Source organism: Canis lupus, chromosome 30 (genome assembly GCF_003254725.2).
Source record: "Canis lupus dingo isolate Sandy chromosome 30, ASM325472v2, whole genome shotgun sequence".
Lineage (NCBI taxonomy): Eukaryota > Metazoa > Chordata > Mammalia > Carnivora > Canidae > Canis > Canis lupus.
This window is the reverse complement of record NC_064272.1, coordinates 22,967,096-23,255,453: the sequence shown is the minus strand read 5'-3', so window position 1 is coordinate 23,255,453 and position 288,358 is coordinate 22,967,096. Positions and strand designations below refer to the sequence as shown.

Genomic DNA, 288,358 nt, shown 5'->3' with positions numbered 1-288,358 from the left:
AGCAAGTCAGGCCTTGCGGATTTCCTGGTGAATAAGACCAATTCAAGTCCCGCCCTCATGGAGATAATAATTTCCAGATAATTCATACAATAAACACATAACTACCCAGATAATGATTCATTCCAACAGCACTAAGTGCCAGGTGGGTTTGTACAGGAAGCACTTACAATCTGCCCTCCCACACCAGGTCCTATTGTGCATCTCAGAGCACCGCTGTGGTCCTACCCATCTCAGCACACCACGACCTCCCTCCCCACAATAGACCCAATAGACCCAAGCTAGCTATTGGATCTAGCTTCCAATAACCCAGAAGTCATTCTCATACTCCACACTCCCCATTACCAGTTACATACCAGATCCCCGTGAGTCTGTTCCCTAAGTATCTGCACCTCTACAGCCCTCGTCTCCAGCAGAATCATCCTCTTCTGCCAGCAGCACTAAAGCTCCCCTACCAGGTCTATCTCTCTACTATGGGACCCCTGGGATCCATTCTATAAAGGCAGCCAGAGTGCTTAGCCTCAAAGGAAAGCCTGATTATGCCACCCCCTACTCTCTCAGCTCTACTCCTCTACCCTTCTACTCCCACCCACCACCACCCCATCCCACACATACAACCTCAATGGCTCTTTGCTCTTAGAATCAAAACAAGCTCCGGAGCATATTTTTCAAAGTCCTGGATATTATACCTTCCCTCCCTCCCCAAACTCATACTGGACATGGGTGCACTTTCTGCCCCGACCACCCCAGCCTTCTTTCCAGCTTTGATATGTGCTTTGCTTCCTGACAAACAACCTTTGCATGGGTTATTCTTCTGCTGGAAATGCTCATGTCTCTCCTGTCGTCTAATACAGTTTCCCTGACCCCTCCTAACTAGCTCCAATTCTCAAGCTCGTCACAGCTGTACTCCTATGCCCACCAGCTTGACTAGCTGCTCCCACAAGACGGCGATCTCCACAAGGGACATGCCTGTCTTGCCTCATTTTATTCCCGATGTCTGACAGGGGGCCCAGTACAGAGTAAGGAATGAATGGAAGAATGGATGAATGAACTCCCCGAAGAAATTTGGGCTGAAAAGAAGACAACAGAAGGCAGTTGGATGAATGAACTGGAGAGGGAGGAATATCCCAGTCCAAAGGAAAACCATGCCTGCAGAGAACATCTAAAATAAACCCTCTCTCACTTTCCAGAGGGAAACTGGGGGCATCACAGAGAAATGATGTGAAGATAGTGCCCTCCATCCCGAATGGGGGGAAGAGTGAGTCTCAGCCAATGCGGGGTGGGGGGTCGAGGCAAGGAACTCTTTGTAACGAACATAATTCAGGGAGGAGGCAAAAATGCATACAGGATGAAAAGACCAGAGCTATTTCACAAAATCAAAGTCACGTAAGTAGAAAATAAAAATAGGTTTTCATCATAGACCACAGAGTGGCATTCTCAGGAAAAAAAAAAGTTTACTTTGCACAGTGGCACATGAACATAGGTGATTTGGAGAGAAACCAGCGATGAGTGTACCCCAGAAATGAAGTGGTCACTTATCACTCTGTCCCTCTGAGTGGGGAGAAGCCTGGGAAGGGAATGGCCCATTAGCATCTGCTAGCGCTGAGCCAGGGCCACGGTGGACAGGCTAGGGCTCTGAGGTCCTGTCGAGAGTGTGAGAATCCTGAGGAATGCCGACTGGGTTTTTGTCTTAGTCAGCTTGGGTCGCCACGATAAAATGCCATGGACTGAGTGGTTTGTATGGCAGACATTTATTTCTCATGTTCTGGAGGCTAGAAGGCCAGTCAAGGTGCTGGCAGGTTCGCTGCCTGGTGAGGCCCCTCTTCCTGGCTACAGAGGGCCGCCTTCCCGCTGCGCCCTCACACAGCCTGTCCTTGGTGTGTGGACGTGGAGAGGGAGCTCCCGTGTCTCTTCCTCTTCCTAAAAGGGCACAGTCTCATTATGGGGACCCCACGACCTCATCTGGATCTAATCACATCCCAAAGCCCCACTTCCCATTGCCATCACGTTAGAGGTTAAGGCTTTGACATAGGATTTTTGGGGGATGCAATTATTCCATCTATAATAGCTTTGAATGTGGGGTGTTCAAGAAGATCGGAAGTAGGTACAAAGATGCTTGAAGGGGTAGCAAGGGTGGAGGAGTAGGAGCAGAATCTCCTCAAACACTAGTCTGAGGCCTTACACCCGAACCTCGCTCCAGCCCAAGGGGCAAATTAGCTTAAGTCAGAACTGCCCCAGTCCCACTGGGTATGGCTTGGGGAAGTTCTCTCAAACCTGCAGGAAAACAACTGCTTATAACTCATTGAGAGGGAGGGTGCGGCCTGTCAGTGGGAACAGATGTGGTGGTGGTGGAGGTCAGGAGGCCTGGGTGCCACTGGGGACTTTCCAAGGACCCCGGATGGCCTGGTCCACCCTCGTGTCAGGATGTATTGCAGTTACGCGGGAGGCAAAGAGCACAGACCAGCAGAGAAGCCCACTAGCCCGAGAGACCACATGGCCACCCCTTTAGCTTCCCTTTTCCTCAGCAAGTTCTAAGTGTGAGTCCAATGGCACACAAAGGAGAGACCCTGATGTGCAGAAAGGAATTGGGGTGTCGATAAGATAAGGAGTTGGCCCGGCATCCGGCAGCGCAGAGTGGGGGAGTTGTAGGGTGGAGTTGGAGCGGGAGCCAATGCCAACGGCTTATGGCCACGCTCACCCTGTTGGACTTGACTCGAGGACAGCCAGAAACCACGGGCAGGCTCTCCCTGGTGAGATGCCACGAGAGTTACATGTGTAGATCTACTAGCTATGGGGTGGGCAATGGATTGGGGGGCAGGAGTGGCTGCAGGGAGGCCATCGGGAAGCTACTACCAGGCCCTACCTACCCTGGGAGAGAGGGGTGGTGGCGTGGGCCAGGTGATTGCAGAGGAGGAGAGAAGTGCTCCCAGAACATGGTCATGAGCAACAATGGTGGGGTGAGGAGGAGGAGGCCAGATAGACTATGCCGGGGTCTCTGGGTGGTGGGTGGCACAGTTGCCAGGGCTGGGGGGACGCCAGAGGAGGACCCCACACTCTTTGGAGGAAACCATTTCTGGGGCCATTTCCTCAAGAGGATTCCACAGGCCGCTTCCCGGTGGCAGTGATTCCTGTTGATCCAGTGACTTCCCTCCTCTGCGCAGCGCTGTGTGGAAGTGGGTGCCTGTGGGGGTTTTAGTTTGCTTTTTTGCCTTTGAAATGACTGGTTCTCATTTCCTCCCCCGCATGCTCTCTGAAGTGGTGTGTTTGGGAATGTTACATAACGGCCCTTCCCCGTCCCTCTCCTGTTTATCTTTGCCTGTGGACCTCCCTCCCCGACAGGATGGGTGACCACATCGGTTTGGACAAAATGGATTTGTCAAGTACCTGCCTAGGAGGCCAGGCCTGGGCTTAGCTCTCCGGGATTGCTCGAAAGCCAACAAAAGCCTTTGGGATAAAATTGTCCTCCTTGCCTAAAGGGTTCAGGCCTCGGGGACTCCCTGCCCTGTGGCTTCAGGTACATTTGGGGGATGGGCCCCCCTGGTCAGTATAATAAAGATGATAATAAAGAACAATAAAGGAAGGATGATTAAGGACGCTACGTGAAAGTTGGCTAATGAATGCCAAGAAAGTGCCAGCTTACTCTGTTGCACTTTTTTTGACTTAGAGCCAAAGCGCTTTATCTTTTGGCTGTTTCAGTTTTTCCACACACAGGCTCTGCTTTCTCCCGGGCCTCCCATTCTACTTTAGCTGCTTAATCTGCCCCCTTTCTCCATTCTTTCTTCTGGCAGCTTTTTCGCCCTCGATTTTCTGGCTTCTGGTCTCCCCTGGCTCCCTTGCTGACTTCTGGCTCCTCTCATGTGGTGGTTCCCCTCCACCCCCCACCCCTTCTGTCTCTCTCTCTCTCTCTCTCTCTCTCTCTCTCTTTCCCTCTTTCTCTCCTTGTCACCATTTGTTCTCTATCACCCTCCTTTCTGGCTGGCTGATGTTGGAAACATTTCAGGAATTTTTAATTGAAAATACCATGAGAACTGTTATCACCTCCGTTTCACCAGGGAGAGAACCCGCAGCTCTGGGACGGTGGTGGGTGCCTCCCGGGGCGGGTGGACTTTAATATCTCACCTAGGTTAACCGGGGCAGCAGGGCTCTGCTAACCTAGGCCCCCCGGGGTGGAATGTGAGACATGAAATATGGTCTGACAGGAAAGAGCATGTGTTGAATAACCAAAAATTCCTATAAAGTCCGAGGAGGTGGGAGAGAAGGACAGGATGAGGAATTAGTGGAAAGGAACAAAACAACCAGGAATTCTTCTAGCCTCCCCACCCCCCTCCCCGCCGCCCCCGACCCCGGCTGTCCACAACAAAGCCTGTGCGGGAAAGCAGGTGCCACCTGGAAGTTACAGAAGGAGCAGGAGCCTCCAGCCTCCTGACTGGAGCGCTGGGTGCCCTCCCTCTGTTCTCACAGCTGTCCCCAGCCCTGACTCTGCGGCCTGGCTCAGATGAGCTCAGTCTCCTCTGATTCCCTCCCCTATGAGGTCACCAGCAATCCCCCAGGCCTTCCCCCTGGTCCCAGGTCAGCCTTCACGTCTGCAGGGCCTCGGAAATTGGGAGGCTGAGGAAGACAGTGGCAGCAGGCTGGGGGTGGGGGCTGGCCCCCCCTTACATAAGGTGTGTCAGAACCGGAGGATCCTGCCCTCCACCAGTTGCTTTGGAATAGTGGAGGCAGGCAGGGATGCCGGGCCAACAGGGCAACGAGATGGTGCTCTGGTTCCTTACTCCTCTCTTACATCTTCAACTGGAGTCAGGGGCTACGGCTTCCGAATCACAGACCATGGGAGCTGGAAGGGACCAGAGCAGGCATGTCCTCCACCGTCCCCAGCCTGGGCCCTGGAGCTAGCAGGCAAGCCCTCCCACCCAGCTCCAAGCAGGGGAGCTCCACCTTTATATGTTTCCAGTAATGAGAAAAAGATTCTACTGATGAAAAAATTTAAAAGCCACATTTTTAAATCCACTGATTTGGTCTCAGCCTCTCCCACCTATTTATGAATAAACTGAGGCCCAGAGGAGTGATGAGCCAAAAAGAATATAGCTGGAACTGCATAGCCAGCCCAGCCTTGGGTCTCCCACCCTCAGCCCATCTCCCAGTGACTGAACAAGCCCAAGGAGCAGGAGCAGGGCCACAGCACGAGCCAGGCGGACAGAAGCGGATTTGGCCCTCCTCATCCTCCCAGACTCTCACAGCCGCAGGTACTTGACATAGACACTGAGCCACAGAAGGCCCCTTTGGTTCGCCAGGGGCATGAAGGTATGCCTTTTCAGGTCTAGAGCAGAGCAGTTTCTACGACTCTGGGGATAAAGCACCGTAAGTGTTTCCGTCTGAGCTGTTGGGATTGACGATGGGCTTCTGTGCCTCATGGATTATCTGCAGCTACATGCTGAGCTCCCTTATCCCCAGAGCTAGGAATCCTGGAAATCATAGAAAGAAAAAAAAAAGGAAGAAAGAAAAAAAAGAAAGAAAGAAAGAAAGAAAGAAAGAAAGAAAGAAAGGAAGGAAGGAAGGAAGGAAGGAAGGAAGGAAGGAAGAAAAAAGAAAGAAAGAAAGAAAGAAAGAAAGAAAGAAAGAAAGAAAGAAAGAAAGAAAGAGAGAGAGAAAAAGAAAGAAGGAAGGAAGGAAGGAAGGAAGGAAGGAAGGAAGGAAGGAAGGAAGGAAGGAAGGAAGGAAGGAAGGAAGGAAGGAAGAGTAAAAATATATTTGCCAAATAGGACATAATGACCCTCTTATTCCTGATGAATAATCTGGAAAATGGAGAAGTGAAGAAGATAAATGCTTTTGGCCAGCTCCCACCATATGCCAAAACTAAATATTGAGCTTTTATGGGGCATTTTCATTTGATAATATTCTAAAAGGAGACGAAAGCAGAGAAAATGAAAATCCAAGAAGGAGACATGCGGCTGAGAGTGTGCCATGGCAGGGCATGTCAGGAGAAGCCCAACATCTGGGCCTGGGGATGCCAGGACCCCGGGTGTTGGTGGAGACGCCGCGCCAGCCTGGGGCCGGAAGGGGTGAAGGCTCCTCCCAGGGCTGGGGCCGAGCCGGGGCAGCCCTCACCTCCCTCCTCCCAGATGTCCCTCGCTCGGCCCAAGCATGAGCAACTAGGCTAGCACATGGTGTTTTCTTTTTCCTGAAATAAAATATCATCACCTGATCTTAGCTAAGTAACTGTGAACTTGTAAAAGTCCGTTTGTTGTTCCCCAGAGCCCCATTCAAATGGTTTTTCAGATGAATTTGTTCATTCAAACACTTCGCAATGTTTCTCTAATTATTTCTCACAGCCCTGCCATGGGAGATCACCATTTCATCTCCTTCACCCAACTCTGCTGCAGGTGAGTAAACTGAGGCTCATGGAAGGGGTGACAGGAGAGGTGGAAACCAACCACTGAGTCATCCTTCTGACTCACAGACACTGGTGGGCATTTTCCAAACCCAGAACTCTCGCAGAACTCGCAGATTGCATGCTTCCAGCTCTCCCTGGATCATCAGACCAGGGGCTGTTTAGTTTGGCCAGGACACAGCATCCTGTTGATAACCATTAAGTAATTGTACGGCGTGTCAGGAGCGTCGGTGAAGCTCGTACATTTCAGTCTTGGAAAACTAGGAATCCAGGAGAGGGAAACTGATGAGAACAGGGTTCTAAGGAGTCTTTAAAGATATTGAAAACTTATCAGAAAAGCATTTGGGGAAATATATTTGGGATTTAGTTCTCATTCTTCTAACTCATGGAATATATTGCTCAGGATCCTTTCCTGGTCTCCCTTCGGAGTTTGGTCCTGCACGAGTACTTGGGGATATAGGAATTATAACTTATCAATTAATATTAATTATATTAAGTTCTATATTATAATGTATTATGTAATGTGTCATCATGTATTATATATGATATATTATAATGATAGTATATATTATATATAATATATTGTGATATGTAAGTGTACTGATATGTCAATAAATATATAATATATAAATATTATATATAATTATATAAATAAATGGAACATAAATATCGTGGTAATACATAAGATTATAGTATAATAATATATAATAGTATATAATATAATAATATATAATAAATATTAAGCAAATGTCTGATGCTATGTGCAAAGCACTGTTGCTGGTGTTGCATATACGTGTTGGGAACACAAAGCTGAATGAGCCCCTCAGAAACAAGGTGGGTGGGGTTGGAAGTCAGAGGAGCCTGAGGCAGGAGGAGGGCATGGACCCACCACCTCCTTCCCTTAGTGGGGTGACCTGGGACTCCTCCCATGAAGGCTGCTTCTAAGCCCCATGCCAGCAGGACCAGACACTTAGGGCTCTCGAGGAAGAAGTCATGAAAAGTTTCCCAGGATTAGGGAACTGCCCAGAAGGACATCTCTCTCCTTCATGTCCACCATTTCTACTCTGTACTAGATTGTGATCCTTCTCCTTTCAGGCACAGGTAGCCTTGACTCAGTGCTGGGACTGGGCAGCCCTGGAGGGGGAAACCCTGCAGGAAGAGCTGAGCGCCTTGGAAAGAGCGCTGGCCTGGTTCTGAGGGGCGAGCTGTCCTAGGCCAAGGGAGGAGGCAATTGGCTGTCGGAGAAGAAAGAGGAAAGAAATTTCCGGAGGTAGGAAGTCAGGGCCCAGGCTGGGGAAAGGTGACCTGGGAGCACCGTTCAAGGGGGAGGAGAAGGGACAGACTCACAGCACAGTGGAAGAGCCCGGCCCTGAAGACCTGGGAACTCCCAGCTTCATCCTGTTTCTGCCTTGAACTTAGTGTATGACGTGGGAAAAATCACTTCTGCTTGGCCTTGGCATCCTGGTTGGTGAAATGTAAAACCCTATTCCTTGGACTAGGACTCAGTTTCCTTTCTGCCGTCAATAATGAGGTTCTATCTGCACCCTGGCAAGAAAGAACAGTAATGCCTGGAATTACCGGAGAGTAAAGACGTTGCACAACGTCTGGCCTAGGACCATATTTTGAGTAAAAAAGAAAACTGGTCTGGAAGCAGGAAAAATGGCTCTGACCTCACCTTGCCCCTTTATTCAGCATGAGCTTGGGCAAATCGTTTCATCTCTTTCCTCAACGGAAAAATAAGAGTATTGATCTTCAAACATTTGTAGCTATTTAAAACAATTTTCTTTTTTCTTTAAGTTCTTTCTTTCTTCTTTCTTTCTTTCTTTCTTTCTTTCTTTCTTTCTTTCTTCTTTCTTTCTTTCTTTCTTTCTTTCTTCTTTCTTTCTTTCTTTCTTTCTTTCTTTCTTTCTTTCTTTCTTTCTTTCTTTCTTCTTTTTTTCTTTCTTCTTTCTTTTCTTTCTTTCCCATGCTCTATGCCCAGCGTGGAGCCCAACGTGGGGTTGGAGCAAAATGCAGGGCTCCATCTCATGACCCGAGCCCAAATCAAGAGTTGGATGCTTAAGCAACTGAGCCACCCAGGTGCCCCTAAATACTTTTTTTTTTTTACCAAGTGAAATCTTTTACCAATATCCCATGTAAGACTGAAAGGAAAAAATAAAACAAAACCTGTCCTGGTTGAAGCTATAGGAAAGACTCCTGAGTCTATCCCTGGGATTTTGGGGAGTCATTTAACTTTGGAGGGCCTCTAGTCCCTCATCTGTAACATGGAAATAAGAACTCCTGCTCTTATGATCTCATAGTTAATTGGGGTAAATGAGACAAGATATGTGGGAAGGCTTTGCAAACTCTAAACTGAGGTATAAATGTACAAATTCATACTCAGACCTGTTGTCAACCCCTTTATCACCTATGCTAGTCAGAAGTCAAGTCCTCTCAAAAGTCTTCCTGAAGTTCATGGCTATGGAAGGAAAAGATATCTGTTCCTCTCCACCCCGAAGCATGGTATGGGGCCAGTAGCTCCAGAAACCAAAGGCCGTGTCTTCCAGGTCTATAGATGAGGCCCCTGGCAGCTATGGTTAAGGGTACAGGGGGATAGAAGCTGGGGCTCCTGCTGCCCATGCACTTACCCATTCAAAGGTCAATGAACAGTGCAGAAAAGGAGACCCTGCAGAAGGAAGAGGGTTCTCTGGGCTGGAGCTTGTGAGCAAATCTTCCAAAAGAAGCTCTAGTAGCAATATTTGGCCTTGAAATGTTTCCCTGTACCGTGGATGAACACATTTGTTAGGATTCCTGTGTTCCTCAACCCCCACACCCCAGCTAGTTACCCTGGTGATCACGAGCAGCTTTGCCCTAGGAACTACTTTCCCAGAGAAGAGCTGGGATTTCCCCCTAGGTCAGCCACCTTGCCTTCTTGCCCAGGCCCTCTCCCCTGCTCCCCTGGCTCCCACAATGCTCCCCATGCTGTCCCTCATTCATCCTGTGCATTGGTTTTGACTGGGCTCCAACCTGTGGGACTCCCAGGTTGGGCTCTAGCAGAAGGAGGTGGGTTTGACTTAGCCTGCTCTTTGCTGCCCTCACTCTTTTGCTCCTCTTGCTTCAAACAGGCTCCTGCTGGCTTTAATTAAGCTGGTGGAGCCTCCCCCAGGGCTGGCCCTCACGAAATGAGGTGACCCAGCTCACCAGGGCTGCTCCCCAGAGGCCCCTCCGCTCCGGGCTTATCACAACAATTTCTGCTTCACATTTTCCACAGAACATTGTAACCTGCACAGGAAAACATAGCCTGAAAGTGCAGGAGCCAGCCAGGGCACTAGATTCCAAACAGGAAGGCTTTGGATACTCTTGGTGCCCACAGGACTTGGCCTTTGGAGACTGCCAGTGAGAGACTTAGCTTCTTAAGACCAAGGAATATGCTCCTGGGCAGAGCCATAGGGGGCCAACTCACAGTCTACAGAGTTTTACAACTGGGCCACCACCTTTCATAGTACTTTCATAGACTGGATGCAGGATGTCCAGCTATGTGGGAGTTCATCACCTAGCCAGTGGAGTAGATACTTCTAAAGTCTAGGATTCAAGACCCTCAATAGCTTTCTCCCGTCTGCAGTTCCAGGGTTACAACCTTCCTTTTGCAGATCCTTGGGTCTTGCAAAAGGAAGCTACTGGGGAGTGCAGCATTGTGGTTGTATCGGTCAGATCAGGTTACATTATGCTGTGGTAACAAACAGTCCCAAAATCTGTGGTTTAACATGCAGAAGTTTATGTTTCACATAGTCTTTCAGGAACCCAGCCTGAAAGAGGTTCCACTGTTTTGTGGTGGGACCTCTGTTGGATAAGAACACAGGCTTTGGAGTCAGAGAGAACTGGATTCAAATCCCTATTTCAGCCCTCACTAACTGTGGATCTTAGACCACCTAACCTCTTAATCTTGTTGGTGTTTTTTTTTAATTAAAAAATAAGATATAATATACATACTATAAATTAACCCTCTTTCATGTATAGTTCTGTAAGTTTTGATAAATATAGCAGGATAACTACCTATTTAGACACCGAATAGTCCCAGGACTTCTTTCCTCCAAAACTCCTGGTAAACACTGATCTGTTTCCTATCCTTACAGCTTGCTTTTTAAAGAATTCCATGTAGGGCAGCCCTGGTGGTCCAGCGGTTTAGCATCACCTTCAGGCCGGCATGTGATCCTGGAGATCCAGGATCAAGTCCCATGTTGGGTTCCCTGCATGGAGCTTGCTTCTCCCTCTGCCTGTGTCTCTGCCTCTCTCTGTGTGCCTCTCATAAATAAATAAATAAAATCTTTTAAAAAAATAAAATAAAAAATAATAAAGAATACCATATAAATAGATTTATATAAGATAGCATTTAAATTTAGCTTAGTTTAATGCACTTGAGATTCATTCATGTTGTTCTGTGTATTAGTAGCTTATTCCTTTTTATTGCTGACTAGTGTTCACTTGTATAAATATATACCACAGTTTGTCTACCCAAGTTTATAGGACATTTGGTTCCAGTTTTTGCCAGAAATGTGTAAAGCTCCTATAAACATTCATGTACAGGTTATTGTGTGAATATTAACTATTATTTCACTCAGGTAAATAAGCATATATCTAGAAGAAGGACTGCTAGGTCGCATAAGTATATATTTAAATTAAGAAATTGCCCAACTGGGGACACCAGGGTGGCTCAGCAGGTTGGGCACCTGCCTTCAGCTCAGGTCATGATCCCAGGATCCGAGATTGAGTCCCGCATCAGGATCCCTGTAAGGAGCCTGCTTCTCTCTCTGCCTATGTCTCTGCCTATCTCTCTCTCAGACTGTGTCTCTCATGAATAAATAAATAAATCTTTTTTAAAAATTGCCCAACTGTTATTCAAAATGACTGTACCATTTTGCGTTTCTATGAGAAATGTATGAGAATTTCAGTTTTAATTCTTAGGGGTTTTTGTTGTTACTGTTATTTTATTAGCCCCTTTAATAGGTGGGTAATGTTAACACACTGTGGTTTTAATTAACATTTCCCTAATTGTTTACAGAGTTAAGTATCTTTTCATGTTTATTGTCACTTGCATTTCTTTGTTGGTGAAGCATCTCTTTAAGTATTCCCCCCAACTTTAAACTTTTGCTTCTTATTAACTTTTGAGAGTTCTTTATATGTGTTGATTCAAGTCCTTTATCATATATGTAATTTACAAATATTTTCTCCCAATTTTGACTTGGTTTTTCATTCTCCTGACAGTGTCAAAAGCAAAAGTTCTTAATTTTGATGAAGCCAAATTTACCAATTTTTTCTTAGATGAATCATACTTTTTAATAATGTTTCAAGGAAATGAAAATTATTTCTTCTACATTTTCTTCTAAAAGTTTTATAGTTTTAGATGTTGTATTTATATCTTACCAATTTTGAGTTAAGCTTTGTATATGTTACAGGTAGATATTGAACTTTATTTTTTTCCATATGGCTATCTGTTTGGTCCAGTATCATTTACTGAAAACATTGAATTGCCTTTGAACCTTTGACAAAAATCAACTGAGGTAAATGTGTGGGTCTATTAGTGATTTCTCTATTCCATTCTATTGGTTTATTTTATGTCTATTCTTTCATCGATACCATACTGTATTGATTATTGGAGCTTTATGGAGAGTCTTGAAATTGGTTGGTGTAAGTATCCGACATTATTCTTTTTAAAACTTGTTTTGACTATCTTAGTTCCATCAGTTTTCCATAAAATTCTGATAAACTTGAAGATTTTCACAAGAGAATTTTTGCAGAGATAGCTTTTTTTTTTACTTTTATAAATTTATTTTTTATTGGTGTTCAATTTGCCAACATATAGAATAACACCCAGTGCTCATCCCGTCAAGTGCCCACCTCAGTGCCCGTCACCCAGTCACCCCCACCCCCCGCCCACCTCCCCTTCCACCACCCCTAGTTCGTTTCCCAGAGTTAGGAAAGATACAGATGCAATGAATCGCTGGGACACCTGCACCCCGATGTTTATAGCAGCAATGTCCACAATAGCCAAACTGTGGAAGGAACCTCAGTGAGACAGCTTTTGAATGGAATTGCAATGAGCCTATACTATCTGGAGTGAATTACCATCTTAGTGGTGTTGAGTTTTCTAATCCATGAACATGGTATTACCATCTTGTCATTTATTTATATCCTTCAATTTTTTCCATCAGTGTTTTGTAGTTTTTGTATGTTTGTAATGCAGATATTACACATATTTTGTAAGATTTATACCCAAATATTTACTGTATTTTAGTGTTGTTGTATATTCACTTATTAGTTCACCTGACTTTAAATAAATTTCCTTAGCATCTTCTAAATAAATGATCTTGTCATTTAAAAATAAAGACAGCTTCCAGTCTAGATGCCTTTTATTTATTGTCTTGCCTTATTGCACCTTTATTATTCAATTTGAGTAGGAATGTTGAAAACAGACATATACAACTTCTTCCTAATCTTAGGAGAAAACATTCAGTCTTTTCACCAACAGTCAGATATTAGTTGTTAATTTTTCCATAAATGGCCTTTATCAAACAGATGAAATTACTTTATAGTCTTAATTTTCTGGAGGCTGTCATTGTTGTTATTATTGTTTTTAGTCATAAATGGATGTAGCATCTACATAGTGCTTTTTTTTTTGCACTGAGATGATCATATGGTTTTTCTTTTTTACTCTATTAATATGGCCAATTGTGTTGATTTTTTAATTTTAGATCTATTTGTATTTCTGGAATAAGCCCCATTTTTCATGATATATTAACTTTTCTATATATGCTCGAATTTTACCTGTCAAAATTTTGTTATGGGTATTACATCTATGTTCATGAGATTGGTCTGTAATTTTGTAATATCTTTTCCTAGTTTTCATATCAGAGTAGTGCTGGTCTCATAGATTGAATTGGAAAACTTCCCTCCTCTTCAAATTGAACACCAATAAAAAATAAATTAAAAAAAAAACTTTATATAGAATTTGTATTATTTCTACCTCAAATTTTCACAGAATCAGCAGTAAATCCATCTGGGCCTTGAGATCTTTGTTTGTTTGCTTGTTTCTGTGATGGGAAAGTTCCTAACTCTAGATTGTCCTTAGCATATATATATAAGGATTCTCAGGTTCTCTATTTCTTCTTGAGTGAGTTTTGGTTGTTGGTACTCTTTAAGGAATTTGTCCACTTCATCAAAGTTATCAAAAGTATTGGCACAAATTTGTTCAAATTATTTTCCTACTTTTCTTTCAATGCCCTTAAGACCTGTAGCAATGATGTCTCCTTCATTCCTGATATTCTTAATTTTGTTATAATTTTTTCTTTTAATCAATCTGGGTAGACACTTATTAATTTTCTTGATTTTGTTAAAGAGTTAAGTTCTGTTTTATTGATATTCTCTATGATTATTCTCTTTTTTATTTCACTGATTTCTGCTCTTATCTTTATTATTATTTGCTCCCCTTTCCCCAGTTTCTTCATCTGGAAGTTTAGGTCATTTCTTCAAGATTTTTCTTCTAATATATGCATTTTAGCTAATAATATTAGCATATAAATTTCCTTCTAAGCATTGATCTAGATATATGCTGCAAAGTTTGATATGCTGTCCTTTCATTTTCATTTAACTCAAAACAGTTAATTTCTAATTTCCCCTTTTAATTTCTTCATTGATCCATGGACCCGTGGGTTATTCAGAAATGTGTTAGTTTCCAAATATTTGGAGGGTTTCCAGATATCTGTTTTTTCTCATTTATTTCACTGTGGTCAGACGACAAACTTTGTAGGATTTTAATCCTTTCCAAATTATTGAAATTTGATTAATGGCCTAGAATATAGTCTATCTTGATAAATGTTCTATGTACACTTAAAAACAATGTGTATTCTGCAGTTGTTGGGCTGTGGCAGTGACATGTGAACAAACAGAAAATGTATAAATGAGCTTAAGTCTGGCAAAGTATTAAGTAGAGCAATCATGGAAGAATTTCCCAAACTATAGTTGTAAACTATGACTATTAGGATCTCTGTTATAATTCAGGAAAAGGACCAGGAATTTTGTCCTGAGCACTCTTGGATATATTCCCATTCAATCGATATAACAGCCTTTCAGTATAAAAACATTTATCTTGATTTTATTGATGAAGATATTCAGACTTGTAAAAAATAATTTATCTAAGTTCATAAAAGTGACAAGGTGGAGATTTGAACCTAGAACCTGAAAAGCCATGCTCCTAACTGAAATATCAGAGTTTGGGGGTATGGAGAAAGCCCAGAATTTGGAATCCTAAGTCAAGTATGTCTTTGGGCAAGTCAACCTCCTTCTGACCTATACAATGGAAAGAGTGTTCTTCCTAACTCTTAGAATTTCAACGGAGTTCAAATAAGATGGACTATGAGTGCTTCGAAAGCTGTGAAGCTAATCGAAAGGCATCACTATCTAGCTAACAGCACTGTCAGAGATGGGCATGTGAAGGCAGGGGGACTGGAGGTGAACAAATAGATTAACAGTCAACTCTATTAAGATGAAGCCTGAAGAAAGCCGTCTCTAAAATTATCAGGTGTGTATATCCAAAATTCTAAATTAGAGGTATCTTTGGAAGCTTGAAAGGTACAAATTTAGGGCTAGTAAAAGAAAATATTACCTTACAGAGAAAATGATAAATTTATGTAACATATTACCTCAGGGCGTGGTGCATGCTGAAAACCCAAACGAACTCAGAATATTTTGATAAATTTACAGGTAATACTTAAGGAATTACTAGGGGATGCTCTGATGGTTTGACACACATCCCTAAGCTCTCAAAATTGAAATCAAGAAGACTCCTTGAAACCCCTCAGTGCTGTCAAATTAAAAACAGAGTTGGACAGTAAAGTAGTTATATATATATAAATAACTATATATTTATTGCAATAGGTGACAGGGGACTCTGGAATAGAGGCAGGCTTAATTCTGAATGTGGCATGGGTAAGTGCGAACTTATAGCCAAGAAGTAAAGTGGTGGTCAGTGGATAGAAAATTACTAAGAGGAAACATCAGGGGTGAGGGGGATTCTGGCTAAAACTACCGGATAGGATTCTTGCTGAAGAAAGGCCAGGGTGAGCAGACCACCTGAGCAAGGGTGGAGGATGCAGAACCCCAACTGATATCCAGGGGAGGGAGTTCTGTTTAAACTATAAGGAAGTGCACAGAGAGGCCTAGGAGAAGGTTCAGGAGACTGACTGAAGTTTGATCAAGCAAAGAACCTTTGTCAATGTCTCTGTCAGAAAAGAGGGTTGGATGAGGCCTGGGGCTACCACCCCCCGCGCCCCCCGTCCAGGACAGAGCTGATGTGAGAATATAGCATCTGTGGCAGGCAGCTGTATCAACCATCAGCTTCTCACAGAGGACCTTTGGGACAACTTTAATGATAGAAATGTTAAGTTTGAATTATGGTCAGAAAAAAAGAATAAGGGGTAGGCCACTGTGCTCCCCTCCACCACCAAGTGGGATCCTGGCAAAGAACCCAGTTTCCCTATCCAAAGAATAAGCTGTGGATAGATTGCTAGTCTCATTTTATACTCCTCTCTAGCTACCCACTTACAAGGCCACCCTGAATACTGTGTCATGTCCCAGAACTGCTCCACCTCTAAGGTCTCAAACCCAGTGTCTCAGGGTCTGACCTCAACATCCTCACCTCCAGGCCTTTGACTCTTCAACTCCAGTTTCCTGCCTCCTGCTTTTCTTGTTGTCATCCACTCTCCTCTGGCTCTATTTCTTCGTCCCCAAGTCCAGATCCTTCTAATCAGCATCTTCAACTTCTCTACCTCATCCCTCCACCCACTTTCCTGTGAACCTCCAACTCTGGGTTATCTCAACCAGCCTAGACCCCCATTCCCAAACCTGAGCTGCTGAGTGATGCTAGAAAAAGTCCCACAGGACCTCGGCTGGAAATCGCCATTCATTCCCTGCCATCCACCCTTCTCTGCAAAGCTTCTTGTCCCCCTAGGTAATGCTCTCTCCTACTTCCTCAGAGGCCACTAAGAATCTCCTCTGCTCTCCTCAAACCCCCAGTAAGCCCTGTGACTCTCACTCAGCAGATTACTTTGACTCCTTCTACCTATAAGCTGTCCTTGTGCACCACCCCCTTCATCCCTTTCCTATCCATCTCAGAAGACATGATGGCCTTCTGATGTCCAAGGTTAATTGCTCCATCTGAGTTCTTTTTTTTTAATTGTATTTATTCATGAGAGACACAGAGAGAGAGAGGCAGAGACATAGGCAGAGGGAGAAGCTTCCTGTGGGGAGCCCAATGCCAGACTCTATCCCAGGACCCCAGGATCATGACCTGAGCCAAAGGCAGATGTTTAACCACTGAGCCACCCAGGCGTACCCCCACCTGAGTTCTGTACCATAAACTACGCTCTTCCTGCCAGGTTTTTGCTCCCTTTATTATTTCATCTTTTAAACATTCAACCCCTTCTACTTATTCAACCTCACTGTCTTCACTGTCTCCTTCCTCTTACTCCATAAACACAGTCGGCTATCCCCCATCTTAAAATTAAATAGATAAATAAATAACCTCCTTGGGTTCTCTGACAATGTTAACTTCTGTCTGGATTTGCATCCTTTCACAGCTCGTATCCTGGCACTTGTTGCTTACATTCACTGTTTCTGCACTGTTTCTTCCATCCGCTTCTCAATACTTTAATGATGCAGGCAGATTGCCTTTCTGAGAGCCATGAGATCTGGTTGTAACGGTGGAAAGAAGTTATCAATGGTGTGTGACACTGAGGCAAACTGTTTCATCCCCCGACCTCAGCATACTGCAGATAACTTACTTGCCCTGCCTGTCACCGAGGACATACGGTAATAGAAAGAAGAGCATGTGGAAGAAATATAAAGCAGGGTTTGTTTTTTATAGCGTCGCCCTTCTCTCTTGCTTCCAAGTAGCAAACATTTTGACAACGGAATGGTTCAACTTTGAAAAAGAATGACCAACAGGGATTGTGGAATATTCCAAAACAAAGTATGCAATCTTCAACGGTGAGGCACTGTTGCCTGAAGGCAACGGGATCAACTGGATGACCTTTTGAGGTCCCTTCTAGCAGGCAGCCCCTCTGAACTCCAAGAAACAAGGACTGGGGTGCAGGGACACAGTGTGAAGGAAATGTTGTTCGCACCTGTCCAGTCTGGGGCCCAACTGGTAAAAGGTGAGAACACACTGGAGAAGTCAGGAAACGGCTTGAAGTTTTCTCATTTTCCATCCGTTTTGTATCCTGGTTCCATGTGTCGGGGGTGCTGGAGCTCAGATTTCATAAACAGGGTCTGTGGAGGCAGGAAGCTCATGCCGTGTGAGCTGTTTTCTTCCCCTGCTTGCCCACATTTTACAAATCTCTTTCCTCTTTTCCCTTTCTGGTTTCTCACCCCCGTGCCTCTGGCACTGTAAAATCTTGGCAGGCCCCGGAGCCAGATTTATTTGGGTTGAATAAACAGTTAAATGAGGTTTTATTTTCTTGTTTCTGCCCTGAATTGGAGGAAGGGGAGTTACCATGCTGAGCTGGCCTCTTGGGAAGCCATTACATAATTCTGCTATTCCACTGGGAAGATTTCTTATAAATAACCCTTATTTACAATAAATCATCAAGATGTTGAGGAAAATCAGGTCATTTCATACAAGAAAGGTGAGCAAATTGAAGGAAATGAACCAGAGGCCCACATTTGGCAAAGGACACCAATCTGCATTCGTCCAGCCAGTTCTTTTGAGCAGCCACCCTGGACTGACTCCTTTGTCCTTTTCCTAAACAGAAAAGCTGCCTTTGAAAAGGGTCACTTTGACATGATTGATCCTTGCAGCCAGGAGGTGTCCCGTATATTTCATTAAAACGCTCACCAAAGAATTGACTTAGAAGGCAACTCTAAGTAAAGACTTGCTTACTAATCATATTTTGTTTTTTCTAATCGTAATTAAAATAACTTTAGAATCAACAGCATTTGTTTATTAATCAAAGACTCAAAAGGTTAGGGATACATTCAAGGATGATTCTATCTGGTGGTTACCACCCAAGCACTGAGACACCAGACACGGCTGTGAGTATAAAGATCGTGGGTGGTTTTGTTTTTCTTTGTACATTTCTGTACAAATGATGGAGTGAAAAGTAAGGAAGATGACTTAAAAAAAAAAAAAAAAGGTGTGTGTGTGCACACATGTATGCGTGCACATGTTCACGCACGTTTGTGAGTACGGATGTCCCAGGTAGTTTCATTAAAAACAATTTTCTTTATTGAACTGTGGAATGGATGTGTAATATTCTATTAGTTTTATCTACACGACGTGGTGATTCAACATTTGTCTACATTGCAAAGCGATCACCACAGTAAGTCTGGTTACCATCTGTCACTACCAGGTAGTTTCATTGACTAGTCGACTTACCTACTGTTCAAACGAACAATTCTAAAAACAAAGCAGCATTGTGGGTGTGATGTCACACAAAATAATGGATAACACAAAATAATCTGTTTCTCTTTCCGCCACCATCCATGCCCCTTCAGGATTCATTTGATGACAGGAAATCATCCAACAAAGAATATATCCAAGTAAGATATACATACATATGTACCTCTAACATCAAGATTTTTCAAAAGGAAGTAATCTCTCCACAATACTTGCCAGTGTCTAACAACCCACACTACTCTGAGAGTTTTCAGCACAACTAGTCTGCTATAAAATTCAGTGGTTAAATGCAGTTCTGTTTTCAGGGGAGAAGCCAAGTGGCCGTTTTCCAAATATTTATATTACATTAGATAATGGACAATAGAAGCTCTAAGGGCCAAAGTGAAGAGTCTTGAGCCATTAGAAAATCTAATTCCTGGTGTAGAAGCTCCCCTATAAGAGTGAAGGCAGCCTGGTTAAGCTCTTCCTAGCCAGTGGAGGAAGTATAAAGGCCAGGTCTGAAGTTCTAATTTGAGTTCTACAAACTAATGTGCTGACAAGTCCCTTGGCCTCCATTTCCTTAATAGCAAAAATAAAATAATAAGATAAAATAAAAAAGAGAAAGAGAAAAAGAGGCTGGACTTGACTGTCTTTAAAGATCCTCTTCCTCCCATGTTCTAGCGTTCCAGAAAATGCTCAAGGCCTGCACACCTTGTCATTGTGTAGAAGAAACAATGGAAACAATCGATCACTATTCTAGGAGATCAGATCTTTACATCTTTTGAGATCATTTAAAGAGTTGCCTCATCTACTTGGCTAAGGGAAGCGACAAATGGCATCCTCCACCCTCCTACTCCAGTGTCGGTCCCATCTGTCCCTAGAGGATCCTGCAAAAACCTCTATTACTGTCTCCTCGATTGTATCCAATAATAATGATGGTAATGATAATGATAATGTAATTATCCCGGTTTATTGATGTCAAGTGCATGTTGATTACAAATGGAACAGGAAGTATTTACTTGCCTCCTGCTTCTCCAGGCTGGTTGTGAAATCAGAGCTGGGCTTTGGAGCAAGCATGAAGCCTGCACCTTTCATAATTATAATGGGATCCAGATGTGGCTCCGTCCCACGAAGGCAAGTGATGAAAGCAGTAAATGGGTCCCATGCACATATGCTCTGCCCAGGTGGAGTCCACTTCCAGCTCCCTCTCTGTGAGCCAATATTGTTCTGCATTTCCTCCAATTAACTCTGATGATGGAAAAAGATGAAAATGCATCCCCTGTGGCAGTTTGCACACAGTAGGTGCTTGTTCATATTTATTCATTTATATTCTGGTGATGGTGGGGCATCTCAGGAAAATCGATCTGAAGGCCTCTGAACATGTGCTGCTCTTAGGGTGATGCTGGGTGAGGTGGACCTTTCTTGATATGGGAATGGATTAGTGGGAGGCCAACACGACAGTGAAGGAAGAGCCTTGCGGGGGAACCACAGCAGAATGCTAAGGACTGAGCCCTAGGGGTGTTGAAAGGGGCAAAAGCCAAACTTGAAGAGCTGAACAGGCAAAGGGCACAGCATTTCGGAAGCCATGAGGTGGGAGTGTCAGGAAGAGAAGGGTGTCTTTCTTGCCGGTGGGAACCCTGAAGCTCTCTGTGTCGCCTTATATTCACTTTCCCTGTAGGAAGGCAGTGGGTGGGCTTTCCCTCTTTCCCTCTATTATTTTCCTTGGTACTCACCATCCATTTCTCTCCACACACCCCTGCCCAAATTGTGAAGTGTATTTCAGCAATATTAAGTTCATTGCTTAAAAAAAAAAAAAAATCTCTGTTTCCTCAGCTGAATGGAATAAGAAAAAGTTGTGTTTTGACATGTTTATGGACAGGCTAGTCTTCATCACATTTTTATGACTATCCACCTTTCATGAAAATGGAGACAAATGGGGGTTCCTAACACAAAACACTCCTAGAGAGAAATCAACAAATTTTATTTTTAAAATAAATAAATTATTTATTTTAAATAAATAATAAATAAATAGAAATAATAAATTATTTTATAATTTATTTATATAATTTTATTAATATAAATATAATATAATTTATTATATAAATATAAATAAATAAATTTAAAAATTTATTAAAATAAATGTAAATAATAAATTATTTTTAAAAATAATAAATAAATAGAAATAATAAATTATTTCTAAAATAAATTAACATATTTAAAGAGTCTCTTTACTTATTAGTCACAGAGGCCCTATTACTAAGAAGTGGCTTGATTTGAAAACCACACTATGTTAGGATCCGATTTGAAAAAACAGTTGTGATTTTCAGTCCTGCTCTAGTGTTCTAGAGCATTTTAACACGGTATATGTAAATTGTATGTTTTTTTTAATTCCATTTTGGAGGTTTGTTGCAATATTTAGATTATTATCAGGAAATTCTATGATTCATACGACTGAGTATTTGAACAACTGAAGCTGATTTGATCAAGAGCCAAATTGTTTCGTTTTAATTTTAAAAATTATTTCCTATTATGCAAATACACGTACTCATTATACAAAATTTTGAAAATGCAGATAAACCAAAAGAGAAAAATAAAAATGAAGCTAGAATGCCATCCTTCATAAACTATTCATTCGAGAATCTTTATTAATATTTAGGGTGACATGTTTGAGAATGGGAAAGAGCACCAAGGGACCTGCTTCAGGACAATAGGCATAAATGAGGGTGTCCTAGGCAAACCAGCCTGTATGGCCATCCTATCTATCAAACACCTGCTGTGCCCCAAAATTGTTGGTGGTGTGATGAAGACAGTAGTAAACAGACAAAAATCTCTGCCTCGTAGAGACGATATTCTAGAGTTAACAATGATTACAATTTGCATTGGGTATATATATGTATATGTATTTTTCTAGTCACATATATGGACATCTTTGTCTCTCTTTAAGTAAAAACATTGTATATTTCATCATTTTAGTGAAAATCTTTTAAAGGATCCAATATGTGCTCCTGATTTCTTCCAAAGAGGATCCTCAATGTCATTTTGAGCTTTCGAAGGAGGTAATGCTGGAAAGGATAGTAAACCAAAAGACCTTGGCTCTTTGCCTCGTCTGCCAACCAGCCATGAGGCTTTGTCCTGATTGTTCCTCATCTTTGGTCTCAGCTTCCTCATCTGGACAGAATTTGGAGATAGGCTTTGCCTGGGTGGGGTCCACTTCCAGCTCCCTCTCTCTGTGAGCCAATATTGTCCTGCATTCCTCCAGTCAACTCTGATGATGGAGAAAGGGTAAAATGCATCCCCCACAGCACCAAGGCACCTTGAAGTTTTAAAATCTGTGACTCTGCAGTTTTGTGATTTCTTCTAACAGTCTGGGCCAATTTTGGACAAGTGGGGTAAATTGTTTGACTTCTCTGACAAAAATAAGAAAGAAAACATGGGCGCCTGTTTGGCTCAGTCCAACTCTCAATTTCAGGCCATGGTCTCAGGGTTGTGGGATCCAGCCCAGCATTGGGCTGCACTCAGCAGGGAGCCTGCTTCCCCCTCTCCCTCTGCTCCTCCCCCACTCACTCTCTCCTTCTCAAATAAATCAATAAAATCTTTAAAAAAAAAAAAGAAAGAAAACATTAAGATGTACTTTATAATGTGATGAATATATTAATTGTATGACAGACACATTAACATTTTGCATATATTGATGTGATAGATTCATCAGGGAAGCTTTATTTTGCAAAAGAGTTCTCAAATGCTTGCAGGAAAAGATATTTCTTAATTATTCAGTAGGATAACTTTTTAGGTAAAGTGATCAGAGCAGATGATGCCGGCTCCTGAACTCTGAGGACACACAGCATCGTTCTCAATAGTCCACACAAGACGCTTTTTCTGCTTTGGGGAATACTGGAGAGACTCAGTATCATATTTGCTTGTGGTGTTTTAATAAGATGCTGGCAAACATGTTCTTTTCTTCTGAGTTGTAGCAGAAGGAGAGTGAATTTCCACCTTCTGTTCGCTTGTCCACATTTTTTGCTCACATATTGGCAAAAATGAAGAGACACCGGATTCCATATGATTTGGCAGATTGAAGCTCCATTTGTAGCATTAAAAATATTTTGAAGTAAATTCAGTGAGCACACTTACAATTATTTACCAATTTACTTTCCTTTAAATTTAATGAGATGCAATTTTTTAAGAAAGACCTTACTTGTTTATTCATTAGAGACTAAGAGAGAGGCAGAGACAGAGGCAGAGGGAGAAGCAGGCTCCCTGCAAGGAGCCTGATGTGGGACTGAGATCATGACCTGAGCTAAAGGTAGATGCTCGACCACTGAGCCACCCAGGCATCCCAAGATGTAATTTTATAATGTTTGTGTATTTTATAGCATTGGACTGAGTTGATTCTGAACCTATAAAGGACAATCAGAATAACCATATGCATGTATTTCAATATTCCTCAAATTAGCATATCCAGTCATAAGAGAGAATAAATGATTTCTCAGAGAACCACTTTAACCACCCATTTAAAAAAAAATACTATAACTTGCCTGGTTCTCAGCCTGTTATGTAATGTGTTTATCGGGAGTCCGGTTATAGTCGGCCACTCATACGTGGTAGGCGTGTAATTCTGCTGCAAAGGGCTGGCTGTCAATCCTGACAGGGGCCTGGCAGGAAACCGGAGAAAGGAGATGGGGAATCAGGCTATGCAGGCACCCCAGAATGTGCAGGAATGTGGGCCTGCAGGCCTTGGGTCTTCTGATCTGTAAAGAGAAGCCAGAAGTAGAAGTTATAATGAAAATTTGTTAATGTTAGCTAATTTTTTACAACACCCCCCCACCCCACCCCCAAATCTTTTGGTCCAGAACCAGCCAGCATACTGCCAGGTGATGACAGCTCATCTCAGGTGCCCAGCCATGTGAGTAGAAATCAAGAGAAGTGAAAGAAGTGCAGTCTTGGCTGTTTAGGAAGTCTGAGGCTCACATGATGGTGCTGGAGAACAGGGAGTGAAAGACAGGGGCATGGTTGTAGTTGCCCTGGACTTTGCATTTGAAGACAGGGATTTGACATGGTAGAGAAAGAAAGGAGTCTATTTCCTGAGATAGTTAATAGACAGGCATGAAGATGGGTCAGGGAAGCAGGGGGCACCTCTCCGCTGGCTACGCCCTCATTCAACACAGTGGAGTGGGGTGAAGGCAGCACTGGGCCTCGTTTGGGGTCAGAGGCCGAGGAGGATGATGATGGATGAATAAGCAGCTCTGGAAAGGAAGGGAGGCAGCCAGAAGCCTGTGGCCTGAGGGACTCTGGCACCACTCTTAGGAGAAGTCTAGAACCAGTTCAGAGAAACCTGGGAGGTGGAGCTGTGGGAGAGGGGGGGCAGTGACTGAGAAAGCAGGAAATAAATACCAAGGGAGCACTGTAATCAGGCTGGAAGCTTTGAGCTCCCTTGCTTGTTACTCCTGTTAGCACCCCATTGGTGTTCTCATTCTGGTTAGGGAACCGCCGGTACAAGGAAGCGAGAGAGCGTGCATGCTTATTTTGAGGGCCAGAAACGAGAAGTGGGGAAGTATGAGGACTCTAGGGAACTTTGCCCTTGGGATTAGGAAGTGGCACCAGGAAAGGAGAGGAAAGCAGGCCGAGTCTCTGGAGATTTGAGAAATTTGTGAGAGGGAAGGGCTGCCTGAAGAGCCAGGCTGGGAAGAAGAGCAGAGCCCAGCACCACACTGGTTGAAAGCCAGGACCAGGCTCCCATCCCATCTCCTGACGCCAGGCCCAGTACGGGTCTCCTAGATGAGATTGAATTTCAGACAGACCACACAAAAAATTTAGCATAATATGTTCTATGTGATATCCGGGACGTACTTTTATTAAGAAATCATTTGTTGTGGGGGCGCCTGGCTGGCTCAGACAGTAGACGGTGCAACTCTTGATCTCAGGGTCATGAGTTCAAGCCCCATGTGAGGCACAGAACCTACTTAAAAATAATTTTTTTAAAGAACTTACTTGTTCTGTATCTGAAATTTAAATTTACTTAGGCATCTTGTATTTTCATTTGCTAAATGTGGCAACCTTGCTCTCCTTTTTTTATTGGCCTTCCAACTCCATTGCACCACAGCATGATCACGGGCTGTGTGAACCCCATCCAGGACAGGAGGCTGACTCAGAAAGCAGCCAGCTGAATTTGAAATGAACTCCCTCCCAAAGGGCTGCAGGCCAGGGATAGAGTCCCTACTTGGCAAAGCACGTGCCATACAGTGGGAAGAACACTTTGGACACTGGAGTCAGACACTCATTGCTTTACTTCCTACCAGTTTTGTGAATCTTGGCAAATTATGTGACATCTGAGTCTTGGTTTTTTCATCTGTAAAATGGAGAAAATTATACTTCTCACTGGTGTTTTGCAATTATTAAATGAGATGATGGAGTAACATTCCTAGCACAATGTCCAAATAAATTGGATGATAAAATGGTAGGGGTAGTTCTTATTACTCTGTTCATGGGGTATACTTCTTTGTAAATCATATTCCCACAAGTAATGCTCTCCACTGGACATTCCAAGGAGTGCTGTAGGCTAAATTTGTTCCCTTGAAGTTTCTGGAAATTTGTTGGCAGATATAGAGAGGATGGGATAAGCTCATACTCCTCTTCTCAAAAGGTAGTGTAAGTCAGCATCTACTTGTCCATCCCCTGGTTATTGCTCTAAACCAGAGCCAAGCAAATACTCTCCTCTTCACTCCAGGTAGACAGAGGAAAGACTCAACCCATCACTGTGTCTTATAGTTATAACACCTCGAGCAAATCAAAGCAGACACACTTATGGTTAAATCTAACACTGAACTGGGAAGGTTGGTAGCCTTCTTCCTCCCAACATTCTTCTAATAAACTCAGATTCCCCACAATTAAGTGCATTGCCAAGGAATTTCAAGGCACACAAAGGTGAAACTCGGCATTTACAAAGAAGAAATTACTTTAAGCTTGTCTTACTAAAAAAAATTTTTTTGCTTGAATCTGTTCATCTTTGGACCACTGTGTTACAAAAATACAAAAATTGTCAGGGTTTCAGCTACATTTCTTTGGCTCAGATTTTAGTAGGAAAAAAGAGGTGTGTCTGGAGCTGGAGGGCAGTCAGCAACAGGCAGCTCGACAGGAATCATCTAAGATGCTTAGATCTTAGATGCTAAGACTTTAGTCTTATGTCCCATTTGCAGCATACAGAGGAAATCCAACTGATGCAACCTTTTCTCCCCTTTCCCATATGTAAGGAAGGCGAAGCCAGAGTGATCACCAAAAATGTAGAAACAAAGGAATCTGGGTAATATAGTTTTCTCTCTAGAAGGCCATGTTGCAGAGTAGTGATGTTGCAGAAGGGGTCCCACAAAACCTATTCTTGATGTTGCTCCATGAGACCTTGAGCAAACTGATCTCTCAGAACTTCTCATCTCTCTCCTATAAAATAAGACTAAAACAGTTTCCATTCTCTCTACCACAGTGATTATGGTAAGGGTCAAATGAGATAATGTGTGAGTTGTTGATGTGCCCTAGAACTCCATCCTTGACCTTCTTTCCCTTGGTCTGTAGTCCTTGCACATCAGCTATCACCAATACAGCGATGGGTGCTGAATGGCTCACTGACGGCATTTCCCACCATCTAATAGGCTTATCTTCTTGGATTTTCCAAAGTTCTCTTAGGGTCAGTAAATTGAGATTTAAACCCATTACATCATCCACACACCTACCCAGACATGCTTCACATGACTGTGAGGCATCCTGGTTTCAGCCTGACCAATAGGTCTTGAATAGACCTGGGGCCCACTATGCTACTGGAGACCTTTCTCATACCAGAATTCTCCACTCTCTCCAGGGGGAATCTGGGCAATCACTACCTTAAAGATACCCAGAATCCTGCAAAAGTAATACTTGGAGTTGGAAGATGGAACTAAAATTCTGCCTCTTGTTTCATAAAAGAAAAAAAAAAAAGGTTGTGGATGTGAAAAAAGCCAATGAAAAACTGACAGGCTGAGTATAACTGCATGAACTGTCCCCTTCAACTATCTTGGGATAAAGGACAAAAAGCTGATAGTCAACATGGAAACCTCTTAGGCACCCGAGTTCTGACTCTCTAACTGAGGCGAGCAGAAGCAGCCAGAAAATCATGCTATCTGAGGAAGTCAATGTAAGACGTTTGAGGCAGAGACTCTATTTCAACCTCTACCAAACTCCCTAGACCTAAAGCCATCTCAAGAACACTGTAGACAATCGGAAGATATTTTTTGAGCGGATGAAGAAGAGTAATATTTTCAAAGGATCTCTGGGCCCATGAGCAACAGTGCAGACTTGATTTTCATGAGGGTTGCATTCCATCCTGTGATTAGGGCTGGTGGTATTCTCATGAGCTGCATAAATATTTTACCCATTTTGAAAATTGCTTTCAAACTCCTACGTAAACTCTGAATTCTATTGTTGGACAGTATTCAAGGTTAAAATTCCCCCACTGTAAGTCATATAGTTTTCATTTCTTAATGTTTATTTTCTGTGTTTTATGTAGTTAGTTCAAAAATAATGGTAACCAGTTATTCTTTGCCTCCCCAGAAGATAACCAAGAGCCAACAGACAAACTGTATCTTGGCATTTGTATTGAGAATTAGGAGAGAAATATTTTTCCTCATGTTATGAATGCTAAATTGTGGAATGAGTTGCTTGATCTGGGGCCTTTGACAAAGCATAAACTCTGTTATCATTGGTACAGGCTAACTGGATATGAATTGTACCTGCAGAAAAGATGCAGGGGTAGAGCGGGGAAGGCAAATGCCTGGCAAGCCTGATCCTCCTGCTGATTTTACAGCCACAGCAGCCGTCACTAATTGATGTTGCCTAAGCTCTTCATGCTAAGTTCAGGTAATACTTGCTATGAACACAGGATTTCAGGTAGCCATAACCAATTGATCACAGAGTGGCATGTGAGATTTATCCTTTTAATGTATATTTAAAGTGAGAGTTGGTTATATGCCTAGTTGTGTTGCTTGAGAAATTTGAGGAATTTTGCTACAGAGGGAAGTAGCTAGAGAGGGAAATGGTGTCAGGAGAAACAGCTATGTGCCATATGGATTGTCATTCGTATTACAGTGGAGGTAACGAAAGAGTTTGGGAGCACCAGCTCTGGAATCAGATTTCCTCTATTTGAGTCTTGGCTCCCCATCTTACTACTCATGGGAACTTGGGCAAGTCACTTCACTGTGCTTCAGTTTCATCTGCCACATGCAGATTACAACAGTAGCTTTTCAAAAGGTTGTCAAGAGCAAGTTGCGTCATGTAAAGTGTTTGAAACAGTTCTTGGCATGTGGTAGACACTCAAATAAGTGGCAGCTACGTTGATAACAACGATGTGAAGGACCAGCCACATTTTAACACCCCTCAGGGGGCACCTGGAACACCAGAGGAGACAAGTTTAAGGCCTCAGGGTTATAGAGCCTGCCTACATAGTCATTATTCCCCTATTTTGGATGTTTTAACCTAGAAATGAGCTGAGAACAGCCCAGTGATGACCCAGAAAGAGACATGAGGTTGGGGGACAGGGAATGGAAATTCTGTTAGGGCTAAAGACTTACACTCTTTCTTTCTTTCATTCTTTTTTTTTCTTCCTTTTTTTTTTTTTTTTTTTTGGATTAGGCAGTGCTCATTATTGTCTGCTCAAGGGACAATAGTTTCATGGCAGAACATTTTGTTTATATCTCATTTCCTGAGGATCCTCCTTGGAACAAGGGATTTGGTTCTCTGCTCTTTTGTCTTAGGTAGCAGAGTAGATGCATATTGTAGGATTCAAAAATAATTGTTTTTTTTTCTTTTTAAATCCAGCTACAATTTTATCTGATGGCCTTTAGCAAGTGTGGATTCCTCAAGTGAAAGGGCATTGAGGCAGAGAAGAGTCAACAGTTTCCATCAAAGTCTTAACTGCTTGAGAGATTTTTAAAAATTATTGTTGGATTCCTATTGAATTCATCTTAGAACACTTTGCAAATGTTGGAATAGTTATTTTTAAACAAATATCTCTCCTATTTTCATTTCCTAACCAGACTTCTCAATTCAGTAAATACAAACTTGAAAAAAGGCAAATCTTATATTCATTGGTTTACTATTTATTTTTTTAATAAATTTATTTTTTTATTGGTGTTCAATTTACCAACATACAGAATAACACCCAGTGCTCATCCCGTCAAGTGCCCCCCTCAGTGCCCGTCACCCATTCACCCCCACCCCCCGCCCTCCTCCCCTTCCACCACCCCTAGTTCGTTTCCCAGAGTTAGGAGTCTTTATGTTCTGTCTCCCTTTCTGATATTTCCCACTCATTTCTTCTCCCTTCCCTTATATTCCCTTTCTCCATATGATTTGTCACCCAAAATGGGACCCTTTTCACGAAAAGGAAATAATCTCAATACTGATACAAGGACAGGAAATGTAAACTGAGTTTGCCCTGGATAATCAGAACATACCCATGGGAAATCAAAATAATTAGATCTTCCAAGTTAGACATATCTAGCTTTCGGGAGCCACATCGAGAAATTATATATTGAATTTAACTCAACTGAGCTAAATTTTAGTTGATTTAGGACCCCAGATCATTAAAAGCTAATTTCAGAAATTACTGGAAAGATCTTTGGTTAATATCTACCATTTTCCCCTGCTCAAAGAATACTGAACAAGTACTCAGACTTTAGGTGTTTTAGACCAGGAGGAATGGTTCACTGTACAATAATGAGACTATCCCATAAAACTGGTCCTCAGGACCCATGTCCTTTGAACATTAACAATGTCTTCATTCTGGGCCTGAATTTGGAGCTACCCACAACCACGTAACTACTAACCTGAGGAGCTGGACTACCAGGGCCCGGGGGCTCTTCATTGATAAGAAGCAGGTGGGAGATGTGGGTGCTTCCTATTTCAAGACCATCTTGTGTTACCATTGAGACAGATTGTTCTCTCTCTGATTTTCAACCTCTTGAACGAACTGAGCAAATCCTGGCTCATGATGTGAAGCTTTGAATGGATATACAACCTCATCCTGATTAAAAAAAAAACAAAAACAAACTCTTTTCCTTTGTTACCATTATAAAGCCATTCAACTAGTAAAATAGTTCCACCAGGTGCAAAAGCTGATAGAAAAAGCCTGTTCTATCACAATGCCGTTGTGATTTACTCATTGGACCTGGCCACTCCTAAGCCTGGTCTAGGCTGTCTGGGACCTCTTGTTATAGCATTTCCTTTTAGGCTAAAGCAGAGAAAGGTGGTTTGACAGCTTCAAGGGAGGGGTATTCACGTGAAATAAGACAAAGTATTAACAGAGTACCATAATGACATAAATGATATCATGACTGACAAGCTCCAAGACACTAGATCTTACTAGACACTACTAATAGCTCCCCACTTCTCTGCTGTGATAGTTCCACATAGCTGAGATCCTCAGAAAAGAAAAGGAAACAAATCACCTGGCAAGGCTTCAACATTTCAACCATTGAAAACTGTCTTTGAATCTTTGTTTATTCCAGTCTACTTTGATCTAACCTGGATTTAGCACTAATCTAAAGTAGTGCTATTTAAAGTGTTGTGGTCCATGGACTGCCTACATTGAAATTTCCTGGACGACTTGTTAAACAAAAGAACATTTTCAGGATCCTATCAGCTTTGGCATTGGTGCTCAGAAATATGTTTCACACAAGCTCTCCAAATGATTCTTATGCACATTAACATTGAACAGCCCCTAACCTAGGGCTGTAGCAGTGGTTCTCAGCCGTGGCTGCACATGAGAATCATCTGAGGAACTCCTAAAAATCCCAAATGCTCAACTACTCTCTGACCCAATCAAATCAAAATGTCTGGGACATGGAATCCATCTTTTGAAAGTTTCCCAGATGATTCCAGTGTGCAACGAAGGCTGGGAATCACAGCAATAGATCCATCATTCTCAGAAGATGGCAAGGCTTCGCTCTGGGGTAATCACGTCTAGGAATATGACTGTGGTTGAGACCAACTCTCCCGTAAGACTGTGGGAAATGAGGGCTATCTAGGCAGATTCTACTCAAAGTATGATTTGCTGACCTCTGTCAGCCCATTAACTTTCATTACTGGTCCTCAAGGAGATTGTACAAGCGTGTGAAACAACTGTATTATTAAGGGTGGGGTTTTTTTTTTGTAGCAAGATTTCCTTATGAAGTAAGGAGTACATAGATATATATTCAGATACAAGCTCCTTACCTCATCACGGACCAGTAACAAATAGTTTGTGGATGAGCACTTTAAGCAACCCTGGTCTAGGCCAGCTGTCCAGGCATAAGAATACAACCTCAGGGGTCCCCATGGCAATGCAGTCCAGCCATTGACTCTTGAAGCAGCTGAGACTAAACTGAAAACTCATCCCCACCACGGAAAGTGTGCTGCATTCTCAGAATGTTGATGTACTGTCCACAGGGACAATCTACTAGGCCAAGAAAGAATCAGCTGGAATCTTTCAGGAAGCCCAAACACAAGGAGGACAGCCTTGATGAGAATGCTATGGCCCAAAACTCATGAACTAGGTGCCTGTGGACAACAGGAAGTTGGCAAAAATGCTTGACCAAGAGCCAGAGGCCCCTGTGGGTGGTGTCAGGGCCTCAGAGAAGTGAGAAAAAGCCTTAGTTATGGGTCTCTCAGCTGCAAGAAACAGAAAATCAATCTAGTCTTAACACAAGAGAGAATTTATTAGTCCATGTCAGGCTTTTACCGCTTAGTGGCAAATATGGTGGCCAGTGATAACAGGCTGACATCTCCCAGATTAGCAACCATAACAGAATAACAATCGTGCCTCTTTCCCAGTTCCAGCAAAAGTACGGGACTGACCCTTACTGAGCCAGACCAGGTCATGGCCCCATCTCTCAATTGATCATAACTTTAACTGCACATATCAAAGTTGTGTGGCCATCGCTGGATGTGAGAGGTGTGGAAAGTCCCACCTTAACCACATGGATTGGAAGTAGGTAAAGAAGTGGATCCACCAAAGGGATAAGCTCCTAGCAATAGAAGAGGTAATAGAAGCTGGGCAGGCAAAGTCAATAGCTGCCCCACGTAAGATTCTCAGAATCACCAGCTTATATAAAGTGGCCTGAACCCACATTCCAGCAGCAATATGCCCCCACCCTCACCAGCCTCGCCAGTTTGTAGAGACATGTGGAGGCACCCAGCAAAGACCAGCCAAGGAATCATGGCACTCACTTCTGTCCTCTGTTTGCTTTGGCAAAGTCCCTCAAAACAGACTTTTTAGGGATTTATTCTTGTTGCTTGTCCAATTCCAAGCACTATAATCTAATTTCTTTTTTTTTCATTCATTCACTCATTCATTCATGAATTCATTAGATAAACATTTATACTGACTGCTCATGATGCTGGTAGTCAGAGTTACCCAGATACATAAGGCATACTGCCTTCTCTCAATACTTGCTGTCTTAATCATTCCCCATGGATGCAGTTTCTTTTTCTTTCTGGGTTTTTCTCTCTTCCCAGTTGTGGAGCAGAAACCCAGGGAGGGAAAAATCGAGAACGTCATAGGGGGTCTCTATGGTGAGAATGTGAAAAATCCTGTCCACTAGATTCCCGTCTGCCAAAAATGAGATAATCTGCCTCTATGCTGTTAAAGAAAATCCCTTCCCATAAACTTTCTAGGGAAATGTAACCAGTATCTAGATACAATGATTACTTCTCAAGACTGATGAGCCAAGCATGACTTTTACGACTGTCTCTTAAGTGAAATTTCAGAAACTATCCTGGAAAAAGGTTCACATTTTCAGACAAAATATGATATCTGAAACTGTAGACTCATGCAGGATCTGAGGACAAAGTTTCTATGACCTTCTCCAAACTTCTGTATTTGACTTGAGATGCCATAGAAGATAGCAGTAGAATCACTTAACAAAGCAGGGAGTGGGAACTGTCACCTAAGGGTGGCCCCATATCCACCCTTCTGCGATGGGGGCAATGGAGAGAAGCATGAGGGGGGGACAGAAGGTAAGGCTGCGCTGGCTGCTAGAAACGCTGGGATGGGGTATTGCTAAGACCAGAAACCTGCTCCATTCTGTTTATCAATTTGGCAGCAGGTAGGGAACTGCATTGGAAAAGGGGTCCCTGGGAATTCTGGAAGAGTTAGTGCCTCCATTCCCACTGTGACTTAGGTGGAAATCACCTTGGCCAAAGCCAGTGCCCTAAGCGACGGGCAAAATGCCTACCCTGTAAATAGGGTGCTCATTTGTCCCAATTTGTTCAGGATCATTCCAGCTCAAGCCTGCTGTCCAGCCATAACCGTCAATGGTGCCTTTTGCTAATTAGAAGAGTCCTAAAATGGCCTTACTCCCAGCCTCCAGCATAAATTTCCTCAGAGTGAGCAGTGTGGCAAATGTCTGTCTGTACCTACTCCAGCATCTGGCACCAAGCCTACCTTGAAGTTAGGCACCCAGGAAATCCAGGTTGGATAAATGAAAGAATAGGTGAGGTTAGTTTAGTACGTGGTAATTCACAAAGCAACATGATTCACTTTACAGCTTGTCTGCTCACTGAGGCTGCCTCCTATTTGGGGGTTCTTCTTATGACCTCTGCCTACCCTCGAAACTTCTCAAAAAGCGAGATTATGATACCAGACGGCCAGGACATCACCTGGGGTGAGACATGCTGAAACTCACAGAAATGAGCTGGTGATCTAACCAGAATATGGCAAGAGATAAAAATCCCAGCATGGGAGGGATGGGGGCTCGGTACTCCTGAGGAGGAAACTCTTCGGTTGGGTGGATGAGTTATGAGAAGTTGAGGAAGAAACATTCTCCGGATACTAGAGAGGGTGGTTTTGTAAAAAAGGGGTGTCAGAGGAGGAAGGGGAGCAGGAGGTTGGGCAGATGTGAGGGAAAACCAGAGAGAGAATTACTGTAAGAAAAAAAATTGTTAAGTAGCAAAACCAGCAGCTGGACCAGATTAGCTGTTCCCTTCTCTTTCCTATTTTTGGACTTGGAAAGAAAATGTGCAAAATAATTCCTGTTTTGGAGAAAAGTAGAGAAGGAGGCTGGGGTGGTGGTGGGGGGCATGGGTAATGGATCTGCGGACCAGGACACAGAAGCAGAAAAAAGTGAGGGGCTGCACAGCTGGGGGGCTCCACTTTTCCTTGGGGTCACGGGGAAACCAGCACGACTTTCTTTTCCTCATCAGGGAATGAGGGGAGACCAGGTCTCTGCTTAGTGTCCCGGCTCTGCTCAGAACCTGCAGGCCAAACCTGTTGTTCTCACAGGGTGCAGCCGAGGCCAGACACAGACCCGACAGCCACAGGGACAGTGTCAGGAGCACAGCGGAGGGCCTCTCTGCTGTCCCCAGTCTCCTTTCCCAGCCATCCAGTGTGCAGTGTTCTCCTGCCCTGATCTTGGCTCTGGCCAAAATCTGTTTCTTGAATGAGCACTCAGTCCCCTGCAGCGTGGGTGACCCGTGATCCCCACAGGGAGGCTCCTCCAGTGGCGACATTTCAGGTATCTCTGAGGTTGCTGCTGGGGAACACATGTCAGGGGTGCCAAAGCCTTGAAACTCTTGCCCGGCTGCAGGGGACATGAATTGATAGGAACGTTTTGGAAGCTGGTGGCAGTGTTTACTAAAACACATGCTCTCCGGGCCGGCAATTCCACTCCTGCCGAAGGGGAGTAAGTATGTACATGCTCAGCAGAAGGCATGTACCAAAATGCTCAGCATTCTTTATAATAGTCCCAAATTGGAGACTGCCCAAATGCCCATCAGACAAGTAGACTTGTTATATAAATAATGCTATGTTCACATATGAGAGTGAATCATTCACAACCACGGTTGGATCTCACAATCGCGATGATGAGCCAAAGAAGCCAGGCCCGAGAAAGGATCCAGATTTCTGATCCCATTTATATAAAGTACAAAACAGGTGAAACAGTGAATGCCCTTAAGAGTCGGCATCCTGGTTACTCTTGGGAAGGGGTGTTGACTGGAAGGGCTCCCTGGAAGCTGTGGACAACCTGTGTGCTCACTACATAGGTGTGGAGAGTGTGCAAAATCTCAAAGAGCTATTCACTTATGGGAATATTTTTCTAAATATTTGTTCTGTCAGCAAAAAGGTCTAAAGGCTTCCGAGGGCCCTCTGCAGTTGTTCTTTGTGAAAGGCTGGACGTAAGGTGGGCTCCAGATAGACAGTTGTTCCCTGTAATCGGCCGATGCTGACTCATTGCCATCACAGCCCCATGCCCTGGTCCTGCCCTAGGCAAGACACAGACCTGTGTGCTCCCCTAATACCTTCATGTTGCCCTTCATGTTTCTGGGCTAAGCACATGCCTTTTCTCCATCCCATTTGACGGGACAAGGTTTTTATTATAGAAACACCAGGCATAGAGATGACTCCCCTCTTTGGGAAAGACCCTAAATTGATTTTGTCAGCTGGTCAGAGTTTTTTGTTTTTTTTTTTGTGTTCCTTCATCGCTCACTGGAGACCACACTCTAACGTCCAGCCTCCACCAAAAGTGGGAACACTTTGATCAACCAAGAAGCCTTGGTCTCAGTTCCTTAGGATGAAGTGGGGGGCCAGAGGAGCTGACCCATTACCCCTATAGCCAAGCTCCAAGGCTGGGCCTGGAAATCAATTCACCATGGGTGGTGGTGGTGGTGATAGTGGGTGTTCTGACTCTTTTGGTCCTTCCCCTGGGTTCCACACTGTCTTAATTCATTGAATTAAGGGGCTGGCACCTCTCCAGGAAGAGAGCAAGCATAATTCCTGCATCAGAAGTGATTTTTCACAGACTATTATAAATACGGGACAGGAGAAAGCCCGTAGAGCTTAATGTGGTGGTCCTAACTGGGGTAGCAGCCACACCTGGTTAAGCCCATTTGCTTCCCGGAGAAAGGAAAAATGATGAATTCCCAAGTGAATGTCAGCAAGGTCTTCAGGCTCAAGAACGGAATCTAACCAATAGTTTCCTGAAATGATTCTCATGTTTACCATTTTGGTTGTCCTCTTCTGATAATCTAAATTGGAATGACTTGATTTCTGAGATAATAAAGACAACTGATTTCTCATGGCTCCTACCCTGGGTTAGGATCAGCCACAAATCACTTAAAACACCCTTAAGTCTACCACCCTTTTTTTTTTTTTTTTTTTTTTAGATAAAACAACTTATTTATACAGAACTTTATTTAGTAAGAAGAATGACACTATAGCTCTGGCATGTCAACAATACTTTGTTAGCCACATAAGTCACAGCCCTTGAGTAGATATTACACTTTGCTAACTCTTGACTGTTGGAGATTTTGTTATATAACCATCACCTACTGCCCACTAGACAGTGGGCCTCCTTGTTCAGAAATTACTACAATTTCAAGATGGCAACAGCAAAGCATTAAACCGAGTCTGGAGTCCTGTGTGACTGCGGAGGTCACATACAGCCTGTGAGACGGGTCCTGGGTGCAGAAAGACTCTGTGCATGCCCTTCAAGGTTAAGAACCAGTCCAGGGATCCCTGGGTGGCGCAGCGGTTTGGCGCCTGCCTTTGGCCCAGGGCGCGATCCTGGAGACCCGAGATCGAATCCCACATCGGGCATCCCGGTGCATGGAGCCTGCTTATCCCTCTGCCTATGTCTCTGCCTCTCTCTCTCTCTCTATCATAAATAAATAAATAAAAATTGAAAAAAAATAAAAAAAAAACGTTAAAAAAAGAACCAGTCCAAACCATTGGTAGTTTACACAACATTCAAGAGCCCGGTCAATGTCTAACAAACAAACAAGCAAAAATAAGAAGATTGGAAGTAAAAAGGTAGTATTAGCATTATTTACAGATATTATGGAATTCCTGGAAAAACCAACATAATCAATAGGAGAATAAAACTATTAGAAGTAGTAAGATAGTTCAACAAGTTGACCAGATACAAGATCAAACCAAGAACATAAATGAGTGAAGGGAGTAGAAATGGGACATGGACTCATAAGGGAGGTGTCTTAGAGCTGCTCCCGTCTCGTTACAGAGAGTGGGAGTGGAGGGAGGGTTCTAGCTCCTTGCATCCTTTGCCCAGAGAGGACTTCAGTGAGATTCTTGGAAATCATCCTTTGTATACCCTGGAGTTTAAGTTTTGTATACTGGGTCTGCCACAGGTCTGGTGGATCCCCAGACAAGAGGCTTAGTGTCTGTGGTTGCAGGGCCAAATGGGAGCAGAAGGCTGATTTGGGAAAAACCTGTCTTCCTTCAGGTGGCAGGTCCTGTGCCGTCAGCAGGCACAGAATGGCGGGGGAAAGAGGTGCAAACCAAGTTGGGAATATTTTGCTTAGGGTCATTTAAAAAGAAACTCAACCCAAGAGAACCATAGGAAACAGAGAGGTATTTCACATAGAAAGTTCTGTGTGGAGCAGATCCTGATGTGGGACAGGAGGAGATCTTATACTTATTTCAAGTCTGTAGTTTAAATGTTCTGTTCACAAGGAAGATGTAGAGCCAGAAATTCAGGATATCATCCAGACTCTGACACTTCTCTGCTCTGTCAATCTGTTCAAATCCCTTAACCTCTACAAGCAAGAGTTTTCCCCTCTGTGGATTTGATGTTATTCTCACAACAGTCTCTCCCCACTGGGATTGGTAACGACTAATGTAATGATTATCTCCAAAAATCACTGCACTCTTGAGTTGTAATCACAAAGCCTTTCTATAAAAGGTTCCCTTTAATTTCTTTAAGTTTATTCCGTGGAACTTGTTCATCTCTGCTCCTGGATGAAATTAAGGACAAAGTCTCATGAGTTTTGTGGCCCCTTTCAGGTAATAAAATACTCTCAGCTTGGGCAGCCCTGGTGGCTCAGGGGTTTAGTGCCAACTTCAGCCTGGGGTGTGATCCTGGAGACCCAGGATCGAGTCCCATGTCAAGCTCCCCGCACGGAGCCAGCTTCTCTCTCTGCCTCTCTCTGTGTCTCTTGTGAATAAATATTTTTTTATTATTAAAAAAAAAGTAGTCTCAGCTCAATCATTCATATTTTCGGTTTCCAGTGACAAATGAAACTTTCCATGTCACCCACTTTGGCGCTTCTGCATGTTTGCAGCTCAGGCTTGGAACAAGGTGGCAGCCAAAGTTAGGAATTGGGAGTTCTCCAACTCTAATCCTGTCCCATTGCTGACCACCTAATCCTGCTAATCAGTTTCTCGTCCCTGTAGGATCAAAGTACGGGAAGGAGTGGAGGAAGGCAGCAGGAAAGTTCTGACTTGTCTGACACCGTGGGGACCTAGACACAGGGCTGGGTTCTTCAGAAACAGCCCTTCCCTAGGTTCCCAAACTGGGAAAAGCATCGGAGGCTAAGTGTAATACGGGCTATATGTTTTTGTATCTAACCTCTATTAATCAAGGCAGCTCTCTCTCTACTGTAGGTTCTGAGCAATCGTTTACACATCACACAGAGATCATTGCTTTTCCTGGGGGTGTAAGATATCATATGTTTTCTGTTGCTTAGTTTGTTAATAAGGAAAATTACATCGCTAACATCTCTGATGTCAAACCATTTCCACAACTTTTGGATAAACTACTGAATCATGATGCATTTTTTAAAAAATAATTCAGTATTTGATTTGGTAAGCTAAAATTTTGTTTTGATATTCACATTCACGTTCGTGAGTGAAAGGGGCCTACGATTTCCTTCTGATATTGTTCTTATCTGATTTCGAATGAAAATACACTGATCTCATAAAATGAGCGGGACAACTTTTTGTTCCTCTCTGTTTTCTGGTCCAATCTATTTAAGATTAGAATTAACTGTTTCTTGAGAGTTTGGTAGAACTTACCTGTAAAACTACCTGGGCCCGGATTTCTGAGGAAAAAGAGATATGTAAGTCCTACTTTAATGTCTTCACTCAAGTCAAATTATTTTTTTTTCTGGGATTGATTTTTTTTTCATTTTCTGTTTTCTTGGGCACTTGTGTATCTTACTAAATTTTAAGACAAATGCGTGCATAGCCTCTCATAATACCCTTTTTAATAATAGTTTTATTGAGATCTAATTCACATACCATGATATTCACCCTTCGTAATGTGTATGATTCAGTGATTATTCACAGACTTTTGCCACCACCACTACCACCTAATTCAGAACATTGTCATCATCCCAGAAAGAAATCTCATGCTCATTAGCAGTTATTTCGCATTCTCTGCCACCCACTCTGCTCCCACCCCAGCCCCTGGGAACGGTGAACATACTTCCTGCTTCTGTGGATTTTCCTGTTCTAGACATTTCACAGAAACAGAGTCATACGGCATGTGGCCTTTTTGTGTTTGGCTATTTAAATTAGCCATAAAGTTTTAAGGTTCATCCATGTTGTAGCACTTATCATGACTTCATTTCCTTATATGGTTGCATGATATTCCATCATATGGATATACTACATTTTCGGTATCCATTCATCATCTGACAGACGCTTGGTTTGTTTCCACTTTTGGCTATTGTGACTCATACTGCTGTGGACATAATTGTTGGTAAATAATTGCTGTCCTTAGCTCTCTGAGTGCATCCTGCTGCCTGAGCCATGTGGCTGGCTTATTCCCTAAGATCTACCCCCTACTCCCTTTGATCACAGAACAAAAGGGTTCATGTCAGGCAGGGCAGGGAGCTCCCAGGTCTCTGCCATAGGACTGTGGTCAGCATGTGTCCTGACAGGAACAAGCACTCCTGGCTGGTTAAGTATCTTAAATATCAGCCTTGGGGTCCTCAGTGCCCAAATTTTGAAAACCAGCAATAATCCAACTCCAACATGTTACATTTGAGGAAATTGAGATCCAGAAGGGTTAAGCCACTTATTGAAAATCACACACATAATTTATTCAGAATCACACTCTTAATGAGTGACAAACTCAAATTTGGTTGCGATGACTCAATCCAATGTCTGGCCCCAACCCACCAGAAATAAACCAAATCAAAATGAAAGACTGTCAGCAAAACCTAAGAGTTTACTCTTGAGGTTACTTCTTTCTGATTGATGTCAAAATTTGGGCACATCAGATTCTGAAAAGATTTTTTTCCCCAGAAAGATAAAACATAAAAAAGGTCAAAAAATATAAATGCAATCACAGGTCTATCAGCACCAGAAGTAGGTAAACAAATTTTAAATAAACATTTCAGTTCCTCTATCACATAACATTGGTCATCTTTATCCTGAGGAAGCCAGACAGCTACATCCTGTGAAAGCCTAGAGAATGCTTCTGAAGCAAATGATTTCTGCAACATTTTCTATGTGTTGGGCTATGGGCTCCCTACACATCCGTGCCCAGGATACTGCACTTGCTGAGCTGGGGCCGTAGTCTGTGGTCTTGAATATAAGATCCTTTTTGGACTGCAGCATCTGCTGAAGATTTTTTTAATATTTATTTATTCATAAGAGACAGAAAGAGAGGCAGAGACACAGGCAGAAGTAGGCTCCCTGCAAGGAGCCCGATGCCGACTCCATCCCAGGACCCCAGGATCACGACCTGAGCTGAAGGCAGACGCTCAACCGCTGAGCCACCCAGGAGTCCCTGAAAATTTTGTTTTTATTGTGCTTTTTCACGTGGATGGCCCTGTGCCACCCATGTCCAAGGACATATTTAGGAGCAGAAAGTAGGCAGGGATGCTCTGGAAAAATGGGAGGTGAAAGCCAAGAAGTCCTGGCGGGACACTGCCCTGACAGAGTTTCTCCCTCTTCTTCTGCCATTTGTCTCCCCACCCTTTCTGCACCCTCTCTCTCCTGGGGTCCCTGCCTCTTCCAGGCTGCTGCATTGCCCTGAGAAAGGTGCGTTCATTCAACCCAAGGGCCGGACTCCTCCGTCCCGTATCAGGTGGGGTGTCAGGCTTCTAAGCAGGCAACTTACACGCGGGGCAGGAGGGCCTGCTGCTAGTCACACCCCAGTTCTGCCTTTCCGAGAACACAGGCCCTCGGGCAAACATGTGTAAGAGCCTGACATTGTGTTTGGGGCAGCTGGCATAAATCTGCAAAGATTTCTTTCTGAACCCAGAGAGGCAGGCTTGAAAAGATCAAAGAATCTAGTACAATAAAATAGAGATCTTCCATTCCATGGAATATTATATGACCAACAAGGAATGCACATTTGAAGAATTTTAATGATGTAGGAAAATGCTTACAACACAACATCCTTGACCTGAATAAGCTCATTCCTCACTGCAGGGCTGTGAACTGGGATTGTGATGATCCCCGTTTACCTAAGAGCTCACTGAGGCTCCAAGAGGAGCAAAGATTTGCCCAGCTGGGCAACAGCGGCACCCATACATGGATGAAGGCGGTGGTCTGGCTCCACAGCCCCTACTCTTAAATATGATGCTACATTGGAAGCCACTAGAAATCTGGAAGGTGTAATTTTGAGCACATTTTCTAGCACATGACCTCTTAGGTCTCGTAGCAAGATGTGAAAATGGCAGGGAAGGTCTACATTTTTACTCAGTTCTAAGAAAACTTTGACATGTTCTGACATTCTTTGTTATGAAAGGTTTGTCAATTTCACAAAAGTTTTGCTCATTTCCTCCCAAACATTTACTCTTCTGGGCAGCAATAGTCTCTTGATTAACTCTGGCTACGGGGATATGTAGGAGATTAGATGTGAAAACTCTGACAGTGCTCATACCTCTCGATTTTCTTCTCCCTTGTCTACTTGGGGGTTGTTGTTCTTCAAAATTAATCCAATAAAGCCTGCTCTGCAGAATTGGCAGCTCTCAAGTAATTTTAGAAAAGTAATTTCACAAAAAAAAAAAAGAAAGAAAGAAAAAGAAAAGCTTTCTGTGTGGGCTTCACATTACAAAATTACCTGCAAGGGACATCGTTGGTTACAGAAAGAGAAACTCCGAGAGGAAGCCAGCATCAAAGGAAGGTGAATACATTAAATCTCTTTCTCACAGACACACAAAACAATTTTTTTTTCAAATGCTAAGGGAAGTAATGTAATGATCTAGATAATACAGGTACCAAATTCCTGCTCTTGAGAAAAGGGATGGTTGGAGCATTTTCATCTGTGAACCTACAACAAGGATCAAATTCCCTAGATAATTCCTCATCATTCCCCTTTGCCCTAATGCTTTGCCTTTTGAAATGGAAAGCATGAGTTGAGCAAAGGTCAGATCTACCCAGTCACCCGTTGTGATGGAAGATACCCACAGGGGCCTCTGGCTCCCCGCCGAGCAAGGCTCCCAGTGGCTCCCAGAGCTCCCAGTTCAGCTCCTCATTATGTGAAGTCTCAGCATGCTGGAGGTGGTCGGGCTCTGGCTGGACCCATTACTAACTAAACATATGAGAGACTTTGAAATAAACCCAAAGGCCCACGTATTGCTTTTCTATACACCTGTAACTGGTCCTTGGCTCAGGGTACCTTTTCCTGATAGATAGACTACTCAGAAGAACAAGCCATGTGAGTGTTAGAGTGTTGCTTGCTGAAGAGGGGAAAGACTGGCAAGGTGCCCCGTTCCCAAGCTTTTTACTTCGCAGTGGAGCTGTTTGTTCCAATGGCAACTTGTCTGGGAATGACAGGTGTTTGACTTCCATGCCTCCACTTCCCCTCCCATACCTGTGCACACCTCATTCCCTGACCTCAGGGAAACTCCTTCTCACTGAGCACAAGCCTGGTCTCAGAATTCTGCTCAACACAGCACTCTAAACAGCCAACAAAGCTGGGGTCTTGTGAGACCAAAAAGTAACCAGGATTATGACAATATATAACCCAGGAACACCACGCACATTGATTTCTGTGCGGTGACACATGGCAGCTCTGTAAGAAACTCCCTTCTTCCCCACCCAAGCTCAGAACCAGTTAAGAAATATGACCTAAAAGGCAGGCAAGCAATGATCAAAATGCTATCTTCTAATAAGAATAACCCTTTTTTTTGGAAGGTGAGGCTTTTGATTTGTGGACAAAAGTCTTGCTCACGCGCCATCTCTGGACAGTTACTTACCTACTCACAAGCAGCCTTGGAAAACCAAAGGTCTTCCTCTGTAGAAGATTCTGGCCCACTGAGCTTACAGCCTACCAAGAAAGCAGACCAGAATGCACCCATATTACAAACAGCAGATCTGACAACAGAAGGCAAGAAGGGACTGAACCATTCCTTCTCCTGACTCACCCCTCCTCTCTGAATGAGTAAGGGGACCCCCGCCCCAAGAACCAGCAGTCTTTCTCCAGTGCAATGGTTCCTTCATTTTATAGTGTACAGCGGAATCACCAGGAGGATGCGTTAAAACACAGTTTGTTATACCCCTGTCCACAGTATCTGAATCAGCGGGTCTGCTGTGGGGCCTGAACTTTGCATTCCCAGCAAGTTCCCAGATGCTGCTGCTGGTGGTCTAGGGACCATACTTTGAGAATCACTGCTGCAGTGGAAGCTCCTGTCTTTGAAATTTTCTTTCCAATCGACCATCAGTGCATCAGGGTTAGCTCATAAAACAGTGCATAATTGCCAGACCTGGCTTGGAAAAGAATTCATTTGCTCAACACCAGATGAATCCAACTTTTGAAAGGATTCTTAACTGTAGGTCTTCCTAGGGCCTTTCTAACACTCACATGTACGTAGTTCTTTCGGAAGAACATACAGTATGCAGCATTTCCCAAGCTTGTTTGACCAGAGGACATCTCTTTAAATTTCTACTCTGTTCTGGGGAAGAGAAGCAGAGCACACCCAAGGGGCTTACGCTCCACTGGCCACATTTCAGGGAACATGGAGCTGGACTAGAAATCCCTTTAGACACAAGTATGTTCTGATAAACATGACGATTCTCTTGCCTCCTCATTAATTCTTTCATGCATTCAGTACAGATTTAATTCTTACTGAGCCCCTTTTTGGGGTTTGGCCCTGGACTGCAAGGATGAATGACCTGGACTTCAGGGGTCTGTCCAGGAAGTCCATGAGGAGGAGTTACCACGAAGAGCCCTGAGAACAGAGAAGAAAAATTATGCTCTGTTGGGCAAAGAGGGGTGAAGGGCACAGGGAATTCAGAGACTTCCTGGAGGGGGGAACACCCGAGCAGAGTCTTAGCATAGTAGCAACAGCATATTCCAGCAAGATGGCAGCAGGAGTGAGCACCATCCACATGGTGAAGGTCTGAATTGCTTGAGGCACCTCATGTGTTTACACTCCTGTAGTGGGCTGGCATTTTCCCATTTATGTTAGTTTTTAGATGGTCTAGTCCCAGAAGATAACTTCTCTGTGACTGGTCAGCAGGCTTCAAATGGCCATGTACTGAAGACACTCTCCCCTGACTGCATCCCCCCAGCGTCCAGGGCACAGACAGGCAGGGTGACTGTCATGGCCTTTGTGCTCCCTGCTGCACAGAACTGGCTGGAAATGAGGATTTTTTCCATCTCCTGTGTTACAATGGGGATGATGCCCGTGGGTGTGATGGACCAGAAAACTGGGCATACTCACTTTCTTCCCAGCAAGCCCTTCTTAGGCTGTGCCATGTGGCAGCCAGACATCATATGGCAGCACCTGTGTGTGGGAGGAGAGCATTATGGCTCATGCCTAGACACTAGCCAGATGTTGACACGAGCCTGCTCTTTGTCTCCTCCCTGGCTAGCTGAGGACAAGGGGAAAAAGACAATGAGAATTTTAAATAACCTGTGAATTCCCTTTACAGACTTGACCTCAAAGAGTATCCGATGCATATGTTTTCACAAGTTTTTTTTTTCTTGCTTATTTTCCCAACTAGACTTGGGAATTCTATTTCACAGCATATTATGCCCATTTTGATTTTCCAAACCAGATTTAGCAATTACATTTCACAGTACATCAGCGACATAAACAACTCTATTGAACTTCATGCAAACAGCCAGCTCTCTCAGGTCCAATAGTAATGTAGCTCTGCTTGGAATTCTGTTAGTCCCAGTGGAGAGGGAGGGGGGTGTTTTTGTGTCATTCCTGCATTGTTACTTGGATAAAAATGACACATCCCAAGTCCTGAGTCTGGCATCAGTTTGAAAGTTAAAACACCAACTTTTATTTGTGGATTATCTGATAGATTTTACCTTTCTAGAATCAGTTTATCAAATGGACTTCCTGGAGGTTTGAAATCGGTACCTTTCCTTCTCTTTCATACTGTCTAGTCAGCATTTTAGGAATAGAGAAGGGAGCGGAAGTACTGGGAGAGACAAGACGAAGGCCCTCACTTTAAATAAACGACACAGTTCTATTACTTCCCATCCTTGTCTCCATAATAACCTTTAGAGACCAGAAGCTTTTAGGGATTCACATTGTGTGTGCAATACATCACCCCCAGGGCCATTTTGGCCTCTCAGATGATTGCAGAAAGATGAGTGTATTGATCAATCTCCTCCCTATTTTCAAATCTGTGTAGATGAAAATGAGGGAATGCGTCCTTTTAGTTAGGGCTGGATTTAGGGTGATATCTCTCTTCAGCCACAGCAAGGGTAACACTACAAAGATCAGTGATCACGTGGAGCAAGATGGTTATATGACTCCCCAATGGCTCTCAGAGGGTTTATAGTGGCCAGCTTCCCAGACTGGTGCGTATCTCAGTCCACATCTGGTGGTAGGAAGTTTATTGAGAGTCTGGATTTTGTATTTATAAAGCTTCCATTACCTGTTTTAACTAGGTGTTAACTTGATAAAGAACTTCACTGATAGTTAGGATTGTCTTTTTCTCACTTTTATGAACTGCTAAAAATGTTTGCAAGAGTCAAAATGTGGAAGATGTCTTCTTTCCTTCCTTCCTATCTTCCTTCCTTTCTTTCTTCCCTTTTAAAATTATGGGGCTAGATTTTTGGGTTCATGTTTCGTATTTTTTTCAATTGCAACAAAATGTTTAACACATTTTAAAATGCTTAGCAGAAAGAACAGAGGGCTAGCAATGACAGCACAGACCAACTCTTCCTTATTGTGCAAGTTTAAACCAAGTTCCAGCTCTGTCCCAAACAAATTATATTAGGTTAAGCATGCCATTGAATCCCTTTGAGACTGGTTCCCTATTTGAAAATTGAGGATAATGAAAATCTGCTTTACCTGCCTCACAAGATTGTTGTGAGGCTCCAATGAGGTGATCTATGGTGAATGGGTTTTGTGAAATGTTGGTCATGTTAGGATCTCAAGCAACCCAGCCAAGCATAAGTGTAAATTACTCCCTTTAGGTTCATTCATGCCACAGGAGAGTCACATACTAATTCTATCTGACCACATATGTTCCCCTATTGGTCAATATCTTAAACAAATTGCTCATCCCTCCATTATCTCATTTATATACTCAACTCTGGTCTCTTTATGTTCCAGAGCCATAAAATACCACTTACTGATTTTGACCACTAGAGGGAGCAAAGCCTTTTCATTTCCCTTTTCTCAAGTCTAGAGAGTTCATTCTGTTGAGTCACTAGACAGCATTTCTATTGTGGTACCTACTGAAGGAAAAAATAAATACGTAGAATTGCAAGTAAGCTGATGGATCATGGTCTATGTCTCTTTGGAAAATATCTCATAAGAGGGCTAATGTATTTTTTCGTAACTAATTAAAACTAAATTAAAAGAAATTTGTATATCTGTATGTGAGTGAGTATATATGCTTATATTTCCTACTTCTGTCCACTGAGAAGACCTGGAAGCAATGACATCCCAATAGCAACAAGCACACCTAGCACCCAGATCTTGGTTTCTAAATACCATTCTCCTATAAGAAAAAGGCAAGACTCCTTAGAGAAATGGTTGATTCCAAGGCTAGGGCAGAAAAAAATATAAGATGAGCTTAGAGAATCTTATGGTAACATAAAAGATGGAAGTCTTCAAAAAACTTATGACTGCATGTCTAAAGAGCACAGAGTCAACTTGAAAGAACTCCTAGTGGCCAAAGCTGGGACTATGTGAACAACAATATATATAATAATGATAATAAAAATAAAATAAAATAAATAATCACAAATACAACTGATATAAATAGACAATTGGATAATTTTTTTTAAATCACCATTAGGCAAATACCTCTGTAATAGTTATTACTGGCAAGAATCATTAATGATTGCTAAAATTAGTGGGTAAAAGTTTAATGAGAAACAGGATATTTGCACAATCTCAAAGTATCTTCTCATAAGACACTAACTGATTATAAGGGAGAAAGTGTAGCTTTATAGTGGAGAAATCTGAATACCACCTTTTCCTAGAGATCACCAGTTGTGAGACATATCAACTTTCTATATCCCCTGATATGATGCACTGAGAAAGACCCACGGTCATTTCCATGGTATTTTTGCCAAATATACACAACCCCAGTCTAAATCTTGAGAAATCATGAGAGTAAGCCAAATCAAAGGATGTTGTGAAAAACAATATTCTTCAAAGTGACATGAAGCCTGGGGAACTATTACTCAGAGGAGATTGAAAAGATATGTCAACTAACTGCAATGTCAGATCCCCAATGAGCCCCAAAATAAGACACGAGTGGGAAAACTGGTGAAGTTCAAAGAAGGTCTGTAAATTATTTAATAGTTTTATATTAATCAGTAAACTAGTATGTAACTAACAACTAGTTGGAATTTCCTTGTTTTGATTATTGTACCGAGGTTATAGAAGATGCTGATATTAGAGGAAATGGAGCAAAGGGTATGAGTGAACTCTAATTTCAAAAGAAAAAATGTAAAAACTGGCTTAAAATTAAGCATTAGGAAATACTTAAATAGTACTTACCGTATGCCTGGCACTGTTCTGAGTGCTGCACATATATTATCTCATTGAACACTGGCTATAACTATGGGAGAAAGGTGCTATAATACTTCTATTTTTTAGACAAGGAAGTTGAGGCAAAAAAGGTTAAGTCAATTGCCCAAGGTCACATACCTCACAAGTGGTGGAGCCAGGATTGAGCCTTAAGCATCTGGCTCTGGAGTCCCTGCTGCTAACACAACATTGGGCTGCCCTTCGTGTAAGCACTGTATACTTAGCTACACAGCAAAGAATATTTACTGAGCATTTATGAAGTAAGAACTGGTGTGCTGAATCTACAGTCTGCAAAGACATATAGAATAAGTTCCTCTTGAGAAGCTTCTGGTTGGAAAGGAGTCAGGGCATGATCATCGACAATAGCAACAACCATTCACTAAGCACCTATTATCCACTTTGTGTGTACAATTTTCCATTTTTAATGATAACCTACTAAGTGGCAGAGCCGAGATTAAATGCAGATCTGTATTCATTTATTTTTATTTATTGAGCACTGCTGAGTGCCAGATAGTGTGTTCCATGGCAAGAATGCAGCAGAGATGGAGGCAAAGGACCTGCCCTCAGGGCATCCCAGATCATGTGTAGCTAGCATCTTACAGTTTTTTTTTTTTTTTTCATCTTACAGTTTAAATCTGACCCTTAACTTCTTAGTATATAGCCCCTATCCATCCACACGCCCTTTCTCACTGACTTGGATTTCTAATATTAAGGACTTCTATAGGAATGAGCAAACACAGTTTATTCCTTAAAATATAGTTTGATGACAGCCATGCAGCACTTCAAAGTGAGGACACCTGCTTGCTAGGGCCACAGACTGAAGCTTATCCTAACAGAGCCTAACCCCCTTACTCCTATTTCCAATGACTGGCTTTCTCACCAAGTGTCTGGTTCACCGCTCCAACCCGCCACATCCCATGGACGGTGTATACACAAAGATTCAAGGAGGCTTCCCTAAGCCTTGGAGCTTGGTCTTCGCCAATCAGAAAATGAGAGGAACAAAATCTGGCCAACCGGTGCCTTGTGTAAAGACCCATTCTTTGGCCTAGCCTCCAAAGTACACTAGACGACAGTATTCCTGTTTCTCCTTCAAACTTTTTTTCAAGTGCAAATAGCCTTGGACCTCTGCATCTGAGCCTACATTGCACTCAGGGACCTGTTTCTCTGCCTCGAGACCCTATCCAGGACTTCTGGAACCAGGTTTTTTTTCGCCTCTTCCTCTTCAGGCCTTGCTCATTGACCATTGACTCCTTGCTGCCTGACATCATGTTCTGCTTGTCCTTTGCCTTGCTGCCTATTGTTAGACTGAATTGATATAGATGTCCCATCCATCTGGCTCTCCAATTTCCTGGGGACCACTCAAGTCAGTTGCCCTGATATTGGCCATCTCTAATCTGTCACCAATAGATGCTTATTCATAAATTCCAAGCTTGAATGACTGAGAACAATGATTCTCCATGTTAATATGAACAGTAAAGTAAAAGAAGAGGTGAGGATAGGTGTTAACCATGATGGAAATGATACAACTGCTAGATACAATAAACCAGAGAGAGCAATTAGGAATGGGGTTGTAGGTGTGAAGCTTTTTATTGAAGTTGTGAGAATAAATGAGTCCTCTAGATACCGTAGCTCAAATCAAGCACTCAATTGCTCTGCAGACAACATGGAACCCTGCCTTGTGGGGACCAATGTAAGCCAATCTAAGCTTTATGTTCTGCAGGTTTACCCCTCAGCTGGTTTGCACTGGTACAGATTTCCGAGTACCCATTCTGATAGGGTAAGCATTTGTTGTGGCTGTTTTGTGCCTTCACTGCAGTGATTGTTAAATAGTTGAGATACCATCCCTGGATTTGTCACACAGAACATAGCGATTGTATTCCACCTGCATTAATACTTAAGCCATCTTTCCAAGTCTTATAATAATAATTGATGGATGACATGTGGCCCACAAGTACTCCCAGAAGTAAAAGGCAGAGGCAGAATTACCAATTACACAGAATTGCCTGTCTCTAAATTAAAAATGGAATGACTGGCTGGGCTCTGAAATAATTCCTACAAGTGAGATGACCTTGAAAGGTACTCTTCAATCATATGTAAATCTTGAACCAGTGAATGCTTCATCTAATGTTATTTTGACTAGGATACCAGAAATGGGTACTTTTGAAGTATAACTAGAAACTCCCATTTGATGAAAACTGTTTAAAAATCTATGACTTTTCAAATAACCTAACACTTCTGAAGGCCACAATGGCTGTGAACATGTTCTTAATTGGGCCAGAATATTTCTTGAGTTCAGTCACAAGAAAACTCGTCTTCATTTTTTCCCTTGAAATCACATTTCCTAAGCAAGTTCTTCTATGAACTTGTAAAAAGGGGGGCAAAAAAAATCTAACCTTTCTATGATTTCTAAGTAGCTGGTTATAGGAAAGATCATAGTTCCCTTCTCTCATACAACAAAAATGTTGGACTAGGTCCAAGTTTCCTTGCCTAATTTCTTTTTTTAATTGGCAACGGTTGCTGAATTTTACCAAATGCCTTGTCAGCATCTATTGAAAGCATTTGTTGTTGCCACATTAATGTAATGGAGATTTGCTAATGTTGGATCATTGTTACATTTCTATGATAATATCTTCTTGGTTCTAGGGGCACTTGGGTAGCTCAGATGGTTAAGCCTCTGCCTTTGACTCGGATCATGATCCCAGGGTGCTGGGATGGATGGAGCCCTGTGCCAGACTCCCTGCTCAGCGGGGAGTCGGCTTCTCCCTTGCCCCTCCCCCCACTTGTGCTCACTCACACTATCTTACCCTTTCTCTCTCTCTCTCAAGTAAATAAGAAAATCTTTTTTTAAAAGTCTTGAAAATAAAATAAAAATAAAAATAAAATAAAAATAAATTTTAAAAAAGTCTTCTTGATTATAAAGTATTATTTTCTTAATACTTTATTTGCCTGAATCTGCGTAAGATTTGCTTAGAATTTTTGAGAATGGTTCATATGTGATGTGGTTTGTATGATCTATTTTGTTTGGTATTTATGCTATGATAGTAGTACGAGATGAACTGGAAGCAGTGCATGCGTGTGTTTTTAATGTCATGCAACAGTTAAATGACCTGGCAGTGAAATATTCTTTAAAGGCTTTGCAGAAATTGCTTTTCAGGCTAAGCCTGTGAACATCAAGGAGAATGGATTTAAGTCTATTTCAGTATCTTCTCAAACCAGTTTTGGCAATTTCGTCTCATGGAAAATCATTTATTTTATCCAGACTTCAAATATTTGAATAAAAATTACACATAATCATCACATCTTTTAAAATGACCCCCTTCACATCCACACCAATGCTTACTGGTATGTCTCTGTTGCTCTTGCTGCTCGTCAACACTTTTCAGAAGCATGTATTTTTCTGGCTTATTCAAATGTCCAGCTTGTTTGCGTTCACTGCTATCATTAGTCTCATGTTCACTTTATATCTTATTGAACTGAAAAGTTATCTACAGTTTTAAAATTCAAGTATATTTCTTTTTTCCCTTCCTTCTATTAATTTCTTAGTTTTACTGCATTGTGGTCAATACAGCCACTCTTGTATTCCTGATTTTGAACTTTTAAATTTTTTTTCTTAGTTTTGCTTTTTCTTCATTCTCTCTTTCTCTCCTTTTTTTTCCTTTATCCTTTCTTCTGTATTTTTCTTTAACTATTTTATCTTCTTTCTGAAAGTGCTTAGTTTTCTCTTTACTCCTTGGAGTTCTGATGTCATCATCTCAGAATTTTTGTTCTCTGTTCCAGGAGACATGCTTGACTTTATCTTTTAAATTACTAGTGTTGAATTCATCCATGTCCACATTAGGCTTTTGACTCCATTTATTTTAGCTAACATTTTAAAATTTCTGACTAATTTTATATTTCCTCTCTGTTCCATGGCTACCATACATTCTCATATATCCTGAAGACAATTGTTACAGTTCTCTTCCTTTTATTTTTATTTTTTATTTTTATTTATTTATTTTTTTTAGTTCTCTTCCTTTTAAGTTCGGTTTTCCTTGATCCGTCCCACCTTTGTCTTATTGTTACTTGAGGCTAATTATCCTTACTCCCCTCCTCTAAAAACACCTAAATGCCAGTTCAGAAACATGGAGTGTTTCCTAACGTTTTGTGGGGAAACAGAGAGGGGAGTTACATTGCAGATCAAGAACAACATTTTCCAAAAATCCCTTATAAACATCCCTTAAGTTTCTTTTCCCCTAGTGGATCCCATTCTGGGCACCCAATACACACACAGAGAGAATACACAGACACACAATTCTTGAGTCACCTTGGGCTCAGCTTTTCTGTTTGGCTTTATTTTCAGCTTCAGTGTCCACACCAGAAACCACATCTTCTCTCCGTGCTGAGCATATGCACAAATGTTCTTGTTTAGAGAACTGTTTTCCTCCAGTTAGCCCAGCCAAGCACTGAGAACATAGGGGAGTGGGGGTTGCCAGAGTGAAGGCAGAGTGTAAGGAGCTTGTTGCTGGCAGCTCCCTCTGTCCCTAATCCTACCAGCCCTGTGCTGATCTGGGAAATCATGCACTCTGGTGCTTGGCCAGGCTTGCGAGAAGCCACTCTTACCTGTACAGGAGAGTTTCTCCCATAACTATTTTAGGACACTGGGTTTTTTTCCCCCGGCATTGACATGCTACCATTCTTCACTATTGTGTAGAAATTCAGTTTCTGGTAGTACTCATTTCTGTCTTTCAGTATTATTTATATTCAATTTTTTTTCTGTGATTTCAAAGGGATTTTGGAAGAGAAGGGACTTTGAACTCAGCCTGTCATATTGAAATTTTTTTGTTAAGATTTTATTTATCTCTTCATGAGAGAAAGGCAGAGACACAGGCAGAGGGAGAAGCAGGCTCCATTCAGGGAACCCGATGTGGGATTCAATCCCAGGTCTCCAGGATCACACCCTGAGCCGAAGGCGGAGCTAAACTGCTGAGCCCCTGGGGCTGCCTTATCATCTTGAATTTAAAGTCTGAGTCCACATTTTTGTATAAGCTCACCCCAACTACTTGTACCTCTGTTATTTTCTTTCTTTCTGTCCCACTCAAAGCATTTATGTCATTCAAAGAATTTTACCTTTATGTCTCCTTCTTCTTTATTACTATTCTAGAGTATTACTGAGGAAATAGATTCTCATTTGTGCCAGCTATTCCTTTGACTGTCAAACTTCATAGCTGACTTATTCCGCAAACACTTACCGAAGATCTGTGTGATAGGCACCTTGCTAAGCTCTCAGAGAGCTTGGCCAAGCATACAGCTCCTCTGTTAATAAATCATAAGAAAACTTGTACAATATACAATATTTGTTCCTTGAAGAACATATAGACATCTACAGCATGTTTCAAATTAAAATCCTCCAAAAGCCTACATCGCATATGAATGTCATGCCTGCAAGCCAAATGAGAAGCTGTAGCAGATTTGGGGTAAAAATGATTATGAAGTTTTGGAAAAAAAAATAAAAATAAAAACTAGGATCAATTGATATACATCAATAAAATTTCTTCCCCTGGATGAAGAAGAAACACCTAGGCTACCTCAAACTTGGGGGGTGGCCGTGAAAGCAGGAACCTGAACTTGGCCAAGAAGATGCATGAAGTATGTTCCCTATCTTGGATCTTAGTTGTTTATCTCTGAACAAAGAGTTAATAGTAGCCACTGGCATCGACAATCTTCTAACCTGTGGGAGGTTGTTCCGAGGTTCTTGGACAGAGGACTCTAAAAGCCTGAGGACTCGTTGGGGGTTAGGAGATGTATAATCTCTTGGGGGCGTGGCCATTTCTGTTTGGTCAGAAGGCAGCAGTCAAATGGGGGAGGCTGAGGTTTGGCAGAATTTCTTGGATAGGAGGAAGAAGGGGACTGTGAAGACAGATATGGAAAGACCAATCAGTGAAGGAGAAAACTTTTTTAAACCACAAGCATCTTATTTAACATTTCAAAGGCTTCCTCCCTGACAGCAATATCATCTTCAAACAAACAGTGGAAAAAGAGTTGAGTGCTCCAAGGTTCAAGTTTCTTGAACATTTAGAACTGATATTAAGAAAAAGGACTCACTGTTGTCCACCACTTAACCATATGTGACCCATCCTTCCCTATCTCTCAATGCTTGAGGTTGGCATGACCATGCTGTTATTTGCCAAAACTCCAATTATTTTACATGAACCTTGGCAAAGAGAGGCTAGGAAATGGAAAAGACCAGAGACACTTGGCCTGAAAACAGAATAGAAAATATGAACAACTAAATTCAGTGGTATGGCATCCCCCAAAATGAAGTTGAAGTGTAGTTTCAGCCATGTACATTGGTGAAACCCAACTGAACTTGTGATTAATTACTAAGGGAATGCAGATGTAGGCCTACCGAATGGGTCATGGTAACTTCAATCAGACCAACTTAGCCTCCTTACATGACTTGAGGAAGAGTACTGTCCTTACTGGAGTAGAACCAATATGGGCTCTGTTTTATTTGGCCCCATGCAGAATTGGGCAATGGCAGTCTTGGAAATTAGGGCACAAATAAACCACCCCAAAAGAAATGGAGGACCTAGCATTGAAAGGAAACAATGAAGTGACGAGAGCTGCGCAGGCCTGAAGAAGTCCAGATATGCTCCTCAACCGCCTTCCAGCTGGGGGAGAATTAAGCAGAGGAAGCTTTAGTGTTCAAATCCAAAGTCTCTGCTTAAAAGTGGAATAAAACTACCTTCCCTAATGAAGCAACTTGTTTTCAATGTTCCCAACACAGGTTTTCAATAAAATGCAGGCATTTTAATATAAAATTATTTATCTTTAGTATTTTGAGTTCCCTAAGGCTGGGAAGAAAGGATTGACCCCCCTATCTCTCAGGGAGTGAGATCAGTAGCTACTCAAATCCCACTTTACTTCAGAAGTGTCCAAAAGGTATAGTGACTTTGGTATTCTAACAATCAGTGACTTAAAAATCCATTTTGGCTTCTATGATTGCAGTTCATTCAATCACCATTTATCAAGAACCTTCTGTGTGCAAGGAAGGCACTGAGTTGGGTCCAAGGGCTTCGGTGATAATCAAAGTGGGACAGGCCCCAGCCCTTGGCTTTTATTCACAAATGCATCTTCTTTGTCATCCGCATTCATTGCTTTAAAATAGATACTGACTTCCCCTGACCCATTACTTGAGGTGGGCTGGCTCTGGCTCCTCTCCAGCCTCACCCCTACACACAAGGCGAGGAGCCCAAACCCTCACCTAGGCCTTATTCCAAGTACCTGGCACCCCAGAATTACCTGCTCAATCATGAAATCCTAGACTCTGAGTGGCCACAGGCAGCTCTAGGCTCAGGGTATGGACAGAATGTGAACGTGTGAGCTGGAATATCCACACATGGACAGTTGAGGCCTTCTGTGGTGCAGGATAGAAAATGAAGGTGGCTGGACCTTTGTCCAGGGGCCACCTCTCCTGGTACCACCATGTTCCAGCTGAAAGCTCCAGGAGCCTGAGAACTGTAAATTCCAGCCTGACCTTCCTCGTCATTCAATTTGTCAAGGTAGGAGGATAGAACATATTTTATTTAACAGGCTGTTGGTTTGATTTATAACCTTTAAATATTTAGACACATGGTATGTGAGCCTTGCAAATGTGAGGGTGGGTGAGACCTTCAAAGCAGTAGGAGGTAAGGCTGACGGGTGACATCTCCATTCTTCTGGTCCCTGGGGTTTTCCCCATGTCCCATCAAAGGGCCACTGTGGTTTGGATGTATTTCAAGGAATGCTTGTTCTCTATAGTCTACCCTCCACCGTGGTCACCATTTACAGAGGAAAGCTGTAACATCCCAGCTTGTAACTGTAACTCCCAGGTCTGGTGGAGGCAGCCCATTTTGTTTGCATGCTGGTTAAGTGTGCCAGGTCAAAGTTCAGTGGACTCCCCCCACCACCACCATGCCAGCGAAACACACTCCCTCCCTGCCCATTACTTAGCAACACGTTAAATATCTTTGTACTAGACAAAGCTGATGTGTTCCCTTTCCACAAGGCACATTACTTAGAGCCATGGTCCCAGGAGGTGACAGCAAAGTGGTGTGAGACTTGAGACTAAAGTAGACATACTATCTCCCAGTGACCCTTTGGCCCATACCTGGATAGGAATCTTGGCAACTCACTGGCTGTGTGACTTTGAAGGAGTTACTTAGCCCCCCCTGAGTCTCTGTTTTCCAACTGAAAATGGTGTGACTTTGAAGGAGTTACTTAGCCCCCTCTGAGTCTCTATTTTTCAATTGAAAATGGGAACAGAAGACTGAATGAAAAAGAACACAAAGCAAAAATCAAGAACCTGGCTTCTGGTAGATGCTCAAAAGTTGAAATGGTTGGGGCGCCTGGATGGCTCATTGGTTTAAACATCTGCCTTCAGCTGAGGTCATGATCCCAGGATCCTGAGATTGAGCCCCACGTGAGGCTCCCTGCTTGTGTTCTCTCTCTCTTTTTCAAATAAATAAAATCTTTATTAAAAAATGGTTGGAATGGCTTTTACATACCTCACACCCCAGCTGATATATATCCTCATAGTCAGTCTCTTTCCCTACCTGGCTGCCACCCAATGCAGCGGGCCATCCTCTGCTGATCTCCACACGCACCTCTGCACAACTGGCAGTGTTCTGTCCCTAGGGCTGCAGGCAGTGTCGGAGGGCTCAGCCCAGCCCGTCAGCAAGCATCCTGGCCCCGTTTGCTCATCAGCCTCCATGTGGATGAACCCCCACTTGAAAAGAAAAGTGCCGTGGTGCTGAGCGCTTGCTATACCTGGAATGATGAAGGCAAATGTGGATGAGACAGAGCACTTTCCCTGAAAGCTCCCACCCCAACAAAGTAGGGGACCGATTCAAGTGTGCTTCATTGCCTGGGAGTACAGACCTCAGGCTCTGGGATCAGACCCGCTGGGGCTTGGCTCTGCCACTTGCTTGGTATGTGCATTTGGGCAACTTAATGTCTCTGAACATTAATTTCCTCCTTTGTAAAACACGGCAAAATCAAAGGAGCTTTAAATGACCCCATATAAGCCCTCAGCTCAGTTTCCGGTAGCTAGAGAGTACTAGAAGATGGCTGGTTTTATTAGAGTGATAGTAGGACGACTAAAAACTAAAATTACACTGTAGCAAAGAGCATACACAAAATGCCACCTAAAGTGGAGGCTTAATTCTCCCTACAGAGAGGAAGAGAGAGAAGAGAGTAAGAAAAATGTCGGAAAGAAGGTGGCCCTCATCTGGGCCTGAGAAGATGGGGAGAACTTTGGCAGACAGCAGAGGAGCAGGTAAGGGCCTTCCAGACAGAGGAGGCCCAGCACTGTGACAGTGGAAGTGATCTGATCTCATGTGGGTCTGATGTTCTCCTGCTGAGGTAGATGAGGCTGGGGGGCAGCTTGGGAGGTACCCAATGGTTTGCAGTGCCTTGCTAAGATACCAGAAGAAATTGCTCTGTTAATAGGATGCTTGTTACTATTTGCTAGAGCAGAGGCCAACAATGATACAGACTGAGGGGAAGACCAAGGTTTCATATGCTAAACACAACCAATGGAAGCAGACTGTGGAAACTTAGTCATAATCAATATTAATGTTGCTGGTTAGTCCATATGGGAATAACCCTAAGAAAACAAGCTGTCTTTAGAGTTCATTTAGGATTACATGGAAGCCAAGGAATTCAGCAGTTAATCCTGACCCAGAGGACCCACTCATTTGCAAGAAAATACATCTCTAAATTCTTAACCAAAAAACAAAACAAAACAAAACAAAAAACAAACAAACAAACAAAAAACAGTATTAAAAGGTCTCAGTGGATTATCAAGAGATTCAGCATGTGTAAGCACAAATATATAATATGCAAGGGTTTTCCAAAAAAGAAAAAAAGAGTTGGAAAAATTTCCCCGGAAAGGTCTTTGGTTGAGGAAGGTTGGATTTTTCTTCTTCTCCTCTTCTTTTCCTATTTTGCAGCTGCAGCAGAATAAGTTAAAAGAAGGGGGGGCGGGGGACACTGTGGCCAGCCAACTTCCTTTCCAAACATTTGGTCCTGAGTAGCTCCTGCAAAGAATAGTCAAGTGCAATAGACGTGTAGGAATGCGGCGATCCATTTGCTTTATTTCTCCAAAATTATTGCTGATTGCAGATTGGGGGAGGGGATGTGTGGGAGAAATTGGCTGCTCTGTTTCATTGGGTCTCATTTGGTTGAGGAATGTGTTTCCAGGACCTTCCCCTTTCTCTGCTGAGCAGTTCATTGAGGTCCTTCCCCTCGCCCTGAAGGTTTGATGGTTGGAGGAAATACTCGAGGCATATTTCTGCTCTTTCGTAACAGCGACAATAATATATCATGGGCAGCAGGCCAGGAGTTCCGCACTTAGCCCAGAAACCCAGCTTAGCCAGAGGTGGTCCTGGAATCACCATTATTTCTTAATCAGCTCGTATGAGTGATTCAGAAATTAACCAGTAATGTGCTGATGTAGCATATAAAATACAAATTAAAAAAGCAATGAAACAAGATGTATACGTATTGACACAGAAGGAGGTCCGAGATACATTGCAGAACAAAAGAAGAGTGCTGGAGAACATGGAGAGTGTGGTCCTGATTTTATGATTCACAAGGGACACAACAAACTGTGTGCTTGGTAGGCAGGAAAAGATGTCTGGAGGATATACAGTGTATGATACACCAACCTCTGCACTGTGGTTGTTCTTTTAGGGAATGAATAGGAGAGAGGAGGAAGGAATGAGGGGGATCTACATCTACATGTTGTACACCAAGAAGTACTCTTTTTGTAGGTAAAAATGAAAAACAAAAATAGAGTGGAGCACAAAATTGTTTAAAAATATCTTAGGATATTTTCATTCAGTTTTGAAGGACTCTGAGTTGTCCGTAAGGATCAGATGTACAACGCGTCGCATTATCCCCACCATCTGCAGTGTCACCCACATGTTTGCTTAAAAGAGTTGCCTGAATAACAAGCAGAAGGAGATCTGAGGTGTTTGGGGCTGTACTTCTCAGTTCCTTTCATGATTTTCTGGGTTTGTTGTACTGAGCTGGGGATGTCATCGGTCAGCGTTTTTAGAGGATCTCCTTGCTCGTGACACCAGGGTTCCATGGCCAGCAGGAGCTTGCGTGGAGCCCCGACCATTCTTCCCAGTGTGCTGAAGCGCTCAGCAGCAGGGCTAGGTCCTGGGCTGGAGGTGTGCCGTGGGTCTCTCTAACTCTCTAGAACCCAGGCACCTGAAATGGGGCAGCTTGCAGATCTGCTACCATTCGAATCCATGACACCACCAGGCACGCAGAATAGTGAGCTGGAGGCACTTTGGTTTTTTGTTTACAGCCTACTCTTGGGAGCTAAAACACACACACACAACACAACACAACACAACACAACACAACCAAAAGAATGTACTAGAAAGATACAGGAAAAAATAACATTGAGCTACCAACTTTGAAAAGGAGAGAGAGAAAGAAAAAAAAGGGGGGGGGGAGCTGCTCTGGGAATCCAGGTACAGATTCGTTTGCCATCCTTGTGTCATTCCTTCTGGGAGAGTGACCCTGAGAGGCCTGACCTGGGCTCTGTGTTCACTGTATGGCTAGGGGAAAGGTGGATCCTCAAAGGAAAATCAAGTTAGTCTCCCCAGGTGAGAAGGGAATGGTCATCAGACAGGCGAAAATAACAAATGTCTGCTATAGAGACACATGTCATCAGTTAGAGATGCATTCTCCTGCAAGGTGGGGTGGTGGGGGTGGTTTCCTGGACGACTCATCACTCCTCTGGATGCCAGTTCCCTTCTTATCACCTAGACCATCAGCTTCTTCACAAAGGGTATCCTTCGGGATTTGATGCAGTGCTCAGGGTATCCCTTGAATGAATAGTTATTTATACTAGGGTTTCTCAACAGCGCACTATTAACATTTTGGACGGGATACTCAGCTGTCTTATGCATTGTGGGAGGTTTAGCAGAATTCCCAGCTTCTAACAAGAAGCCAGTAACACCGCTTCCCTGTCTTGACAGTCCAAAATACCTCCAGGTGCTGTCAGATGTCCCACCTCACCCTACCCCCACCCCGGGGACAAAATTGGCTCCAGTTGAGAATTACTGTGTCACCAAGATAGATGTACTGTCACCCCCTGCCAGCCCTGAGGACTGCAACATGACTGCCCTAAAGTTGCTACATCATCTCCTTCTAGATATTCCTCATTCCTAGGTATTGACACATCCTATGGAAGCTTCAGAGGTCCGTCTGCTAGAACATGAAGCAACCTGACAACAAAAAAGAAGTCCACTTCCATAGGGCGCGCTGGTGGCCAGGCACTCGCCCCTAGCCATGCTGTGGTGGATGGAGAGATCAGAAGCACTTGGATCATCCTTGAACACAAGAGACAAGAAAGAGCACAATGTAACCAAGAGCTGTAGAGCAACTTAGGTGAGCGAGACATTCACTGCATCTTTAGAGTCAAACTTTGCGTTGAGGAGTGTTTTAAAATCATTAGGCTTTAACAAGGCAGGAGACAACAAATGTTGGAGAGGATGTGGAGAAAAGGGGAACCCTCTTGCACTGTTGTTGGGAATGTGAACTGGTGCAGCCACTCTGGAAAACTGTGTGGAGGTTCCTCAAAGAGTTAAAAATAGACCTGCCCTACGACCCAGCAATTGCACTGCTGGGGATTTACCCCAAAGATACCGATGCAGTGAAATGCCAGGACACCTGCACCCCGATATTTCCAGCAGCAATGTCCACAATAGCCAAACTGTGGAAGGAGCCTCGGTGTCCATCGAAAGATGAGTGGATAAAGAAGATGTGGTTTATGTATACAATGGAATATTCCTCAGCCAGTAGAAAGGACAAATACCCACCATTTGCTTCGATGTGGATGGAACTGGAGGGTATTATGCTGAGTGAAATAAGCCAATTAGAGAAGGACAAACATTATATGGTCTCATTCATTTGGGGAATATAAAAAATAGTGAAAGGGAATAAAGGGGAAAGGAGAAAAAATGAGTGGGAAATATCAGAAAGAGAGACAGAACATGAGAGACTCCTAACTCTGGGAAACAAACAAGGGGTGGTAGAAAGGAAGGTGGGCGGGGGGGGTGGGGGTGACTGAGTGCTGGGCACTGAGGGGGGCACTTGGTGGGATGAGCACTGGGTGTTATGCTATATGTTGGCAAATTGAACTCCAATTAAAAAAACATATGTAATTAAAAAAATAAAAAATAAATAAAAATAAAATTAAAAAATAAAATCATTAGGCTTGTTGCCCTTGTTTGAAGTTATGGATGGAGTATTTAGAAACTCTTTCTTCTCAAAGCCACGGTGAAATGTAGCTTCTGTCAAAACAATAAATTCTTTCTATTTTTGAAGAGTATCTGGCACTTGCCCCTTAGCAAACATTTTGAAGTTATAGGGCAAAACCAAACAAAGCATTCGATGACTCTACACCACCTGTGTTTGTACCCACTCATTGTCCAGGAGTATTCCTAACAAGGTGTGAACTAGAAAACCCTGCCTACCTCCTCCTTTGTATGTGCCTTTTTGATGCATTAAGCAAACACAGATGTGGCTTGACTCAATCTAGGACTGGGAGTTCGATCGGGGCCAGGCTAAATTTCATCTAACTACTTCGCACACAGCCGCCAGGACATAACTTTGCCCCTGTGGGCTGCCATGGGTCCCTTTCCACAGGCTCACCTCCAAAGGCTTGATATGACTGAGTGAAGGTAGAGCTTAATCCTCTAATTCCCAAAAAGGATGTTTTCAGTTAGAGTTTTCTTTTACTCTTGCTACATCATTTTCATATGGCCCAAAATAGACAAAAAGAATTTATTTAGGCTGGAAAATGTTTAAACCTTGCTTGCGTGAAGTATGGCTTTCCAACATATCACCAGGCATTGGGACATGACTCGCACTGCTTTTGGGGAGGGCAGCATCGAGAGTCGCAAGTACTTGGGGCATAGCTTCTAAGTTGATTGACAGCCTTAAGCTTCCAAAGTAAATTTCTAAAACCCAAGTAATTTTTTCGCAGACATGTGAAACTTCAGAATTCCAAAGGGAAAAGAAAGTTTTATTTTTAAAATAAACTTTTAAGTTTGAAAACAAAACCAGACAAGCAGAGCAGAAAGGACTGTTCTAAATTGAATTTCAGAGTGTGTCTTTGTGTCTGGAGCCCCTCTCCTGAGTCCCGGCCACAGCTCTAATTCTGGACCTCATTCCCACCGCTGTGATGACTTCATAGCGGGTCCCTTCCCACTCATCAGTGCTACCTTCTCTGATCCACTCTGCAAGATGTTGTTGTCCTCCTCCTGAAGCTGCTTCAGATAAACCCAGTCTTCTCCTCCAAACCCCACCCTCACCACTGCATTCGGACAAAGCCCAGACTTGTGGCTATAGCATTCGAGGCTCTCTAGGATCCAGTCCAACTTCTTTTTCTAGGTTTGGGGCCTCAAGCCTCATGTTCAAGATAAAACACGACTCATCAACTTCCCTAAACCAGAAACCTACCTTTCTATTTCTCTGCCTTTGCCAGGGCCAGTTTCCTGGGTGCGTGACCTGTGCAGTCACAGAGGACCCCATGCTCAGAAGGAACCTGAGCTTGCTCTAGCGCTCTACTGTCTCCACGTTTAAGTTCTTAAATATTTTACCTCTGAGTTGTGTGTATGAGGTGAAGCCCACTGGGCCAGTGGAGCCTGTGCACAAGTACAGGGGAGCATCTCCACTGTTGTTTTCCTAACCATCTGCGCATAGTTTTTGGGATGCACCCCTTGAGCCTAAAATTCTGATGGCCTCCCAATGAGTGGGAGTGGAATTTCACAGACACCCCCAAAGCCAGTGTGGGGGTAGGCGTGTGACCTCTATGGCTGAGAACGTGGATGTGATGGCAGCCCCAATAGCCAGGCCTTTTGTTTGCATCAGAAGCTGGCTTCCAACGTGGAAAGAAGACAATAGTGTTCTACGAAACATGATGAAGGAGCCTCATCATATGCTCTCTCGTTTGTGTTACCTCCCTGTCTTAGCCAACTGCTGATGCTGGGAATGAGGACGTGGAAGGAAAAAGAGCTCATGATTCGTGATCATCCTTCCTTGCTCATCGGTGAGCTTAATGTGGTGTCCTCGGTAGGACGTGTGCTTACCCAGAAGCGAAATAAAAGCAGCTGAGTCCATTTTGTGCCCTATTTCCATTGTTCTGGTGAGGAGATACATATGTGGTACAAACCATGAAATAAACATTCCACAATTTTGATGCTTCTGCAGAGGAGTAAAATGCTCTTACACTGACATTTTACATAGGCGTTGCACAATATAAAAAGGAACCATAAAAGTCCATGATAATACATTAAACTTGGAATGTTTTTTCTTTTCTTTAGCACATGAAATAGCCAACAGGAAACCACCATGACAAATTGAGAAACTGTGGAAGAAAGGAAGAAGTTTTGTATTTTGCTATCTTCAGTGGCCTTTTTTCCTGGTTTTTGTTTCGATAAGAGGCCCCACATTTTTGTTTTGCACTGGACCCCACAAATTTTACAGCCAGCCTTGGCCAGTGCTCAAATGTACCTCTTCTTTAGAAAACCCCTCCTCCTTTCCCTTTCCTCTCTGCCACTCTTCAATCTCTGCTTGTCAAAACCCAACCCTTATTCTTCAAAACTAATCAAATGCCTCATCTTCTAAAGCTGTTCCTGATTCTTCCAGAAATGATTGCTTCTGTAACTTTGGGCAAATGTGAAGTTACCTAGCATAGTAATTTAGTGTATATTCCCTTGCCCAAAATAGGTGTCAATTGAGCTTTCTTGGGAGTCAGCTATGGTCTTATATTTCTTTGATTCTCTATAGCTCTTTGCAAGGCTAGTCGTTAAAGGTCCTCAAGAAGTGTGTGAGTTGAGAGGGCAGTCACATGGTCACAGCTGCTTTCGCTGCCCACAGCTCATGCACATAAAATAGGGTGGGCCAAGAAGTTTGTCTTGATTTATTGTCCCTGCACCCCACACCCAAACTGGCGGATGTCCCTCTCCTCCCAGGTTTCTCCAACAATATCTAATTTTGGTTTTCTTTCTCAGTACTAGGAGAAACCTTTGCTGCATAACTCCAAGACGCAGAAGTTTCTATTGCACAAAAATTCAAGGTGATCTACTGCTATGAACTGAATTAATTGCCCCTTCTCCCCAGTTAATGTGTTGAAGCTCGAACCCTCCCTACGCTTAAAAGGAAGTAATTAGGCAAATTGAATTTAAATTTAAAAAAAAATTTTAAAGGAAGTAATTAAGTTAAATGAGGTCATAAGGGTGGAGCCCTGATCCAAAAGGATTAGTGTCCTTGCAAGAGGAGACACCAGAGAAAACATAGCAAGAAAGCAGCTGCCGGCAAGCCCACAAGGGAGTTCTCCCCAGGAACCAAATCAAATGGTACCTTGATCATAGACTTCCCAGCCTACAGAACTGTGCGAAATACATTTCTTGTGCCAAAGCTCGCAGTCTGTGGAATTTTGCTTGGCCGCCCGAGCAGACTCCTACCTCTACCATCCTTCCCACTGCTTATAATAGAAACCGACTGACATGGAAAAAACTTTTTCCAGGTAAAAGCAGCTACAGCAAGAAATTTCCTCAGGAGGTATGTGGGAGATGAGACAACTTCACATGTTGTCATTGGATGGAAAACTGCAGCTATCAATTAGAAATAGCCACAGCTAGAGCAGCATTTCCCAAAGTGTAATTCATAGGCCTTCCACACAAATATACTAAATCTACACTACATACATCTGCCCTTTGAACACACACAGCCTAACATGTGCAAAGCTCTGAGTCAGAGAGCTCTGGGTGTAAAATACAAGGTCATGACTTCTCCATAATTAAGTAACCCTGATGCTAGGGGCAGTTGACGCGCAAACCAATGTAGGGTGTCTATCAGCAAACAACAAAGTGAAGAATGGGAAGAGAATGAAGAGAAACACCCCGTCACTCCTCAATACAATTCCAGGAATATCTCAATAGGAGAGAGCCAAGGTAACACCAGAGTCACACTGTAGCCAAGTCTATTTACTACTCTGTAAGATGAAAAAGTGACTAATGAGTAAATTGTACATACTGAATCACATGACTTTACACATTCTCATTTTATATTTTATTTTATTTATTGTAGGCTCCATGTCCAGCATGGAGCCCAACGAGGGGCTTGAACTCACAACTGTCAAGACCTGAGCTGAGACCAAGAGTTGGATGCTTAGCCGACTGAAACACCCAGGCACACCTTATCTTTTATTTTTAACTCATTAAGTCCAAATAAAAGACCCACTTGGAGTATTATTTTTTTTATGTACATCAGGCAGTCCTAGCTTCCCCCTGTGATCCTGACCCTGGACCCTGGCATGAAGGCCAAATGCATCTTGCTTCACAGGCTTTTCTATTCCAGTATACATCATAGGGAGCTCCAGAAAATACCTGCACTGGAGCAGAGGGAGGGGAAATAGAATGGAAAGAGGGGACACTGGTATGCCCCTCTTTGGAGAAGGATATTTCCACTCGATGCCCACCATGGGATATACAGCTACAGTGACCCTCAAACATGGACCATTCGTATCCACCTGGCACTGTTCAGTTAAGACATACATGTGCTTAGAATCACCAAATGCAAGGCAAAGTCTCAGGGAAAGAGATGCTGATGGGCACCATCCTTCATCTCTGCACTGTAGCCCTGGGCTCAGAGAAAACCAACCAGTTTTAAAAACCTCTGGAAAAGTTACTCCTAAACTGTATGCTCATAACAGCTGGCCCACCATACACAGTTTCTCAAATCTGAGTATCACTAATAGATTTGGGGGGAAACAACAAAGATTCCAATCTTTGAAACTACAAAAGCTTTTTCATCTACTTTAAATTGAATTATGTTCACATGTCCTGCAATTTAATTAAATTTATTTGGTAAGTGTGATCTTTAATGGAACAGGAATTTTTAAAAGATTTTATTTGTTTACTTGAGAGAGAGAGAGCAGGATCAAGTGAGAGAGAAAGCAAGAGCAGAGGAGAGAGGGAGAAACAGATTCCTCGCTGAGCAGGGAGCCAGTCGAGGCTTGATCCCAGGAACCTGAGCCCAGGACTCTGAGATCATGACCTGAGCCAAAAGCAGCTGCTTCATCCACTGAATCACTCAGACGCCCCAAATGGGAATGTTCTAAACTACTGTTTCATCCAATTGATGTTTGCCTGAAGATGGAGTGGGAAGGAGATAATAGCTGTTAATCTTTGCTGACCTATATTATGTTTAAGAGATTTATCCTTGGGCAGCCCAGGTGGTTCAGCGGTTTAACGCCTGCCTTCACCCCAGGCCGTGATCCTGGAGACCTGGGATCAAGTCCCACATCAGGCTCCCTGCATGGAGCCTGCTTCTCCCTCAGCCTGTGTCTCTGCCTCTCTTTCTCTCTGTGTCTCTTATGAATAAATAAATAAAATCTTAAAAAAGAGAGAGAGAGATCTATCCTTTGGGGGAGGGGAGTTTTTTAAGATAAGAAACACTTTTATCTTTAATCTTAATTTCTGTCCCTAAGATTCTCTTTTCCTTTGCCAAGTTTATTTAGGTTCAGCATTTAAGGTCTACCTGTGGTCAAGTCTTTTGAAAATCACATTATAATTCTCTAAGTATGGTTTTTCAGCTCTTATTTTTAGTAATCTCTTTAACCTTTAACATCACAGAGGCAATATCTTTCATTTCTACATTGCTTTGTATATTTTAGAGATTTGGAAAGATTGCCACATCTAACCTTTTATATGTCATTTGCACATATCTTCGCCCATTCCGTAGGTTGCTTTTTAGTTTTGTTGATCATTTCCTTCGCTGTGCAGATTTTATTTTGATGTAGTCCCATTTAGTTTCGTTTTGCTTTTTTCCTCTTGTCTCATGCAACATATCTAGAAAAAAAATGTTGCTATGGCGGATGTCAGAGAAATTACTGCCTGTGATCTCTTCTGAGATTTTTATGGTTTCAAGTCTCACATTTAGGTCTTTAATCCATTTTGAGCTTACTTTGTGTAGGGTGTAAGAAAGTGGTCCAGTTTCTTTCTTTGGCATGTAGATGTCCTGTTTTCCCAACACCATTGTTGAAGAGACTATCTTTTTCCCATTGGATATTCTTTCCTGCTTTGTCGAAGATTAATTGATCATATAACTGTGGGTTTATTTCTGGGTTTTCTATTCTGTTCCATTGATCTAGGTGTCCATTTTTGTGCCAGTTCCTTCCTGTTTTAGTTACTATGGCTTTGTTGTATAACTTGAAGTCTGGAATTGTGACACGTCCAGTTTTGTTTTTCTTTTTCCAGATTGCTTTGGCTATTTGGAGTCTCTTGTGGTTTCATACAAATTTTAGGATTCTTTGTTCTAGTTCTGTGAAAAATGCTAGTGGTATTTTGATAGGGATTGCATTAAATCTATAGATTGCCTTGGGTAGTACAGACACTTTAACAGTAACACTTAACAATATTTGTCCTTCCAATCCATGAGCATGGAATGTCTTTCCATTTCTTTGTGTCCTCTTTAATTTCTTGTGCCAGTGTTTCATAGTTTTTAAGAGTACAGATCCTTCACTGCTTTGGTTAAATTTATTCCTGGGTATTTTATTCCTATTGGTGCAACTAATTTCTCTTTTTGCTGCTTCATTATTAGTGTATAGAAATGCAGCCAATTTCTGTACATTGATTTTATATCCTGCATCTTTATTGATTTTATCATTTCTGGTAGTTTACTGTGGAGTCTTTAGGGTTTTCTGTATAGAGATTGATTTCCAAATCTAGAAAGGCAAATTAGCATAATGGTCAAGGGCATGAGGTGTGAAAACAGCATGGATTCAGACTTTGGCTTTGCCATTATTAGCTGCATGTCCTCACCTAATCTTCTCGTGCCTCAACTTCCTTACTGGTAAATGTGTATATTAATATCTGGCTTGTTCTGTAAATTAAATCAGAAGATAGACATCAACTACTCTATATAGAGAGTTAAATAAGAATTTATGTAAAATACAATAGCCTTCAATATGCTATCCATTATTATTTCCATTTGTGTTGTTATCTAAGTCCCCATACTCATATTCCTTATAACTCTGAAAGTCTGATCCTAATGTATTTGCTTAACATCTTGAGCGACCATTTCCAAAATATAAGCAATACTCATGCAGCACCCATTTCTTCTGCAGAGGTGCAGATGGAGCAACCTGGGAAAAAATTATCACCACAAAATCTAAGATGTTGATCAAGCCCAGGGTGGAAGTGGGAGGATCATATTTCTTGGGGCTATGCGATCTATAGCCATTGCACACATATGAAACATGAGCCATATGTTGAAAAGCAGAAGAATTCACATTATAGCAAGGAAAAGAGTTCTCAAAGTAAGAACAACTCTTCAAATGAAGATAGAATATGGCCAAATAGGTTCTCTGGAGGCCTCCTATTGAACACTGCCTAACAGGAAATGGCTCAGTCATTTTCCCACAATCATGTACCAATTCACAGCAAAAATATTGTGTAACTGCTACAAGAGCAACTTAAGATAAAAACTAAGTAGGAAAAAAAAACAAAACTAAGTAGGCTGATGGTTTTATTTTCCAGGAGGTCCTAACTATTTTTTATGCGATGAACCCCTTTGGCAGTGTGGTGAAGCCCAGAGACTCTACCTCAGAATAACATTCTTAAATATATAAAATAGCTACACACCATGACCAAGAAAATACAATATACTGCAATACATTTATGTTTCAAGTACAATTAAATAAAATATGTTTTAAAATATAAAAATGTTTTAAATCTGAAAAACAGATTTGTGATATAGTACTAATACATGCTTCCTTAATGCAGTAAAAACAAACAAACAAGATCCAGTGGTGGGCCTCATAACTACTGTCATCTCCAAAAATTAATGAACATAAATGAGATTAAGAAACATTTGCAACTGGAACATGATATGAAAATATCTATGATGTCAATTGGTGACAGTCACAGATGCTGCTCCTACTGCTGTGGCTGGTTACTCATGGTCATAATGAAAGAAAAAGATAACTTTTTAAGATAAGTTAAGGAAAATAAGAATGTATTTTTTTTTTCCTCATCGGAGTCCAAGGTCCCCTGGTTAAGAACCCTTTCTTTGGACAAATTAGGTCAGAGAGAAGGAGGAGCCTTTCCTCGCCATGTGCCTGTCCTTTATGATCTCCTCCGGGCTCACCATGGACAATGCTTCTCAGTAATATCCTTCATGATTTCCTCCAGTTTCCTTTGGGCTCTGAGAACAAGCCCTTCTCAGCAACATGCCTCTGAGGCCAGCCTCCTGGCGACTAACACGCTTCCTCTGGAGCCAGTATCTAATCCGTTTCTCCAGCTTTGTCTGATGTGGACAAATGGCGTCAGTCTGGTCCAATAGATCTCCTGAAGTCCTTGTTCTCCGCCACTTGCCTCTGAGGTTTAGCATATCCCTCTATCTGAGAAGAGAGTTGTAGGGCACAAGATGCTTATCTGCCCTATTCCTTTGTGGAATCTCAGCAGCCTCACGTCCTGAGGGACCCCTTGCTGAGGGGAAATGTTGGGCCTCTCTGCCTCCCACCCAGCAAGCCTGAGGATGCTGGCTCAGAAGGCAACAGACCTCTTCCCACTTCAATGGACTAGCTTCAGTGTTTGCTTAAATATCTTTATCTTGAAGAGACAACTTTAAAGGCAGACCAAGCGTGGCCATGGGCTATGAAAGGGATATCTATAAAAATGGTATCTTCTGGTGGCTGACATCATCCTGGCGCCATATTGCTCACCCTGACAATCTAGAACTCACCTTCTCCTAACCCCTACCCAGGTATTCAGGTGTCAACTGTGGGCAGCTAACAAGTCCTGACCAGAGGCTGTACAGAGGCCCAGTTCTTCCTCCTACCCAACCACAACCTACCCAATGCCTGCTGTCCAATTTTCTTCAGTCCTCTGCTTCCAACTCCCCAAAGTAAAGTCTACTTACATGGCACAAGAGGAGATGTGACTTGGTGGTAGATAGTAAGGCACAGGGATACCAGTTCCCTGGCCACACTGTGTAGGTGGTGAGAACTCCCTATTTTGGTTGCTTTACTTAAAGAAGTTGCACCAACGGTGACATTTAAGGGCAAACCAGTGAGATTGGGGAAAGGAGAAAAAAGGAAGGAATGTGTCTGGCCTATAATTAAAGATAACTATAAAATTTATAGTCCAAACTGGAACAATTTTGAGAGTAAAAGGTGACTCTTTTAACAATTTTTTCCAGAATAACCACAAGCCATGGTGTTTGATGATCCCAACTTCAGAAGGTGCTGAATATACAAATTTGCATGTGTTCATGTGAGTTTTTTTGAGGAAATTGGCTAATAATTTTCATCACACTCAAAAAGATCTGTGCCACGTAAAAATTAGTTGTCAGTAGTGTATACAAATTTAGAGGCAAGTGGCATAGTAGAGTCAGGAGGGGGATTAAATCTTCATTCCAGAATTTGAGTGTAACTTCAAACATCTTATTTGCTTCTTAAGGATGCTGTTTTATTCATTTAAAGAGTTGAAGGTAATACCTCCTTTACAGGTGTGTATAGAAGGTCCCCATCACCAATTGTTGTTTAAATGCATAAGTAATTAGTGTATAAATATTGTTTTCCCCTTCATCCCCCTTAATACTTTTTCCCCTGGATTTTTTTGCATCATTGAAAAAACAAAGCCATACTGAGATTAGATTAAATTACTAAAAACATTTCCATATAATTTTACCACCCTAACACATTCTTGTTCTCCTTCCTCGTTTCTGACTATTTTTAAATGTCATAGTCAGTCTGCATACAGGTTTGCCTTCCGCATTTATTCCCCACTCAAGGATAGTAATCATAGATTTTTCTTTATTTTTATAGCATCTCGATAGTCCATTGGGTTGATGTGCCATGATATCTCTTGTTCTTTACTATATATTCTAATTTAATATTCTAAGTAAAATTGATGTGGCTAGCTTTAGCTTTCTTTTTCCCTTTGAATAATTTCCTTAGAAGCATATCCCTATATGGAAGTTGAGTTTTCAAAGAACATGAACAATACTACCACTCTCAATGTATGGAACCAAATTGCTTTCATAGACCTGGAATTGACACTGCCCCCAGGCTTTTAAGAGTGGAATTAATTTCACTCTAACATTGGAAATTCAATGTTCAACATTGGAAATTATTTTATGAGTTTAATTTAACCCTAGCCATGAATTGGTGCCTTAACTCGGTCAACTTGCAATTGTTTTATTACTAGCAAAGTTGAATATGAACAACTTTTAATATGAACAGTGCTAACTTCGTTTAATATAAATTATTTTGTCCTTTTCCTATTTATCTATTGATTCTGATGCTTTGATTTTTTGGATTTTTTTTCCTTTTCTTCTTCTTTTTATTCTTGATTATAAAACTAATGGTTGTAAAAACAAGTATTCATATTAAAAATAATTTAAAATAGGAGAAAACTCCACTACCTATCATTACATATGTTTTAGCAAAGTTGGTAAATGCATTAGAAGTATTTTTATCTGATTGTAGAAGTAACGTATATGTTGCACACTATAACACCATACAGATGTATCATGATTGTTTCTCTGGTGCAGAACATTTAGGCTGATCCCAGTTTTTCTCTACTAATAATGTCTTTCAGACTATTCTTGTAAGAAAATCGTTTTCTTCTTATTTGCAAAGGATAGAGTCTTACAAATAGGATTATGTGTCAGAGAAAACAAGCACTTTAACATTTTGGGTATATATTGCCAATTTGCTTTCCAGAAAGATAAGAATCAATCTACAGTCTCATTAGGGTTTGTCTGGCTGTCCCACAAAAACTTCCCGGGTGGTGAGTACATTTTTTTCTATTCTTGCCAATTTAATAAATTAAAAAATCGTGCCTCATTGTTTGAATCTCTATGTGTTGGTTATTAATGAGGCTGAGATATTTTCATGATTCGTATGTATTTTTAAGAATGTTATGTCTTTTGATTATTTTCATTTTATGACTTCAGTTTGTTGGTTTTTTTTTTTTTAGGATGTTTTATGAATTAAGGATATTAACCTTTTGTCATTTTGGGAAAAGATTTTCTTCCAGTTTGTTTGCCTTTTAGTTTTCTTTCTTTCTACACACTGACTTTTGATTTGTATGTAATAAATTATTTCTAATTTTTTGATGAGTTTTTTTCTAATACTTTCAGGCTTAAATTACTTTTCTCCCAACCATATATCAAAAAATTAGGGATCCCTGGGTGGCGCAGCGGTTTGGTGCCTGCCTTTGGCCCAGGGCGCCATCCTGGAGACCCGGGATCGAATCCCACATCGGGCTCCCGGTGCATGGAGCCTGCTTCTCCCTCTGCCTGTGTCTCTGCCTCTCTCTCTCTCTCTCTGTGACTATCATAAATAAATAAAAAATTTAAAAAAAAAGGAAACAGTTGTTTAAAAAAATTAGTTATCTATATTTTCTTATTATTTTTACTTTATTTTTATTCAACTCTTTAGTTTTTAAACGTTTATTTTGAGTTAGAGTGAAAATACAACATTTGAAAAAATTTTCAAATAGTTCATCAATTTTTAAGGCACCATTTTTGAATGGTACTTCTTTTCTCCACTGATCTGTTATGTTGTCTTTAGCATATGTAAACTCCTAAATATTTCAGGGGTTTTTCTGAACTGTTTATTGTGTTCTATGAATCTTCTTATTCTTGGACCAGAATTACACCATTTATAAATCCACTTTAGCACCTAGGAAGGCAAATACTCTCCACTGTTATTTTTCAATTTTTTAAAACCTTAAAAAAAAAAAAAAAAAAAAACAGTCCACCCAAACTTAAAATTTCTTTCTTAGGATTGTATGTATTAACTCCTCTCCCCTTAATCCTCCTAGGAACTTCACTCTATACATAAATTAATCTGAGAGCACACTACATCTTTCCATTTATTTAAGACTGCTTTTATGTCTCCCAATATAATGCTATAATTTATTTTGCAGGAATAGCACATTTTTCTTGCTAAGACCATTATCAGGCATCCTCCATGTTTGTCGGTATTATAAATGGGCTCTTTTTTCTATGCTGTTTTCTGATTACTTCTAGGATAGGAAAGCTACTTATTTTTGTATACTTCTCTTCGATGTAACCAATTTATTGGGCTCGCTTATTAATTATTAGGCAGCCATTACCAAACTTGTTTGCACATTAGGAAAGAAAAAAAAAGAATCACTTGTCAATCTTTAAAAATTCCAAAGCCCAAGTCCACCCTCAACCAGTTAAATCCCGGTCTCTGCGGTAAGGCTTGAACACCAGGAACTTTTGACATTCCCCAATAATTCCAATTTGTAGATAAATGTGGAAGTCAGCTTCTAAAGGATTTTTAGCTGATTCTGTTGGGGTTTTGAGGAGTATCATACCACTTGCAAATGACAATAGTTATATCTTTTCATATGTAATCATTACATCTTTTAATTACATTTTTATTGTGTTACCCACAATTTTAAAATGATGTCAAATAGTAATAAGAGTAAGCAGACACAGGCTTTCTTTATTTTAATGGGAAAACTAATATCATACCACCAGTTGCAAAGTTATGAATGTTACATATGTTAAAGATAAATTTTCTTTATTTTGTCAAGGAAGGATCTTCTATGTATTATACTCTGAAGACTACTTTTTAAAGCTCCACTTTTACATTTATGTTATTAGCAGAAGCTCTTAGAGGTATGGGGATTTTTCAATTGTTTCCTCTCAAATTTATTTCATGTTTTCAAAACTTAGAGAGTTGGTGTCCTTCCAGTGATCAAATATTCTCTTTTATCCTCAGCTTTTTATGTTGAAGGTTAGCTTTGTCAACAATGATAACAAGATGAATAATCAAATCATGGACCTGAGGACATGCTTCCACCAGTGCTATGATCAACCTCACTGCACTGACGAGATACGCAGCTAAGCTACAGGATCACACAATCCTCGATCTCTTAGGTGGCTGCCTGTGTCTCATGCCGGTGGAAAAAGAAGTTCTCAGATGCATGTGGAATCTTCAGGTCCTCACTAATCTCTCCTGAGGTGGCCCTCATCTGCCTGGCGACTGCCAAACTTGTGGGCATCAGCAAGTGAAGGGCTGTAGCTGGTCTCTTTGGTGGCTCAGGCAGTCTGGTGACCCAACAAGCCTCAGTCTCTAACACTAAAGCCCTCTGAATTCCACCGTGTGCTTCTTTCAGCTCTGCTGCACTCACCAGCCTCCTCCTCACAAGGAGTCCCTGGCAAGATCCCTGACTCTCCATTCCACTGCCTTCCTTTCAGATCCTTCCTGAAGGAAGGAGCTGGGAGGAGAGACCCTCCCCTCTCTGGGAAGATGCTTGCAGGGCTTCCACCTTTATGTTGGTGAAGGCACCACCGTAGGTGGCTGCCCCCAGACATCTAAACAAGAGTCCTTGGTGTTTGCTCATGCTACTCAATCCCTGCTTCACTTATCTCAGCCTTTCAATCACCCAAAGAGGAGAGGTTGGAACATGTATCTCTTATCTTGCATTCTTTCAAACTGTCCCCCACCCCATCCCCTTCCTTCTCCCTTCCACACTCTTGAGGAGCTGGAGTCACTAAGTTTTTGCTTCCCCTCTGTCATATCCTTGCCTAAACCACCTTCCCACCCCCCAGACTGGCTCCTCACCAAAGAGCATCGGCTTCAATGCCCATCGTCATTCTGTGAGGGAACTTAGGTAACAGTCATCCAGGCTAGGTTTCAGTTAAACCAAGAGGAAAGGAAAAAGAGACTTTGAAACATTTCTATGACCAGGTATAAAAGTCAAATATCTACTTGCTGGTTTAGGAGATGGAAGCCTGCCAAGGGAGTAAGATTCAAAGGGGAAATAAAATTTATTAATGTGATATTTTCAAAAACATTTTCCTTACATGTAATATAATGTTGATCATTTGTTCGGAATAGATATGCTTCACCCTTTTAGGGAAATAGATTTCTAGTCTTATTTAAACTTTTGAAGTTAACCAGTTGAGGGGAATGTTTAAAAATTAATCTGCTATATTAATAAATTTTCTTATGTGGAACCTTCCTATATTTGGAGGATAACTCAACTAGATTGTGGTATATTCGTACCTTAATGTATTAGTAAATTCCATTTGCTATTTTGTTCATTCAAAAGAGATTAGTCTTGGGGTGCCTGGTGGTGCAGTCAATTGAGCACCTGTCTCTTGGTTTCGGCTCAGGTCGTGATCTCAGGGCCCTGCAATTGAGCCCCAGGTTGGGGTCCACGTTCAGCACAGAGTCGGCTTGAGATTGTCTCTCCCGCTGCCCCTCTTCCCCCACTCCTGCTCTCTCTCTCTCTCTCAAATAAATAATCTTTTTTTAAGAGGTTAATCTTTGTTTTTATTATTCTCCAATTTTTTATTCTTTCCGCTATCTTTACCAGGTTTGGAATGAGGGCCTAGACATCGTATTTCTATGCTCTGGAAGGTTTCACACAGCACAGGAATTATCAATTGTTTAATGTGTGGAAGGTAGGCTGGAAGTAGTCAGTAGTGAACCCCTTGTCATAGTCCATTCTGGGGCAGGTTCTATAACATCCTCAGTTACTTACAGTATTCATTATTTCAAGATTTCTACTTTTAGTTGATGTTTGGTTTTTTTTGGAAAAATAATTTCATGGAGGTTTTTATACTTATTAATATGTCATTTAATAGGTTAATTTTTTTCTTTTTTTAATTTTATTTTTATTTATTTATTTTATTGGAGTTCAATTTGCCAACATATAGCATAACACCCAGTGCTCATCCCATCAAGTGCTCCCCATCAGTGATTTAATTTGTTTATATTCTTTAGGTGAGTTGTTCTCTTTCTAATAATGTGGGGAGGGGGGTGTTTCTTAGATTTCTTAAAAGAGTTTATTTTGTTAGAGTTTGCAAATAAGCAAATGTGGAAATTAGCTATTGATTACCTTGTTTTTCTATGTCTAGTTTATTTTTACATTTAACATCACACCAGGGCATCCTCTTTTTTTTAACTTTAGGATGTTTATTTTCTTTTCCTAAGTGAATGCATCCCCTTATGTCTTAAATACCAACTTCATTCTTCTATTTCTCCAAAAGGAGTATAATGAAATAGTAGAGTTTTATCTGTTGCCAACCTGATTACAGTCCAAGTCATGAATTAAAATAGAAAAATAGTGGGAAGGAAGGAAGGAAGGAAGGAAGAAAGAAAGAAAGAAAGAAAGAAAGAAAGAAAGAAAGAAAGGAAAGAAAGAAAGAAAGAAAGAAAGAAAGAAAGAAAGAAAGAAAGAAAGAAAGAAAGAAAGAAAAAGAAAGAGAAAAAGAAAGAGAAAAAGAAAGAGAAAAAGAAAGAGTAGGTAGTGGACAGGGGAGCCTGGCTGGCTCAGCCAATGGAGTGTCCAGCTCTTGATCTTGGAGTTATGAGTTCAAGCTCCATGTTAAATGTAGAGATTACTTGAAAATAAAATCTTTTTAAAAATATTTTATTTATTTATTCATGAGAGACACAAAGAGAGGCAGAGATACAGGCAGAGGGAGAAGCAAGCTCCATGCAGGGAGCCCGATGTGGAACTCGATCCCAGGTCTCCAGGATCCCACCCTTGGCTGAAGGTGGCGCTAAACCGCTGAGCCACACGGGATGCCCTGAAAATAAAATCCTAAAAAAAAAAAAAAAAAAAGTAGTAAATAATTTGGGGAAACATCTCCAGAGAATGGGGAAGAGTAGAGAGTGGGCCACTGCATGTTCAGAGCTTCCCTTCAAACAGTCCTGAGATAAGCAGAGAGCATGATGGGAGGCATAGACGGTACTATTTATTGTTAACTGATTAGCTTCCTCAGTTGACATGTCTTTTCTCTGGAGACTTATGCTGTGGAGCATCTTTTCATATCCTTATTTGCCATATGCCTACTTTTTTTTGGTGAGGTATCTGTTCAGGTCTTTGGACCACTTTTTAGCTGGGTCATTTGTTTTCTTATTGCTGAGATTTAAGAGTTCTGTGTCTCTTTTGGATAGCAGTCCCTTATCAGATTTGTCTTTTGCAGATATTATTTGGCATTTCTTTTTAGGTTTCTTTTAGGGAAAAAAATTGGAGCCCAAATTCAGTGAAAATGCTTGGTTAATGTTCAACTAACCAAGCAAAGTGTCTGTTATTCTAAGCTATAAAGAAATCTTCCACGAGTTAAAATCTGAAGCTTACTTTTACATGTAATTTTCATCCTGTTATAACATACATATGTGCTGTGTGGAAATGACAGCCAGGGCAAGGGGGTATAGTAAAAGTGTATTGAATTTGGGTCCAAATATTCAGCTCTATCACATAAGCTGGGTGATTTTGAGCAGGTTCCTTAATATCTATGGATTTGTTTCCTCCTTAGAATATAATGTCAAACCTACATGATTCCTAGTGTCTCTTCCAGCTCAAGAGTCTTGTGACTCCAAGACCTCCCTTGCTCTATTGATCTAATCTAGTCTCCATACTGGTCAGACCTGTAGGACCTTGTATGGTACCTCTCTCACTGATGGATCATGCTCTCCTTGTGTGGTCACCTTGTGCGTGCATCTTTTCACTCAGTCTACCATATAAGCTTCTCGTGGGCTTAAACCAGCATGTTCATCATTGTATCTTCCACTGTGTTTGGTACCGAGATAATAAGTCAATTCCAACAGTTGGACCATAAATACATTTCATTTGGTATAGGGCTGCAAAATAAGTACATCAATGTATCTCAATTTCAGCAAGATTGGTAAAACATCTCTCAATATCTATGTGGACCAAGTGGAGAAATAATCAAGTGGATTCAAGAGTAATTAGGAGAACCCATAAAGGGTTGAAAACCTATAATGAATGGCTAGAACTCAAACTGGGTAAGTTTTGTTTTTGTCATTGCTTTAAACCAGTGGTTAGCTTAAAGATATAGAAGAAATAAATTTGAAAATCATATAAATCAAAGAAGTGTATAAATAAGGTAGGTAATAGAAATAGGTTCTTGACAAAGAGATCTTAACAGGCTGCAAGGAAGGACACATTTAAAAATGAATTTCTTTAAGGCTGAGTGTACAATTATAATTTGGGTCCAAAAAATCACAAACTGATTTTTTGGACCCAATCAGCCTGTGATCAGGATGAAGGAACCATAGCTTAATATCATCACATGTGAAATAGATGGGTGCTTTATTTTAAACTTAATTCAAATTCAGCCATGTTACTTATGATGCTGGTCAAATCACACCTACAGTATTATGTTTCATTTTGTGTGCCTATTTTTTTCTTTAAGATTTATTGATTTACTTGAGAGAGAGAGAGCAGGGAGAGGGAGAGGGAGAGAAATTCTCAAGCAGACTCCCCAGTGAACACAGAGCCTGATGCAGGGGTCAATTCCAGGACCCTGAGATTATGACCTGAGCTGAAATCAAGAGTCAGCCACTCGGCTGAATAAGCCACCCAGGTGCCCCTGTGTACCTATTTTTACAAAAACATAGACAAACAGGCAAAATGCAAAGGAGAGCAACTGGAGTTTTGGAGCTCAAACCTGTCATGTCAAGAAGCATAGGCATCACTTCAAGAGCTGGTAATATCTGGTCTGAGAAGAGGAGGTTCTGAGTAAACAAAATAGCTGCCTGTAAATTTTTAAGGCATTCTTATATAAAAAGAGAGTTGAGGGGATCCCTGGGTGGCTCAGCAGTTTAGCGTCTACCTTTGGCCCAGGGCGCGATCCTGGAGTCCCGGGATCGAGTCCCACATCAGGCTCCCGGCATGGGCCTGTTTCTCCCTCCTCCTGTGTCTCTGCCTTTCTCTGTCTCTATGTCTATCATAAATAAATAAAACTTTAAAAAAAAAATAGAGAGAGAGTTGATACTATTATTGCGGGGCACCAAGAAGTAAAATGAATGATTACAAACTATGGGAAGTCTGATTTTGGCTAAATATAATATGGTGAATGCCCGGCAAAATGGACCTGAATCTCAATATTGCAAGTAAGCAGCTGTATGATCGTAAATGAGATACTTCACCTTTTCTGTATCTCAGATTCCTGCTCTGTAAAATGGAAATAATAATAGCTATTACATAGGGCTGATTCTTTATCTGTAAAACACTGAACGTAATGCTTGGCATGAAGAATCCAAAAGTAAGAGCTATAGCTTCTCAAAGTTGCTAAAAGATGGGAAAGGATATAGCAAGCTCCCTGTCTGTGTGCATGTCAGAAGCTGGGTGAAGAGATGTGTGTGTCAGAGAAGGGGCAGAATGGGAAAGAAGTGGAGGGGACTTATGTCCTAGATGGGCTCTCATGTCCTAGATGGGCTCTCACGTCCTAGATGGGCTCTCATCTCGGTGCACATGAAGATGTCTTCCAATACCAATATGGTGGCTTCTTTCTTTGATAAGACAGAGCAGAGGATTTAGAGTTCATTTCATGCTGGCTTTTACAGTAATTAGATGTGGCACTGTGGACAAGTTACCTTACCTCTGTAACCCTAACATCCTTACTCCTTCAGAGTAGATAGCACAGTTCATACCATGCACATCTCTGAGCGTTGGCTGTGAATGAAACAAAACTTAGGTCAAGAGCATTTTGTAAACTCTCATCCTTACATAAGTATAAGGAATGATAATACCTATTCCATAAACATTAAATTTACTTTCTCTATCTTTCCCACCAGGAAGTTGTATTGTGAGCCAAGTCAAGACTTAAGCAGGAAATCAAACTTCGATTGATTTGATTGAATACACAATCATTGTGTATTCCCGGAGACACTCTGAATCTTCCAAGTGCTCGCATTTTCCTCTTTTAGATAAAAGAATAGGCATGCTTGGGACCAACTGGGGGACACCTGCCAGGGGTGTGATTTGGGCTAGAATTGGTGCCATCGAGGAGATAGTACTAGGGTGTTAGCCAGAGAGACAAAGGGGCAAGGAGGCCTCCATGCAGTGGACAGGGATACAAAGGAGAGGATGGCTTGGGAGGAGAGGAAGATGGGGAGCACTCCCACCAGGCTGAAGGGTAGGGTGCATCTGTGGCTCTGTGGTAAATATGCACTCGCACTCTCACGCTCTTGGTGCGGGGCAGGGGAGAGGGAACAGGGAATTGAGATGGAGGGTCTTGCCATCAGGGACAAATATATACTTTATCCTAAAGGCAAAAGGACATAGTTAAGGATTTCTTTAAAAATACATTTAAAGCATTCTAAAGGAATACTTGCTTTGTAGACAATATGAACAAAAAAAGAGGGGTGAAAAAGGAGGGGGAAAACCATCTAATGTTCTACTACATAGAGAAAACTGTTAAGATTCTACTTTGTGGAAAGTTTTGGTGTCTGGTTTTCCTCTGGTGGCAACATAGAGACTAGACTGAAGGGGAATTAAACATAAAGCAGTTGTTGCAGACACTTCTTTTTTGTATGTGCTAGAAATTTGAGCAACTGCTTATTATCTACTGAATTCAAGGGTCGGACTTCCAAGGTCTCAAAGAGATCAGCTCCTATAACTCCTACAAAGCCGTTCCGCCTCAATCTCCCCAGTTAATCACAACCATCAAGCCATGCCTCAGAAACAATATGGGCTTCTGGCCTTGCATCTCCAGATATCATTCCCATTCCTCCCCAAGCAGCTGAACCAACATCTTTTCAGGCGACCAAATGGTGGACACATCACTGGCACATCCAATATCTACGTTTGGATTCGGCAACCTTCTCCTGACAGATTTCTTCAGAATACCCACATAGGGGCCTTCATTCACATGATGGCCTGAAGGGCTGCAGGGTGACAATCCCACCACCCACCTAGGAGAACATCTGGAGGAATGCGATAAAGGGCATTCTTGACACTTCTCAATGCTACAGATCACCGAGGGGCTAGGGAGAGCGTCCCATGTGACTTGAGGCCAGTCCAATTCCTGGGTGAGAAGAGAGTCAGCCCTCCAGAGTGACCTGGGCATACATCTTATCTTCACATGGGAAAAATGATTTTCACTCTCCCCACCTTACAGTTTCAGTGAAGATTCCATGAAGTTGGTGCTTTGGAATGATACAAAATGCTATGAATATGGAGAAAACTGTCTCCTTTTTGTCCCACCACTGATGGAGGTGTTGAATTATAATTTATACTTTGTACAAGTAGCTCCAGATATAGAAGCACCTGCATGTATATATGATAGATAAATATAGATGATAGATAGATGCTAGATAGCTTTACATGCATGTTATATACACATATTTATATTCATATTCATATGTAAAATCCTAACTTGGGGTAGGCAAAAATCACTCTTTATATCCCAAGCATGCCTATTCTTTTATTTAAAAGACTCCATCCCCACCTACCCTACACACTCTGTTGTTGATCTCCTAGCTCCCTGGGTGGTATTTTCTTGGGGAAAAAAAGTGATGGAAGAAACCCTTGAATTAGGACTCGAGATAAACAACAACAGAGAGGCTGGAGGGACTTTATCCAAACATATGACCCTTTGGGGCTCTGAAGCAGGCCATTTGGTGACTGGCATATGCAACATCCATTCCAAATCCCATGGGTGACCTTATTAGCAAAGGGATGGGGTTGGGGGAGGCATGTCACCTGCATCAACCTCAAAACAAAATATCTGATCAAAGTCCCTTGTATTTATCTGGTATTTCCAGTTTTTTGATGCTGCCAGACAACCCACTCTCTCCAGATGGAGAAATGCTTTTAGATTCAATTTGTGATACACATTATTTTTAGTATACCCACAATTGAGACCAAATATTTGTGTGGAGAGGATAGGGATGAGTGTAGAGAGAACATGCTGCATTTCCTGATAAACTGGATTCGACTGAAATATGCCAAGGCCTGTGTTAGGTTCTGGAGATACCAGAATAAATGATACATCCGGTGCAAACATTCTAGTGATACTTGTTGCATTGTTGGGAGGGTTTCTGGAATAGAACCGAGCCTGCTGAATATTCTATTAATTGCTACCCAGGCTCAGTCCATCTCCATGATGGTGTTCTCTTGATGGTTCTCTTGGATGCCAAGATTTCTACTTCTCAGAAACCAACTTGTTAAGCCCTATTTACTTCTGGGTTCTTTTTTTTTTTTTTTTCTTTTTCTTTTTTTTTTAGTTCTGGGGTCTATGCTCAAAGACATCTCCTTTGGGTTTTCTTTTTTACATTTTCAGCATGTTTTAAGAAATTCTTCAACAGGAATTACCATGAGGCAGGTCAAAAAGAAAAACTAGAGAGACCTGTCAGGAATGACACTGTGTCATAAGGGACAAAGGAGTCAGGATTTGATCCACATCTTCTATTTCCAAGTACAGTCTTCATAGTGTGGCACCCAGCATCAACAGCAGGACTGGTTTTTGAACCTTGTCAGTGCCTTCTAAGTCCGGTCTCACCTTATCCTGAAGGAATGTTCTGTGATGGAGACAAGTTGAGAAGAAAGGCTGGCCCCAGCTCACGCATTACAGTCAAAACCATTTGTTTTGTTAACCTCATGTGAACATTACAAATGTGTGATGGAGCAGAGGCCACATCCTTCTATAGATTAGCAATTTCTTGAGTCAACATGGCCCCTTTACCTTGACCTTCAAAGGAAACACTTCAAAGGAAAAAGCCAAGGTCCTCTTCAGATGGTGGGAACTCTGAGGTGGCTCTTGCTTTGAACTCAGAGGGCTTGGGTGTCAATGCCAACTGGTTTGGTTTTGCCGTATGTGAGCATCTGCATGGGTGGGTGAGTGGGTGTCTCTCTCTCAAATTCCTTATGTGTTGTTGGTGTTCCTCTTTCAAATAACGTAAATGGGAAAGACTGTGGAACAACATTCTATGGGAAAGTTTCCCACAGATGGGTTTAAGCAAATGAACTTGTGCTTTTATGGACAATGACCCGTGTTTTAAACAAGAGCAGTCAAGGAAGGAGTCTAATCCCTGATATTAAAAAATGTTGCATTTGGGGACACAAACAGCTCCATTTTCCTGTCTTTAAACCAGCAGTGTCCAGCACAGCCAGCACCAGCCAAAGTGCCACCACATCCCCCACTCCTCTAAAATCATGGGAATTCTGGAGCTATGGCTGTGCCTCCTCATGTGTCTGTGCATTCAGCTTGGGTCCTGGAGCGTTCTTTACAAAGTCAATAGCCTGATATAAACAGAACTGTTTTTATCCTATTCGAGAAGCTATGAGATAAGAGAGAGGCAATTAGGCTCATTGAAGGTGTACCCAGTTTCTGCTGGGGGCCTCCCCCTCTGGAAAGCAAGGTCTTGTGGAAAACAAATTAATTAATTTTAATTAATTAAAATTCAGGAATGAAGTGGCTGCTACAACCTTGGGTTCCACAAGGCTTTATCAGCTGGCAAGAACTCTCTGCCCAGCAGCTCATCTGTGTAGAAGCACAGCTCCCCACAAGGGATGGGGAAATGTGCTTGGGTTCCCACAGCTAATGCTTTAACTGTTACTGCTTTTTCAAATGTGATGAGAATTAGCCTCTGTCCTCACTCTTCTTTCTCTTACAACATTTGCTGATGCTCTCCCCTGCTCCTTCTTCCAGATAACGTTTAGAATCATTGAGGCAAATTCTCAGAATATTCCAGTTGGCATTGGATTAAATTTGTAAATTATTTTGGGAGGAACTGACAGCTTTGTGGCACTTATTCCCTCTTATTCAGGAGCATGATACAGCTCAACTATCAGTTTTCGTAACGTCTTCATATAATTGCACACATCTCCCATTTGAATTCTTGGGAAATGTGAGTGTGGAGGTGATGGTACTCTCCCATGTTACTGGAAGAAGCATAAATGAGTGCAAATATTTTAGGTAGGCAGCTTGGCAGACATAAATTTGGAGCTCTTTTCTAGGAATTTGACCTAAATCCACCTTAGGGCTGTGAAAGAGGGTTTAGGGACCAATACATTAATTAATTAATTAATATAAATTGTAATTAATTGCATTACTATTTATAATAGCCAGAAAAAAGAAAGAGAGAGAAAGAGAGAGAGGCAGGGTGGGGGGAGGGAGGGAAGGAGGAAGGAAGGAAGGAAGGAAGGAAGGAAGGAAGGAAGGAAAGAAAAATCTCTCCACTATCCAACACAGTGGTTAAATTATGGTACATCTTTTTGATGAAATATTATGCAGCCATTAAAATTCATGTATGAGAGAATTTAGCAACAAAAGAGATTATTCACAGTAAATATTAAAAGAAAGAAAACAGGTTTCAAAATAGTATAATTGGGGATCCCTGGGTGGCTCAGGGATTTGGTGCCTGCCTTTGGCCCAGGGCACGATCCTGGAGACCCGGGATCGAATCCCACGTCGGGCTCCTGGTGCATGGAGCCTGCTTCTCCCTCTGCCTATGTCTCTGCCTCTCTCTCTGTGTGTGTGTGACTATCATAAATAAAAATTTAAAAATAATAAAAAAAATAAAAAAAACAAAATAGTATAATTGTATGATCCTAATTCAGGAAGGAAAAAGTATATATGCATAAAAATGTTGAGGCATTCTCTCAGAATGGAAGTTTCTGGGAGGTTTCTCTTTTATTTATGGTGATTTTCTAATTTTTTTCCCTCAACATTTTCAAACACAAATACTCTTCTTGTAGAAAAGAGAGAGCTTTTCTATGTCCTATAAAGTATTCCTAGGTGATTTATATTTTGGTTGCTAGCAGGTAGAATTGAGGAATCCATACTGTGAACCTAAATTTTAACAGAAATATATTGGTTGGAAATTATATACTTTTTACTACAAACAAAAGCCCCTCTGCTTCTACTTTTTGAGATATTTTTATTAAAAGAGATATCACTCTTTCTTGAATGCCTTTTTTTTAGTATCCAGACTATCTTGTTTATTTTGTTAAACCTATTGTTGTACTCTCTTGTATCGTAGATCTCCTTGTAACAATCCATCCATGTGTGGCTGGAATAAAAGCCCTATGTAGTCCCAGAGGGGAGTCACTAGTAACTTGTCCACAGTGGACAAGTTACTCTCACTCTGTACCTGTTTCTCCATCCATAAAATGTTCCCTCCCACAGTATTATGAGGTCTAATTAGTCAGTATATGTAAAGCATTCAGACCAGTGGCTGGCATATAGAAAGATCTCTGAGGGTTAGCTAGTGTTACTGTTGTTAAATTATTATTCTTACTAATTTATTTGATATCTACTTAACAGTCTATTTGCTTGTTTTTCATTTAAGATCCATATCCCAAAGTGAGCTTGGCTTGTATGTTTCCTTTCTTCTTCTTTTTTCAAAATGATATCCTGATCAGTTTGAAGTACCAAGGTTATGTTTGCTTTATGTAATGAACTGGGTAGCTGCCCATCTTTTGCAGTGTTCTGGAACAATTTCTATCACTTACATTTGCTTCAAAAAAAAAAGGAAATACAACCAGTCAATTATCCAAAATGGTTAGCGTGCCAAGTTATAGAACATGATACAGCCGCTAATCATACCCACATTCCCAGGTATATTACAATTTGGGCCCAATAAATGCAAGTCATTTAATTATATCATTTTCAATTTAATTCCATAGACATTTATGAGATATATCGTTCAATGAGAAAAAGAACTTACAGAACAGCCTGTGAAATATGACCCAGTTTTTCTTTATAATTCACATACATACTCATGTGTGTGTGTGTGTGTGTGTGTGTGTGTGTGTGTGTGTTTGTCCACGCTTGCCTGCTCAAAAGCTAAGTGGTCCTTTCTAAGGAGGGCTAGTAATTAAGGTAATTTTAAAAATTATTTTCTCTCTTTTTGCTCACCTGGTTTTGTTTTGTTTTACATTGAATGTATATTAGTCACATAATCAAAAGCCAAAAAGACATCTTAAACCTCTATGCAAATTTATGGTTATCTACTCAGTGCAGAAAATGTACTTGACCTCATGGGGTTGAAAAAGATCCACGCAGTCCAGTCCCTGCTCTCAGGAAGTCTGTAATCTACATCTGGGTGAAGTGGAAACAGGCAAGGATGACATAGTCGTACAGAGGTCCGAGCCAAGAGCTGGAGATGGGGTGACCAGCCAACCTTCTCAGTTTCCCTTGGATCAAGGGCTTTCTGGGATGCCAGGTTTCTCAGTGCTAGAACCCAGACAGCGCCAAACAGGTTGGTCACCCTTGCTGCAGGGCCCGATGGCAGGGCAGTGCTGACCAAATGTCCTTGTACTTCCTTACATTTCTCAGCCTCCTGTGTAGGTCATTTCAGGCTCTGCAATTGAGCTTCCGCCAGTGGGAATGTGAACATGAGCAATGAGCTGCTTCCAGGGAGAGGCAGCTAAGAGAGGGCAAGCATTTTCCGGGTTTTTGCCTCTTCACCATGGAAAGCAGCCAAAATGGCAGAGTTGGCAGACAGAAGCAGCAGGGACCCCTGAGTCACAGCTAAGGAAGAGCTACCAAGGAGAGCTGCCTGACTCACATCAGAGTGTGGTGTGAATGGGAAATAATTGGTTTGAGCCTCTGAGATTTCCAGATTGATTTGGTAAGGTGGCAGAGCTTGATGACATTCTGACTCAAACAAAGAGCAAAGGCGAGAGATCAGGGAAGACTTCATAGGAGAAGTGACATCTATACAAAGCATGAAAATTTGGTAAGATCTCCATGTGAATGGTGGGCAGAGACAGTCCAGGTGGGAGCTGGAGCAGGTAGGCAGGGCAGGAAGTTCAAGTGCCACAAGTGGTCCTGCGTCAGGAGATAAGGCTGGAAATGTTAGTTGTGCCATTTGAGGAAGAACTCGAACTCTTCTCCCGAAGTGTGAGCTTTATTTCAGAAGAAACAGACAACAACCGGACACTCCAAGTGATGATGCTTCATGACCAGAAAAGTGCAAAGGCGAAGGAAAGGTTGGGGGTGGGGGACACCGCCCCCGGGCAGGGGTGAGACCGGCTCAGAGGTGACAATAATCATCAGTAGTCCAGACAGGGAGAGATGCAGGCCTGACCTAGAACAAGGGTCATAGTGGCCTTTGGGAGGCAGAAATTACTAGACTTGGTCACTCCGAATTAGAGGGTCATAAAGGAGAGAGAAAGTGAAGATGATACTGAGGTTTCTACCTGTTGATGCTGTTCACAGAAACAGGGAAGCAAGGACAAATAGCGAGTCCTGAAAGGAACAGGACAAAAGTAGTTTGGGACCTGTTAAAATAGAAGAGAGAGAAGGATGCTGAGAAAGAAAAGTCACAGAAGTAGGGGAGGAGAACCAGGAGAGTGCAACATTCTAGAAAGCAAACGAGGGGAGAATTACAAGAAAGGAAAAGTTGGACAGGAGCACCACAGCCAGTAAAGAGTCAAGTGGGCCAAGGACTGAGAAGGGGCCTTTGGCTGCTCCACTGAGGAGATTCTTGGGAAGATCATTCCACAAGGTGGCTGATACAGAAGGCAAATAAAGGAGTTTAAGGTGTGGGTGATGGAAATGGAAGGAATGGTAAGAACATGAGGGTTCATGTCCAAGGCAGAAGCAACTGGCTCAACTGGTCTTTTAATTCAACAGATATTTTTGAGCTCCAACTAATTGTCAGGTCCAGTATCTGAGAAATATAATGATGAGCACGATGAGCTTGCTCCCTCAAGGAGCTTGTAATCCAGTGGGGCAGAAAACAGACACACCCAGGCAATTTTAGGACCAAGAGGTAAGTGCTAAGACGGCCTGCACAAGAGTGTCCCTGAGTGTCTGTAGAGGGGCCTTTTGTTTGGGTTTCTGGGAGTCGGGGAAGGCTTCCCAGAGGAAGTGCTTTGAAAGTTGGGTCTGTCGGGGTGTGAGACCGTATGTGTGGGTGTTGGCCAGCCAATGACGCAGGTGGAGGGGAGAAGGGAGAGACAGTATTTCAGGCCAAGAACACAGCAGGCTCAGTGGTGGGCCTGCCTGGAGCTCAGGGATGGGAAACGCAGGGGTGAAGACAGTTGGGTTGTCAGGGTATGATCAGGAAAGGAGAGGAAAGAGGGGGCAACTGGAGAATGAAAGGACTAAGCTGGAGTGTGGCCTGGGGAATGAGCGTGTTAAAAGGAGATGAGCCCATCCAGTGCTGTGGGAAGAGAGGGGTCCAGCCTTCATCTTGGCAGCAGAGAGCCAGGAGAAGCTGGCGGGCACAAGGGGCAGCCAAGGTGCCATCGTGGCAGCTGAGAACAGCTCTCATCTTCCCAGTAGGATAGGAAGCATACAATCCCCTGAGGTTCTGAGGATCCCTTGGAGGATGGTCCTTAGAGGGTGGATAAAAGGAGTTTTGAAATAGCAGCTGCGGAGTCTGAAAGGGCGTCAGCTAGGAGGCAATAAGGGCTTGCTGCAAAGTAGGGAGGCCCCAATATTTCCATGGGCCTTTATCAGCTACAGGAAATGAAGTTTGGTCTTTTCTCTAAATATTTATTAATGTAAATGCTAGTCCTCTCCACATACCCCTCCTCACTGCCTGGGAAAGGAGAATCTGGTTTCCACTGTGGTTTTCCTGTGTGCCCAGAGAAGTTTCCAGATCCCTGCTCAGAGCCCAGAGGGCACTCCAGCTGGAGTTCCAGGGCCGCATGGCCTGGCTCCTGTCTGAGGGAGCAGTCTGGGCTAGGCTGCCCCCACCGGAGACCACTCTTCTTCTCCATTATGGTCACTCCTTGGATCAAGATCACACCTAGCAAAACACCCTTTAGAGTGCGACCTGTTGGGTGATCAAGTCCTAGGTCAACAGTGACAAGTCATGTTGAGAGGAGGTTCCCTTGAGGCAATGACACGAGAAGGGTACTTTCTCTCTGTGATCTTCCCCAAAAAAACGTATAACCCTGCCCTAATCATGTGAAACACAGCAAAAAAAAAAATCCCAGTAGAGGGGCATCCTGCAGGATCCCTCACAGGTACTCCCCCAAACCGACAAGGTCAACAGGAACAAGGAGGGTGAGAGACTGTCATAGCCAAGAGGAGCCTGAGGAGATCTGACCACTAACTGTGATGTGGTATTGGCTGAGACCCTGGGACAGAAATAGGACACAGAAAACTCAGGAACTCTGAATAAACTATGGACTTTAAGTCCATAATGATGCATCAGTATTGGTTCGTTAGCTGTCACAAATGTGCCATCCATACACAAGGTGTGAAGAAGAAGACTGGGTGTGAGGGGTGTGGGAGCTGTCTATTCCATGAGCAGTTTTTCTAAACAAATGGAAAATTGTTCTCAAATGCAAAGCTTATTTTTCTAAACAAGTGGACTGGGAGAAGAAGGAAGAGCTCATCGATGCTCTAGCATCTGTGCCATATCCGTTCAGCATCCTCAGGGGTGGAAATGGGCAGGGCACAGAAGTCCCTGAAGAGGTGGGCCATCGTGGGAGCTTGTCCGTTCTCTTAAGGGAACTCGAAGCCCAGGAACAGCGGCTCCGTACAGCTCATTTGGTTGCACTTAAACTACCACCAGACATAAAGGGCGGGGGGGGGGGGCGGGTAGGTGGGTTTCTTTTAAGAAGATGGACTGACATGAGAGCTCAGTCAGGATTGGAGAACATTCCTGGCCTGAGAACATCTGCCCTCTCCTGGGGAGCCTCTTTCTCTCATCCCACCCTCTGCAGTCTTCCTCCGATGGGCTCACGCTACTTGTTCAGGCCTGCTCTCTGCCACCGACGGAAATGCGGCCTCCACCTGCCCTGGCCTCTCCTCTCCAGCTGCCGGACAGTCTTCCAGCTGTTACTCTGATGCTGACTCTGCAGTCCCTGTGACACCTACCTCTGGAAGATTCCTTCAAGAACAACCTGTTTTATTGAATTTCTTTTTCTTTTAGGGAAGGTTTATTTACAGAAAAGTCCAATGTATACTCTAACACACCCATTTTCCCATGAAACAGGATTAAAAACTATGGGCATTTTGTCATGTTGCTTCCTGATTTTTCCCCTATGTGTATGGCGTATGCCTTTTAAAGTCATACAATATATGCTTACATTCTCTTTTAAAAAGCAAAATATTGGGATCCCTGGCTGGCTCAGTCTGTAGAGTGTGTGACTCTTGATCTCGGGGTTGTGAGTTTGAGCCCCATATTGGGTATAGAGATTAATTAAAAATAAAATCTTTAAAAAATAATAAAAATTAAAAGTAATATATTATGGATAGAATTCTCTTGAGCCAACCTAAGCCTATTTTCCTCTTCCCTCTTTCTCCTATAGCCTACATAGTTCCAAAAATGATCAGATATGTGCTGGTTGCCACATTCTTTTTTTTTTAAGTAGTCTCCATGCCCAGTGTGGAACCCAGTGCAGGGTTTGAACTCATGACCCTGAGGTCAAGATCTGGGCTAAGATCAAGAGTCAGACACTTGCCCAGTATGGAACCCAGTGCAGGATTTGAACTCATGACCCTGAGGTCAAGATCTGGGCTAAGATCAAGAGTCAGACACTTAACCAACTGAGCCACCCAGGCATCCCTTCCCACTTTCTCCTAAACCAACCACCATGACACACCATCCACTGCTTTGATATGGTCTTTCAGTTGTCTCTCACATGCGCATATCCACAAAGAATATATGATTCTGTTTCATTTACATAAATGTTATCACAAGCTGTGAGTTTCCTCTTTCATCCAACATAATGGTTTTGATCTATATCCACATTGAAACATATAAACCTAGTTCATCCCTTTTAACCACTATATATATTTCATCAAGTAAATACATTAAATAGAATAAAAGAAAATAAAAACACATTTCATTTATCCAACCACTATTGATAAAAATATAGACACTTTCCAATTTTCAACTCTGCCATGAATATGCTTATCCATATCCCCTTCTGCACATGTAGGAGAGTTTTCTGTTGGGTATTTAACTAAAAGTACTGCCAAGTTCAGTCTTTGTATGTCTGAGACATGATTTGATGAGCCCAGTTGCTTTTTCTGTTAGGATCATAGTGAAAACCTCCAATAAAGAATATTCCTCTTCCCTACTTCAGTTCTGGATAAGCTGAAAATAAAACACAGAGCCAACAGAAGCCAGTACTTCACCATTATCACTGATTGAGCCATGTTGGGGGATGAGACAGTGGACAGCCACATGGGCCTGCTAAGGAGAGCTTAGGCTTGAGCAGAGTGCCACGCATCACAGACAGCTGGGAACTGGGGCAGGATCCCCTCACACCTGTCCTCCCAGTCATTCAAGGGCTGACCTCAGAGGAGCAGCAGAATGCATAGAAGCAATTCTGGAAGCAGCCTATACCCAAGAGGATCAGATCAGTCACTCCCTGGGGCAGAAGAAAACCAAGAGAAAATTTCTAGAATAACAGAAGAGGAGTAAAAAATTTTCCCCTTAACTTGGTCATAGGCTATTAGCCATCGTTCATTTGGTGTCCCTTGTGTCAGGAGCCCATGCTTGTCTAGTCAAGTGTGGTCAGGAAAGGAAGTGACTCTCCAGAGACAATATATGACTACCGATGCCTAGAACAGAGGCTTTGGGTGAGGCGCCTTCTCTTAGAAGGGCTGTGACCAAGGAGGTACTATGAGTGGGAACTCTACCACAAGCAGACTTCTTAATGTTATGCTCCTGATTTGTTCATCTCAGGGACAAGCTATAATGAATGTGCAATGAAAGTTTGTTCAGTTGAAGGTCTTCAAATTACCTATTCAAGTGTAAGCCAAGGTGAACTTCACCCAAAGCCCCAAGCCCCTTCTCCACTTCCCAAACCAGGAACAAGACAGAAAAAAGTGAATATATAATTCTATATGTTGACATTTGAAGAATGGACACAACACCCATTTGAGAATAATAACATCCTTTTACTGAGCACCTACTATGTGCTACGCATTATCCTAAGGGCTTTATAAAAAACATTCCCATAAGGAAGGTATTATTCACCCCATTTGGCAGATGAGGAAGCTGAGACGATTCAGGTTAAGTAACTTTCCCAAGAAACAGCAGCAGTGGACAAGGGGAAGCCCACAAAGGAAGATGGGAGATAAGGAAGTGGCTGAAGGAGCAGAACCACGGCAAAGGAGCACCAGGTTTCCAAGGAGCCTGGCGTACACCACACCCCAAGCCAGCAGTCCTCGCTGCACAGTCATATCCCCATTTGTATCATTTTGCCCTCCTTGGAATTCAGTCTGTTACAAGCTAGTTTTTTTTTTTTTTAAAGTGCTTCAATTCACGTTCTGAATCCTTCAGGGATAATGATCTCACACTTAATTTGGACAAGCAAAAAAGAGATCCTGTTGTTGAGTTGAAACTGAGGCAAAGCTTATTTGGTGATTTTCCCTTGCTCAGGGCTCCGGACAGCGGTTTTGAAAACAGAGTCTGGTTTCAGAAACTAATCAGTCCCAGACAAATTTAAGAAACCATTTAGGGTCATTCAACAATGATTCAAAGATGAGAGCTTAAATTTTTAAAAATTGTAAACATAACAACACATGTTTATTGTGAAAAATTTGGAAAACACCAAAATGTCTGAAGGAGAAAATTAGAATTGCTCCTATGGTCACAAGCAAGAGGCAACTGTGCTAAAATCCTGGCATGTTCCTCCCTGGTGTAGGAGGGTATGTGTGAAAAAGTAAATGACGTCACACTGAGTACCTTTTGAATCTTTCTTTTTTCACCTAAGGATACACCATGCACATTTAGAATGATAAAAATGGCAATAGCTCATATTTGTTCAGTGTTTACTGCATGCTGTCCATGGATTATCTCACTGAAATAAACAGAATCCCAAGAACAGGTTCTGTGATTATTCTAGTCTCACAGATGGAGAAAGCAGGGCTCAGGGAGGGCTGGTAAGGTCATAGGCTTTCTCAAGAATCCTTGATTGTTACTGAGGTTTATTTTTTATATGTTTGTTAGCCACCTACATCTCATTTCATTTCCTATTTCTCAGCTGATAAATCCATCTCTTCCTCATTGCTATCAATAACTTTTTTATATTTAGGGCTATTAACCTTTTTGCTGTCAAATAGACAATATTTTCTTAATTTTGTCACTTTTTTTTCCCAATTTCAGCATACAGAAGTTTTTAATTTTTAGATACTCAAACTATCAGTTTTCCTATATGGTTTCCTCCCTTTCTATGCTTAGGGGCCTTGCCCAACAAAATACCAAACAAACTATATTTCCTCTAGTTTTTTTGAGGCTTTCTTGATATATATATATATATATATATATATATATATATATATATATATACTTAAATGTAGTACATCTGGAATTTATTTTATTGTGTAGTGTGAGGGTAAAGATATAACCAATAATTGTCCAAGTCCTGTTAATTGACTGTAATTTCCTCACTGATTTGAAATGCCATATTTATCACATTATAAATTCTGACATATGCTGTGGTCTGTTTCTGGACTTCCCCATGTGGTGCTATGGCAGACTTTGTAGACTGTTGGCCCAACTGCCTTTTTTTCTTTTTCTGGGTATGCGACCAGACTACATTTCCCAGGCTTCCTTGTGGTCAGTAGTAGTCATATGATGGATGTCAAAAGGACACAAGGCATGTGATGCCAAAAGGCATGTGATGGGGAAGGCAATGTGTGGCACGTCCAGAATCGCCAATAAAAATAAAACCTCACATAAGCAATTCTCCACCATCTTTTCCCTTCTTAGCTATCTTGGATTGATACAATGGAGGATCGACAAGGTGGAAGGAGCCTGGGCTGCCAAGTCCCTCTGGAAGAGAGCTGCTGCCCCATCTGAAATGGCCATTTTGGACTTTCAGTGAATGAGAATTAACTTTCTATTTTGTCTGGTATTATATATTTGAGGGTGCTTTTATCTATTAACCATTTCTTTTTTTACAATTCTTGAACAGTTAATTTAAGAACCATCTCAATCATTCCTCTTCTAAATTGCGATTTTTACTGAAATTGCATTAAACTTATAAAATAATATGGGAAGAATTGTCACTTATATGATCTTCGGTCTTCTAATTCATAAACATTCTGTGTTCTACATTCACTTATATATTGTTTTATATCCTTTATTAAACTGGGTGATTTTCTTCATATACAGCCTGCCTGTTATGTGCATTTAAATATGTAATTTTTGTAGGATTTTTTCTTTTATATTATACAACTTATTCTTATTGGTATGTTATATAACTATCTCTGGTATATGTTATATCTGGCCACCTTAAGGACTTCTTAATTGATTTTTTGGTATACTCTAGATGAAGGACGGCAATGTTTGTTCAGTAAAGGCCAAATAGTAGACATCTTAGACTTTGTGAGACATATAGTCTCCATCACAACTTTCATTACTTTTCAGTCTTTTGGCTAAGATCAAGTGAAGCACCTGCTACAACTATTCAACTCTTCTGTTATCATTCAAAATCAGCCATTAGATAATATGGAAATGAAAAGGCATGGTACCAATGAAACCTTATTTACAAAAGCAGTCCCCAGGCCAGATTTGGCTTTTAGACCATCTAAATAAATAATTATATTACTTACAAATAAAAATACCTACTTTTTCTGTTTTAAGACTTACAGTGTTGTCTAGATTTTTTTTTTTTTTTTTTATGATAGGCACACAGTGAGAGAGAGAGAGAGAGAGGCAGAGACACAGGCAGAGGGAGAAGCAGGCTCCATGCACTGGGAGCCCGACGTGGGATTCGATCCCGGGTTTCCAGGATCGCGCCCTGGGCCAAAGGCAGGCGCTAAACCGCTGCGCCACCCAGGGATCCCTAGATTTTTATACTTTATTAGAAGTATAAAAGTAGTGGTGATAGTGTCCTATGTTTTTCTTCCTTTAATGAGATTGCTTCTAGTGTCTCATGGTTAAGAGTGGTATTGCAGGGGTGTCTGGGTGGCTCAGTGGTTGAGTACCTGCCTTTGGCTCAGTCGTGATCCTGGAGTCCTGGGATCGAGTCCCACATCAAGATCGCCAGAGGGAGCCTGCTTCTCTGCCTATGTCTCTGCCTCTCTCTCTCTCTGTGTCTCTCATGAATAAATAAACAAAATCTTGAAAAAAAATAATGTTGCATAGCTATTGATTTGGAAAAGAGGTGTGTGTGTGTGTGTGTGTTCTTTTATAGTTGTATTTTGTATCATTCTATATCAAGTGTATTGAAAGTTTTATAAACAGGAAAGATATTGAAAGGAAATAAAGGAGAAAAGAGAGAAAATGAGTGAAAATATCAGTGAGGATGACAAAACATGAGAGACATCTAACTCTGGGAAACAAACAAGGGGTAGTGGAAAGGGAGATGGGTGGGGGGTTGGGGTGACTGGGTGACAGGCACTGAGGGGGGACACTTGGCGGGATGAGCACTGGGTGTTATGCTATATGTTGGCAAATTGAACTCCAATAAAAAAAAAGGAAAGATATTGAGTCTTACACCTTTTGATCATATAATTATCTGACTTTTGTTCTTTGTTGACTTAATCATATATAATTTACATTCCTATATTTCTCTATACCAAACCATCCATGAATTCCTAGGTACCATAATAAACATTCTGTATATTGTTCTTTTAATAAGTAAGGTAAAATTTTGCATGTTTATTAACATATAAGACTGGATTATAGATTTTTTAATGTTATATTTGTCAAATTTTTATATTACAATCATGCTGATTTTTTTTTTTTTTATGATAGTCACAGAAAGAGAGAGAGAGAGGCGGAGACTTAGGCAGAGGGAGAAGCAGGCTCCATGCACCGGGAGCCCGATGTGGGATTTGATCCCGGGTCTCCAGGATCGCGCCCTGGGCCAAAGGCAGGCGCTAAACCGCTGCGCCACCCAGGGATCCCCAATCATGCTGATTTTTAAGTGAATTTTCAAATATTCTCCTATTTCCTTTTATCAGAAAAATGTTTTAACAAGGTGATTTTTTTTTTTTAATTCTTAAAAATCTGACAAATTGTCAGTCTAGTATGCTCTGGGAAGGTAATCATTCAGGAATATTTTTCCATTTCTTCTACAGTTTTTGATGTATTTAGGTATCCTACTTATAGACTGGGTTAATATTTTGTTTTTTTTTTTTTTCACATTTATTTTTTTTATTGGTGTTCAATTTACTAACATACAGAATAACACCCAGTGCCCGTCACCCATTCACTCCCACCCCCCGCCCTCCTCCCCTTCTACCACCCCTAGTTTGTTTCCCAGAGTTAGCAGTCTATACGTTGGAATAGAGTTATTGGCATGTAAGTATCAAGCTGAAAAGAAAAAGTAAAATAACAAATGTTTTAGAAGACACTTGAAATACAGGAAGCTTTTTACGAATGCAAGATATAAGAGGCTAGAATCTTCTTGAAGATAATTCTGTTTCCTTAATTTTGTTTGTCTCACAAACAGGCTACCATAGTCCCTTTTGTTTTAAGTGGCCCTAAGTAATTCCTATTCATCAATGGCCAATTTCCATACCTATACCTCAATAACCATAGTAGTTGAAGTGAATTATTATAAAACTGTCTGTTTGATGAGCAAAGAGACCAACCAAAGAAAGGGAAAAAATTTGGTATAGAAATAGAAAAGAATAATTAATAAACTTACATGACAATAATATGCTGTTGATGTCTCAAAGTCCTTTGACCAGCTGCTTAAATCACTATATCAGAATGGTGCCTGAAAAAAAATGGTGCCTGGATTTATTTTCCCTATTAGTCTCTGCATTATGCTGTTCACTTGGCCAAACTTTTCTTCATTGAGAAAGCATAAAGATTTATATACAAAGATATTCATCAGTACATTGTTTATTGAGACTTTAAAAAGATAGAAACAACCTAAATGTGTAACAAAAAGAAGATTGGTTAAATAATGTATGGAAAAGCTGTGTGATCAAATATTATACAGTCATTAAAAAACAAGACTTAGAAAAAAAGAATAAATAAATCAAGATTTAGAAAAATGTATATGGACAAGCTGAATACACTAACCAGAAAAAAAATATCAGCCATAATATGGTGTACAGAATGATTCTAGTTTTGTAAAAAAAAAATAATAAAAAAATTATGTATATGTCTGTATGCTTACATTTAAAAAAAGACTAGAAAGATACATGCTAAAATGATCACAGCAAAATGCCAGATGAGCTCTGTTTTCCTATATTTTGAATGTATACAAAAAATAAGCAAGCATATGTTACTTTAGAGTTAAAAAGGAGGGGATCCCTGGGTGGTGCAGCGGTTTAGCGCCTGCCTTTGGCCCAGGGCGCGATCCTGGAGACCCGGGATCGAATCCCACGTCGGGCTCCCGGTGCATGGAGCCTGCTTCTCCCTCTGACTGTGTCTCTGCCTCTCTCTCTCTCTCTCTCTCTGCTTCTCCCTCTGCCTAGGTCTCTGCCTCTCTCTCTCTCTCTCTCTCTCTCTCTCTCTCTGTGTGACTATCATAAATAAATAAATTAATTTAAAAAATTTAAAAAAAAGAATTCAAGAGGAAAAAATATGTCTCTTCTTTATTCCTTTGGATAAGGAATTTCTGAGAGAGACCATTAAATCCAGTTTTCTGTTGGTCTTTAAAAGTCACATACATTCCTGACAGTCAAGGATTTCTGTGTGAGCTGGTCCAGATCCAGTGGAAGGCAACCAGTGAGATGATCATTGTTCTTCATTTTGACACTAGATTCCCTTTAACATACCGCTCACCAACCGGGGCACATTGAAACAGGTGGATGGGGAGAAAGGAATCACTCAAGGTACAGAGTAGCTGGTAGAGATGTTGCTTAAAGGTTGCCACTAACACCACAACCAAGCTCTAGTCTCTTTGCCCACTGCCCCTTGAGTATATCTGAAGGCATCATCTGCCCAATTTGTTGTGCATTCTCCCTAATACCCACTAAGACAGTTTCAAAAGTACCCAAAGATATTATTCTAAACCACTGTTACTTCCTATGGACTTCAAATCCTGGGATGAAGAGGTAGAAAGCCATATGGAAACTGTAACTTGTACACTGACCAGGTAAATACTAGATCTTCCACCTCTTTGTACTGTTTTCCCATGCATATAAATATTGTCATGGTGAAAAATAAAACACGTTTTTCAATGGTAATGAATTCATGGCAGTTTTTTTTTTTTTTTTTTTTAATTTTTTTTTTTTAATTTTTTATTTATTTATGATAGTCACACAGAGAGAGAGAGAGGCAGAGACATAGGCAGAGGGGAGAAGCAGGCTCCATGCACCGGGAGCCTGATGTGGGATTCGATCCCGGGTCTCCAGGATCGCGCCCTGGGCCAAAGGCAGGCGCCAAACCGCTGCGCCACCCAGGGGTCCCCTCATGGCAGTTTTTAAAGTATTTCTCAACTAATGGATTCTAACCGTAAATGTCCAGTAACTATCATTTGGCCCTCTTTGCAGTAAAATATCTTGAGAACCACTGCCTCAACCATTTGTGTTTCCGACTCAAGCTCCAAGTTCTTTACAAAGTTTTCTTTGACTACTCCAGTTGACAGGATCATGCCTTCTCTGAAATTTTTTATTGCACACTGTTCTGTCCTGTTTTCTTATTATCTCAATGAAAGTCTTTGCCTCCCTCAACTAGACTGGAAGCTCCTTGAGGGCAGGAACCTGTTTTCTGCTTCTTCATCTTTTCCAAAACGCACAGCCAGGTGGGAACTAAATAAGTAGTGATCAATTGCCATTAATCTACTCAGTCACCTTATTATAGAATCTTCTCAACTTAGAGGAGGTTTCCATTCCCAAGGGCTATTCCTCAGGTGATTTTTGCAAGTCCAGAATGAGGGCATTTTCTTCATTCATTTGGGAAGTTTGTACATGTACAGGCAGCATTAAATTCTATCTGTTGTGTTGGGCAAAATGGTCATACTTTTTTTCACTCTGGCTCGAGGCTACGCTCTTTCCCGTGAAAGTCGGCAAGTTTGCAAGTAGAAACCCTTCTGTATACCACAGGCCTTGGCCAGATTGCAGGCAAATGCCCTTATCTGCATTTTGCTTTGTGCTCTAAATCCAGACTATGCTTTATTATTTCACTTAGAACTTCTCTGACCATATGCTCTCTGGAAATTATTTTTCTCATTGTTCATAAATTTCAAGTTTGTTTACTCTAGAATACAGGAGAAGCAAAAATAGAAGGTTAGGCAGTGAGGGGCAGCGTCTGCCTGAGCTGAGTTTTTTCTGGGGAGTGATAAATGATGCTCAGTTCCCTGTGGGTTAGAGGGCACCCAACTTCAAATAACTACAACATCCGATAACAAAGTTTTTCTCCATCATTTGCAATCCAAACACTAAGAACACAGCCCTGCGGACCCCTCATCCTTCATGTTCAATTGTAAATCCTGATTAAATAGCTTGCAGGTGTCAGGATTAAAGTATATGCAGTGGGAGCCTAAACAGAGGGCCAGCTGGGTTCCTCATTTGCCAGTCGCATTTTCTTTTTTGTTTTGAAACTGTTGACAGTACAACTAAAAATGTTCCTTAGGGCCCAGGCTGAGTTAAATAACAAGCAGGATGAGTAAGAGAACAGCTGTAGATATTTTTCTGTGTTTAACATACCTGCCTTGTTGATTTATAGGAAGACCCCCATATAATGTACATTTTTGTAATCCAAAACATTTAACCTTTGGAGCCAAGTCTGTGATAGAGACATCAGAAACAGGAAAGGTCTTGATGGGCCCTGTGTTCCAAACGTTTTCCCCCTCGAAGGAAAAGTGAAATGAAGGAATAACTTGATTTTATTATTCCAATGACTGGGGTGATGTTGTCTAGGCCTCATCTGAAATTCACAGCTAATCAGTGGGCAGGTGAAGCCACAGAAACCAGAGGGGCCTGCTCCGAGCTGTGCATCTTGGAAATTCCCCTCTGTCTGCAGGAGCTGGAGGGAGGAAGCCAGCTCCTTGCTGATCATGTGTCCTGCCTTCAGGGAGGGATGTGGACAAGAGCCCCAATGGACCCTGCCAAACCACAGAGTGGGGCTTTCCTGCCCGTGTCCTACAGCCCCGAGAGCCATCATGAGTTTACAGACAGCGTGGAGTCCTTATGGTTTGTCCAAGCTCATGCTTAGCCAGACTCCTGTGAGGAACCTCAAAGCAGCAGCAAGAGTAAACAAGTTTGGATGGTAAAACCTGAACCTAGTATGCCTCGATGGCCAACTGAGTGCTCACAAGAGCGCTCGTGGCACTGAACTGGGAACCAGGCTAACTAGGCTGAAATTGCAAGTTTAAAATAGTGCCTCTGACTTCCTGCCCCAACACCCGTCCCACCCCAAAGGATCCATTTGGGCCAATTATGGTCATCCCCCTGCCCTTGCTAGGGGTTTGTTTGGGAATGGGCATGGGACCAAGTCTTGGTCAATAAAATGTGAGGGGAAGCCTGCCAGCTGCTGAGGTCTCAAAATACAGACACAAGAAGGACATCATCTTTTTCTTCCTGTGAACATTGTGCTGTCTACATGAGGGGCGCCAGCATGCGAGCAAAGCTGACCCGGACCAGGGGGAGCTCAGAGGCCCTGAGAACTGAGCTCCACGGCGACATCGCTAAGCTGCTGAATCACCCTGGAGCCCACCCCACTTCTGAACCTCTTGTTCTGTGAGACAGGAAATTTCCAAATTGTCCGAGCCCGTGTGGCATTCCAGTTCTCTTTTGATCAAATGCACTCTGAATGATATGATTTCCCTTTCACCACGCTACCTTCTGTAAATAATCAAGTATATTGGTCAGTGGAGGAGGAACCGAAAGATCAGGGAAAGTAAGATAGAAAAATTGATTTTACCAAAAAACAACAAAACCGACTTTGTTCACTTCTTCAAGTGCAGAACAACTGATGGACATATTTGTATCTGAGGCATGCTTTCAATTAATTGGCTGCCTACAGGCACCCTAGATGTCTCCTGCCTGATGAGATCCCTTCCCAGTTGATGTTCAGCTGAGATGGAAGAGCTGCAGAGACCAGAGCTGACCAGAGGAATTAGGCAAGTTAACATCTGCAAGGATCCTTCTGGAGTTGGGATGTTGGCTTCTGCTGGGTGAGAGTCTCCTGCAAACGGAGAACTCACCTCAAACTCAAGGGACAGCCACTCAGCTACTTGGCCAAACCACCCTCTTGGCAGTGTCATAAAATGCTGAGGAAACATAACCCCTCATAAGCTGTGACATGGGAGGGTGATGTGGCTTTCCCTTCCAGTAAGGGGCTTTATTATTGCTACTAGCTCTTGACCATTTGGTTGCTAATAGCACTTTACTCTTCTCCTGGGCGCTTTGCAATACAAACTAGGAAAACCTAGGGATGGCCTACAAGCATCCTAGAACTTCCAAAGATGCATGCCTAGTTCCATTGACTTCCTTTCAATGATTCTTGAGAAGCAATGTAGTCTGTGAAAAGCATCCCTTGAAAAGCAACGAAGCAATCCGTATGTGAGGGATTACTACTATTGTAATTGCCTTTTTATTTGTCTACCTCACCAGGCTATCACCCTCCTCACAATGTTCTCTCAGCCCCTAGCCCGGTGCCTGGCACACAGCTGGCACATTGTTTCTACTGCATGAAGCGGGGGGACACAATGACGTAGGGCAGTGCGTCCAGGAGCTCGATGTGCACGTATCTCACTGAACACACGCTACTCCGTGTCTTGCCCCAGAACTTAACTTATGTGAAGTAAGCTCGAATAGATCCCTCATGATTAAGGATGTTGCTGTGCCAATGAATGTGCTTCTCAACATCTCATCATCCAGAATAATAGTGAGAATCATTGCGTGGAGTTACTGTGTTTAGATAAAACCCAGTCGATAAGGAAATATTTGCTAAGTGAGTATATTCTCTTAGGGTTTGCCTTTTATTTCCAAAACAAAATTGAGGGCAAGAAAACAACCCCCCCCCAAAAAAATGTCCGTGTTGAGATACGGTTGGGAGCCCTTTTCCTGGCTGATCACTTGTCCTTGAAGATGGCATCACTTTCAGGGCAATGATCATCACACTTCGGCCTGACTGATCCCCTTGTCCCTATCCGTGTTCACTTTCACTTATCATTTCCTCCTAGTGTCAGCTCTAATCTTATTGTCATTATCATATTGCACTTTACAGATGGAAATTCACATGTCATAATGGATCTTCAGAACCACCCTCTTTGCTAAATATTGTTATCCTCATTTCGCCAATGAGGAGATAGGCTCCAAGCATCATGTGACAGAGGGAGTGAAGCAAATTAGCCCTTCCATTTCTTCCTTTACCTGGTTCCTTCCTTCCTTCCTTCCTTCCTTCCTTCCTTCCTTCCTTCCTTCCTTCCTTCCTTCCTTCCTTCCCTTCCCTTCCCTTCCCTTCCCTTCCCTTCCTCCCTCTCTCTCCTTTCTCACTCCTTCCTTCCTCTATTCATTAAGCATGCATTTATTTAGCTTCAGCCAAATGATAGTTATGTTAGCAAGTACTGGAGACGCAGTCATATGAAACAGAATCCCAGCCCAGTTGACTCCAAAACCAGTTCCTTTTCCACTGATCCATTCTGGATAAGGCTTTTAACCCCCATTACTCTACCCTCGACCACACCTCCTGGACCCCACTAGGGTCACAGTGGAGCCTGTTTCAGGAACCCTAGACCATGTGCCTTTTCCTTTATGCAGTGCTGACCACAGAGCTCCTGCCAAAGTAGACCACTCTGGACAAAGCCCATGCCCTCTTCAGCAATGGCCCCTGTACAGCCCAGTCAGAATTCAATGAGCTCACTCCTCCCCGGTCCTCGGTGAGCCAGCCCCAGGGGCAATCCACTCTGCCGAGGTGGAGAACATTATGGCCAAACATCCAAGGATGTTGTCTCGGTTCATTCTCCCAACAGCTGGAGGAGTAAGTGGTATCATCCCTTTTTACAGATAAAGAAATTGAGGCTCAACAAGGTGACCAACAAACATCCAACGTTGCATAGTTATCTGTAGTTAATCTGGGACTGAATTTAGATCTAATTGGACTCTACAGCTCAGACTTCCCACCCAAATTAAATGACACTGTGACCTGAAGAAGAATGGAAATCAGGAAATCAGCTGAATGTAGAACATCCCCAAGGCAGCCGCTTGGGCTCCACTACTCCTGAAAAATAACTGAAGTTTTGAGCTGGGAAGCATACTAAGGCGGGAAGGGCACAAATTCGGCCAGCCCCGAAACCAGGGGGCAACCGATTCCAGGGGTAAGGCCCAGTCTCCGGACTCCCAGTGAAATGTTCTGCTCAACAAACCACACAGTCTTGACTCACTTGAGCTTGAGAGAATTAGATCGTCAGCCAAACACATTCATTCACGGGCAAAATTTCACTTTCTCACTGGATTATTTATTTCTTTGATTCAACCACCTAGACCTAGCCTGCACCCATCTCAGAAGACCTCCCCAGCCCTGTCATCTGACCTGAGATTCTCGAATTCCACAGGCCTCTGGAGCCTCCAGGAGTCGTGAGACTTCCCATCTCGGTGCCCTCAGTGACAAGGACTGTGTCCCACGTGCCCAGACGGAGGTCACAGGAAGCCCCCAGGGCCACAGCGTTTGGCTCTCCTGTCTGACCAGCATTCCCAGAATCACTTTACAGCAGGGGCCAAAGATCAAAAATTTTATGGGCGCTTGGGGAATTATTCCCCCTCAACCCATCTGCCCTTTCATCTGCACACCCACTGCCCCAGAATAGCAAACAGCTCATCGCTCCTAAGCTGTTTCTCCAAAGTCTTCACAGCAGGAAAACAGAGGCTAGAAATATTTCAAAAGCTTGGCCACAGCTGTCTGCAGGAGCCCATTTGAAAATCTTCGTGTGGAAAATCTCCTTCTTCCTTTAAAGCGCCAGCCACTGGTTTTGCTCAGTTCAGAGAGAGCTGTACTCTCACCATCACCCTTAGGGCTTCCTGCCTACCTGGATCTGGCTAAGGGGCCCTGCTAACTGGCAGAAATCAAAGGCAGGAACAGAAGCTTCTAGACCTCCATGACAAACACATGTGGGATCTGAGAAGGATTCCCACCCCTGTCTGAGTGGAGACTGCTGTCTGGAACACCAGGCTTCATTCTCACCCATGGGTTGTCCAGGTCACCCATTACTCTGTTTTGTTTTTCTGGGCTAGTGATGCTTTTGTAAACCCCAAGAATAGACCAGCATAGAAACAGCTTGTATGAAATGGGAATCTTTCTTACTTGATTCCTTGATGGGTAAATCTCCTAAAAATAAAGTTAGAGCAGTACTTTCCTTAGACCTAGGCATGAGGTTCCCTCCCCTGGGTCCTTCCCTGTCCATTCTTCTCCCCATGAAGTGAAGAGTCTCTATCCACCTGGAGTCTACACCCGGCTTTCTGGACTGTTCTCTAGCAATCGGGACCTGAGAATTCCCTACCCGAAAGTCCCTGAGCCAGTTTCCAGCCCTCTGTGGACCTCATCCCTGGATCCACCCTTCAAGGCCAGGCAATGACCACAATATGTACACCCCAAAGTCCAGGCAGTAGCCAAAGGGTGGCCACGGACAGCAATTTGGGGGATGGTGTGGATACCGCTCGCCTGTGTGAAGCCTCTCAAGGTATGAGGCAGAGCTGGGGGTGGAGAAGAGAGCCAGCCTTTCCTCTGCCACCTTGTCCTAGTCCAAACTGGAGAAGTCCAAGTTCCAGAGCCATATATATCAAGGTAGGAAGATGATAAAATTTTATAAAACAGTTTTGTAGCTTGTGGGGAGAGCTTGAGCAAAGGCCCTGAGGCCAAGTCATTGCATTGGGTGCTGGGGAATGGCTAGGTATCTCACATAGCCTTAAGGCAAGATACATAGGATGTAGGAAGCAGGCTGGAAAGGCAGGTTCCACCAGATTTTGACAGGTCTTGACTCCCAGGCTAAGGAGACTCAGGGTTCTGGAGAAGTGGGGAAATATTTTACAATAATCATCCTGGTGACAGTCACCGCAGGCACTGAAAGAAATTGAAGGCAAGGAGATCAGAAGAGGTCTATTTCAGTAACATAGGCAAGAGGATTTAAGGTCAGAAAATAAGGTTTTGCTGGTAATAAGTAGAGACGTGGCCTGGTAATTCTGAGTTTTAATCTAACTTGCAAAACGATCATCTGTTTCTAACTCCTTCCTCTTGGCCACCTTCCAACAGTCCAGGATCATCGGTTGCAACGACAAGCAACAGACCCCAATCCTGGGTGGCCTGAGCAGAACTGGCCCTTTTCAGCTGGCCATGCAGCAGCTAGCAGAACCTAGGGGAAAGCTGCAGGTGCAGCTTTGGGAGGATGAGTGCCATGATGGCTGTGAGGCTCCAGGTGGCAGCCCCTCCAGGAAAAGCTAGTAGAATGTGGATTGATCTGCTCCCACCGTCTCCCCCAGTGTTTTTATCGCTCGTCTCATGATGCAAATTTCAACCCAAGCTGTTGACCTCACTTAGGTCATTTTCCTCCCCAAGGGAAGGCAGGTCACTATGACCATCAATCTCATGAAACTCTCCAATTGGGAAACAGAATGTTTCCAAAGCAGTGGGTGTGCCCTCCTTGAGAGCAGGAACTCATTCTGTCTTGCTCACTATTTAGCCCTGGTGCCCAGAAGGGTGCCTGGCCCCTAGCATAGGCAGGATTAATACCTACCTACTGCAGGAGGCCACATAACAAGAGTGACAGATGATCCCTCCAACCCACTGCTGGCATCTCTGCCCTCCCAGGGTGTCAGAAGGCTGTTAGTGCCCCGAGCCCACACTCAGGTATTTGGGGAACTGGTCATTCTCCTCTCAGTTCCTGCTCAGCTCAACTGATATCCTTATGCCAATTCTTCCACCGTCCCAGGGTGCTCTCCCTGGGATCTCATAACACCAGTGATGATTTCCTGTTGGATGGGATGTTTGGGATTTGGGCTTTCTCCTTAAATACCGTTTCCATTCAAGATGTGAGTTCATTTGTTCTGGAAGTTATTTTTCATCATCTTTTCTCTCCCCAAGTTCTTGCACCATAGGCCTTCCTGCCTTCCTGTTGTTGGCCCTATAAATATTATGTTCCTGGAGAGCTGCTGGGGAGGCGGGGGAGGGGCTGGTAATTACTTAACTAGGCGGGGTTTGCAATTTCTTTTCCCATTCAGGGCACTGCATAAGGTATCTACAATGGGCAATGTCCCCTCCAACATGCAGTGCCGTTTCTAGAGGTCAAGGCTTGTTGAATTAAGGTCAGGACACAAGCTCCAAAGGACATTTGGAAGCTACTATTATCTAAAGGAGAGCCAACTCCTTTGCTCCAGGCATTAGATTTAAGCACATTTGCCAAAAAGAGAAAGAAGGAAAGAAGGAAGGAAGGAAAGAAAAGAAAGAAGAAAGAAAGAAGAAAGAAAGAAAGAAAGAAAGAAAGAAAGAAAGAAAGAAAGAAAGAAAGAAAGAAGAAAGAAAGAAGAAAGAAAGAAAAAGAAAAAGAGAAAGAAGAAAGAAGAAAGAAAGAAAGAAAAAGAAAGAAAGAAAAAAAGAAAGAAGAAAGAAAGAAAGAAAGAAAGAAAGAAAGAAAGAAAGAAAGAAAGAAAGAAAGAAAAAAGAAAAAATACTGCCTATTTGGCACGAGGTTGCTACTTTTCTAATCAAACTGGCCCAGCTCCGTTAACGGCTCAGCATCAATATTAAGTCATCGTAAAACTGAAGGTTTATGGTCCCTAAAAGAAACATTGAAAAATGTATGCATCCTATAACTCCCACAATATGTTAACTAGATTTTTTCCATATGGACAGTAGGACTATTTTGTGGAGATGATGGGCTGGCTGTGTCGACGTGTGAAGCAGCTTTGGGGGAACTGTCCCCAGCTTCATCTGTGAGGTCCCCCATATGGTCTTAAAACTCTTTACAAATGCCCATTGCTCTCAGGGTAAAATGCAGACTCCGGACCATGGTCTTCAATGCTCCCCTTGAACTAGCCACTGCCCCCCTCGCTCACACACTGGGCCATACTGGCCTCTGTCCCTTCAAGCTCTGTGCTGCAGGAGGCCATCTGCTGTCACCATCCCCATCCCCTGCCTGGCACCTTCTCTTCGCTCTTTGTCATCTCTTTCTCTCCCTGTATGTCATAGCTGGAACATTACCTCCTCAAAGACCTACTCCATTCCTCCTGTTACTCTCTACGGGCTATCACCCTGTTTGCTCCCCTCTGCTTATCACAACCTAAAAATAGCGAGTCTGTGCACTTGTTTGCATCTTGACTTCCTGCTTCCTGGGGGGACTGGGAGCATCAGGACCAGCAACCTGCCTTCCCTGTGTCCTGCAGCGTCTCAGCGTTTGCATCTCACCTGGCACTTTTCAGAAGCTCAGTGGTGTTTCCTGACCAAGAAAGCCTAGTGAGACAAGAGGCCCAGCTTACCTATCTGGAGAGAAATCCTACCTGTTTGGCTCTGCTTAGCTTTTTAGCACCAGGCCATGGAGCATTTTAGCACTGGGCCACCCATGTCTGGAGAAAGTGACAAACGGTGACTAATTCACCATCCTCCACTCTATCGTGACCTCACCCCCTGGCCCTATGATCTTGTTTCCCTAGGACTCACATTTTTTTTTTCATTTCTCTAAAAGGAAATGTTATTGCTTCTCTAATAGAAAAATGGCCTGCTATGGGTGCTCAGTACATTTTCATTTCCTTCCTTTTCCTCAAACCCACTTTGCAAGAAGGCCGGAAAACTTTAAGTTCTTTAGGAAAAGAGAGGAAATTCATTAAGCAGGAGATAGTCACGGTGCTTGGGGAGAAAAACCATAGCTGCCAACAGGGGTCACTTCCCGGCATGCTGCTGATGTGATGCCAATGACAGCTTCAAGATCCATCCCTTGAAGTTTCCAAGGGGGTGTAACAGAGAGAGCTGGACTCAACCCCTTCCATGTATTAATTCAATGTTGGACAAGTCTTTGAAACCCCCAAGGCTCAGTTTCTTCCATCATAAGATGGGCACAATACAACCCCGCCATATCTGCAGCGCTGTTGTACGGCTCTGATGAAACCAAGCATTCGAAAATGAGCTGTCCTTGGGAAGAGCTATAGGATTCAAGGGACTGTGGTCAGGAGGGAGGGGCAGCCATCCCTGCTTTACACCAGTACCGGTATCCTTGTAAATGTTCTCCCATGTGCACAGGGAAATAGGGAACTTCAGAGCAGAAGGGACTTTAGCAATCGTGTAAAGGTGATCTTTTGTAGCTTTTTGAAAAAAAAAAATTTAATTGTGGGAAAATACAGACACTTAAAATTTGCTAACTTAACCATTTTTTAAGTGTATTGTGCAGGGGTATTAAGTTCATTTGCATTGTTGTACAACCATCACTACCATCCATCTCCAAAATTCCTTTCATCCTGCCAGACTGAAACTAGACCCATTAAACACTAATTCCCCATTCCCTCCTCCCCCCAGCCCTGGCACCCACCATTCTACTTTCTGGTTCTATGAATCTCACAGCTTTGGTTCCTCCCCCCCCAACCCCCCACCCTCATATAAATGGAATCACGCAGTGTTTGCTGACCGGCTCATTTCTTTTGGCGTAAATGTGCTCAAGATTCATCCACGTTGTAGCCTGTGTCAGAATGTCCTTCCTTTTTTAAGGTTGAATAATATTCTATTGTACTATGTTATACTACATCGTGTTTCTCTATTAATCTGTAAGTAAGGCTCATTGGTTGCTTTCACCTTTGAGCTACTGTGAATAATGCTGTTATGAACATGGATGGATGGATCTCTCTTCAAGACGCTGCTCTGTTCATATAAAAAAAAAAAAAAAAAAAAGACGCTGCTCTGTTCTTCTGGGTATATACCCAGGACTCAGGTTACTGGGTCAGATGGTAACTGTGTGTTTAATTTTTTGAGGAACCACCACACTGTTTTCTAACACAGCTAGCACCATCTTACATTCCCACCAACAAAGCATAAGGGTTCCAATTTCTCCACATCCTTACCAACACTCATTATTTCCTGGGTTTTTTGGTTTTTGGTTTTTGGGGTTCTTTTAATGGTAACCATTCCAGGGGTGAGGTGGTATCTTACTGTGGTCTTGATTTGTACTTATCTAATGACTAGTGATGTTGAGCATCTTTTCACATGTTTATTGGCCATTTGTATGTCATCTTTGAAGAAATATCTATTCAAGTCCTTTGCCCATTTTTTAATGGGAGTTTTTGAGGATTTTTGTTTATTGAGTTATAGGAGTTCTTTATATATTCTAGATTTTCTCCCTTTCCTTGGGCTGCCTTTTCTTTGTCTGTTGATGCACAGAAGTTTTTAATTTTGATGAAGTTCAATTTATCTATTTTTCTTTTGTTGCTTGTGTTTTTTGGTGTCATATCCAAGAAATAATTGCCAAAAGCAATGTTAGGAAGCTTTTCTCTTATTTCCTTCTAAGAGTTTTATAGTTTCAACTCTTACATTTATGTCTTTTTTCCATTTCAAGTTAATTTTTGTATAGGCTGTAAGGGTAAAGATCCAACTTCATTCTTGTGGTAAAGATCATCTTTGATAGAATAGAAAACTGAGCACAGAACAGGGAAGTAGTCTGCCCAAAGTAAGGCAGCTGGATAGAGACAGAGCCAAGGCTAAAACCCAAACCTCCTGTGTCTTAGTCCAAAGCTCTCTCCACTCTTCTAGGAAATAGACATGCTGGGAGTAAGCGAACCAGGGCTTTACCATGTGTCATTATCAGAAACAACTGGAGAAACAAAATGGGATATGGAGGCTGGTGGGTTTTGCTCTAGGTGGGGTCGGCTAACCCCAAGTTCAGACCACCATGCCAAGAGTACATGATGGGTTTGTTTTCCCTTTGGTAAGAAGGTCATTCTTCAGAACACCTGTGACCACCTGGCATGAACAGCAGCCAAAGAAAAAATATCGCAAAGAAACTGGCTCTGTGTTTGGTCACATGGCAATTTGGTGGAATGTAGCTTTTAGTCACTGATAACGAGGAGGAAAACAATGCCAGTGGCCTTCCATGCATATATCTTTGTGCCCAGTGGCCAGCAAACTGGAAAAGACTTGTGCTTTGAAACATTATCTTGACAATTGAAAGGAAGATGTGGGGCTTTGATAAACCTGCTGGACAAAGGCAGAGGTTGGCAAACCATAGCCCACAGGCTAAGTAAAGTTGTACTAGAACACTGCCGTGTTTGTTTGTAAATGTATATAGTCTGCGGCTGCTTTTGCCCATCAATTACAGAGCTGAGTAATTGTGACAGAGGCGTAGGGCCCACAAAGCCTAAATTATTTAGTATCTGGCCCTCTAAAAAAAAAAAAAAGAAAAGAAATGTTGACCTTTGGACTACGTAATAAGGGCCAGTTGAATGGCACCATGGCAGAAACCCTATGCCTGCAGGGTAGCCCAGCCCTCAGGGAAGGACCTTGTGACTCTCACAGCTGGCTGGAGCGGGGCCCTTAACCACATCAGGAGGTGGCCTCATGGCAACCTGAGGAATGTTCCAGCTGTTCGGTACGCTCACCCTGTTTTCCTAGGCCTTGTCTAGAGCAGGTTTGGTAGTTGTAAAGTCGCTGAGCATAGAGAAGACAGTAAGAGCCCTGTGGGAGTTGTATCTCAGCCCTACTGCACTCATGGTCACACTCTTGAGACATCAGCTGAATTTCTGATCTAAAGGCAGAGTGGCAGCTTGGAAGTAAAGGTCCAAACACATGGGTTAGAGCTTGACACAGCGCCTCACGTTGTTGTCATTATTTTCAGCTTTTTTACACGTCATTAATAACTCATCACTCTCAAAATTAATATTAATTAGTCTTCATTTCAATGCGTTTATAAGCAATTCTCAAACTTCTTGACCCTGTCTGATAGAAAGTGCCAGAAAGACAAAAGTTTGAATAAATCTTGGCTCTTTCACCATGAACCGACCTTGGGAAAATGAGTTGATTGTTTTCATTTCTATTTTCTCATCCATAAACAGGAGAATAATGATTCCAAGGGTTGATGTGAGAATTTGATAAGAAGATAGGCATGAAACTGCTAGAACATTCCATAAACACCAGTTTCCATTCCTTAGTCCTTTTGGCAAAACACCACCCACCAACAGCAGCTTCTCTTCTAGAGACTGAGCCTCTGAAGCCTCTTGGTCTCTCCTGCCCTCCACAAACCCCACGCCCCTTAACTGCTCTGAACATAAGCAAACAAGTGTGCTACAGTGAAAGGAATCCTCGAGGTACAGCTACAGTCATTTTGGTTTTTGGTTTTTCGGGAGACATGTCTATTCTTTAGAAGCTCCTATGGGGTTTGCCCAGTGGAAAGACACAGTTTCAGGAAGTACGCCCTCGTTTTAGACCATCCATCCCCACTCCCCAGCATCCCTGGAGGTAAGACCAGTTTGAAAGGGAATCAGGGCCTCTCCAATGCTGACTGAAACTCGTGGCTTTGTCTCAGAACTAACTCTGTTTTCTCAAGGCCCTGAGCTGGCATCTGAGATCACAAGGATGCCACAGCTCCCAGCTTCTGGTTCCTGCTCCTGCCTTCCTCAACCACAGTCATTTCTACAAACCCAGATGCTGAGGCCTCTGGATGAGTTAGTGAGAATGTTTATCACCTTGCTGTTTATTGTAGCAAAATATTGCTGGACATTTAGACCCAGGGGCTGAAGAAATCAGTCATGCTGCTATGCAGCCAGCTGGATCACAGAGTAGCTTTACACTCATTGAAGTGAAAAGATATTTGTCATACATTTAAATGAAAATTACAAATTTCAAGACTACCTAAACCAAACAAGGAAATTTATTTTTAGTTTTATATATTGCAAATATTTACTCTCCTGTGTATTTACGGAGGAAAAGTATAAAATGCAAGAAGTTAATAGTAACTTCCTCTGGTTGTATTATAGATGGATTGTATTGTTTCTTTTACATATTTGTGACTTTTCTTAAGTACATATTATTTATATTTCAGAGCTTTCTTTGTAGTAGGAAAAAATTATAATGCTACATATGAGGTTAAAGATGCTATATGTGAGGCTAAAAACAAAGATGGGGAACGGTCCTCTTCCCAAGGTAGACATGTAAATAAACAGAGGGAAAACAGATTCCATCCTCTAAGGCTCTGCCTTGCTTGTCACACTAAAAACATAACAGCCAAAGAGCTGGATGACAAAACTCTAACTCTTGGTCATTCTTTTCTTTGTGTTTAAGAACTGTGAATGTATAGCCTTATAGAACTCCAGACATATAAGCTAGAAGGTCCTGCAAAGGTTGCGTACCACTTCCTCTTCTGAGAGCTAGAGGGTGTGGCTATGTCCCCTGTCCTGTTCTTCCAGCCTATATCTCTAGAGGCTCTGACTTTGGCCCTTGTCACCCTCCCTTCCCACTAGGTCACATTTTCTATATCCACAGCTTGAGGTGACAAATACTGTGAGTGGATTCTGGGCTGAAGAGAACCTTTTGTTACCAATTGGAAAGGAACCTTGACTGGGACTCAGGAGATTCATGTTGCCCTCTGTGGTCTGAGCTCTCATGCAGTGACCTTCACCTCCAGGAACCCAGAGTGTTCAAGACCAGTTACTAAAGGTGATTCAATTGAACAAGACCACACCAACTACTATCACTCTGCTTCAGAAAAATCACATTGTCTGACTGTTAGGTATGTTGATGGTGGTTATTTAATGGATCTCCTGCTCCAAAAGGCCCAACATACTGACTTTTTTCACCAAAAGCAAGTCCCTTAAGCCAGTAGAGCAATCTACTCCTAGTGAAGGCCCTATGAATTCTTTTCGACATGAACTCACATCCTCAGGGCAATGTGCATGGTTTTCTGGGGCTCAGTCATGACCCCTCATTCTTCTCTATATTACATTGTAGTGATACGGCACAAAACTGGACCCAAGACCCGTGCCTTTGCTCAGATGGGGAAGCAGAGATCAAACACAATTTTGATACAGTCATCTCAGGGTAACTGCAGAAGCTCCTAGTAGGGGGAATGAACTAGAATCGGGGCTCAAGGAAGCTTTCTGGGAGACAATGACATCTGAGCTGAGTTCTTAACCCAGGTTGGATCAAGCCACACGTGAAGAGAATTTAGAGGATCCAGAAATCGGGTGTATCATTGTTTAAATGGAAGCTTCCTGAAAACTGAAAACTTGGGCTAAATCCTAGAAGCAAAACCCAGCATCAATTATAGCCTGCAGAGCCTGGCTACCCTATGGTGCTATGTTTCACAGGCTTTTCACCACAACTGCTTTCATTTCAGATCCCTATTGACTTAAGCCCAGCCTCACCTTTGAGATGAGATCAGTGTGGACAAGAATAACGTGGGAACATTTTCTCTTACATAAACAAGAAACTTTGCAGCTCAGGTGGTGGTACCCCAACTCAGTTCCTGTCATACCCCCTAGAAGGAGCCATCCTGCCTAGGGATGAGGAAAGGCCCCCAGGAGGCTCCGCATGCCCCTTGATGGATGGCTATGTCAGGGGGTGTGACAGAGACAACCTTCCCTGCCATGTGAAAGTACTGGGCGGGAACTAACAGTCTGGTCTCCCCACCTGCTCAGAGTTGGCACCTCTCATTTGCCTTCCCTTCTCACTTCTGAGTCCCAGTAGGGAAAGTGTGTCAGCCAGAGCCCATCCATCACAAGGCATTTGTCCAAAATCAAAGCCCCAGTGTCCTTCCTGTAACACTGCTTGGGCACTCCCAGATTATTGCGGATTTGTTAGCCAGTCAAAGCAAGGCAATGGGAAGACTCCTGGGGGAGGATGTGTCAATCCGGGACAGATGCCATTTTGATGAACCTCAGAAGATGAGACACTACAGCCAGGTCTTTGGAAGAGTATCTCCCCTCCGCCCACCACCACACAGAAGGACCCATTTCAAAAGAAAGCAAAGAGGCCCAGGGAATTGAGAAGTGGAATTCTTATTTACAAGCTAAAATGCCCTTGACAGCCCTGGATAACCACCTCCCCACCCATTCCTCCAATGGCTGAGAGGTGACGAATGAACTGAGGGTGGGCAAGAACAAAACATCTGGCAACCTGGGGCTGGAGCCCAACACACTAGCAACCACTCTGAGCCTCAGTTTCCTCTATTTCAAAATGAGAAGGATCATACCCACCTCTGAAGGTTGTCGTGAAGACTAAGTCAGATAAGTATTTAAGGCCACCTGGACCAGCCTCTGGCACAGAGCAATCCTGCCACATATGGTAATTATTATTACTCACATAAAATTATTAAGTTGCTGTGGAATTCTGCCAATAAATTATTGACTAGTAAGATTATAGATTTTTAAAGTTACAGTTCCACCTTCTGTTCTTTAAAGCCACCTTTGATATAAACAAGCATTCTTGCTATTTAGCAGCTCAGGTACACAGTTAAATCAGGAACATATGCATTTGCCTAGATCCATGTTTTTGTTTTATTTTTCTCAAAGTTCCCCCCAAACAAACAAAATAACAACAACAACGGCAACGGAACTCTCTTCCTGAGCAACTATTGAGTTCTACCTTGACCGTAAAATATTGAAAATGTGAAAAATAGCATTTCATTCTCCTTGCAGGCCACAGAGCCCCATCGCACGAGATCACATTTGCAGTAACTGAAATGACAGATGCTGTCAGTGAAACTGAAGAGGTCTCGAGAGTATTGTTGCGGTTTGGCTAAATGATGATCAGATGAAATATCGTTGGTTAAGTCTTACTGAGGATGTCTTCACATTAGAGCTATTTACCAAAAAAAAAAAAAAAAAAAAAAGCGACATGAAGTCAGCATGGGTTTGCTGTTTTTCTCGTGCATGTTTTTCATTTTGATATTATATCATGAACAGCTGTAAGGATAATGTTAATCGTCCCTTCTGGAAACATTCATCACAAGGGTTTATTTATTATTTGGTTTAAGTATTTAAAAGTTAAAGCATTTCCAAGCTGTCACTATTGAAATATTTCTAATATTGCAAAAGAGTAGTTATTTTCAGAGAGCCTACTCCTAAGTTTCCCACTTAGGAAGGAAAATAATCACCCATGGCCCATGGATTTGGTTAATAAGACAAAGATGCAGTGGGAATGGTTCTTTTTCCATTGAGAACCAAAAATTGTGGTTTCTCAACGTATTCTCAACACATAGAACTGGTGCTGCAAATTTTGAGAATGTATGAATGATTGACTTGGGAGGTATTGCTATGTCAGGAGCCTGGTGGGCTCTGTAACCCCAAAAGAAGCATATGCGATAATGGTGTAGGACTTTAGAAAGCGTTTTCTGTTTTTATGTCAACCCCAGAATTGTTCCATAAGCAAAGCATGAGGAGCACTACATTGATGAAGAAACTGTGAGTTTTTGTGGCTTATACAAGATCAGTCAGTTGACTTTTCTTTTTAATAAGCAAAGCGCCAGCCACTGTACTTTGCTAGGCAGAGCATCCACTAAGCCAGACTGTGTGGTTTGGTAAATAGCTCTAATGTGAAGACATCCTCAGGAAGGAAAGCCCAGTCCTCTTGGTTTGGCAAGCCAAGAGCAGATTACCATTGAGCACCTCACAGCCTTGGCTGGGCAGCTTTATGAAGGGCATAGCTCGTAAGGCCACACAGGAAGACCCTGGTGCTAGGCCTCAGGGATGCAATGATGGACCAAAAAGTGTATGGTCTCGGCCTTTAGAAGTTTCTAATCACTCAGCTAAAAAAAAGTCATAAAAACAGAACCATACATTTTTTGGATACCATGGCCAATGCATTCTCTTACTCTGTGCCTTTTTTTCTGATTGTTTGACGATTTGCGAGTTTCTCATTGACAGTTCAATCAGTGAAACCCAACTAGACTGTGGATGCACAGCAAAGCCTTATGACTACTGCCCAGCCTCCTCTTGGTATTCAGTGCCAAGTATTGCCTTTGCTGGTTGGACATGCATCATAAAAATCCACTCTACATTTCTCAGATCCAAAGAAACACTTGTCAAATTTATTTTCCTCCAAGGTAAGCTGTGATATCTAGAAAGAGCTGGAAAAGTCTGCCCGTCCCATGTGAACACAAAAAGAAATTAGTTAATGTAAATGTTAAGAGAGACATATGGTAAAACAGCTCATTTCAAAATTTGTCACTACAGTGAAATACTTTTTAAAAATTATTATTATTTTCTTAAAGAATCACTTGAATGGACTTTGCCGTTGTATCTTTGGAAATGAGATCCCTGGGTGTTGAGAGGTTGGAATTTCCCTGGGGACACAATAATAAGGAAATGTAAGAATGCTGAAGGAATTTGAAGCATGACTTTGTGGAAACTGGGTTGGGACCATCTCAAAGGAACAACAAAGGATGTTCTGTTCCCCCGATGACTATGCTTCTTCCAGTTTGGATTCCTTTGAGGTTCAAACTAGGAAGTTGTCCTTGGCAGAGTCCATTGAATGTGCCACTTTCCCCCCTCTCTGATCACAATGATGGGGTTATTTGCCCTGCTCTGGCCTGGCAAGAAAGGCATCCCTCTTCAAATGGTGTCCTGGTTCTTTGATCTGGGGCAGGGTCAGAGGCACAGGGGTTGAGTTCTGAACTGAAGGTTAAGTTTCATGAGACAAGGTGGCAGTGATGCTGGGTTTCCAAACTCAAGAGACGCAATTTAGAAAAGGTATTCCCAAGTTCCTTGTACCCAAAGCTCTTCTCATTCATCTGCTCTGGGATGTCTGGTCTTCCGCTTGTGTGGCCATAAAGTGAACCAAAGTGATGGATGTGAATGGCCTTGGTAAGTGGCTATCAAGTCCGACACAAATAGAAGGAGCTGCGTTCACACATGCACCAAATTGGTTGGTCATTGTCTCCAGTTGGCCCATGGACTGCCTGGAGGAGAGCCAGGTGTGAAGAAAAGAATTGAGGCTTTAAAGCCAACCTGGCTCATCACCTCCCAGCTTAGGGCTTGGACAAGACACTCGGTTCCCTGGAGCATCAGTTTCCTTCTCTGCAGAAGAGAGATCATAATACCAGCCTTTAAAACACAGAACAGCAGTAACAAAACCAGCCCTGAGGGGACCTTACAAGGTTTGAAGGAGATCATGACTGTCAGGTCTCAGCCATTTTGAAGTCAACAATGAGTAGTTCGTGTTGTCATCTCAGCTCTGGCTGTGGGATATCTCTGGCTATTTTTCTAGGATCTAGGACTGGCTCCTATCATGAAACAGAGGACTTTCTGTCTACTAAAATCAAAGACTTCACTGTGGGCTCCTTTCCAAGAGGAGGGTTTTAGAGAACAGGGATCTGGAGTATGAGAATCATGCACAGGGAAAGAACTATGGGCACAGAGGAGTAGCAAGGGAATTCATTTGTCCCTCTTCCTTGTATCCATCCTTTCTCCAAGTCTCCTTGATCTGAACAATATCCCTCCCAGAGCCTTCCTACCACAGCTTTTTTGATCCTCAAAACTGGGGACAGATTTATTTTCCTGAAAAGAGAGTTTTTGGGGTTGCCGTGGCTGGGAAGTTCTAAGGAGGCTGTGCCTGGATAGAGTTGGCAGGTCTACACAGGAAGCCCTAGGGTATAAGGTGGCATAGACACACAGGTGAGCTGAGCATAGACACACAGGTGCTGAGGGGGCTACTACCGACGGTGGACTCCATTCTCTGCTACCTCTGCCTTCATCCCCACATCTGTAGTCTTCTGTGGGTTGGAACCTTGCTCATGATTTTCTAGCTCTTTCTCTCCATCCTCTCCTTCACACTCACTCACTCAGGCTTTCATGGCTTGGTTCTTTCCCCACTTTCCTTGCTCATGGCTTTTTCTCCTTTGACTTTCCCTGGATCTTTCCTGGGCCTGTGTCCCCTTTGAGCCTCAGTTTTGCTTCCATCCTTGCTTTAGCCCTGATCCCCACCCCCTTATTCTAGGGCACAATCAAAATTCCAATCCCCTCAGGCTTCAGGAGGTGGGGGCCATGCAGTCCTGAGATCCAGAGAAATTAGGAGGCCCTTTGAGGTCTAAGAAAGTACCAATAGCTGAGCTTAAAACAGGCCTGTCTCCTTGGCTCCCCTTCCCCCACCCCAGCCCTATCAATTAGAAGCAATGCTAAGCCAAATACCACTGCTCACGGGGCAAACCTTCCTAACTGGAAATCATTAGCTTTTTAGTTGTTTTTTTTTTTTTAATAAATCATGGTCTAAATAACCAAATAATGAATCTCTCACTAAGCGGCATAATCAATCTTCATAACCCACGGAAATACACTCTGGAAAGATTGCATTTTACTGCTGTTGAAAACCTCGGTTTCATCAAATAAAGGAACAAATTGCCATTCAGGAAATTATTCTTGGGCTAAAATATGCAATCAACACTTAGCTTCCCACCTGCACAGTCTTAGAATGCACGTGGGGTAATGACATTTGACATGGGGCTTGTTACACTCCTGACCCAGGAGAAGGGTTTTCATATTTTCAATTTGTAATGTCTGGCAAGATTCCCAAAGTAATTTTCAATTAAAGTCCCTGGTACTTGTCAAACATGAAGACATTGCCCAAAAGATGGAATAACTTCATTAGGGGGAGACATATTCATCAAGTATTTCAGCTGACTGTGCAAATCCTATGCTCTTTTCTTGTCTCAACCTACAACTGAACAAAACAAAGTCATTTTCTGTCTGTATCCTCCAAGTGGATGAAATTTAAGGGGAGGAGATTGTCCCGTCATTACCTGTCAGTGGTATTCCTTCAATCTTTGGGGGGATCTGCTCCTTCTTCCCCATGTTAGCCATGTTTGTTCATCCCTTAGCTGACTCTACTTCCCCCAGATGGCTTAGGGGCAGCTATTGGACCCAAACTTGGTGAGTCAGAGCTCTCTAGGATGCCTCATATCAGACTTAGAAGAGAAGCTATTTTCTCTCAGTCATGTTGCTGTTCATATTGGTCTAGAGCTACCCTGAGAGAAAGCCCACGGGAGAGAATAAAGCCATTATGCAGAGAAACCCAAAGGCCAGAATCTGGCGTCGAGAGCTCTGAACACATTTGAATCCCTGGTCCCAGCTGCCCGGAAAGCCAGCTCTTACCTTGCCCTTTCCATGGCAGATTATGTGACCCAATACTAGCTTCTTATCTGACTTAAGTTTATGCAAATAGAATTTCTGCACTTGCCACCCCAAGAGCCCTCACTAATACGCAAGTGATACCAATGTAAGCGTGCATTGGCAGAGTAAGAATCTAATAATGGTAAGAAACATTTCCTAAGTATTTTCCTTAAATATTTATTGATTCAAACAATAATAATAGATTGTGTGTCTACTGTGAGCCAGACATTTGAGGGACAAAGATGACTTAAAATATGGCCACGGATCTCCAGCAGCTCAAGGATGGGTAAGGGATACAGACATATGAACAAGCCCATTGTTATAACAGAGGTCCACAGGATCATATAAAATGCTGTGAGAGTCAAATATGGAGAACAAACTGGTGCTTGCCAGATGGGGATGGGGATAGGGTGGGCAAAATAGGTGAAGGGGATTAAGAGGCACAAACTTTTAGGTCTAAAATAAATAAGGCACAGGAATAAAAGGTACAACATAGGGAATATAGTCAATAATATTGTAGTAACTTTGTATGGTGACAGATGGCAAATATACTTACTGTGGTGGGCAGAGCATAGTATCTACAATTGTCAAGTCACTGTGTTAGACACGTAAAACTAATATAATTCTATGTGTCAACTAGACATCGATTAAAAATAAATTAAACAAAAATGCTATGAGAGCGATCGGCTGCAACTAGGACATTCAGGAGGGCTTTATGGAGGAAACAGCACTTTCCTGAGTCCTGACAGATGAAGGCAGTTGTAACAGGTAGAGAAAGATATTGAGGGGCTGTGGGCAGAGAGAGCGTGTGCTAAGTACCAGAGGCCTGAATGTCTGTGGCGTTTCTCAGAGGCATCCAATATCCCGTTGTGGATAAGCCCTGGTACTTGAAGGGAAGGAGACAGGGGATAAAGAATGAACTTGAGAAGATAAATTGGGAGCAAATGATAAAATTTATCATTTTATCTCTTGGCAAGGAGACACAAAGTTCTTCAAGCAGAGCAGCAGGACAGTTGAGCAACTAGGTTATGTGTTTTTTGAATTTTAAGAGCAGCCTAGCAAGTACGTGGATTATAGAGGGGAATGACAAGGAAAAGAAAACCAACAGGGGCCTCTTGTGATCCAGTCGAGCCTTGAGAAAAGCATGATGTAGGGTTGTGGGTGTGGGAATGAGTGAGAGAGCCAGAATTACCAAACTGTGGCCATGACAGAAAGTACAGAGAGGCAAGGAGGGACCAGCTGAGAGCACCTCCAGCACTCTAGTTTGAAAGATGACAGTTATGCTGTAGCCTGGGATGAGAACCACAGGAGGGAAAAAACAAATCTGAATGAGCATGAGGCACTGCAAGATTGGGTCTAAAATCTCAGCTCTTCCATTAACCCAGTGTCTGACCTGAAATATGTTGCATAACTCACTTAAGTGTTCTTGACTATAAACGGAAAAGAAAAGGCTAGAAAATCCATCCCCAGCTTCCTTCCTAGCTTAAACCGTGTATAATTCAAAAGACAGAAGGCGAGCAAGATGGGTCTGACAAAGCCTCAAAGTCAAAAGCAGGAAGTGAAGCAGGGTGTGACTGAGCCCTGAAAGCTGCAAGCCCGGGGTGGTCGGCCCCTTTGATCCTGCTGCTCAAAGAGAAATACCCAAGGGAGAAGGGCATGCAGGTTTGGGAAGAGTATGGTACAGTCTCCTGAGGGGCACACTTCATAGAAGTCATTCTTTGCGGTGTGTTCTATATAGCTTGAAAGTCTACAAAGAGCCACTAGCCAATGTGCATTTAGTATATGACAAAGATGGCATTGGGGAGCACTAGGCAAAGAAGACACTATTCAAAAACGACAGTGAGACAATTGCAGATCCACGTAGGGAAGCATGGAATTAAATCCATACCTCAATGCTAAACACAAAATCAATTCCAGATGAACCAAAGACCTAACTATAAAAGGTAAAACTTTTAGAATCAAATACCAAATAGCTTTATAACCCTTAGATAGTGATGGACTTTGAAACAATTTTTTTTTTAATTTTGGGGTATCTGGGTGGCTCAGTCAGTTAAATGTCTGACTCTTGATTTCGGCTCAGGTCACGATCTCAGGGTCAGGAGATTGAGCCTCACGTTGGGCTCTGCACTCAGCATGGAGCCCGCTTGAGATTCTCTCCCTCTGCCCCTTTCCACCTCACTCATGCTCTCCCTCTAAAAAAAGAATATATTTTGAAATAATTTTAGACTTACAAAGGAGTCTCAAAATGGTACAAAGAGGGTGTCTGGGTGGTTTGGTGGTTGAGCATCTACTTTGGCTCAGGGTGTGATCCTGGGGGCCTGGGATCAAGTCCTGCATTGGGCTCCCCGGAGGGAGCCTGCTTCTCCCTCTGCCTATGTCTCTACCTCTCTCTCTGTGTTTCTCATGAAAAAAAATAAAATCTAAAAAAAAAAAAAAAAAAAATGGTATGAAGAGTTCCTTTATATTCTTTACCCAACTTTCTTTAAAATTAACATCTCATAGTACCATGGTACAATTACCAAAACTAAAAAATCAACATTGGCATAATACAATTAACTAAACTATTAGAATTAAAGAAGGATTTTTTTTAAAAAAAGACATAAAAACTCTAAAAGCAATAGAGTTCAAATTCAACCATATTAAAATTAAGAATTTCTGTTCAACAAAGAACACCATAAAGACAGGTAAAAGAGAAGATATAAATGGTTATCAATATTTGCAACACGTGTAACAGTGAAGGATTCGAATCAGAACATGAGAAGAGTAAGAAGAGCTGCCATAAATTAATAAGAAGACACAGCACCTAAAAGGCAAATGAATGAAAGATACAAATAGGTATTTCACAGAAGAAGAGCTACATATGAATGGCCAATAAACACAGCTTGTGCAAGTTCAGAATTCAAAACCAGTAATAGCAAATCCTAAAGAAGATATGTATGTTCTCATTCATTTGGGGAATATAAATAATAGTGAAAGGGAATATAAGGGAAGGGAGAAGAAATGTGTGGGAAATATCAGAAAGGGAGACAGAACGTAAAGACTGCTAACTCTGGGAAACGAACTAGGGGTGGTAGAAGGGGAGGAGGGCAGGGGGTGGGAGTGAATGGGTGACGGGCACTGGGGGTTATTCTGTATGTTAGTAAATTGAACACCAATAAAAAATAAATTAAATAAAAGAAGATATGTATCAAAATTCATCACTGGTGGGAACATAAAGGGGTACCATGACTTTAGAAGGCTATGTGGCATCCTTCAATAAAGTTGGCTAATCACATATCAGGGCCTTGTCATCAAAAGTGTATTCCATAGACTCACAGTACTGGTATCACCTTGAGGCCTCCCCTCAGACTAACTGAGCCAGAATCCGCATTTTAACAAGATTCCCAGATGACCCATATGCCTATTAAAGTTTGGGAAGCCCTGGTCTAGAGAAACTCTTGCTCGAGAATATATAGCAGGAGATGTCTAAGAGAATGATTGCAGCATTGTTTATAGTAACAAAAAGTAGGAACACCACAAATGTCACTCAAGTGTAAAATAGGTAAATAATTGGTGTATAGTTATGCAATGGAATACTGTGTCTAGGTGACATAAAGATGAACCTTAGCCAAAAAATATTGAGAAAAAAAAGTAATAAACTATTACATACAATATGCTACCACTTTAGTACCACTCAAACACAAGCAAAACGAAATAACGCATCGTTTAGGAATCCATAAAGCCCTGAGAAAACCTTTTTTTTCCTTCCAAAAGGGAAGACAATTATAAACAATATGCAGGATGTTGCTGACTCTGGCAGCAGAGCACAGAGATGAAGAGGAGTGGTGGGCACCAGGTATGGGCAATAATCTAGTTACGGGGTTAGGGATAGACAAGATTGAGGTGTTCCTTTAGTTATTGTGCCTTTTAATATATACATTATTTATATTCTCTTTTTTATATGATATTTCTTAATTTAAAAGTCATTTCTTAAAAACCTCCACTGCTCCCATAGCAGCCAGAGTTATTGATATCGAGCATTAAAGCATTTGAGTCCCTCGTAAAGTGTCAATGCAGAGAGAGCAGCAGAGATGAGAGAGTACTCTAGTGGCATTAACAACTAAGGCAGAGACATGAAAGGACTGAGAGCCCAGGTGGTCCACACAAGGCCAGGGGATGATCCCTTCCATAGGACTGGTCAGATGATACAGAAGCCTATTGCCAAGGGCCAGAGCAAGGCCTCTGAGAGCCAGGGACATCTCCCTAATCCTTTGTGGATTAGGGATTAGGGATTGAGGATGACACAAGGATTTATAATATATGTAAATACGTAAGCCATTAGGAATATACACGTATAGACCAGAGCTAAGCAATAAACCCAGCTGGTGTTGAACAGCTACTACCTGAAATGAGGGATGGAAAGCACCCATCCCAACATGGGCACGCTAAGTCTGACAGGCCCTCCTCTACAACTGCAACAGGATAAGAGCTCACCTGACCACATGCGCCAGGATGAGGCTCATGTAGTGCAGTGGTTCTCAAACCTGGTCACTCTTTGGAATCACTTGGGCAATTCTTAAAAATTCAACCACCTGGGTTCCACCCCCAGAGATTCTGATTTAGTTGACATGGGATGCAGCTGTTATATCGGGAACTTTAAAAGCTCCCCAGATGATTCTGATGTGTAGCCTTTTTAAAAAAATTTTATTTTAATAGAGCAGCATCCCTTTCAAATGTGTCTGTGTGGGATCACACAGCTAATACGCTATAACATCTGAGGCAAAAATAAAAGCATGTGAGTCCCAAGGGATGTGGGCTACAACCCGCACATTTGCGTAAAAGTTCACAAATACATAGCATGGAATAGCAGTGCGCTGGCCCTCGACTGAGGATGTGAGGATGAGATGCAATCGTTAGGGTGTCCCCGGGAATCATGACATCCCTTCCTTTGATCAAAAACTATTTGTTGGGCAGCCCTGGTGGCGCAGTGGTTTAGCACTGCCTGCAGCCCAGGGTGTGATCTGGAGACCCTAGATCAAGTCCCACGTCAGGCTCTCTGCATGGAGCCTGCTTCTCCCTCTGCCTGTGTCTCTGCCTCCCTCTCTCTCTCTCTCTCTCTCTCTCTCTCTCTCTGTATCTCTATGAATAAATAAATAATAAAATCTTTAAAAAAAAAAAAAAAACTATTTGCGCCAGAGTTTCTCAGCCTTGGCACTATTGACACTAGGGGTCAGATCATCCTTTGTTGTAGGGACTGTCCTATCCACTATAGGGTATTTAGCTGCATCCTGGTCTCTCTCCAATAGTTACCTATAGCTCCTTCCTCACTTGTGACAACCAAAAATGTCTCCAGACACTACAAATGATCCCTGATGGATGAACCATTGCCCAAGCAGACATCCAACTGGATAACGAGATGCCAATTTCCCCTTGCAGACACAGCTAGTCTTTAGATGTGATTTTTAAATTTTTTTTATTTAAAGTAAATTTAATTAACATACAGTATTGCACTTTTGCGGCCCCTCACACTTTGTTTTGGGAGCCAGTAAAAGAAGGGCAGGAGTGCAAACCACAACATCCCACTAAGATGGTGTGGCCTCATTGCAAAGAGCTTTCCCATTCCTCCTCCAGTCTCAGCTTGGGGCGGGCTGAGGAGGGGCTGGTTGGTTGTGATGGGCTCACCGTGGAGGAAGGTTTGAGCCCAGTTCTGGGGGCTTTCTTTAGAATGAGAAGTGGTCATATCTCTTTGCCTTCAGCTTGGGGTCCTGGTGACCATTTCTGAAGGAACTAAGAAAGTGCCTCTCAACCTCCTGTTACTCAGGTAATTTTTAAAGCTGTGTTCGAAGGTTCTTGCACCAGACATGTTTGAGCAGGGAGTGCGCACATGTTGGGCTTGATATATTAACCTGTCTGGGAAGGAGCCTGTGTGCCTCCAATTGTTGTAAAATAAACATGGGGCTCTGAGCTCAGGGGAAGCTGGGTTTTGTCAGGATCCAGGCGGATCCACAGTGCCCTCACCTCTGAATAATGAGCAAGAGGCCCAGAACATGGAAGGACTTCAGCAACAATACCCAGTAAAATCTGTATTTGAATACCTTGTCCCAGTTCAATAGCAAAAGGATTTATTGACTGCGTTGCCTGGGGCTGATACAGAAGCGGGCGGGGGGGGGGGGGGGGGTCCTGGCCTCTCGCACCTTCCCCTTGCACACACACGCACAGATGAGCAAGTTGTCTTATCAGGGCTGCTAGGCTCTGGGTAGTATGGAGGGAGAGTTCAGCAGAAGTGGGGTGCAGCAGCAAGGGGGGAGGAGAGGTCAGCTGGGCAACATGTGTGGGAGGCACCTGCGCAGTGCGATTGGAGTTAGCCCTGGTGGAGTGGAGTGAGTGGGAAGGGGCGAGAAGAGCAAGGGAGATTAGTCTGGGTTGATCTGGGGAAGGCCAGGAGCATTTGGTCCCAAACCTCATTGCTCCCCCCAAATGCCCACTGTTGGTTGCTGGCTTGTTCTCTTTTGTCTTATGACGCAAGATCTCATTAAGGAACACATGTCCTATGTCATTCTCACATCCCTTAACCCTCTTCTTGTCTAGAACAGCCTCCCCATCTGGCAGGCATCTTAAACAGGATTTAATTAATCAGTAGGTATCTGGCCCCACTATGCAAAGAGGACTAGTGACCAGGCGGCTATTCAGATGCACTGCCAGCAGGCTTAAAAGGTTCTAGCTTGCAAATCATCACCCGCTTTACAGAACAGTCTTTAGGACCTGCAGGACAAAAAGGAACTTAGAAATCACCTGGCCTGACTCCTTCATTTTACCAAAGAGTTGCCTTAAAACTTTGTAGGAGCAAGATGGGAAGCCAGTGAATCAAGCAAGCATTTTACAGATGATGACATGGAAATAACACAACTTGCATATTGTCGCTTGCTGTAAAGAAGGAAGACAAGACCCTATACCCAAAGCTGTGTCCGCTTGGTCGGAGGTGGGCCTCCTGACCCCTGTCTAGGGTTCCTTTAATCTTCCAGAGCCTGTGATGGACTCAGGCACCATGCTGGGGATTAAGGAGGTGAGGCCTCTCTGCTGGCTTCACCGTGGGATTGGAGGGCTGACACTGACTCAGACGAAACCCGCCCCTTCAGGGTGAGCACGGGGGTAGGTAGCAGCCAAGGAGACTGCCGCAGCTGTCTAAAGTCCCCCAGGAGGACGGACGAAGCTGTCTTAGTCATCCCACATACCAGGCCACATACGCATGACCTGCAGCTTCCATTGGCAGAGGACACTACTACAAATCTCAGATAATTGACTTTGGACAGAGATTTTCATGGATTTTTTTTCTCCTTACCCAGAAAGGCAGTCATGACCAGGGAAAGAAGAGCTGCAGTCAGCTACAGACCATACAATCCTTTTCTGGCCTCAAAGGAAAGGACATTTCTCAGAAAAGTCCATCACTAGGGGCTAGACCATAGTAACATTACAAAGCAGCCTCCTGTGCTGTCTTCAGTCCCCTCCTTTCTGTGTGGTTTCCCTTTCCAGCTGCCCACCCCAACCCAGGATCTGCAAGGCCGTGTCAAAGCCACAAAACCATCTGTGTGTTCTGCCTCCAGACTTCCACTTGCTCAATTTTCTGCTCTCTCTGAATTATTTGGGAGAGGGATGTTTTGAACTAATTCAGATGAAAATGACTGACAGAGTGATTTGCATTCCTGGTGGGCAACCCAAAGAAACAAGGTCTTTGAACCTAAAGGCACCTAAGAGAGGGTCGAGCTCAACACCTTCCCAACTGTATTCTGTGAAGGCTGAGGGCTCTGCAGAGGTGCTCCAGGGACTACCAGCTGGCTGAGAGCACTCTCAACAAGGCAGGAAATTCGCCCACTTCCACTGGGTCACCTCTGCTTCTATCTATAGTATATGCTGAGGTTCCACCCAGGATTTCTCTTCAGAGCATTTGGCTTTTCAAAGGTAAGTTTAAAAACCAGTGATCAATACAACAATACGACTGAACTTTGAAAACATCATGCTAAATAAAAGGAGCCAGGTATCAGGGTGCCTGGGTGGCTCAGTAGGCTAAGTGTCCAACTCTTGGTCTTGGCTTAGGTCATGATCTCAGAGTCATAGGATAAAGCCCTGCATTGGGCTCCACACTCAGTGTGGAGTCTGCTTGAGATTCTCCCTCCCTCTCCCTCTCCTTTCCTCCTTGCCCCTCCCCCAGTCATATCCTCTCTCTCTCTCTCTCTCTCTCTTTTCCCTCTGGGGATGCTGTGGTGTTGGAGTCCAGGCAGAGCGTTCAAGAAGGTGGTGGCACTTAACTTCACTTTGGAAAGACATAGAGAAAATTGTAGAAGAAAAGCCCACAGATGGCAGACTTGGTGGGCAGGCAACAAGGAGATGCCACCTGGTTGCAAAGAGAGAAAAGAGGCCTAGTTCTCAAGTTGGCTGACGATGGTGGGAAGGACCAACACAGAGATGAGTTCCTCAGACCCCCTCCAGGACCAGTGCTCTCAACTGTCCTCCCAGATATAAGAGGGACTGACACAAATGCCAGAGCCTCTACTTAATTCGGACTTGCAATCCTCAGCAACTTGCCCTGTGGCGAAGGACAATAACCTCCATCCAAATCCACATGGTTTTCATCCATGATTCTAGAAATCAATTGAGTAGAAGCATTTCTATTACAGTGAGGTATCTGGTAAGTACCCACTAATTTTAAGGAATGTTCCCTAAGGAAATGTGGGCTACAGTTTCACAACTTCAATCAAAGGAGGTACCCAGAAATCCATGCTTGGGAATAACCCACATGTTCCAGCTCCCAACAATTTGACTGTTCTTGTGAATGTGAACAGTGGGATGAGGAGAGGACTAGGGACATTTCCAGGCATCATGCATATGTTTTTTGAATAAACAAAGGGATGAAATCAGGCTCAGACTCAACTGGCGCCTTTGTACCATAGATTATTAAACCTCTCGGTAGGAACCATACATATCATGACATAGAATATGCCACTTGGGCCCTCATTAGCTGCAAAAAGAAGACTTTGGTGAAACAAAACCCAGGCCTCCTATTTGGGGAGTTGGATAATGTGGAGAAAATCTGCCCTGGCCACCCCAGCTGTCAGGTAGTGAGCTTCAGTTTTTAGCAGTTCTTGTGGCAATTTACACTCACATTTATAAAAAGTAAACCCCCAAGATCCCACAGGGGGGCACAATCAAGAGAACGGAATTATCTCTTTGGTTAGGAGAAAAGAACTGCAGATGTTTGCCCAGGCTGAGAAAGGAGGGTATCCTCTTTCCATGTCAGCTGATGTCAAGTTCGCTGACAGGTCCACCAGCTGTGGCTCAAGGCCCCTGAGCACAGGACTTGGTACATCTCATTGTGAATGAACCCCAAGTGCCTAGCATGTGCTTGGCCTATAAAAGGAGCTCAAGGGGCACCTGAGTGGCTCAGTGGTTGAGTGTCTGCCTTTGATTCAAGTCAAAATTCCAGGGTCCTGGTATCAAGTTCCACATCAGGCTCCCCCCAGCAGGGAGCCTGCTTCTCCCTCTGCCTATGTCTCTGCCTCTCTCTGTGTCTCTCATGAATAAATAAATAAAATCTTTAAAAAAAAATAAAATAAAATGAGCTCAAAAAATCATCTTTGAATTTATGAGAAAACAAATGATCATGGTGCAGCATTAACTTCAGGTGCATACACATATCCGTATGAAATAGAATCACTATGCTGGATCATGTAGAGATAAATAAAATCTATGTGGTGCCTTGAAAGGGTCGAGTACATAATTTACTTGGAGTGTGTAAGTGATAGCAGCACGTATTCCTCTGCCTGGGGAGAATGTAAATCAATCTCCTTCATTTTCAAAAATGTCAGTTCAACTGCTTGAACCTAGAGTGGAAACATTTGGAGCCATAGAAAGCTGGGACTCCAGGCATTTGTCTGAGAAATCAGCTGAGAAGTGCAAAAATCTAACTTGCCAGATTCATTTGAGACCCTGGCTCTCTCAGACCGAGACAATCCAAGGACATGGAAAGAGGATGTTAGGATGCCCTATGAGAAGTTGGATCTGGGTATCTAATAGATGATCCAATGGCCACACATAGCACTTGAAACATGGCTAGTCCAAGGATATGTGCTATAAATGTAAAATACACATCAGATATCAAAGTTTCATATTGAAAAAAGAATGTAACATCTTATTAATAAATGTTTTCTATATTACATGTTGAAATGATAAAATTTTGGATACATTGTGATATGTATATATCACCTGTTTTAAAAACTAATTTCACCTGTTTATTATTTTTCCTTTTTTAATATGACTACTAGAAAATTTTAAATTGTAAATGTGATTGATAATAGCCAAAAGGTGGAATAAATAAAATGTTTTATATAGATCTATGGAATACTATTCAGCCTTCAAAAGGAAAGAAATTGGGACGCCTGGGTGGCTCAGCAGTTGAGCGTCTGCCTTTGGCCCAGGGCATGATCCTGGAGTCCTGGGATCAAGTCCCACATTGAGCTCCCTGCATGGAGCCTGCTTCTCTCCCTCTGCCTCTCTCTCTGTGTGTGTCTTAAATGAATAAATAAATAAAATCTTAAAAAAAAAAAAAGGAAAGAAATTCTGACACATGCTGTAAGGTGGATGATTCTTGAAGACGACAGGCTAGGTGAGATAGGTCAGTCACATAAGGACACATATTATATGACTTCACTTACATGAAGCACTCAGAGTGGTCAAGTTCATTATTGACAGAGCCGAATGGTGGTTGCCAGTTTCTGGAGGGAAGGAGGAAGCAGGGCTTAGTGTTTAATAGGTAGTGTTTCCATTTGGAAAAATGAAAAGGTTCTGGAGAAGGATGGACAGTGGTGACAGTCACACAAAGTTGCAAATGTACTTAATGCCACAGAACTGTACACGTACAAAAGGTTAAAATAGTAAGGTCAGTGTTGTGTCTATTTAACCACAATTTTTAAAAAGGAAAATAAGAATATAATTAACTGAAGGGACTTTTAGTGAATTCCGTAATTAAAGAAAATCTTCATTTTATTAGATCTTTAGTTCCAAGTCAATAAAAATGTTTCTTCACTGCTTCTCAAACTTCAGTTCAAGAATCTCTCTATAATTAAGGGAATCTGTCACTGATTATGTAGCCGTTCTCTAGGTCACCCAGAAGGCAATTCCCTGGTTCACCCTCTGTGGGTCTGGTGAGCCGGGCATCCCGAGATGCAAGTGTAAATGAAGTGATGTGAATGGAGACGCCTGGCTTGGTTCTAGGAAAGAAGGAAGGAGAATTTTGTTGTTGACTGCAGTGTGTATTAAGAGAAAGGAGAGAGATGAGAACAAGGAAGGTTGTCACAGGGGCCTATTCTTTGCCAGGCCTCTTGGGACTCCAGGGAGGCGAGAGAAGTTAGGGCAGAAGGCAAAAGAAGCTTTTGTCAAGAGGAACTATGTGACATTTTAGCAAAAGCAGAGCTGCTTTGGGGCCCAGGTGACAAAGGTAGCACAGAGCAGGAGAAAGGTGCCTCTCCCTTGGTGTAGGCAGGCAAACCTCTCTGAGGATGGCTCTGAGAACAGAAGCTGCTCTGGGCAGAGCCTGGCATTGCCACGAGCAGCGGAGACTGAATAAAGGCCAGCAGAGGGAAGACCAGGGCAGGAGGCACATAGTGACTACAGACAGGCAGCTGGTTTGTGGCCTCTTGGGGCCTTTTCTTTGTAAAGTCACAGAAATATTTGGAGAGTTTTGGCAAGAGGCTGGAAGACTCCTTTGAGCATGTGTGGGAATGGGAGAGAGAACAGGAACTCAAGAGTTATTGACATTAATATGCCTTAATTTGGACTCAGACTAGGTAAAGCCTGAGAGAGAGGTTATATTACAAGGGCACTCCAAGGGTGCCCCAGTTTTGCTCTAGAGGGAAAAATACCCCATAAATGCCAGAGAATGGTTTGGTAAAATAAATTTAAGTTCCCTGAACAAACAAAAATCGAAAGGCAGAATGATTTAATTCCGTTTGAGAGGACTATAAGGAATAACAAGGAGAAAATCTATTACACAGAAGGGATTCTCCTCAGAAAAAGCTCCAAAGCCAGAAGCTGGGAGCATTTTTCCTAGAAAAAGAACCTTTGAAAAAGGAGACAGTGAACCTAACCATTTTCTGAGAGCTCACGTGACCCTGCGCTCCTGGCCACAGCCAATAGGACCAAAGATACTCATCCCATCTAGCACTAGAGCAGGGCCAGCCAAACCCATCAACTATGCCCAGGTTGAAATATTACCAGGGGCAATTATATTGCAAATAATGCATTAAAGAATAAGCCACTCGGGGATCCCTGGGTGGCTCAGCGGTTTGGTGCCTGCCTTTGGCCCAGGGCATGATCCTGGAGTCCCCGGATCGAGTCCCACGTCGGGCTCCTGGCATGGAGCCTGCTTCTCCCTCTGCCTGTGTCTCTGCCTCTCTCTCTCTCTTTCTCTCTCTCTCTCTCTCCCTCAATCTATCATGAATAAATAAATAAATCTTTAAAAAAAAAAAAAGAATAAGCCACTCAGCAGGGGCATTAGAGCAAAAAAGTATACATTGGGAGCTACAAAATTGTAAGAGAAAGGCAACACCTTCTGGCCATCTCCCCACATTTTCCTCTCTTATCCAAGAGAAGGAGATACAAATCCATACTCCAGGACACTGATTGGGCCACGTTTCCCAGGAACCTCATCCCTGTGTATCAGGCAGGCATGTTCTTGACTGGATCCTTCTCTCTCACTCCCAGGTGAAGGTAACCAGAGGCCTTTTCCAGCATGGGGAGAAATCTCATGTTTAATATTTTTCTCCTATTCTTGGAGCATTCCTACCCTTTTGATCTCCAATCTATACTTCTAATAAGGTAGAGAAAAATGAATGTATGCAAATGCTTCTGAATTAGAAAAATCAGTAAGTAGGTATAAGGTTTGGTGGCTCCTGCTGTTTCTGGTCATTATCATCCCCTTTGTGATTATCATTATGGTCCTTAACAGAACACTAACTAAAAGTACCCAAATGGAATGTGTCCCTCATGAGATATTTCCACATGAAAGCAAATAGCAAGATGATCAATGGAAATAGAGGCCCTCTGTTCTTTCTAGAGAAGGATGAGAGCCAAGACTTCTGTGTCTCATCTATGCCCACTGATGCTATTATGTTGATCCTGCAAAATCTTGAAGGCCTTCTGAGTCACTCAAGAAAGCTTAGATTGTACCCAGTTTATTTGTTTAGTGTTAAGTGTATTTTTTTATATTTGAATTCTCTGTAAATTCATAACCTGCCTGTGGTGACTGAGTTATTTAATTATGGAATGTTCACTCCATTAGCCAACCAAGCCAGATACACTTTGATTTTGACCCAGGCCACCTGAGCTTTCATGTCTAGCTCGAAAATGCTTCTTGTGCCTGTGCTCCCCCGCACTACACAATCTAAGGGTTGGGTCTCCTCAACATGTAAATGAGATCAGAGCCAGACCAGTTCCACAAATCATTTTGGTGTACATCAGAGTTATTTTCGGGGGGTGGAAATCAGGGCAAAAGCACAGCACATGGGTTCCTCCAAGTGGAGCTTTTGGCTAGCCACGGCAGAGCCACACATGGACCCACTACGGGCGCACAGCTGGGACCCACCCTTTACTCTGGAGGAGCACATGGGCCCAATCACCCCTCATAGTAGTCTGTTAATTTACATTCTTTATTTCTTAACTTTTCAATTGAAAATAATTTCAGACTTACAAAAAGGTCGCAAAAATAGTACAAAGAATTCCCCTCATCGGATTCCCCAAATGCTACCATCTTCCCAAGCCACACTACAATGACCAAATCAGAAAATTAACATTGCTCCGATACTTCTCATCTACACTATCGACCCTATTCATATCTCATCAGTGGTTCCATTACTTGTCTTTTTCTGGTCCGGGGTCCAATCCTGAGTCACATGTTGCACTCCGTTGTCACGTCTCCTTAGGCTGGGGGAGCCCATGACGCTTCAGCTTCTTGCTCTGTGGCCCCAAGTAAAGTAGACATTCTGTCAGCTTCATGGCATTGGCTCTGGGAGGCGCTGGGGCAGGGCGAGCGCTGATGGGAAAGAAACCCCCTAACCAGTGAGTAGTCAGGATAGCCTCCCCCCAGAAACCAAAGAGAAGGTTACTTGCACCTCCCCATCACACCACGCGACCATGAAGCACCATCAGGGGGCTCCCTAGACATACCAGATCTGGAGAAGGTCTTCTGGACTTTCACTCTCTCTCCTTCCAGAATCTTCGCAGACTACCTTATCACTTTTTTTTTTTTTTTGACCTATTGGTTGGATTTTCCACAGAGAAATTTCTCATACTTTAACAATGCTGTGTAAACAATTAAGACAATTTTATCTCTCTGTTTTCCCCAACCGCAACCAGAATGTAATTATGTGTCAAAAAATTATACTTCTGGGATTATGCACAATCTTCTGAATGCATATTATCTTTTGTCACCAAAAGGCAACATGGCAAAGTGGTTAAATGCTACATTCTGGAACCAGACTGAGTTCCAAATCCAGCTCTGCCCCTTACTAGTTCTGTGACCTTGTGCCTCAGGTCTTATCTATAAAATGGGAATAGTATAGATCACACATGCCTGTTAGAAGGAATAAATAACTTGCAAAGCATTTCCAGCAGTTTCTGGGATACTTATTCTATATGGGTATTTGCTCAATACACGTTTAAAAATAGAGGCCGGGGCAGCCCCAGTGGCTCAGCGGTTTAGCGCCACCTTCAGTCCAGGGCGTGATCCTGGAGACCAGGGATCAAGTCCCACCCTGCATGGAGCCTGCTTCTCCCTCTGCCTGTGTCTCTGCCTCTGTGTGTGTGTGTGTGTGTGTGTCTCTCATGAATAAATAAATACAATCTTTAAAAATAAAAAATAAATAAATAAAAATAGAGGTCAGTGAGACTGCTTTAACCAATTAGAACCCTTTGTATTAACATGCTATTGGACATAAATCTTTCTAAAATGTAAATTGGCCACATCTCTGACATCGTTAAAGCTCTTTGGTTGCTGACAGTGGTCTAAAACTGGCAGTTCCCAGGTGGAATCCAGTCTACAAATATGTGCTATGTACATATGTGCATGCGCATTTTTTTTCATCTGTTATCAGGACAACATTTATTTATTTATTTATTTATTTTTATTTTTATTTTTTAGGACAACATTTAAAATGAGAGATTTCAGGGGCGCCTGGGTGGCTCAGTTGGTTAAGCATCTGATTCTTGATCTCAGCTCAGATCTTGATCTCAGGGCCATGAGTTCAACCCCCATGTTGGGCTCCATGATGGGCTTGGAGCCTATAAATAAATAGATGATGATAGAGAGATAGAGAGATGATAGATAGATAGATAGATAGATAGATAGATAGATATGAAATGAGAGATTTTGCAAAAAGCAAATTTCTCACGTTTCTCCAAAATTCAGACTTCTCCATATGGAGCTTGTGTCGCCCCAGAACAACAGCCTCAAATGGAGCTCAACAGAGGTAGATCTCCTGAGGCAGGAATTGGTTGGTGTAGTCAGCCACAGTCCCCACCCATCCCTATAATCTCCCTGACACTGAAGGGAGGGTGAATTGCCATACATGATCCTGCACACACTGTTGTTTTTCTTACAGCAAAGAAGTGGTTCTCTTCACCTCTGTTGGAAGTAGAACAAATAGAGAGCTTATGAGGGCCACACTTGAAGAAAAACTCAAGAATGTGTAGTTCTTTGTAGGCATGATATTTTTGCCTACACATCTTATAAGCAAATTGCATCAGACTTGAAAAAGCACAATCAAAGATGACTTTTCTTATACTGGACTTCTTCATTGGCTATCACCTGGCCATAGTAGGTATTCCAGCGTGGGACCCCTGGTCCACAGAATAAAGCATCACTGTTCAGACCCCTCATGACTTCATCCCTGTGGACCCCCTCAAATTTACTCCCCTACATACACATATCCTATATTCAGCAATTTTGAACTATTTTTGGTAATGTGACTCCATGTCTTTTTTTTTCTTTGATATGAATGGAACATCTAGCTACAAAATAGAAATTTTAGCTTGTTGTTCGATCTTAAACCACTGGTATTCATCAGCATTGTACATTTCAAAATACTCATTAAAAAAAAAGAGAAGATAACATTTAGTTTAATCATGTAACCAAAGTCACATTTCGATGATAAATCAAAGCTAGACAATCAAGAACAAAGAGTATCTATGAATTTTCAACCATAATTCATCTTGACTACAAAACAGTAAAAACATCCATAAGGAGTGCAAATACAATCCCATGTGCCACGCAGTGATTTAATAAACTGACATGCATGATTATGAATTGGAAAATACATGTGACAGCATATATTTTGAATATTTGTAACATGCTGCCGTTTCTGCCTGGAGGATCAGACTATGAATGTATTACCAGAGTCATCTTAGCCCAAACAAAATTGATCCTGGTTTAGGAAAGATCTTTACTTGGTTGAGAGTTTCAGAGAGAATGGAGAGGGTGCTGAAAAGGATTTTTTTATTTAATGGATATCTGTGGGAACAAGATGGTACTAGCAGTGTTATCCCACATGTTGGGTCCTTCAGGCAGTGGAAGAGGCCCTGGACCTGGGAAGGGCCAGGAGGGAGGGACAGAGAAGAGGCTATTATCCTAGCCCTGGGAGCTTGATGATTTAGTAAGGTGACAGAGTAAGATGGGAATAAAGCTTCAGTAGGTCCCTGAAAGACAGGAGACCTGAAAAAAAAATTCTCTCTTCATATTCATGCATTTATTGATGCACATGTATTGTTTTTAAGTTCTCTGGTTTTCAGATGAGGAACCCAAATCCCTGAGAATTTGACTTGCCTGAGAATAGACAGCTAGCAAGAGCTCAGCTATTTGAGTTCCAGGGGCTCTGATAACTAAGCCACAGTTGCTTCCCCCACTGTACTGCAATAAATGGGGGACATTTCAAAGCTTCAGTATTTTACTAATTTTTTCCTCTCATCTTAAAAACTATTTCTCTCTCTTTTTTTAAAGATTTTATTTATTTACTTGACAGAGAGAGCACAAGCAGGAAGAGAGGCAGGCAAAGGGAGAAGGGGAAGCAGACTCCCCACTGAGCAAGGAGCCCAATGTGAGGCTCCATCCCAGGACCCCGGGATCATGACCCAAGCTGAAGGCAGACACTTGATCAACTGAGCCACTCGGGTGCCCCTTAAAAACCATTTCAGTGGTAAAAATCTATGATTCCTTTGACCTTGGATGACAAATGATACAGAAGTAATGAATGTCTCACATTTGTAATTAATTACCACCATTTATTGAGTGCCTACTATGTGCCAGTCACTGGATGTATGGTGTCTGGCTTAATTCTCACCATAATCTTATGAGGTAAATACTATTATCCTCATTTTACAGATTAAAACACACACACTAGTTCAAAAGGGTATAATAACCTGTCCGTGTGACATCATTCCTAAGTAGTAAAGCCAAGATTTTTCAGGTCTCTCTAACTGCAAAACCTGTGCTCTTTGGACTATACTAAACTGCTTCTATAAGTAACATAGTGTAATAATCATGATTCTTCACTGACATTGACAGGCCAGGCCCCAGACCAGACACTTTCTCCAGACAGCTGTTACCACAACACCGTGTGAGGTACATGTCACTGCCCACTCCCACAGATGGGGCAGGCCTTCTGAGAGAGGCTGCTGTGCCAAGGTCCCAGAGGCCTTTTTATTTATTTATTTTTTTGAGGGCGCATGTGCTTTATTGCTTATGTTGCATATTCAAACAAATACAATAAACCGCATTTTAAAAATGTAAGGCATGTAAAAGCCTCTGTGCAAGTTCCATATTATTTTTAAACTCCTATTGGCTAATAAAAGTACTTCCACTATAGAACTGGAGTTCTCTAGAAACGCACATGATGGATTTTTTGCATGCAAGATACCCTGAAACATTATCGTATCTAACCTCATGGCACAACTGGATAGTCTCAAATCAAAGGTCTGTGTGTAAATAATGATTATAAGTATTATTATATTCGCAAAAACCTTATCAGCTTATCCACATATATACAATCGGTCCCAAACGTTAGTGATATGAAATCTAAAGGAAGAGCTGTATCTGGCTGCATCTGTGTCCCACTTCTTTAAAGGGAGATTTGGCATCTTTGAGCCGTCCTTGCATATGTCACGTTGCCGTGTGCAAAGGCCAGGGTTATACGATGCTGAAGACCATGGACAGATACTGTTCATATGACACCTGAATCCAGGTACCAGTGTTCCAATGTATTGAAACAAGGGCCTTCCCGGGGCCAGTCAGGCTTCACATGACCTGGGAGGGCTTGAGGCCTTCAGTGGAAAATTCTAAATGGAGCGAGCAAGTAGTCTAAACGAGTGGTTTTCAAACTTAACTGCATTATAATCAGCTAGTTAGCTTTTTAAAATTCCATTGCCCATATTGTTTAGTGGATAACAGAGTTTCTGTTTGCGATGATAAAAAAAAAATATTCTGGCGATTGATACTAACGATCACCGCACAACATTGCAAGTACACTTAGTACACTGAGGTGTCTCACACTGAAAAATGTTTAACATGATAAATTTTATGTTATGTATATTTTACCACAACGGAAAGTAAAAATCTGTCTCCCAGGTCTTAACTGCTGGATCACAGGGGCTGGCACCTACATATCAGGAGTCTTTAAGCTTCCAAAGTCCAGCTAATGTCTGGCGCTATGACTTAGAACCGTACTCCTCAAACTTAAATGTGCCTGGGGAATTTGTAAAATGCAGCCTTTGACTCAGTTGGTCTGAGGTGGGGCTTATAATTCTGCACTCCTTTCTTTCTTTCTTTCTTTCTTTCTTTCTTTCTTTCTTCTTTCTTTCTTTCTTTCTTTCGATATTTATTTATTTATTTATTTATTTATTTATTTATTTATTTATTCATGAGAAGCAGAGAGAGAGGCAGAGACATAGGCAGAGGGAGAAGCAGGATCTCTCCTGGGAGCCTGATGTGGGACTCGATCCCAGGGCCCCGGGATCACAATCCAAGCCAAAGGCAGATACTCAACCACTGAGGCACCCCGGTGCCCCTAACTCTGCATTTCTATTAAGATCCCAGGTGATGCTGCTGTGCTGCTGCTTCTGGTCCATGAACCATACTTTGAGTAGCAAGGTCTCAACCTGTCTGCACATTAGAACAACCTGGAGAGCATTTATTTCTCTCAGGAATTAGGTGGGAACTCCACTTCCATGGGATGCTAATAATTTCATGGATGAAAAGAAAGAAAAGAAAAGAAAAGAAAAGATCCAAAAAAAGAAGATCCAATGGATAAATACATTCAGGAGAGATTGAGTTAGCAAAGCTAAGTGTCTTCTCAGAAGCTTTAGTATGCTCATGCGTGTGGTGTGAATCTTCAAGAGGGAGACGGATTGTGCGCAGCATTTCCCGGACACATCCGACCCAGGGACATTTATCAGAGCAGAGCAGAGCCAGGGGGGGCAGTCGCTCTCATAGCATTACGCACTGGGACAGGCTGTCAACGCTGCTGAGAGCTGCGGGGATGCTCTGAAATCAGCTTCTGGTACAGACAGACACACCTTGGACAGGCATAGGGAGGCTGGGTCTTACGTTGGCAGCCCATCCAGGAGGCCAAGGGGCAGATGGGATGCCCCCACATATCTTCACCAACCTTGAGGTCTGTGACCTTCAAATGCACGTCTTCTACTGGAAGAGCTTCAGCTTCTTCATCTGCACAGGAAGGAGGCTGGGTACCTCTCTCCTATGTCCCTTTACAGGGCTGACACCACTAAGTGCGGTGGTGTCCAACGCTAGAATCAGTAAGTCGCAAAATCACGGTCTAGGGGTCAGATCATATAAGGACATTGTGAAGCCTCACCAGGTTTGGAACAAACAGGATAATTTTAAATGGACCCACAAATGCTCAAAGAAAGCATTTTAACACAGAGGTCTAAGATTAGATCCAGTAGGTGTCAATCTCTGGCTTTTCCCACCACCTCACTCCCAACCCCAAACCAAGTCCTGCTGGTCCTGCCAGGAATGCACTGCCAGCACCCTGCGATCGCCATTGTCACTGCCTGGAAAAGCTCCTGGGACCTGCCACTTCCCCAACCCAAGCAATCCTCACCCCGCCTGAAGTCTCCTTTCCAAAGGAAATCTGACCAAGTCTCTCCCACACTGAAACCCACCAACAGGCCCCATGCCTCCTTGGCTTGGCTCCAGGACTACACATCAGTCCCTGGATGCCGGGCCCCAGCTCCACTCAATTTCTTACACGTTCCTTCATGTCCTGCTTCCTTAGCACCTGTGTTACACTACTGGTCCTGCTCAGCCTGCCCTTCTTTCTCCACCACCCTACCTGGGTGCCTCTACTCAGCTTCTAGGTGCCGGCTTATTCGTTCTCCTCTTCCAAATCCTCCCTACCTCTTCCTTCTCCATCTGCATCCCGAGCCAAGCCAGGCCTCAACACATAACTCTTTCTCCCCTGGACTTGCGGGCAAGAACTAAATCTCATTCAGTGGAATCCCGAGCCCTGGCCCAGTACCTGGAACAGAAAGGAGGCTCAACATAAACTTACTGAATTGTTCAAATTCTGAGTCCCCAGAGCCCTAAGGATGCATGAAAAATCACCTTCTTACCTGAGGCTGATTGGCCGTCCTCAGAGCTCATCTGTCCCTCAGTATCTACCAGTGAGTTCCATAAGGAAAAGGAAATGAAACATTAGTACCCAGGGCCTGGGCAAGCCAGCACTGTGTTGTCCTACTCATGGTCCATTTAACCAATAGGTCTGATTGTGCCACTACTTGGCTCAAACACCCTCAGGGACAAAGCTGCCCAAATGATAAAGTCTACACTCCTTCCCCTAGGTCTGATTCCTACCCTACCCCTACCAAACAACCTGGCCCCTACATATCTTTCCAACCTTTGTCCACTGTTCTGTTCATATGTCCCATGGTCCAGCTAAGGAAAACTTTCATTTCCCCATGCATGCCTCAACAAATCCCCAAACTCTGCCTTCCCCGGAGTGCCTTCCCTATCCTCACCACCCACACACACACCCTGGCTCACGCTGCAAATATCTGACCTTTAGAACTGCCTCGTCCCAATATTTACCTCCGTGTGAGATCCTCTGGGAATCCCCCGGCCAGAAGGAACAGCTCCTCCCCTGCTTGTCTCTTTGATATTAGTGTCCCTTTCTATCACATCTTGTAGTTTTCTGTATATTTGTCCTCTCTTCTGGTAGATCCGTTGTGGGAAAATGCTTTTTCTCCTTCACAGCACAGAGACTTGCACATGGCAGATTCCAAGATATATATCGAACTAATAATGTATTAGGTAAGCAGGCTAAATAGCAAGAGTGTGGGCTATAATGATAGCAACAACCACAACCACAATCATGCCTCTACCTTCGGGTCATGCCTACATCTTCCATGGCACCGTCACCAACATTGACCAGTCAAGTCTCACAGATGTTTTCAGGGGCTGGTGGGGTAAATCCCATTCGCGCTCATTTGCAGGCTGGAAGTGAGTCTCTAGGAGGTTCACGGACTTGTCAAGGCACCACAAACCAGCCAGGAGTAGGCTGGGATTGGAACCTGGTCTTCTAAACCCAAATCTGACTCTGTTTCATTAAACCATGTTGCACAAATAGTAACACTTTATTCCGACCTTTCCATGAAAAAATACACCGCAAGTATGCTTTCTGCAGCTTCTGATCCAAACTAGCAGGAAGGCAGGAGGGAATGGGGTGCCCCTCCTCATGGGGTCTCTCAGCTCGACAAGGCTCCCAGCACCATGGGCCAACTAAGCCTTTCTTTCCTGCTGTTGGTGCTGTCAGTCCTGGGCCTAGGCGTGGGGAGCATGCCAGCTGAGTAACTGGCCTACCCTGGACGTGATTAGTCCTCTGCCTCCCTCTTCCCCCAAAAGCCTGCCTCAGACAGGTTTTTGCACTGTCTGTTCTCCATTCCACTTACAAAAAAAGAGAGGGTTCTGGTTTTGCTTAATTTTAATCCTGGAAATGGAGAAACACAGTTTGCTTTTTGGTTTCTAACCAAAGGGGCTGTAAGAGTTGAAACCAGCTGAAACCTACAAGTCACTTAGCACCGCCCCAGGTGCCTGCTCAGTCTGGCTGGGGTGCTGAGGACCACAGGCTCTGGTTCCCCTTACAGGGCCCTTGTGAACTCCACTCACTCAGCCCTGCCCATCACCACGCGCCTTCTAGGAGGCCTACTTCCTTCCAGAGACAGTGCAATGAGACCACATTGCCCATCTGTGAACCCACTGAGCCTCTGACAAGCCCTAGGGGCTCCTCTCTCCTTTCGATGAACCTGGGAAGTGCATCTTTTCAGGGATCAGGTGAGATAGGCATCTTTCTAGGGTGCAACATACGTACATACATAATATTTAAATGCAACATCAAAAATCAAGATTAATGCAAGAAAATCCATGCTGAAGAAAATATCACATTTTTATAATAAAGACAGGATCATTCTTACTGATTTTCCTTTCACCTCAAGCTCCAGTGTGGCTTCACATAGCACAGTTACTGATCCTGTCCTTATTTAAAAGTTTGATATGTTGTTCAGCATGGATCTTTTACAGTAATTTTCATTTTTAAATATATTCTCTATGGTGATTACCGTGGCTTTCGTGCCCCTTAAATTTTGTGTACAAGGCAAGTACCCCGACTTGCTTCATCCTGATCCCAGCCCCCCCATCTTCCTAATCAAGTGTCAAGTGGCTCGTTTGGTTAGAAACCATGCCAAGTCCCCAGGCCAAGGCTCTGACAGTGACAACAAACGGGCAAAGCTACCTTTTCCTATGGCTTACCCAAGGGCCCCTTACAAAGTGTTTATGACCATGATCATTTGGCCTCAAGGTCAATGGTTCCAAACCTTAGCTGCACATTAAAATCACCCGGGAGGTTTTTAAAAATTCCAGTGCTCACTTAAACTAGAATCTCCGGGAATGGAAAGCATCAGTAGGGTGACCGAAAAATCTCCATTTGTCCAGAATGAAAGGATTCCTTGGGACCTGGAGTTTTTAGTGCTGGAACTGGGACAGTCCCTGGCACCTGGGATGACGGTCACCCTAGATGTTGTTTGCTTCGCAGATGATCCCAATGTGCAGTCATAATTGAGAATCACTGGAATGAATACTTCTAGTGACAGGGAGCTCACTACTTAAAAACCACAGTTAAAAATTCTCACACCTTGGGCACCATCTATTTCCCTCCCACCAAAATGTAGGCTGTGATAGATAACGTGAAATCAAGTTTGGTGGCAAAATTATGTATTACCAGGGACAATAAGGTATGTAAGGGATAGAGACATTCCCACTTAGCCGTTCTGGCCCAGCTCATATCAGACCTGGGGTGGGGCAAGCAAGAATGTGGAAGAGAGTGGGAAGGAGAGTCAGCTGGTGGATTAAATGTCATAAGCAAAACCCTAGGTCGGAATCCACATCCAAATATTACTTGGCCACAAACTCCAATCAGCCCTTTTTTTTTTTCTGACAAAAAAGCTCTTACTCTGACCTCATTGCAGTTGTGGTCACAATCAGAGGGTTAATTGAGCACAATAAAAGATACATTCGAGGAGACAGCAGTAAATTAAATTAGGGGAAAACATTCCCACGGTTTTGATTTACTTCACAGGAAGAAACAAAATATTGGACATCTTCTATTATTTCACTCTTGCCTGGAGGGTAAAATGCAAGATAAACTTGCAGAAAATTCTAAAAAGGTTGCTATAATCCCTAACCATCTCCGGGATGATGTTTTCATTACTTGCGAATAAAAGGTCGTCTTTAAAATGCAAATGAATGCTTGGTAATCCTCTCAAGAATCTCACCATTTTGGTTCTGGGACTCCTGAAGAGACTACAGAGGGGAGCTTTGAATTTTTTTTTTTTAATTTTTTAATTGGAAAAGTTGTTTTGAAGCCAACCCCCTTCTCCTGTGGCACAGAGATGTTCGCTATGCTGCTGACATCTACTGAGGGACTGTGAAATAGCATTTCTCCAAGGGAAGGAAATCCAAGCACCTCTTGAGGAAGCTAGGTCGCTAACAGATAACGCCCTCTATAGCGCATCTCGGACCTGTGAGCGAGCACTCCCCCATTTCCAGGGAACGTCAGGATCCTGGAACACTTACTGAGGCTGCTGGTAACTTAGAGGATGGGGCTGCAGCAGCTGTGGGGATGGTGACTCCCATCTCAGGGTTCTCTGCTAAGGAAGAGGGTCCCACATTTCTAAGTGCTGAATGCATGCAGGTGCTGGGTCCCAGTTTTCACACTTGGTCTTCAAAACAGTCCTTCCAGGTTAGTGTTATTAACCCCATGGGACAGATGTGAAAAGTAAAATTCAACAACGTTGGGTAGCTTGTCTCCTGCTGCAGGGTCAGGAAGTGGAAGGACGGGAATGGACCCGAAGCAGCCTGACTCCGGCTGCGTGTCCCTCTCCATACTCCCTGTCCCCCAAGAAAGCAACACCATCAGCGCCAAGTCAGACCCGTAAAAACCCCAACCCTAGGAAATAACTTTGTTCCACTTCATGCCTGGAGAGCTCAATGGATCTATGCAGGAAAATGAGACAGTAACCGAGCAATTTAAACCCAGGTGAAATCATTACAGCCTTTTCCTCCAAATTACTATTTTGTTAATGACAAGGATATGCCAGCAGGGGAAAAAAAATGACTTCTGCACTATTAACTCTGAGAAGATCTGAGTCAGATGGCAATTATATTTGGAATATTATGGGATTATAGAGATCAGGTTCCCCTTCACTTTCGTTTCCTTCCCCCATGTGACATTTTTTAGAGAGTTGCTTTTATTTGTTTTATCATTAACCATGTGCCTTAATCACAACCTTCAACGCAGAGCCTGCTTCTGGGTTCACTCACTTGTAAATAAACTTATCCCCCTGCAGGTGGCTCCCAAATAATCAAGCACGTGTCTTCCCACACTTAGAGGCACCTGTTTGTAAACATTAGCGCCATCAGTCTAAATGCAAATCCATTTTGATGTCTAGCATCCCACTCACAGTTCCCGTGTCGTAACTGTTAACATGCCAGGGGTGGGGGGCAATGAGAAAAGTCTGAAATATTTTACTCTTTATTAATTATCATGGGTTTATTTTAGAAAGCTAACTACACAGCATAGATTGGGGGTTCAGCAAATAGTTTGTTTTTCAGTTGGTGGTCTCTATGCAGTTGGTGTCTGTATAGACATGGTCTATAGTTCAAAAGACAAGAGATCCTACAGTTGAAAGGCAAATCTCTCTCCTTCTCTGGATCCTCCCCATCCAACTTATCTTCCAGAGGTGTGTAACTTTCCAGATGCATTCTACACACACACACACACACACACACACACAGATAGGCTTTGTAGTGTTCTAACCTGCTGTAGCATACCATGCACCCTGCTCTCGCCTTGTCCATTCCTCTTAACAATGCATCTTGGAGATCCTTCCATCAGGGAGCAGAATTAAAACAAGTTGGGCAGGCCATGGAGACTCCAAAGCACTCTATAACTTTGTGAATCTTTATTAGTGGTTGCCAAAGTGACTGTTCATCCTGGGGATTAAAAGACCCTTTTCTCTCTCTTTTTTTTTTAAGATTTTATTTATTTATTCATGAGACACACACACACACACACACATACACACACAGAGGCAGAGACACAGGCAGAAGGAGAAGCAGGCTCCATGCAGGGAGCCCGACGTGGGACTCAATCCCGGGATCCCGGGATCATGCCCCGAGCCAAAGGCAGACCCTCAACCGCTGAGCCACCTGGGCTGCCCCCCCACTTTTCTCTTTTGAGGCACCCCTAACTTTTGGGTGGGAAAGCTCTGGGATTTTTCTTACCCAAGGTCATTAAGTATATCTTCATTTATTAGACTGGGTGATACATTTCTATTGTATTCGATGCATTTCTATTTAATTTTCTTCTTCAGGGAACTTGAGAGCATCTGTGCATCAACAACATAGTAATGAAGTTTAGTTCAAAGTAGAACGGTATGGAGTTAAAAAATGGAAACTCAAACCATAACATTGTCTTGGGGTGAGGCAGGTGCTGTGGGAAGAGAATGGAGAATGGGGAACTCTAGAGGTGGGCATGCTGCAGAAGTCCACACATCTCTGTGTCCCTAAAATTCTTCTATTTTATTTATTTATTCATGAGAGACACAGACAGAGAGACAGAGACATAGGCAGAGGGAGAAGCAGGCTCCCTGAGGGGAACCCGATGTGGGACTCCCGGGACCCTGAGATCACACCCTGAGCCAAAGGCAGATGCTTAACCACTGAGCCACCCAGGCGCCCCTGCACCCCTAAAGTTCTTAACATCTGGTTTTAGTGTCTTTCCGTCAGCATGGGGAATCTACATTAGAAAATTTTACTGACTTAATTAATTTAAAGGAAACTACATGAAATATGGGTAAATGGAAATGAATATTTCCAGTCAGGGAAGATGAGTCTCTGTTCCATCTCTAGGTGATTTGTAACCCTGGGGACTTGTTCTGTGACCTGTGACCTCAGCTCTGTGACCTTAGAGCCTCAGACCATGCTGGACCCCAGATCTGCGATGCTGGTGGCTGCCAGATTAGCTTCACCACACTTCTTCATTCCAGTTCTTCCATGGAAATAGCACATTTCTACATTTTCATAAACCTTCTACATTTTACTCTCATCAGCATACTTTTTTTAAAAATTCAGTTAATAAAAATTCAGTTAATATACAATGTATTATTAGTTTCGGACGTAGAATTTAGCGATTCATCAGTTGTGTATAATACTCAGTGCTCCATCAAGCATGCTTTTTTCCTTAAAGACTCTGACAGTGACAGTGGGCATCACTCTGCATGTGACCGGGTCATTTTTGCCCATCTGCAAACAAGCCTGGCCCCTCTGGAGAGCCGCTTGTCATCCACATTCACTCTTATATCCATTGAGATCCAGAAAGGGTTGAAGGCCCCCTTCAGAATATAATTCACCCCTGATTCGAACAGAGCCCTTCAATTCCTTTGGATCCATGAACACTGAGTGGAAAAGCTAAATCCTAACCTCTGACCTTTCAACCTGCCAACCTTTGTAACATAACAGCACCCAATACACTGGTCGGGGAGATTGGAAACGAACAGTGATCCCACCCAGGGGTCCTCTGGGTTAAAAGCACGCCCAGCGTTTCTACAAAACAAAGTCAGATGCCCTTGCAAGGATGTCAAAATATGCTTCGTGATCCCCAAAATACTCTCCCAAAGATGCACCCAAGGATAGTTCCCAACTGGCCTAGTGTTCCATGGAGACCAGGGCAATTCAGATTAATATCAACATTTCATAGCGTCTAATAACAAAATACTCCACACACAAAAAATGTTGTCTATCAAAAGTACATGAAACAAAGACTTTCAAATATTAAGACCAGATGTCGGAAATACTGGGGAAAGCATTTACTCTTGGCGTACCCAGGGAGATATAGAAAAATGTACATGATATCAAATGGATATAGCTTTCGTCGGAATTTTTTTTCTCAAATATTGACCAGTAACAAAGCAATTTGTGCTTAAAGATTTTATCCCAAAAAGGAGGTTTCTTTCAGTTCTTGTCAGGAACCCCTTTTAGCATTAAGCCCTAATAGCTCAATAAATAAACAAAGTCACCTTTCATTGTCCAATGTTCAAAATGTCAAGTGCTAGCAGAGGGCAAATAGTTCACCTTCTCTCAAGTACCCATCGATTTAAGTTATAATTACTCCCCCGGTGACAACCAAAGGGGTTATGGAGAATGTAAGCAGGGCAGTCCCCGGAGAGACGTGTCTGTCTCCTTCAGAGGAAGATTCCATTAAGAGAGAGCAACCCAGGATTGAGCGATTGGGATTTTCTTTGGACAGTCAAGCGACTTCCCTACCAACCCTCTAGGAAGGCAAAGGGAAGAAGAGGCATTAGGGTGGAGGGATCCTTACAAATGCCAAATCAATACTGGGCAAAGCAGCTTGGCCCACAGAGAAGCTCTGGGCCCACTGCCAGCATGGTCAAGGCCATCCCACCACACCCTGAAGGCAGCCCAGCCCCAAGAGATGGCAGGCCGAAGGCCATCCAGTAGAGGAGCCCACAGCCCTCCGTTTCAAATTTCCTGGCCATTGTCAATTTGTCTGGTGAACTCCGTATTATCTACACTTCAGAGACTTTTAATTTCCTTCCTTAATAATAAAAAAATCTGCCCGAAGTGGTTATAAAATGTATATTTATTTACCTCTGGGACTAGGGCTGAGGGCAGCATGAGTGGGCCGTGGGTTAGAGAGGAAAAGAAGGACAAGAAGAGCCTCTGGTTTCCTTTGGCCTCAATGTCACCAGCTCCCCTGGGCCTGTCCTCCCTTGCTCTGGCTGATCTCAGGAACAAAGCTGTCAGGCTAGGGGAACTAGCTCACCTTAACGCCACAGGCCACTCAAACATTTGCTGAGGCTGACTGGAGTCCAAGCAACAGGAAATAATCTGTCCCTGAGAGGAACATTCGGGGAGGCTCGCTGAGCCGAGGGAGTCTGTCCAGTGAACTGGCTCTCAGCTAGAGCTGGGGTCGGCAAAATACAGCCCGTGGGCCAAATCAGGCCCACCACCTGTTTGCATATGCAAAAATTGTATGGGAACACAGCCACATCTCGGCTCTGGCTGCTTTCTTACAAAGAAAGCAGAGCTGAGCAGTTGAGAATTGAGCTGTAGGTATATGGTCTGTGATGCCTAAAGTATCTACGACTTGAGCCTGTGTGGAAAAATTTGCCAGCCCCTGGTCAGAGAGGGTGCAAATGGCAGGTAGGAGGTGTTCCTGTAATCTGGGCGGGAGGTAATAGTGTTTTCTTGTTAAACTCTGTGTTTTTGAAACTTCCAGACAGTGTCTTTAACTGCTTGAAGGAAGAGCAGTGCATGTATAGGAAGTCTCCAAAGAACTTTCTTTAAGGGGCTCTATGATACCTGTGACCCACGCCCAGATGACAGGGAGGTTAGTGGAGCTAGGGAAGCTGGGCAGATGCCATGCAAGTTCAGGGAACCGATCTAGGTCTGACAGACAAGTAGAAGCAACATAACCAGAAAAGCCTGGTATCTCAGGAAAGGTTGTCATCATGGGAAACACAGAGACAGCCATCCCCAAGCCCTGTGACGGGGCCTGGGGGGAGCAGCAAGCCCCTACTGCTTGGCAGTAGTAGCGAAGAACACTATGGCTACCTTACTCCGTGCTTGTGCCTATATTAACTCACTCTGCACTTACAACACCACAGAGTAGGCTTACTTCTCGTCCCATTTTACAGATGAGGGCCTGAAGGACGAGGAGGTCAGGTGTGTTGCCAAAGGTCACACAGCAACTAAGCAGCAGAGCTGAAATTCTAGCACAGCGAGCCTGATACCAGAGCCCGTGCTCCAACCACTGTGCTGAAATAAGGCTGCAGAGCAAGGAGGAGGCACCGGGGTAGATTTTTTTCCTTGAGAATTGGAGTTAACTAGTGAGAGTGATATTTTGGAAAAACTCACTAGTAGCAAAAAAGATTCATAATTAAGGGGACAGAGAAGAGATAGTTGGCAATAATCTAGGTATGAGGGATGTGGGATTGGCCCAAGATGGCAGCAGCGGGAATGGGGAGGAAAGTCAAGACCAGTAGAACTAAGGCCTCCTCACCAAGAAACATGCATCGAATGCTGCCCTGCGGAGCGCCCTGCATTCCCCTCTCCCTAGAGATTGGCTATGCAGCGCTCCCCTTCTCTAGACTGAGAGCCTTAGGGCCTGTCACTGATTTGTATTTACTTCTCTACCCTGAGCCCACGCATGCTGCCTGACGCATGATGGACGCCCAGCAGACTCCTGAGAGCTGTCTCGGTTCTTAGCCAGGAGCCCTGGAAAGCCCATCAGAGCCCTGCCCGAGATGGACAAGTAGACGAGGCACCTGCACAGCATGAAGGGAGAGAGCAGATGGGCATACTGAGGTGGAGGGGCAGCAGGATACGTGAGGAGAGACGTCCTGTCAGCGGTTGGAAATGCCGTCTGGGGCACAGGAAAGGGTCATGGCGGGAAAGGTCGACTTGCAGGGCATCTGCAAGAGGTGCTAATGAAACCATGAGAAGAGACGAGCTCATAGCCAGGGGAATGGCAGAGGGAAGGGGCAGGGGCTGAAAGAAGCCCATTGTTGGAGAGAGAAGGGAAGGAGAGGCGTCCATGGAGGGCCAGCCCCAGAGGTAAGAGGAGAAGAGCCAGGTCAGGTTATGGGGCACCCCTTTCTTCGGGAGCTGACAGACATACTTATCAGCTGGCACAGGAACTCCCACAGCCAGCAGGGCCCCGGCCTCCCCACCCTGACATCTTTCTGCAAAAAATTAGCCCTTAGAACATAATGAAAATGTCCACACAAGGATGAACTCAGGAGGCCCACATGTAATTTCAGGGGGCTAAGCAAACTTCCCTTGCCGGAGGATGCCTGCAATCCTTCCATCGAAGCTTCTTTCCTTTACCATAAGGCTTCAGTTCCCATTAAGATGGGTTGCACCTCCCAGGACACGTGCTAGCCATCGGTTACTCCTGGGGGTGAATGGGGGCTCTGCAAGTAGGTTTGGGTACAGTGTCCAAGGATAGGTGGTGGGTTGTAGAGTTCATGAAGGCACGACTCAAAGAGGTTAGAACAAAGCAACAAAGCAGACAAACATTGCCTGTTTCATCATTTTGCCAAAAGGGCGTCATGTCATGGTTTTCCAGCCATTTCTTGTTGTTTATTTATTAACGGGTCAAAACAGCAACAATAAACTCAAGCTAACTAGTGATAATAATTCGTAATGGCCACATCAACAGCATGCATGAGGTTAAGTTTTGCTTTTTCATTTTGTTTTGTTGTGTTTGTGTTTGTTTTTTGTGTTGTTTGTTTGTTTGCTTGTTTTACCATACTTACTGCTAGGGAATGGACTCAGGGCTGGAGACAAGATTGTACACACACGCCCAACGCCCTCAATGTGCAACACTCTGTGCTAGGAGTTATACGGGGATCAGGAACTAGACCAGCGCTTGCAGAGCCGCCCCTTCAGATGGACAGGTGACACTCCTGAGAATCAGGGTGGCAAAGTCTCAGAGATCATGGTGGAGGCAGTGTCATGTGAGCCAGGTGTTGGGGACTGCGGGGGTCTCCAGGAGAGGTTGGATGGAGGGCCTCCAGCTAGTAGCGCAGAGGTGGGGATCAGTCTGGGATGACTGAGAAGGAGAAGAATGGTGACTGCAGAGGGCTGGCTGGTTCCCAGATGCGGACCTTGAACATCAGACACAAGGCTTTGGATGAAATGGAACACCAGCAATGGCAAGAAGTGCCTGCACCCCCAGCAGGAGCCGCGTGCAACAGGAAACAAAGAATGTGGAAAAGAATTCGGACCCCAAGTCTGCAGCTGACAAACTCTGGGGTGCTGCTTAGCCTGGGTGCACCCTGATTTCGTCCTCTGTAAAATTGGGATAACTGTAGTACCAATTTCAAGGGTTGATAAAAGGACTAAGGGAGATAGTGCATACTCAGTGCTTAGCACAGTGCTTTTCACCTCCGGAAAGTTCCATGAATGTTATTCAAATTGCTGAAAGGACTACTTATTAGTGGAGTATTCGGAAAGTGGAAACTCCCTCCTAGGAATTGACTCCGATGGGCCCGACCTAAAGACCTTAGACTGAAATACCGAATCTGCTGGACAAAACTCATTCTCTCTCTGCTCTCTGTATGCCGGCAACTGGGCTCATCCAGCCACAGGTATGGGAACCAGGCTTAAATAGGCAGGTGCAATCAAGGATCATAGCCCAAGTAGAGTGGGGAATCTATAATAAAGAAGGGTCTTGAAAGACTAGGGAGAAATGGCTCAAGCTTTGGGTGGGTCGCGGTGGGAGGGAAACAGATGAGGAGTTAGCATTATGGGGCGAGGCAGTGCATGTAGACTGTAGAATAGAAAGAAAAATATGCTAGAGACTTGCAGGGCAATGATTTGTTGGCTGCCCCCTCCCTTGCCCAACAGGGAGCTCCCTGAGGGCAGGAACTATCTGTCTTGTCCCTGCAGTATCCCCAGGAGTTAGCACCCAGCCAGTGCTGCATGAACCTGCACGAGAGCACTATGGTCAACTTCATCACCACCTCATGCCCTTTCAAGTTCTGGCTGCCAAGGACAGCATGGCCTCCTTCACTTTCACCCACTCTAGCTTCAAGCAGCTTCCTCCGGTGGCATTAAGTCAAGTGCAAGGGTTTCCATACTCTGGTTTATGGCACTTGGATGTGGAAATGCAGGGAAAAGTGCTGAGGCATCATCACACGCTCCACTTCCACTCCAATGTTGTTAATTACTAATGATAAGAATGGGTATTTCCTGCACTCCTCATAGTGTCAGGCACTGTACTAGGTGCTTTGTATGCATCATTATATTTGATCTTCACAAAACCCATTTTACAGGTAAGGAGACTAAGATATAGAACCATTGTGAAGTTGCCCAAGGTCACTAAGCCAGCCAATGCCAAATTGGGGCCATCTGACCTGGGAGCCTATGCTCTCCGGAGGTGGGACTCTGGGCCCTCAGAAAGCAGCAGGTCAGTGAGGAGACACAGCTGGGACAGACAGGCAGGCCCTGGCTGGGTGGCCTTTGGTGCAGCTGTGCTTTACCCAAGAAGGCAGGACAAGTGGTGCCCCCAGCACCCCCGCATACACTGCTGTCTTACAATCCTGCTCCAGACCCACTCTGAAAGTTGGCATCACTGAGAATGTTTGGAGGCTATGGGGCTCAAATGCAAGGTCTTGAGGTGACACCAGGAGTGTTTCAGCATTGGAGAAAATCTGGGCTACCATTTAAATGTTAGAACGCCCAGGGACAAGTTGCAAAACTTTAAAAAAGTATCTCTGGCCCCCAGTGGCTGAGTTTCAAAGACAGAAGTTCAAATACATTCTGTCCACAGCAGAGCTGGGAGTCACACAGGCCAGAGATGACAAAAATCAGCCGTGTGCAAAAATCCTCTCCTCCATTATTCTAACCTGCGTTTCCCCATCTTTGACTGTTAGCAACTTACAGAGAGATCCGGGAGACAAATCTGAGATCTCTGGACTCCTGTTATCTATTTCATCCCTACTCCCCATGAATATGGGAACATCACAATGGAAGGATTAAACCCAGAGGAAAAAGAGCCACCACCGCGGCAGTTAGCATGCAAGTCTGCAGTGAAGACCATTTCCGAAATTTCCTGATTTAGGATAAAGAAGAAAATTGTTCAAGTATGACCGATGTCCATCAACAGGATTTTTTCCCCCTTAAGATGAGAATATATTTCAGGTTTCAACTTTAACATCAAAACTACTAAGGAGTCCTCTCCTGGAACACATTTGGCCTTTGCTTCTGCTTGTCAGATCCCCCCACGTGCTCCCCACCGCCCGGTACTTCACATATAATTCCTGGTGTTATAGGAAATGACATCAATATGGAGGTAAACATACATATGCTTTCAATATGTCATCCATCCATGTTACATTTGGGGAGCATTTAGAAGCAACAATAACAAAATTGGAACCTTGAATTCGGGAGAAGTTTAAGCTACGGGAATGTTGCAGGCCGGGGCTCTCTAAGCCACATACACAAACCATCCATAAAATGACCTTCGGAGTAGAGCTCCAGGTTTTGCAGGTCAGAAAAGGGGGCCAAGGACACCGATCAGAGCACTTCTCAACCTCACACAAAGGAAATATTACAAGAAATACGGACATGTGAATCTCTGCTGCAAAGAGCCCAGGGCTTCCCTGCCTCCCCCTCTGCACTACTGGAATTCTCGAAGAATCAAGCTCTTTTTTCCCTGACTGGACTTGATAGTAGGAAAAGAAGGATCTAACTGAGCGAATGTGTCTCAGTTTCTATTTACTTAGTGATCCCTTCAAAGGCAATAAAAGGGAGAGACCTCGATTTTATTTCTGCATTGCAAAACCCCTAAAAAAATTGACTTACCTTTCTTTTTCTTTATTTTTGGTGGAATTTTATCAATTCTGTGAGTGAATGTGGATTATAACAGACTAACCAGGTCAATGTATCTTTAGATTCATAACTAAACTAGTTCTTACCCAGTAAATAAAGTTTGGTTCTGAAGAAACTCTTTCCAATTGTGGGCTCTATAAGAGGAAAATGAGTAATGGGGCCATTACTGACAAAGAGATTGGGGCGGCCTCAGTGAGCCAGCATCAATATGAGCAGGTTCTAGCCTCTCATGTGGACCAAATAGGGACTCTTCATTCTGTTCACATTAACTTTTGTTGTAATGATTTTTCAAGTACATTTTACGTTCCTGAAGTCTTGCTCAAAGGTTGTGCATAACGTGACTTGTTGTTTTGCAATCTGGAGGCTACAGAGAACCAGAGAAGTAGATTTAGAAGTAAAAGATATTTAATTGAATTGCCTTTTGTTTTGACAGATGTTTTATACAGTACTTTGTCTGTTAAGAACAAGATGTTCCAATAAATACTGGATAAGTGGGAGAGAAAATTTACTACAAGGCCATAAATCAATTGGCAAGAGGTCGTAAACTGCAAGATCGGTGCTCAAAGCATTTATTAGATTATCAGAATCTAAGATTGATCTGTAGCTTTATCTATCTTCCCCTATCCATCATTTTTATGGGACATGAAAAAGAGTTATAAAGGACAAATTGCATTTAAAAAATTAAAATACAGGTTTTAGACAAAACAGTATGCCAGGATGGGGAACAAGATTAAAAAAAGTGATAAATCCAGAAAAATGTCCCAAATAGAAATATTTCTGTCACTTGGCAGGAGATACCAGTTTAGTAGGGAATGAAATCCTAAGATAAAAGAAATCGTGAAAGTTTTAAAATGCAGTGAGGTCTAGAGATTGCCTCATTGAGCCCCCATCATCTTACAAACAAAGAAACCCGAGGTCCGAGAGGTTAAATGACTTCTATAATAACATGGCCAGTTAATGGCATCAAAGACCTTATTCATGCTAAAGCCAATACAGAAGGTTTTGTGATTTTAGAAGAATGTATTTTTGTTAACAGAGAGGTACATAATTTTAACCTGAGACACTCACACAGCATAAACCCCTTGTGGACAGGGACAGATTTTCCTTTCTACTACATGGTCCCTAAATATTTGTCTGTAGACTTGAGAAAGTTTGGGAGACTCTCCTGTGTACCTATGGTCTATGTTTCACACATCTGCTCTTGTACACTGGCCATACCCTGGTGGCCCCACGGAGGCAGGCACAGGCCTCAGCATCCATATGCTGCTGATGAGGCCAGGGTGACACAACCCAAACACGGGAGGTTTGGGAAACACACCCTACCACTTGGGCGATCCAAAGCCAGTTTCCCTTGGGACCAAGTGGCGAGTGTTCTCTCCCCTAGAGTCAGAGCCAGACTAGGGTGGGGCCAGTAAGACTCCTTAAAACATAAGGAGGCACTCACGGTCCGTGTCATGCAAGTTCAGAGTCATAATTGCACAACACTGAGAGTGAGTGTCTCCTTAAGTCACACACCCTCGTGCCTGGCAAGCCAGGAAGAGGAGATTTGCCCAAGTAAGGGACAGTAGGGAGCCTCAGGGAAGGGGGTGCAAGGAGAGTACAACGTCCTGACAGCTGGTTCCTGAGTGCCTCCAGTCCCCATGACCACACCCAAAGACACAGTGCTGACGGGACTAGACCAGGAACTGGACAAGGTCTCAGTCCCCAGGATGCTTGTGGTCAACTCAGAGAAACATGTGAGTGACATCTCACAACATGGGGAATGAGCTTCGTAACTCCAACTTGTTCATTAGTCCCAAAAGAAATACTGTCAGAGAGGAAAATGTATGGGAAGGTGGGTGCTTAAGCAGGCATGGAGAAGCAGGAACGAGCCATTCATAGAGAGAGGGAAGGCAAGGTGGGGGCATCTGTTCTGCCCATCGACTGGATTCTACTACAGGAGGGGTGGCAATGCCAAGGGGAGCCTGGGGGACACGGAGGCTTAAAGGCAGGCTGCTTCCAGATGGAAGGTTCTACAGATCTCAAATGTTCTTCAATTGTGATGCTCTGAATATAGAACTGCCAGGTGAAGAGCAGGACACCATGAAATTTGAGTTTCAAAGCATCAACATAATTTTTTAGTATGTCACAGATATTATATGGGACATTAGGCTAAAAACAGTATCTGTTGTTTGTATGAGTTGTAAACTGAACTGGGAGTCCTGTATTTTTATTTGCTACCTCTGACAACCCAATCTGAAAAGAATGGGTGAAAAGGTGAACACAGTGGACGGAAGGGATGGAGGGTGATTGAGGAAGGGTCCTGAGGAGCTTCACAGAGAGATCCCGATTGTCCCACTGCAGGGGTAATCTTCTGTTCCAAAAGGAACGTGGTAGAAAGAATCCTGGAACTGGAGGAGAATTCAGAGCCGTGCTTCCTTAATCCGGCACACTAGGATCCCCCGGGGGAAGCTATTACCAACCCTCAGTGCCTGAGTCTGCCTTCAGGGGCTCTGATTGGATTGGTTTCATTATGGCCCAGGTACTAGCATTTGTTAAAGCTCCCTGGGAGGTTATCTTGTCAAACAAGAGTGAGAACCACAGCTTGGAAAACCACTGGGCAGAGGGTCAGACCGAGCCAGGGTTTTAAGATCCAACTCTATCACTTCCTGGCTGCCTGACCAAAACTCTATTCCTGTTTCACCATCTGTAAAACAGGGATAAAAAGTATTCCTGCATCACAGGGTTGTTGAACAGATTACTTAAGACTTCTAGTACATACTGCACATTGAGTACATGCATTTAAATCCATCCTATACTGAAGCCCTACTGAAATGACAGAATAAAAATTATTCTAACCCGTGCACTCAGTCACCTGCTAGAATCCAGAAAGCTGATACGTGACTGTTCATCAGCAAGGAGAAACCAATAAAAAGCAAGCCAATTCACACCACTGAAACCCAGAAATGTTCCAGAAATGGAGGCAGTGGGGATTCTCTGCAAATCGGTCTGAGAGACAGGCTAAAACCCAGAGGATTCACTGTGGTGTGATAGGGAAACCCTCCACCAACCCCTGTATCTGGTAGTGGACCAGAGAGAGAGAGCACAGAAGAGTAGACTCAAGGGCATTCAAGGACACCCAGTGGTGGGGGTTGGGGGGATGGGAGGCAATTTATTAAAGATGGGGAGAATGAAGTGAAGGACTATAGGTTGAAAGGTGAATACCAGACACTTCCCGAATGTGGGCATAAGGCACACCCTGAAGGCAGGAGACTTTCTGAAAAACCTGGCCAGTGTGAGAGAAAGGTGGAGAGATGCTGACATTTGGAAATCTCCCAAAGAAAGGTTGGGTGCCCCCATCACTCTAGGCCCACAGATAGACTCCCCCCACCAACCTTCCAATAACTCACTAGACAGTGAGGATAAGAGATCAGAAGAAAGCTTCTAACATGGGAGAGAGACCAAAATCAAACAGGAAAAAAAAATGTTTCTTTCACGTGAAAGAAACAGATCGCTCAAGGAGCAGAATAAAACAAAAGAGAAAACTATAATGAATATGAATGAGAATATAATCATCATCATAGAAAAGATCCAATACCTGACTATAAGAAGTTCCAGCGGGAGAAAATGGAAAGTGGAGATGGGTAAATTATCAAATAAATACCACAAGAAAAATTCCCAGAAATCAACAATCAATTCTACATTGAACAAGTCCAATCAGTAGCAACCCACCCTACACACCTCTACAAGAAACGGGGGGGAGGATGTGGGGAGACTGACACCAAAGCATATCATCATGGAACTTCAATATCCTAAGGATGAAAAAAAGACTCAAAACGTTGAGAGGAGAGAGAGAGAGAGAGAGGTCATATACAAAGGACTTTAGATAGGAATACTCTCAAATATCTCAGCAGCTAAAAGCTAAGACAACCAAGCCACCAAAGCCTCCAAATCCTAGGAAAAAATTACTTCCTCCTTAAAATTCTATAACTATAGGACGCGTGGGTGGCTCAGCGGTTTAGCGCTGCCTTCACCCCAGGACGTGATCCTGGAGTCCCAGGATTGAGTCCCACATCGGGCTCCCTGCATGGAGCCTGCTTCTCCCTCTGCCTGTGTCTCTGCCAATCTCTCTCTCTCTCTCTCTCTCTCTCTCTCTCTGTGTGTGTGTGTGTGTCTCTCTCTCATGAATCAATAAATAAAATCTTTTCAAAAAAATTCTATATCTAGCCAAACTATGAATCAAGAGTAAGGGTCAGATAAAACCATCAGACATGCAAGGTATCCAAAATGTATGTCCTATGCTGCTGTTGCTGCTTCCATATTTAATGGAAGATGTGTGCCATTGAAACTTGACAGAAAACCAAGAAAGACAAAGGTATGAGATCCAGAGAACAGATGATTTTCCAAGGGGGAGGTAAAGGGAATTCCAAGATGAGAGCCAAGAGGGGTCTCAGAATCACAGCATGGGGCAGACCAAGAGACCAGACAGCCCAGAGCGAGCAGGACATGGCTAGAGCAGGGAAGACTCTAAGGAAAAAAGAACAGAAGTTTGATTTGTTTGACAATACGGAGAGGGGTTTTAGGCTTCTGTTGGAGAATGTGAGACTTCCTTTTCTATGCACATAGAAAATCAGGTAAACCAATAAACACGGTGATTATGAATTCCAAAGCAAACTCTAGTCATATAAGGAAGAGCATGTAATCTTGCAATACTGTGAAAATATTGTTTATAGTCATTATAACATAAACCCTGAATATTTCATCAAAACCTGGGAGGAGGAGAAATGTGAGAGGGTGGGTGGGGCATGGGAGCTAAACCACGCTGCACTCTTCAATCAGTAGATAATGTCTATTTCAAAATTTAAACAGTAGCACCATAAGCATGTTATTTAGAAATCTAGAGATAAAAAACTGAGAAACAACTAAAGTCGTTGCTTCAGGGAGAGGATGGGGTCAGGAAGAGGATTGTTATTTCTTACTATAAAGCTTCTAGTTCTATTTGACTTTTCATATTATATACGTGTATTTCTATAAGAGCTTGATGTACTCTATGTCTAGCCAAACTATGAATCAAGAGTAAGCTTCTTTAAGAGCTTGATGTATTCCTAAGAGCTTGATGAATGTTGGCTACTAGTATCACCTCCTAGATTTAAAACTGGACAAATGGAGACACTGTGGGTTACTGAAAGCTTTTCCCTCCCCCAAATTACCAGCAGCAGAGTTAGGACCTCTTTACTCAAAACATTTTAAAAGGGCATCCTCTGTGCCAGACTCAACGATGAGCTAGTCCCAGCCCCATAATGTGCATTCCGGTCGGGATCAGTCATGGCACAGAGCAAGTGTGAACATAAATATCGCACCAGGTACACCCTGGTAAGCACCGCATAACCATATTATTAAACCAGCCTCCCACCAGGATGGCCCTCTCCATGCCACACTCTGAATACCAGAGTAGGTCATAAGCACTGAAGGCTAGCCACTGGAGATGCTAACTCTTAAAGCATGAGAGTTTAGGGTCTCTGGAGGTAATAGGTGTGCAATTCATCACATTTCTCTTTTTTATTTTTCAATTCTTAGGGGAAAGCTGTATTCATATTATCAAATATGCAACAGCAATCAACAGGACCATCCGAGGAGCTTTGGTCACTGACTACAGAGTTCTTTGTACTTTAGTCAAATTTTTCCTAAGGTTTGGCTCCTTTGAAGCTTTACCAGCATGCTGTCTTTCTGGTGCTTTCCTGACTTACTGTTGGCCAAGCAAGTCGAAGCAATCATTGAAACCGGTAAGAAGAGCTAGGGTGTCTGTCTACCCCCTTTTAGTACCACTGGTGTCCTTCACGGGGGCTCGCCATGCTGAACAAGTTCATGGAACAGCAGGGCTGAGGGCTGTAAAAGAGTCTTTCCTGAAAATAAAATAATAAAAAAATCAAGCTCAGCTGGATTCTGATTTAATAGCATCTGGCAAGCTAACTATATTATTTTTGAACACACAGACATAAATTTGATATGAATAATAAAACTGAAGTATAACATGGACAAAGGAAATATAAAATTCACCTAATCTTCAAAAGAAATTCTATACTTGAATAATTAACTATGCTCTATTTATAAAACTAGAATAATTGAAAACAGAATTTTCAGTTGATTCATATAGCCTCTGAAATATTTATTATTGCAAGTCGAAAAGATCTGTCTGGGGTTTGTCACTGAAAATGTCTAAACTCAGTGTCCAGATGTTTATTTAAGTTGCTCCCACAGAGTTCTAATGTCAATAACAGGGGTTATCAGAGAGCATCGCTGTGTATCTTCCTTGACTAATATTCTCATTTCTTTTGCATCTTTGATGTTTTCTTTCATTAAAATTCCTGGCCCATATCCACAAAAATCTGCTGGGCTTGCATTAAAAATTAGTCTGCAGACTCGACATTTGATGATGCCCTACGTCTCGACAAAGATAATATTTAGCAGCAGCTATCACTTAGGCATTACGATCAGCAGCAGAGAGTCCATTTCAGAGAATGAAAAAGAATACAGAATCCAGATTTTAGAACACCTAGCTTGCAGATCCTACCTTCCTGCCTATTCTCTCTTCCCAGTGTTAGATAAGGCAAGGTTGGAAGAAGCAATGGGATTTCTCACCATGAGCCCATATGAGTTCCCCTTCCCCTCCCTCTCTCCCTCTCACGTGCCCTGTCTTCGTTTGAAAATCTAAAGTAAGATGACTTTCAAATAAAGGAAACCAGGCTCTCTGTCAAGACTCACTTCCTAAAGTTTCTGCAGACTAAGACACCTGGGAGAACATTTTAAAGACATGCAATGTCCTTTCCCTTTGTGTGAAAGTAGCAAAAGAATATTTTTGAGCTGACCAGATGAGGGTTTTGTTTTTAATCAGCTGTTCAAAAGGAGCAGGTACTAGAAGTTCCTCCTTCCCCAAACTAACTGAATTTTACAAAAACTGTTAAAGCACCTAGAACCCAAAGAAAAGTGGCATGCATAAATGAAGTTAGTGCATCTGAAGGCTGGTCCAGTCGTCTGGGGCTAGAATCTGATGGGCAGTTATAACCAGCATGAGGTTGGTGCCACTTACCCTCTGCTGTTTCCTGTATTAATTTAAAAGAATCAAACCTGATTTGCACTCCAAAACAATTTGAAGAAAAACTTGGCACTGATGTGGAAAACCACTAATGATACGAAAACAGTGCCCTCTGGAAGGGAGGAAGTCACTCCTGGGAACTGTGGACGGATTAATTAGAAGGTATTGTCCATGGAAAAATCTCCATCTACACTGTTTATTTGATTAAATTGTAATATTCATAAACTCATGTAATACAGCCCGAGAGGCAACTTCCTAGCACAAAGTAGGCGCTCAATAAATGTTTATTGGCTTTTCAGTGAACATCTAGTCTAACATTTCTATATTAATAGGTATTACATAAAACTGGATCTCCAGGCAAATACATTTGGGAAATGCTGAGTTAAACAAAGTTAAACAGGCTTTTCACTCCAGGACCTATCAAAACCTTTAATATGCTAAGGTGATTTTGAATTCCCATGGGGTAGTGAGTGAAGGAGGGCAGGGATTATGCTGCATTTCCCAAAACCCATTGTTCTCAGGATTTCAGCTTTAAGAGACACATTTTGGGAGATGTTGACCAGGTCCAATGCCTTCATTTGAGAAACTGGATGATTTCAATCCCCTGAAGTGAAGTGACTTGGCCAAGCACTCAATCTGATGATAGCAGAGCAGGGACTCTCCACTCTCCCTCTCTCATCTCTCCACCTCCCTCATCCCTGTCACCCAATGTATCTTGATATAGGAGTCCGGGACTCTTCCTCAGAGCACTTTTATTGGGCTCTTGCTAGTATATTCATTTCTGCTTCAAGCAGAGCCCAAAGGGAATACTCTTTTAAACCCAACTGTTAGATTATGCAGCCTTACCTGGTGATACACTATAATAATTTTAGCAAGATAGGGTCTCTCGAGTTCAGACTTTTTTTAAGGAGGGTAATAGAATTCATGCTTCCATAGCACCCTTCCATCACATTTCCCACATTTATAATTTTAGTATTCCTCCCACTAAACTGTTAATTCCAAGGGGTCAAGGAATCTCAGTGCCTGGTATGTAAGGGGTGTCAGTGAACATCAGTTGAATAAATGCATGAATGAATGACCTATTGAACAAACCAACCAGATGTCTGTTGTCTTAGAGAACTTCTCAGCTCTTTCAAGGAAAAAAATGACTAAATACCCCCTCTTTCCACCAGCACCAGAAGACACAAAGAGAAAACTGTTTCCAAAGAAGATCCAGGCTAGGACAGAGGGCCCGACAGAGGATGCCTGCCAGGATGATCGCCGAGCAGCCTCAACGGACAGCATTTACTTTGCTGGTTTCACAAAAAAAGTTGCCAAAGCTGTGTGGTCAGTCACCAGTTAGATCAAAGTCAGCCAACTGGTTTTGATTCTTATCTTGCCTATATTTTTAAAATATCGATTTATTTGGATTTGGGGGGCACATACTAGGGTTCTGTACTAACCTAGCTAAAGTCAACAGTAACAGTAACCTGTGGTGAGTTACCTTGTTGGAAAGCGAACTTTGCCTGAAAATAGGGAAATGGGTAACAACTCTACCTGGAACATTCTTAAATGTGTAATTTACATCAAGCCCTCTAGTGGTGAAACCCCACAGTCTTGTTCTGAAAGTCCCCTCTGGGTGGAGAGGGGTATATAAGGAAATTTCTGGATGACCACTGTCCCTTCCTAGTCCCAGATTGTGTCAATATGAATTTTTCTCAGATTTTTGAATGGAGGAGAAAACTCCTTTTAACATTTTTTGCACAATGCCTATGTATGCAAATTCTTCTGGAAAGAAATGCATGGGCCAGATCTGAAGGGCCCTTCTGTTTGGGTGCCGGAATTCTTCAGATGCGGGTAAGAGTATCTAAGAGATGTGTGCATCATCTCTGCTATTCTCAATTAAGGGATCATGGTTAAGGGTATGAATTTTTTCTTTCTTTTTAAGCATCAGTCTAATGTGAAGGGAGACATAACACACAGAGACCACAGCCCTGAACTCAGCCCAGGTATGTGTTCCTGGGATCCAGAGAAAGGGTAGTTCCAAGGGAGGGAATGTGGCAAGGCCTCCTGATGAGAAAACCCATCTGGGACTGGAGAAATCTGGATTCAATTCTTGGCTCCGTCTCTAGCTCACCACATAATTAAGAGGGCAAATCGGCTAATCTCTCTGTCCTTCACTTTGTCCTCTGTAAAGCGATAGTGTCTGGCCTCTCCCCACATCTCAGGAATGCCATGTCAGCAGATGCTGGGCCGCGGGGCCCGCCGAGCCAATTAGCTGTAGGCAGCAGGGACCTGTGCCCGGCCCTGGCTGCCCCTCCTGCCCCAGCCTGTCTCGCAAATTAATGTCTTTGGTCACACAGAGTCTGCGTCTGAGAGAGTGTGAATGAATTTCAGACAACTCGAGGCTCTCCTCTTCAGATGACAAGGCAAATAACATTTCCTTTGAGAAGCACAAATGTGGTTTCACTGCTTAAAAATACTAGGAACACCACGAAAAGAAGACCCGGTCAGGCACAGGCAGAGAGGGGACCTATTATGGACAAGGGGGTATTGGCCTGAGAGCCAGAAAATCTGGGCTCTGATCCTGACTCCGGCAGCTGTGTGACCTTGGACGCACCCCCTATGATAACAGCTCCTGTTTCCTGGGTGCTTATGGCATTTGGGGCCACATACAAGAACTCAAGTACAGGTGTGCCTGCGTGTATACAGTAAGTGCCCCATAAATGTCAGCTACTAGTGTTATCATTGAATTGTGTCTCCTAGGAATCTTTTAAGATAGGTCTTGCTGTTGTTCCCGACTGAGGGACAGAGAAGTGGCTCCCAGGATGTCCTGTCCGGGTCTTCTGCAGGAAAGCAGAACATCTTCCCCAGGCTGGACTCACAGCCTTCTCTGGGGTCTGTCCCTACTGTAGAAAAGTGGCTTACTCGAGATCATGCTTCCTCTAGTGGTGGACGCTCAGGGTAGAAAGGCCTGGTCTCCCGTGTTAGTTTCCTGTGGCCACCAAAGCCAGTCACCACACACTGGGTGGCCTAACCCCCCGGGAGTCATTCTCTCCCAGTCCTGGAGGTGGGAGCCTGAAATCACCGTGCCTTCAGGAAGGCTCCTGTGGGAGGCCTTGAGGGAGGCTGTCCCACGCCTCTCTCCCAGGTGCTGGTGGCTGTGGGCCATGCTTGACAGCTCCCTGGCCCACGGACGCATGGCTCCAGTCTGTGCCTTTACGCGAATCTGGGCTCCAAATCTTCCTCTCCTTTCTCTGACAGGGCTCTGTCGATGGACTTGGGCTCACCCTGATGGCAGGATGATCTCATCTCAAGATCCTTAACTTTATTATATTTGCAAACAAGGTCACAGGGACCGAGGGGGAGGACTCAGACACATCTTTTTTGTGGGTCACTATTGGGCTCCCTAGACCTCCCATGGGGACACTGCTCTGCAGGGCCATCCAGACTCCCCAGCTCCCTGTGCAGTCGGTCACCTGAGGACTTTGTGAACCTCAGCCCCTCCCAACTTCTCCCTTGGTCCTGCCTTCTTTGTCCTCCGTTCGCAAGTATTTCTCTCTGAGGCTCCCCTAACGGACGTCCTGCAAACTAACCTCCATCTCAGTATCTATGACAATTGCATACATTTTAAAGTCTTTTTAAATTTCACACTAGGGCTCATACATATTTTTTAAACACTTTTGAATTCGAATCCAATTCTGCAACATACTGGCCAGATATTCACTGACTTCTCACAATTTCCCAGACGTTCTGAATTTCCCCCCTTCCTGGCTGTTGCTAGTGCTGTGTCCAGCTATCTCCCCAGCCCACCAGTCCACGTGCACCCACAGTTCAAAGCCTCATTCAATCACCCTCCTTCATGGAGCCTTCCCAGCCCCCTGCCTGGAAATGAGGCCCTTGGTCTGTTACTCACTTAGCCCAGTATGCTCTGGATAAGAATGTTATGCAAATGGCAGTTCTATGAGGCCTGCGAGGGCAGGATTTTAGTCTATTTTGGAATCTGCTACATGTCAGGCCAGCTCTGTGCACCCTCTATTGTGCTTCCCAAGGTCACTGGTCCTTCCTCTTCCTGATCTGGGCTCTCCTGGAGCATCTGCATTACAGGCTTCAGCCACCTCTCCATATGGTCTCCAGTCCCAAGAGTTAGGCTGACCCTTCCCACAGCCCACTAGGCATCTGTGAGGACCTCCAAAACTGACTGTCAGTTGCCATCCCCTACATCTGTAACCCAACCCCTCCCCACTGGTCTCCCAAGTTAGGAAGTGCAAGGGAACAGAATCACCCCCTGTACTGAAGGAATGTCTAGTTCCTGCTCTTCCAACGCTGCTGCCTCTGTGACTTGGTACATGAGGATCACTCCTGAGGACGGAAGGGCAAAGCCATGCCCCCTGGAAGGGCCCTAGGGGGGCATCCTGATGCCTCTGTTCTCTTCTACGAAGCAGTGGTGCAGAGGATGGGGGCCAGCAGGCGTTGAGTGGAAACCAGGCTAGAAGTGGGAACAATAGCTAATAGTTGTTGTAGACTTAGACCTAGCTCATCTTCACCACAAGCCTGTGATGGTGATGCTGTTCTTAGGATTCCACCTTTCCAATGAGGAGCCTTCGAGCAAGTAAGGAACATTGGTTACCCTGGGAGTGAGTAGCAGTTGTGAGCTGCTGGCTGGGGCAGGTGCGGGAGTGCTGGGAGGTCCTCTGGGAGAGGCAGTGGCCCTGGCAGGTAGAACCAAAGAGCTGGGAGGGAAAGTGCTTAGAGAAGGCTCACACCTGAGCTGTTTTCATGCCCTTTGTCTTCTTTTTCCCCCTTTTGTCTCTCATCATTAAGGAAAGTATCTGTGAAAGGCACTATCCATCACAGCACTGCTCGTCAGGACCGAAGAGGGAGGATCCCCTTGGGCCTAGTGGAAGGCCTCAAGGACATGGTGTAGGGTGCTCCCCATGCATCCTCACCAGCACTGCAGGAAAAGCCAGGTGCTCACCCATCTGGAATGGAAGCAAACAGAACAAGTAGGAACAGCACCCTGGGAAACTGAAAAGGCACTCGACTTGGAGAAAAATAGATGCATGTCCTAACAGTGTGTGGCTTTGAGAAAGCCACTATCTCGCTGGCCCTCAGTTTCCCTTTCTGGAAAACATTGGAATAATACCCACCTCATAGGGCATGAATGAGGAGTAGAGGGGGACCACAGATGTGAGATCATGTCCTAAACAATACGCAGCTGTGTTGGGCATCATGGTTTCCCATGGAAGAGAGCGGCTCTGGGGCAGGTGCAGAGGGTGGCTTCCCGAGCCCTCCTTCCTCTTCTCCATCTGCTCAGCCTCTCACTCACTCATTCATTCTGTTACTGAGTGCCCATTATGTCTAGCATTTTCTAGGCCACTGAGGATATAGCCATAAACAGAACAAATAAAAACCTTTGCCTTCATATTCTTTTGGGGGAAGTCAGATAATAAGCAGACAGGAAAATGTACGACTCTATGGAGAAAAATAAAGCAGCTGGTGGGGAGGGGGTATATTCATTGGCATTCCTGACAAAGTGACATTTGGAGAAATACTTGTAGGAAATGAGGAACCAGCCCGCTCAGGTGTGGGGAAGGAATATTCAAGGCAGGGAGAACAGCCATGCACAGGCCCTTAGGTGGGCACACTCATGCCTGTTACAGCAAGAGCAAGGAGGACCATGTGGCCCCGGTGCTACAGTCAGATAAGCAACAGCGGGATCAGGTGGGGTTTTGTGGGCAATCATAAACGTTTAGCTCATTCTGAGATGGGAGCCCCTGGTGGGCTTGAGGCAGAAAAATGACCTGATCTGATAATGTCTTTACAAAGTGATGCTGGCTGCTGTGTTGAGACAGCACTGTAAGTGTGGGCAAGGGCAGAAGCTGGGAGACCAGTCAGGAGGCTCCCCACCCAGCAATCCAGGCAATGGAGCATGGTAGCTCATCTGACCACCAAATCTCATTTTCCAGAAGACTTCTGTTTTAAGACATACATTTTGAGCAATGCTAATCAGGTCCAACACCCTTGTTTTAGAAACCAGAAAACTCAAATCCCAAGAAGTTAAGTGACTTGGCCAAGAATATTCAATTTGTGAATAGCAAAACAAGAAGTCTGCTGCCACCACCGCTGCCAATATATCCTGATTCTGAGCCCAAGAGCCAGGATTCTCCTCAGAGCACTATTGTTGCAGCTGAATATGAATCTGGAGCTCAGAACTGTATCAACAGTATTTAAAACCACGAAGCTGGAGGAGGTCCCCAAAGGAGTGAGCACAGAGGGAGAAGAGGTTCAGGGAAAGAACATTAGGCCTCTCAGTGCTCAGTGATTAGGAAGACCAGAAGTAATCTGCAAAGAAGACTGACAGGAAATGGTCATCAAGTGCCTTCAACAGAGAGTAGTAGTTCTGGTTGCCTCCAGAAACGAAGAAAAAAAGTGTTTGAAAAAGAGGGAATGATCAACTGTGCCAAATGTTCTGAAGGGTTAAGAAAAAGGAAGACTGAGATTGAACTACTGAATTCAGCAACAGCAAGGCTATTGGTGACCATGACCTTTTTTGAGGGAATATTAGGAGCAAAGATGTTGAGATGGGAGTGGATTCAGGAGAGCTGGTGGAGAAGAGTTGAGGTGGTGAGATAGACAATTCTTCCAAGTAACGCTTCCTTGCTGCTCCTTGGCTGTTGAGGGTCCATCAGGCCCACCTCCTATCCTTGTCCTTCTCCTACTCCACTTTCCATTTCTTGTCTTCCTTCTCCCACTCTCCCAAAGTTTGCCTGTTCCATCTTCCCCTCCCTTAAGCCCTACTTTCCTTCAGGAAAAAAGTCACCTAATGAACTAATATGCACTGAGAGATTAATAAGATTTCATTGATGTTTTGCTGCCTCCAAGATCATGTGGATTTTAACAAAGGATTCCAATAAATAAAATGTTTTCTCCCAGAGGTAATTATGGCAGCCACAGATTGGAGGAAGGAAAAGACAATGAATCTAAAACACCATATTGTCCCTTATCCATCATTATCCAATGCCTACTGTTGACCTGCACAATTTGCAAATATATAATTTTCTCTTTAAGATGTAATTTATTTGTGAGGGAGAGCAAGAGAGTACAAGCAGGGAGAGTGACAGGAGAGGGAGACGGACACCTAGGTGGCTCAGCGGTTGAGCGCCTGCCTTTGACTCAGGGCATGATCCTGGGGTCTGGAGATTGAGTCCCACATCGGGCCTCCTGCATGGAGCCTGCTTCTCTCACTGCCTGTGTCTCTGCCTCTCTCTCTCTCTATCTCTCATGAATAAATAAACCTTTAAAAAAAAGAGAGAGAGAGAGAAGCAGGCTCCCCACTGAGCAGGGAGCCCGATGTGGGGCTCAATCCCATGACCCTAAGATCATGACCTAAGCTGAAGGCAGACACTTAACCGAGTCACCCAGGTGCCCCAATAAATATGTAATTTTCTATTTTGAAATAAACTTTCATACTGAAGAAATGATGCAGAACATTGAGCTCATTGCCTAGAGCAGTGCTACTCAAGAGATGTAGTCAAGACCCACTGTGAGTCTCTGCAAGTTGCAAGACATGTGAAGTAGTGTGTTACTATAATAAAGTTCCAAAGTACAAATGGTTTTCTTTTGTTCGTAAATTATCTGAGGGAACCCTGTACGCATGAGATTCTCCGTGTGTTCTCTCAGAGACGGTAAGGGCCAAGCAGAGTCACAGCTTGTGGGCTGAGATCTGCCCATAACCCACAGCTACCCAGATCTAATTTCTGGATAAGACTGAGAGGTGGAAGCTTTGAGGAGCAATGCTGGTCCTCCCCTGGGCAGTAAAGTAAGTCATGATTTTTTTTAATGATTAAAAAACCAACACGAGAAATTCTAAATGATCATTGGTAACAAGACTATCAAAACCAGAGACTTCGCCAGAGTAGGGCGAGGAAGACACAGCCCTCCACTCCATACAGGACTGCTTCCTTGAAGGTATTGATGGCAGAGACTGCCCAGCAGCATTCGAAGGAAGCAGACTAGCCTGCCAAAGACGCCAGGCCAGAAGATCCAGAAAGCTCTGACAAAGATGGAGCTTTCATCCAAGTCCTCCTTGGCTCCCAGAGAGAAAGATCACGAACAAAAAAAGGGCAAAAGTTAGCTCGCCCCTTACGGTGGTCACAGACACTTTATTAACATCTTAGTTCAAGTTGAATTTAAGGGGGTGGCAGAAATCAGTGAAGGGGCCAGAGGTACAAAGTTCCAGCCATAAAATAATTAAGCCTTGGGGATGCAATGTACAGCGCGGTGACTATAGTTAAAATACTATATTCCATATTTGAGAGTTGCTAAGAGAGTAGATCTTAAGAGTTCTCATAAAACACACACACACACACACACACACACACTTGTAACTATGTGTGGTAACGGATGTTAACTATACGTATTGTGGTGATCTTTCTCCAACGTATATAAAATGTCGACTCATTATGTTGTATGCCTGAGATTAATATAACGTTATATGTCAGTTATACCGAACCCCTCCCCCCAAAAAAATCATCATTCTCAAAGAAAGTTTACTCCTCTCAAATCCATTTGCTTCACAGAAGCCATTAGGCTTCCTAGAATTTTTATTACTTATCCTAATTAGCCCACAATAATAAATACTAAGACCCCAAGTCCCCTGTTACCTTTAGAGGGTGGTGGCAGACAGAAGTCACAGGACTGGTGAGAGGTTTCGGTAAGTAGGTAGGAGTCACACTGCTGAAGACTGGAGGAAGAGGGTGGGAAGATGATGGGGAGTCTGTAAAACAAACCAAGTCGGGGCTCCCGGGTGGCACAGTCTTGGTTAAGCATCTGACCCTTGATTTCAGCTCGGGTCACGATCTCAGGGTCGTGGGAATGAGCCCTGCGTGGGACTCTGTAATCAGCACTGAGTCTGCTTGGGATTCTCTCTCCCTCTCCTTCCATTCCTCCCCCACCCCACAAATAAATAAATGTTTAAAAACAAACCAGGTCAGGCTGCGAAGATGAAGAGAGTCACATTTATAAGGAGCGGTACATTATCCCCTTGATGTTTCTTTATAAAATATACATTATCAGTTTTTATTTCAAGAAAATTAAAAAAAAAAGAAAATTATAGTAACTGAACCCAATTGCATTAGGTAAGCCTACCTAAGGCTACCCAACATTTCTATAGGTTCAGAATCAGAAAATGGATTTCTGGCACTGTTGCTTTTTCTGTCACTTTGCAAAAAGGTATTAAGGAATTAATTACAAGTAGACTCCCCATTAAGCACAGAACACCAGGCTAGAGCAGAAAGACTTGGCTCTGTTAGAACGAGCTGCACACTGTAGGCAAGTCTCTGTGCCTCCCTGTGCCTTGGTTTCCCTATTTATAGGATGTGCAAATATATTTAAAGTTTCTTCCTTCCCTAAGAACTAAAGATGTTAATTTGAGATAAGATTGGCCTTCTGTTGTCAGTTAGTTTCCTCATGTGCTGCATTTTGACCCTATTAAGTGTAGCTGAAGGGGGAAAAAAGTCCTTCTTATTAAAAATCTAATCAATAGAAGATATGCTTTCATTCTTACCACACAATCCCTAGAAGAGCTATTTAATACAAATATATGTGGTACTGGTTAAGAGCAGTGATGTATTTCCTAGCATTATTTTCAGACAGAATTTATAAGCACCAATCTGGGTCTCCGTCTTCTAAGGAGCGTTTCTGTGTGCTTGGAGTAAGGGCTTGATTTACAACTCTCATTCTTTTGCCTTAATAATGAGAAAATTTTCCATATGAAGCTGGGTCTTTCCCTAGCTCAGTGTCCTAATTTCCCCTGTCAAAATAGCTTTTTTAGGGAGTCTCTATTGTTCTCAGTTAATTTTAACACTAAATTAAAAGTTTCATATGGTGGTGATTTTAAAACATTTTACTCTGAATGCCAAAAGGTACCTCCCAAACTACTTGAATCATAATTGTTACCATCGTTACAATAAGGTTTTCATATAGAATCTCTGTTAGGCCCCAAAGTGTTCTCTAAAGACCACACTTTGAAATTTCTGTTCTCTCAAAACATACCCCATACGTTAGATAAGGGGTCGCTGACCTCATCTTACAGACTTAATAGTCAGGAGAGCACATAACTTCCCATTGGATTCAAAGGAAATAGTGGCATTTAAATCCTAAATCTAATAACCTAATGCTATTCCAGTGGCTTACCCTCTTTTTCGCCTTTTTTTTTTTATTCCAAGTTTTCTAAAATCATCTGGGAAGTAATAGATCATATTTAATTGTTCAGGCTTTTATGCTGCGCTTTCAGAATCGCTTCTGATTTGTGGTCTGGCTCCAGTTCAGTATTACCCAGCACTAGGTTTGTTTCATCCACCCAGTATCAAAGCTCCCTCACTTTAGCCAGAAATTAAAATAATAGCTTTCAGTTTCTCCTCCCCGTCAAGGAGCTAGTCAATAATGCAATTTGCCATATTTTGTAGATGACTCTATATGCTCTCCATTAAAGCTGGATATATAATCCTTTTATTTATTTAGCAGGGGCTAAAGACAGAACCTTTTCTTCCTGACAACTTTACTTTCTTTTAGCATTATGAACTGTCCTGAAGCCCGCAAAGGGCGAACTACCAGATATTACCTGCTCCCCTAAATAAAGCCTGGGATACCTGCAGTCACTTTTCCTTACATCTCTTCCCCTAGAAAGTTTTACGCAGCCAAGTGTTGAGTGAGGAGGGAAGAGTGAAGATACCACCAGTGACCAAAGTAGTCATATAGTTCTAAAATGATTAAAAACAAAACATTCCAAATACAAAAATTTTGTGGTGTAAGTCGTAGACACATGACAAACACCCCCAGAGTAATCTGAGCTCTCGCCTACCATTAGCACTTTTTAAAGCCCACATGCAACTTTGATTTGTGGGTTTGTGCACAAGGCCATGCAGTTCAGTGCCCAGAAATCTTGAGGGCTGGCTTCTTTTCTCTGCTGCCTCTGACTGACCTTGTGCAAATCACCTCAACATCCCAGTTACAGGAAAGAGAGGTAATCCCACAAGCTATCTGCCTTCCACCTTGACTCATATCTCCTGGATCCCCAGAGAATGTGATGTGGACTAGACACAGGTCCTGTGAAATTATTATCTTAGAGGTGACTCTTACATAATGAGGTTAACCCTCCAATATCTCCCACAGTTCAGGTTAAGCTCCAAACTTCAGCACTTCCATCCCTTAAAGTAATCACTTGAAAATTGAAGGTAAGGGTTAATGACTGCAGATTCACTCTATTTTCCTACTTTAAACCTAATTTAACATTAAAAAAGTCTTCCTTAAAAACTTACTTTTAGGGCAACCTGGGTGGCTCAGCGGTTTAGCACCACTTTTGGCCCAGGGTGTGATCCTGGAGACCCAGGATCGAGTCCCACATTGGGCTCCCTGCATGGAGCCTGCTTCTCCCTCTGTGTCTCTGCCTCTCTCTCTAAGTAAATAAATTAAAAATCTTAAAAAAAAAAAAACAAAAAACTTATTTTTAAAAGTTAACTTTTGTTCACCTGCAATTCAGATGAAAACATGTTTTCTATGTCTATACCCTTTTGATTTTACTTGGAGGGGCAACATGGATTATGAGCTAAGAGCATATATAGCTTGGGTTTAAACCTTATCCCCAACACTTCCTAGTCATTGGCCTTGGACAAGTTATTTCAAGTCCTTGTGTCTCAGCTTCCTCTTCTGTAAGTGGGAAAAATAGTACTTTTGAAAAATAAAAATCTAATCATGTCACATTACAAAAACAAAACCCCTTACTTGCTAACTCTTCTTAGTCAAAACTAAACTTACAATAAAAGTGTTCTGAATTTTCTATTTAACTTGTACAGCGCAAAAATAGTCATCCTTGTTGAAATAGTAACTATACTCGATAAATGGCAAGGTTCCAAATCTCCTATCTCCTAAGTTTCAAAGTACATTTTGTTAGGAATAAAAAGTTAATTGATTAACAATGGAGTATCAAATACTTTTAAGTGAATGGAGATGTGCATTATCAAGGGTTTTTGGTTTGTTCCTTGCAAAACAAAGCAAGCTGATTCTAAAATGTATGTAAAAATGCAAAGGGCCAAAAACATCCAAAGCACTCTTAAAGAAGGATGGCAGGCTTTACTCCAGCCTATCATAAAGCTACCATAAATAACATGGAGTAACATTAACACAAATAGATAAACAGAACCAAGAGAGGACCCAGTAAATTCACACAAACATACACAGATGCTTGATGTATACCAGAAGTATACTATATAGCTCAGGACAACAAGCTGGCTACACAGAAGGATCCTTCCTCATACATTCACAAATAATTTCCAGGTAGAATCAACAACACAGCGGAAAGGCAAAATTATAGAGCACTTTTTAACTAAAACAATTTTAAAAGATAGTATCTTCATGACTTCAGAATAGGGAGAGATTCCTTTTAAAAAGACATTAAACAGGGCAGCCCCAGCGGCCCAGTGGCTTAGCACTGCCTTAAGCCCGGGGTTTGACCCTGGAGACCCGAGATCAAGTTCTAGTCAGGCTCCCTGCATGGAACCTGCTTCTTCCTCTGCCTTTGTCTCTGCCTCTGTGTGTGTGATGAATAAATAAATAAAATCTTAAAAAAAAAAAAAAAAAGACATTAAACATAAAAGATTGGTAAGTCTGCCATTAAGGTCTGTTCATCAAAAACACCATGGAAAAAGTAATCCAAAGAGGAAGAAGATGTTTACAACAAATATAACTAAGTAATGATTAGTATTAAGAATACACCCTAAAGGGGCTAACTGGGTGGCTCAGGCGGTTAAGCATCTGCCTTTGGCTCAGGTCATGATCCTGGGGTCCTGGGATCAAGCCCCATGTCAGACTCCCTGCTCAGTGGGGAGCCTGCTTCTCCCTCTCCCTCTGCCTGCCACTCCCCCAGCTTGTGCTCTCTCTCTCTCAAATAAATAAATAAAATCTTTAAAAAAAAAAAAAGAATACACCCTAAAGATAAATGAGGAAAAGGACAGCTGACACAAACACAATAGAAAGATGAGTAAAAGTTTTGAATGGACACTTTTCAAAAGAAGAAATCCAATGACCTGTAAACATGAAGACGCTCAATGCCATTCCTAATCAAGGAAATGCAAAAATAAAACCACAATTAAGACCTACTACCAAAACATCACACTGGCTAAAATTACTGTCTGGTAGTAGCAAGTGTTAGTGAACTGGAACTTTCATACATGCTGGACAAGGGACGGTGAGAATATTAAATGTTAAAGATATGCATACCTTATACCCCATGAAATGAACTCCTAGGTAAATACCCAAGAGAAATGTTTATGTGCACAAAGATGCTCATCGCAGCATTGCTTATAAAAGCCCAAAATTGAAAGTATTATAGAAATGCCCACCCCACTAGATTAAAGTGGGATTGATAGGAATGGCACATTATACAGCCACCAAATGAATCAACCACACTTACACATGAATTTCATAAGCAATGTTGAGTCAAAGACACCAAACATACATACAGTATGATTTCATTTTTATAAGGCAAAAGTAGGCAGCAAAACAAATTAACCATATTATTGCATACATAACTGGTAAAACCATTTTTTTTTTTAAAGGGGGAAGTACTACTTCAGGATAGTAGTTACCTCTGAGGGATAAATAGGGTATCCACAGGGTACCTGGGGAGATTCGAATGCTGGCAGTAGCTTTTCTGCATCTGGCTTGTGATTACATAGCTGTTTGTTTTACCCATTAAACTGCACACCTGTTTTGTGTACTTTTCTGGAGGTTATAGTTGACAGAATTTGGAGAAATTGTATACCAAATATTAATGCTGATTAAATCTGTAATTATTAAAATAGTGCAGGAAAAACTGCAAGGCACAGAAATAGGCCCATACCACAAGACACATGGGAATTTAATATTCTACAATGATAGCATTACAAATCAGTGAGGAAATGGCTTAAAATACTGAACTCCCCCAAAAAAAATATTGAACCAATTGGTCAACTATCTGCAAAAATTAAATCTTACAACATCTTCAAATAAATTTGAGATGGATTAAAAATTTCCTTTTGAATTAAATGGAAGTATAAAATGGAATTTTTTAAAAAGTAGTAGAAGAAAATAAGGATGAATACATATCCATCTTGGGAGTAGGGAAGGCATGCTCAGGCATAACAAAAGTAGTCTTCTAAAGAAAACTTCTACACCGAAACACCACAAACTGTATTAAAAAGAAAGTAACACACTAAAATAAGAACATATGACAAAAGCCGGACATCTTAATTCATCAAGAATTTATAGACCAATAAAAACAGCACTTTCCAAGAAAATAGTTAAAATATGAATAAGCAACGCTCAAAAGAATGACCATTAAGTGGTCAATAAACATGAAAAACCATCCTTCATTAAGCAATCAAAGAAATATAAATTTAAAAAATAATCCTTTCTTGTAACTGATTTGCAAACACTTTGAATATCAATTTTCAGTTCTGGGAGTTCAGTATTGCTAGGAGGAATTTAAAGGGACTCCATCTTTGTGGTGGGTGAGGTCTATCGAGAATCTCAAAAACTTATATACTTCCAACTAGCGATTTCACTTCTAGAAGGCTATCTTCCAGAAATAATTTTTTGGACAAACGTGACTTTAAGATGTTAATCACATTGTTTACAGTTTACACTGTAACTAACATTATTAAACAATAAGTTGATTTTAAAAGTTCTGGCAGACCCATTAAATTGAATATTCTGTAGCTATCTAAAATGCAAATTATCTATTATGGGAAAATGTTTAGGACACATAGAGCAGGCTATGAAACAATATATATAGTATGATTGCATTATTGAAAATAGAAACAAAAAATACGTGAAGTACATATACCCAAACCTTAATAGAAGTGTTCTCTGGGTGATCCGACTACAAGGGACCATGTGTACATGCATTTGAGCCCTTCCATATTACTTGGCTTTTCAGAATGTATCCTTTTATCCTCTAAGGAATAATTTTATGTTGTGAAATACATTTACTATTAGTTTTTAAAAGTACAAATAATTAATTTGTTAGCTCAGTATATCTTTACATTGGGGGGGTGGGGGAGCTGGGGTGGCAGGGGCATAGAAAGCTGTAGCTGCTCCTGGAAGTTCATGCTAGAGAACTGAGCTCTTCTTCTCACTCCTAAATGTGTTTGCAGGAAAATTTCATATATGAAAGTCTCTTTTAAAGCAAGATAAATTTAATTAAGCACCAGTAAAATACCACCATTAACATTGTAAGTTGCTCTAATATTTTATTCTTCCTTTCAACACTGTTTGAAGTCTCCAACATATTAAACAAAGAAGTCTTATAACAACTACATAATCCTTTAAAATTACATAAACACAAATACATAAGAGATTGAGATTTCTGTAGCCTAAATATGCCTCTTTGGATGGGGGAGGGGGGCAATATATTGACAATCCAATTGTAGCTTTAAAAAAAAAAATGGTTTCCTTACCAAAATGAACCTGTCAGCTCTGAGAGTAATCACCTCAAGTCAGGTCAAGCCTAAGAATAGCTACTCCCTTCACCTACAACAGTCACCCTAGACTTTCCCTCCAACTCGTGTTACTCCAGGCAAATCTGATCATCTAAAGATCATCCAAGCTCCAGCATCACTAAAAGTACTCCTTATTCCTAATCAGAAGAAAGATAGCATCCTTCCTAAGGGAAGACGGAAGTAGACAAATATTTAAGAATTTCCTAGGAGTGTCTTCCTAGGTACTTCACATGTGTCCAATACCTCAATAACCCCATGCAAACATGCACAAAATTCTCTAGACTGCTCCCTTCATTACTCAAAAGAGGAGGGAACTTTATCTTCCTAATTCATTTTAGCTGATGCCTGGGGCAACCAAATATTTCACTGAAAGACATGTAATAAATTCCACTGAGATAAGAATAAGGAAGAGCAGTTACCTGCCTCATTTGGCTTAGAGGAAAAAAATACTGTGCTTACTATGTACTAAAATATCAGACCAACACACAACATACTGCAAAACTTTAATACAATATGATTAAACATAATATTCAAATTTTAAACTTTCTAAGCACATGAAAGTCATCTTCTGAAAGACACACTGGGCTATTTTTATAGCTACCTTTGTGTAACTTTGTAAAACTCCTCCCCTCAACAATGTGACTCTGATCTTGATACTTGGTAAAAAGTCTGATGTAAGATCATGATATCTCAACAGGCAGACATTAAGGTGATGATTCCACTGCTCATCTTCAGAATTCATCATCAGAGGACCGATCATCTTCATCCCTTACTTCTCGATACTTCCTCGAAGTCTCCCCTTCTGGATTATAGCTCTGCATCTTAATATTCAGTCTTTCAGCTAATTTTTGTGCCGCGAGTTTGGCTTGCATCTCCTTTAAAACAAAAATCAAAGCAAAAAGTCACACATTCACATCTTTTTCCCTACCATTTTTCCAACAGGGAGTCACTTAAAGAACACTGGAAATAAAGGGGCATACCACTCCCCTCAGTGCTCTCTAGCAGTGTGCAAGTTTGAGGTTGTGCCTACTGCAGATACAGGGGGGCAATGCTGGTGAGAGCTACTAGCCCACCACCGCTATGGTCAGATTTCCACTCAGACAGACAGTGGTGCACTGATTACCCCACTTCTCCACGGCAAACTGAGTAACAGGCTAAATGCTGCAACAGTTGCAAATATGAAAAGATTTTTAAGTATGTGGATACATGCATGTGTACATACACACTCACACAGCAGTTTGAACTATCAAATGCCAAAAATCACTAATGCTGTCCTGATTCTCCAACAAAGAATCTTCTTTCCTAGATGAAATCATGGCTTTTAGGCTTGAGATTTACATTTCAGTTGCACAATGAAAAAAAAAATCAAGAAACCAGTACTTCTAAAAAGCTAACTATCCCCTCTCCAAATTAAGTTCCCATGAAAGTTACTATGCAACACAAAGCCACATAAATTTCAGATGCAGGCAACGTGCTCATAAGACACCCAAGGGCACAACCTCTGACTGATGGCAGGGGCAGCGCAATTTTTAATCTGGCTCTTCACTTTTCTCCTGCTTCTGCCCCTACAACTTGACCCTCTCCCCGTCCTTCCTCTCAGGCCATGAATATTCTGGGTAGGCAGAACTGAAATGGGAGCTATTACCACTCTGCCAAGGAAACCAGTTTCAAAGGAACCAAATTCAAGCTAAATTGGACAGGCACTTAAGATCATATAAACAATTTAGAAAACAATTCCCCAAGGGTGTAGTTGTAAGTAGGCAATAATACTCTAATACGTGAGGAAGAAAAATGGCTAAAAAGGAATGCCTTGAAAATGCCAATCCATGCCAAATGAATTTTTGTAAAAAGTCAAGGCTGAAAAACAGCCTCATTTTGTCTTGAATAGTGCCTAGTGCCTGATTAAGATCTAGCAAAGCAATGCCAGGAAGTTAGGCTATTTTCCTGGAGGTTCAAACTCTTACTATCTAAGGATATTGGATGCTTTCTATTCTCCCTCCAGTCTGCACAACTATTTCCTCCCATCTCATTACTCTGTGCACAAACTGTCCATATACGTGCTTAGAGTCCTGGGCAGAAGTCCCAGATCTTTGAAGAAAGTGCTGTAAGAAATTAAGTCACCATAGGTAGGCGATTCTTCTGTCTTCACAGGGGCTTACAGATCATGCTTTTAAGTTTACTGTCTGAACATGTTGATAAAACCACAGTATTCTCCCAACATTACGCTCTTCCCTGTCTGGCAAGAGACAGAAACCGGGAAAGTTCTCCCTGATTCTTGGTTAGCTTCTACCACCGAGAACCTCTTGCATGGCGTTTCCAAGGTAGAAGACAGAGAAGCAAGGCTTCTGCTAGCCTGACAGCATGGGCTTTAAGAGACTGGGGAATTTTGCAGTAGTCTCCTCCCCGTATTTTCTGGCAAAAACCACTCAGCTGCTGCACCTAGCTGTGAGCATCTCCAGCTGCATCCTGTGGTTCTAGCAGCTTCAAGACTCTCAGAGAACTAGAGGCTCACATCTGAAAGCTACTGGCATTAGCTGACCATTTCTCAAGCACCTACTCCCTTCTATCGAGTCCTATCCTTTCTGAACTTTCCAGAGTAAATTCTGACTTAGCAGCATCCAACACACAGACAAGAAACATTTAGAGCTCTAAATACCTCATAACTCTGTTTCTGCTGTTTCTGAAGTGCCAAAGATTCTTCTATGGAGAGCAGCTGGGTGGGCATATGGTGAAGTGGTAGAAGGCGAGCTGCTGTGATGTCATCGAGATGCTGCTTATCCCTGAGCCGCCTCTCTTCTGAGGAAAGGGGAGACCCTCTTCTCTGCCAATGGCTAGATGCAGATTCATCATTATGTTGCGAAGGTAATCTGAAGGAGGGGAAATTTGTATCAGCGGACTACTTTCTTTTTATAGACACACATTTACAACATTCCCACACAGAAGTGGCCTTCAACCTTAGCAGTGAATTCTCCTAAAAAGATAATAGTAAGGAGTTTACCAGTATTTATATATGTAGGTAAAAATCCTGTTTCTAAACATACTTCAAAACCAGTATGTAAATTAGCACCTTTTTGGAGAATAACGTGACAATCCACTGTTTCAACAAATAGGTAGACTGGTAAGTTCTTTGCATTTTCCTTCACTCCTCCAACCTTACACTTGAACTGAAGCCGTCTTTCCATCTTTTCATTCAAAAAACATTTGCGAAGGGGTTTGCTGTCCAGTAAAGGGAAAAAAACTTACGGACAGTTTCTGTGCAACACAATACCACCTGGATAATACCATACATAGAGGTGGTATACATACTATACATGTTGGCACAGTGCAACATAAAGTAAACGACCAGTTTTATTGGGAGACGGGGGAGGGGGCTGTCAGAAAAGCTTTAAGAAAGTGAATTTTGAGGAGTCTTGGAATAATAAATGCTCACTGTGTCAATGAGGGGAAAAGGCATCCCAACAGGGAGTGAGGGCCAACATGGTGCTGCACAAAGGGTGTTCAGGGGGTGGGGTGGCCAGGAAAGGCAGCGAGGTAAGGCTGGTAAGTACACCAGGCCCAGTCCTCAGCGAAGAGTTCTGTTCTATATAATAGGTTCAGATTTGCATTGTACAAATTTCACTCTGACAGCAGTGGAGAGGATGGACTGCTGGAGTTAAGACTAGAATCCAAAACATGCCAGTTATAGTCCATGAGAGGGATAAGAGCCTTCGTTTTGACAGGAGGACAAAAATAAGAATGATCAGAGATAAAGGTCAACGAAATATATTATGTAGGTCTTTACAGCTGGCAGATACAGAGATGAGGCAAAAGCAAGACACCTTAGGGAAAAAAACAAAGTGCTGACACTATGAATTTAGGGAATATGGGAGAAAGCATGGGAAGAAGTAAAAGTTCTATGCTATATATAAATCTAAAGTGCCACAAAACACCCACAGGGCCAGGTTTCATTGGTAACTGGCCACGCAAATCTGAAGTTCTATAAAGACCGAAGCTAGAGGGAGATGAGGGGCAGCCACCAGCATCCAGGCGGTACATGGAGCCAGCATGGCATGGAGGAGGCCAAAGGAAGAGCAGAAAAAAAGCCAAAAACTGCTCATTCTTGGAATCCCTCGACAAACACCTAACAGACTCATCCAGGCCCAGCCTTTCCCGATCTGCTCTGACAAGAAGCATCTGGCTCTCCCCACTCTGACTTCCAGCTAAATGACCACACTACCACAATCAGTGTATCCACTGACTACATGATGCTTTAGGTTTTCCAGCTTCCTGGAGGTAAGGAAATGTACCTCCCTGAACACAAGATGAGAGATTACTTAGAAAGAGTACAAAGATTACTTTTTGTTCCTCACTAAAAATTAATGTTCTATAATTCTGGTTTTTATACAGAAGTAAATAAAATGTTTTCAAGTTAAAAAAAATGGCAGGGTTGAACTTGAAAGTTTTTTTGTAATAGTTCTATAGTTCTTTGAAAGTTTTAGGTATTTCTAACTAGAGGTTTTCAGTTTTTCAAAGGCAGGCAGTAGTGATTCCACTTTGTATATGATGTTACACCCTGCTAAAGTCAGACAGGTAGGATACCAGTGGCTACTCCCTGAGGTGAATGTTACATCTGCACACAAGGAAGTAACATCCTTTTTTCTTCAAAGAGCTTCTCTTTTTCTGCAGATCTCAGTAACAAAACTATGGCGAGGAACTCAGAAGCAAGGTTTGCTCCTCCTGCCTCAAATGTTTTTGTGTCTTTAACCCCTTCTCAGCTACCTTCCCCCTCAAGTTGTTATGGTCTAGTTCAAAGTTCTTCCAAGTGTGGAAGCCTTGGGTTTTCATCTAGACCCTGAACTCCTGAGGAGCAGGACCTTTACTTCTGTGTCACCTCAGCACCACCTGCTTACATATAGTCAGCATACTAATATGTTTTGATGACAAGTCCATCAGCTTTTTTCCCCTTAGCTTACAGTCTAATCAAAGGGGGAACTGCATAACAAACAATTGTTGTGGAAAATAGTCACAATAAATTCTCAACTCTGGGTTTAATATCAAATGTTGGCTAAGCATCCTGAAATTTAATACTTCACCTGCTATGTGAAACCTATCCAATTTGGCTAAAAACCTAAAGTATTTTTCAGCATGAATCCTCCACTCCGGCCAGGCTGTTTCCACAATATGCTCTTTCCTAACTATAAGGAGGTCCCACACAAAGTCCACTGAACTGAAAGCATTCTTCCTTTTTTTTTTTTTTTTTTGGTTTAACAAATAGTACATTTCTGTGACCAGCCTGTTTCTGATAGTACTTACACATTAGTTTTAAATTTATGTGCTGGGGGCACTGGGTTTTTGGCTCGAATTTCTAGCACTTCCATGTAATGAGGCTTCTTCTGTGCCCCACTACGGAGCCTTCCCAAGTTTTCAGCACTCCTGCTCTCTTCTGAGTGCCCTTCACCCGGGTCCACAATTGTGATCCTTTGTAACTTATCAATAAACAGGTTGTAAGAGCTGCTAGAATTATCTTCTGCTTGACGTGAAACCCGATGTTGAGGGAGACGCACATTAGCTTCGGAAGAGGAAGGTGCACGGGCTCTGCTGCTGGAGGCTGGGCACCTATTCACTGTGTACTCCACTTCTGGAGCTTCTTCATAGCTTTCACCAAAAGGATGTACAAGTCCCTGTTGCTGTGAGGTTGTTTGAGATGACTTGATGTTACTTACAGAGGAAGAGCCACAAACTAGTGATGAAGTATCAAGTACCTGGTCAGAATTCTGGGCCTTATCTGTGTCCACATCAACAACTGCAATTGCTTTTTGCTTTAGCTCACAGTCTAAACTAACAGGATGAAACAGTTCACTTTTTCTTCTAACTTCTTCACATTCTGCAATGGCAGCTTTCAGTTTGGCAACAGAGTCTAAGATCTTTTTACCTTTGTCGGGCAATTTGCAAATGAATTTTCTGTTAAATGGGGAAAAAAACACACATGTATTTGTTAGAATCATGTTTTTAAACTTGAGATACAAAGACAAAAGCATTATCCTCAAAGGGAAAAAAAAATCTATCTTTAAGCCAAAAATCTGACTTCCTACTGCATCAGAACAGGAATAAAGTAAAACGCATTATCTAAATACTCTAAAAATACATGATGCAGAAATAAGTATTCCTCATCTGTCTAATTAGAATTTCAGCAAAAGTATTTTAAGCACATAATATCCTATAATACACCCCAAAACTCGCAGTTTTTAAAGTGTGATGTCCAAGGCCTTCCTAAGGAGGGGACGTGGATGGGTCTGCATGGTCAAAATTATTTTCATAATAATACTAAACCATTATTTGCCATTTCCATGCTCCTTTTCTCATATGGGTATAATGGGAGTTTTCCAGAGGCCACGTGATACTGCTCTGATGGCTAATCACTGTGTATTCTTGTGTTTTAAAGATCTCTCACCTGTAATTACTTTTTTTTCTAATTTATTTATTTTTGGGAAGAGAGTGAGCGCAAGACCACAAACGGGAAAAGGCAGAGGGAGAGAAAATCCCAAGCAGACTCCTGGAGCCGACGCCAGGCTTGATCTCCCCACCGAGATCCCGACCTGAGCCAAAACCAAGAATCCAACGCTTAACCGATGATGCCACCCAAGTGCCCTTCTCACCTGTAATTCCTAACACACCAATAAACACCAGTAGATGTTTTGTAAGTAGATGTTTTGTAAAACACCAGTAGATGTGTCTTGTAAAACAAGAGCTCCTTGGGACGCTCCCTAAGTCTTAACAGTATAAAGGGGGTCCTGAGACCAAAAGGTTAACTCGCTGCTATAGATTTAAAAAACCATTCTCACAAAGTACTTGAACCTACTCGAAAGCTCCCAAATGGTCATTTGTCCCTTTTGCTGACTGACAGAAATTCCTTTTCAGTTTCTCTTTTTTTTTTTTTTTTTTTTTTAATCTCTATTAGAAATGGAGGGAAGATAGATTACACCTCTGGCTCTCCATTCTCTCACATTACATTCCTTCCCACAATTACAACACCGAATCCCTCTCCAGCTGAGATTCCTACATGTCCTCAGCCTTCTCTCTCCGGATCCTCATGACCACTACTCTAGCTTTCCCCCACCTCCCCAGGATTTTATTTATTCACGAGAGACACAGAGAGAGGAGAGAGAGAGAGAGGAGGGAGAGAGAGAGAGAGGCAGAGACACAGGCAGAGGGAGAAGCAGGCTCCACGCAGGGAGCCCGACGTGGGGCTCGATCCCGATCCCGGGTCTCCGGGGTCACGCCCTGGGCCGAAGGCAGGCGCTGAGCCGCGGCGCCACCCAGGGGTCCCCCTACTCTATCTTCTAAGTACATCTAACTAACTCCCTGTCCAACTCAGCACCCCCCGAGTAAACTCAACCTCGGAGCTCTTCCCCAATTTTCCTGTTCTTACCAGTGGTCCTCCCTACAGGCTGGGAACTTCAGCCATCCCTTTCAACTACCTACCCCGATTATTCCACGCCTGGTCGGAGTGTTCCCAATCCGACAACTACTCTTCTACAGTCCCCCTTGCTGGGAACTTCTCTGAAAATAACCTCCAGCTGTCGCCTGCCTCGGATTCCTCCAAAACCATCCTGCACCGATCTGCTAAATGAAGCGTCCTTAAAAAAAATAAAATAAAAAAATCACTCTCATTATGTTGTTCACCTGCTAAAGGGAAGTCGGCCAGCTGGAGGGGACAAACTTTTCCTGCCTAATGCAGCACTCCAGACTCTCCCTCTCCTTCCTACAGCTCCCGTAGGAACGGGACCGAGACGGAACTGACCCGGTGTCCTGGGCCCGGTCCGGGCGGCAAGGGAGGCGGAGGTGCCACGGGATTTAGGCCACGGCCCCTCCCTTCAGGGAGCCGTCGGGGTAGCAAGGTCATTAGCACCGCGGAGGACTCAGGGACAGCTGAGACTCCAGCAGCCGGCCGTTGGGCCCTCGCGCGGCCGCCTGTGCGGCGGGAGGCCGTCCGCGGGCCGGCGGCACCCCCGGGTCTGACGGAGGGAAGGTCACCTTCCAGGGCAGGGAACCCGACGCGGGGGAGGGCAACGAACGCGTCCCAGGGAGCCCCGACCGGAGAAGCCTGGCGGTGACTCGGCGGGACCCCAGCTTACTCGTTGCGCAAAAGTCTCTCCTGGCGCTTCAACATCTCCCGCAGCTCCGCCAAACTCCGCCGCCCCAAGTCCTCGGGAACTTGGGGCTCGAAGCCGCGGGCCAGCGAGGACATTCTGCGGGGGCTGCGGCTGGCGCGGCGGCGGGCACTCGGCTCCCTCGGCAGCCCCCGCTGCTGGCGCCGGATCCGCCGCCGGCGTGGACTCCGAGGTACGAGCGGGAGCCGCCATTTTCCCGGAAGAGCGGGGCTTCTTCGAGCCGAATCGAGCTTTATTGAAACACCGGAAACAAACACAGGCGAGGGGAAGGGGGCGCTGGGAGGAGCGGGGAGGGGCGGAAGTTACGTAAGCCGAGGGGGCGGGGCGCGCTGGCGCCGGGGGTCTCTTCGCGGCTCGTCGGCTCGGCTCTTCAGGTTTATTCGAAAAGTGTTGCCTGTAGCGCCGCTGTGACCCCCCAACACGTGTCCCCGACTCCTGCCGTTGTGGAGCTTACCGAGGGGTGGAGGGAGGCAGACACTAATCAGGTAATGGTGAAACAGCAGTAAGAGGGGCAGCCCGGGTGGCCCAGCGGGTGAGCGCCGCCTTCGGCCCGGGGCGTGACCCTGGGGACCCCGTTTCGAGTCCCGCGTCGGGCTCCCTGCAGGGAGCCTGCTTCTCCCTCTGCCTGTGTCTCTGCCCCTCTCTGTTTCTCACGAATAAATATCTTTTAAAAAAGAAAAAAGAAGCCCCCCCCGCCCCCCCCCCCCCCCCCCCCCCCCCGGCAGGTGCCTTCTGAGAAGTGGGATGGAAGTGGAAACTCGCCCTTGGTGAAGCCGGGGGAGTGTGCCGGACGGGGCCCAGGCGGCCAGGGCTTAGTGAGGTCCTCAAACTAAGTTGGAGGGATTTTTCGTGACTATCAGCGTTTCTTAGTGGGACTCAGTGGCATTCGGAGCAGGACATTTATGTGTCTGGCTTGCGCCCTCTGGTTCAGTGCAGCTCCCAGCTCGGAACAATCCCCGACGCCTCTACCAGTCCCCCCCCCTCCCCAGCCCTCGGCCCGCCCCGCAGGTACACAGGCCCCTCCAGAATCCGCCGGAGGTGATGGTGGCAGGTGCCGGACAAGTCAGCCTGAAACCGATCCTTCCTAACTGCCCAACTCGCCCGTGGGAAAGCAGAGGCGCAAAATCAATGAGGTATTCCCAGGGCACAAAACTAGTTAAGTGGCCGCACCAGATGTCACTCCAATGCCCAGCTACTCTTTCTACCACACCCGTTTGGAAAAAATCTTCTTTTTTTTTCCGCCTATTTCCAAATGTTTAAAACTGTTCAAAGTTTTTTTTGTTTTTTTTTTTTCTTTTCAGGTTGTTAAGAATCTTAAGAGTAGAGCAGTGTAAGAAGCATCCCAGGTGGCTCTGACTTTGTCTTTACAGCTCAGCTACCAGAGCTGTGTCCCAAAGCAAAACTAGGAAAAGCGTGCAAGAGTCACAACACGTAACAGTTGGGGGGTTTGGGCACCCCTATAACCTCCAGCACCACCTCCCCCCATTCTCTGATATGGAAAATCTTTAATTTTCTCAATCCTGTGTATAGTGCTGTAATAAATAGAGCTGTTCCCTCCCAATCAGATAGAGGCTCTTAGATAAAATCTGAAACTACTCCAGGGATACAGTTGAAGCCATTTCTGTATTGTCCCAAGCTAGTCCATTCTGAGACGAGTAAAGTATCCAAATTCTCAACATAAGCCCTGCTTGCAGAGACCTCAAGAACCTGCTCCAGGGCAGCCCCGGTGGCACAGCGGTTTAGCACTGCCTGCAGCCTGGGGTGTGATCCTGGAGACCCTGGATGGAGTCCCACGTCGGGCTCCCAGCATGGAGCTTGCTACTCCCTCTGCCTGTGTCTCTGCCTCTTGGTGTCTCTCATGAATAAATAAATAATTTTAAAAATTAAAAAAAAAAGAAGAACCTGCTCCACCAGCTATATAGCAGATACTTGAGTAAGACCTTGGAGTCAGGGAGTTGTCTGCTGGCAAGCTCCCCCAAAGCCTCCCTCAACCTAACCCTGAGCCACAGCTGGAGGCCTTTATTAACCCCACGGTAGTGAACCCTCCTGGTCCTGGGCCACTGGTGTCCTCCAGGCAAGGATGCCTTTCTCTCAAGACTCAGAATTTTGCCCCCTACCATCCTCCTCTAGCCCCTTATAAATCTAAATTCAAGCCTCATCTTCCCCCTAAGCCTTTCTACATTATTCCAGCCCCAAATTGCTCTTGCTCTTGAACATAACTATACCTCTTAGAGCTCAAACCTCAGTCTCTGAAGCATATTCTGCTTCTCCAATTGTCTTATGCATGGTGATTTCTTTTTCCTAACAAAACTGTGAAGTCCGGGAATTCTCTCAGGGAGTTAATGTTTGTACTTTTCTGTCTCTTCTAATGTATATTGCAGGTACTAGTTGATGGAATCTCTCTCTCAATTTTTCTCATAGCCTTCCTCTCATGCTCCTCTTAATGTCTCTTTCGTATATACAAATCTTAAGCTTTTTATGTAAGTATCAACCATAGTGATTGTGAATTCTCAGTGGTATGTGATAGAATCTTTTATACAACATAGCTTAGAACTTCAAGATGTCCTAATACAAATCTGAATTTCTAACAGCACCGATGCACAATCTAGTTCTCATCAGTAACCAAGAGGTTTGGCAAGTGAGAAAACATCACCCTAAAACAAAAGCGGGCTATTTGCACTTCAGAACGAAAAGAGGCAAAGTATTCTTTTATAACCATCAAACAAACAAATGAAAGGTAAGTTTAGAACACAGATTTTAACAGCAGTGTCTGGGGAGAAATGATATAAAATGGAGAAATTTAACAAAGAAGGAAACTGTGAATGGCATTGGTTTTAACAGTCTCCAGCCAGAGCCAAATACTAAAGAAATGGAGCCCACAAACCAACAATCCCTAATCTCTGCTAAAGAATTCCAATTGTTGGGCAGCCCCAGTGGCTCAGCGGTTTAGTGCTGCCTTTGGCCCAGGGTGTGATCCTAGGGTCCCGGGATCGAGTCCCACGTCGGGCTCCCTACATGGAGTCTGCTTCTCCCTCTGCCTGTGTCTGTGTCTCTCATGAATAAATAGATGACATCTTTAAATAAATCACTTTTCCAGTGGTACTTGGACTAATCTTCAGAGTATTAATCATCCTCAGTAAACTAATGAATTTGGCTACTAGCAAGAAAAAACGTCAAAATGAAGAATTAAAGGAGAGGACAGTTTCATCATTATGTGAAGTGTTGCCAGGATGACTTAGCCATTCCATTGCCACCACACTGCAAAGAGTGTTGTTTGAATGCAATTTAAAAGGACAAAAACGGGCACCTGGTGGCTCAGTCCATTAAGCATTGGATTCTTGATTTTGGCTCAGGTCATGATCTCAGGGTCCTAAGATCAAGCCCCACATGGAGCTCTGTGCTGGGTGCTGGAGCCTACTTAAAATTCTCTCCTCTCCCTCTCTTCCCCCGTGCCCCATTCATGTGCTCTCTCAAAAAAGGACAAAACAAAAACACCTGGGAAAGATTTCCATTAGTCCTTAGGTAGTTGAAGATAAAAATTACAAATCAATTGTAAAATTAGTAGCACAGATCCTCAGAATCTTCTCCAGGCTGCTCCTCTGTTTTCTCCCACTGGTTTTAGGCCACAAAACTGGCCATGGTATGCGTCAGGTCCACTAGAATGGCAGCAAAATTATTTCCCATCCCACATGTTCTGCTTACTATGTGAATTTAACTCTCCTCCTCTCAAGAAATGGGGTTGGGGATGCCTGGGTGGCTCAGCGGTTGAGCATCTGCCTTCGGCTCAGGGCGTGATCCCACGGTCCCAGGATCGAGTCCCACATCAGGTTCCCTGCATGGAGCCTGCTTCTCTCTCTGCCTAAGTCTCTGCCTGCCTCTCTCTCTGTGTGTCTCTCATGAATAAATAAATAAAATCTTAAAAAAAAAAAAAATGGGGTTGGTCTTCCCTGTCCTTGAATCTGGGCATGCTTATAACTAGAGCAAAAGTGATTTTTTTCAGTCTTCATAGTAAAAGGTGATGCAGCTTCTGCCTAATTTTCTTGGGGTTCTTACTCTTGGAAGTAAGTCAGCCATGCAGAAACCTGAGTTTGTGTGGGGTTTGGTGTTTTGTCAGCCTAAACTGGGGTTTCAGCCAGAAGGCAGTATTAACCACCAGATATGTGAGTGAATAAACCTTTGAATGATTCTAGCTCCTGACTGGAACAGCCTTCCAGGCTCCCAGACTGAGGCCCCAGACATTGTAGAGTAGAGATATACCCACTAGGCTCTTTCTGTATTCCTGACTTATGAAATTCAAGGGCATAATTAAATCATTTTTTTTAAACTTTAAGGTTAAAGGGTGGTTTGTTGAACAGCAGTAATAACAGGAGCATTAATCAAGGTTAATCCCTCCAGCTATGATCTGGATCCCATCTATTTTGCCTCCTTGGAGATCTCATTCATTTGTTCATTCAATAAATAATTACTTCTCGTGCATGAGATGCTGATCTAGGCTTTGGAGATATAATGGTGAATAAGACAAGTCTGCCATGCTGAAACTTACATTCTATTAGATAGTGTACCAAGTGCCACATAGAGAATTAATACAGGTGGAGTGATTAGGAGGCTACCTTGATTGAGGTGATTGAGGTTGGTTTTTCTGAAGAGGTAATTTATAAGCTGAGACCTGAATGATGAGCATTAACCATGGGAAAGTCTGACAGGAAAGCATCCCAAGTAGAGGGAAACATAAATGCTAAGGCTCTAAAAGGAGCAGGAGCTCAGCATGTCTAAATAACAAAAGGTCGGGGCTAGATCTTGCAAAGCTTTGTAGACCAGGATATGGAGTTTGAATTTTACTCCAAGAGAAATGGGAAGCCATCTGTTGTAGGCAGCCTCTAGGCTGGACTCCCAATGGTCCTGCCCTATGGTAATCCCTTCCTGTTAAATGTGGATGGACTTCCTGACTTCTAACAAAGACAACGTGGTAAAAAAAAAAAAAAAAAACAAATGGTGAAAGTGACTGGGTTTCACTTCTAAGGTTAGGTTGTAAAAGATTGGAACACGCATTTCACCAGAGGTGTACAAAGGAAAAAATAAGTACATGAAAGGTGAGCAGTGTTAGTAGCCATTAAGAAAATGCAAATTAAAAATTCAATGAGATAACTACAACACAATTATCAGAATGTCTGAAATTAGAAAGACTGTACCAAGTGTTGGAAAGGATGTGGGACTACTGGGACTTACACTGCTAATGGGAATGTAAAATAACACAACCACTGGGGAAAACAATTTGGCAGTTTCTAAAAACCTACTGCATAACCCTTTGCTAGGTACTTACCCAAGAGAAAGGAAAGCCTGTGTCTTTCTGAAGACCTGTACATAAATGTTGATAGCTTTATTTGTAATAGAAAACTGGAGACCACCTGATGTCCATCGCTAGGTGAATGGATAAACACGTTGTAGTATGTCTGTACAATTGAGTACTATCATACATGCAAAAACCTCAGTGAACCTCAGTTATACTGAGTGAAGCCAGGAAGAGTACATACTGTGCGATTCCATTTATGTAAAATTCTAAAAGATGCAAACTAAGCTTTAGTAACTGAAAGATCAGTGAGTGCCTAATGATGTGGGGTAGCAGGGAGAGGCTGCAGGGAAGGATTATGAAGGGGCAGGAGGAAACTTCCAGGGTGATGGATATGTTCATTACCTTGATTGTAGTGATGGTTATGTGAGTGTATTCATTTGACAAGTCACAACTTCTCCCATGGTACCCTGAAAATAAGTCTGGTGCATGGCATGTCTGCTATACCCCCAGCGAAACTGTTAAAAGTACCCCTCTATCTTCCACTCCCTTCTCTGTGTTCAAGGATAAGCTGTTGGAAAGACTTGTCTGTACTCTTTGACTCCATCTCTTCCACTTTCACCAGTGCCATGATCGCTCTCGTGGTGTCAGACCCAAGGAGCAGGTCTCAGTCTCTCTCCTCCTTGCTGCCTCTGACTTATTGACCACTGTCTCCTAACGGAAATTCCATGTTACCAATCTCTCCAGGATTTTCAGCTCTGGCAGTTTTTGCTCTAGGGCCTGAATTAGAGCCCTAAGGACCTTACCACCCGGATGTCCCAAAGGTTCCTCAGGTTCAGCGTCTCCGAAGCTGAACTTCTGTTCCCTTCCCCTACCCACTCTTCCTTTTTAAAATTCCCTGTTTGATGGCATCATCATCCACTTAGTTTGCCCAAGCCAGAAACTAAGTATTCATTTTTCCTCAACCTAACAGCCTAAATACCTTCTTCTCTGGACACTTCTCCCTCTTTCTACCCCTTTCAGCACCTTGCCACATACCCAGCATTGCCTTAATTGCCTCTGTTCCAAGTCCTTGAGCGAACTGCTGTAACAGCTCCTCAGAGGTCTTCCTATCCTGGCCTATCTTTTCCTTATAACTGCTGTCATAGAACTTTCTTCCTTAGAAAAAAATAATCTACTTTTGCTTCCTTCACTTGGAATACTGATGTAGGAAACACTGATATCAATGTAGCAAAAACCAGAAATGTCCAATTCCCTTGCTTGTTGAGCCTCTCAGCTCACAGAGATTGTCCTACCACCATGTTGGGATCACTGGAGGGTCCACACAGGGAGTGCTGCAGGGGAACACCCAGAAGCATGCCTGTCTCTCTGCCTAGAATTGACGGTGGTGTGTGGTCACTGTGGCAGTGGGTTGTGATGAAAGCATAAATGAAAAATGTAGCCTAACTCCTGTCAGACAGCAGGAACTTGGGCAGCAGAGTGATGGTTAGTGGGAGGTCAGTCCCAAAAGAAAATATAAAGGAGAGGATTGGCAGATATTTGAACCAAGGTCATTGGGAACAGTAGTCACCAAAAAAGAAACCTGTGATGATTAATTTTGTGTGTCAGTTGCCTAGGTCTTGGTGCCCAGATAACTGGACAGATGTTACTCGATGTTTCTATAAAGATGTGTTTTGGCTGAGATTAACATTCAAATCAGTGGACTTTGATTAAAGCAAATTGCCCCCCCATGATGTGTGTGGGCCTCATCCAATCATCGAAGCCTGTAATAAAAAGACTGACACCCCCCCCCTGCCCCCGAGCAAGAAGGAATTCTGCTGGCAGACAGCCTTCAGACCTGGACTGAAGCAGTGGTTTTTCTCCTGTTCTCCAGCCTGCTGCCTACCTGCAGGGTTAGTCACCTGAGCCAGGTGTCTCTCTCTCAGATTCATTTTAAGGAATTGCCTCCCATGATTATCTACACACACACACACACACACACACACACACACACACACACATTCTACTGCATCTGTGTCTCTGAGGAGCCCTGACCGATACAGAGCCCGATAGTGTCAACCTGTTAGGAAAATCAGGGGTCCACCATGACCAGGGAGAGAGGGCTGACGGAGGAGAGGGAGGGCTGGCTTTTGCTCTGCCCCTGCTGTGTGCTGGGCATGTGGAGAAGACATAGGAACCAAGAGTCATAAACAAGTTTGAAGCAAATTCTATTTTCTTCCGTGTTGTTTTTTTTAAGCGTTCATTTGGGAATGGAACCTGCTGAACTTGCAAACAAACCATAGCAGCCGTAGCTAATGAAAAATTAATAAAGAATGCTAAACCTTAGACTCCATTGAACAATAATGGCTGGCATCTGTGTACCATTTACCAAACCTGCCCTTCCAACCCCCCAAACCGCTTTCGTGGATGAGCAGAGTGGCAGAGACTAGCCCTGCTTTATAGAGGGAGACACGAGGGCTAGGACCTCCTGCCACTTGTCCCTCAGCACAGACCTTCCCAAATAACTGGCAGGTTCCTGGCCAGTTGGGAGAGAGAAATAAGGAAACAGGGAAGTGGAACTGAGCCTGAGAAAAGCAGAGTGAAGAAAGGAAAGGAAAGGAACTGGTAAAGAGGGACACAGAACAGAGGAAGGAGCTGTAGGGATAAAGTTTCTCTGCACAGAAACAGAAAGCTTCATCGGAAGCCTTATGCTGAGAAATGCACAGATAAATTTTTCATTTCCCTTCCAGCTCTAAAATTCTGTACTACAAAATGTCACATTTCCCCTCTTTGTATTTTACTGTGCTCCCACTGCAACAAAAGGTTTTCCTCAGCTACCCAGGGGTTTAGGCCGTAAAGTGCATGTACTCCACACTAAAAGTAAATTCTTGCATTAGTTATCCAAACTGTTTGAAATGAGGAACCAAATTTTCAACTCCTATCTCCCTCTTTATCAGCAAATAGTAATTTAAAGCCATTTACCGGGGCTGTGGTTCCCGGGTAACAGACTGTGGCCTATTAAAATTAATCCTGACAGAAGATCCTTGCTGCTTTCTCCAAGCACATTCAGGCCATTGGTTTATGAACAGGATGAACAGACGGCCCATCCCAGAGGGCTTGAGGGAGGAAGCACGTTAAAATGGACGCCTGCATCTTTGTTTGCTCAGCTGCTTAGAAAAACTAAGACTGAGGGAAATGGGATTAATCAAGGGGGCAGTTGCCCATGGAAAAAAAATAGGAAGACTCTGGTGAGAAAATCCCAGCCAAATAAGGTTCAAGTTGAAGGGAAAGAATTCTTTTCTCTTCAGACTTTCACATGGTTGAGTGTTATTTGGTGACACATCTCCCATTTCTGGCCACCACAGTGTTTTATGATCTTTGTGATGGTGTGGGAAGAGGTATTTTAGGGGAAAAATAATTAAATGTCCGATTCCCAAAAATTTCATGTAATTTTACTTTTAATTAACAAATTTAGTGAAGATTATTGGCTAGATATGTGGTTAATTGCAATTAACATCTTTCTGTGATTATTCATATGAACAAACTCATGAATGAGAAGAAAGTGTTCTTGTAAGATCACATGTACCCATCTTGGTACAGACTATATAGCCATTGTAGCTGAAGCCCCTCCTCTCAGTTTAGGAGAAAGAAAATTGTCAGAAGCAAGACAGACTCTTGATTTAAAATATCTTCCCCTCCCCTTAACTTAATTCACTTCCCTTTGACACACTGACTGGAATTCCAGCAATAAGATCACTAGGTTAACAAGGATCTTCCTTTGAGACCATGGATATTTCTAAAAGGGTTGTGGCCTATCAGCCATTTATAAATGAATATGAACTGGTTCCAAATGGCTGTCTGACAAAAGGACTAGCTGAGGCGATAACCTACACTAACAGAGTAGAATTTGATAGGAGGATAAAAGAGGAAATTGAGAGAATTTTTAGCAATCAGGAGAGTAGATCACAAAGTATTAAAACAGACTTTACATAGCAGGAAGACCCAGAGGACCTCCTATCCAGGATTTGGAGAATATGGAGAGCAGGCAAAAGGGGACAATGTCAAAACCAAACTTTGCTTGGAATTGGCTCAGATTCAGTGCTGGAGAGCAGACATCCTATATATACACGTGAACCTTGTCAAAGATCTTTCATAAAACGTGCAGTTGACTGTGTATCAAAAGATGGCTATAAGATTATTTCATTAAAAAATACACTCAGATAAGTATGTTTACGCTTCTCTTGTGCTCAAGGAAAGATGGTTTCTACGTATGTTTATCAGAAAATAGAAACAGTAAGGGAGGTAATTTGCAAAGTCAGGAAAGGGTGAGAGGGTACAATTTCCTTTCAAGTATTAATAGGGGAGGGAGTTCAGAGTCGTACCCATCGTGGAGGGAAAGAAGAACCAGGCCACTGCTACAACGTCAGCACACCATGGGTCTCACTCTTTGGAGTCTGATGCCTATCAGATGCTATGAAATAAAGAAACTGGTGACCGGCAGGAGGATGGAGTTAGAGAAAGCCCACTACCCCTCTCCTGCCCCTGGACCTGGCCAGAATCGAGTGTCTGATCACCTTTAATGTTCTGTCTTGCACGAACAAGAACACAGCTCTGAAAAGTTTCAGCTAGGGGAAGTGGGGGCACAAGGGACGCCCATGGAATGTAGAGTCGAGAGAATTATTAAAAAAAAAAAAAGTGCTTGATTTTTCTTCCTAAAAATTTGGAGAACAGTCAAGCATAGTATACGGGACAATAAAGGTGATCCCGATCAGAGAATTGAAGGGGTGGTTGTCAATCCTCAACTGTTTTTGGGGGGAGAGGGTTTATGTACCACTTACTTTGTGCTTTGTGGCCAATTAATTTCTCTGGGTCTCTGTTTTCTCCTATTTAAAATGAGGTTATTAAACCAGACAAACTCCAAGATGCCTTTCAACGCTTAAATTATATGATTCTGGGATGATTAATGTCATAATACATTCTTTGGCAACATCTGCATCTATTTAAGCTCATAAATGTTGAGAAGAAATATTTGGTATGCAGTAAACCAGGAAGCAGGTAGCTCCCTTTAAATAAATACTCATCCAACATTGATGACGTTTCAGGTTTTATCAACCCTTGCTGTACTCCCATACTTGCCCATATCTTATGGAACTGGGTAATGTCTTCCGTCACCTAGAATTCTTGGGCTTAATTTAATTTTTATATCTAGTGGATGACAGCTCTGAGTAATTTAAGATTGTTTATAAGGTTTAAAAAAACCCTGAAGTTGTCAAAATAGTAGAAGAAAAGCAAACTATAATAAATGATGTGGGAGGAACATCATTTCAGGCAGAAGAGAGAAAAAGGTGCTTTGAAGGAATAAGTATTTTCTTTTTTATCGTGCACAGAAAATAACATTAGATAATATAAACAAAGGGTTGCAAATTGTGGGTCTGTGGCCACATCCAATCTACAAATGGATTTTTTTGGTCAGGACAGAGTTTCTCAAAATCACGAATTTGAGTGACTTGGGCATGTACTTATTTATCATCTGGGTGAACTTTCCTCCAATGAGTCACTCACCCTCGTTATCCTACACCAGACCCTTTCCACCTCTGTGCAGACCCTGGGCACCAGAGCATTTGAGTTTGGGTGTGTCACAAAAGAATAGATGAAAAATTTTGCCCAACATTTTTCTTGTCTGAGATATTACAGTTAATCCCACAGAAACATCTAGGTCACTAATCCAATATATATAACTTGTAAGAAAATGTTCTTTACCTCCAAATCTCAGTTTTCCTAAGGTCTTCTGATTTTAAGAGGCCCCACAAATGGGGCGCCTGGATGATCAGTCAGTTAAGCATCCAACTCTATTTTTGGCTCAGGTCATGATCTCAGGGCCCTGGGATCAAGCCCCACATGGGGCTCTGCGCTTAGTGGAGAATCTGCTGGAGAGTCTCTCCTTTTGTCCCTCCCTCGTACTGTCTCTCCAATAAAATCTTTACAAACAATCTGCACAAATGATTCTCAGATAATTTATAGACTTGATGTCCTGCTAGATTATAAATTTCATTGAGATTACAAGGTTGTTGGGTTTTTTTCCCCCTCTAGAATTAAGTGTAAAAGGTTAATTTTAACTCAAAAAGACTCAGCCTTTTCTGGGAGGAAACCACTTGCCTTGTTTTATAGTCAGACTAATAAGTACTATAGTCAAAGGTTGTAATTCTGTTATTTTGAACATTTCCTAAAGAATTATTTGTAAGTATCTCAAACAATACATAGTCATTTTTTTTACAAAGCTTGATATATAACATTTTTTATCTATTAAAAGTCATTTTAAAAAATCAATTATGAATCTTTATGATCACCATGGAAAAACACCATCTTTACGACTATATTTTCTATTTTCAATTCCATATTGGGAATTTGGGGACAAAAAAAGGTTAACTTGAGACAGCCCTAATTTCCTTCCCCAGCCCCCCAAAAATGTTTAAATAAATTCGTGGGTACTATAAAGATATTTTATTTTAGGGTTGGGCCACAAAGTGACCAGTTAAGTTTTTTCAGGCTGAATGTGTTTTGTTTAGGAGGTGGCAAGTTAAGAGGAAAGGAGAGAATTAAAATATTTGCAAGATGTCATTAATCTCCAGCAAGAACCTAAAGTTGTTTTTTTTTCCCTCTTCATTTCAGAACTAATCCAGCTTTCTGTTATTTGGCTCAGAAAAGTCTTAAATCTGTAACAAGAGAGTAACTTCCTGTTCTCAAGAGTATGGCTGCCAAAGAAAACATTTACAAGAAAAGTCCCAGGGCCAAAAAATTGCCTACTAATTATTTCTTAACCCCCTCCCACCCCTAATTCAGGAAGGTGAATGCTGTAAATGCTATATGTTAAAACTCGAAAGTATGTGTTGAAAAATTAAGAGAAAACCCCTAAGAACTGTTTGCTATTTATTTATATTTTATTGCATTCAAATTACATGAGTTTTATGGCCCTTGGGCACAAATTAATGTTTCTTACAATATTCTGTTCAGAATTCCACAAAGATTATACTATACCTTTATCAAACTACATTATGGAAATTTTTACCTGGTACCTTCCCAACTGAAGAAGGGAGAAGTAGTCCCAACATTCAGGACCTGACCTAGTACTACCAGCTAGACTGTGATGTTGCTCCAAGTTGGCCTGACACTCAGCAGTGAGGTCTTTTTTTTAAAAGATTTATTTATTTATTGGAGAGACTGCAAGTGGGAGGAGGGGCAGGAGGAGAGAAGGAGAGAGAATCTTAAGCAGGTTCCCTGCTGAGCACAGAGCCTGATGACACAAGGCTCCTCCATCCCAGGACCCATGAGATCAAGACCTGAGCTGAAACCAAGAGTCGGATGCTCAATCAGCCTGAGCTACCCATGCACCCCACTCAGTATTGAGGTCTTGGTGTTCTTCTTGGTGATCTCTCTCTTCAGTGCAATGCCAATCAAAGTCCCAGCAGCCTTTGGTAGAAATGGACAGACTATAAAACTCATATGGAAGTGCAAAGGACTTAGAATAGGCAAAACAACTTTGAAAAGAAGCACAGGGATCCCTGGGTGGCACAGCGGTTTGGCGCCTGCCTTTGGCCCAGGGCGGGATCCTGGAGACCCGGGATCGAATCCCACGTCGGGCTCCCGGTGCATGGAGCCTGCTTCTCCCTCTGCCTGTGTCTCTGCCTCTCTCTCTCTCTCTGTGACTATCATAAATTTAAAAAAAAAGAAAAGCACAAAGTCAGAGAGCCTATGCCACATGACTTCAAGCCTTATTAGAATAAGATGGGCAAATAGATCAATATAACAAAGTAGTGAATACAAAAATAGACTGATGCAAATATGACCAATTGATTTTCAACAGTGGTACCAAAGCAGTTTAGTGGAAAATGGGTAGTCTTTTCAATAAATGGTGCTAAAACAATTTATACTCTACACCATGTATTAGTAATCTAATCCTGTTTTAACAGATTACCTCAAAATTTAGCCTCCAGTCTCCCTCTGGTCTTTTTGCCTCTGGACTCTAGAAACACATCTCCAGTCTCCCTTTTGGTCTTTCCCTTCTCTGACAAATTCAAATGAGTTATTCTCAAATTTTCATATGGGGAAAAGGAGACTACAGTTTATTCAATCTCCTGTTAATCCAGCCACAGTCCCACTCACTAGTACTCATTGAGTCTAATAGTCCGTCCAGTAAGAGGATCCTTAGATTTGCAAATATTCATGATGCAACACCTCCTTCCCAGTATTATAGTAATAATGGCAGGTATCAACTGTTTGTCTCTGGTGTGGTGCTGGAAAATTTTTCCATGGTCTCACGTGATCTGCACAGCAAGCCTGTGAAGGGGATGTAATTCCATTTCTAGGCAAAACTGCCAGTGGGAGCGCTAAGCCTGAAGTGGCCTGACCAAACGGGTATTGTGACTTAGTGGCAGACTAGAGACTGACTCCAGGCTTCCCACCTGTGTTCTGGAATCAGGCCCGCGTGGTTTCAGACAGTTTGCATCTCTCTTTGAGTTTCATTTTCCTTGTCCACAAAATAGCAGCACCAGTAATGTCTTCCACACAGAGTGGTTGCAAAGATTTAGTGGATGTATGCTGGACCTAGCTCTATAACTCTTGCTCTGCTAGATTTCCCCAGCCAGGGCTCTTTCTGGAATACTTCCTATTTGTAGATTATTGAGGTTTGGAATGAATCCCCTTGTTTATGGGAAATTACCCCGAAGGAGCTCACTTCATGAGAGAGACAGGAAATGGACGTGATGCTCCGTCATTAGATGTAAGAGGTAAGAGGGTGAGAGGGGGCTTGGGAAAAGTAGCCCTGGGATTCAGAGACAGCAGAGTTCAAGAGGAACCAGACTCACTAGGGATAATTTTTGGGAGGTGAGGGTCTCGAGGGGCACAGACCTGTCTCCCCAGCACATGACCTGTGGCAACTGGCATGTGCTGGTTGAACGGAACAGGGTCTGAGTGTGGCTATCAGGAAGAGTACTGTGGTCTGATGCAGACAGGAAGGAATCCTTGCCATCATACACCCCACCCCACCCCTTGCCCTTAGGGGACCACCCTGGGGCTCCTGGAGCAGGAAGCTAGAGCTAGCATTTGGGGGGGAGGAAGAGGGTTCCCAGGGTGGAGCAGGTCAGGGGTCAGTCTTGGTTGGTACACCCGCTAGTGGGGGAGGGCAGGTCATGCCATACAACTCCAAACACTTCCCAAACGTCCCTCTTTCCTGGCTGGCCCCTGAAATCTGCCCTCTGGGGGCAGGTCCTACCCAGACTCAAACCCATTTCAGTCATGTGGCCTGAATTTTTTCTGTCTTCATGGCTGGCTCTTGCTTCTGACTGAGCAGCAGACCTTCTGTGATTCCAGGATCCTGGGGAAAGCCCACTCACTCACTCTAAGCCCAGGCCTGTTTCCTGTTTGCTGCCCATGTTCTCTCTGGGCCCTGGGGACGCCTACAGGCCTGCAGCTCACACCTGCACCGACCCTGAGCTCAGGTATCCAAAGGCAATATCCTGAAGAACTTTTTTCACTGCCTGTTTGTGGGACAGGTCTGCCTAAAGCAAGCAACTTTATACACTCCTTCATTTCTCATTCCCAGTGTTGGCAAAGGGGTCAGAAACCTCATTCTCATCCTGTTATAAGAATTTAAATGGGTGCAAATTTCCAAGGCCCAGTTGGACCATATATACCAAAAGACTTAAGTCTGTATAATTTTTGATCCGGCCCAGCAATGCTTCTTCTAGGAATTTATCCTGAGAAACTAATTAGGCAAGTATATAAAGACAGCATGTACACAAGATGATTCATCAGAGGATTGCTTAAGAAAAGTAAAGACAACTTCTAAAATTCCAACACGAGTGGAAGGCTGAGTAAATCATAGTAGGTCAATAAAATGGAATCCAGTTAAGTATAAGAAACAATGGCATAGATCTATATATCCATATCTGTATAGAATGACCACAATATAGCAAGTGAGAAGTGGTTACAAAGTATGTAGTAATGAGAATAACACTTAAGTGCCTACTGTGTGCCAGGCACTATTTTAGAACTTCACAGATATTAACTCATTTAATCTTTCCACCAACTGCAGCTAGAAGAGAACTGTCAAGGATCCCATTTAATAGGGGCTGAAAGAGGTTCCATAATTTTCCCAGAGCACACACTAGTGACTGAGCTCAGTCTCCAGAGCCCAGATTCCTAAGTATCACAATTCTGCTTTTTCAACATAGTACCATATGTGTTTTCAAAACAAAACAAAATAAATAGTATGTGTGTGTGTTTTAAGACAGCCAAGAAGGATTGAAATGAAAACATTGATGGCATTATTCTAGGATTTTTTTTTTTTCATAATCTAGGACAAAACCTTGCATACAAAGCTGTTTTTCATTTCGGTAAGATAAAATTACTATGTACTATTGAGTTAATTAGATACATTTCAGGGTTTAGACATACACACACGCTGGTGCTATCTCCCCCCGCCTCACATACACACACCTTGTCTTATGGTTTATAAATGCTTCGATGAACTGTACTGATGGAAAGATCTCTGTGCCCTGACTTTGACATTCCCAAGCTCCATCCTGTTCTCTACCTCTCCTACCTGACCATGGATGAAATACAGAGACAACGTAGGTAGAACAAAATATATGGCATTTATTAAACATATGTGACATAGGTTATAATATCAAAGTAGAGCATGCATGAACAAATTATTTAACAAAAACACCAATTGATACTGAAAACATGAAATGATTATATTTCCACAACATACAAAATTCTTTCAGTTAAAGTGAGAAAGGGAAAAAAAAATCACAGGTGAAATAAATACATAGATTTCAGTAAGCCCCATGAAGGCATAAGGCACAAATTAAACCAAAGGATTAGCACATCAGAATGAGGCACTTGTGCCGGCAGGAGGCCAATCTCCAGCCATGGCTCCCGCAACCCCACACAGATCCTGGGTGCCAAGAGGAGACAGCACCCTTCCTTGGCAGGGTTCGGTCTCCCCAGGTGCTCCTGCACCATGGACAGGCTTCTCGGCACCAGAGAAACACTGCCTCTAATACTTTTATGGGTGAATAAAGCCTTCATGCTGTAACAAATGATCCTGGCGTGAATAACATGAAATTTCAAATTAATGCCCTTTTTCCTCCCAACCGAAGGCTAGTAAACCAGAAAATAAATTGTGAGGGAATTCTCCTGACACAATTTCAGTGTCTACTCAGAAAGCTAATGACGGCCCAGTAGGGCATGGTTGGGTGTTTGAAATATGACCTCGAAACCACTCTCCCCAGCCCTCCCCTTCCACCTCACTTTTCCTTCATGTTTTAGAAGTAGATCAGAACCTCAGCAGGCTCCTTTCTGGCTTAAACACGTATACAGGGAAGCAGCAGCCGTCCTTCCCAGACTTTGAGCTGTGCGGTTCTAGGGCCTTTGCCCATCTGTACAAGGTGTGTGTTTCCAAGGGCCTAAGTCAGGGTTTTCTTCATGGTTAACTCCAGAACTCTTGTGTATGGGGTATAGTTCCTGGAAGGCATCGCAATTTCACGAGTCCTGCCTGTTGGGCTGAGAAGTGAGAAAAGGCAGGTCAGGCAGATGGAACAAACTTCTCCATATTTTTCATGTAAGACAACTCTAGGAAATGGTTTTGCCACTGCTGTGGCCTAAAAATAGAATGCAGTTGAATCTTTCATTTAAATATTATGAGGGTCCTTTATTTTTAGCAACTTTTTCCCCCAAAGGTTTGACAGAGCTGAGCAGAGAGAGAGGCAGAGGGGGAGAGAAAATCTTAAGCACACTCTCCACCAAGAGCATAGCCAGATGCAGGGCTCGATCCCAGGACCCTGAGATCATGACCTGAGCTGAAATCAAGAATCAGATACTTAAACCGACTTGAGCCACCCAGGTGCCCCATTAGCAGCTTTCAAAGGTTGTGCCAAGCATCAATAATTCGGAAACATTTTTAAAAATGTATTTAATTAAGGAACTCATCATTTGGTGGGACAGCTATTTTCGTAACTGTAATACAGTGTGTTAGGTACTATGAGATACATAATGATCTGTGCTGGATATTCTCCATTTGCCGGTTCAGATGACTCTTCCCGGTCTTCACCTCACTCTGCCCTTGGGAAGCTGACCTGAAGGTCAGCATCAATGGGCTCCCTTACCCTTTAGCTTCCAGTTGGTTCTGACCAGTTGGGAACTGGCGGCAGAGGATGAGAGACTAGAAGGACAGAGAGGTCAGGACCTTTGTCCCCTCCCGGCCAGGCTGTGGCTTGGTAGTTGGCCACATTCCTCTTGCAAGGACCACAGCTTACAGCTCTCCCCTTTGTCTGCTCTACCCGCTTCCTCCGCCTGCCTCTTCAGGCCCCGCGGGTAGTAGCTTCACGAGTACTACTGGAAGAAGTACTGCAGAGTACACCACTGTTCTTTGTTTACTTCTCTCAAAGCTGCCCATACCTTCACAAATGGCCCCTTCATCTAAGTCTCTTCAGTCTTCCTGTCCTGTCAGGACCCTGAGCAATATAAGGATTGACCTGTTATGGGCCAACTGAGGCCAGAACGAGGTAGCAGCACTGAGGAGGGCATCTGGAAATCTGCACCGAGAGGGGGAACCTTGAAGGTGCCTAGGCATTCCTCAAGCGGCCAAGGAGGAGACAGGAATTCAAGCAGAAGGGACAGTGTGTGCAAAGGCAGAAAAGGGGGAGCATAAGGGCTCTGGGTATGGAAAGGAGACATGTTCGGTGGGACTGGGGCAAAGGGTTCATGATGGAAAGTGGCAGAGGACGAGGCCTGGTGGAGGGCCCTGTGTGCCCTGCTAAGGAGGTTAGAAGGGGACACAGCCACTAAAGATTTGTAAGGAGGGGCAGGATATGCTCATCTTTTTATTCTAGTAAGATTCCTTGGCACCGCTAAGGGTTGATTAAAGAGGGGTTAGGAGGTAGGTTAGTTAGGAGGCAGGAGGCTAGTTAGGAGATCCTTTAGTGTGTGTGCTGTTCAGGAGGTGAGAGAGAGATCAGGAGAACTTGAATTCTGACAGTAACACTGGAGGTGAAGTAGCAAGGAACGGGTAAGGAGATACAGGGGAGGTGGAATCAACCAGAATTTGGTGACTGAGATGGAGGAAATCTCCCATCTCTTTTTCCTCCTGGACACCGTAACTACTTTTTCCCAGTGTGGCCATGTGACTAAAGGACAGCAATGATGTTTATTACTTCCAGGTCTAGCCAGGAAAATCCTCCTACATAACCCTCCTGCCCAACCTCTTCCCTTTCATGTAGAGGATAGAGTGGAGGGCCCAGGAGGACCCCAAAGCCCAAGCAAGGTGACCAGCTGGAAGAATCTGGACTCCTGAATGACCATGTGCAGTGAGGCCCATGCCAGCTGGCCTTGGGCTGTCACATGAGAAATCAGTCTTGATTTTGCTAAGCCGAGGTCTGTGGGCTTGTGTTACAGCAATTATGTTCCTTCTCCCCCCGATGCAGTGACCAGGTGCAAGTAGGAGATCCTGGTCTTCTCTATTCCCTCAGCCACTGCCCCCGTTCAGGCTCTCCGAATCCATCTTTGAATCCTGGAGCACTGTTCTAAATGGTCTTCCTCCCTTCGGTGTTGGCAAAGTCCTCCTCCTCCTCAGATCCTCTACCCGGTTTGCTGTCAAAGAGATCTTCTGATAATTGAGGCATATTACCGTACTTCATACTTTTCAGAGTCTCCCCAGTGCTTCCAGGATGAAGTCTAAGCTCCTGTGCTTGGTCTTACAGACCCACTGCCATCTCCTGTTTTATCTCCCTCCCGTCTGGCCTTGCTAAGAAACACGGTTTTCACCCCTGCCACTGCCATTCTCCTGTTGTCCGCTCTGTCTTGAAAGCTTCCCTAATCAAGTGGATTTCATGAATCCCTGCCTGTATTTCAAGACTCAAACCAAACATCACCTCCTATATGACAATTTCCCAGATTCCCCACCCCAGTGATGGAAAAGAAGTGATCATTCCTTTCTTTTGGTCCGTTTCCTTGGGCAGTAGTGCTCCATTTTCTGCTTCCACTTTTGCTAAACTTTTCCAGCAGTTAACATTTCCCCTTACCCTGCCGTGATTTTCAACTGTAGCTGGCTTACAGATTCTTAATGGGATATATTAGAAGCTTGGGGGAAATTTTAAACATCACCCATCTCTCCCCAAGAGATTCCATATGTCTTTTCCATGCTCTCTAAACTATCCTCCCCACGTAACCTTGAAAAAGACTGTCATACAGGCTCCTGACCCAGCACTGGGAGCACCCCATAGGCTCCTCTGGTCTCCACATTCTCTGCTAGTTACAAATGCCTGAAGGCTGAAAACCACACTCCTCTTCATGACGCCAGCAGCTCACGCAGGCCAGGCACAGACCTATCACTAAATGTATGGATAATGAAGGAAACCAGAGGACAAGGGTTGCCAGGAGTGAGTGGTCAGTGTCTTGTCCCCTGCCACAGAGGAATCCACAAAATCTGGCAGTTGGGTCCCCAGTGACCTGACCAGGCAGTTTTGTGGAGTGCTGGGGGCAGAAGCCAGATGGTGGTTTGTGCCAACCACCATGAAAATTCCATGTAACGGAAGTGGTCTCTGGTGATAATATCGTAAAAGCCCGTAAAATGCAAAAATATTTATAAAGGTGAGCTTTCCAGGTTTCAAAAACACAAACTCTGATATCCCAACCTTTCAAGAGGAAGTGAGGTATTTTGTTGATCACTAGGAAACAACGGGATTTCAAGAACACAATTTCAACCACCGAATGAAATTCAACCATTTTCTTTAACACCTTAGGCCATTGTTAACCTTTTATTATTCCATAAAGGGGCAAGTCCCCTGAGGGAGACAACACCAGAGTCAGCAAATAAAGCTTTGACAAAAAGCTACTTTGTGTTCTGGTCTCTACACACCAGCAGTATGAAATGTTGGCATTTTAAAGCACTTACTATGTGCGGGGCACTTATGACCATGGGGAGTATTTTTCATTACATCACATCTATTAAGACATAATTTATGAGCTTGCTTGGACACCAGGTGTCACTAAGGGGCAAAGAGAAAAAGTTTCTTTTTCGTTTTTCATTTTTCTCTTTGGATGAAGGCTAGTGGATTGGAAATTGCTCTCCATGGCTTTCATTAATAGATCTCAAACTTTTAAATCAAACTCTTGATTCTTTTCTAAAGAATAGGTGGCTTTTTTAAAAGACCCTGGAATCACAGTGAATGCCTTCTCAACCCTTCCCTCCCTCCTTGCCCAGTTGTAAAATCCGTGCTCTCCAGAAATCTATGTAATGCAAGGGTTGGATGAAGAGGAGAAGGATTTGAAGAGGAGAAACTGGAGAGAGAAGGTGGTACTCTGCTGACGAGACATAAAGAACCCAAGTCTCTAGCAGGCTGGTGGCAGTGGGACTGTAAAGGCATGCAGCAGGTCCTGAAGGGAGGAGTAGGCCTGTACGGGCACTAAGGTGGTCCTGGAGCAGAGTGTCCGCAGAGAACTGCCCTTAGGGACCTGGGAAGGTGGTGGCCGCATCAATGGAATAGGAAGATGCACCCACTCCACTGGGCACTTCCTGTCTTTAGCCTAGTTCACCAGCTCAGCAAGTTTCTGAGGGAATTACCATCAGAATCTTCCAGTTCTGGGTGAGAAATCGAGACTCAAAGAAGATTAGGGATTTACCCAAAGCTGTAGATAGAGCGAGAGGCAGATCAGCCAACAAATGTTTATGGAGCATCAAGAAAGTGCTAGGCTAGGGAATGAGCAACCTCAGCGTTGCTGTCCCCTGGAGTACACAGTGTTGGCAAAAATGTTGGTGAAAATGGGGACGTGGTGACAGTGTGGGGAGTTTACAAAAGGGACTTAATGGCTCTATAAGTAAAGAAAAGTAAGTAAAGTAAAGACTGGTTTTGAATCTTCCCAGCATAAAAATCAAGCAGCTCTAACTGTAAGTCAAATGCTGGTAACAGTAGCACAGCAGGAAAGCCCGGCAGGTATAGGGAGAAATGAGTCCTGGGTGGCCCGCTACTCTCCCGTGAGGCTTTGTGCCCAGTGCCTGGAACAGGCTGGGACCACGCGGCCATCTCAGCCATCACAGAGACCTCATCAATCACTGGGCCTTCCAGAGTTTTATGCACTGTCTAGAGGGTTCCAAACCATGGAGAGTTTAACTGAAGAGCTTAATGCATACTGAAGCACTACAGACTTGTAGCACTATCAATCCATTTAACAAAATCACTGATAACCCCCAGTAAAAATTAAGTTAATGAAATTGTCTTAGCACACCCAAATTCATTTATATTTGATACAGCGTCTTATGTGAAAAATTAGAGTTTTGGTGTAATTAATAATAATAATAGCTCTTTTTTTTAAGATTTTTTTTTATTTCACAGAGAGACCACAAATTGGGGGATGAGAGGGAGAGGGAGAAGCAGACTCCCCATGGAGTAGGGAGCCAGATGCAGAGCTCCATCCAAGGATCCCAGGATCATGACCTGAGCCAAAGGCAGATGCTTAACTGACTGAGCCACCCAAGTGCCCCAATAATAGCTATTAGTTATTAAGTGCTAAATGCTATATATTTTTGCATTTAACCCTCATAGAAACCCTATGAGATTTGATACTCTCCTCTTCATTCCCATTTTAAGGATGAAATACTGGAGGCTTAAGAGTGATGAAGTAGCTTGCCCAAGATTGTGCTCAGCTGGCAGCTGGCTGGGCAGTGAAGCCCCATGGCCTGAGGCTCCCCAACTGGACTACACTGTCAAGTTCTTTGTGAGAGAACAGGTAGTGAGAACAAAACTCATCTGCAGAATTAAGGCTTTAATGCAATACTTTTATTGATCCAATACATTTTGGAGTAGGCTATTTTCGAAATGTTCCGGAAAACACTATGGGATCTTATATTAGGTGCAAGTTCAAAGTCTAAGTAAGAACCAGGAATTTTGTTAGAACATACACACAGAATTTAGTGACTTTATTTATTATCTTAAAACTACACATGTACCACAGCAGGACTCTAACAGTCTGGTTCTAATCCTGACTATGTGGCTTCCAGTGAATCACTTACCTCTCTCTGAGCCTCGATTTCGGTATCTATCAAACATAGGTACTAAACTAGACCAAGGGATTCCAGTTTCTTTATTCAAACAAAATCTTACTTGGGATCCAACATATAAAACACACTAACAGCCGAGTTTTTCAGTTTTGTTTTGTTTTGTTTTCCAGGAGGGGAAGGGTCCCCACAGGCCAGCTCCTTGCTCACCTCCAGCCCCCCGAGGCCGCTCCCTGAGCCCCAGCACCACGTGCAGGGAAGCAGCACAGGTGGGAAACTACTGCTCTGAATTCTCTCTAAAGACCTTGTGCTCCTCGCCACTCAGACCCGCATGGCACCTTTCACGTAGTAGGCACTTAATAAATATCGGAGAGGAAACGAATGGAATCTTACCCTGCCTTTTCGGAAATGCGGATATGTAGCTTTCATTTCCTCTGCTGATTGACCTATGCAGTGAAAGCGCTAAGATGGATCCTGGGGGAAACCAAATGTTACATTTATGGAAAAGCTGCTTTTAGATGCTGAAGTGGCTTCCAAGTTCACCATGGCCATAAGTTAAGGGTCTGTCAGCACTTCCATTATGAAAACCGCTTTGTGGTTTCATAACTTAGCCATAAAAGTTTGCTTCAGGCTATCCTTCGGCATACAAATTGAAAACTTTGTTTTAAGCCAAAATGTGGGAATTAGAAAACAAACAATTTATTGGTTTCAGACATAGTTTTGTACCCGTCTTAAGCCAAACAAGATTTATTATGTGGGCAATTAAAGTGGACTAAACCACTTGGTTCCTGAAAAATAAAAAAGGAGAGAAATGGCCAAACTATTTATATTTCAGAAGGAGTCCCCGGCCATGACCATTCCTTTTGGCTATATTTTTATCATGTCCTTTGTCCCCCACATTCATGAGACCTTCAGTATGTTTTAAGTATCTGTTTCCCTGCTTGAGCTGGTTAAACCTGAGAAATCACCTACTCAAAACTACTGTACTTTACAGATTGGGAAACTGAGGCCCCAGCAAAGACAGTCTGGCTTGAACACATCCTGCTGCTAGCTAGGGGAACTAGACCCAGGTACTCTACATTCCGGCTTGGTGATGCACTCACCACCGTTTCCTACCAGATACAACCATTCGAGGTTCCAGGATTCTACATTTCTCCAGCCTGCTAGTATCTAACAGAGCACACACCAGTGCCCCTAATTACACAGGACTACATCCTCCTACACACGGTATACAAGGTACTTTGTGACTTTGGGTACCTAAATTACAAGCCACATGCCATGGGCATGCTCATTATCGTTTTATGTCTCTTTGGGCCAAGCACGGTTTCGAGCACCTAGCGATGATGGGTTAGCTACTGGGTCACAGACGCTGATCTTACCAGAGGGAGACCCGGGCATGGGTGTGTGGAGCAGCTTAAGGACAAATAGGTCAGTCCTCGAGCTTAGAAATGCAACTGAACAGACAAGGTTGTGGTTATTGTTCATTTGTCATGACTGAAACAGATCGATCTATTTTTGATACTGAGCCAGTGCTTGACGATACTGTGTCACCGCTCGGGTAACAGAGGACTCTCCCTCCCTCTGTGTTACCAGAGCACCTCGAGGGCCCCCCACCCCACCACAAACACACTGTTGTAAATGTCTGCCTCTGTGTATGTCTCCCCTTCCAGACTGCATGTGGGGCAGGCACCAAATCTCATTCCTCTCCATAAGCCTATGGCACAGGGAAGGTATTCAACAGATGTTTGCAGGGTGAATGAACCAGCGGACAGAGGAACAAATGTCTGCACTTCCTGACAGGGCCAGTCTGTCTCTCACGTGGCTTCCCCACGCTTCTCTGCATGACCCTCTCTGCCCTGCACAGTACTCCTGCTCCCACAGAAACGAGCCAGACCCCTCGGCAGTTACCATTTATCTTTGCAGAAATATTTTTGATAGAAAGAATGTGATTCTGGTACTAACAGCCCCATAACGTATTTTCTTAAGTCAAAGAGGAATTTGAGTCAGAAAAATAGGAAATTCCCAAATACCTGGTTAGAAGATCACAGCCCACTCCAATCTCTCTGGTCTCCACCTCAGGCTTGGCCTGGGTTTCTATTAAATAGTCCAACCTGCTTTGTAGTTCATTATTCTAGAGAGGAGGAAAAAAGTACTTTTAGTAAAGCAAATACGTTCCCCCACAAACGTGTGATACAGATAGACATATAGATACAGTCCAAATGTATTACATGATTTACCCTGTGACATGGACATCATAATGTATTATTGAGCACCTCTTATACAGTAGGAATTGAAGAAATAGTTTGCATCCTTACAGATACTTTTCTGTGCATGTACATACATATGTATCCAATTTTACATCAATGGAAACAAACAAAATACCCTGTTGTATGCTAAATTTGGGGTTTTTCACTCAACAATTTGTTGTGAATATCTTGGCATGTTTATTAGTTTTCTTTTTATGTCAACAAGCTATTTTAATGGGTTCATAGCATTCCATTGTGTGGATGTATATTATTTATTTAACTAGTCTCTTACTGATGGCATTTAGATATTTACCACTTTTTTTGCAATTATAAATAAGGTACAGCTCATGTTTTAATACTCCCTTATTAAACTATAAAATGAGTAAGTCTATTAATTTAATTTAGTGGGAAATACCTCTATAACTTAATAATTAGTATTTCATAGGTTTGGAAAATTCAGAATCTCAAACATATAAAGTAGAACAAGCTCCTTGGGATTAAAATTAGCATTCTAAACAGTTTTTTTCAGGCCAGAGCCAAACATTACATAGGCTGATGATTAGATGCTCAGGAATTGGAAATTTGCCCCATGGGGGAAATGAAGGACAAAGGAGCAAAGGGGCTGAGAATATTGGAATGAAAACAGAAGAAAGGATAGTGCCTGGCACCTAAAGGGCAAATATACACACACAAAATCCAGAAAGAGGTTAATGGTGGTTATCTCTGGGTATTGAGGTTTTTTTTTTTTTTTAATCCTTCTATATTTTTCTGTAATGCTAAATTTTCTCTTTTTGTATCTTATTAGTTTATTTTTTCATCATGGTAATGATCTTTAATCCCCATCACCTATTTCACTCATCTCCCAACCCACCTCCCCTCTGGTAATCATCAGTTCTTTAGAGTTAAGAGTCTATTTCTTGGTTTCGCTCTCTCTCTCTGTTCATTTATGTTGTTTCTTAAATTCCACATATGAGTGAAATCATATGATATTTGTCTCTCTGACTTATTTCACTTAGCATAATACTCTCTAGCTCCATCCATGTTGTTGCAAATGGCAAGAGTTCACTCTTTTTTATGGCTGAATAATATTCCAAACCACCTCTTCTTTATCCATTGATCAATGGACACTTGGGCTGCTTCTATAATTTGGCTATTGTAAATACTGCAATAAAGAGAAGGGTGCATATGTCACTTAAGTTAAAAGTTAGTTAAAATTAATATTTTTGTATTCTTTGGGTAAATACCCAGTAGTGCAATTACTAGATTGTAGGATAGTTCTATTTTTAATTTTTTTTAAAAGATTTTATTTATTGAGAGACAGAGAGAGAGAGAGAGAGAGGCAGAGACATAGGCAGGGGGAAAAGCAGGCTCCATGCAGGGAGCCTGACGTGGGACTCGATCCTGGGTCCCCAGGATCACGCCCTGGGCTGAAGGTGGCACTAAACCACTGAGCCACCCAGGCTGCTCTATTTTTAATTTTTTGAGTACCCTCTATACTGTTTTCCACTATGGCTGTACCAGTCTGCCTTCCTACCAACAGTATGAGAGAGTTCCTTTTTCTTCACATCTTCACCAACACTTTAATTTTTCATGAGACAATAACGTTATCTATCTTCTTAGCTATATTCTCCGAGCATGCCATGTCAGAGATGCAAGGTAAATACTGAATAAATAAATGTATAAGTAGTCTCATAAGGAGAATGTTATTTGCACAATTAGAAAAAATTAAAGCATTTGTCTTTTAAGAAGCTAAAGCACTATTCTAACACATTAGATTAATGCGTGAAAGTTGAACAGTTCTTTGAAAAAGAAACTCGGGATCCCTGGGTGGCACAGCGGTTTGGCGCCTGCCTTTGGCCCAGGGCGCGATCCTGGAGACCTGGGATCGAATCCCACGTCGGGCTCCCGATGCATGGAGCCTGCTTCTCCCTCTGCCTGTGTCTCTGCCTCTCTCTCTCTCTCTCTCTGTGTGACTATCATAAAATAAATAAAAATTAAAAAAAAAAAAAGAAAAAGAAACTCATTTGTTTCAAAAGCAAGAATGTGGCTATCACTCAGTAGATCATACTCTGAAATGGGTGATACCAAAGAGCAAAGCAGCAGCTCTGGTACAAACTCATGTTCTGTAAAGGTCTATGGATCCCTTCAGAAAAAAAGGGAAATGGTGTATAGGGAGAGAATCCATAGCAGCTGATGAGCCATGACAGATGGATGGACTCCAAATCTATTACCTAATGCTCAGGATGGAGAATGTTGCTGGCTTACTGCCTAAGGTACAACATTTACACACACAAGTGCACACACAGCTTCTCTAGCAATATGTGGATTCTCTCATTCATAAGGAAAGACAAAGGCAGAAGGGGCTTGCCCATTAACAAGCTCCAGAAACCCCACCGCCTTGTCTCTTCTCAGTGTAGAGTTTAATAATGAGGATTTCACATAATTCTGAACTGACTACCTACAGTTAGGGGGCACAAAAGACAGGTTAAGTAAATATGCCCTACTGATAGACTGAATGCAATGTGGCAAAGTAGCCACAAATCCTTTATTCTATTTCAGAAGAACTCTATGTGTGCATATGAGATACATGCTGAAGGCTGAAATAAAAAACCTGCACTCTTAAATTTTAATGTGAACAAAAGGAGTACCAACTATGTATCAGGTAGTGTGTAAAGTTGGGTGAGGGGAGCTAGTTAGCAGTTAAAGAAATAGGGCATGATTGCAACCCCTGAATTCAGTCTTGTGGGGGTACAGACAACCAAGCAGAAAATAACAAAAGCATAAGTCCCATGCCAGAGGGACCCACAGAATATTAAGGGGGAACTCAAGACAGGGAAAATGACTGAACTCCATGAAGGCTTCCTGGAGTTATGCAAGGGAAAGACTAAGAGAAACAAAGGGATGAGTATTCCAGAATTGCAGAATATACCAGGTTGAGAACAAGCACCTTGCTGCAGTATATAGGTAGCAAGAGTTAGTTCCGAAGGGCTACATATGCCTTTACAAGGATTTTATACCCAATTTGATAAGCCAGAGCACTAGATTTTATTTCAACCACTGGGCTTCCAGGTGAAAATTGTCTTGGAAGGAAATAAAACTCCTTGGTTAGTCAAGGAGGCCACTACAATTTCCTAGTTCAAGGAGTGAGAGCTGTATTTATAGCACTGAGGAGTAGGCATTTAGCCAATGGATCCTCCTGCAAAGAATAGCTATGAAGTGGACAGAAGACCAAATAAAACCAAAAAACCCATCTATTAAGGTCTTTGGAGACTGAACACGGAGAGGCAAGCTGTAGAGGGGAGTGACAAGCTAAGAACGTGTTCTCTGTGACTCATTTGTTTTTGTTTGCAGCTTTGCCCAAGAGCAGTTCAGTCACTGTGGCAGCAGCACAGACCCTTTAGAAATTCAACAGAAAGATCACCTTTCTTGTAGAGGGAAAAAAAAGGAGTCCAGCATAACCAGGACTGCCAAGAATAAAGGGAAGCCAAAAAGGAGAGAAAGAAAGCAGAAATGTAAAATTCCATGTAAAGACTCAACTCAAGTCTCTGGCAGACCCCCGAACCATGCATGTGTTGGGTCAACTGAAAGAAGTTTGCAGCCAAGGCTTAAAGAGCTGAACTGAGATCTGAGCCATCACCCACTACAGCATGGCAGGGTGGAGTTGGGTCTAACCATATTCATTACCTAAAATAAAAACCTCAGCACTGTTCAGAACAATAGAACAATCCAAATCCTCCACAACAGAACCTTTACAATGTCTAGATTATAATCCAAAATTACTGAACTTTAAAGAGTCAGGAAAATGTGACCCATTTCCAAAGAGAATGAGAACCAACAGATGCCAATCTTGAGATGACCTGGATGTTGGAATTTTCAGACAAGGACTTTCAAGCCCCTTTTATAACTATGCTCGATGAGGTAAAAGAAAATATGCTACTGGGGATCCCTGGGTGGCGCAGCGGTTTGGCGCCTGCCTTTGGCCCGGGGCGCGATCCTGGAGACCCGGGATCGAATCCCACATCGGGTTCCCTGCATGGAGCCCGCTTCTCCCTCTGCTTGTGTCTCTGCCTCTCTCTCTCTCTCTCTGTGACTATCATGAATAAATAAATAAAATCTTTAAAAAAAAATATACTACTAATTGATATAATTTAAAAAATCAAACAGAAAATATTAAAAAAAAGAACCAAGTAGAAACTTTAGAACAGAAAAATATACTCCCTGAAATTTTTTTTTAAAAAATCACTAGACCAAAGAAAGAATGGAGATGACAAAGGAAAAAGTCAGTGAACTTGAAAACATATTAACAAAAATTCAATCAGGGGCACTTGGATAGCACAGTCAGTTAAGCATCTGACTCCTGGTTTCAGCTCATAATTTTAGGGTCATGAGATTGAGCCCATCAGGCTCTGTGCCCAACACAGTCTGCTTAAAACTCTTTGTCCCTCAGGCCCTCCCCTGCCATACTCTCCCTCTAAAGTAAATAGATCTTTAAAAAGAAAAACCAATCAGAGTAAGATGAAGAAAGAAAACACTGAAAATAATAAATGGAGCTTCCTGGAACTATGGGACAATTTCTAATGCCTCACATAGGGACACTAGAATCATAAAAGGAGAGGATAAAGAAACTAGAGCAGGAGAAACAATCAAAGAAATAATGGCTAATCATTTCCCAAATTTGGTGAAAGACATAAATTTGCAAATCCAAGAGTCTCAACAAATCCCAAACAGAATAAATCCAAAGAGAAATATACCTTGGGATATCTTATTCAAACTACTGAAACCCACAAGATTGAAAGCAATCTTGTTACATACAAGGGAACAATAATTTGAACTACCACAGATTTCTCATCAGAAACTGGAAGTCAGAAGACAGCACTAAAAGAAAGAAATTTATCCCTAAACGCTCAATGATTCAATAATGATGGTAAAATAAAGAGCTCACTTTCAGATAAAGAAAAACTAAGTGAATTTGTCCTCATGTGTGCTATACTAAACAAAATGCTACATAAAGGTCTTCAGGCTGAAGAGAGATGATCTACGAGAAACAGATTTTCAGGAATGAATGAAGAACGTCAGAAATAGATACTATATGAGTAGATATGAAAGACAATATAAAAGACAATATTAAAAGCGATTGTAACAATGTATTGTGGGTTTATAATGCATGCAAGTGTGATACCTATAACAGCAGAGGAAGGGGTAAATGGACCTATATCATGGCAAGATTTTTTTTTAAAGATTTTTATTTATTTATTCATGAGAGACACAGAGAGAGAGAGAAAGAGAGATAGAGGCAGAGACACAAGGCAGAGGGCAAAGCAGGCTCCATGCAGGGAGCCCAACATGGGACTCGATCCCAGGTCTCTAGGATCAGGCCCTGGGCCAAAGGCGGCGCTAAACCGCTGAGCCACCTGGGCTGCCCTCATTGCAAGATTTCTACATTTTACACAAAGTAGTTTAATATTAGATCTTTAAGTAGACTATGAACAAATAATGATGTACATTGTGATACGCAAGGATAATGGCTAATATGTTAGAGAAAAGAGACATAGCAAAATGCCAATAGATATATTAAAATGGAATTTTTAAAAATAATAATAATCCAAAAGAATACAAAAGAAGGGAGAACAAAAATAAGCAAAACAAACCAGAGGGTGTAAACAGAAAATAAATAATAAAATGACAGACCTAAATCCAATCCTAGTAATTATTAAATGTCAACGGACTATACACTCCAATGAAAGAGACATCAGAATATATTTTAAAAAGCAAGACTTAACTATGTCTTGTCAATAAGAGATGCACGTTAAGTATAGAGACATGGATCAGCTGAAAATAAGTGGGTGGAAAAAGGTATATAATACAAACAGTAAACTTAAGAGAGCAGGAATAGCTATATTAATGCCAGAGAAGACAGATTTCAAGACAGAGAATATGAACAAGACAGTGACCAACATTTCATAATAAGGAAAAAGTCAATTCATCACCAAGACATGACAATAAAAATTATACATATCTAATAACAGAGCTTCAAAATATATGAAATTAAAAAATTAAATAGATGGTCTAAAACCATACCAATGGTTTTAGCTGACACCCCTCTGTCAGCAATTGATAGAAGAATTACACAAAAATCAGGAAGAACATAAATAAAATAAATGATACTATCAGCCATCTTAATCTAATTGATATGTATAGAACACAAAAATAACTGAATACCTGTTTTTTTACACTAACCAAGAGAAACCATGTGCTGAGCCATAAAACAAATCTCAATAAATTTAAAAGAATTAAAACCATACAAAATATGTTCTCTGACAATAACAATTAGAAATCAAAAACAATATATAAGAAAACCTCGAATATTTGGAGGTTAAACAACACACTTCTGAATAATCCATAAATCAAAGAAGAATCTCAAAGGAAATTAGAAAATATTTCAAACTGGATGATAATGAAAATACAACATATCATAGCTTGAGGGGTGCCACTGAAGCAGAGCGTACAGAGAGACGTTTATAGCTGCTGATAGTAACAAAGAAAAGAGCTCTAAAATCAATGGCCTAATGTCCACCCCAAGGACCTAGAAAAAGAGGAGCAAAGTAATACCAAAATAATTAGAAGGAAGGGAATAATGAATATCAGAACAAAACTCAATAGGATAGAAAACAGACAACAGAAAGTATCAACAAAGCAAAAGCTATTCCAATTTTTTAAAACATCAACAAAACTGATAACCCCCTAGCTAGACTGATCAAAGACTGGGGGGGGGGTGTATAAATAATAAGGATCAAAGAGGTGCTAAAAGGAAACAACTGGATATCTATGTGGAAAAAGATACATTCCTTACTTCACACCAAACCCAAAAATTAGCTCCAAGTGGATTACAGATCTCAAATAAAACATTTAGGGAAAACCCTAGGAGAAAATCTCTGTGACCTTGTACTAGGCAAAGACTTCTTAGCATACAAAAAGGATAAACCATAAAAGAAAAAATTGATAAACTGAACTTTACCAAAAATAAAAACCTTATCTTCAAGAAAAGGAAAAAGTGAGGCATCTGGCTGGACAGTCAGTAAAGCATGCAACTTTGAGGTCATGAGTTCGAGCCCCACATTGGGGGAAGAGTTTAATTAAGAAAAGAAAATGAAAAGGCAAATCATGAAATGGGAGAAAATATTCACAATACATGTATCTGACAACTGGCATCCAAAATATAAGAACTCTTACAATTCAATAATAAGAAAACCAAAAACTTGATAAAATGATGGGCAAAAGATTTGAATGGGCACTTCAAAATACTAAATGGCCAATAAGCATTTAAAAAGATGCTCAGTATCACTAGTGACCATGGAAATGCAAATAACACCACAATGAGATACTACCTAAACACCCTCTAGGATGGCTAAATCAAATAGATTGATGGGACTAAGGGTGAAGATGTAGAAACTGTAACATTCGAACTCCTAGTGGGACTGTAAAATACTACACAGTCCCTTTAATAAACCATTCGACAGTTTCTTAGAAAGTTAAACCTATATCTACTGTTCAACACAGCCATCCCACTACTAGGAATTCACCCAAGAGGAGTAAAAGCTTAAGTCCACATAATGACTTGTATAGTAATGCTCACAACAGCATCATTCACAAGAGCCCCAACCTGGAAACAACTCAAATGTAGATCAACAAATGAGTGGATAAATAAATACAGTGGAACACCTACAACACAGATACTGCTAAAATCATTATGCTGAGCAAAAGATGCTAGATACAAAAGAGTCCGTACTGTATGATTTCATTTACAGAGGATGCAAACCAGTCCTCAGTGACAAGGTGAGCCTCCCACCAAAAAACAAAAACACAAATCACTGGCTGCCTGGGGATAAACTGAGAAAGGGAAATGGAGTCTTCGGGAAGTGGTGGAAATGTTCTGTATCTAGACTGTGGTGCTGGTTTCACTGGTACATGCAACTGTCAACATTCAATGAACTAGGCACTTTAGTTTTTTTTTTGGTATAACTGACATATCACATTATAGTGTTTCCAGGTGCCCTGTTCATATATCCTGTGAAATGACCACCGTGGGAAGTCTAGTTCCCACCTGTCACTATACACTTTACATAGATAAGGCTTATTGATGTAAATGAATATACAACAAGGTTGCCAAAGGTGTGAGCTTGAATATTGGCAGTAGGAGACAAGTTAGAGAAGGAGGAACAGATTTAGAAATAGAAAAGTGTCAGGACGAGGTCTAGGAAAACAAAGACTCTGCTCTCAATCCCACAGACTACCTACAGTGAACCGACAAAAGGCAGCCTCACTACTGCCAGGCTTGTGTTCCGCGGAGGGTGGCTTCTGGGGCTGAGCCTCCGGTTCCAGGATTGTCCTGCTTTCAAATACCGCCCCCTTGTGTTTAGATGTGACATGCAGCCCAGGAGGCTGTGCGCCTTCCAGGGAGGAAGGACCTGGTACCGCACCTTTTGGCATTTTTTGGAAGTTATGTCACAAATATAGGGCAGCCACCTCCTCCCCCAACTCCCCCAGGCCCAGGGGAGGGAGAGGCCGGAGCTGGAGCACAGGCACTAAACAAAAATGTGTGTCCAATAAAATGCATACGTGCAGCCTTGGTGCCTGGTGCTGCTGCCCCACTATTACCCTGGAAAATTAATAATAGTCCCAGGAATGCACAACGGACACGTTGAGAGGTTTATGTACCATACAACATGCATTAAATGCAGGATGAACAAAACCAAGACATGTGACTCCTTTCCTCTGACCTTGGAATTCTGCTGTAAGTTCAGGATTTTCAGCAGTGAAAAATGGAATGGAATCACATCAGAGTTTCAGACAGCTGACCAACTTTATATACTTATAAAGCATAATTTCAATTTAGTAACAGTTTCTATATAGGAAATAGGGAATGGGATATTCCTTCTTCAAAAGGTGGGCAAATAAAGTATTGTTGGGAGGAAAAGAAGAAAGAATGGACATATTTTTATGTCAGGAAGATTTTGAATTGGTTGATAAAAATGTGGTGTGATGGGGCCAGGCTAGAGCAAACTTCTAGGGATCTGGTTGGGGTGGAGGGTTCCAAATCTAATGAGTAAACATCAGTAAGTTCAAATGTTGGATTTAGAGACCAAAATGATCCACATTTTTTGTTTTAAGAAGGAAGGTGGGAGAGGAAAAGGAGGAGGAAGAAATATGTATCAGTGACAAGGAAAGGAGACCCTGGGGCCTAGACAATTGGAAAAACAGTAAACACATATGGCATTTACAGTGAGCCATGTAGTTTCCTAATCACTTAGTATTAACTAATTTAATCCTCCTAACAACTCTATAGAGAAGACACCAGGACAGCCCCAGTGGCGCAGCGGTTTAGCGCCGCCTGCAGCCCAGGGTGTGATCCTGGAGACCCCGGGATCGAGTCCCACATCGGGCTCCCTGCATGGAGCCTGCTTCTCCCTCTGCCTGTGTTTCTGTCTCTCTCTCTAGCTGTGTCTCTATGAATAAATAAATAAAATCTTAAAAAAAAAAAAAAGAGAGAAGACACCATTTTAGTGAAGACTCCCTTTTACAGATGAGCAAACTGAGCCCCAGAGCAGTTAAACAGCCTACTCAAGATCACACGACTAGCAAGTGGCAGAGCTGGGAATTTGAACTCGGGCAGCCTAACTCCAGGGTCTGCAATTAGGCACTTAGTAAAAGGTAGCTACTTTATTAATAAGGTGGGATATAAAAGGCTACCAGATATGTCTATCAAAACTTCTCAAAGATATCTGGAATACCACCTTTGGCATCATTATGGTTTAAAGCAGGTGGTGGGAAGATGTGGTATAAAAATTAGTGGCGTGAGAACCGGCCAAAAGCACAGAAATTCTTAGTGGCCAACAGAATCCTGTATTGTAAAGCGATATAATTAGATAAGTTTGGAAAATGTGTGACTAGTAATCTTTTTTTTTTTTCTTAAGGTTCTATTTATCCATTCACGAGAGACACAGAGAGGCAGAGACATAGGCAGAGGGAGAAGCAGGCTCCCCATGGGGAGCCCAGTGCAGGACTTGGTCCCAGAACCCTGGGATCACAACCTGACCCAAAGGCAGAGGCTCAGCTGCTGAGCCACCTTGGTGCCCCCTTCGTAATCTTAAAAGGACATGTACTTCCCCCAATTCTGTCAGGACTAAAATTAGCCTAACAATAGGCACACTGCTTTAGCCATGACCAATTCTCACGCCCAGGTAGTTCTCAATATAGTTTGCCACTAAAATGAACCAGGGCTCCTTGGCGACAAGCCAGTACTGTATCTTGAAACAAGACAAAAACGAGGCGGCAAGAATGAACCCAGAAGCACCAGGAACCCTGTTGCACGGGCAAAGAAATTGATGTAGGAGAACTCTCCCCATCTGAGGTGTGACAATTTGGGCATCAAAAAGAAGGAGGAGGGGCAGCCCCAGTGGCTCAGCGGTTTAGGGCCGCCTTCAGCCCAGGGTGTGATCCTGGAGACCGGGGATCGAGTCGCACGTCAGGCTCCCTGTGTGGAGCCTGCTTCTCCCTCTGCCTGTGTCTCTGCTTCTCTCTCTCTCTGTCTCCTCTCTGTGTATTCTCAATAAAATCTTTAAAAATCTTTAAAAAAGAAAAAAAAGGAGAAGGAAATTATTATTATAGAAACAAGGTGAATCTAAAAAATGCCTTGTGTTCAACAGTGTCTCTCAAAGGGAAAGTTAATAGAAAGTATACACAAAGATAGTTTTAATAGAAAAGACAGGTGACCATAATAAGCTATGTTACAATTTATATTGATTTTTAAAACTAGGAACAATATCTAAGGTGATGTCATCTCTTTTATAGAGTATTAATTATATGTTCGTTTATGAAATTTCTGTGTCAAGTAAGAAAGAGTAACGAAATGAATCATAAGTCAGGTCATCCCAGGACCTTAGGCCCCATGGCAAGACTGCTTGGCATTGGTAACCCTACAACCACCAGGTGGAAAGAGCAGCAGAGATCCACTGCCATTACTGGTCACATACAGTTAACAAGGAACCAACAGTCAGCAGTGTGTTTGTAACATAAACTAGTCAAACAGCCTGAAGAAGAAAACCAAGTATTCAAAAGCCATCTCTTATCTTCTAGGAGGTGAAACATCTACCTGACGCAACAAACTGTGGTAAAGTATTAATGAGGAATACATGAGTTCTGTTCTGAAAGCGAGGTCAATGCATCATGGTGATAAAGGGTCCTGACTGAATCACCTTGAAGCCACCTCATCCTAGTGTACCCTTATACCCCCCCCCCCCCCAAGAATCAGGACCCTCTAACCTTAGCGCACCTGTCTGGAAAGTGGTACAATGATATTAACTCTAAGAACACACTGAAATAAGTAAAACAATAGCCTTGGTAAGATATTAAAAAAAAAAAAAAAAAAAACAAGAACAGAAACAATGAAGAAATAAACACAAGATATTTAATATTTTAGAATACGTTAAAGTATAAATATATTATTAAATCTCATCATTATATAACTTATGTGTTTTATCTGCTGTTTAAGTGGCTACAGGAAGTGATCAAAAGGAATTAGCCATACTACATTCATAGTGGGATTTAAATAGCTTATGAGAATTTAATCAAAGTTTAACCAGTGTTTAAATGCTCAAGGGAAACTGGTTCTCCAAGGTTTGCTTATTGGATATACATAGCAGATGCTGCTGGCCCCACCCACACCCTTTGGACACTCACCATTTCCTGACATGCCACTTGTGACTCTTTACCTGGGGGCTCCCTCAAACCACCAGAGTCTGGCTGGCCCTGAGGGCAGGCCACAGTGGATGCATCCCCCAGGAGCAGGCCTCAACCAATGGCTGACGGGAGTTAGTGGATCAATGCCCAGCTCTCTGACCTTTGGGTAAGGACAACTCAGAGGCTAGTGCGGAGCATGTCCTAGGGACTCCCCATGGAGTGAGCCGCAGCTGTCCACGTTGGCAGCCTCCTCAGCAAGACACTATCCTCTCCCTGACTCGTTTCCGCCCCTCCCCCTGTCCTCTACTGGGGCTTCCTGGGATCACCCACCAAATCAATTAAGTGGACTAATAATATCCACATCTCAGGGTCTGGGCATGAGATGAGTTTAAGAAATGGAGCATGAAACAAGCACCCACAGGTGTAATGCTGTTCTCTATGCACAACATCCCCTTGGGCTTTCATAATCTACCAGGAGGAGAGCTGGCTTGAGTGGCACAGCCGCAGGGAGGGAGAGAGCTGGTGGACACTGCTACTTTTTTCCACCGCTAATAAGAGGCACATCTAGGGTTCAAACTTGGGCACATCTGATTCTGCGCTTAGCCCCCATGTTATACAAAGGATGTGGAGCACAATTAACAGCGCCCAGCAATACCAGGTGCTTAACAAATGACATTTCTGTCCCATCCTCTGACTTCATCACTGCCTCCTGGGCTGTCTCCCTTGGGGGAAGAGCTATGTTGAGGGGCATAGACAAGGAGAGATTCATGAGGCTCAAAAGGAAGAGGCTCAATGCCAAGCTCTTAATAAAGAGCCTTCAGAACAAATAGATGTTGGCTTCTCCTTCTGTTAATACCTAAGCTCTTAAGGTGCTTCCAACTCCATAATTTCCTTTTCTGGACTCTATACCAAATATTCAAAATGACTTTCAAAAAAGCCAGAAAGTCAGGAAGGCTAAATATCTTTAAGAGTTCAGGTGACATTAAGTCACCTCTAACCTGTTGACTCAGTGTCACAGAAGAGCAGCGGATTCAGACCCCATCTCTCAGCCTGGCTCTGGTGTTAACTAAGCTGGGTGACCATGAGCAAAGCCACCTGCCTTCTCTGTGCCTCCTTCTGAAACATTGTTAATATAAAGATAACGATTCTCCTTTCGCCTTTCTTAAAGTCACTGAGGTAACCGTGTGAGGAATATTCATGAAAATACTTCACAAGCTATAAAGCATTACATAAACGTGGAAAATTATCAAGTGTTATTCCACAGCTTAAGACTTGCTAAGAAAATTCTTGAATGAGAAAAATGAGAGCCAAAAAGCAGAGGTGCACAGCAGGCTGGAATGAGGAGAGTCAGGTGGTCAAGAAAAACTAGCTGTCAGAATCTCATTTTCAGTGTTGGCAGTTAACCTTCAATCAATTTTATAAGGCCAGGAAATAGCCATATTTTTAATTAAGTGTCGGTGGTAGGCTCAGCAACATAAAATTTAATGGTAGAGAAGACACCAACTTAAAGAAACATAGCGTCTTACCTCTCCTTCTAAGAAAGAGATCTTTTCTAAAAGCTGCAATATCAAGAGCTGTTTCTGCTGCACCTTTTTCTTTAACGATTCAATCTAGAAAGAAATTAGAAATTGTGAATAAACACAAAATTGTACAAGCAGAAGTTAATCAACCGGAAGAGATGCTTTTGGTTTTCGTTTAAATAGAACCCACACTTTGGTTGTGTCCCATGGAACAGTGTTAACATGAGATGCTTCCTGGAATAGAGGGTTCTGTGGCCACATGATTTTGGAGTCACATCTCATTAGGTTTGCTTTGTTTTTTTTTTTATTTTTATTTATTTATGATAGTCATCACAGAGAGAGAGAGGCAGAGACACAGGCAGAGGGAGAAGCAGGCTCCATGCACCGGGAGCCCGACGTGGGATTCGATCTCGGATCTCCAGGATCGCGCCCTGGGCCAAAGGCAGGCACTAAACCACTGCGCCACCCAGGGATCCCTCATTAGGTTTGTTTAACCTAACATCTCCACACTGATTTTGCTGTGTAACCCTCCTTAACATCCTATATATGTTCCACAGAGTATGCTTTGGGAGATGCAGATGCAATTCTATGTAAAATAATTGTTCAGCTTAAATTTTCGAGGCAGCCCACATCCACAGTGTGATCATGGAGACCTGGCATCAAGTCCCACGTTGGGCTCCCTGCATGGAGCCTGCTTCTTCTCCCACTGCCTGTGTCTCTGCCTCTCTCTCTCTCTGTCTCTCATGAATGAATAAATAAAATGGTAAAAAAAAAAAAAACAGATGAGGATATATGAATGCATATATATTTGCGAAAAGAAATTCTGCAAAGATAAAAGAATTATTAAGAAATAGTTGCCAATAGCAGAAGGAGGAAATTAGAGGAGGCAGAAGAAAGGACGTTTTTTTAAAATTTTATTCATGAGAGACACACAGAGAGAGGCAGAGACACCGGGGGAGGGAGAAGCAGGCTCCCAGCAGGAAGCCCAATGCAGGACTCCATCCCAGGGCCCCCGGATCATGACCTGAGCCAAAGGCAGACGCTCAACCACTGAGCCACTCAGGCGTCCCCAAAAGACTTTTTTGATCATACCTTGTTACCAACATTTAGTTCTGAAAGCATATTTTTACAGATTCAAAAAATAAAACAAAAAAAGAAAAATGAATCCAAATACCTGAAAACAAATTGAAATAAAGGAACTTAACTGTATATCAAATTGGTGAAAAGAACTCAAACGTTAGAACAAGCTAATGTATTCTAAAGAGAAACAGAACTGCAAAGAAATTTCTTATTCACTAGAAAAACTGTTGGTAATAATGCTGGTATTGTTCTGAGACTATTTGAGATATTAAAGTATAATAATGTTTGAAACCAAGGTTTTTAATGGAAGAGAAGGAAATATAAGTGTGAAATCAAAGAAATGTTTTTTTTTAAGTTTTGTTAAATTTGAAATGAAAATACCAGTATTGAACGCATTTTACTTTCACTTGTTAAATATGCATTTCCTAACTCTGCTTGGCTGAGAAACTTAGAAATAAAAACAATAAGCACATAATATATCCAGATGGTGGCACCTAAATACTAACCCTCACCAATGAAACACAGGTCATCTTGGAGGAACAGCTCATTTCAGGGGGCAAAAATATACGAGGGGAACCCAAGATACCTTGTTGTGCCTGAAAACAAATACATGCAGGGTCTCCTTTAGGCCAAGGATTGGGACAATTTTAGCATCAAAAAGAATAATAAATGTAACTGAGCAAAGCGCATGGAATAAATATGTTTTTAACACCCTGAGTATTTCATGATTCGTCAAAAACAAAAACCAACAGCACCAGCATTGGAAATGACTAGGGAACCAACTCCTTGCTTTAGAAAGTTGGCAACTTAGAGACAGAATAAAGTACAAAGCCTGCCCTTCTGGTGCAAACTGCATTTTGAGATTACTAAAAAAAAAAATCCCGGTTAATGAGGGAAAACATTTTCCTTTTCAGATGAATTCCAGTTAATAAATGGGGAAAGAATGAGAGATTTAGAAAATCACCCTTGTGCAATCCCTAGGAAATAACTGGCCCGTTATAGTAGATGAATTAACAGATGAAACAATCAGGGGCCGGGCTCATGAGGAACTTTACAACTGTGTTTTGGGCTGTCACCATCTGAATCCGTGATCAGCCTCAGCATCACCCACCGTGGGACAAGCAGACATGCCACGTCACCAAGGAGAGAGAGAGTAAATCGCACAGCACCACCACGAAGTATTCCTGCTTCCTCCCTGCAGGAGAGATCAAACTGAATCTCCCCAAGCTGCTAGAGCTAATAAACAGAAAGTCAAATCCAGAATGTGGGCATGTTTATAGGACAACTGACTCATTCCTGCAATGTCACTGGATGCAGGAAACCCGGCAGGGGAGCAGGGCAAACAAGGAGAAGCATGTTCTAGGTTAAAAGATTCTAGAAACATAACCACCTAACAAATGGGCTTCTCTGTATGCTGAATGAAACAAAGCTTCAGTTAAAAAAAAAAAAAAGAAAAAAAAAAGGCCATTTTAAAGACATTTCAGAAAATTTTAGGACATATTGATATTAATGGATACCAAAGAATTATCATTAATTTTGTTAGGTGTGACAGTGGCATTATGAGCATATAAGAAGTCCATATGTTTTAGAGATGGATATTGAAGTGTACAGGAAACATAAACAGAATGTCTGGGATTTGCTTCAGAATTACTACACGCAGGGTAAAAAGAGGAAAGGGAAATAGAGCCAAGTTTTGCTATTTGTTGAATCTGGTCATGAGTCTGAGGGGCTTCAATGATTAATCTCTCTGTCCTGAGTGCATGTGACATTTTCATGATAAAATACTTTCAATTCCACCCAGTGTCAAAAAATATAATCCTCCCACATAAAAATTAAGCCCATGAAACAGAGTATAAGAAACACATTTAAGAAAAACTGTCCAATATTGATAATAATTAGTATTATTATAATTAAAAACAGTAACAAGTTACCCTTTAATAACGATTAAATTTGCCCAAAACTACCGGCTGAAGAAATCAGTGTTGAAAGAGCTGGGAGGAGCAGCATCTCTCGTGTGTTGCAGGTGGCATTGTAAATTAGAATGACCCTTTGGGCAATTTAGCAATAAATATTAAGAGCCATAAAGCTGTTCATAGCCTTTGACCCACTAATCCCACTCCTGGGAATTTATCCTAAGGATATAATTCAGACACAGAGGAAAAAAGCTATATATACAAAGATGTTCTTGCTCCTATTATTTATAATAGAAATTGGAAATAACCTTAACGTCTAGCACTAAAGCATCGGCTAGTACGTTATGGAATATCAATTTGATGGAATATACGACACAGACACTACAAACAAATGTACTGCAGAATGTAAAAGTGTTTACGAAAAGCCTCGAGGGAAAAAAACAAAACCAAAACCAAAAACCAAAGCTTGCAACGACTGGAAGTAAAAGCTGGAAGTTAGATCAACGAAATCATACTGAGGCTGGGGCAGGATTCTGGGCAAAAGGAAAGTTTCTTTAAATTCTCTTTCGATATGTGTAGGACTAGTTTTCAAAAATCATCCTTACCAGCATTCCTCTTTCATTCCTTCTTATAGTATTAAGATTTTTTTTTTTGAAAATTGACTTTCATTCTTTAAAGGAGAGGCAAGATGGGTAGTGAAATTAGCTACAACGTTCCAAGGAGGTTGGGGTAAATTTCCTCAAATAACACAAAAATGGGCTCCGGATACACCTGCTTCACCATCTCTGCAGTAATGGGAGTGGCTGGTGAGTCCAGAGAAGCAAGAGATGTGGTCAAAGGCGCCCCAATGAACCATTCATAGGAAGACACCGAGGATTTTCTTTTTAAAAAGTAGATACAAAAAAATAATAATAATAAAAAAATTTTTTTTAAGTAGATAAAAGGCAGAGATGCCACCTAGAGGATGCTGAGGGAGGGGAATTGTGGTAGTTCTCAGAAGACAGCAGGCTGGTTCTGGAGCAGTCACCTCCTTGCGCGGGGACACAACAGCTGGGGGAAGGATCTGGGGGTGCTTCGCCTTTCTCAGCAACCAAAGCTTCAAGAAGTGATCGTGCTCTTTGTAAGTGAATGCTGTACCCTCGCACTTGCTCCCTTCCTCGAGCGTTCCTTACAGAAGCATCTTGCACGGTACATCCTTGTGACCAGGGCATTCAGATTAGAGAAAAAGGGACACCGAGGATGGCAGGCAGTGCCTGGCTTGGCCCTCATGCCCTAAAAGGGGTGCCAGCTTTGAATCCCAAATCTGTCCCCCTGGGGTCTGTCCCTGGAGCGCATCCCACGTGTCTTCCTATGAGACACCCATCATGAGGCACAATCTCTAAATCACACCTTTGCGTGAAAAGTGGTGGGATCCCTGACTGCCAGCTTCAAAGCACCTTCAAATATTGTCTCCTGTAGAGCCCAGCACACGGTAAACACTCAAAGCTAGCTACTACTGTGTCATTACTGGCGTTTGTCCCCCACTAGACTGTGAGCTTCTTGAGAGTTAAGGACCTCTGTCAGCTTTACATTTTCAGATAACGAACAAATGAATCAGTGACTCCATCCATCCATCTCTCAACAATCTATCTCTTAGACTTCAGAGACAAAATTGTCTGGATGGATAGTCTCTTGGAGGCCCTGATGAACCAGGTGGACGTGGCCCCAAAAGCACCCTCAAAATCAGGGGCCACTCCCAAATTCCAGGGTACCATGCAGCTGGCAGGCAACCTTTGCTCTTTTCCATACATTAAAAGCTTGTAAATTTGACCTTGAGGTTCGTGTCTTCTTCATGAAGCTGCATTTAGGCCTAGCTGTCACCAGGTGGTAGTAAATGGCCCAAGCCACCAGGCTCAAATCAGAGCATCAGGAAATGAGAAATTAGAAGCACTTATTTTCCAGACCTCATCCATTTTATTTAATAGGAACATAATCTTGTCACAACAGTTAAATTTCAGTATCAAATAGTGGACCCCCTTATAGAACAACAGAAGAAACTTGTCTTGGTAAAATCTGGAACCTCTTAACTAATGTGAATAGAATTTGTTCTTATTTTTGTCTCAGCAGGCAGGTTTTTTGTAACCCAAACTCAATATATGTCTTGCGGCCTAATGATCATTCAGGACACTAGACCTCTTAAGCCTACAGCCAGTTTGATATTTAAAGTGACATGTGGGGGGGGGGGGGTGTGTGGCAGAGGGGTATCCTTAGGTAATGGCTTTTCTTCACACTAGCCACCATGGAGTTACCTCCCTAGGTGATCTGAACTAAGCAATCCCCCTGAAGCCATGGCCACACAGTGGAATCACCTAGCGGGAGCTTTCACAAAATACTGACTTCTAGACCTACCTCCAGAGATGCTGAATGTATCACTCTCCTCCTTAAAGACCCTCCCAAGCTTCTAACATTCAAACTCTCTAGCATGGGTATGGGGCTCTCCTGCTACAGTCCCACTATCATTTCAGCCTGTCCTGTCCCAGATGAACCCTACATTTAAACCTCCTCATCCTCAGCATTCCACAGACATACAGTAGTCCTGCCTCTAGGCCTTTGCACAGGCTGCTGCTTCCACCCTACTCTCCACCAGGAAATCTGCTGTTATACTGAGTGGTCACCTCCCACACGAGCAGTTCCCAAGGCTTCCAGGCTAACTTCATGTCTCCCTCTTCTCTTCTGCCTCAGTCCTTTGAATAAAGCCTGTTAGGACACCTAACTGCTCCTACCATCCTTTGTTGACATCTCTCTCTTGCACTCAACAGCACACTCACAGGTGTTTACTGTATCAATGATCTTATATAAAAGAACTGTTCTCTTAGAAGAAGTAATCGCTTGTGTCAATCCACACAATTTTATAAACCTGCTTTTGGAAAAAAATCATCACTATAGTGAAAGGACTCTTTCCGATTGCTTTCGAAAAGGGCTTGTATGTCAACCAGAACAAAGTGAAACTGTACAAAATTTTAGTAAGGTCTTGTTATGGATTGGGAGCAATCCCTAGAAGTTGAGAGGCTTCTCAGCTTCCTGCAATTTTTTTTCCCATTAGTGAGAGACATATAGGTCACAGGTCGTTTCAGGTTAGTGTCAGAAGATGATACAGCCCTATAATTAGAATTATGTGAACAGTACCCGACTGGGTGAAACGTGTGAAGCATAACTCACCAGTGAGGTTGGGAATGTGAAGAGAAATTAATGAATAAGAAATGCAGCAGCAAAGAAGTCTTAAATACTAGACAGCACTTGATACGTTATTTTTAAAAAACTGTGCTTTAAAAAAAAAAACAAACTGTGCTTTAGGGTATTGTGTGTTACCAGCAGGCAGATGATAATATACATGCATCTGAAAAATGCCTTAAATACAACAATAAACACACCAAAATGGAGCATAATTCTAGAAGGTATGTTAAAACCAATGATCATATCAAATCACATTAAAACCTAGCAAGGAAAAGGGAATTAATTTTTTTCATTGCAAACTAAGTTTATACAGACTTATTTTCTTTGAAATTTGTTTAATTTTGCTTTCATTCAAATTTTAGGAATACCCAATTAAGGCCCACAGGCACATTTACTTCAAATCAGGGTAGGAGGGCTGTGTGCATGTGTGTGTGCATGCGTATTGTGAAGGCTGACCACATGTTAATAAAACTCCCTACCTCTATCACCAACACCTCTGATTTGTTACTCTTTCCCACAGACCCTCATTTCAAAAGGATTTCTGCTTTAAACCACATTTATGAAGAAATAATTCATCTTCCCACTGAAAAATGTATCAAAGATGAGTAACTGCCAATTAAAACTAATAATCAAAACGAGATAACCATAGCTATGAATTATAGTAAAGCAATAGGATACTTTATTATGAGTCCTTGTTGACTTCTCAGGGGAAATATATGCTGTTAGAATATTTGAAAAATTCACAAGAAGAACAGTTTGAAGATTCTTATTATTGTTTTCAACCCCCCTAGAGGCCCAGTGAATTGGCCAGAGCAGGCATTGAACAGGACAGCTAAGAACCTTCTAGAGCTCACTCAGGCATGTAGTCACCTTCTCCTTTTGCCTCCTCGTGTCCTGACAGGGCCTTGTTTGCCACCCAAACTCTTGTTCCCCCTCTGTGATCTCAAAAATTGTTGTCCTCATTCCCCTTAGCAAAATAGGAAATCCTGCTCGATCTTCACATACTCCATGAGGAGAAATGAGAATGCATACTCTCCACTCTTTCTCGGAAAAGGTTCTTCATGTTTGCTACAGCTGCTCTTAATTATATCTCAGAGGTCTTGTAACACGGTAATTTCATAGTTATTGTATTTTTAAAGTGCATTCTCCTTGATAAAAACCACCGCAGTAAGAATTTAAAAAATAATAAAGTTACCCGCTTTTCCTAAAAAATAATAAAGCATAGGCAGATAGGACAAGATCAGAATCTGCCCTGCACTAATGCAACATAAAAGAACAGTTTAAAAAGGACAAGGTACATTATCTCATTCTGGGGGGAGTGAAGGCAATGAATTAAGACCACAACAAAACGAAACTGAAAAATTGCTAAATGAAGCTCTGAGTGGGGAAAATGAAAAATCAATGAAGGAACGGAGGGAAAAAGGTACATTTGTCATCTTCATGATGCTTGATTGGGTTTGTAGAAATTCATTTCCAATTAATGTGTCTTGTGGCATTCAGCCAGGCTAGATATGAACAGGGCACCTATTTTAATCAATTTTTTCTATTAAGTTTGAAGTAATATATAATAATAGAACGATACCATCCAAAAGGATCAGTTGAAACTGGCTTCTGAGGTAGAATAATCCAATTTGGTTTGATTTCTATCTTGTATTAAAGATAACCCAACTTCTCTTTAAGGAGAGGAATAGCACCCCGCTTCTTCCAGGTGCCTAAACATGACAGGGTCGTGTAAACATTCCGGAAGGATGAATAAACTGGCTTTCCAACCAGAGGGTGGAATAATGTGCCACTGGGAAGGAAGACAGAGGGGTGCCCTGGGTCCCAGGCCGGTTGCTGGCTTTGCTCACTAACCTCCAGAACAACCCTAGCAGTGGTTCTCCCCGCCAGAGGAGGAGACTGAGCCTCCTAGAGTTTCGTCACCTGGCATTCCCGCAGCGGTCACCTGGGATCACCTGTGCATCAGGCCCAGTGTTGGACGCTGGGAGCACAGCAGGCAGCCAGGAAGACCTGCTCTCCACCTGCACGGATCTCACATCCCGGGGAGGAGGACAGGCAGCAGAAAAAGGCCCAAGTCAGTTCAATAAAGGGACAGGCACATCCCCCGAGGCAGGATGCACCTGCTGATTGCCAAGGGCGTGAGGGAGGGGTGACCGGCTCATCCCAACTTGCCTGGGGCTGCCCAGGCTTTAGCACTGGAGTCCCCGGGCCAGGAGCTTCTCATCCACAGGCACACCAGGACAGCTTGTCACCCGAGTTGGAGGCTGGCGGGGCTGCGATCTCAACCTCCATCTCCCTGACATCGGGCCCCTGGCCCTTCCTCTCAGCACCCTGACGTTCAGAGGCTTGCTTCTGCCCTCCCGGGGATGATGACCTATCACGGCAACATGGCCCGGGAAGCAGGCAAGGCTGGAGGAACAGGTTGGCCAGTATCTTCCTTTTCTTTCTTTCTTTTTTTTTTTTTTTAAAGGATTTATTTACTTACTTGAACAAGAGAGAGAGACAGAGACAGAGAGAGACAGAAACAATATGAGAATGAGGAGGGCAGAGGGAGAAGCAGGCTCCCAGCTGAGCAGGAAGCCCCATGTGGGGCTTGATCCCAGAATCCTGGGACCATGACCTGAGCTGAAGGTAGACACTTAACCGACTGAGATGCCCAGGCACCTCGTATCTTCCTTTTCAAAGCCTTTGTAGGGGCTGGAAGTCTCCCGACTGTTCTTTTTCCCTCTGACTGTAGAGGAGGAAGGTGGGAGGGAGAAGATACTCTAAGGTCTCTATCCCCACGCTTTCCACCACAGCTGCACTACCATGTACCAAAGACCCTACATGGAACAGGAATACCCAGGGAGGGAGCCATTTCAGGCTAACGTAAGATGGGACACATGGCAATGTCCAGCTCCACATGTAGGACATGGCTGGCACTTCAACAATGGTGGTTTTTAAGATGTTCCTAAGGTTCAAGGGTTCTGGAGGGTGGACACTCACCTGCACCGGCCCAGGTTCCCCTGGGAGCCTCCAAGCTGCCCTTGCGGCTTCTCTCCCCTCCCATTTGCCCGGCTCCCTCCTGCCAGGGGGCATCACTCTGGGGTCAAGTCCAACCAGTCAGAACTCACCACTACGGAATGTGGAGCAGGGTAACACAGGACATTTTCTCAGTGTGATGCTGAGTGGGTGCGAACCCACAACTGCTCTCAACCTCATTTCCAGCCTCCTCTACAAGCCAGTCAAACTAGACTGATAGCTCCCTGAACCCACCCTAAACTTTCTGGTCTCCATGTTTTTGTTTTCTCTTGGTTTGTTGTTGTTATTCTATATTTTGTCTGGCATGTCTTTTTCCACCCATTAAGTCCCTGCCTAGAAAAATCCAATCCATCCTGCAAGACCTGGTCAATCATCACTTCCTCTCTAAGGCTGTGCACCCACACCAGCATTAGTGAACGCTTATGGGTTCTGTGCTAAGCCCCAGCGCGCATTTCATCAGCCAAGCCTTACAACAGCCTCTGAAGCAGGGACTATGATGATCGTCCTCATTTTGTTGATACAGGAACTGAATGTTGGAGAATTGCTCAAGATCTAAAGCCTTGTTAAGAGAGGAGCAGGATGCAAAGCCAGATGCAATTTACTCAAAGCCTATGAACCTAATCACTACCCTCTCCAGCCTCTCTGCCCAAGCACACAGCTCATACCCCTGCTGAATACTTGTCATAGTTGACCAGAGTTCTAACAAGTTTTAGTGTCAACCAGAAGGTCTTTTGAGGGCAAGAACTCCTATCTATTTTTGCATTTGGTCCATAAAAGGCGCTTTTAAAATGTTTTTTGGCTGACCCATCAGGGCGGGAGAAGAGGAACATTTAAAGATAGTGGCACAAGGGAAAGAATGCTAGCTTGATAAGGGTGCCATGAAAAGAATTAGTGGGGCAAGGATGGAATATTCAGGAAATGCTGTTAGGGAAACAGACTTTCCGTGAATTAAAAAAAAAAAAAAAGAAAGAAAAATGCAACCCTGTTCACCCTGTATAGACAAAAATAAATTCCACATGGATTATTCTTTATTTGTTCAACAAATATTTATTGAGCGCCTATGATATGCCAGTGACTGTTCCAGATGTTAGGAGTAGAGCCAAGAGCAAAACAGGAAAAAAGTCACTGCCCTCACGGAGCTTACATTCTAGTGGAGGCAAACAGAAAATAAGTTAAGTAAGCAAAACAGGTAAACGTAGTATATATTATAGGATGCTAAGATGCTAAGTGCTACAGAGAAAAAGAGTAAGAAAGAGGATAAAGGGTATGAGTGTGGCGGGAGTTATAATCCAAGACATAAAGATGAAAAAACTCTAAAACCATCGCAAAAATATCCTATGGCAACAAACAAGACACACAACACAATACCAACGGATTGATAAGTTTATACCAAAATTTAAAATGTGTGCATTATACAAGAGACCATAAACAAACAAAAAACATTAGCTGGGAGAAGATAACAGCATCCACACACTTTTTGACAAATGATCAATATTGGTAGTATCCAGAGTTCCGACAAACCAGCAGGAGAAAAGATAACCAGGAAAGCGAAGATAAGATAGGAACAGCTGATTCAGGATAGGGCGGAAGCGGGTGGAAGCCTGAATGGCCAACAAGCTAATGAAAAGATGCTCAGCGGCACCCACAGTGATGAGCAGTAATCAAGCTGAAGCAAGTGAAAATTAAAACAAAAGAGATACTATCTCACAACTCGCTAAAATTATGGTGCAACAGTGCCAAGAAGTGATGAGGATGTGGGGAAATCCACCCTCCCAGTGGGTGGAACTGTACGCACACTCCGGAGACCCACTGGGCAGTGTCTAGTGAAGGGGAGACTGCCAACCCAAGGCCCTGGCATGGCCCTACTTCCTCCAGCCATGCTCCATAACTACAGAAGCAAAGAGAGTGTTTGGCATGGTTTGTCAAGGAATAAAAATCTGGGAATAAGCTAAATACCTATCAACAGGACACATTACAGTACATTAATACAAGAAAGTATTAGAGAGCCATTAAAATAAATAATGTAGACCTATATGTAACAACATCAAAAACAAAACTGGGGAAAAGAGTAAGTTGAATAATACATACAATAATATCTACTTATATATTATAAATAAGGATGTACATACATTTTGAAACACATAAATTGAACTAAATACTGATAATAAATACATAGGTATGTAGTAAAAGCATCAAAATACAGCCCAGATGGAGACACCAAATTGCTTCTGAAGAGGGAGGGAGGAAGGAGGAAAAAGATCAGAGAAGTAAAAGGAACCTCTTCTTTGTAATGTTTTCTTTTACTCGGACAAAATCTGAAATATGCCAAAATGTTAACATTTGGTCACTTCTAGAGGAGAGTAGCTGGGTCTTTGTTCTCACCATTCTCTATAATTTTCTATGTTTAAATTTTTTTCCAGTTACAAATGCATGCAAAAATAAGAATGAACACTGACTTTGGAGTCAAAGATCTTGTGGCCCTAGCACCATCATCATGTGCTGAGAGACTGCCAGTGGCTTATTTTTTAAGACTGTGTTTCAGTTTCCTGTGCCAAAAAATTGTGCTAATAATACTCCCCATAGAGGATGAATGTGGGATGTTAGGTCTAGATGCATGGCCCTGAAGCATGAGAAACATTCAGTGGCTGGTAGTTACTTGGAACAGGAGTGCAGCAGCCTCACAAGCTCTCTGGGCAGAATATGGGCACCCAGGTCTCTGAGAAATATTTTACAGCCAATTACAAACAATCTCAAGAAAGAGAAAGTGCATTCAATGACATTACAAAGAAAAGACCTCCCTTGAAAGGACGGTTTGTATCACGAGTATATTAGTCAGCATGTGTCATAAAATAAACCTGCAATATTTACGTAATGTATAGGAGGGGGGTAAAAAGGTCCACACACACAGTGAACCCTTTGATACCTTCTAAAAACTTCCCAGTTTAGAAAAGGTATCTAAGATTTTAAAATTAAGAAATGAATAATATGTTGAACATGAGAACTTGAAACTAACATTTTTATTTACTCCAAATAAATCCTGCCTCAAACTTCTGAGTAGCGCCAGATGTGAGTGGCCAAGGGATAAAACAACAGCCTTGAGCATCCAAGGGTTCCTTCCCCATCCACCACCTTGCCGATGTAGGGTACAAGGATCTGAATGAAAGACCAAAGACAAATACTGACAGGAAACCATTTACCTGCCCACTTTGCCATGGAGAAGTGGGAGTAGAGAGCCACCCATCACCTAAGTGACACCCAGCCCCTAAATGAAGTCCCTCCGTCAGCCCAGTGTACTGGCTGATTAAGGCGATCCCACCCACCGACTATTACTACCACTGCTGCTCCTGCTACTCGTCTGTCTTCAGGGGCGCTGTTAAGTGCTGATGACCTACCAGCACCTGTGGCTTGTCTCAAGATCTCTATAAAAATAAAGCAGGCGTGAAGTATTTCACTTCACTATATTTGGATCAAATATATTTCACTTTTCCTTGGATAGACTTCTCCTTTCCGTGAAGTTAGTTAACTGCCTATGCAAGCAGAGTGCCCATGGGCATGAAAAGCAAACCAAACCCTGCTTACACAAAGAGAATGCTACATTGACCTGGGCTTTCGGTCTCCATTCAGAGAGGACATCCTCAGGGCCACCTCCCATATGCAAATATAACCAAAGGACATGGACACGAGGCTGCTTCCGTATTACGTGGGGCGTGATCTGGTGGGGTGCGCTTCCTTCCTGGAGCACTGGAGTTCTTCGAGCCCGCCTCCCAACGTTAGCAGGTGTCCAAGGCAGCTTTTCCACAAGTGAGGCTTCCATTTCCCAAGATCTTAGAACCAGCCTCCACCTGGCACCTCCTGAATTATTTTTTAGTATTTTCATTGCAGTTCTTTGATGTCTAGGAACCCAAGTTTCTACAAATATTCTTTGAGTTCTCTGGACTCTGCAGTGTGAGGCTGGACAAGTCGAGGTGACAGTGTGTGGTATTTTCACAAACGAGAGCCCTATGTGGTCAAATCTGCCTTTCCACAACATGTCCTTCCTGTTCTGTTCGTCGGCTCATCACAGACACATGCCACCTCTTCCCAGCAGAGTTCAAGTATTCTTCTAATCACGAACAATAAAAGGAACTGCTTCCAACCCAGGCTACCATCTTATCATCTTCCAAAGAACCGGAGACTAAATCTGGAGAAGAGCTCGTGTGACATGATCTGGAAACAGTTCAATTGAGTGGATTAGGGGGTGTGGGCTCAGTGCTATGGCTCCGTTCCCCAACCCCCATTTGGCTAAATTATGAGTGACAGAAGTTACTCTGCATCACCTAAACCCAGGGCATTTGGCAAAAATGTACTTTTGTGCAGTATGTTTCAGCACAACACACGAGAGATAGTTTCAAAATGAACCGAGTGCTAACAAGCGGCTGCTCCATTTAAAATGGAAGATTCTTGGGATGGAGAGAACATAAACATTTTTTAATTGCTTTATGTGCAAATATTCTACTCAAGAGACTGGTGGCTGGGATGGAACAGAGCGCAGAGCAGAGCAGAGGGAAGCATACCCAAAGATTCCATTTGGCCCCTAAGACTCCCAAAGTGCAGAAGGGCAGCTCTGTGTATCCATCAAGAAATCAACTCAGCTACTTTTGCTTTTTATTCATTTAACCTGACTTTGGGGATATACAGGAATCCATCCACCAGTAATAATAACAGCAGCTTGTGTTTCTTGCGTATTTCCTATGCTCCAATTAATATAAGTATTTTATATCATCTCATTTATATTTTTATATCATCTCATTTAACTCTAACCCAAAAAATCCTCTTGGGTAGATACTGTTATTTAACCCCATTTCACAAATAAGAAAACTAACTGTATGAAGGTTCCACAGCAAGTAAATGCAGGTCTGATTCTCAAGTCCTTGCTCATATCCATTGTCTATGCCACCTTCCATTGTGTAACCGTCAAGGTCTCTAACTGCACTTCTCCCAAGTCTCTAACTGCAGGGGTGCCTGCAAATTCAGAGCCTAGGAGGTAAGGTCTCAGGACTTGAAGAGAAGAGAAGCCCTGCTTTGCTGACTGGCTCAAGATGATCCAGAAACCAGAAACTCAAATCTCAATTCTCAGAAGAGTTAGTTACTCTTCACCTATTCTCTCCAATCTAGGTTGTTTTCAAAAAAACAAAAACAAAACAAAACAACCCATGGCATTATGAAAACTTCTCTCTCAAAAAAAGAGAAGAAGAAGAAGAAGAAGAAGAAGAAGAAGAAGAAGAAGAAGAAGAAGAAGAAGAAGAAGGAGGAGGAGGAGGAGGAGGAGGAGGAGGAGGAGGAGGAGGAGGAGGAGGAGGAGGAGGAGGAGGAGGAGGGATGGTAACTAAATACGTTCAAACTCATTTCTGAAGAACTGCAGAAATGTTTTGCCTCATTTTGGACTTGAGAAGCGACCACTGTGAATACTGTTGTTTCAGCAAGGTGGTGTGCTCTCTAAGGGGTGCAGGGGGACCACAAATAAGGTCTTCTGTGCAGACAGAGGGAATATAAACCAAGGTGAGGCCAGACGCCTGCACCCACAAGCACAGAGGGAAGGGGATCCAGGAGAACCCCTTCGGGTCCCTTTGTTAGGGGCAGGTTCTCAGCTTCCAAGGACAGCGGGCAGAAAGGATTCCATCACTTGTCTGTCTAGTAGCTATTTAACAAGTGTGCGTCATCTACCACTTGGGAACATCTCTCTAGATGCATCTGGGGAGCCTCCAGGAAGTTTATCTGCATCCCACCAGGCCAGTCTGGCATTAGGAGTAAGCTGTCGCAGCATCCTCTCTTGATGGGGCTGCTAGATCCCCAACAAGACCAGATGGTCACACACTCGGACCGGCTGTCCCATGTTCATGCTCACGGCCTTGCTCAGCAGTCTCCGTGGCACTCTTCCCGTGAGCCACTTCCACTCCAAGTTCACTACCAGCTTTCCACCTCAGGCACCGCAGCTTGTGAAGGAGGCTGGCTGGATATACTAACACATGGAAACCCCGCATGGAGACCCAAGCCACTGCTCTAGAAATTCGGAGCACAGCTTCTCCATCCTGGCTGCATACTGGAATCTCGTGCAGCTTTAAAAAAAAACAACCCCAAACCCCTGCACTCCCCAGAGCCTTCCTCCCACCGCCATCTGCCAGGTTTGGCGTGTTTTAAGGCTCCCCAAGTGATTCTAATGTGCAGCCTGAGCAGAGCAGCACTAATGAGAAAATCAATTCCTTCCACCTTTGCACTCATTAAACATCTAAATCACAGAGCGGGACAAGCGGGAGTGGAAGGGCGTTACGCAAAAGAGAAGTGTAGAGCCAGAACACCTCCGCTACACCCCCGTGAGATACTTCCTGTTGGAAGAACCACTTCACCCATCCCGACCACAGGACTACAGAGGGAAGTGAGGAGGAGGAGGAGGATGGGGAGGGGGAGGAGGAGGAGGAGATGATGAAACGAAAGCACTCCTAGGGTTGAAGAGGGAGGAGGTCAAGGAGCTCTCTCTGAAATTACTATGTAGTCAGCTGAATAATACCACTGCCTACTGGCAAAAATATAAGTACCCCCCCCTCCCATTTCTGAGGGCAAATAAGAATTTGGTTTTTTTTTTCCTCCAGGTAATTTCCTCCTCGGTAGGAAAGCTGCTTTGGTTGGCAGGGCCTGGCCATGGTGAGAGCAGGTAAGGAGGTATGAACAAGCCTGCTGAGAAGAGAGGACACGTAAAGATGTGCCCAGACACCACTGCTCTAGCGTCAGGCTCTGCTCAGCCTTTTGCTCCTCTCCATCTCTGGGTTCCTCGAAAGGCAAGCTAAAGATGCAATTGGACTCAAGACAAAGGACCTCCAATCCCAATGAAACTTTTCAACAGAAGAAAGAAGCCCATGCGCAAGAATGACTCTGGAAAGGCAGGTCACACCGGATGGTAAGATCTGAGAAGGCAGGACCACACCTGCCCCAGGCACAGAGAAGTACTGCTGCTTATCTCCTGAACCCACAAATCAGTGAGTTTCCCCACAAGTGCTTTTTTTTTTTTAGTCCCTCTATATTTTCTGGTAAACCCTCAGAATTGTCTAGAAGGATCATAGATGGGCTGATTTTATTTTTTTGTCAGAACCAGAACCAGTTAGAAGAATTAGTGATGGGAGTGAGGTAGCCAACCCTTGATGTCCACCACAAAAGGAGATGTAATTTTAGCGTGCCTGGGTGGCATAGTCAGTTAAGTGTCCGATTCTTGGTTTTAGCTAAAGTCTGATCTCAAGGTCATGCGATTGAGCCCCGCGTTGGGCTATGCACTCAGCACAGGCTCTGCTTGTGGATTCTCTCTCTCCCTTTACCCCTTACCTGACCCCACATGCCACGTGTGCACTCTCTCTCTCACTCTAAAAAAATAAATCTGGGACGCCTGGGTGGCTCGGAGGTTGGGCATCTGCCTTCAGCCCAAGGCGTGATCCTGGGGTCCTGGGATCGAGTCCCACATCAGGCTTCCTGCGTGGAGCCTGCTTCTCCCTCTGCCTGTGTCTCTGCCTCTCTCTTAAAAAATAAAATCTTAAAAAAAATATAAAAAAATAAATCTTTTTCTAAAAGGAGGATATAATTCAGTAGAAAGATCTAGCCTGCTGGGGATATGTGGTTCCACATGTCACAAAAGACACTGTGTATTAAATTTGACCCCGTAAGACATATACCAGTCCTTCATTCAAAAGGGTCATCCTGCCTTGATCTGTCATTAGCCCATCTTACATGCACAAGGCCTTACTGACATATACCATCCCACATAGGAAAATCAAGTCCTTATTGGGCCAAGGACTGCAAAACTGAGGCCAGATAGTTTTTATTCATTAAATTAATAATAATAATAATAATAATAATATAGAAATTATATCCTACTAAAACTGCAAGGAAATACATGGCTAAACATTCAAGGATTCCAAGAAACCCAGTAACACCCTTTTTCAGTGTTGAGCTGAAAAAAGAAGCCCATCGTTTCAGTAAGCTAAGCTTCTTCATAGACATTATGGCTAAAATGACACCAGCGGTGGTTGGAGGCTGGATCCCCACCCTTGGGAAACGTGAAGCTAGCACACAGACAGGCTTTCAGACTTCAAGTGAGGAAAGCAAAACTGTCCCTAACGTCTGCTACACATGAAGTTTGCCTCTTTTTCTAGGTCAAGTTTCTCTCAATGTCTGGACAGCTTGGGATGCCTGGGTGGCTCAGTGGTTGAGTGTTTGCCCTTGGCTCAGAGCGTGATCCCGGGCTTCTCCCTCTGCCTATGCTTCTCTCTCTCTCTCTCTCTCTCTCTCTCTCTCTCATGAATGGATAAAAATCTTAAAAAAAAAAAAAAGTCTGGACAACTTGAATTCACAGATAAAAATAAACTCCTCTTTTAAAGTCAGAGGAGGGAAGATCCCTGGGTGGCTCGGCGGTTTAGCGCCGCCTTCAGCCCAGGGCGTGATCCTGGAGACCCAAGATCAAGTCCCACGTCAGGCTCCCTGCATGGAGCCTGCTTCTCCCTCTGTGCTGCCCCCCTCTGTGTGTGTGTCTCTCTCATGAGTAAATAAATAAAATCTTAAAAAAAATAAAGTCAAAGGTTATGAATTTGTTAATTGCACTTATTATGCAAAGTAATGCTAATGCTGAGATCGCACAGCCTAGTAAAAAGCAAAGCATTCTTTATATAAGGAGCTTCCAGCTCAACTCCTGGATCATGAGGGATGGACCTGTAAGGAAGGACTAAGTACCTCCCCAAGGCAGTCAGTGTTAGAAATGTTTTCTTCATGTGAAATGAAAAGCTGAAATTCACCTCTTTCCAAGTGCCACCCAGTGGCTCTGGCCTGGTTGTGCATGCAACACTAAGCAAGAATGCATTCTGAGATGTGAATTTAGCTCTCATGCCTCTCCTTGGCCACATCTTCCCCAAGTCCTTCGGCCATTCCCTGTATCACTAGAGCTCTCAACTTTCCAACCTGACTCTGCTCTTCTAAATGTGTACATCTGTCAATGTCCCTTTTCCATGTTTCTAACTTCAAAAAAAAAAAAAAAACTATTCATATCAATGGCTGCAGCAATTGAGATTTTAAACCGTCCTTTTGTGGTGTATGTTAACATGGAATACTGGGCAAACACATCAATTCTTACTACCTGATTGAGGTAGTGGCTTAAATTTTGAATAAAAAAATAGAAGTCTCTTTTTTTTTTCCAGAATCCATGCACTGTTGAAACCCAGCTGGCCCCTAGGTGGTGCTCACTCCGACGACAGCACCCTAAATTTCAGCCTCTGATTTCCTTCTGAGGACTGTGTCTTCTAGACCACACCATCAGGATTTAGAGAAGCTTATTTGGGAGATATTAAGTCACAGGTAGAAAAGTGAGACATGGACAGTGATCTTTATCTGCTTTCCTATTTTCATGTATCAATTTTTCCCTACTCCCTTCAAATTGGTATATCCGTTATATTCCAGAAGTTAGAAGACAGAATCCTAAACCACTTGAAGGAAGTATCTCTTCCTTTGAGGAAGTATCTCTGATTTTGGTACCAATCTTAAACTCTTTTTTTTTAAATATTTTATTTATTTATGAGAGACACAGAGAGAGAGAGGCAGAGACAGGCAGAGGGAGAAGCAGGTTCCATGCAGGGAGCCCGATGCAGGACTCGATCCTCGATCCTGGGTCTCCAGGGTCAGGCCCTGGGCTGAAGGCGGCGCTAAACCGCTGAGCCACCAGGGCTGCCCCCCAATCTTAAACTCTTACAGAGAGTAACTGAAACAGAAGCCAACCGGTATAAGGCTTTCTTTGTTCACTTGTTCTCTAAGATAAAACCTAAGAGCAATGTACATCACCTCCCTGTGGTGGGCTGGGAGAAATGTAGTGCATGTGGGGAAACGGGTAGCCTTGCCCCAGACTTCCTGTGAAATTCAGAAGCAGAAAAGCTATGACCTAACAGCCAGAGTTCCCTGAGATACTAAGTGTGATGATGATGATAATGATGATGATGATGATGATGATGATGATGATATGTTTTCCCTTGGGAAACACACTCCTGACACCTAGCTAGTGTTGATAATGGAGCAGGATCTATCCATCCCTACTGCTCCTGCCTGGGTGTGCAATGGGAGTGCAGAGGGGCCCCTCGTTCTTCTGTTCTTCTCCCTGAGACTCACAGATGAGCCAATGTAAGACTTACAGGATTCCACACAGTATGACTGGATTTCTAGTTTAGGTGACAGAGTTCACCTAATGTATGTGTTTATCCTACAAGAGAAAAAAGTATCCCTCCAACCTCACAATCCCCTGACGTTAACCTCACTCCACTAATATTGCCAACATCTTAGAGATTAATAAAATAGGTATCTTTTTTAATCTTCTTTTTGTCATGTGTGTGATTTATTAGTAGACAGGCTTTTAATTTTAATAATTAACTAATAAAATAGATAACCCTTCAGAGTAGTGCTTAATATAAGGAAAATGTTTTGTTTTGTTTTTTGTTTTTCCACTGCCAGAGGTTCAATTAAAGTTCTTCCGCAGAAATATAAATGTTCAACTTACCTGTTTTTTTTCCATTTAGAAAACAAACGCATAAGCTATGAGCATATAGTAAACATAGAACTTGGTCTAACATTCCACAGACAGATGGAGACCGAAAAGATGAGGGAAGAAGGGAGAGGAGGAGGGAGGAGACAGGAGCATGGGAAGAGACACCTGTCCACCGAGGAAGAAAAGATGGAGCGGTCCCTGGGGAGAAAAGCAGCCAGGTGCAAGGAGGTGCAGAGACCTGAGCTAAAGGAAACTTTTCTCGCCAGACCCTCACGACCCCTGAGCTGTAGGCACTCCTTTGGAGGAACTGCTGCCTCTGAAAGCGAGTGAGTTCATGCACTGTGCTTCCCAGCCTTCTTCACTGGAACCCTGTGATCTGATTAGAGGGATAATCACCAGCCCACGGGTGGGGATTAGGAGATTTCCCTCTGGGCCATGAAGATCGTGGCTTGAGTACGTTAACTTGGGAGCCATGGAAAACTGACCTGAGAGTCAGATCTGGCTCTAGGGCTGAAACGTCACCACAACAGGCAGCAATCCCAGCCCATGACCTTCCACGGGGGCTTACCTCCTCAACCATCTGCTTGACTTTCTTCTGCTGGCAATGCACCATGTCATCTAAGTGTCTGATCCGTTCACGGAGGCTGGCAGATGCCTCTTCCAGCTGCTGATACCTAACACAGAGAGAAGAGCAAGCTGTAGAGTCCTCAACCAAAGCAGCAGTACCAGCACAGAGTCACGGCTGAAGGGAACAGTGCCACAACTCCACCTTCTTCTCTGTGTCTCTGGGGCGGATTAACTATCGATGGACCACCCCACTGCAGGAGGAACACAGGACTTTTCTGCAAGCTCCCACTTGGAAGGCTTACCCTGTATAAGGACAATGACTCTACTTTCCAGGGACTGAAACCGAAGTTTTTTGGCACCACTTAGAGAATGAGGGGCTCTCTATTCTGGAGTTAGTACAACATCATGCTATATATGCTTTATAGGCAAAAGGCCTTGGAGTGGAAAACGGAGGAGAGGAGTCTAGTACCACAACACAATACAATATCCGAAATCAAGTGGCCAAGTGCTGGGAAGTGTGGAACTGTAGCTGTCTACACATCATTTACTTGGGGAAACCGGAAAGCATGTTGAAAGAGAAGGTCCTCTCCACATCAAAAGAGACTGGGCTGCTTTCCGAGGCATTTCATAATTTTGTCTTAAAATGATACAAACTACCCTCTAACTCTGCTTGGTTCAGCGAAACCAAAGGAACCAGAAGACGGGCTCTTTGGAGCCACTGGAATGGAGCACTGGGCGCAGGGTCTGGTGGTCAGCTAACCACTCCTGCCAGGTACCCCCCTCAGCGCTACGTTAAAGTCTACAGAAGACTGCAAAGTTTGAATTTGTGGAGAGGAAGGAAAACAGACATTTTTCAACACATACCACAGGGCAGGCAGCAAGCCCCCTAACCCCCTCACAATGAATGACCCAGTGAGATGGGCACTGCCCTCGTCGCCGTGACCCCCTCCCCCACTTTAAAAAGAAATCTTGGATTGCAGATAAGCAAGGAATCTCAGTGAGGTTAAGTAACTTGCTCAAATTGCTCAAATCATCCCAACCTTGTTTTCCTTCACCAGAGGGCCATGCATGATCTCTCTGCCCTCTGATTTCTAGCAGAGACCATGTACTGCTCCAGCATTTTCCATGCAAGGCTTTCTATGCCCGTAGCTAGGGTACAAGGTAAGGTTTGAGTAAACAATGTTTGGAAATAAACAAAAAAAAAGGGCATTTTAAAATTAGTTTCCATCGCAATGTTATTAGTCACAGCTAATGAGTCTTCTCATCAACAAGGTGCATCCTGTGGACTTGAAGGTCACAGAGAACATTTATAGACTGAACTTCTGCACCCGAGGCAGTCTGCAGTGTGTTCCCCACACTATCCAGCAGCCATGGGCTCCAAGATGTGGCTGTGAGCTCCTAAAGAAACCGACCCCGTAGTGGAAGCTCCCAGCCCAATACTTAATTTGTAGAAGTCTGTAACAGTGATGACCAAATAAAGGAAAATGCAAGGACCTGGCATGCTCATAAAAACACAGCATGTCCACCGTCTAAGTCCACTATAAACTAAAGGGCATGCATCTTACCTTTCCTTGTCAGAATCGGTTATTTCCACTGACATTTCTGTTTCATGCTCCAGAAGCTGTAGCTGCAGCTGATGGCGTTCCTAAAATAAACACCGATATCTGAATCATCGGGTCCCCAGCTGGACAGAGAATGTATATAGAGTAATTCCAGCACTAGTGGGTTCAAGCCTACAGAATTCCCAGCGGGGTTTATGCATCCACCCACCAAAGTCCAAACAAAGCTCAAAAATGCCAAATCTTTTGGTGTGCATTTACAGATATATTTATGAATAAGATACAAAGATCCTGGATAAAGCCATCCAAGATTTCTTTTTACTGGACACCTGGGTGGCTCAGTTGGTTAAGTGGCCAACTGTTGGGCTCAAGTCATGATCTCAGAGTCATGAGACTGAACCCCTTGTCAGGGCTCCGTGCTCAGCAGGGAGTCTGCCTGAGGATTCTCTCTCTCTCTGCCCCTCCCCCTGCTCTTGTGCACGTGCTAATAAAAATAAATAAATCTTTAATAAATAAATAAGTATCCCTCCAACTTCGGTTCGGGTACCTTGTGGGAATTTATAGTTCTAAGAAATGAAAATCCATACTCTTAAGTCAGGAGCCTGTGATACTGCAAAATTCTTGATTATTTTCTGCATTATCAAGAAAAGAACCTCTAGAATTTGGAAAATATCCACATTCACCCAGTAACCTGGTGGTATTTACACAGGTATGTTTACTTGTAAAAGTGTACTGTGACAGAATAATGGGTGATCCCCCACTGCTGTCCACATCCTGATCCTTGAAACCTGTGAATATGTTGCCTTACACAGAAAAAGGACCTTTGCAGATGGGATTAAGTTAAGGGTCTTAAAAATGGGGGAATGATCCTGGATTATCCAGCTGGGCCCTTCTGGAAGGAGGAAGAAGTTGTTAGAGCCAGAGAAAGACAAAGACTGGAAAATGCTACACTGCTGGCTTTGAAGCTGCAGAGCCCTAAGTCAAGGAATGCGGGCAGCATCTAGAAGTTAGAAAGGCCTAGCAAACAGACTCCCCTCTAGAGCTTCCAAAAGGAACCCAGCCCTGCCGACACCTTGATTTTAGCACCCCTGATCTCCAGGGCTATAAGAGAATAAATTGGTGATGTTTTAAGCCACTAACAGTGGTAATTTGTTACAGCAGCAATGGAAAACTAGCACATATATCAAGCTGTGCATTAAGATTTGTACCCTCTGTTAAATATGCAAATTTAAAAATCTATCCAAAAAAAGTAATAGACGAATATGGACAATTATTTCTTTGGACAAAGTGGAAAACGTTAATAAAAGCATAGCAGCCATCATAACCAAAACTGCTCTAGAAATACATTACAGACGTTGGTGTCATAGATTTCCTTAAAATTAAATTTATCAAACCCCGTTCACTAAATTGGGAGGAGATGATTTTACTTTAGGCCCTAAGTACCGCTGTGCCTCTTCATTATTCTCAGAAATTCTCCCAACACACTCTTTAAAAGCAAACCTTTAGGGATGTCTAGGTGGCTCAGCGGTTCAGCGCCTGCCTTTGGCCCAGGGTGTGATCCTGGAGTCCCGGGATCGAGTCCCGTATTGGGCTCCCTGCATGGAGCCTGCTTCTCCCTCTGCCTGTGTTTCTGCCTCTCACTCTCTCTCTCTCATGAATAAATAAACAATAAACTCTTAAAAAAAAAAAAGGCAAACCTCTGAAAATCTCTCATAACTTCTGAAGCTATAAGCAGTGGTGTCCAAGAAACAGACCAAAGAGACAGGAGAACAGTCAACCCTGACAGGAAGAGTGTATTATCGCTGATGGATTTAGGAAGATCAACTTTTAGTGGGATTTTGTTTTTGTTTTTAAATCTCTCCAGAAAGACACAGTCTTACTGCCCACCTGGGCAGAATGCTCCCCCTGTTCTCACTCCATTTGCTGCTGCTGGAAGTTTGTATCAGCCCTGAAATAACCACGATGGACCTTTCACAAGTGAGCCCCCACTACCCCCGACCCCCGCCGTGGCTGACTCCAGGAACAAAAGTTGTCAGAGAGTAGGGCAAGGCCTAACTTCCAGCACACTTTAAGTGTTCAATTTTTTTTCTAAATTGAAGCACAACAAATCTTTAGTGTACACTACCCAATAATTTCTTACATTTGTACATGCCTATGAAACCACCGCCCAAGCACAGAATATCACCTTTTCTGCAGCAGGGTCCCTGATAGATCACACTCCTTAAAAGATTTTTTACCAATCAGGAAAAAAGAGGTGTTCTGAAAATCCAAAAATAGGCGCAAGCAGGATACGACACTGCCACAGTTCGTGCCTGCGGACATGCTGTTCGCATAGTGTGTGAGACATCTGGCACAATTCCTGCTCTGAACGAGGTATCCCCAAGGGAGAAGGAGCAGTAAATTGGAATACCTAATCCTAGCTAAATAAAGCCAGCATATCTCTAGCCTAAATGGAAAAAGAAGATTTAGAGAAATGACAATACATTTTCATTCACTACAGAAAAAGCCGACAGGGCCTGGGGAACATTGTGTGTCACATCAGTGCCGGCAGGGAAGGCTGGCCTTACCACCTCCCTGGCCTCTCACCCATCACCTCTTACACAGGCTCCACGTGGGAATCAGCAGGGGAAAAAATTCTACTTTCAGAATCCCAAGGGTACAAACAAGCTAAGCTATTAAAAAGAAAAAAAAAAAAAAAGCCTAGCCCAAAAAAGCTGACTCCAGGGGCAGACACTGACATAAGTCTAACAAAGTAAAAATCAGAGCCACACATTTTTGAGTCTCTACTACATGCCAGGCACGGTGCTTAGCACTTTGTGGGGACGTTTTTCGTTTACTGCTCACGAAGCCCTAAGAATTATTATTACTAGCATTTACAGAAGAGAAAACTCTGTTTGGAAGACTCAAGTAACTGCCCACAACTAGAAAGAGAGGCAAGTTTTAAACCCTAGGTCCATCTGATTCTAAAACCTGTATGTTTAGCCACCACGTGGGCAGTCTCCATAAGGTGGCTTCCTGCCCCAACCAGGCTGCCCACTCACTTGGCACCTGTACGTGGCAGGAAAATCTGTCACCCGCAGGGAGCATTTACCAAACCAGTACCTTCTGCTGTTGCAGGGCAGGGGGAATGGGGGAGAAAGCTCATCTAAAGTTCCAGAAAATGCCATCATTGCCCAATCTTCACTACAACCACCTCCAACCAATCCTGATGTTAAACATGCCACTTTGCTCTCTTCTTTAAAGATTTTATTTATCCATGAGAAACACAGAGAGAGAGACAGAGACACAGGCAGAGGGAAAAGCAGGCTCCCTCTGGGGAGCCTAATATGGGACTCGATCCCAGGATCCCAGGATCACGACCTGAGCCAAAGGCAACTCAACCACTGAACTACCCAGGCGCCCCTGCCCTCTTCTTTTCAATAAAAGAGAGGATTCTGTTTTCCCAAGGAAGAGAGCTGAAGTTGTAGCAGACTCACTTTGTTCATATCGCTCCCAGATAAAGACATTACCTAAGGCGGGAGCCCCCAAAGCTCCGCAGCTCCAGAGCACTGGCTTTAATGCCACTCCCGCCCTGGTTACACCGCACCTCATCAGGGCACCATAGAGGAGCCTATGTTGTGGACACGAGAGGGAAGGAGATCTCTCAGAATCACTGGAAGCCCAGGAGCTGGCCATGCACACATTGTCCTTCCTCCTGGCTCATCACCAGCCAGGGGGTGGTCAGCATGAGCTACAGGGTATTCATGTCACAGTCCTGGCAGGTGGCCGCTGTTCAGCGGAACCACATGCTGCTGAGAACCATGCACAGCATTACCCCTAAACGAACACCCTTCCCCCAGAAGTCAGCGGTCACCTGCTAAAGGTCACCTTGCCTTTTTCCTCCTTCCTGCTTTTTCTTTTTCCTCTCTCCCACCCCTTCTTCCTATTGTCCACATTCTCTCTAATTTCTGCTTCCTCCCTTGCTCTTGACTGGCTTCCTTATCTTGATGTGGGAACGAGGAGTTATGGGCAGATGGCGTTAGGCAGGGAAAGATAAGGGAAAGGCCCCAGAGTCAGGCTCCTTCCCATCCCAAGAAAACAGAAATATGACAGCAAAAACAGAAAAAGTAAACCGGGCTCCCTAGCTCCAAAATGTTAGGGAGTATCCCCCTTTAATGGCTACTAAGTAATCACAGAAATCCCAGATGTAGAGAAATATTATGGAGCAGGTATTAGCCAGAGAGAAGGGAACCCCTTGTTTGGGCTCATGATATTTACAAAACACATCTTGTTTGTTATTATGATAGTTACAAATCCACCACCTTTGCTCTAAATGTCCGCCCTGATACGGACAAAGAATTTACCAAGTTCCCTGGTCAGTTTCCCATAAAAGACAGACCATAAAAGTCCTCAGTGGCAACCCTGTTCCCACAGGTTCCCAACCCTGTCCCCCAGAGGGACCCCTTTCCCTTTGAGAGCTTTCTCTGTATCTCTGCTTAATAAACTTCTATCGCTTTGCTCACTCTGTTGTCCAAAAGATTGTCTCTGACTCTGTGATACAAGAACCAAGCTCTCCTATATCAATCTCAGCTGAGCTCCGGCCTTCCCCAGGCTACCCAGACCCATAGAAAACACAGGTCCTCCACTCTGCTGACAGATGTGGTGGGTCAGAGAAAAGCCAACCTTTCAGACACCTGCCCAACAAACGCTTGCTCAGGATACCGATACGATATTTAGTATATCCTATCCCTATAAGGCTTGGTTGCTCAGTGAGTCCATGAATTTCATGCTTGGGACCCCAGTGAAACGATGCTAAAACATTTTTATAAATTACTATGTATGGGACGTTTTTTAAAGCATCAAAATAGGGGCAGCCAAGGTGGCTCAGCACTTGAGGGCTGCCTTTGGCCCAGGGCGTGATCCTGGAGACCTGGGATGGAGTCCCACATCGGGCTCCCTGCATGGAGCCTGCTTCTCCCTCTGCCTGTGTCTCTGCCCCTCTCTCTCTCCCTCTCTCTCTCTCTCTCTCTCATAAAGAAATAAAATCTTAAAAAAAAAAATAAAGCATCAAAATAGTGGCACCTGGGTGGCTCAGCAGTTGAGTGTCTGCCTTCTGCTCAGGGCGTGATCCCGGGGTCCAGGGATTGAGTCCTGCATCGGGCTCCCCATAGGGAGCCTGCTTTTCCCTCTGCCTGTGTCTCTGCCTCTCTGTGTCTCTCATGAATACCTAAATAAATAATCTTTTTTTTTTTTTTTAAAAAAAGCACCAAAACAGTTACTATAGGAAAGATGAGAACTTTGTCAGACCTTCTCATACTCCATTTTATGGCTTTGTTGTTTCCTGCTGAAATCACAAATTAGAGGGATGAGCAAGACGGGTGCCGAAGGCTCCTTGCACCTTTGCGGGCCTGCCAGGACTGCAGGGATGTGGAGAGTCTGGGCCCAGAGCAGTGTTTGTTACCTTTTCCATGCGCTCAATCAGCCTGTCCAGCTCTCCAATCCTCTGGTCCTTCTCCACTAGGCTGATCTCCGCTGCTTCCATCTTTTTATTGGCTTCTTCAATAGCTTTCAGAAAACTTTTGGTTTCTTCCTGCAAAGGAAACACACTCTGTTCTCAGCACAGGCGTGGAGTCCCTAGGCTGCTAATGAGGGTCCAAATAGCGCTGGCCTTGCTAAATCGTGACATCTCTCTAAAAACATACTCTTGGGGCTGAGAAGTGTCATGAACTCAGATCATGAACTCAACTCCCATGATTCGAGTTCTCACCTGCAAATAAAGAAACGTCGTGTGGCTTTTTAATGGGCCTAGTTATTTTTTCTCCTCTCCCCACCCCCCGAGTCCTTATATCTAAAAAACAAGCCCGCAAATGTTATTTCTCCCTTGACTGGATGCTCAAAGTGTCAGTGTATTTGCCAATAATATAAAGGTAAGTAGGGCCACATCTGGAACTGAATGCAGAATGCCTCTACCCTTCTCCCATACTGCAAAGCACCAAGTCGGTCAGCCATTCAGCACATCTATAGAGCTTTAAGAACACAAGAGAAGGCAGCCAAGGACTCCCTGCCTCCAATGATCTTACACTCGCTCCTACCAAAGCCGGGATGTGAGATGTACAGGTGAGGTCTAGAATGCCACAGCGAAGAGCGGAGAGAGAACATGGGCTTCCCAAAGACACAGGACACTTCTAATGAATGGCAAAGACTTATTCAGAGATGGTGGCATTTTCAGGGCTTTGCACGTTCTTGGGAAGGCGCAGGGACAGGGAAGGAGGGCATTTCAGGTAAAGAAGAGCAAATGGAGGAAGAAAGGGCACAGCTGCATGGAAGCCTGGGATCTGCTGGAAGACTGGCAAATGGCAAATCTAGCCAGAGAAAAGGAGGTACTTAGAGGCAGAGACTGGTGGTTATCTGGAGCAAGGAGGGGGGCATGAATGAGGGCGGGAAGGAGAAGTAGGGGGATGAGCGAGCAAATGAATAAACCTTGACCTTCACTCATGTTAGAGAAAGCAGACTCCCCTCCAAGCAGAAACCCTGCTACTACCTAAACCTCACCAACGTTCATGGACCACACGCTCCCCAGTTCTTCGTGGGCAGCTAGGGCATACACACCAGCAGAGCCTCCTTCTCGGCATTGTGCTTCTGCTGCTGCTCCTGCAGCCTTTCCTCATACTGGCTGTACAGCTTCCTGGTCATCTCTCTCATCACCTCGGCATTGGCTTCCTGGGAGGATTCCACCTACAGAGACATTCATTTCAGAGCTCTGGCTTTTGCAGGTTCCAGGGAACCAGCACCTGCCACGCAGTGGTGAACCCACCAACCAGGCTTCTTCTGCGGAGACGGGAGACCAAAGCAGCAGGAACTAAGGGGAGGAGGATGGTGGGAAGAAGGAGAGGGGAGTAGAGGTGTAGAGAAAGAGAAAGCAGGACTTCACACTCTGTTACCAGGATAAGGACCCTCCACATGAGGTAATTTTTCAAAAAGACAGAAATGTACCTAAGCATCAGCCCTGTCCCCCAATTTAGCCACTTTTAAGTTGAATTTTTAAAATTAAAAGGTCTATCTGTTTAAGAAAAGAAGGAGTAAGTGATGAAAAGGGGGGACAGCCCCAGTGGCTCAGCAGTTTAGCACCACCTTCAGGCCAGGGCGTGATCCTGGAGACCCAGTATCGAGTCCCACGTCAGGCTCCCTGCATGGAGCCTGCTTCTCCCTCTGCCTGTGTCTCTGCCTCTCTCTCTCTCTCTCTCTCTCTCTCTTATAAATAAATAAAATCTTTAAAAAGAGACGAAAGGGGATATTACAGGTACCGATATTCTATTTCTGGATATATTATTTTGTAGATTTGACTCTGAATCAAATAAATCGTTTATCTGTTACCAAAAAATTAAATTTCAAGAAATTACCTCCCAAGACCATTCAATGGGAAAAGGATAGTCTTTTTAACAAACAGTGCTGGGACAAATGGATAGTCACACCCAAAAGAACATTAGACACCTAATGTTCTTACTTTACCAAAAAGTAAGCCAAAATAGATCAAAGGTTTAAATGTAAAAGACAAAACTATAAAACTCCTCTAAGTAAACATAAGATGAATCTTTGCAACCTTTGGTGAGGCAATAGTTTCTCAGATATGATACCAAAAGCATACATGAGAAAAGATAAACAGAAAGACCTTATCAGTATTCAATATTAAAACTTCTGGGCTTCAAGGATGCCATCAACGAACGTGAAAAGGCAACCCAGAGAGTGGGAGAAAAGATCTGCAAATCACATATCTGATAACTTGTGCCCAAAATATATAAAGATTTTTTACAATTCAATAATATCCAATTTTAAAATGGGTGAAGGATCTGATAGATGTCTTCTTTGGGAAGATATACCGACCTATTAAGCACAAGAAATATGCTCAATATCATCACTTATCGGGGAACACAAAACCACAAAGAGATACCACTTCACACTCCTGGGATGGCCATGAGCAATGAGGCAGTAACAAAGTGTCGGTGAGGATATGAGACCTCAGAATCCTCTCACACTGCTGGGGGGAATGTAAAATGGTGTGGGCATATTTCTGCATTACCTTTCATACTATGGCTCCCCTCCTGCCGCACCCCACCATGTGTATACATTATTTTAAAATCTTGTTATGTCACAGAAGCGGGGAGGCCTTTGAAGACAAGTTGCCCACATGGAGTTAAAGCTGTCCTATTAATCACACTGGCCAAACAGTACCTAGGAGAGACTTCAGTTCAGCTCATAGAAGAAATCTGGACTCAGCCTTTCCACATGTTTGTGCTTTCCTAAATACCGCATTTAGAAACATTCCCACCTGGTCTGGGGACACTAAGCCAGGACCTCCCAGTGCCTCCCTGGGCCCCAGCTCAAGAGAAAAGAAAAAGCAGATGGGTGAGCAGGACTCAGGTTGGAGGTGGCTGGTACTCCCTTTCTGCCCACGCCCTATCCTTGCCTTTGAACCTCATGCCATTGATTTTATGCTGCAGAAGGTCTGTGTCCCGTCCTTCCAGCTTATTGCTTTTTCCAGAGAGCTGAGCTCTGTGTGTGTGATGTGTGAGCTCTGGATAAAGGAAGTATACTTCAAACTCCATGGGGTACATGACATTTATTTCTAAGATCCAACAAAAGTCTCTGTTGGTGCTAATCAACTTTCTCATCACTAGAGAGGTTCTGGTGTAAGCAGCCACAAAATGGAATATCCTGAGCAGTGATTATCATCAGCTGAGAGACACACAATGTGTCCTGCACTCCATTTCCATGGCAAACAGAGACTTCTAGAAAGGGCTATGTCCCTCCTGTCCCTCATTGGCCCACTCAACCACTGCCCAGCATCCTCGGTCACCCACGGATCTTCTTCCTGCATGCCCTTGATAATAAACAGCCCTTATTACCTTCCAGCAGGCTCTTTATTATCAAACCAGAAATACCTTGAGACATCAGAGAAAATCTCAACAGTGAAGTCTTCTGAAGTCCCAGACCTGTGGGCAACCCCCCGCCCTCTCAGTATGTGACAGTGGTGCCGTGATGACTGTCTCAGCAGCCCTTAACGCCACTGGGGCCAGGGCAGAAGTTCCCACTCAGGGTATTTGTGGTGCATCCCAATCTGAACTGGGAATAGTGAACATAGATGCCCCCTCGGTGCCTTGAAGCCAAGCCCTATGGAGTTGGCCACAAAAAGTATGGGAAATGCCAACCAAGAAAACAGAAGAAAGGAGATGGATTTGTTAATGATGGGAAGAGAGAGAAGGAAAGGGAAAGAAGAGAAGGGTCAGGGGGAAATCCGCGGTCTCCTACTTTACCTTCATCTTCAACAGCTGATTTTCAACTTGCGCTACCTCCAACTGCCTCTGCTTTTCCCGCAGCTGGCCCATGGATGCTTCATAGGTCTGCTGCAGATCTCGGATTTGATCCTTAATGTTGCTATTTTCCAGAGTAACATCCACGAGGGTTTTCTAGTGGCATAAAAAGAAATCAAAACCAGATCTGGTGATGTGAGAAAACATGGCCAGAGTCATGCACCGGGACATCCCTTTGCCATTAACCATTGGGAGAGATGTCAAGCAGCTGCAAGCCAGGAGGCTGGTATCTGGGGGGCTGAGGGCCCCCCACCATGGGCAAGTGGTCTAAGGTTCTGTAGTTGGCTGGGCCAGCAAGCCTCCACATCACACCCCACAGCCTCTGCCCACACCACCTGCCCCTGCTCAGGATGGATGGAGATGGATAAAAATGGAGTCTTTCCAGGAAAAGTGGAATAATGCATCATTTCATGTAAGAAAAATTATGTTTTGAAAATAGTAAGGATAGAACAAATCCCATTTTGAAGAGGAAAATGTATAGGCATCGGTTCAAACGTGTTTATGTAGAGACAAGTTTTCAGAAGACTGGGATGAATTTCATCAAGATCCAAATAATGGTTATCTCTATGTGGTAAGACTATGGAGGATATTTATTTCCTTCCCTGTGTTTTCTGTATCTTTCAAATTCCTACAACAAAATCAAAAAATAAAAACATACGTTTTGTAGAATGGAGATAGTCCCCTTTTTCCTTAAAGGGGCTGTCCCTTCTGTACTTGTGAAACCACCTACCAGGACAGCCACAGCACAGCTCAGGTTCTGATGGTGCCAGCAAACGCTTCCCCTTCCCCTACCAGGCAGAGAACTGTGGCAATGAAGAAGTACCAGGGAACAGAGTCTGGTGACTCAGACAAGTGCCTGACAAGCAAAAAATCCTGTTGATTATTGCTCCAGGCCATCCACTGGAGCAAGAATGATTAAATTAGGGACACCTACGTGGCTCAGTGGTTGAGCATCTGCCTTTGATTCAGGTTGTGATCCCAGGGTCCTGGGATCGAGTCCTGCATCGCGCTCCTCACAGGGAGCCTGCTTCTCCCTCTGCCTATGTCTCTGTCTCTCTGTCTCTCTCATGAGGAACAATAAATAAAATCTTTTTAAAAAGTTATTGTTAGGGGCAGCCCCGGTGGCGCAGCGGTTTAGCGCCGCCTGCAGCCCGGGGCATGATCCTGGAGACCCTGGATCGAGTCCCACATCGGGCTCCCTGCGTGGAGCCTGCTTCTCCCTCTGCCTGTGTCTCTGCCTCTCTCTCCCTCTGTGTCTCTCTCATGAGTGGATAAATAAAACCTAAAAAAAAAAAATAAAAAAAATAAAAAGTTATTGTTAAAAAGAAGATGGAGGGATCCCTGGGTGGCGCAGCGGTTTGGCGCCTGCCTTTGGCCCAGGGCGCGATCCTGGAGACCCGGGATCGAATCCCACGTCGGGCTCCCGGTGCATGGAGCCTGCTTCTCCTTCTGCCTATGTCTCTGCCTCTCTCTCTCTCTCTCTCTCTCTCTGTGTGTGTGTGTGACTATCATAAATAAATAAAAATTAAAAAAATAAATAAATAAATAAAAAGAAGATGGAAAAGGAGAAAAGAAAAGCACCATATCACAGCCAGGAAATTCAAGTGAATCTGAAGATTGTTGGCTTCTTACTTCTGCAAGGCTCTGACCTCTCCCCTTGCCCAAACTATCCCATTTTCATTATTATTGACAGACCAGAACCTTGGTTTGATTTCACAGGCTGTCAGAAGTGTAAGGAACTGCTGAGATGATCCCCAGTCCCCCTGTTTTATGGATAAACAAGCTGAAGCCAGCAGAAAAAAACGACTTGAACAAGGTGTCTGGCTAGCAGTAGAGCCAGGACTAGAACCCTGGGTCCAGATGTAGGTTCATGAGCACAAGAGTTCTATCTGTAGAGCCAGTGGGCCTTGGAGAGGGAGTGATTGGGCCAGGTGGTTTCTAAAGCCCTTTGCAGCTCAAATATCTTCTGATTCTGTGCTTCCAAATGGCTTCTGTGTTTTTGTTAATGTCTATTTACCTCCATCAAAAATCCTTTCTCCTGATTCAAGTAGGTTTAGGAATCAGAGGCATTTTATCTACAGTGAAGGCTAAGGACTTGAGGAAGCTTCAAAGACTAATCCTCTACAAAGAGGATATAGGCATTAGAACATGTGTCCAACCCCAGGGTTTCCAAATCTAACTGAAAGTCGAACGTGACTTGGGGAGGTGGTAGATGGTACACACAACCCAGTCCCCGGTGGTAAGAATTCCAGGTTATGGAAGCCATTCTCTGTATGAATGAGGAGTTAACCATGTAGAACCCAAAGCATTAAATCATACCAATATTAACTGGCATTAAGCAAGAGTGATGGGGAGAAGCAAAGGGCGAAGCAGATTCCCTACTGAGCAGGGAGCCCGATGCGGAGCTCGATCCCATGACTCTGGGATCATGACTTGAGCCAAAGGCAGATGCTTAACCAACTCAGCCACCCAGGTGCCCCTTAACATAATTTTTAATCTTTTCATTATAAAGCTCCTCTGTCTGCCCCAGGCCAAGACACTGGACTGTAACTAGGAACCAGTCAGATACCTGGGTTATGGCTGACCCTATTCTGATGGCTGACCTCACTGCCTGGAGCACCAGCGGGATGGCAGGTCAGAAGTACAGGTGGGGAAGAGAACCCAGAAAATCAGTGCCCATACCAACCAGGTCTGCACTTAGGTGAGGTACAGCATCTCCTACTGTTTGGCCAGGAGCGAAAAGATGCCCAAGAGAGAAGGAAAGGGAGCCTTGCCAAGCTCCCTTGATGGCAGAAGAAAGGGAAAACCACACCAGACCCAGAGCAGGGCCAGGCCTGGGGCCAGGGGAAAACCAGCATGCACTAAGAAGGATCAGGAAAGGGGTGAGGCTCCAAGACCCCACCAGAAATGGCCTCCCAGCCAAATCCCAACACGATGCCTGCCCAGGCCCGCTGCTGTATCTAGCTTTGTGGTTGGCACTACTGCCCTCACAGCTGTGACCAGAGAAAACCAGGCTCATGGGGAAGTGGAGGATTTCAACATGAAAATTTATCTGTTATTTGTATAGAACTGGGAAGGACACATAATAGCTGCAGCACCCTTTAGGGAAGGGAAAAAAAATAAGAGCCAAATGGATTTAGAGAAGAGGCAAGAAACTGTTGTGTGCCTATCTGGAAACCAAAGCCAAGGGAGAGTGTTTCTGGTGAATGTAATGCTGTTCTGAACCTTTTCAAGTTAATCTACATATTAGATGCAGGACTCAGTTGGAAGGGTAACAATGGGTAGCACTGGCGGGGTGAACTCCCAGCAAGGCAGTTCAATCACGGGAGCAATCCTGAAGTAGACCGAGGACGCACATTCAGAGCGTCCTGAATCCTTCTGCCTTCCCGCCTCGTACTAAAGACATTCTTTGGAATGCACAGGATTTCTTTTATTGCAAAATAATTTCTAAATTAGTAAAAAGTGCTTCACAGCCTTTGGGAGTTACTTGCCATGAATGAGTACAGATGGTCTGTGAGTAGGTCTGTCTTTTCCATGCTTGGGTGGAACTTCCCGTAACGCGAGAGCTAAAAGAACAGGGGCTGCTGTGCTGTTTTAAGTGCTAATACTTAAGACCACTTGGGTACCTACTGGAGAAAGTGACCCCTCTAATGGAGCTCAGGATCTAAACGCCCATTTTAACGAAGGCAAAAACAAATTCTACTCAAAGGTTTAGAGTCTTGGCTTGGAAGCACTTCCTCTCACCTCCTTCACTAGCTTCCTGGTATGGGCTTTACTGTGGCCATGCTTGAAGGATCCTAAATAATGATCTGAAGACATCCCGTGACTTACTTTACTACCGAGGCATGGACCCACACTTGGTTAGGCATGCCGGCCCCGTAACAGAGGGCACCCCAGAGGGCACCCAGGCTAACGGCGAGCACTGGAGTACCTGCAGGCCAATGGAGTCCGACGTTAAGGTTGAGTTCATGGCATTAAAACTGTCCAGGGCTGACGACTGTGTCTGGATGTGACTCTCAAGATACTCCTGCTGAGCCTGTGAAGCCTGAACAGATGACGAGATGGTTACACAAAACCATTTATACCTGCAACAAGCTTCAGTTAGGCTAGAACCTTCTCCTGATATTCCAAGTGCAGCTTAAAATTGCAAATTCAACATCTGCATGACCCAGAGAGGGGAAAGACAAGAAGGCTCTTCCTTTACATATTCACCCACAGGCCTCACCGGCTCCTCACAACAGGTGCAGCAGCAGACCATCCCCCTTCACATGGAAGAAACAGAATCAGAGAAGCTACGGGGTTTGCACACCAGCAACTGAGAAGCGGTACAGCTAGAACCACTGTATAAGGGTATAACTAAAACCCAGTTGGAATATCTTCTCATGACATCTTGCTCTTTCCACTCAGCACAGAAAGAGCACATCTGGGGTGCACACAGTTCTCCAGCATCATTCTGGGGCTGCCGCTGCTGCCGTGTCTTTGTTGGGTGTGTGTGTTTAACGTGTTGCAGACAGTCTCATCAGAGAGAGTTCTACAAGTTTAAGCCAAACCTTCAAGAAGGTCTGGGAGCAGGGAGGCAGGAGAATGAGGGGTAAGGATTCGGGCTAGGCTCAAGGGTGGATGCCGGTGGGGTCTGCTGGAGCCACAGAAAGCAGTCAGCAATGACAGAACCAGAGGGGCACCCTGCACATGGGAAGCAGAGTTGAAACAGCAGGGCAGGCCCAGGAACAGGGTGGGGGGCACGTTCTTGCTCAGGGGTGTGTTCACATTGCAAGAATTTAGCAATGGTAATGTGGCTGCAGAATGAGGGCTGGCCTAGGGGAGGAGACGGGGCAGAGACATAGTTTCTTGCATGGGAAAATGAGGGTGTGCAAGAGACGGTGATGGAAAGCCAGGGGCAGGGACCTGTCTGCGCATCTATTGCAACTCCAATCCTCCGGCTTTAATTATAGTTGTTAGCGCGTGTCAGTGGATGGCAGACTCAATTTCCACAAGTATGTGAGAATTTCACAAACCTCTTCCTACATGCCAGTTGAGAATGGGCTACGCCCCCACCCCTATAATCAAGGCAATGGGTCTTACTTAAGCAGATAATCTCGCGGCCAAGTCATGCGCTAACCTCTAACACGGCTGGCGTAGCTGTGCTTCCTTCCTGCAGAGATTCACCTTTACGGAAAGTAGGTTGTGTATACGTGGACTTTTTTTCTTTCAACATTATGAATCAAAAATACAAAAAATAATTTTTTCGCAGGCATTAGCTTGTTTAAATCAGAGGAATGTTATTTTCTTTTAAATTGGAAAGTAAGACATTCACATAGTTGAAACATTTACAAAATGTAAAAGGTACACACTAACATAAATCTGTCACTCCTGTCCCATCTGCTCAGGGACCACCTTGCCTACTCTGCCTCTCAATTAAGAATCAGTTAATTTGGGGATCCCTGGGTAGCTCAGTGGTTTAGCGCCTGCCTTTGGCCCAGGGCGCGATCCTGGAGTCCCGGGATCCAGTCCTGCGCCGGGCTCCCGGCATGGAGCCTGCTTCTCCCTCTGCCTGTGTCTCTGCCTCTCTCTCTCTCTGTCTATCATAAATAAATTTTTTTAAATCTTTTTTAAAAAAAAAGAATCCGTTAATTTGTTTCTTGATTATCCTTCTAGTAACTACTTTTGCACCCACAAAACTATCTAAACATACTTATTTTCCCCTCCTGTCTTATGTAAATGGTAGTTCATTGTACCTATTTTCTTGTATTTTGCTTTTTTTTATACCATATACTCTGTATCTTTGAAATCTTCCCATATCTCATTTTGAAGAGCTTACTTGCTCTTTTTATTCTTTCCTCCTCCCTCCCCTTCCCCTATGCTCCCCCCCTCCTTTTTAAGATTTATTTATTTATTTTGGGCACAGGGGCAGGGAGAGGAGCAAAGGGAGAGGGAGAGAGAGACACGAGCCTCAAGCAGACTCTCCACTGAGCAGGGAGCCTGCTGCAGGGCTAGATTCCACACCCCTGAGATCACGACCTGAGCCGAAATCAAGAGTTGGAGGCTCGACTATGCCACCCTATGCCAAAAGAAGGCGCCTTCTCCTTCTGTGTACCCTATTGTAGAGTCATAATTTATTTTACTTTTCTCTTCTTAATGGAAAGTTAGGTTTCCAACCTTGTTACTACAGCGAACAATGCTGTGATAACTAAGTTCATACCTATGTCAGTTCACGCGTGAGAGTTTAGGGAATATGCTCTCAGGAACAGAACTGCTAAGTCACAGGATGGAGGCCTTTGTAATTTTGGTAGCTACAGCCAAATCGCTCTCCCTCAGAGTAACACAAAATTCTATCCTATCCAGCAATCTGCCTCTTCCTCCACAGCACCCTAATATAGTATCTTGTCTGCCCCTATAGGTGTGCCAGTCTCACAGGTAAAAATTACACTTCAGGATAGTTTTATTATTTTTTTAAAGATTTCATTTATTTATCCATGAGAGACAGAGAGAGAGAGAGGCAGAAACATAGGCAGAGGGAGAAGCAGGCTCCATGCAGGAGCCCGATGTGGGACTTGATCCCAGGTCCCCAGGATCACGCCCTGGGCCGAAAGCAGGCGCCAAACTGCTAAGCCGCCCAGGGATCCCCAGTCAGGATGGTTTTAATCCAAGTTTTTCTTAATGAGAGGGAAGCAGAGCATCCTGCCAGACATTTAAGAGCTCTTCATCCTTCTTTTACTATAAGTACTCCATAACAAATATTTTGCCTATTTTTATGAGTTGTGGCCTTTTCTTCTTGATGCCTGAGAGCTCTTTAAATACTCAGAAAATCAGCCTATTACCTATGACATGAAGGGCAAATCATTTTGCCAGGTTTGTCATTAGACTTTGACTGGTGTCTCTGCCAGCACACGTCCTTCATTTCAGTGTAGTCAAAGTTACCAAACTTTTCTTTTGTAGTTTTAGAATTCCACATCAGAGTAACGAAAAGCCTTCTCCACCCCAAGAATATAAAAGAATTCACATGTTTTCTTCTGGTACTTTTAAGTTTCATCTTCAGCACTTAAGTCTTTGATGTCTTTGGAATTCACCAGAAGTCTGTCACAAAAGCATATAAATTGTCCCCACATGGGCCCCTGGGTAGCTGGGTGGTGGAGTTTCTGCCGTTGGCTCAGGGTGTGATCCCAGGGTTCTGGGATCAAATCCCGAGTCAGGCACCTCACAGGGAGCCTGCTTTTCCCTCTGCCTATGTCTCTGCCTATCTCTCTGGGTCTCTCATGAATAAATAAAATCTTAAAAAAAATATATTCCCCAAAGCATATCTTCACTGGTCCATTTTCCTCTCTTTATTTGAGATGCTACATTTATCATATATTGGAGTCCATTTCTTCACTTTTTTCATGGATGCTTACTTTTTTATGTGTTAATATGATTCTGTCCTAATCTCTGAGGCTCTCTCAGTTTCTTATAACATTAATAGAGCTAGTCTTCCTCATTGCATTTTTTTCCCCAGAATTTCCTCAATTCTTCCTATTTATTTTCTGTATACTCTGGAATCACCTAGTCCAGTTATAAGAATGACATAAAATAAAAATCTGTTGGTATTTTTATTGGGTTACATTACATTTGTGTATTACCCTGAGTAGTACGGACATCTTACAATGTTGGCAATTCCTATCTAAGTACATAGTATGTCTTTCCTCTTGGTATAGTTTACTCCTAGATATTTGGTAGTTCTCTTTGCTCTTGTTTCTTCTCACCAGTTGTGTTTTGTATACTGAAATCTATTTGTTTGTACCTATTAATTTTTTTACCCTGCTACCTTACAAAATTGTTTTTTACAGTAGTTTTTTTTTTTTCCATTGGCTCACTTGTGCTTTCTGGGTATATAATCATACAGTTTGTAAACAGTGACAGTTTTACATCTACCTGTCTGGTTTTTATACCTCTAAATTTGTTTCTCCTGTTTAATTCCATTGGCTAATCTCTCAGGTACAATATTAAATAGTAATGATGATAGCTGGCTTCCTTGTCTTGTCCCTCACTGTGGAGGGAATGCTTTGAATGTAAAGATTCTTCTTGCCACAAATGTCCCTTGAAATAATACACTTAATTCTGTGATAAAATTCCCTCAGTTCATTTAAAATATGATTCTATTCACAAAGAACATCATAAACTCAAATATGTTCAGGCACCAGCCACTCAGAGGGAGTCCTAAGCCCTACCATCCCTCCATATTTCCAAGTCACTGAGATATTCACTTACTGACAATTCCTGGGTAAGCTGTCGAATCTTCTGTCTCATTTCATCATAGTCTCCATACATTCGCTTCCTTACTTTTTCCAAAGTGGCTCTCACCTGCAGCCCACAAAGATGCTAGTTAGAGATCAAGTTACAAAATTTTGAGAGATTTTCTGAAACACTAATGACAGGAGGGTTCCACAAAAAAAAAAACAATTTTAAGAACACGACAGTTTGGGAGATTAAGAAAATCACTTCTAATATCTAGTTAGAAGCCAAGGGAATTATCCAAATAACAACAATAAATATGTATTATTATGTATGTTTGTAATTATTAATAAAGATTAATTATCCAAATAATAAGCCCTAAAGAAAAAATGGTTTGTTGAAATGCACCTATCACCTGTCAAAACACATTCAGCAAGATTCCTTTTCCTATCACACATTTTTATAAGTAGAAAATTAACAAGTTGACTCTATAAACAAGTGACTAAGAAGACAAAAAAAAAAAAAAAAGCAACCTCTAATTTTCCCTATCTCTGCTCTGACCACCAAAGAGCAATTAAACATCTGAAATATACGGCAGGGAAGTATGAGCATAGAGAGACCATAAATTTGAACATTTCTCATTTATCAATAATACACAGGCACAAAATATAACAAAAGTCAGGGTAATCCTCCAAACACCTGTTTACACAACCACTGTTGAAGTTCCTCTATAGTAGCACTTTTGGAGGAGTAACCAGGTCCTTACAATTTTTATTAAAAAAAAAAAAAAAAAAGGCCTTGACCCTGTCAAGGGTCAAAAAAAGCCCCTGCTCCTGCTCTGCTTAATGGAGAGCTCAGGGATCCTCAAATAGAAACGAGGTCTCAAGGGAGCCCTCTGCAGGTAGTTCCAGAACTTCCATGGCAGGAGGGACTCAAAGACAGTAGTAGGTAGGAATTAGGGGATAGCACGAGGGAGCACTTCACCTTGAAGCTGTATTTGCATAGCTAGCACAGGTTTTAAATCAGATTGCATGTTTGTTAGAGGTGAGTGCGTATTGGTGAAAATTTTGGCAGCAAGGTGTAAATCAAGATGCCAAGACTTTCCTAAATGAATTCTGATCAAGAGTCTACTTTCTTGCTGTTATCTACAAACATTTTGGGGAAATGAGGCCCAAAACACTCTGGCAGACAGAAAGGTTTTCACCATGGCCCTAATTGGCTCTCATGCTGCTCATCAGTGGGGAGTGGGTTGGCTCTCAAGCTGGATGGCAAGTGGTACAAGAAGCCAACTGGGCCAGAATCACTCATGGCAAGAGAGAACAATCCCATAAACATGCTTAGGGATGAGCAGGCCAGGATGGATTTGAAACCAGCTATAGAAGGTGGGACCTGGAAATTAATTTTATGTTACAGGTCACAATGGAGGCTAGTAATCCAGGTCAGAACCACCCCTGTGTCCCAGGCACATGTCATCCCTGGTTCACAACCTCCACCTGTTGTTTTTGTCTTGGGCAACTGGCGGCTCTTCAGCTCTGCTTGAAAGGTTTACCTGTGAAGCAGTGCCTTTTTATCCGAGGTATATGAGAAGGGACTAAGTATTTACATGAGAAAAATACTGGAGATGAGGAATGTTCAAGTTGCTTCTATAGAGGAAGTCAAGAATGAGATACTCTGAATGATTAAAAATTATATTTGGGGAGTAGAATGATTGGGGATTTGAGGGTGGTGGTTGTCATAGTTGTCCTGTACATTTGTGTATGTATGTAACTTTTTTGGCTTTTCTTCATTTTCTCTGTTAAGCATTTATTATTTTTAACTAAGACAAGATTTTTTTATTTCTTTTAATTATATAAGTACCTAAATCTTTCAAGACACGTGAAAGAAGGTGCCCAAAACAGTTATTTTTAATACTCAATGAGATGTTCTTTTAAAAAAACTGTACAAAAAAAATTAAATTAAATTAAAAAACTATACAAAAGCTGATAACATGACTTTGTATCTTCTCTGCAAACACACCATATAAAAAGCTAGAAGTTTTGACTTTAGGGGTCCCTTTCCACCCTCCACAATCTATATAGGAGAAAACTGAAGCCCACAGAAACAAAAGCTTGGCTGGGCCAAACACAGAGGTAGATGTTGAACCAAGGTCTAAGGGGTACCCCACTGCCCCACTCTGCTCTGCTTCCCATGAGCACTTTTTAGTCCACAGGTGGTGCTCTGAGCTCATCAGGGTCAGAGTAACTAATTTCCTCTCTATCTAATGATACTGATTTGGTCAACAGGGCACTGGGAGGCCAAAGAACCAAAAAGGAATGGAGATGGATGGATGGATGGATGGATGAAAACAAATAAAAAATGTAGAAGAAAATGCTCCTTAACAACAGCTCTGGAAAAAATTAAAAAAAAAAACAAAACAAAAAAACAGCTCTGGTTAAATGGTAGAATTATGGATGGTTTTGATTTCTTCTTGACACACTTTTGTATTTTCCAAATTTTCTTAAAAGAGTGTCCAATTAAGAAATATAAGAAATGTTATATTAAACACAAAGAAATGACATTGATTGGCCTGAGATGGACAGTGTCTACTGTGGTTGACTTCTCAGCATCTATTTTGACTAACTGATCTGAACCAGCTATAATCAATCCCATTCCCCTCACCAGGGGATCCATCCAGGGATGGATTTGGGAATGGGCCTGTGACCCAATCCTGGCCAATGAGATATAAGAAGCCTAACAGAAGGACTCTAAAAAAAGAAACCAGAGACAAGTAGCCTCTTCCTCCAGCCACCATCATATTTTTAGATGATGCCATAAGCCTGACACAAAGGAGGAAAGAACCAATGGAAACTCTGAGAAGGATTCAGAGGACTGGAGCTTGGATGTGCCCTGGCGAGAGCCCACCTACCCCAACACTTACCCCACCTGAGACAAATTTCCTCTTTGAGTTGGCTTTTCTGTTCCTTACAACCAAAAGCAATCAAATTTATATCATTTTTGAAACTCATGTATTAGTAGTGGAGTGTCCTACATAATAAGAAAAATCACTTAAAAGTCTCTATATCATACGTGGAAGAATGGAATCATTTGGTCTCCTGAGCATCCGTACTTAACAACCTCTAGCAGTTCACTCTATACTTCACTACAGAATTACGTATATGTACCTTTAACATTACGTGAAGATATGGAGAAACATTTCCATCGAAAACAGTAATGCTAGAAATTCTTCCAAAAGGCTTTATTACATTCATGTCAATGCTTCCAACTGCACCGTCTCACATGCTACAAAAGGAGTACAAACAAAACCAAAAACAGCAATCCTCAAATGACTCACATCTCTGATGTAGTTCATCTCTTCTTTCAGCTGGTTGGTGGACCACCCATATACCACCATTTCTTTCTGCTCGTTTGGATCTGATCTCCGCACCACGCCATAGACAACACCCTGAGGAAGTTTCCTGGTTGGTTCTCCATTGCTTAGTTCAGGGAGCTTCAAGAAGGTAGAAAAGAGAAAAGAATAATGACTGTTTAGGCCTGGTAGAAACAGTTGCGATAATGGGTACATTGTATGTGGCAGTTTGGGCTGTGCCGGCACTAAGGAGCCCAGCGGAAATCCAGCCCGGTCACTTTCCTCCTGCCTGCACCTGGAACGGGTCATGCCAGCCTCTACCCTGGAGGAAGGCCATCTTTCTCAAATTTCTATCAAAGCACTGTCCATCTACCTAAGAGTGCATCTGCAGGGCCCTACCAGCCCAGAGGAGCGCCTTTCATTCTCACGGAGGTGCCAGGTTGACCTTTGTTGCCCCTCACGACAAGAGCAAGAGTCGGCACTTTCACAGTCCAGGTGTCCTAATAATGCTGCTTCTCCCCTGAAAAGCAGTTCCTCTGTATGCCTTCAACCTCATCATTAAATACATCACTTGAAATGCATGAGGTTGAGATACTGGGGGAAGAATGTTGGCTGTCCACTGGCAGCCAAATTGTCCCCTGAGGTTAAGACCCACCCTGGAGCCAGCTCAGAGAAAAGGCCGGGGGGTGGGAGGGCCAGGGGTGGAGGAGTACACAACCTGTTATGACCATTCATGAAATATTTCTGAAAAGCCAGGCAGAGCCAGCAGGACTTCAGCCAAAAGAACTTTCTTGCACTTTAATCCCTTCACCCAGAGATTTAATACCCTTGGGAAAGGATAACATGTTCAAGTCCTAACACACTTTTCTAGAATGAAGGCTCAAGAAGCTAGAGAAAAGAAAATTAGGATTTGTTCAGCTTCTACTATAAGCCAGATAGGTTCCTTAGTACGTTTAATCTTTACAACCATTCTGTGACATAGCAATTGTCCTCTTCACTTAATAGCTGAGAAAACCAAAGTTCAGAGAGGTTAAATAACTTGCTTATAGCCACACATCTAGGTTCAAGGACAATTCTGTCCTTCCGACACTAAGTATACTTCCCCACACCATGGGCTTTGTTAGGTCCAGGATGACAGAGAAAGAGTCCCCATGACAGAGAAGGGCAAGACAAAATCAGGGACTGAGGCTTCACAGACAAACCAGCCTACACCAGTCTCCCCTGGGGCTAACCCTGACCATGACAATCACAGTACAGAAGCCTGAATTCCATATGGCAAGCCTGTTCTCCCACTATCTTTTAAGATTTTATATACTTACAGAGACAGAGAGAGACAAACAAACAAACAAACAAAAAAAAAAAAAAAAACAAGCAGGGGTAGGGACAGAAGGAGAGAGAGACTGTCAAGCAGATTCTGTGCTAAATGAGAATCCCAACTCAGGGCTCGACCCTAAGATCATGACCGGAGCCAAAATCAAGGGTGGGACACTTAACCAACTGAGCCACTCGGGTGTCCTACTCACTAATTTTTTACACCACCTTTGCATCAATTCCTTCCATGGACTCACAAAATATTTTTGACATATAAGACTGTAATTTACATTTTAAAATCATTCATTTGCTGCAGAATATAACTTTACGTTCCCATTCATTTAAAGTTGTCAAAGAAAAGTCTAGAAAGATACATGGTAAATTATTAATAGTAATGACCTCTAAGGAGGGGACAGCATGGTAGAGCTGGGGTACTGGGTATCAGGATGACTTTCAATTCTTTCTTTATACCTTTTTGTACTGTTTGCCTGTCAACGATGGGAAGCTTTAAAAAAAATTAGGAAACAAAACACTCATTGCTTCCCACCCTTCTGTACATATTTGGGAAGAGATGAACTATGGTATTTGCTTCCAGAAAATGATTCTGCTTGAGTCCTTTGTGCTTGGATCCCACTGGCACTAATCCAACTCTTGGAATTTGTACATAAATTTAGGTGAAGAGACTGTTCAGTTGCTCTTGGTGGAATGACAAGCTAGGATTCCAGACCCCTGGTTTCCCATACAAATAATTAGGAAAAGGAAAAGCTCTCATGAAACTCCCCAAATACCAGGCAACAAAAGCATGCTCTTTTAATCAGACTCCACCCAGTTCCTGAAAAACAAGCTGATGAGGATGGGAAGGCTTAGTGAAATGCATTTCTGCAAAGCAAAGGCTTTCCCAGACGGGACTGGTTTTCAGGAAAACGCTCAGGTGGCTGCACACAGACAACTCTGCCTCCCTGCCTGTGGATGGACAAAATGTCACAGACAATACGAGGTCTGTGAAGCACGGCTCCAGAGGTGGTAGATCTAATCATTACACACATGGAAAGAAAGATATCGAAGATCTGTTAAGAGAAAAACAGTAATTTCTATATTTTTGGTTTTGTTTTAAAAATGTTTATGTGCATAAAACATCTAGAAGGGTGGAATCCAAATTTTTAATGCCAGTGGCCTCAGGCAAAATAGGATTTCATTTTTTAATTTATGCTTCTTTTTGTCTGATTTTTTTAAGACTTTATTTATTCATGAGAGACACAGAGACACAGGCAGAGGGATAAGTGGGCTCCATATGCGGGCAGCCTGATGTGGGACTTGATCCCAGGACCCAAGGATCATGACCTGAGCCAAAGGCAAACGCTCACCCCTGAGCCACCCAGGCATCCCTACCTATGTCTGATTTTTAGCCAAAGAAAAGGGGTGGGGGTGCATTATTTTTGAATGAATAACATTCATTCAATTTTCAAAAAACAAAAAAGAAAAGATTATTACAAAGTCAGGAACTAAATAAAAGAGTCCAGACAAGGGCTGAGCACAGGACTCTGCTCAGGAGCAGGGCCACTCTCACTGGCCACTCCACACAGCGAGGGTTCCCGAGGCCGTGACCAGCTGCTGCACTGTGATAGGCAAACAGAAGGGAGGTTTATGAATAAAGCACAGGGAACAAATATTTGTTGTCTGTTTTATTACACAGTATTTTCTTTATCCTCACAATAACCCTGTCATATAAATATTATTAGTTCTTCCAAGGTGGCCACAGCATTCAAGTGCCTGAGTACATCTTCCCAAATCTAAGCTCTTGCCTTTGACCACAAAGCTTTCAAAACAGCTAAGAGTCGGGGTGAAATGGAATCTCACATCTCCATGTGGCAGCAGCCCAGACCTCAGCGGCAGGGAAGCCAAGAGCCTGGGCCCCTGGTCTGGTTGGGGCCACTGGGGAGAGGCAGGCTCAGCACAGGGAAGCCTCCTGGGCTCCGTCTCCCCCTCTGCCCCCACCCCGGCCTTTCTGCTCCTTTATCAGTCAACTCCCTCCTTGTCACAGGATGTGACACGGGCTATTCTCTCTGTGTCCAGTGCCCACTGCTGGGCTGAAATGTCTCTCCCTCAAGGACATCTTCACTGACCTTTCAGACTGGTTAGGTCTCTACACCTTCAGCACAACCACAACACGGTGACTATTAGTATCATCACATATGTAAGGGCTGCTCACCTAGCCACTGGGCCACGTTGATCTTCTTTACCATCATAAGCCCTGACATCTATCAGTGACTGAATCAGTCAATGAATTTCTCAATAAGTATTTGCTGAAGAGGGAGTTGGAAGAAATTCTGGGGAGTTTTCCAGATTATGTAAATATGGTCCAACTGAAGGGAACATCCTCTGTGGAAAGATGTTAGACCAAGGGACAGGGAGCTGATGTCTACCCCAGTCATAAACTCTCTATCCAGCAGAGTTGCAAAGGAACCCAAGAAGGCTATCACTCTGATAAAATGTATGTTTTTGATGAAAACCTAGAGAACTCAGGAAAAAAATGAAAAGAGCCAACATGTTTGGCACTGTGTCTGCGGCTGAATTTTTCTCCTCTCAGGTCCTTTAAGGTATCTCCCTATAAGATAAATATTAGTTTCTGAAGCATGATAACAGCATTGTGATTGTATGAGAGATAGTCTTTATCTTTCAGAGAAACATGCTTAAATATTTATGATATCTGGGATACCGGGGGGAGGAAGCGGATGGGAGTGCAGACAAGCAAGACTGAGCTTGGGTTGAGGGCTTTGGGGCTGGGTGAAGGGTCAGTAATTCATCACACCGTTCAGTCTCCTTTTGTGTATGTTTGAAATTCTCCGCAGTCAAAAGTTGTGGGGTTTGGTTTGTTTTTTTTTTTTTAAACTTCTTCATAATGCTGCTTGGTTGGTATTAAAATATCAAATTCTTTAAAACATACTAAGCCTATTAAAAAGCCTCCTGGGTATGAAATAATACTAGGCAAAACTGCCTGGAAAACCAAAGCCCTACCAAATGTAGGAAATGAAAAAAAAAGTCAGTGTCAAGGGAAAAAAGTAACAGCCAACTGAAATGCACCCCGTGAATTGCAATGTAATTAACAATAGACATAATCAGAGAAATATACAGAGAATCTTTCATTTAAACTGTTCCCTGGGATATACTCATGGCTGAAAATTTACTTACAGACTCATGCTCTGGCTGTTTTCCCCAAAGATGTATGTAGTGCAAATTGCCTTAGAAAGAAGGAGAAAGGGATCCCTGGGTGGCTTGGAGATATAGCGCCTGCCTTTGGCCCAGGGCGCCGTCCTGGGGTCCCGGAATCGAGTCCCGCGTCGGGCTCCGGCATGGAGCCTGCTTCTCCCTCTGCCTGTGTCTCTGCCTCTCTCTCTCTCTCTCTCTCTCTCTCTCTCTCTCTCTGTGTGTGTGTGAATAAATAAATAAATCTTTAAAAAAAAATAGAAGAGAAAGTACAGGAAAGTAACTCCACCTAAATTCCTGCCGCAAGGACTTTATGGCTGCTGGAGAGCTGGGGTCAGTGAGGCCAGTAATAGGTGATCATATTTCCCAAACCCTAAGAATATATGATCTTACATAAGATATGCTCCATAACGCAGGGGCTGGATCTGCTGTACTGTTTTAACCCTAACTCTCAGCACAAAGAGATGCACAATCAATATGTTTGGAAGGAAGGAAGGAAGGCAGGCAAGCAGAATATTTGGAATTGGGTCTATGCCAGAGATTTGGAGCATCTAATCATCCAAAACAGTGTTCTGTGCAAAAGAAGAAAATCCTTTGGTCAAGAAGAGTTCTCAGGGAGGGGGTGCCTGGGTGGCTCAGTTGGTTAGGCGTCTGCTCAGGTCATGATCTCAGGGTCTTGGGATCAAGCCCCAAACTGAGCTCCACGCTCAAAAGGGAGTCTGCTTCTTCCCTGCTCCTCCCCCTGCTCGTGATTGCTCTAGCACTCTCCCCAACCCCCTCAAATAAATAATAAAATCTTTTTTAAAAAATTAGAAGAGTTCTCAGGGAAGAAATAACAGCAGACACACGGTGATAGCCTACTACTGCCAGCCCCTGGCCCCAGAGGCCAGGACAGGCAGCCAGTCACATGTCCAGTCTGCTGATATGACTTAGATGGACCATTACCTGAACTAAATGACATGCAAACTAGAAACCAAGTTGTTTCCAAAACTTCTTGCTTTGAACCTCTTCTTCCAGCCAGAGGGCAGCAGCTGACACAGGGACAGCTGAGCGCTGAAACAAGGGCGTCTTACCCATCTTGCCCGCTGAGGACAGCACTTTCAGGAACGTGCTCTGACCCGTCTGCCCTGTGTGTCAATCCCAGCAAATTAGGAGTCCCCGGTCATGACTCACACCTGACATTGTTTTGTCTCCCTGTGACGAAAATGAATAATGAACCCTGCAGCCATCCTGAGCAGCCTTCCCACAGCCTGGGAGAGAAATAGGGAAGGGAGAGACAGACCAGTTTCCTCAAAGAAATGGATACCTTTGGCTCATTAAAGTATTTGTTATTTCTGAGGAGCTCACAGACTCAAGACACCATTTTATATAAAATAATAAACTCATGCTTGGACAAAGACCAATCATTTTTAATGCTTAAAGAGAAGGAAAAGAAAAACTTCTAGCCAAGTAGAAAGCCCAAAGAGAGAGTAGTTCTAATAACAGTATCCTGGTAGGAGGTAATTTCTTAAAGATATTACCTTCTAGATTCTAAGCTGACAACAGCTGGTTAGGCCCAACAACTCCAGAGGGAAAAAAAAAAGAAGAATATCTGGAAGGCAAAATCAGGAACTTCTTTGCTGGAACCCAGTCATACAGTACACACATTAGGTAACCTTGATTGATAAAATATAAATATCCTGACAGACCTTCCCAGATAAGAGAAAGTATGAGAGTTTACATTCCCATGGCAACATGGCCATGGCACAGACCCAAGTTGGAACTGCAAATCCATGGTGTACTAGCTGCGTGGCCCTGTGCCAGTTATTTACTGCACTCAGGTTCAAGGGTCCTGTCCTGATCAAGGACAAGGGGTATATTACCACCCACTGCAAAGGGTTGTTCTAGAAATACACAGAATAATATACATAAAACCCCGGGTACGCTGCTGGGCATTACTAGTAGATGTTGACAGATTCTATTATTATTAGCGGGATCTTTACATTTCTGAGTATCTGGGATCCTGCTAAAGTCTATGTTGTTTGTCTGAATGCTTCTGTCTGTCTACCTCTCTCTTCCTGGTGCTGTTTGCACCACAACCATCAAATGTGCCGTGACAGTGAGATATCCACCCTTCGACTGGCCTCTTCACAGGGCAACAATCATAATCCCAGGAGATCAGAAAAATGGAAAAGAGCTGGGTAGTCCAGTGGGTTTGTAAATGGTACCCCAGCACTCCTCAGTGTCTGACAAGGCTGAGGCTGGGGCAGGGGGTAGAGGGTATAGGATGGGTGGAACAGCCGGCACAGCCCTGGTCTTGCCTGAAACCACAGCTACTAGGCTTTCCCTCTTGTACCAATGGACTTCCATATATATATATATATATATATATATATATATATATATATATTCAGTTGAATAAGGAGTTCCATAGCTAAAGAAACTTGGAAAAACACTGGTTCCAGGCTAATATCTACAGTTGCTAGAAGAGAAAACTGAGGCCTAGAGATGACTTGCCTGGCCCAAACACCACAGTGGGCAGTAGGGAACCAGAACTAGGACACGGGCCTCTTCCCATCCTCCTGGGCCTGCTATCTCTGAGAGGCACATGGAGTCCTGCACACCATCAGGACAGCCCCAGCGCCGATGTGAATCCTGGCAGCACACTCCCTCACCTGGCAACAGCCCGGGCTGTTGTATAAACAGTCACCCCAAGGACGAGGACTCAGCACGCTTACTCATCTGGGGCTTTTAAGGGAAAGGGGACTGTAAAACTGAACGGCAAGACTTTTCTCCTTTGAAACATTATACTGGGCTATGAAAGCTCCCAATGTTTCATACATACACATATACCTGCTCTCCCTCACTAGAGTTCTTTAAAAACACAGGTCGCTAAAGGACACCTACAATGGTAGGATGTTACCAGCTACCGGAAATATCATCTGCTTCAAATTACTCTGTTGCTTTGCAAAAGACTTCACCATCCCGCAGACTCAGAATCAGCAGAGCTCAGGCTGTGCTCACTAAAACTCAAGTATGCAGTGAGACCTCGATTTAGCTGATAAATCCATAATAGCTGGTGTTGTCTCTTACTGCTATGTGCATGTATCTAAGAATACACCACATACAGATTTACATAGGAATATGGGTACATACATTCATGGCATTCTTTGAAAATGATGGGGGTTAATTTCAACATTATCTACACCAACTATCAATTCCTCAGTATGAAATGTGTATCCACAAACTAAGAGCATTTCTTCTCTCATATTCTTAATGGTTTTTAACACATAAATAAAGTCCAATGGCTAATTTATCTGAGTAGTTAATATAATTTAAGTTAACATTCTACCAAAAAAAAAATTGTTTGGGGCTGAACTGTGTCCTGCAAAAAAGAGAAATGTTGGAGTCCTAACCCCTAGTAGCTCCAAATTTGACCTTATTTGGAGAGAGGGCAAATTAAAATGAAGCCATTAGAGTGAGCCCTGATCCAGCACAATGGGCATCCTCATAAAAAGGAGAAAATTTGGATATACACACACACACACACACACACACACACACACATCAGGAGAATACCACGTGAAGACTTGGGTTAGGCAGCCATAGCCAGGGACTGCCATAGCCCCCAGCAGCTGAAAGAGGCAAGGGAAGATTCTTTTAGAGCCTGCAGAGAGGGTATGACCCTGCTGACTGGACCTTGACTCCAGACTTCTAATCTCCAAAACTGTAAGCCAATAAATTTGTTTGTTAAGCCATGCAGTTCATGGTACTTGCTATGGCAGCCCTAAGAAAATAAAAAACAAAACACATAAGGCATTCTTGAAGCACCTCCTATGTGCAAGGCAGGGACCTAAGCTCTGGGAGACAAAATAAAAAGACATCACCTCATTTCAAATGGCTCTGAGGGAAATACCTATGATGAACAAATGTAAGAAAACACTGGTCATCTTTCTCACTGTGAGATGCCTCAGGAGACTCAAACAGAGAGGGATGGCGTCAGAACACTTTCTAAATGTGAATACCTAGGTTCCATTCCAAACTGCAATTCAGCCTAGAACTTTCTGGGTATGTCTGTTCATAAATGATCCAGATTCATTCATATTTTTAAATACCAAAATAATGGTGATGTGCTGATTAGGTATCTATATTCTAAAAACACCCCATGTAGAGAACACTGAACACTGGCATGGCCACCAGTGGGACAGGGCTCAGGATCAGGAGGGCAGAGCTGTAGGTTAAGCGTCTCCCTGCAGAGGCTGGCTCCAAGCTGTGGAAGAACGAGTTCTCTGAGGTAAAGTCTGCAGAGAGAGGAAGCAGCAAGGCCTGAGGACATGGACAGGAGGATGCTCAGATTTACGGAGAAGGACACAAGGACACCAAACAAAGATGCGTGGGCACAGCCCAAGAGGAAAATGCAGGACAGGCAGTTTCAGGAAGGGGGAATAACTCCCAGAGGGTCTGAGGGAAAAAAGCAAAGAAGGGCCACTGTGCTTGGCACTCGAAGGATTGACATTGGCTCTGAGTCGCTGCCTCACTAAGCAACATGGTGAGCATATGCATATATTAGCTCACTTATTCTTTGCAATCAGGCATTACTGTGCTTCCTTTAAAATAAGGAAACTAAGCAGCAGAGAAAGGAAGTATTTGGGAGCTCATCTGTGGCCCACAAAAGCAGTCTTGGGGCAGTCGGGAGCTTCTAGAAGAGAAAGATTAAAGGCAGCAGGCAGGAACAGTCTGCCAGGATCACCTGCTTGAGCATCTGCCTTCAGCTCCAGGGGCCCGGGGATCCAGTCCCACATCGGGTTCCCCCCGAGAAGCCTGCTTCTCCCTCTGCCTATTTCTCTCATGAATAAATAAATTAAATATTTTTTTAAAAAAAGGAATGGTCTGCCATAAGGGCAGGAAGCCTCCCCACATACACCCCAGGAACGCAGGACTCCTGAAAAAGATGCCTCTGTTGTGACTGCCTCCAGAAGTCTCCAAACACACCATTATGAAGGTGGGCAAAATATACCATCCACCACACCCCTCCCCTTCTCCAAGGATTCGGGGAAGAGCACACAGAAGAACGGCCCAAGTGGCAGTGGCATCTGTGTGTGGCCAGCTGTCCTGTGGAATCCCAGGTGCTCAAAGTATGCTAAGCATAATCCATGATGGTGTCAAAGCCCCGGCTTGCCCTCAGTCACCTACAGCTCTAACGGGATCCTGGATTTTGTCCTCAAAGTTTACCTTCATCAGAAGCCACTGAGGCCTTTTACACCTTCCCACTTTGACTGATTGGAGTCAGCTCCAATCACCCCAGCCTTTGCACACCCCTGGCGCAAAGTCATCTCAATAGGGAGGGCCGTCCAGAGTTCTTGGCACCTTGCAGTGTTGTGGCCCACAATGTCCCAGGGAGGGACAGCGATGGTGGAGGCACATCCCATGGCACTTTCAGGACCTCCTTGCTCCTGCCTCACCACTGGCCCGTGACTCAAGCCCAGGCAGCTGGCCAAGACATGGTGGCAAAATCACTCAGAACAGCCTCATAGTAACCACCAGTACCTTCTAGTGCCACCACCACCCAAGGACTTCAGTCCTGGGGAAACAGCTGGCCCCACCTTCCTCCACTCTACCCCAATTCTTCTGCAGTGAGTCACCGACACATCACAGATGGGCACTTAGGCTGCACACCTGGTCCACCCAGCATATGAGGCTACTTGATGCATGCTCTGCCCTCATGGCTCTGCCCTGTGCTCCTCACAGCCCTGGGGTTCTCACGTACCCACAGGAGGTGGCCAGGGAAAACAGGGGGACCCTGGCCCCACACTAGCACCACTTCTACCTGATTTATATATGAGGGCTCATAGTAATATTCTGATTAAAAAAAAAAAAAGCAGATCCTATTGCTTTGAAAGTTTGAAAAGCACTATTTAGGACAAATGGGCAAATCAAAGCACATAACTTGGTTACCAACTCCTGCTTGATGTGGACCACATGCCTTCTTTCCTTGGGAATACTTGATATCTCTTAGCAGTGACATGCCCTCTGGTGCCTCACAGCACCAGAAACCCTTCATGAACATCCATCCAGGCCTGCAGCTTGGGTCTAACTCCAACAGCCCAATCCCCGCACCTCCTCTGCCATGCACACAGGGACAGCTGCCATGGCTCTGGTCTTGTCACTCCCTCCAGCTTGGGCCGCTTCCTCAAAGAGTACTCCTGATTCCTCGTGTGCTAAGCAGCCTGTGAGCCCCTGGAAAGCTCAGGTCCAGACAGGGCAGCAGACAGGCCAGGAGGGATACCCCCCAGGAGCGCAGTGGCCCACTCCATCTAGTCAACAACACGTGTCTAGGTGGTTCTGGTTATGAGCTTTTACCCTCAAACTCTTTCTTTAGAGAATGTTCAAAGCTATATGCAGGCTGAGAATACAGCTCAACTACATAACCAAAGTACCATTATCACAAGTAAGAAAAGTAACATTTATTCAATAATATCCAATAAGTGGTTCATACTCAAAACTGTACAACTATCTCAATATGGCCTCTACAGGTTTTTTTTGATCCTGGATCTAACCAAGGTTTGCTCCTTATATTTGATATTAACCTCTCCTTAGTCTCCTCTATGCCAATTGTTCTGCACAATGTCCCATATCTGGGGTTTGTTTCCTTACTATTCAGTTTAGTTTAACAAGTTTGGCATGAATATCACATAGGTGATCCTGTGCAGTCCTTGACTGCATCACCTCGGAAGCCCATCCACCAGGCTGCCCAACTATTGGTGAAGCTAGATTGTATCGCTTGGTTGAAACGCTGGCTGCCAGATTGCACCACTGTGCCTTCAAGTCAGAAAGTAACCTGTGAGGTGATACTCTGGGACCACGTGAAAATACTGTTCCACAATAAACTTCCACCAACTAGCTTTGCATCCACTGATGAACTGCCCTTGAGATTACAAAATAGAGATTTTCCAAATTTATCAGCTGAAGTTCTGTAGAAGAACACTCTTTCTAAATCTGATGCTTACTATAAACTCATGAACTCTTTTAATTATTCAATTTGTCAAAACATATTACTGCCATTGCTTTTTGATGTTCACGTTGTTGGCAGTTTTGCCAGTGCAGTGAGACCCCCTTTCAAACTGGCTTCTGGGTCCTTTGCTAGGACCCCACTCATCTGAGTGCCACCTCACTTTCCCGCACGAGACGTCCCAGGCTAGCTCTGTACTTGCCTTGCTCCCACCTGGAATCAGTCATTTTTCTGGATCCTTTGGTGGAACTCAACCTCTCTCTCCTTAAGCAGATAAGCAATTTGACTTTCTCTCAACCTTGCTCTAGTCATAACCTCATTTCCCCTCCTTTACCCTGTCATTCATCATTTGAATTAGTGCTCTGTCCTTGGTAGAAAGTGGGGAGAAGAAGGGAATAAGAGAAGGAGAGAAGAGACAAAGACCAACAGTGAATTTAGGGCCATTATTAACCATTTACCACTCAAAGACGACCTTCCTTTTTTATATATCAGTGGTCAGCTCCATAGCAAAGCTTGTCATTATTTCATGATTCCATTTACAAAACTTCTGTTACCACATATCATACCATTTTACTGTTTGATTTTATGCTTATGCAAAATAAATGCACAAGAAAAATTACTACCTGCCCCTCAGCCCTCTTGTCCCCTTCCCTTGCTTTGTCTTCATCAGCAATTATTACTTCCTAAATTCTATGAGATATGTTTTATTTTTTTATTTTTTAATTCTCCCCCACAACTAGGAGATAAGTCCAAAAAGGACAGGCACTTTTTTGTTCCCTGCTTTGTTCAGTACTGTCCTCACAGTGTAGTACACTCTAGCATGCTACACTCACGTGCCCAGTGCCTGAGATATGGAAGGCGTCTCCTAACTATTTGAGAATGAGATAAAGGGCTTGCCCAGGACAAGAGGTCTGGAGTTGAGTAGTGTCCCCTGTGTATCCTTTGGGCCCCTGCTTCAATGTCACCCCCAGCGGTCAGTTCTTCCCTTCCTGGTGTTCCCAGAGCCCTTCTTGTCCTTCTGATCCTAAGGCTTTAACTATCATGTCAGCATTGTTCAGAGGTCTGTCTCACCTGAAGAACTTCGAGCTCCTCCAAGAGAAGGACAAGGTCACACTTACCTTCACGGCCTAGCACTGAGCACAGAGGCTGGCACAAAAATCCCTGCTGACCTCCTCCACCCTCCACCCTAGTGCCCTTGCCTGTCACCCGGGCTACGTGCTGAGCCTGTCCTCTCCGGGTGGCCTACACCGGGAGCTGGGCTTCTACCTCCAGCTGCTGAGAAAGGCTCAGCCGCCGGCAGCTCACAATGGGCCCTTTGACTGGACAGGACTTAGCTTTTTCAGGAAAAACTCGTTCCCTGCCACAGCACCTGTCACGAAGGCCAGCGTCCCTGCGGCTTTGAGGCCACACAGAGCCAGCGTTCACCAGGAAACAAGAGCAGGGGCAGGAGGCCAGCAGGGCCAGCCAGGCAGGGCGGCCTGACTTCTGAGAAGATGGAAGATGGGGTGGCAAGGTCGAGAGGGCCTTTTCATCAGCCGAGTCGCTGACATTCAGACTCTGTGAATAGCCTGGATGGAGGATGGGAGGGGTAAGGGGTTCAAATAAAAGAGTGCAGAGAGGAGAACTTGTCAGAGCTTTGCCTCAGAGGTGGCTTACTTGTTCTTTTCTTTCAAGTTTCTTTTCACCTGGCTCCAAGGCTGGACTCTCGGGGGGTACCGTCAGCCGCAGTCTGCAGACATTTGCCTAGGAGAGACAGGGAAGAGAAGCCAGTGAGGGACCCACATTTAAGGTAGAAAGATCTAGGTGACCCTGTGCTTCTCAGAGCCTGTGTCCCCCACTAAGCAATGAGGTGATCATACTGACCACACGGGAGGTCCAAAGAGAAGACCAGCCTCTGCGTGGCCCAGAACAGGCTCTCACCACCCTGCTGCTCAGAACAAAGACATCACCAAGTCATCTCACAACATTCAACCGTTTCTTTAAATGGCTCAAGTTCCAGAACAGTGTGTACAGAATGATCATATCTCACGTGCTTAGGTCAGAATACGGCTAGGTGGATAGAGGTCAAAATATACACCGTGGTGATCGGACGGTGGAGTCGCTTTCTCGTCAACCATACGCTGAATTTTTCTCAAACAGACATGCGTGTGCATAAGCACAAAGTTTTGTAAAAGTCTACACACTCATGTTCATAGCAGTGCTCTGCACAACAGCCAAAACGTGGAAGCAATACAAATGTCCATCAATGGCTGAATGGATAAATAAAATGTGGTGTCTGCACAGGATGGACTATTGTCCAGACTCAAAAAGGAAGGAAATTCTGACACATGCTGCCACATGGGTGAACCCTGAGGACATTATGTCAAGTGAAAGAAGCCAATCACACAAAGAGAAATGTTGTAGAACTCCACTTCTTAAAAAAAAAAATTTTTTTTAAAGATTTTATTTATTTATTCATGAGAAACACACAGAGAGGCAGAGACACAGGTAGAGAAGAAGCAGGCTCCCCACAGGGAGCCCGACGCAGGACTCAATTCCAGGACACCGGGATCACACCCTGAGCCAAAGGCAAACGCTCAACCACTGACTCCACTTCAATGAGGTACCCTAATGTCACAGCCTGGTCCTGCTGTGACCTCCCAGGGAGAAGTGATCAGGCCACCAGAAAAGCCCAAAGAGTGTCCCAGCAGCAGACAGAGTACCCAGCTGCAGCCATGTGGGCTTGCCTCGTGGGCGTGCTGCTTGTCCCTGATATGGACCGCACTGTGTCCCCCTAAAATGCATTATGTTGGAGCCCTAAGCCCCAGCAGCGCCTCTGAATGTGATCTTATTTGGAAACAGAATCTTCAGAGAGGTTAAGTTAAAAATGAGGTAATCAAGGTGGGTCCTAATCTAAAATGAGGGATGTCCTTATAAAAAGGGAACCCTGAAGATAGACACACTATAGGCAGGTCATCACGTGAACATGCTGAAGAGAGAAGCCTGGAATGGATCGTTCTCACACATGCCTCACAAGGAACCAACCCTACCAACACCTTGATTTTGGACTTCTAGCTCCAAAACTATGGGATAATAGAGGTCTGTTGTTTGAGCCACTTGGTCTGGTGGGACTTTTGACAGAAGCCCTAGCAAATTAATATACCTGCAATTTCATCTGCACAGCCACCTCTGAGCAAAACTACCCTGCAGCCCAAACACCCAGAATGGGATGGGATGGCAAAAAACCTTTGAAGTCCAATCTGCCAGCCTATGAAGAGGGTGCAGAGACTGAGGATGGCATCTTCCATGTGCAGGTAAGAGAGCCCATTGGAACATGTGTGGGTACTTCCACATACATTGTCACCTCCCTTTGAGACATCTCGTACTTCCAACTTCCTGATGATGAATTTATGTGTTCCCTCTGAACTCCTACCTAATGGACCCTGGGTTGTCTTCAGGGAAGACAACCCAATTCTCTTTTCTCTACAAAGGCTTCCTTCCTCTGAACCTCTTCTCCTCGAGATTTAAAACCCCAGCTCTTTCAACTAAATACCTGATTTTGCAATCATACTCCATCTTCACTCACCTCTGTGCCAGCCTCATCCCTCAGGGCCCCGGAGCACCACTGCCTCTGATGTGGCCAACTTTGCAACAAACCTTCAAAGCTTACTGCTAGTCATGTTGGCCAAAGACAAACTACCTATTCCAGCTAGGAGGTAGCTCTCATAGCCGACAGGTAATAGCACCAAGGAGAATCCGAGTTCCTCCAGAGAAAGGCAAACCTCTGACCACATGGACTCGCTGAAACCAGCTGGCATTTGCACAAGCATTGGAATGCAATCCAAGTCTGTGACGTTCAGTAATCTTCTGTATAGGCTGATCTAATCCATAGCATAATTTTGCAGAGAAAAGGAAGTGCTTTTCTCCTACACCCCATCCCATACACACACGTGTACCTACACATGGGTAAATAGATGCACACACTTGCACAAGTGTACAAGTGGTCTGGCGGGACTTTTGACAGAAACTCTAGCAAATTAATATACCTGCAACTTACTACTTTCCATGATAATATCAATTTGATCAACAGATCTATTGTAAGTGATACTTTTTGTAGGGTGATTAGTCTAGAAGGGTAATCCTTAATAGCAGTAATTTTCAGAATAAACTAAGGACTGAAGAGGAGACAAGGCCCAGAAGGCACCCCATTGGTCCAATCCCTCAAAAGTACAATATTCCCCTCCCTTACTTGAGACAATTCTTTATCTGTCCACCCAGTACTTTGATATTCCTCAACAGGCTTCCTGCAGCACTCAACAATGAGCCAAGTATACCCTGGGGTATGACAAAGCCACAGGATAAACAGAAAATATTTCCCTAAACCACCAGTTTTACCTGGTGTTAGATAATTAACATAAAATGAACCTGTAAAATAACACATTTGCCTTCAAAGCTATCTGGCAATTGCAGCGGGTTCTTGAGGCCACACCCAGGCCCCTGTGGTAAATGTTCTCTCATGTCATTAGAGGTGCTTTAAGGATGGGCTACACATGGGGCCAGCATCCTCTCATCAGTGCTGGCCCTCTGATAGATGAACCACACAGACACAGTTTAAATCCAGCATTGAAGAGGATCAGATGCCTTCCTAAAAGGATGGCCAAATGTGTTGTCATGTGAAAAAAAGAAAGTTGCAAGAAAAAAATGTTAATAATAATCCCATTTTTGTTTTTTAAATATACTCTAATAATCTGCATAGGTTTATGGGGAAAAAAATGTCTTTAAGGAAACATACCAGCTGGTGGTGGTGATGATTATCTCTGTATAGTGGGATTCTCACATTGTTTCCAACTGTTTCAAGTATGTGTAAATTTTTTAATTAAAGATAATAGCAGTAAAAGAAATAATAAAGATTGAGAGAGACTGTATCGAAAAGAGAGAGCAACAGATCAAGCTTTCCTAGGTCCATAGGGCCGCTTCAGGAGCAGCAAAGAGAACAACCCAGAGGTCTAGAAAACACTCTGAATTCCTCAACAGAAGCACAGAGTAACCCCTGAAGGTACCCACTTAGGTGGACATGGTAAAGTTAAACTCCTTTTATTCATTCACTTTCAGGAAATCTTCCCGTGGGAAAATTTCCCACTGAGTAAGATCAAGGCAGCATTGTTTATCTCTCTCAGCATTTTATGATACTGGTCTCCATGGTTTCCTTAAACTCGGATAATAATACCCAGAGCAGCCTAAGCTGGGCAATACTTGAGGAAGGTAGAGTATTTTATTCCCAGGGACTCCTGCAGCAGTTGGGTCAGCCTTATGTTCTGAACAATGAGAAGAACTGAATCTTACTTTCTCTGAACACCACAGCTACTGGGTTAGCTGTCCCTACATGCAAGGGTCCCTTCCAGTGGATCAAAAGCAGGAAGGTGGACTCAGTGTATGTCATCATTAGGTTACAGAGCACCTACTACTTAAATAAAATAAGTAAAAAACAAAAAAATAAAATAAAATACCTTTAAGGGCAATGAGAGTACCAAGATGAAAAAGAAACAGCCATGTTGCCAAGAGCTCAGAACCCAAAAATATACCCAATCAAGGCAAATAAGAACACTTAGCATAACCAATATAAGGTCCTGAGAGGCAGCGTAGCTCAGTGATTAAGGCATGGTGGAACCACACTTCCTTTATAAAGGAGTAGGAATATGAAAGGAACAATAGTCTTAACTGGGGGGGGGGGGGCATATATCAAAGGCTCCTAGAGATGACATTTGAGCTGGGTATAGAAGGACAAAAAGGACCTTGTGGTTCACTAAGGTTTGGAGAATCCATCATCACAATATAGCACACAACTACCAGGCAAGGCATTTGCTCCAGGCTGGCCAAAGGCACAGATGCGAGAATGTTCTGAGAACTGTAAGTGAGCCTGCAGCCTACACTAGAGTGGGAGAAGAAAACAAATGGGTAGGGGCCAAACTCTAACAAGCTACAAATGCCTGATGGAGAAGCAAGGTCTCTAGTGGAAGACAATCAGGAGTCATTCAGCTCTTGGGAGGAAGGGACTAACACTCAAATCTGAGTTCAGTGATTCAACAGCAATTATTGAGTACCTCCTATTACATTCCACACATTACAACACGGATGGAAGGGGGGAAAATAGGGGAGAGATGAAGCAAACTTTGTACTTTAATTGCTTTCGTTGCCCTTCCAGGGCTTAGCATAGTATCATCACGTAACAGGCACTTGCTTGCTCAGTAAATTAAATGTCAGTATGAGTTTCTTTTTAGGTTGAACTAAAATACAGTAAGGTGACTATATCTGAAACTCCCCAGAGAGCCTTCCACTTTTTTCAAACCAACCCCTCTGGGAGAGAGGTCAAGGGAGGGGCAGATAGTATTCAAGCCTCCTCCACGAAAAAATACACAGCCAAGCCCTTGTCTGCAATTCAGGGCACCTAGGAGCTAGGCAGGTCCTCTGGGGCCTTGTTTCTGACCACCTCCCCCTTTGTGGAGGCAGAGGGCTAGATCTCCATCTATGGGGAAATCTGGGGACCCACATACCATCATGCTCTCAGCTTCAGTATATGGGTTCACCCAAGAGAAAACTATCATCAAATAAAAAAAGGGGTGGAGAAGATGACCCAAGGAGGGGGTGGGGTTAGGGGGTTGCTAATCAGTTTACAATGATGTATTTCCCTAAGGAAATTAGCCAAACGCATTTCCATTTCTCTAAGGCCTGGTCCACTTTGTGACTGTGGGTTCCTGCCCAGTTCCACCTAACAACAAGAGGTGTGGTTCATGTGGTTGTGGCTCGGAGCACAGACACCACATTCTACTCAGCACAAGCATAAAGTCTCTGGAATATGTGGGTCAGGCTGTGTGCAACAGGGCATGCCCCATGTAGAGTAGGCCTCTTAGCTCTACTGTTGTCCTGAACTTACAGGACTGGTTATCTGCACCAGAGAAGGGCAAACCTTTTCTGTAAAGGGCCAAATAGTAAATACTTAGGTTTTACAGGCCACTGTAAAAATCATTATCACAGAGGGATACAAAACAAGCCAAGAGGACCAAATATGGCCCCAAAGACAGTAGCTAATCTACATACTTGGACTCTGTAGGTGGTGTAAAATGTTCTAGAGCCCCTCTTTCCTATGTCAGGACTGACTCCAGACACAACTCATAAATACAAGGACAGTGACCTCTCCTTCCTGTCCTCACTGGCTCATTTCTGTACAAGCACACAATGTGCTCAGGAATGCCAACATGCAGACAGAAAATGCAAATAAATGAATGCACACAAATACCAGTGTGACCTGGAGTGGCAGCCCCCCCCCCACCCACTCTGCCCCCACCACCACCTTGCCATTTCACAAAGCCAAAGGGACCTTCCAGAGCACTGTCTCGGGAGTGTCTGTATTCCCAAGGAAGCTGTAAGAAGACAACAATGATTAAAGAAGTACTTCCTATTCTTGGCTGCACATTAGAATCACCTGGGGAACTTCCTAAAAAACACTGGTGTTATTCTCTACTTTCAGAGGTTCTCATTTAAACTGCCTGGGTGGGGCCTGGGCACAGGTATTTTAAGCTTGTCAGTGATTCTAGGTATAACCAGGGTTGAGAACCACTGACTTAACCAAAGGAATGTAGCTCCAACTTGTGCAACAGGATGAGGCAACTGGACTATTTGGAGGCCTTCCCAGAACTACCAAACTCTTCACCTGGGCCAGCACTCCCATCCATTTGTCACCTGCTTCCTGTCCAGGTGGGCCAAGGGTGATGGGACGGCTTTATCCCAGGCTTCTCTTCCTGGTTTCCTGTTTGCCAATTCGGTGTGAAGTGTGGCCCCTTTAGGACCCCAGTGGCATCCTCCTCTTTTTAAGCACCAATTATGCTGGGCCCTAACCCCTCTCTTCAAATAGTTAATCATAGCTGATGCAAGCAATGACCGGGTGCACTGGCCTCTAGGGAAACAAGGAAGGGGAGAGCTCAGACAGGCTCCTGGAGGAGCAGACCCTTTGTTAAAGAACCATGAGAGAGGCGAGGAACAGCATGGAAACCTTGGAATGGCAAGCAATTCGGAGTATCTTGAAAAAGTGTGGGAGGGGGAAAACGAAGGCGAAGGCCAAATCAGAAAGGTCTGGAAGCTAAAATAAGGATTTTGCACTTGCTGTTGGTAGTAGCAGGGAGGCTCCTTAAGCAGACATCAGCTAACCAGATTTTGCATTTTAGAAAGGGCCTTCTGGTCTCGGAGTACTAAGGAGAATCAGCAGCAGGATGACTGAAATTTAGGAAACCAGCACTCACCTAAAGCTGAACAGAGGGAAATAGCCCACTGGACCGGTTTTAGACTGGGGGAGCTTGCCACAGGCAGCCCTAAGACCAGGACGCTGCCAATTGCTCCAAGTGTTTCAGATGGAAGCTTCTTGACATGGTCTCTGGTTAGTTTGCCCTGGATCCACAGCTCCTGGAGCACAACTAGACAATTTCTGAGGCTGACTTGAAAGGCTTTCCCAAGTGATCAGAAGCTCGGGCGTCTGGGTCTCTCATTCAGGTGTGGGCACTCAGTGCAGACAACTGTGACCTGGACCACGGATGCAGCCCTCTCACAGGCCACTGAAGACATGAAACAGGCCAGGATCCCGCTCCATACCCTCTGCAGCACCACCACAGGGTCGTAGTCTTGAGGAAATCAAGTTTCCTTAAGAGTCCCCAGGACCCAGGTCTGTTCATCCCACCTCTGACACACCAAGTTGGGTGCTACTTCCTCCTACCAGGCCCTGAGGTCCCACAACGCCATATCCCTTCCTCAGAGCCCACCTCTAGGGAAGCTGTGCACACACGTGTTTCTGTGAAAAGGAAGTGAGGTAAATACCTGTCTGACCCATTCACTGGCCAGCTAAGGAACACTCTTTATTTTGAGCCAACCAGGCCAAAATGGGACCAAGGAGAGTGTGCATTAGCTAGGGAGTGAGGCCTGGCAGGCCAACTGGGTTTTGACAGAGGAAGCCTTTGCCAGAGAGAAAGAAATAGCCCTAAAAGCAGGGTAGGAGACAGTGCTATCCTGTGGCCTTTTTGGGTTGGCTTCTGGTTTGTTTGTTTTTTTTATGAGCCACTGAGGGGCCATGATACCAGCAATACCAGCCAACAATCTCTTATTATCAGGACAGCGTGGTGCTGGAGGAAACCCCTGACAGATCTAAGTCTCTCACCACCCCAGCTGAGCAACTCAACCAAAAGTACTTGGCTGTGCGAAGCCTTCCCCCTCAACACACACAACCTCTCCACACCACTGACCTTTCATCTCAAAGGCCCATTTCGTGGGATTAACTTGATGTGCAAAATTCCCTTCAAAATCGTGAAGCAATTCAAGTGTTTTTTTAAAAAATGCTTTCCCCCATTCATTAAGGACATCATTCTGTCTGTTGTTATTCTCCAGCCAATCTATCTTCCTGTTGTTGCTACAGATAAAACTATTTTTAGTTTTGCAACTGGCTTGAAGGTAGGTTGTTTTTTTTTTAATTTCACAACCCCTGCTGGTTGGCATCCACAAATGCCTCTTTGCTTATCAGCTGACAGAAATTACTTTCCCACCAATTTTCTTCTTTGGGACATGATTTCGGATAAGAAGGAAGTACAAATTGTAGGTGGCAGCCACGGAACAAGGGATGACCAGTGACAGTCTGGTCTGGCTACACCACCCCGGGTGGCTGACTCAGAAAATTCCCTGCTCAATGTCAGCTGTCACCACCATTTCTAGTTGTCTGAATAGCTGGACCAGCACGGCCTGGTTCTCCCACAGTCCCTAATTTGGTAAGCTCTTTGGATAAAACAGATGCTATTTTGATCACTAGCATGTTCTTGTTCAAGACCATCACCTACGTGTGGTTCTGTGGTTGAAGCATCTGCCTTTGGCTCAGGTTGTGATCCCGGGGTCCTGAGATCGAGCCCTGCAACAGGCTCCCCACAGGGAGCCTGCTTCTCTCTCTGCCTGTGTTTCTGCATCTCTGTGTCTCTCATGAATAAATAAAATATTTTTTAAAAAAATGAAAATAAAACAAGAAAAACACCACTTTAACAACCATCACTTTGTATGATAGTAGTCTGTGACAATAACTGCCTCCATAGGGGCGCCTGGGTGGCTCAGTTTGTGTGTCTGCCTTCCGCCCAGGGCATGATCCCGGGGTCCTGGGATTGAGTCCCCCGTTGGGCTCCCTGCGGGGAGCCTGCTTCTTCCTCTGCCTGTGTCTGCCTCTCTCTGTGCATCTCTCATGAATAAATAATAAAATCTTTAAAAAAAAAAAACTGCCTTCATGGGTACAGTGGACCCCAATGCCCAGCCTTGTATCATCCAGAAGGATATCTATACATGTTGTTTTAAAAAAAATCAGTCAACAGATCACATCTTCCCACCTTGCTCCCCACGCACATCCACACAGACAGGACCTGTGGCATTTGCAAATCATGAGCAGAGGAAATCGTAAAGGGAACCTAGGACTTCTTTCCTGAACAAGTATGCCAGTACCTGTGTGCTCAAAACAGTCTCAGATGGTCTGATTCAGGTCCCTGACCTCTCCAGCCCAAAGTACTTTGGTTGTCCTATTCAAAAGGCAGAGATGCCTGGGTGGCTCAGGGGTTGAGCATCTGCCTTTGGCTCAGGGCATATCCTAGAGTCCCAGGATCGAGTCCCACGTTGGGCTCCCTGCATGGAGCCTGCTTCTCCTCTCTCTGCCTGTGTCTCTGCCTCTCTCATGAATAAATAAATAAAATCTTAAAAATAAAAAAAAAAGCAGAAGGCAAAGCCTTTTCAATAGTCTGTCCACTGTGCCATTTACAACTAAAAAAATACTTGAAAGTAAACATTTGGGAAAAACAATCTACAGAAAGGTAATGTAGTGTACTAGTCACATCGGCATCCACTCGCTCTAGCTGCCCATCTCTGGAGGGAGACTTGACACTTTCATGCAGTCTGGTCCTGCGCATGACCCTATCCAGGCTCAAGGCTGGCTTTTCAGTGACTTCATTCTTTCTCAATCACAACTGTGTTCCAACTGAGCACAATTTCCATAGAAAAAAGGCAAATGCCTATCTTAGAATAAGACAGACTACATATAGTTGGAAACTCGCTTGGCCCTGATGTGGATCTTGCTTTATAAAGCTAATGACTGGGACGCCTGGGTGGCTCAGTGGTTGGGCACCTGCCTTCACCTCAGGTCATAATCCCAGGATCCCTGCTTGGAGCCTGCTTCTCCCTCTGCCTGTGTCTCTGCCTCTCTCTCTGTCTGTGTCTCTCATGAATAAATAAATAAATCTTTAAAAATATATATATAAAGCTAGTGACTGGACAACCAGAGTTCTGTCAACTGTACATGTCTGGCATACACACACGCACACACGCCTGCACCCACTCCCCGCAGAATCCATCGCTTCGCCCACACCCAAGAGTAACGCAATGCCTTTCTTCTAGAGCTGAAGAAAGGCAGCACATAAGGCCACCGCTTGTCACTTGGCTGAGGCATGGAAATACAAACAGGATGTCCACAAGACTAGAAGTCCGGAGTGCCCAAGGGGGTCCTGGCTTGGACTTCAGCACCTGTTTAAGCTAAAACTTGGGGAACATGATTAGAGAAGTCTCAACCACAGAAAAGAGGCACCAAACGATAACTATCACGAATACTTTGAGGAATGGATGAACTAAAAAGCCAGAAGCCAAGGCGCTGGCAGTGTGCTGAGGTGCTAATCCTGGAAGAGAGACCAGAACGGGGATGATGCCACCTGCTTGTGCCTAGCATCCTTCACTGAGCCCCTGGAGAGGTGAGGGAAAACGCAACAAGGGGAACAGCGCCAGAGCGCTTCTAAAGGGCAGCCTCCCTGGACACGGTGCCCAGGGCTTCCAGGGCTACCCCTGCTGCCACCGTGCTGCACTGAGATCAGAATGAAGAAAGCGGTTTGCACGAATCCAAGCCCCACACCACTGGGCTCCTGGACGGGGGCACGGGGGTGGCCAGGTGCTGATCTCTATGTTGTAAGGAGAAGCCTGCACCTTGGCTAAACTCACTCCAGAGTCACTTACTCTATCACCGGTGGGGACGAGTGACCCTTTCTTTTAATCGCTGAAAGGAGGCAAGTTTGGGTGTTAAAGACATTCATTACGTTTGAGTCTCAAGTAGGGGCACTGCAGGAATGCTTCCCCTTTGCTGTTCAAACTCATGCCACCAATAAACGTGGCCTGACAGAGGAGGCAGGAAGGAGAGGAAATTTCTGGGAATTCCACAAAGTCCCCTAAGCCCCACGAGCCCTCGGCTGGACGTTGAGAGAAGGGTCAGGGCCTGCCGGAGCTGGGTCCAGGGTCGGGGGATCGAGGCCGGGCGGGTCCCGCGCGTCCCCAACGCCGGACCCCACCGCGGCCAGGCGGCTCCCGCCCCCGGCTACTCACCCGCCTGCTGGGCGCCCTGGCGCCGCCGCCCGAGAGCAGGGTGACGGTGGACGTGGAGCGCAGCATCCCGCGTCGGCGGCCGGCGGCTGGCGGGCTGCGGCGCTGCTCCGGCGGAAAAAGCCCGCCGAGCCCGCCCTGAGCGCGGGCGGTGCGGCCCACGGCGGGGCGAGGCGGCGAGGAGGGCGCGGGGGGCGAGGCGCGGGACCTTAGCCGCTCGGGCAGCGGCGGGGCCGGCGGGGGGCGGGGCTGGTGGGGGCGGGGCCAGCGGGGGCGGGGGCGGGGCCAGCGGGGCGGGGGCGGGGCCAGAGGGGGCGGGGCCAGCGGGGCGGGGTGGGTCTGTAGCCGCTCGGGCTGCGGCGGGGCCGGCAGGGGCGGGGCTGGTGGGGGGCGGGGCCAGTGGGGGCGGGGCCAGCGGGGCGGGGGCGGGGCCAGCGGGGCGGGGGCGGGGCCAGCGGGGCGGGGTGGGTCTGTAGCCGCTCGGGCTGCGGCGGGGCCGGCGGGGGGCGGGGCTGGCGGGGGCGGCGGGGGCGGGGCCGGCGCGGGGGGCGGGACTGGCGGGGCGGCGGGGGCGGGGCCGGCGCGGAGGGGCGGGGCGGGGCTGGCCGGGGGCAGGGGCAGGGGCAGGGGCAGGGGCAGGGGCAGGGGCAGGGGCAGGGGCAGGGGCAGGGGCAGGGGCGGGCGCGGAGGGGAGGCGCCGCCGCGCGCCGGCCCGACCCGTCCGCCTGCATTTTCTCCCCCGGGCGCAGACCTGGAGGCGGCGGCCCGCCGTGTCCCCTTCCCGCGGCGCAGCGCCCGCCCGGGGTCCGTCCCGGGGCGGTTGGGAGCTCTGGACACCCCGGACCTCTCCTGCCTGCGGGGTCAAAGTCCACCTGCGCGTTCACCCTCACCTACCCCTCGGC

The 288,358-nt window shown here is 43.5% G+C and overlaps 2 protein-coding genes and 2 long non-coding RNA genes across 6 annotated transcripts; 2 read left to right on the top strand and 2 right to left on the bottom strand.

Annotated features, from left to right (window-relative positions):
* Positions 1–173,538: 173,538 nt before the first annotated feature.
* POLR2M (RNA polymerase II subunit M) lies at positions 173,539–183,159 on the bottom strand. Its single transcript, XM_025472668.3, has 4 exons — positions 182,907–183,159; positions 180,085–180,732; positions 177,449–177,659; positions 173,539–175,667 (listed from the first exon to the last, which is right to left on the bottom strand). The coding sequence occupies exons 1-4, from the start codon at positions 183,017–183,019 to the stop codon at positions 175,524–175,526; spliced, it is 1,116 nt and encodes a 371-aa protein (XP_025328453.1). The 5' UTR covers positions 183,020–183,159; the 3' UTR covers positions 173,539–175,523.
* Positions 183,160–183,239: 80 nt separating this feature from the next.
* LOC112675867 (uncharacterized) lies at positions 183,240–199,402 on the top strand. Its single transcript, XR_003146128.3, has 3 exons — positions 183,240–183,427; positions 185,534–185,679; positions 194,878–199,402. It is a non-coding gene; the product is annotated as an uncharacterized LOC112675867 (long non-coding RNA).
* On the bottom strand, positions 198,842–287,693 carry LOC112675864 (myocardial zonula adherens protein). Of its 3 annotated transcripts, none has more exons than XM_025472666.3 (13): positions 287,460–287,693; positions 276,714–276,800; positions 263,540–263,695; positions 260,245–260,337; positions 255,935–256,048; positions 251,947–252,099; positions 249,245–249,370; positions 248,097–248,225; positions 242,663–242,742; positions 241,099–241,204; positions 220,770–220,853; positions 207,292–207,392; positions 198,842–199,773 (listed from the first exon to the last, which is right to left on the bottom strand). In XM_025472666.3, the coding sequence occupies exons 1-13, from the start codon at positions 287,523–287,525 to the stop codon at positions 199,677–199,679; spliced, it is 1,392 nt and encodes a 463-aa protein (XP_025328451.1). In that variant the 5' UTR covers positions 287,526–287,693; the 3' UTR covers positions 198,842–199,676. The 3 variants fall into 3 exon arrangements, with proteins under 3 accessions (XP_025328451.1, XP_025328452.1, XP_048960255.1); XM_049104298.1 differs by lacking the exon at positions 198,842–199,773 and adding an exon at positions 205,687–205,735; XM_025472667.3 differs by lacking the exon at positions 220,770–220,853.
* On the top strand, positions 236,428–247,652 carry LOC125754061 (uncharacterized). Its single transcript, XR_007407332.1, has 2 exons — positions 236,428–237,000; positions 240,623–247,652. It is a non-coding gene; the product is annotated as an uncharacterized LOC125754061 (long non-coding RNA).
* Positions 287,694–288,358: the final 665 nt, after the last annotated feature.

Bases quoted from the DNA above. Each gene is read 5' to 3' on its own strand.
- POLR2M (XM_025472668.3), bottom strand. From the start codon at position 183,019: ATGTCCTCGCTGGCCCGCGGCTTCGAGCCCCAAGTTCCCGAGGACTTG. The intron at 180,733-182,906 runs GTAAGCTGGGGT...CCCATTTAACAG, and splicing joins GAGAGACTTTTGCGCAACGA to AAAATTCATTTGCAAATTGC. The intron at 175,668-177,448 runs GTATTTAGAGCT...TTTGTTTTAAAG, and splicing joins AGCAGAAACAGAGTTATGAG to GAGATGCAAGCCAAACTCGC.
- LOC112675864 (XM_025472666.3), bottom strand. From the start codon at position 287,525: ATGCTGCGCTCCACGTCCACCGTCACCCTGCTCTCGGGCGGCGGCGCC. The intron at 260,338-263,539 runs GTGAGTCATTTG...TGTGGGCTGCAG, and splicing joins AGATGAACTACATCAGAGAT to GTGAGAGCCACTTTGGAAAA. The intron at 241,205-242,662 runs GTAAGATGCATG...TCTCTGTGTTAG, and splicing joins ACCGATTCTGACAAGGAAAG to GTATCAGCAGCTGGAAGAGG.